At 40.6% G+C, this 260,677-nt stretch overlaps 5 protein-coding genes and 1 long non-coding RNA gene across 9 annotated transcripts; 4 read left to right on the top strand and 2 right to left on the bottom strand.

Moving 5' to 3' along the window:
* Positions 1-6,423: 6,423 nt before the first annotated feature.
* Positions 6,424-12,874, top strand: UCP1 (uncoupling protein 1). The gene is made up of 6 exons (XM_084883995.1): positions 6,424-6,789; positions 7,629-7,827; positions 8,277-8,471; positions 8,577-8,678; positions 9,894-10,074; positions 12,219-12,874. Exons 1-6 carry the CDS (start codon positions 6,664-6,666, stop codon positions 12,331-12,333), a joined length of 918 nt encoding a protein of 305 aa, XP_084740121.1. The 5' UTR covers positions 6,424-6,663; the 3' UTR covers positions 12,334-12,874.
* Positions 12,875-14,194: 1,320 nt separating this feature from the next.
* On the bottom strand, positions 14,195-30,885 carry ELMOD2 (ELMO domain containing 2). Of its 2 annotated transcripts, XM_084884771.1 has the most exons (9): positions 30,762-30,885; positions 29,496-29,643; positions 27,310-27,338; positions 26,319-26,416; positions 24,389-24,518; positions 22,053-22,186; positions 21,400-21,468; positions 19,874-20,007; positions 14,195-17,763 (listed from the first exon to the last, which is right to left on the bottom strand). In XM_084884771.1, exons 2-9 carry the CDS (start codon positions 29,635-29,637, stop codon positions 17,618-17,620), a joined length of 882 nt encoding a protein of 293 aa, XP_084740897.1. In that variant the 5' UTR covers positions 29,638-29,643; positions 30,762-30,885; the 3' UTR covers positions 14,195-17,617. The 2 variants fall into 2 exon arrangements, with proteins under 2 accessions (XP_084740897.1, XP_084740898.1); XM_084884772.1 differs by lacking the exon at positions 29,496-29,643 and having other exon boundaries at positions 30,762-30,869.
* A 264-nt stretch (positions 30,886-31,149) lies between these two features.
* Positions 31,150-59,150, top strand: MGAT4D (MGAT4 family member D; the record flags this gene model as incomplete). Its single annotated transcript, XM_084883249.1, is given in 12 exon segments — positions 31,150-31,365; positions 43,644-43,802; positions 44,620-44,757; positions 46,286-46,419; positions 48,895-48,941; positions 50,491-50,604; positions 50,932-51,007; positions 53,457-53,571; positions 55,195-55,325; positions 57,496-57,603; positions 59,080-59,119; positions 59,122-59,150. Coding segments are annotated over 12 exon segments (1,119 nt in total). The 5' UTR covers positions 31,150-31,337.
* A 9,558-nt stretch (positions 59,151-68,708) lies between these two features.
* On the top strand, positions 68,709-106,177 carry CLGN (calmegin). Of its 3 annotated transcripts, XM_084884250.1 has the most exons (15): positions 68,709-68,819; positions 80,408-80,560; positions 83,202-83,275; positions 83,922-83,980; positions 85,533-85,674; positions 89,261-89,342; positions 90,791-90,983; positions 93,253-93,442; positions 97,863-97,976; positions 98,103-98,253; positions 100,566-100,781; positions 101,646-101,771; positions 102,436-102,595; positions 103,579-103,679; positions 105,640-106,177. In XM_084884250.1, the coding sequence occupies exons 2-15, from the start codon at positions 80,417-80,419 to the stop codon at positions 105,718-105,720; spliced, it is 1,833 nt and encodes a 610-aa protein (XP_084740376.1). In that variant the 5' UTR covers positions 68,709-68,819; positions 80,408-80,416; the 3' UTR covers positions 105,721-106,177. The 3 variants fall into 3 exon arrangements, with proteins under 3 accessions (XP_084740376.1, XP_084740377.1, XP_084740378.1); XM_084884251.1 differs by lacking the exons at positions 103,579-103,679; positions 105,640-106,177 and having other exon boundaries at positions 102,393-102,570; XM_084884252.1 differs by lacking the exons at positions 68,709-68,819; positions 80,408-80,560; positions 83,202-83,275; positions 83,922-83,980; positions 89,261-89,342 and having other exon boundaries at positions 85,539-85,674.
* A 2,775-nt stretch (positions 106,178-108,952) lies between these two features.
* On the bottom strand, positions 108,953-114,600 carry SCOC (short coiled-coil protein; the record flags this gene model as incomplete). The annotated part of the gene is made up of 4 exons (XM_084884279.1): positions 108,953-110,724; positions 112,097-112,180; positions 112,544-112,615; positions 114,432-114,600. 4 exons carry the CDS (start codon positions 114,598-114,600, stop codon positions 110,582-110,584), a joined length of 468 nt encoding a protein of 155 aa, XP_084740405.1. The 3' UTR covers positions 108,953-110,581.
* Positions 114,601-118,587: 3,987 nt separating this feature from the next.
* Positions 118,588-260,078, top strand: LOC311622851. The gene is made up of 3 exons (XR_014795039.1): positions 118,588-118,629; positions 140,855-140,931; positions 259,974-260,078. It is a non-coding gene; the product is annotated as an uncharacterized lncRNA (long non-coding RNA).
* The last annotated feature ends 599 nt before the right edge of the window (positions 260,079-260,677 follow it).

Below are 260,677 nucleotides of genomic sequence, written 5' to 3'. Positions count from 1 at the left end.
GTTTCTTCGTTCGAAACTAAAAAGGTCAATTCCTTCATAATGTTCCACACAACTAGAGCATCAAGGGGGTCAGAGCTTTGAATTCAAAGGTAACTGAAATGTAGAGCTTACCAGAACCTCTGCTCAGGCAGCACTCAGCAGAAACTGCACTTGATTCTATTGCAAACACTGAAAGCCAAGGATCAAGGAAGAAAAGATTAAATGGAAGAGAGATGATATCCTTCATGATGCAAACATTATCTAACATTAGATACACTGAGTGGCCAGATTATTATGATCTCTGAATGCATAATAACCTGGCCACTCAGTGTATATCCTATATAGTAAAAGGCTAATATGCAAATTGTTTCCTTGACCAGGAGTTCGACCAGCAGGTAAGTTGGCCAACCGCCCATGTCCCCTCCCCCTGCCCAGGCTGGCCGGACCCCACCCATGCATGAATTCATGTGTCAGGCCTCTAATACACGCGCGCGCACACACACACACACACACACACACACACACACACACAGAATGGCCAGATTATTATGTGTTCAGAAATCATAATAATCTGGCCACTCTGTATTTCCCCATGATTTCTTTATGCTTACAATGTAATTTCCCCAGGGTTCATGACCTTAAGGTGGCAACATTTTCCTCCCCAGCCCTGCCAATAACACATTTCCACCAGCCAGTCTCATGGGGCACAGAGCACCATCTTCCATGGCTAACACACATCTGGCACCTCCCCCCGAGGCCAGTTTCCCCTGTTCCCTCTACAGGATGTCCAAAAGTATGGCCTAAGTCAGGTCGCTCTTCAACCTCAGAAAGATTGACCTCTCCAAGGTCATTTTATCCTATGGCACACTTTTTCTTTCCTCTGTGATGGAGGCAACCTCAGTTGCTCTTTTAAAAGCTGCAGTCATGTTATTTTGCCTATCTGAGCCTCAGGCACTCTAGGAGTATGGCTGGACACCAATGAACTTCCTAATTCCAAGCTGACTGACTTCAGCCCAATTAGCTACAGTGAGAGTGCTAAACTTTGGTTGTAACAGCGGCCAAACGTTCTACCCACGCGGTATGGCAAAACCCATATTTACAGAATAACACTTTACTGCAGAAAAGAATCGCAATGATCTCAGTCCAAATGCCCCAATCTTGCAGAGAAGGAAACTGTGCCTCGGACCGTTGCACTCAGTTTGATGGAATAAAAGTGAATCTGGCAACTCTTTGGTTTCAAATGTATCTCATTTCCAACATCTAGAGAAACAGAGCTTTGGCTGTTGGAATTCCTCGAAACCTTTGTTAGGCACAAATATTAGCATTCAAGTTTTGTCTTTGAGAATTGCTAGCATTTCACACTGCTTTTCTCCATTGCCCTGGGGGAAGCCTGGCCTCAGGCAGTCTTCCCTCGGGGTGTCTATGTCCCACTTGGTCTTAGTACGAGCTGAACAATGGGGGCTGGTGTCCCTTATGCTCCCTCTCTGCCCGCAGGCCACCTCACCCCAGGAATCACGTTACCAAGGAAATTTAAACTTCTCTGCTGCTTCTCACTATTTACAGTAAAAAGAATCCCCTTTAAAAATTGCTCAGTTGGTACCAATGAAGACTATAGTTTATAACACTATGTTGAATATAGGACATTTGCTAAGAGACTAGATTTCGGGTGTTCTAAATACAAAAACAAAACAAAACACCAAAACTGTGAAAGGATGAACATGTCAATTGGCTTGACTGTATTATAATCATTTCACTATGTATATGAATATCAAACCATCATGTTATACACCTCAAATATGTTTAATTTTTATTGGATGAAAAAAAATGAGATCATTAGGGTGGGCCTAAATCCAATGACTGGTGTCCTTATAAAAAGGGACACATGGACGCATGCGTGCTCTCTCTCTCTCTCTCTCTCTTTCTCTCTCTCCCTGTGAAAAAAGGCAGTGATCATCAGAGTGAAGCTCTAACTCCAATGATTACCCTAAACAGCCTGAAACCAGGGGATAGCCATGAACCAGATTCCCCCTCAGTGCCCTCAAGATTTCCTTCCCAGAGCTGCATAAATCTATTTAAAACACAATTATCTTTGTCACTTCCCTGCCCCCGTCCTTTGCCTGGGTAACTGCTACTCACTCTTCAAGACTTGGATCTGTGTGCACCGTTTCCAGGAAGCTCCCAAATGCCCACAGTCAGAGTGAGGTGGCCTTCTCCCCTGCTCCCCAATCACCTGGGTACGTCGCTAACACCGCCTTTAGCATATTGTATCACAGTCTCTTCATGTGTCCGTCTCCCCAGACCTTCGAACAGTGTATACAGTGGGTGCTCAATAAAGGCATGTGGAATCAGGCATTCATTGAATCAACCATTACTCCAAGAATGTTAAAACAGCTCCACCATAAATTCCCCTTCATATCCTACCATGAAATACTGAACAAGGAAGTTTAGTCAAGGCTCTATCCAAAGAGGGTACACCTCACAAGGTCAAGGAAAGGCCCGGGAACTTGGAGCAGAGCATAGCGCCACAGGGCAGCTTGAAGCAAGCCAGACTCCCAAGAGCTGCTTTATTGTGAAATTTAGCTGGGCAAACCCTTCGGGAGAGTGAGCAACAGGTCATCCTGCAGGTCAGAGGAAAATAATGGAGAGAAAGCTTAATCTCTTGTGTGAGTCTCGGGCATTTTAAAGTCTGTCACGCATGTGCTTGCAACAATCATATTAACCACACAAGTAAAATGTAAAAGAGAGAGCTTCTATGGAACTTTAAGCACACACACATATATATATATTTGCACATTATAAAGAGTACATAGTCCTAGCTGGTTTGGCTCAGTGGATAGAGCATCGGCCTGACCACTGAAGGGTCACTGGGTTGCAGGCTCAATTCCCATTGGGGGTGTGTAAGAAGCAGCCCATCAATGATTCTCTTTCATCATTGATGTTTCTATCTTTCTCTCCCTCTTCCTTCCTCTTTGAAATCAATAATATATAATATATATATATATATATATATATATATATATATATATATATATATTTTTTTTTTTAAAGGCATTCACAAAGCCCAGATGTCTTTCTTTCCTCTCTTTTTTATTTTTGTTTGTCTTGTTTGTTCATTTGTTGCTTCCAGTTTAATACCCCACATAGGAGTGAATCCATCTTATTGTTAATGGCAGGGCTTGATCTTTCCCAGACCCAGGTTCATCCCACAGGCTGCTGCGGGGCTGCTCGCAGCCAGCACACTCTGAGGCCTCTGGTCCATCCGACTTCCACGTCCCGTTGGACATAGGCCAACAGTGCTTGAAGCAATGATCGCAGACAAGACCGCTCCAAGGTGACCTCAGTTAGTCTTTGCTCCTTCCCCCAGTGTCCGGGTCACATTCACGCTGCAATCCTGGACCTTTAGCCAAAGCCTCTCGGCCAGGCACGACACACGACTGAAATTTCCACTTGTCTGGGAGATTGGAAAGAGGAGGATGACGGAAGGAGAGGGTCCTGGACTTGGGCTGTGACCTCTGACCCACAACTATATCATCATCCAAACGGAGGCCCAGCAGCGCCTGAGAACCAGGAGCCTCGACGCTTTTTCTCAGCTGGAATGTCTCCATGTCACCCTTGTGCCTTCCTGGCTGCTCCAAATAGAGACCTGGCATCCAATCCTGCTTCTCCATGTGATAACTGTGTCCCAGGGTGGGCCATTAAGTCAGGGGCTCAGGACCTGAGTGTAAGGGACCCCGCACATCTTTCAGTAAAACCTTTATAAAGGTTGATGCTTTGGTTCCTTACAACAACCTGCAGTGTGGTCATTCAACTTCATTAATAAAACATGCAATTGCAATAACTACTTCCTATGGCCTTTCTATGTGCCACGCTGTAGTTATTGTGCTAAGATATTTACTAGTTATATTTATTTAGATCCTGACAACAGCACTATAATTCTGATTTTACAGACAGGAAAAAAAATGTAAAGAGATTAAATACGTTGCCTTAGGTCACATAGGTGGCAAATGACACATTCAAACCCAGGTCCTTGTGACATTAAATCTGCTGCTCTGATTAATATTACACCAGCCGAAACCGGTTTGGCTCAGTGGATAAAGCGTGCACTGAAGGGTCCCAGGTTGGATTCCAGTCAAGGGCATGTACCTTGGTTGCAGGCACATTAGGGGGTGTGCAAGAGGCAGCTGATCGATGATTCTCTCTCATTGATGTTTTTAACCCTCTGTCCCTCTCTCTTCCTCTCTGTAAAAAAATCAATAAAATAAAATAAAAAATTAAAAGAGGTAAATGGGAATTTAGTGCATTAGGAACTTGCCGCCCTTCCTTAGATACGTCATGAAAGGCCGCTGCCCTTTCCCACGCTGACCTATCTACCTCCTTCGTTCTTTGTGCCAGAAGAGCAGAAGTCTGACCCTTTGGGGACGCCACCCTCTCCCCTACTGTTCTCTTCAACCTGAGGCAAACTTTTGCCTACTTCCCAGCACCACTCCCAGAGCTGGCAGTCCCCTGAGAATCAGAACCATTTTCAGTCTTAAACCCTGAGAACACTCATGAGGCTCTGACTTCTGCTTCTTCTTGGACCCTGAGAATGGGCCTTGTGCCCAGCCTCTCAGGTGCTCAGTCACCACCGACCTACACTGTCTCCTGGAGAAGTCTCTAACCGGCCACACCTGGCAATAACCCAGCCGCTCTTGCTGGTTCTCTTCCTCACAGTCTCAAATATATCTGTCTCATCTCCTAATTTGTCCTTACCTGCTTTGGAATACAACATCTACTTTCTAACAGATATATTCCTCAAATTCCCTCTCCTTCTAATAGCTTCCATTTCATCCTCTCATCTAATTTGTATGTTTTTAAAACATGCAAACATGTGCCCTATGGAAACAAAACAACTATATATATATATATATATATATATATATATATATAATCAGAGAGGAAGGGAGAGGGAGAGAGAATCATTGATCGGCTGCCTCCTGCACACCCCACACTGGGACCGGGAATTGAGTGCCTCTTGGTCCATAGGTTGATGCTCCACCACTGAGCCATGCTGGCCCGGCACTAAAACAGCTTTTAATTTACCCTGCTTCTCCTTTAGAATGTGCCGAGCCTTCTTTTTTGTAGTCCAAACCCAAAAATTCCACTTACTTGCCTCCAGGGCTCTTTATTTCAACAGGTGTTTGCAGAGAGAGACTCCAGTCTCCTCCTCCTCCTCGATCCCTCCAGCCTGACCTCCCTGGGAAGCCCCTGAGGACTGGCTCCTCGCACAGGACAACCTGCTCTTCGAGAGGACCGAGGAGGAGAGGGGGGTTACTCTCTGGGGCAGCATCTTATGCTCCTCCTGCTCCTGCTCCTGCTCCGGGACTGGAAGAACAAATGCACGCTCAAATGGACCTGTGCACCAGGACAGGAGTAGGCAGAGCTCCTCCCCCAGGACAAGCACAGTTACAATGTTTAACCTGTCACTCCGGGTGTTAGCAACAGGACTTCTCACCTGGGGTGGCTCTGGAACCACATCCTGGGAGTGCAGGTGACTGTCCAGGGGTCGCAGTGGAAAGGTCCATGCAGGCCACTTGGAGCCAAGTGGCTTGCATGGTCCTTTCCACTCACCCTCCTAAGAAATGAAAAGGAGCCAAAGCCGGTTTGGCCTGTGGACTGAAGGGTCCCAGGTTCAATTCAGGTCGGGGGCATGTACCTTGGTTGCGGCACATCCACAGTGGCAGGTGTGCAGGAGGCAGCTGATTGATGTTTCTCTCTCATCGGAGTTTCTAACTCTCTATCCTTCTCCCTTCCTCTCTGTAAAAAGTCAATAAAATATATTTTTTAAAAAAAAGAAAAAGAAATGAAAAGGAGCAAGTGACACCTCACTTCTTGTAGCCCTTCAGCAGTGTACTAGATGCTTCTTTATGTCTATTATCTCATTGGACAACCTCCTCCAAAAAAGCCCAAAAATTTATTTGAAGAGTTCCGTGTTATTGGTTTCTGCCTGGGATTTTTCCAGGTCTGGATTTGGTGGTTGGAGAGGAGAAAGGAGGATGCCTTAAAAGGGAAGCCTAGATGGTGCCTGCAAAGGTCCTGGGGACCCTCCTCTTGCTTCGGACAGCCCCAGGTCCTCCCAGAATCCCTGAGATTGCGCTTATTTTGGGGATGGGAGTTGGGGAAGGGGGGACAGCTGCCCCCGCCCAGCCCCGGGGCGCAGTCAAAGGGTGACAGAAGCCACGAAGGGTGCCCGCTAAGGGTGCGCCTTATTCCAGTGCCGCGCTCAGGGCGCAGACAACCAGGTGCGCTTTGGTGAAGGGAGGCTCCCCAGACACCGAGGGTGCATGCGGGTGGGAGGGACTCAGCCCCCAGGGCCCGCCCCGCAGGTCCCAAGCCCGGTCTTTGGAGATGTGGCGTGGCTCAGCCCGGAGCTGCGGGCTACATAAGTCCCCTGCGAGGGCAGGGCGCGCGGCGCGGCCAGCGGGGCGCAGTGGGTGTTCCTGGGGAGAAGGCGGGGAGGGGGCACTGACTGGGCCGCACTCCTGGGCTCCTCCTCCCCCTGTGCGGCCGCAGGCTGCCAGCCGCCCGGCTCCCCAGGGTGAGAGAGCGGGTTGCTGCCCCAGCTGAAGGCAGGAAAGGGGCAGAGAGGACGGAACTCCCCAGCCCTTCTCCTCGGCGCCAGCCCATCGCCCCGCAGTCTGAGCGAGGATGGAGGGCGCAACCGCCGCCGAGGCGCATCCCACCATGGGCGTCAGGATCTTCTCGGCCGGGCTGGCGGCCTGTGTGGCCGATGTGGTCACCTTCCCGCTGGACACGGCCAAAGTGCGGCAACAGGTAGGGAGCAGGATGGGGAGGGGGTGCATCTCAGAGAGACGCAGAGAGATCTGATTCCTGAGCAAAGGCAGGTAGGACAGGTGGCCACCTTCAGCACCAGTTTGCCCGGGGACTGGGTGCATTAGGGTGGGAAACCGGAACTTTTCCAAGATGAACTGCAGAATCACAAGGGCCGCGGAGAATGATTATCATCTAACCCCAAATGTTAGGGGGGCACTACGTGTTCTCAGAGCGAAGCATATCAGCCCTCTGGAGTAGACAAGCCAAGCGTTTTCCTCTTCCATCCTTTTATATATTTCAGAGAGGAAGGGAGAGTGAGAAAGAGAGAGACATCAGTGATGAGGGAGAATCATGGATAGGCTGCCTTCTGCATGCCCCACACTGGGGATCCAGCCTCCAACCCGGGCAGGTGCCCTGACTCGGAATCCAACCGTGTCTTCCTGGTTCATAGGTGGACGCTCCACACTGAGCCACAATGGCAGGGCTCTTCTTCCGTTTTTGGTTCTGCGGGGCATCTTCCCATCCTGCCTTCTGGAAAGTTCATGGAGGGTAGGAGTGGGGGGGGGGGGAGGGGTGAATGTTCAAAAGTACATTGTAGCTGGTCATGCTCCATAGGTATGTAGTGATGGCTGTTAGGTAAATAGAAAGACAGACAGATAAAGGATAGGGGAGATGTTGCTGGGAAGGGAAAGGGAGTTACAAATAGGACACCAGAGAAAATCTGGGCCTGAGGTCTCTCCACACAGGACAGCCTGATCCCAGCCTTTGCCATTTTCTCACCAGGAAGGATCTCCTATTCGACTTCCCTTCCCTTTGACCCGTGCCTTTCCCATTCCCAGATTCAAGGCGAAAACCCGAACTCTGGTGCCCCTAAGTATAGAGGCGTGCTGAGAACAATCATCACTCTGGCGAGAACGGAAGGGCCACTGAAGCTCTATAACGGACTGCCTGCTGGCCTCCAGAGACAAATAAGTTCTGCCTCTCTCAGGATCGGGCTCTATGAGACCGCCCAGGAGTACTTCACCGAGGGCAGAGAAAGTAAGCCACCAGAGACACGCGCTGTGCCCAGCTCTGTTCAAAACTGTTTTCCACAGGGTGGGGGGCTTCCGAACAAATTGGCAAGCAAACCTCAGAATCTGAACCAGTGCCTCCCCCCAATTAGGAAAGACTGAAAAAAAAAAAAAAAACCCAAAAAACTAAATATGGGAAATAACTAAGCCACTGTTTAAATAGGCATTGTTTTCCTTGAAAATCCTCATTTAAAAAAAAAATAAATTTCAACTTTGAAGTCTTCTGGCCCCACTACGATTTAGCATGTATTTAGTGCATGATCCACACATGCATGGGTATTAGGGAAGTAGAAAAGATATAAAGATTCAATAATACTAACCACTAAAATTAAAAAACATGTAGTTGCATTCTGGGTCTTGATGGCTTTTTCATTTTGCTTGATTTTTTTTTTTTTCTTTCCTTGTGGATTTCAACAGCTAGTTTAGGAGGCAGGATCTTAGCAGGGGTGACAACTGGAGGAATGTCCGTGTTCATTGGGCAACCCACAGAGGTTGCAAAGGTCAGACTTCAGGCACAGAGCCATATCTACGGTCCGAAACCTCGCTACACTGGGACTTACAATGCTTACAGAATTATAGTAACAACTGAAGGCCTCTCTGGACTTTGGAAAGGTAACTAATTCCAAGGTGGATTTTAAAATCATTAAAATATGCATATGCAATTAGCACCTTATCATATAAGGGAGCTATTAAACATTTTCTTTTTAATCTCCTCAGGGACTACTCCTAATTTGGCAAGAAACGTCACCATCAATTGTACAGAGCTAGTAGCGTACGACCTGATGAAGGACACCCTTGTGAAAAGCGAAATCATGGCAGGTAACCTCCATGGGACGTAACAAACAGGACTGCACATTTACAATTTCATCTTGGAGCTTCTCTTGCCACATTCTACTGAACCTTTTAATTGTAATAGTTTGAAGTACTTTTGAACATATAAATATAATTTTTGGAGAGAAAAAGACTAAAACCCTAAGTTTTAGAAGTTTCATTGCAACAGATTTTGCAACGGAAACAAAATGCAACTACATTCTTATGTCAGCACTACTCTCATTTAATACAAATGGAATGTTTGTTAACATCTTATTTATTATACCAGAGGCCCCGGTGCATAAAATTCATGCTTGTATGGGAGGGGTGTTCCCCCTCAGCCCTATACCCTCTCCAATCCAGGACCCCCTAACTGCCACCCCCACCAGCCTGGTTGCTCCCAACTGCTCTCCTGGTTGCTCTCCAACTGCTGGTCTAGTCACTCCCAACAGCAACTCCCCCACCAGCCTGGTCACCCTAACTGCTGCCCCCACTGGCCTGGTTGCCTCTTCTGCCCCCCACCCCTCCTGGCCTGGTCACCCCCAACTGCCCCGCTCTGCAAGCCTGGTCACCCCCAACAGCACTCCCTTTCCCCTGCTGGCCTGATTGCCGCTCATGCTGCCCCGCTCCCCCCCCCCCCCCCCCCCCCCCCCCGCCCCACTGGCCTGGTCGCCCCACGCAGCCTGCTGTTTAGTCATTTAGTTGTCCCTCACCCCCCTGCTGGCCTGGTTGTAGGCAGCCATCTTGTGAGGGCGTGAGGGTTAATTTCCATATTACATCTTTATTATATAGGATAGCAGGACTTGGGCGGTGAGTTCATTTTGCACTGTATCCAAATGAGTTAGTTACATGAGTTCATCAGCAGTTTCATCCAAATGCAGAGCCATCAAATAGGTTCCTAAAGTTAATATTCTAATAGGTTCTCAAGACATTGAGATTCTCCTTGGACAATGACTTTAATAAACAAGTATCTGATGCCTGTATACCAGGCATTATGCCAGACCCCAAAGGCACAGAGAAAACTGACAGGATATTTTCCTAAAACACAACCCACTATGCTACACATGTACTATTTGCCACTGTTTTCCATTGTAAGTATAATCTCCTTTATTATATTTATTTACAAGGCATCCCATCTTGACTTCCAGGTGTGCAGTGATATGATAAATACTAGTAGCCCCTCCCTCAAGTCTGATGTTGACCTGTTCCATTGATCCATTTTAGATGAACTACCCTGCCACTTTGTGTCGGCTGTTTTCGCTGGGTTTTGCGCAACGCTTATGTCTTCGCCGATGGATGTAGTGAAAACCAGATTTATAAATTCCACACCAGGACAGTACAAGAATGCGCACAGCTGTGCAATGACAATGCTCGTTAATGAAGGACCGACAGCTTTTTTCAAAGGGTAGGCTATGATCTTCCATATCTATAATGATGTGCTGAGGCTACCTACACACTTCGGAACACTGTCTCAGCTAAACAGTTGATGCAGTTGAGCAGTCATGGTCTACTATGCAGTATGATTAGTGTTTCCTTTTTCTTGCCATAGATTTCTCTCACCTATCAATTTTACTGTGCGGGAAAATGAAAATTAATTTTCTCAACCTTAATCGGAGGCTTATTTGACATAAGTAATTGGTCCCAATCTATTAGAAATGTAGACAGTATTTGCCTTCTCTGGGAAGAACTACAAAGCAAAGGAAAAGCATAATAGAGGACTTTGAGAAAACAGAATTTGCTTTTTAAACTTAATGGACTGTAGTTTACACTGTATTAAAGCAAAACTAGAGAAAAATCACTGTCATTGATCCAGAAAAGTGATGCAGAAACACTCACATAGGAATGTATTGTACAGTGGATCACATTTCCATAAAGCAATATTATATTATATTGGAAATGACCTTCCTAAGAAAATATATTATCAACTAATTTATGGATATGTTCAACAAGGATTGTACCAGTGGTAAAATAACAAAATTCTATAACCCTTAAATATTGTAAGGCAATGTCTCAAACCTATTAAGGTAAACATAAATTCACTATACACACTATACAAAAGGTTTGACTTCACCATAATCTGCCTATGATACATTAATATAAATGAAATACATTATAAAATTAACTCTAAATGGATATGCCAGTTATTCACACTAGCCATTAAACAATAATTTTTTCAAATTTAAAACCTTTTGGGTGACTACATGTTACAACAAGAATGAATCCTGAAAATGTAATGCTAAATAAAATGAGACAGAAAGTGGAATATAGTTACCTGGAGCTGAGAGGAATATATGGTGGGGAGCTATGTTTTTTGTTGTTATTGTCCTCACCCTAGAACAGTTTCCTCTCATATGCTCCCTGTCTGGGTGTTGAACCCACAGCCTAGGTATGTACCCTGGCCTGGAGTGGAACTTGAGAACCTTTAGTGCACAGGATGATGCTCCAACTGAGCCACACTGGCCAGGGCAATGAGCTACTTTTCAATGGGCACAGAATTTCTGTTTGGGTTGATAAAAAGATTGTGGAGATGGATGATGATGATGGTTGCATACAAACTGAATGTATTTAATGCTACTGAATTATATACTTAAAATGGTTAATATGGTAAATTAGTTAGGCATACTTTATACCTTCATTAAAGCACATACTATACACACACTCAAGAGTCAGGAGAAATATGTTAAGAGACCCCTCCAAAAATCTTTGTGGATGATATCTGTAGGCCAGATCACCTTTTTTAAATTTAAAGGAATATTCTAGCTCTTTGTTAGGGTTAGTTTTGTTTGTTTTTATTGATTTCAGAGAGAAAAATCAATGAAGAGAGAAAATCATTGATTGGCTGCCTCCTGCACATCCCCTACTTGGGATTAAAACCTGTAACCCTGGTATGTGCCCTGACCAGGAATCGAACCCATGACCTTCTGGTTCATAGGTCATTGCTCAACCACTAAGTTACACTGGCCAGGCGGCCAGATCACTTTTTAAAAAATTTATTCAAGGCAGATTTAACTGATGACATCTTCTCTTGGAATATTTCGTTGCTGCAAACAGGCATTCAAAATCAATGATTTGTTCTGCACAGTCTGGCAGAATTCTTAAAAAATAGCAACAACCAAAAAATAAGCAAAACAAACAAACAAAAAAATACACACCTAGACACAGGGCAGTCTCCCTAAGGATCAAATTTGCCAAAATTTACACAGCACTAATTTCTCGACTCTGGAAAATGCTCTTTGATTCCTCCTCTTACTTCATCTTTTAATCGTTTCCTAATAACAAAACAAAAATTTCCTCTCCCCTCCAAAAAGAAGGAAAGGCTATGAAAAAGGAGACAAGCTTTGGTTTGGTGGGAATGTATTTGAATAGCCGTTTTGAAGCAGTATAGGTGAAAAAATAGATGAAACTTTATTTTAGGCAGGAGATAAAAACAGGTACTTTGAAGCATCTTCATTTGAGAAGAGTGGCAACATGAAAAGCAAAAGCTGCCTGTGTTGTAATAGCTTTGAGAATGTCACGCAAACTAATATGCCATGCCGTGCACTTTTCCAGGTTACTCCCTTCCTTCTTGCGACTGGCATCCTGGAACGTCGTTATGTTCGTGTGCTTTGAGAAGCTGAAACGAGAGTTGATGAAGACAGGGCACCCCGAAGACAGCGCCACATGAGCTTCTTCAGGAAAAGGCTGGGACATACCAGCGGGAGCCTTTGCCAACTGGATGATTAAAAAACAAACAAACAAAAAAACTATTCCCTCTATTTCAACCTAAAAAGATAAAGGAATCCTGGTAGAGTAGAAAATTGTCAACTATTTCCTCCCTCCCCACTCCAAGAAAAACTAATACCTTTTATTTCTTGTGACTTTTATTCTGCGTTTTAAGGAGGGGAAAGCAAGACATTCAGTACTCACTTTGGCAAATGTAATGTCTGGATAAATTACTGCATTTGATTTACCATTGTGTGTGTGTGTGTGTGTGTGTGTGTGTGTGTGTGTGTGTGTGGAGAGGGGAGGTGGTTTATGATTTAATATGAGAAACTTGAACATCTTAATTACAACTCAAACTGATGAAAAAGGAACATTGAGTGAAGTGTCCTTTATATTTATAAATACTTAAAAATGAGCAGTTATAAAAAATATTACTGTTTTCTTTTTATATACTAACCCAGTTGTCAGTGAATATATTCAATAAAATATTGCTAATACCTTTTAAAGTTTGTCTTTTTGGGTCTATAGTGAATGTAAGAGTTGAAGTTCACCTACAATATTGGTGGAGCAACATTCTGTACAAAGGTCTTTAGAATCAAGAGGCACAAACTTACCCTGTTATTAGTAGAGTTTTAAAATTTTGTCTATGTTTTATGACATCTATAACAAGTTCTATGCTAAGACATATCCATTTGGGCATTACTGTTATTAGAATCATGGCATCTTTCCTAGAACCACAGAATTTTATTTTTTTAAAATATATTTTATTGATTTTTTACAGAGAGGAAGAGAGAGGGATAGAGAGTTAGAAATATCGATGAGAGAGAATCATCGATCAGCTGCCTCTTGCACACCCCCTACTGGGGATGTGCCCACAACCAAGGTACATGCCCTTGACCAGAATCGAACCTGGGACTTTTCAGTCCGCAAGCCGACGCTCTATCCACTGAGCCAAACCGGCCTCAGCGAATCACAGAATTTTAGATCTACAAGGTACCTTTGGTTAGACAGAGCAGCAGACTCAGGCAAAAATGAATCTTCAGGGCCTCTTTCCAGCAAAGCCAAGTTTGTCATTAAAACCTGTAGTAACCTTTTTCATGCCTATTCAACTGAGTGCAAAAGAAATAGGGAAAGAATAAATGATATTAAAAGAAGTATGAAAGCCAATTCCCTTAGCTTTTTCTTGTCTGGGAAGCTCTTTATCTGTCCTTGGATTCTAAATGATAGCTTTGCTAGACAGAGTAACCTTGCTTTTCAACATTTTGAGTATTTCTTGTCAATCCCTTCTGGCCTGCAAAATTTCTGTTGAAAAATCAGCTGACAGTCTTACTGGAGCTCCCATGGAGGTAACTAACCACTTTTCTCTCGCTGGTTTTAAGATTCTCTCTTTGTCTTCAACCCTTGGCATTTTAATTATGATGTGTCTTGGCGTGGGTTGATCTTGTTTGGGAATCTGTGCATTTCCTGGAATTGTATGTTTATTTTCTTCACCAAGTTAGGGAAGTTTTCTATCATTTTTTTCAAACAGGCTTTCAATTTCTTGCTCTCTCTTCTCCTTCCGGCACCCCTACGATGTGAATGTTGGTAAAACAAGGAATGGCAGAAGAGCCAGGAAGCCCAAATTGCTCTTATCCAATAACTTCTTAAACAGGTAATCAGCAGATGAGTTAAAGTCACAAAAAAGAATTCTGTGTATTCTGATTTATCTACAGAAACATGGTTAAAGGATTAAATAACCATGTTTCATTTATGTTGCAGCAACACAAATGACTTCAATAAGAGATTGGGAGGGTGGGAAGAGAGCAGAAGTATTAACATCAAGGTTTACAATAGTTTCAACATGTTTTTTATTTGCTCACAACATTCCAAACACAATATCATATTTCAACTAATGCTTTTACATACAAATTAGTTGCTTTATCCAAAGTAAACAAATATCTATTTAAGTTGGCAACTAGCTTTTTCCTTCAGGGAAAGCTACTGCTTACATATTTGTTGGATACTTTAACAGAACTATGGAATCATCTTATCATAATATTATAGTACGTGGGTCTTACCTGTACTACATTTTAAATTTCTCTTGTCAAAAGCTGAAGCCAGAAAAAAAAAAAAGTTCACTCATGATTTTTCTCCTCCCAGATTTTTAACAACTCTGTTAATTTTCATGAAAAAAAAAAAAATGCAGATGTGGAGAGGTTCATAAATATGAAAATGGAAATTAAGCCTCCCCAGCCTTGTTCATAGAGAAGGTGGGTGGGCCATTTATCTTGAGGAAATAGCTGTTTCACGAATTCAGAAAGGATAACAAGCATTATTGCCAAACCTCTCTTCTGTACCATGGAAACATGTAATCTTTCCTGTTCTGGCCACGAGTGTTCACTTTTCACACTCATGTAATGGGAAAATCTTTGAGCAAGTTCTACCTCACTGAACACCAAGGAAAGAAATGTACATAAATCACTGTGAACACTGGAATAAGAATGAAGAGTACATATGTTTTCACACAGAAAAATACATACAAATTCAAGTAGCTCTTAAAACAGAAAAATTCAGGATGGACATTCTCAATAAAAGGATGGTTTTTTAAACTGTAAATGGTGTCAGTAAGACACTAATTTTTCTATCTAACTATATCACATTTAATACAAAAAAAGATTGGTCTTGGTTCACTGATATTCCCTGATTTCTCATTTTTTAAAGATTGTCTTTCAGAACATATCTGAACTACAACCACTTAATTATTTTTTTAGACTATCTTGTCACTGGCACACTCTCTTCAATCTAGCACATACAACAGTTCATTTCAACATTGATTCACTTTACTCATGCTAAAGCAATCATAATTTTCTTGCTACTTCAGTTCTATAATTTTACTCATGCTAAAACAATCATAATTTTCCTGCTACTTCAGTTTTGATTATAGAAACAGGAAGTTCTCAACATGGATTTTAAGACTACATAAAATTCTAACATGACATATGTGGACAGCAAGGAAAAGAAAGAAGGCAGACACAATTATCCCATTTCACTTTTCATCTATGTCGCTCTTACCTAAAAGCCAGAAAGCACATGTCACACTCTAATTTACAACCAGTGACACTCAGCGTGGCTTCTAGACTGTCAAAGCTAAGAATCTGTGGGTGGCTTAGACCAGCTCAATATAGAGCTATCTGAAATGTTTATGGATTAGTTTAAGAAAAGAAAAAAAAAAGATCAATATCTATGCTATACAAATAGAGGTGGATTTAAAGAACATAATATTGAGGAAACTTGCTAATGACATTTAAAAAAATATTATGAAAAATATTTCTTTCTCCCTAGAAATGAAAAACTTAAATTACTTAAAAAGTTTCTCCGTTCATACTTGAATCATTCTTTTATTAAGATACTGACAACGATTTAAATCAGTTCAAGATCTCAGTTGTTGAAAGATTAAAATATAAAGGTACGTATTTTCAACATGAAAATTCAAAGACTAACATAATTGCTTTTCATGTAAACCCTGTGATAAAAGGAACTTTAATGGTTAACACTTGATCCTCATCAGAATTTTGCTACAACTAGAATTCTAGTTGGATGATAAAGTATTAAAAACATTTAAAAAATCAAGTTATGATACTCACAAGAAACCAATTTTTAAACTCCTGTAATATTGAATAGCTAAACTGCCATGATTGTATTAAAATGAATGCAATTTTAAAACACTTTATCATAATTTTAATGCATGTAATTTTAATGTGCTATACCAGCAATCGCCAACCTTCGGACCTCATGGACCACCTGTTGGTGACCACTGCTCCAAAGGTTTCCTTACAACACCTCATCTGTTATTTTCCAATCGAATATTTTACCACTCTTCTCTTTGGCAAGTTTGAAGAGAGGGCTGTTAATAGGCATAAACAACACAAAAGTCTCAGGTCTTGATAAACCACATAAGAGCCAGTCCTTCAACACTTAATACAGACCATATTAAAGGATGTACCAACTGTCATCGTGTTTTAAATTAGGTCTTTAACAGGCAGGTTTCTGTAGGACTTAAGGAGAACTTAACATCATATGAACCCATCTTCAAACTCTTTTAGTTCTGCTATGGGAACTAATGTCAAAAACATATGCAGAACAAACTATTCCCATTAGAATCCCATCACTATGTAATCCTTAACACGCTTGCTACTTTAGGAGAATAAAGCTATACAAAATGCACAATTATCATCCTCAGGCTACTTTAGAATCCCACGAATTGCTAACTCAGATATGATCTATATAGTTCATACATCGTCATCTGGAAACACTGGAGTAAAGCAGAGAAGAATTAACAGTAAGCAAAATAAAGTTAAATGACGTTTAACTGAGATTTTTATAAAGCTTTAAGTTTTCTTTTTGTTTAAGTTCAAAGACAGCTTTATTGAAACAGCAACTGTCCTTTGAATACAATCAAGATATTCTGAGCAAATACATCTCTTTTTATAAACACCGACAGGTAGAGAAACCCCATAAAAGGTTCTTCTACGAGGCATTAACTAAGGTTCTTTTCTACAACTGACAAAAAGCGAAGACTGAATATGAGGAAATGTCTTTAAGCTTTAAAATAACATTGCAATATTTCAAAGTGTGGTGTTTAAAAACAAAAAAAGCTAGTCACCAATACTGTTGTTCTCTTATCTATTATGCTAAATAGTCAGGCAAACCAAAAAGGTTCTTCCTCCTCTCTAACATGTTGCTACTAATGAAGCAACACTGACATGTGACTGAGAGTCAAATGAAAAAAACACAAAGAACCACTCTCCCCCCTAATTAACCTACAAATAAAATAAGAGGAAAAAAATAAAGAACAATTATTTCCAAATTCAAAAACAAAACATTTTAAGAGCTTTGCAAAGATACCAACTTGAGAACTACAACACATAAAAGAAAAAACTGACATTTATACATTTTAATCAATCAATTTAATACAAATACCTGATTTGTACTTTTATACTAAATGGGTTAAGTCCCAAGTTCCAAACTGTAGTTCCTATGACTCCACAAAGGGGATCTTTGGAAGGATAAGGTACCTTTGGAGGACAGTGTATAAACAACTGTAAACATACACTGATTGTCCACTAGCTTTCTTAAATAGAACTTCTGAAATATTTCTGTAGGAAATTATATATATGTAGTGTAATTGATCAGATAATTTCTATTACAACGTATAAATTCTGTTGTGTGTGCAAAATGTGGTAGAAATAGAAGATACTAGGAATGATTCATATTTTTAAAGCAAGTGATACATTACAATCCAGTAAGAGTCCTTTAATCTTTTCATGAAACTTCTCTCTGTATATGTTGAAATACATAATGCTTTCTGGCTTTTCTTCAAACCAAAACTTGTCAAATTCATATACAAGATAACCTGTAGTTAAAAAGCAAAAACAAAACACATAGTGCTCAATAGTGCCATCCAAACTATCTCATTCTAAAAGTATATAAACATTCATTGAATTCCACATTCTATAATAATCATAAATCATCAGAAACTACTAGAAACTTGAGGCATTTTAAAAGAATGTTCTAAATAAACAGCAATTTCAACAAAATCCCTCAAACTTAAAAGATATAATACTGTCAAAAGATACCATGAGAATAGGAAAACATTTTTTTCCCAGAGACCTCTGAAACACAAAAATGAAAGTAACAAGAAAATGTTGGACAAGGATAAATTACAAGGAAGCTGTTTTCTATTTGATTTCTAAAATTCAGAGATATTTCCACTTTTCCCAATGAATTGTCAGTAACTCCTCTTTTTATAAAGAATATATAAACTATATGCCCACCCCGCATGGCTCAGTGATTGAGCTTCCATCTACGAGTCAGGAGGACACAGTTTGAATTCTCGGTTAGAGTATATGCATGGGGTTGCAGGCTCGATCCCTGATGTGGGGCGTGCAGGAGGCAGCCAATCAATGATTCTCTCTCATCATTGATGTTTCTATCTCTCCCTCTCCCTTCCTCTCTGAAATTAATAAAAATATTAAAAACAAAAGAATACATAAGCTCTAAATAGGCTTAATATTTTTATTTTCTGTCCTCATTATAGTAGCTAATTTAACCCTGAACATGTTAAAAGTATTTAATGCAAATAAATATTAAAATAGATATATTTATAACAAAAAGCATGAATTTAAAATCACTCATAAACCCTATTTAAATTGAACCTATAAGGACTCTTTTACTCTAGATACTACTTTGATGCTCATCCTAGACCAGAGCCAAACAAGATGCTGGTGTTGAGGGCACTGGGGTCCACAGTAGCCAGAGATGCTCCAGTTACCCATGTTCATGGGAAGATGAATAATGGAGAAAGAAATGATAACTGAAGGAACAGAGTCTCTGATAAGACTTCCCACAGAAGGTCACATCTAAACCGACATTGACCAGACGCCTATGAGAAACATGGAAGGAACTGTTCCAGGCTGGGTGAAAGGTCCCAAGTCATGAGAGAGCATGACATATTTGTGCAAATAACAGAGGACGTGTGCTTAAGCTTTAGTCTGCGGGGAGTTGGTGTGTGGCAGAAGATGAGTCCTGAGAGGTGATCAGGCATGGCCTTGTCATGGGTCCTTTTGGAAAATTTTGGGCAGTGGAGTAGAATGACTAGATTTCCAGTTTAAATAATTGCACCCTCAATGTAGAGAAGAACCAGAGGTCATCACAGAAAGACTGGTGAAAAGGTGACTTCAGGGACTTAGTAACAAAGGCTTGAGGTCACACAGTTACAATCCTGGAATTAAGGATTAAATAAAGATGGAGAGATGTGGAAAAAGAGATCTGGATGAAACCTTCAAGCATAGAGTTGGAATTATAATTTGGCCATTTATACTGAAGTAGTTTTCTGCCAATGTGTAAGTGACATTCTAAAGAAGACATAAAAAGATTAAAAAAAAAAAAAAAGTAGAGCATAAAAACTAAGCTGGATCTGAATTCTTTGCTTCTCAGAAATATCTTCTGAAGATGGAGTTCATGCAATTAAATTGCCAATGTTCAAATGTCATCAGAATAAAAGCTAATGGAATAGTGGTAATATGACTGCTTGAGGAAAATCTATTAAGTAGCCCCAACAAAACAAGACAACCTAGACTTGAAATAAGTGTGTGTGCGTTGGGAGGAGGATGTTTTTAAATTGAATTTTCTTACAAGAGTAACAAAATAATCTGCAATATTAATCAATAGCATTCATTAAACAGTATTCAAGAGGGAAAGTTCATTTTATAGTTGATTAAAATATGGATACCTACAGAAAACTACAAAAACACCACATTTGCATACATGTGAAAACATTGCCTCACTGAATATTTTTAATCAGCAAATAAAAAAATTGAAATACAAAATACTTCAGAGAACTTATCTTCCATTATTTTCCATTTTTCCAAAGATCCTAAATAACAAAATGATAGAGGAATTATTCATTATGTCTTCCTAATGATTTAAAAATGTCCTTAGAACTAACTTCTTTAAATACTCACAATAAAACTGATGAAAGTGTTCCATTGTTGGTACACCAGGAACAAGGTTGTAGAGATGAAATTTCAAAGCTTCACTCTTCAGTAAGCTATAAGCCATCTCTGTCAGATTGATTCCAACTATTGCATAAGAATACCTATGTCAGAAACATTATTAGTTACACTAGCTAGCCAAATAGCTCATAAAATAAATTTGAAATTATGCAAGGAATTAGTTGCTTTGATTTATTTCTAACAAAGTACTGACTTCATAATAATCTCTAAATATTAAGAAAAATGACCAGAACAGATTTAAAAAATTTGTTCTTTAGAGGCTGTTGATATTCTGAATATACCTGAAGAAATAAAAATAAAGCTCTGGTCATATGAATATCTAAAACCAAAATCCTTTAAAAACTAAAAGGAGTACTATATATATATATATATATATATATATATATATATATATATATACACTCAGTGTGTGTGTGTGTGTTTGTGTGTGTGTGTGTATATATATATATATATATATATATATATATATACACACACACACACACACACACTGAGTGGCCAGATTATTATAATCTCTGAATGCATAATAATCTGGCCACTCACTGTATATCCTATATAATAAAAGGCTAATATGCAAATTGTCCCCTCAACCAGGAGTTCAACCAGCAGGCAGGCAGGCCAACCAACCATGTCCCTGGGACTCACACACACACACACACACACACACACACACACACACACACTGAGTGGCCAGATTATTATGCATTCAGAGATCATAATAATCTGGCCACTCAGTGTATATTCTCATTGATTTCTAAAATACACTGGGGTAATCTGACTTTTCTCTTTTATTATCAGGAAATTTATTTTTATGATATAATATTGTTATAATGTTTATTCAAAAATAGGTATCACTGGAATATAAAAATAAAATAACATTATATGATACAGCTAATACGACCTCAATTTGCATTTCATGGCACAAATTTCAAAGCTATTTTTCATATTCCTATTTCAAATCTATTTCCTATTTCTATTTTCAAGTCTATTTCTCAAAAAATCTTTATAAAGGTCCTTTATCCTCATTAATAAACTAAATCTTGTGATGAAAAATATTTAAACACATACAAAATTGGTATATGATCACATACAGCTTTAAAAATCGTGAAATATCTTTTAAAGTTCTTATCAATTAAAAAAATCTCTTTTTAAAAATAACTCAAAAGGCTGAAACCGGTTTGGCTCAGTGGATAGAGCATTGGCCTGTGGACTGAAAGGTCCCAGGTTCGATTCCGGTCAAGAGCGTGTATCTTGGCTGCGGGCACATCCCCACTGGGGGATGTGCAAGAGGCAGCTGATCGATGATTCTCTCTCATCAATGTTTCTAACTCTCTATCCCTCTCTTTTCCTGTCTGTAAAAAATCAATAGAAATATATTTTAAAAAATAAATAAATAACTCGAAATATTTTCAAATCTGATGATCTAACCAACTTAAATTCAAGAACTTACTGTTTCTTTAATACATTTGGCTTACCCTAGTTTTGGATGATTTGAACGGGAAAGAATATGATGAGCTTGCCTGGTATAATTTTCACTGAAATACCTAAAAAAGTTTAAGAAAAATAAGAAAATTAACAAAAGTAATTCAAAGAGGAGCTGTCCAGAAGCAATTTTAAAAAGTTACTATCAAAATGATAGTCCTAGTACTGCCACAATCATCCCAATCATTCTCCACCCAAAATCATTGCAGTGACTCAGAATGCTTTTGAATCAATCAAAATTTAATTTTGAACTATCAGGCCTCTCTAGCACAGGCCACAGAACTTTGACAAAGCTTTAAGATTACTTTTTAACAAATAAGTGAACTAACAAAAGACTATATATATATATATATATATATATATATATATATATAATTTTTTTTTTTTTTTAAGTAATAAAAGAGTGTAAATAATTCCGTAGGAGGTAGCAAAAGGAAGGCCAGGAAAAGAAAAGAAGAAAGGTATTGGTAAATAAAGAAATCACACACACATACACGGGTACATTTCCAATGTCTTTCTATTGTTGTCAACACATTAGTAAATACTTTTAGCATTGCAGCTATTAAAGTTTAGAGATAGTAGAAAACTAAATTGGAGATTACATGTAATTTTATTTAGAGAAAAAAGAAAGTTCATTTTCACTTACACAAGGTTGATTAATCCAAGTATGCCCATGCCTCTGAAGTCCGTTTTGGGATCATCACCCTGGAAACCAATGTCAGCCCATTGCTTGGAGATTCTAGCCTTCAATTTTTTCGTGGGCATTAAAAGATCCCAAAGCTGTACAAACATGCTTCCATATTATAAATAATAGTGATATTCTTAAGTTACCAAGATTTTTTCCTTCTCATAGCTGATATAAGTAGTATATGAAATGCTTTCAATTAAACAACTTTTGTAGACAAATTATAGGTTTCACAAAGATTGTGTTTAGAGAACTTTTCAATTACCATTAAAAATGTAGTATATTTATTCCAACTTAAAAGATATAAAAATTTTGGAACACATAAACAGAAATCTAAAACAATGAGATGTCTTTATTTACTAAGTAATTTATATATATAAAAGCCTAAGTGACTGGATGACCAGACAACTGGCGGATAGCTATGATGTACACTGACCACCAGGCACCAGACACTTGGCTCGTGGCTGGCGAGCATAGCTGTGGTGCCAAGACCCTCTCCCAGGGACACTCCCTCATAGCGCCCAAGTGGGTGCCAGGCATAACGGGGCCAAGATGAGTGGGAGCAGTTTCCAACCCGGGCTCAAGCTCCTCCCTGTCCACCTGTTGCTTTGATACTACTTCACGCTGTGAGGGATCGAAGTGGACAACAGACTGGAGCCTGAGGAGTTGGTGGGTAAGGCGGGGCAATTGATAAACTACTTCCATGAGAATAGTGTTATGTACTTGGCCCTTTTCTCTGATACTACATATTTAAGTAGGCTCTATTCTAACAGTGGGATTATGAAGAAATAATACAGAGAATATTCCAACCCATATGATTACTATTTTAAAATTGTTCATAGCTTTAATTTTTTGTGGGACTTCTTCATTAAGTCTAATATATCACTTCTAAGGACAGGTAATAATTTTTCTTTAGCATTTTTAGTGCCAGATCTGTACTCTCATGTTTTTTACTTTAAGATCTTTATCTAGGCAATCATAATTGTTAACTGTTTCATTTTTTCTATCTTCCCTTTGGCCTTTCTTGGTTGAGTTAAATGGAATTGTCTATGGTCTTTCCTCTACTCCTATTTCTTAATGACCAGTATCTTAATTTTATTCTCTCAATAATCTCACTGAAGGTTTTCCTAATTAAGGAATGGAAACTTGAATACTCTAGGACTTTTCCAGTAGAACTACTTGACTTGAATATCTGAACCATTTAAACAAAAAGCAAAGATGCAATATTTAATATCAATATACTTTTTAATTTATATGATTTGTTTAATTAATGAGATTAGGAACTCCTTAATCAACTACCCTGCTCCCAAAATGGGGAGCAGTTTACTAGTTAGTTGCATGTGAACTACTATATTTTCCCACCTTGGTTTTTCTTTTTTCTTTTTCTTTTTTCAATTGAATTTATTGGGGTGACATTGGTTAATAAAATAATATAGAGTTCAGGTGTACAATTCCATAATACAGCATCTGTCTGTTGTGCTGTGTGTTCACCATCCCAACTCAAGTGTCCTTCCACCTCCACTGATCTCCCCTAAACCCTCTTCTATTCCCTTATGCCCCTTACCCTCCAGTAATCATCACTTTATTATCTGTGTCTAGGAGGGTTTTTTGCTTTAAGAAAAGAAAATAATATGACTTGGTTTTAATTGAATATATTCCTTAAGACTGAGATAAAATATCAGGCAGCTATTATCACATAACATAAGACAGCTTTCAAGTATTAGATAGCAACATAAAGCTTAAAATACTTAATCATTTTCTAAATTTGATACCACACATCATCAAACAAAACAGACTAAAGAAATTGATACATTTATGAAAATGGGAAGAACAGAAATACATGTTGTTACTGTTTTTGTTTCACTACCACTTCAGGCATTGTTGAGTAAGGGGCTCCTAATGAAAGTATCCTGCTACAAAATAAAATGCAAAGACCTGTGACCCTGCTTTAAAACAGGGCAAGACTTTGCTGGCTCTGAAGCTAAATCAGTAATTAGATTGGGTTTTATCTGGTCCTCTTTAAATTACTAACAGATTTCACTTTATATATTTATAATCTATTTAAGAATTAAAAGCATTTAAAATAACATTTATTTGAATATATTTTAATGATGCTTATCAGAAAATTACAAAAAGAGTTAACTAAAAATCTTTCACTGACAGGACAAAATTCTCTAAGAGGCAGTAACACTGGATGGCTGTACAAGCCTCGAGAACTTGCAAACAGACCGTACTAGCTCAAGCCTAATTTATTTTTGCAGTGTTCACTAACTCCAAATGCAGAAAACAAAACTTACCTTGAGAAGCAGCTTTTCATGTTGAAGGTTATCAGAATCATATGGTTTTTTTCTCACACTTTCTACATCCAAATAGAGTTGTCTGTAACCGGATATCTGCAGTAAGCATGCCTTCATGCAGATTTTAAAACTGAAAGTAACAAAATTATTATTAAAAAATAATTCCTTCACAATAAAGTATTCCATAGCCTGTAGATCATAAGTCTATTTAGAAACCATTTCCTAGCTTTCAGTTTAATACAATAGGCATCAATAGTCTCCTTAAACACACAACTTTATATAAAGTATCAGGAAGCATATAATAAATCAGGATCTAGAAAGAGGACAAGACATGGTAGGAAGGGCAAGCTTGGCAACTGTGTCTTCTTTTCATGGTTTTCCTGGGCAATCGTATACATTACTAATCTTTATAGCCAATTATCACCAATAGACCAAATTTTCCAAGAATCTTATTTAATAAAGATGGAATATGCAAATTGACCATCACTTTACGACAAAGATGGCACTCACAGCCAATAAGGAGGGAATATGCAAATTAACACAGAAAAGATGGTGGTGGTCCACCCGTAGGGAAGGCAGGAGGCAGTGGCCAGAGCGAAGGCCCAGGTCCTGGGTGCTAGAGGGAAACTTGTGCCAGCAGCCAGGGTAAAGAAGGCCTATTTTTGCACGAATCTTCATGCATTGGGTCTCTAGTACGTATTTAACAAACAAGTCCAGGACAAATGATCTCAGTTCTCTCAAATACAACAGCTTGTCCTCCCAGAGGAAACATGCTTTTTCTTAACGAGTCACTAACCTTATTAATGACCTCACTAAACATTAGTTCCCAAGCTAGAACCTTTCAAGTTCCGACTTTCCTCTCTGCATCAATACATCTGAAGTTCCCAACCCTCATTCTTTCTGTCTCTGAAATGTCCCTCACAGCAATCATCATCTATTCATTTATGCTGATGTATTAATAGCTTTGTCATCTCTTACCTGAAGGACTCAACTTTCCTAACTGTTCTCTCTTATCCCTTCTGCCAGCCTCCCACATCCCCAAATTTTCTATCATCTATTTTCTTCAAAATACATATCTGATAATATGATTTGTTAGCTTAAAAAAAAAAAAGAAACCAAGAGGACAATATCTGTCCCTCAGTGTGAGATATAATCCAGCACTCCATTCCTCCAAACACTATTATGCACGAGTTCAATGCCCCAGCTACAAAGACTCCTGATCATTCCCAGATACTGCAGCACTTGTGCCCAGTTGGCATTCTTCCTCTGCATGGCATGTCCTCCCTACCCATTCAACAAGGTTCAGCTCAAATGTCACCTCTTCTGAGACACTATCCTCACAGTTCTTTCCTGCACCCTTCCCTGTTCCAGCTAAAATAAATTGCTCCTTCCTCTTTATTTACCCAGAAAATGCTGACTAAAGGTCAAATTGCTGAATATTTACAAGTCAAGTGAACTCAAAAATGGAGTAAGTCAAGTTTGTCTCTTATGGAACTTAAAATTTATTTGGGAAGAACAAGGGTAAATCAGTGATTACAGTACAATGGGTTATGCTATGATGGAGAGCTCTGTGACAGGACAGAGCACGGGCCCTAACACGGACTGGAGGGGCATGGGAGGACCTTCCTGGAGAAGGACAGGGCAACTGAATTTTGAAGGACATATAGTAGCTGCAGTTATTTAACTTTGGGAAAGTAATGGCGAGTTACCTTAAAGAAGGCAGGTGGTAAATAGGCAACAGTACTGAGCAGGGAACCAAAAGATACCGGCTTTAGATCTTTTTCTGTCACTCTCTTCTCTGGACCCCTGAAAGCATGGAATCAGATGCTCTCCACACACCCTTCAGCCCTAACGCTTTCCAACTGAGTGTGATCACCACAACTCACAGGATGTAGGCACAAAATAAAAAAGAGCCTGTCAAACAGCATACCTGACATCCTTCTCAGGGTTGATATTCTTTTCTCTCATTATATCTTCTATGCACTTGTCCACTTCACTCTGAACAACAAGTGTTGCTTTCTGTAAAACCTATAGATGTGATAAACAGCTGATTAGGAAAAATCCCCAACTGAAAAAGAATAAATTTTGAGGTATTAAGTCAACTCTACAATGCAGATTTTAAATGCAAACCCAAACCAAATTTGTTTCAAATTTTTAGTAGAGCTTAAATCACTCAAGCAATTAATTAACTGAAAGAGAAGTAACATGTTTCAGAGGAAGACTTCCTTAACTGAAAAGGAACAGGTTCTCTTATCAAATGAGCAACCACCATAGTGTGCTTATGAAGTAGACACTTTTCATAAAATTCAAAATTACATAAAAATATATGCACAAAATTTTAAAGGCAGAAGTCAGAAAGTTTTTAAATGCAGAAGAACACAAAGTAGAAAATGCAAATAATCTTGTAATCTTATCACCAGTGATAGCCACCAGTAACAGATTAGCATATATGCCTCTGGTCTTTGTTCTATGTATACAAAACAGATTTCTTAAATAATACAACCTATAAATGTCCACTGGATCCTTCCTCCCATCAAACAAGCGAGTAAGAATGTTTTTCCCCAAGACCTGCTTCCCCCAAACTATCGAGTTTGAGACAAAACAAACAAGCAAAACTTAAGAACAGGACAAATTATTCAAATACCTTCTTTGTGCATGAGTAGCGCACGCGCGCGCGCGCGCGCGCGCGCACACACACACACACACACACGCGCGCGTGCGCGAGAGTGAACAAACACAGAGGATATATTTTAAAAATTAAAAATTACTTCTAAAGTGGGAAAATTTTACTCAATACTTTATATAGCAAAGACTCTTCTGATAAGACATTAAGAATTAATTCTAAAATTGAAGCATCCTTTTAAAGAAAAAGTTATCTTGCAGTTAAATTTTCTGGAATTATCACCTTGATATGATCCTACCTTATTCTTGGAGTACATCAAGGAATTTTCTGAAATGGAAAAAAAAGACATTATCACTTAAATACTGTTTGTAAATTACACCATAGTCAAAGAGTATAAATATCAAGCCAATAATACATTACTTTCATAATTCTAGAAGATATTATTTTTACTTGAATAACATATCAAACATTTAAAAATTTCATCCTTACAGTATACTTATAGACAACTAAATGATTCCAAAATTCTCAACCCAACACAATATACCACAGCCAAAGAGGTCAGGTCAACCTAATAGCAAAACAGCTTCTTTATTCTTGTTTTCTATTTCAATAAGAATGAGTAACATTTTTATTAACAATTTTTTTCTGGCACATATGTTTAAAGTTTTTGTTTGTTTGTTTGTTTTTGTTTTTTTAGCAATTTGAAAAATTCCAGAAAAATACTTTTGCCACAAAGCATTAATGTATGTCCCTCCTCCCCATACACACACACACAAACACACACACACACTATAAAACACCAATGCTGCCAAGATTTCTTATCAAGAGGTACTTTGTTCTTCTCAGAAGTTAAAAGGGCAAATCAAAAGAGCAGGCAATAATTTAAGTCAACCACAAAGTTGTGGGGAAAGTCAGAAAGTAAACAAACTTGAATCACCCAGCTGCCCTGAGCTTACTCTCTCTTTATGTCTGTCATCCTTTAGTGTTGCCTTGGATACCAACACCCACTCCCCAGATCTTATAGGGGTGGATTTCTTAGCTCAGTGGTCAGCAAACTGTGCTCGAGAGCCACATGCGGCTCGTTGGCCCCTTGAGTGTGGCTCTTCCACAAAATACCATGTGCAGTGTGCACATACAATGCAATTGAAACTTAGTGGCCGGTGTGCGGAAGTCAGTTTTCGGCTCTCAAATTTCAATCGTTGTACTGTTGATATTTGGCTCTGTTGACTAATAAGTTTACCGACCACTGTCTTAGTTGAAGCACCCTTGTTCAATTCAAAGAAAGCCTGGTTAAGTCATGGTTTTCCATTCAGCACAGTGAGCACCAACTGCGGTTGATCCCTGGCCTTCTTTACCCTGACCAAAGAGAAATGATCTCCAGCACATTTGTTACTCATCTGTCTTCTAATTTAAAGTAGTATTTTCAACTATGCATTGAAAGCTGATGAACTTCAAAAGGTACCAGAGCAATAATGTTCAATAGAAATATAATGCAAGCCAAAATGTGAGCCACATGTGTACTTTAAAATCTTCTCGAGTAGCCACATTAGATAAAAGAAACAGATAAGCCAAAACCGGTTTGGCTCAGTGGTAGAGCGTCGGTCTGCGGACTGAAAGGTCCCGGGTCTGATTCCGGTCAAGGGCATGTACCTCGGTTGCGGGCACATCCCAGGTAGGGGGTGGGCAAGAGGCAGCTGGTCGATGTTTCTCTCTCGTCGACGTTTCTAGCTCTCTATCTCTCTCCCTTCCTCTCTGTAAAATATCAATAAAATATTAAAAAAAAAAAAAGAAACAGATAAAATAAATTTTACTAGTTTAAACCAACACATCTAAAATATATTAAACCAATATACCCAAAGTATTTCCACATATAATGAATATGAACAATTACCTAGGAGATATTTTTACAACCTTTGTATATGAATTCTTTCAAGCACAGTGCCTAGTCTATACTTCCGCTCAAATCACATTTCAGGTGCCCAATCGACGCCTGTGGCTACTGGCTAGCTAGGGTACTAAGCAGTGGATATTTAGAGTCTATAATGATTCCTAGGGATGACTGTATATCTAGTACTGTCCTTCCATGAATTACATGAGAGATTAAACGATTGATGAAGGATGCTGAGTATAAAAATGGATCTAGATAGAGATAAAAATTTCAAAGGGCTTATAAAAGTCTAGAGATTTTTCTCTAGAATATAGGTTATAACTATAAACCTAAGGCACAACTAATGAACTTCAGAAGCCAGAGAAAATAATTATTCACATAGATGGGAAATTGAATAATAATCTTTTCTTTTTCTACAAGGCCATAGTTTTAGAGCTGAAAGGATTCAATGCCAGATTCCAACGATTATAAAACTGAGTTTAGATGACTTGATCAAGACACACTATGAGTGCATCTGTCACTGAATATTGAGGAAAAAAATATTCATTCAGAGTAAATTTCATTAGTTTTAATTATTCTTTTTCAAATAACATTACCTATCCTGTGTGTCCTTTGTGCACCTACATAGGTATCAAAAATTCGCTGCAATTCACACTTTCCAGTCATCTGTCGTAAGAGCCATTTCATCCAAAATCGAAAAAAGTGCCCATAGAAGAAGTCCCACAAAGAAATAAACATTTTTTCCTGGAGAAAGAAATATATGACACATTTAATTACCTTAAACTGGATTTTAAAATGAAAAAAATTAGTTTATCCAACTTACCAAATCTCAAATTATAACATCTATTATGCTATTCCACAGTAGAAGTGTTTTAGAAATCCAAGGAAACAATGACAGGTGTAATATATACTATTTAGATTAAATGATGGCTGGTCAAATGGCCAATTTATCACTTTTTTAAAAAAAATTAACTGTCAAATTGAAACTACTTAAAGCTCTCAGTTCCTTATTTTAATTTTTCATTCTTTGAGAATTGGAGCTCAACAGTTCACGAACAACCCCCCCCCCCCCAACTAAACAACAACTAAATAAAATACCCCATGTATCAGAACTGTTACTATAAGGAATAAGCTTTTCTTAATCCCTTGTGGATAATTCCAGTTGCATCTATTCCTGCCAGGTGATGCCAGCAAATAAAAACACTACACATGGCTTACAACTTCAAGTACACAGGTCGAACACTAAGTAGATCAAATCCTGGCTAAGTCTTGATTTTCCTTCCAACAGGTTAAGGCCTGAATACTAGAGGGAAATGAACTACACCCTCAATAAAACGGAATCTTTATGGCATAAGAAAAACCTTCCGCTCCTCCATGAAGCGCGATGGGGGCAATGCAAGTAAGTCATTACTTAAAAACAAACAAAAAACAAAAAAACAAACGCTCCTCTCCTCCCTGTCTTAGACATTCCCGCTTAGACATCCTCTCTAGAGCAGGGCCTGTGAGACTGTCAATTTCGAAATCCCCGCAGGTCAGGGCAGACACGGAGCTCCACAGAGATGGGCTGAACTGTAACGTGAACGTGAACCCGTCCAGCCCGCGCTCATCGAGACAAAAGAACTGCCAGGCGGAGGGAGAGCAAGCCTCGCGGCGCCGGAGCCCCCAGACCTGGGGAGCTGCTGAGCCGAGCGCCGGCTCCGGAGCCCGCGGGAGCCCGGCTCCATCTCCGCCCGCGAGCGGGAGGGAACGGCTCGCACAAAGCCCCGCCGGCCCGGCGCCCGGCGGGTCTGCTGGGGGACACCGCGGGGCTCGCGCCCCCGCACGGAAGCAGCACGGGGCGAGAGAAAAGAAAGAGCAGCCACCTCACGGGAGCGGAAGAACTAGGGGAAGCTGCAGTCTGCCTCGGTTTCCCCAACTGCAAACAGCCGGCAACGGAAACGACGCTACTCGCACTGCGCTCCCCACTAGCACCGTGACCCGGAAGTCGGGGAGCGAGGCACCGCGAACGCCTTTCCCCGAGACACTGCCCGCCCCGCCCCGCCCCGGCCTTCGGCCTCCTCTGATTGGTCCTTGCTCCACCAATTGCCAACGCAGCAAGAAGGTCTGGCAGAGTTGCTTTGGCGCGCGCGTGCCAGGATTGAAGGGACGCTAGACTGTTTCCCTAGCAACGGATACCTGGAGGCACGCCCCGCCCCGCCCCGCCCCGCCCCGCCCCAAAGCTTGGTCTCACCTGGGGCTGCCCTGGAGCCCGTTCTCGCGGTCTTTGGAGCAAGTTGACATCGGGTGCGGCTTCTACACTCTGGGCGCGGAGGAAGCAGTATGCCTTGGATAGCTGTCCTTGCGCTTTCGCCTACATTTAATCTTAATTCCGTGTATTTTCCACCCGCCGTTCACATATACGAAGGGCCGACTTAAATTCTACGTGGGTTTTCTACTGTATGTTGGACCCCAACCCCCCGTTCAAAGGTCAGCGGTAATTACTAATGGTCCCACTTTACGGATGAGGAAACAAAATGTTTAATAACTTGGTCGTGGCAGATAAGGACAGTCCTCTATGTTGAGGAAAGAAGTTTGGACTTAGTACTATAATAATAAATACCTAACAGGTAACTCATCAAACATTTATTCCTTAACTGGTTGTTTTTCTTGACAAAGAAATGTATGTACTGCTTTTAAAAAGTCTCATCTCTTAATTTAAGCATTTGTTGTTTGCCTGTTATGTACCAGTCAGGGTTCCAAAAAGATAGTTTTACAGTAAATTAACACAAATATGTGTTGCCAGGTGGTCCTGAAATAAGGCGTATGGGGGAGGGAGTTTTTACATACAGGTGGTCAGGAGAGTCTCTGTGCTAAGGTAATATTTGAGCAGTGTCCAGATGAAGTAAGGCAGTGAACATTATGAGAGCATAGGCACTAGAACGGTAAGTTCAAGGGCCTTGAACCAGGAGCATACTTCGTAAATTGGAGGAATAGCAAGAAGGCCAGTGTGGCTGGAGGAGAAAGAACAAGGGAAACACAGAATGTAAGTACAAAGGACAATTTATATTGAAAAGTAACTCCCCACCTACACACACCCACACCCAAGACTCCTATTCCATGATTCCCCTTGCTGGAAAACAACCAGTATTGGTTTCTGGTTTGAACCTTCAGGAATATTCTATCTAAGTGTGTATTTATATCCCCTTCACCCCCTTATTAACACGAATTGAAGCAGCAAAGCACACTTTCCCACACCTCAACCAACATTTTTTAAAAGATACTAATTGTAAAACACAGACATTTGGAGCCTGCCTAAGCCATTATACCCACCCCACAGAAGCAACTGATGGTCAACTTGGTAATGAAATCTGGGCATATAATAATAAAATCATAGAATCTTAGGTCTTGAAAGGAGCTTGAATGAAGATCACCTCACTGAATATTTTTATTGCACATAAGAAGATTCAGAAAGACAAAGTATCACCCAATTTGGCAAACTATGATAAGTAGAAACAAACTTCTGTTTCAGGGGTCTCTGTATTTGTTCACAAGACCTTTGTGAAACAGAAAGTGCGATAATCCTTTTGCCTTTTCAATGTGCGGTACTGAAGGCAGGGAGTGCAGAGAGCTCTTGTCTTCATGCTGCCTGATGGTACACTTCAACCATGCTTTTCTCCAGGAGAAGAGAATGCTAGCCTGTTTGGTCCGAACCCGAGAAATGGATTGAACTGCACTTATTGGAAGCAGGGCCCCTGTACATTAAATTGTCACGTGCATGTGACTTCCTAATTTGCATGTTAACTGGCAAATAAATTAGATCTGTCCCTCTGGAAAGATTGACGTTCTCTCTTTCTCTCTTAGTCTCAGATTTCCTTTTTCTATGTAGGTTGGCTTAATGGTGGTTAAGTCCTAAGCGTAGAATTCTGGCGTCAAGAAAAAGGTGGAACCTACTTAGGTCTCTAAGCTGTGTGCTGTTAACTGGTCTTATCATGGAAAACAAAGGCTGTAGCATACTGGAGCTTGGTAATATTTTTGAGTAGTACTGAAGAGTCCCTGCTTTCTTGGATTATCAGCATAAACAAACTAAGACACTGTTGGTTTTAGAAGCTGCTTAATAGAAAAGGTTATTAGTATGGCTGTTAATCAACAACTTGCAGTGTTCAAGCACTTGATCCACAGAGAACCAAAGTTAAATATTAATGTCCCCTTTTGGAGTTTGTGAAGTCTGGAGTGCAGTGAATTTATACTGAGAAATGGGTTTCCTCTGTGTAAGCATTAAAAATATTAAGGACAGTGGCAGCCCTGATTAATTTATGCTGATTTGTGTTGCACTTGGCTGAAACTATGTTAGGCACTGATTAGGGGGAACTCCTCATGTTTAGGTGTGATTCTTTCCATGGGAGAACGGTGAAATATCCAGAATGCCAAGGCAGACTTGTTTTCACAGCCACTGGTAATGGGCTTTACAAATGAAAGTTTAAGCTATTTAGAATTAAGTTATGGGTGGGGTGGAAATGGTAACCAGAACAAAGAAAATAAACATTGAATCAGGTAGAACTATTTATATGATTGGTGGTGGTGTTTCTTTTAAGTCAGAGGATAAAGGGGAATAGAGGATAAAGGGGAATAGAGAAGCAGGAAAATTAACAGGACCCCTACAAAGGGTTTGATGGCACATTAATTAGGCTGAGATGAAGGAAGCCCACTCTAGCTTCTGCATCCACCTCACCTAAGTTTACCTCTCAGATCTGCTCCATTTATCCCAGCCTGCATGAGTTTAAAGCCAGTGATGTTGAAGGGAAGTAGGTATATTTAATTCAGGGTAGTGATTTTAATTCAACTATTAATATTGTGGGAGAAATTGGCAATCAACTTGAGGGTCAAGAAATCTTTATTTGACCCTAGGTAAAAGGTCTAAGATTGTATGATATATTGTAGTCACTGTTGAGTGTCAGAGGTACCATATTTTGAAGGACTATTTGGCAAGCTATAAAATATATATAATGAGCAGTGGCTCCTGTATGCTTCTGAGACCCTACCATTTGAACACATTCACACATAATTTTAGAAGTTTCTGGCACCAGAATACACACAAATGGGAGGCTTTGAACGAACCATAATACTGCCACCTTGTGGCTACCACTGGGAGGTGTAGACTCAAAAAGTTCCTGATGATGGTGCTAGAGAGCTAGTTTGCCAGCATGAAAAAATTTCCTATAACTTAAGAATGGCAAAGTATATTAAGATCTGGACTACCTATGATACGATATGGAAAATATCAGAAGGAAATAGTTATAAAGAGGAAGCTGCACAACAAAACTCTCACATAAAATGGAATTTGTTTCTTGAGCAGTATCTCTGAAGTGTTACACACACACACACACACACACACACACACACACACACACACGAGCAGGTAGCATCTCTGCTTTAGAGCTAATTTGCAGTTGACTTCTGTTGCTGAACAGTCTAAACCTCATGACTCTCCACTAAAATAAAACACATTTCTTGGTTTATCCATGAGAGCTGCTGTACAGGGGAATCTCCATTAAAAAGTCACCTACTCTTTGTTCCATGGGCAGTAAATAAGTCAATGCAATGGGCCAACTTGAGAGCAGTATACATGGCAGTGAAGAAATAACTTGGTTCTGTGCCTCGGGGCAATGTTTCAACATTTAGAGTCACAGGCAGTCACCAATATGAGAATATTGGTGAGTAAGCATTAAGAATGGCCCCAGTGTGAGGGATGCAATTGTGGGAAGCCCCTAAGGAACTTCCAAGGGAGGGTCACATAGATGCCCACATCAAGGATTGACTTAGTTCAGGAAGGGCAGTGAAATGTTAGGCTGATGCCCTGCCATTCCCTAGAAGTAGCCACTTGGGTAATTTTAGTGAAGACAGTGGTGCCAAAGTCATGTGGTAGTGGTGGAATAATGATATATTCCACCAATGTGGTAAGATACTGTTGAATGCTAATAACAACACCCAAAAAAGTAGCCATTTAAAGATGACATTTGGAATAGTCTCCTGGGCACAGGGATCCAAGCCTGTAAACCAGTGAACTATATAGGATTACTATTTTCAGTCCCTAGAGGAGTCAGATGGGTTTGACATTTATTCTATCTTGGGGTAAAGTCCAAACCCTGCCAAGGCTCTCTGTTTCCTTGTCATACATCTCTCTAGACCAAAGAATGCATTCCACACTCCAGTGTGCAGAAATAGGCTCCCCAGATCCCAACGTGACATGAACATAGTGTATTCCATACCATCTATAAAGTAGTTAATAAATTGATACTAAAACTGTTAACTGAAACATTATTGAAAATACAGTGTGAAGGTATGGAGGGCTGATTGGATCATTAAGGTCAGTGGTCGGCAAACTGCGGCTCACGAGCCACATGTGGCTCTTTGGCCCCTTGAGTGTGGCTCTTCCACAAAATACCACAGTCTGGGTGAGTCTATTTCGAAGAAGTGGCATTAGAAGAAGTTTATGTTTAAAAATTTTGGCTCAAAAAAGAAATTTTAATTGTTGTACTGTAGATATTTGGCTCTGTTGACCAATGAGTTTGCCGACCACCGAAGGCGAATGTGTTTTGTTCAAATAAGAGAGGAACTAAAGAGGGAATGGTTTTAAAAAAAGGACATTAACCAACCATTCCCAATTGTGTGCCTTAAAACAGTAACTTATTTCTTGTGATTCTGTGGGTTGTCTGGCTTTCAGCTAGGGAGTTCTGCTAGTTTTATGTGGGGTCCCCACAGAGCTGTGTTCGTTTAGAGCTCTGCTGGTGCTGGAACGTCCAAGATGGCCTCTCATCCTTGTGTCCCTCTCCATGTAGTCTCTAAGCACTCGGTAATTAGGGTTGGACTTCCTGACAGCATGGCAGTTGGGCTTCAAAAAGGAGAAGGTAAAAGATGCCAGTCCTCTGACAGCCTGGTATAGAGTCCCAGAACATTCCTCCGCTACTTCCATTATCATGAGTGATAAGGTGGTTTGTGACAGGGTCCACTCTACTCATGAGAAGCAGCATGCACAGATGAAAGAATTGTTGAAGTATCACAGTTTCCCTAAGGAAAATTTAAGTGCTATTACCATGAGAAGAACAATTAAAAAAAAAAAAAAAAAAAAAAGACATTCAGCCCTTGTTGCTCCATGTTTGAGTACTTGTCTGTACCACATTCTTGTGTCTTTTTATCTAGTTGTTAGATTGCAAGCTCTGCTTGCTGGAAGGGACGTCCTCAGTTTATCTTCTCTAGGCCTTTTCATTCAGGGGAAAAATCCTAGAACCTTTTCTTCCACTAATCAGGCTAGTCTTGGTACATTCATGAATATAAGAGACAAATTTTTTCATTGAATTTTTAATTTTATTTAGAGAGTATAGGGGGATAAATGGTGATGGAAAAAAATCAGAGACAAATTTTGTACCTGTTGTTAACTTCTGGAATATAAAGGCCCAGGGGACATAACAGATTCCCCTACACAGATGGTGGAAGATGTGGTGTCTTTATTAAATAAGTATCTTGGATGGTTTTGGGCATTTTTCTAAGTATAACCTAGTATGGTTCCATGGAGTGCTATCATGCAGTGATTCTCAAATGTAGTTCCCGGGTGGGAGCAGGGTGGAAGGAATCAATGAGAGAAAAAAGGAGACACCCGTGATACTTTAAGCAAAAAGACAAACTAAAAACAAACAAAAACAAAGTGTAATTCCTTGGGCCAGCAACATCAGTATCATTTGGGGCTTGTCAGAAATGCAAAATTTGGGGTCCCAGCCTTAACCTATTGAATCAGAAACTCTGAGGATGGGCCCAGTCATCTGTGTTTAACAAGGTTTCCAGATGATTCTTGTGCATACTAAAGTTTAACTACAGCAGTCATGGATGGTCCATAAAAATACCTTTTGATACTGTCATTTTCCTGAATTGTGCTTAACAAATAGCACCCACATGGTACAAATGGCTTATTTCTAAGTAATTTGAAACAAAAATAGGGGCCAAGACAACCGACATTTTATCGATAGTCATTATCTTTCAGATTGTTTTCTCCTTCAGGATCCTGCCCACATAGGAGACTAGAAAAATCTGTCCTCATTGCTTACTTTTCTGTGCTTACAGTTATGAGACCAGTGTTTAGATCCGGGTTAACTAAAGAAGCCTTAAGGGCTGTGATGCTTGCTGGTAGTATCCCCAGAGGCCACTCTTCCTGTTTCTATTTTTTTAACGAATATTTATCTTTAGCCTGGTAATTCTCTTCTTCTCCTGGTCTGAATGTGACACTAAAGTGCAAGTCACAAAAGAGAAGTCTGAAGGTCTTTGAGAATGCTACTGTTGTCTAGCTTCTAGATTGCCTGGAGTGATATTTATTATTGGCTTCAGTGGTAGTAGCATAGTGTTTGGTTGTGACTATAGCTCGGTTGTACCACAGGCTTGTGTTTCAGTCAGTACCTTTGATCTGTAACATGCCCTGAAATGTGCAGTGGGGAATCCTTTATAATAAAAGCCTAATATGCAAATAGTCCCCTAGACTGGGAGTTTGACCAGGGGACAGGGCTGTCCAGCCAACTGCAGGAAAGGAGATGCTGGCCGGCAGCCCACAGCCACTAGGGACCCTACCCATGCATGAATTTCGTGTACTGGGCCTCTAGTGTGATATAAAAAACATATCATATAAGAAGTGTCTTTGTAGGGGTTTATCACATGGCAAAGGAAATAAAGTATGTGCATAACAATTAAATATGATGCTGATTGAGTGCCCTGAGAGAGGATTTGAGTGTTATAAGAGTTCAAAGAAGATAGTGATCTCTTGGTGGATGGCTTCGTGGAGGAAGGCTTCGTGGAGGAAGTGGCATTTCAGCTGAATCTTTGATATGTAGGAATAACCAGCAGGTGACTATATGTATCTCTAGCACCTATTCAGTGACTGACACTCAGTAGGTGCTCAATAAATACCGTGTGTTTTGTCTGACTCATAGACAGATCATTGGCTGACTAGAAGATTTTGGTTTTTCCTTTTTTTGGAAAAAGATGAAGATATAATTTTACAAAATGTAAAAATCAATTCGAAGATATACTGATTTCAGATATATTAAGGTGTGAGAGCAAAGTGCTTTTTTGAATCTTAAAGGCAGCTGAAAATGTGAACCTGGAGTTCAAATTAGAGAACAATACATTATTGATTTTGGAGATATCTTTGTGCTGAATAGCTTCCTTCCCCCATCTCACTCTAACCTACAACTTTCTCTGCTCTGTTCCATAGCCCAGGAGGCAGTCTCATATGCTCTAGGTGAGTGGTCTGCAAACTCATTAGTCAACAGAGCCAAATATCAACAGTACAAAGATTGAAATTTCTTTTGAGAGCCAAATTTTTAAACTTAAACTTCTTCTAATGCTACTTCTTCAAAATAGACTCGCCTAGGCCGTGGTATTTTGTGGAAGAGCCACACTCAAGGGGCCAAAGAGCCACATGTGGCTCGCAGTTTGCCGACCACGGCTTTAGGACATCAAACTGGACTTCCTTGCTTTCTGGCTTCCCAGAGAGCTTAGCCAAAGTGAAGACTGGTAAGAGTCTGACGGGATGCAGGAGGATAAAGTGGATGCATTTATGTCTTCCAGTTCCCTATTTGGGGAGCTGGCTGGGTCATTGCTTAACTGAAGGCCACAACTCCTGGCCACTAGCTCTCGAGAAAATGGCTTACAATGGCAGGCTGGCCTGTGTTCGAAGAATCTTTGTTCCTCAAAGGGCCAGAAACCAGCCCAGTGGTGCAAGGCTGGTTTGAAGTTGAATCCATTTTTACCAGTGAGTCCCACACAGGAGTAGAATAATCAGAGTGGAGAACCCAAAGAAAAAATCACGTTTAAGGAGACTAGAGAGAGCCTCGCCCTTCTGAAGCTCACCTCGTGTTTCTCAGCCTTGGTTGAAGGTCTGAGCAACTCCTACCTTGAACTTGGGAAAGCTCAGCAAATCTCCCTAGGACTGCTGCTCATTGTATACATAACTTTTTCTTTCATAAAAGTTGACTCCCTGCCCCTTTCCTGGGGAGTGGGTACCAACAGATAAAAAATAAAGGTCAGGGGAGTAAACTAAAAGTCTGGGGTTGATCACATCCCACATGAACATTTGAGCCATTGAAGTCATTTGGACATGTGATGGTTACCATTTAAGGCTAAATCATCTGACAGTAAAGATACATATCTTCTGTAGGAATTTTTGAAATCCATGTATAAGATTTGAGGAACCATTTGCAGCTGTGTAACCTGAGATCCTCCCAGAGTCTGGCACAAAAGTCACTCACTACTGCAGGAAGATAAAGCAAGTTCCTGAGCCCTCACCATGTGTCAGTCCCATAGTTTGAGTCATTTAATTAACCGCAGCCCTACAACCTTCGGATTCTAAGCGCTGAGCCATCCTCGCGAGGCGAAGGGTGCATGCAGAGTTCTCTTAGGGAAGGGCGCTCCCAGGAGGCGGGTGTGTCGGGGTCCCATGGACACGGTGGGGAGGGTGCGCGGGGGCGCGCGCGTCCAAGGGCCCCGGCGCTCACGTGCTTCTTCGCCCTCATCCCGGGTGGTGTGGGCCCTGCTCCCGCCTCCTTCGCTGCGCTGCCCGCTGTCCGCTGCGCTGCCCGCTGCCCCACCCTGCCAGCTCCATGAGGGCCAAGCAAGTGAACTTGCTGACGGCGCTCATCGCTGCCATCCTCTTCAGCTTCTCCTGTTTCTGCATCTCCAGGATGACTCAGACCAGTAAGTGGAGGGTGGTGTCTCCTGCCACCTGCCTTGCCTTGGGGCTCCTGGATTGCTGGGTCGGAGAGAAGGGGGTGAGGTGACAGGGACCTGGCGGGGTCACCTGGTCTCCTAATAGGGTCGTTACAGATGCAGCCCCCTCGCCCTGGTCCTGCCAGCGGCTGAGCTGTAACGGACACCCAGGTCCATCCGCGTGGCTTTGACCTCCGGGCACGCGTTCTAACGCACCGTCCCGCAGGGCCTCGGGCTCTGGCCTCTGCGTGGACCCCGTCTGTGCCCTGCTGGCCCCACCCCTAGCCCGTTATTTCCAGGAACCTGAATGTCTGACTCCAAGAACTCCACTCACACAGCCAGCATCTTTCTTCTTTCGTGTTCGACGTTTTTGAGCCACACGTCAGGGCTCCCTCAGGATATTCTGGGAAGCTGAGACGGGGTGGGATGGTAGGGAGAGACATAACCAACAATTCGGAGTACTGGCTTGGAATCTGACTAATCTGGCTCACATTACCACGTTGAAATAAGCCAAGGTTTTAATTTATTGTTGTCTATGGAGTTCCCAATGTAGCAAATAAAAATGGAGGTTGCCCAGTTAAATTTGAATTTCAGATAAACAATGAGTAACTTGTTAGTATGGAAATTGCATGGGATACATTGATACTAAATTATTATTTACCTGCAATTCAAACTTAGCTTTGATTTCCTTTATTTTATCTTTCAACTCTAGGCTATAGTGTAACATTTTAATATTTATGCAGTTACATTTTGAACTGAAGACTTAGGGATTCTGCAAACATATTAACCCAGCCTTCCAAGACTGTCCTTGGGTTGTTTTAGGTTAAATTTTCATTCTTTTTATATTCATTTATGATTCAGGGTGCACACTAAGTAATCTTGGTAGTAGAGTCAAGGATAAAGTTTGGAAGTGGCTTTAGACCTCTAATTAATGTTTATGTCCTCTAATTAATGTTAAAATTATGTTTTAGTTCCTTAATACTAAATTTTGTCACGTTCCCACAATACCAACATTGTATGCCATTTGTTTAAAGATTAAAAATGTATATTAATTTATATGATTTATTCTACTAATCTTTAATCATTTTATACTCTTTCCCTCTTTATTTTCTATAAAGACCATTATCCAAATGTGTCTTTTATTTATTTTGGAACAATAAACAATGAGCTATTTTATTAACAAAAAAACAAGTCATTACTCATAATTAGAAAGCAAAATGTAAACTTCTTTTGATAGTAATTTTGGAAGACAATTTAGATTGGCAACCTCATAGGATACTTTAATACAATGAACATTCTTTTATTGAAAAAGTAGACTTTTTGAGATATGTAGTGTTTTTGAAAACACAACCATTTTGGTGTGTTTTCTAGTTATGACCAAGAAAAACAAATTTGGTTCCTCAAAGTGTTTATATTCCCATCATTCATATGTCCAACTTCAGAAAATGAGATTTTGAGAATACACTTTTTTATTTTAAACCTCACCTGAGGATTTGTTTATTAATTTTAGAGAGAGGAAGGGAAAGAGAGAGTGAGGTGAGAGAGAGAGAATCATCAATGTACAAGAGAAACAATGATCACTTGCCTCCTCCCCATCCAAGTGGGGGACCATATATAATCACCAAGGTATCTGACCTTGTGGGAATGTACCTATGTGCCTACAACATACCCGGCAGCAGGACTGGTGAGGTGAGAGCTCCCTGGTTGGTCAGCAGAGTCCAGCATCCAAGGGCTAGTGGGCTCTTCACTATTCCTTCCTCCCTTGGCCTGTGCACCTCGAGGATAATTCCGCTTTGACAATTCCATTACACTTAGTTGCCCAAATATATGCTCCTTTCCCGCATCCCTCGCAAGCCCAATTGTTAGTTAATTTAAAGCAGGAACCTGACTTTATCCATATTTTGTTTACCTATCACAGCACAGTGAGTGGCACATGGTACCTATTCAGTGGGAGAAAGAATGAATAGCTCAGCATGCTTCTCCTTACTGGAGGTATTTAGTGAATGAAATAAGGTGGAAAAGTTCATAGCCACATTGTACAGGACCATGTATACTAAGGCAAATTCATTTGGATTTTATTTGGCTAGCATTTAGGGAACCTTTTAAAGTCTTTGGGCAGGGTTTCCAGAAGATTAACTGTGGATTGGAGGTGAGAGACCAATGAAAAGGCAATTATAATAATTGTGCAGCGAGAGGCAATAAAGACCCGAACTCTATAGTAAAGTCAATGATGAAAAAGATGAAACTATTAAAGGTCTATTAACAGTACTTCTTAAATTTTAACACAATCTCAGTCTCCTGTGAATCATTAAAATGAAGCTTCTGACTCAGGAGGTCCTGGGTGAGGCCTGAGATACATGTCTAACAGGCTCAGAGCTGGTATCACCGACCTGTGCTGTGCAGTCTGGTAGCTCCTCTTTATTTCTCCTGGCCCCTTGTTGGGAGACGCGAAGGTCAGTGGTTCTCAGGACCTCACCTGGTTTATGGGTGAAAGTCACATCGGCCCATTGCACATGTGGAGTACTTTGCAAGAAAGATAGTTTTATAACAGTCCACCCTCACAAAGTACCTCAGCAAGTACTATAAATATGTTAACTAGAATACTGATGAGTTGAATTACCCGGTCAGAATGAACGAGAAGCAGATCTGAGCCAAGAGATTGTGTCCTTTTACATCTCTGTATGGTTGTTTCTGCAAATACGACTTCCTCCAGAGAATATGCTTTCTTTTCATGTTTACCAAATTGATCCCTCAGGGACTGACTCACCTTGGCCCAGATATGTTGCATCACCTGTGTTATATCAACTCCAAACACATGCTCCCTTTTACAAAGAGAATATTACCTGGGAGCCCCAGGAACAAGGCTATACTGGTTACACTACGTCCCTGTTTAAACTTGTGAGCATCCCCAAGTAGTATCCCCTATATGGATATTCAAGGTTTATTGGGGTAGTTGCAGTTCTTTCGATGAAGCATGATTCTGTTTTAGAACCTCTTAAGTCAATTTCAATGCCGGCAAGTCCATTCTTTAGATAATGCTCCCTGCTGGGTTTCAAAGACTGAATTCTCTGCCCAAGGCTAAGGCTAGTGTGAGCCAAGACAGGGATGAACTAAGACTGGAGCCATATTCTTTCACTACATCGTCTTGCTCAGTGTTATAAGTGCCTCGAGATTTTTGCTCTCAAATCTATAGTACCAGCCCTAATCTTTCCCTTGAACATCAAAATCATACAGCCAAATGTTTGCCTTGTGTTTGGAAGCCTCATAAGCATCACAATGGCTTTAATGACATTAAATATTCTTTTTCATAGCTGCATGGTATTCAATTGATAAATGAATAAAGAATAGTCCACCAAAAATGATTATTAGACATTTGTCAAAGCATTTTTTAAATGTGCTTTGCCACGTGGTCTGTATGCATTATTGAATTGCATCTTCACAACAACTCTGAGGCAGGGATTCTTATATATCCATTTACACATGAAGAACAGAGGCTAGCAAAAACTAAACAGCTTGCTCAAGCCGCACAAATATTAAGTGGCAAAACCGAGATTCAATCATATGTGATTTAAGAGCAATCAGACTATTAAAAGATATTTTGTAATTTATTTAGCATATTTCCATTGTTAGGTTCTTAGGTTGTTTCTGATTTTCTTACAATGATAAATAATGCTGCCCATGTTGAACATCCTTAGAGCTGTACATTATTCCTGGTCATTTTCTTTAGATAAATTCATAGAAGTGAATTTTCTGGCTCAATTGTTTTTTTTCTCTTAATTACAATCTGATACATGTATCTTTCAGATAGTGCTGTGTTTAACATTTCATTATCTTTTTCAGTCTTTTATGTATGATATATACCATATGTATATAGCATTTTATTTACACATATACACACATTTAGTGCTAGATATATAGCTATAGAGAAGCATATATTTTATATTTTTGTTATATATAATATTATGAAAATTATACCATTGCTACATATATAAACATAAACATATTTGTTTTCTATGCAGGAAATCAATTAATTAATTGCAGAAACCATATTTTGGAGTTTAAGGAAAGTTTTCTACGTTTACAAAACAAAACTGAAAGCAATCGCCAACAGCTGATGGAAGCCTTCAGTAAAATAAAGTATGACAACAGACAGAGTGGAGATGCATCCGTAAACTTAGGTTTGTGTTGCTTTTGCTTTTGTGCATGGTAGTTTGCTTGTTTTATGTTTTGTGTTTGGAAATTTACATTTTATGCTTCCTGATTTTAGGACATTTCTCCCCAATAAATATAATTAAATCAGTTCTTGCTCGTTTATTGTCAGACATGGAAAAGTCAGGTAAGAGACATCAGTGCCCCTCATCTCTTTCTGGAAGGTGGTCTTTCTGTGTTTTTGATCTCTGTGAATTGCACCAGCATCCATGATGCATCCAGTAGATGCAGCCAGAAACCTGAGCATCATCTCTGACTCCTACCTCTCCTTCTTCCATGTCAGTCAGTAAGCAACCCCATTGATTCATAATCCCATATACCTCACAAATCTGTCCATATCTTTCCATCACCATCTCTACTATCCTAGTCAGGCCACCTTCGTGCTTCATCTAAATGTCTGCTAACATTCTCTTATTTCTCTCTCTCTCTCTCTCTCTCTCTCTCTCTCTCTCTCTCTCTCGTCTAGTCTCCACCTATCTATCCTCACTGTAGCCAAAGTGAAGACTGCACTGTCTTGTATATCACCCTTCAGTGGTTCCCCTTTTCTTCAGGATATAAAGTCCTGCCACATGCCTCCCTCTTTGTAGTCAGATACTCCCCTCTTCCCCCCACACCCTCCACCATGCCCCACTCTTAACATCTGGAAACCACTGGTCAGTTCTCTGTTCCTGTAGTTTTCCATTTTCCCCGAATGCCCTCACTTAACATCATCTATAGGTTCTGCAGCTGTAAGGTAAATGATATCTGAGGAAACCATGAACTCAGATGCCCTATTTTTTCTCTCAGGTGAGAAGGAAGTGAATACATTGGATAAGAATAAAACGGTGTCCAATACATTTGAAATCTTAAAGTTATTTCTCCCTCATCTGAAGAAAGTAGACAGAATTTATCCTAATGTAATCATCAGCAAAAAGAAAAAAGGCGGTAAGAAAATTAGAATGGGAATAATCAAATACAGATATTCTGATCTTTGGGAACATGCCTTTAAGTTTTAAAATGTAATCCATTGAAATGATACTCAGTTTGATACTTAGATCAACCAGCCTATCTGGCATTTATTTGGGTAACCAGAAATCAGTATATTGTCTGGCAGGAAAAAAAAAATAGTTTGATAAATATTTTGAGACTTGAATCTAAATTCAGGTTTGATACAGATATGTCAATTATCTTCTCAGTACTTGATAATCATTTCCTCCCTTGGTTTGATAAATCTATTCTCATCTGATTATCTCCACATCTTTATGGGGATCGGGGTCTAAAAGGCTATACAGCAGTAACCCTGAAGCTAAATCTTGAAGACTGAGTTCAAGCTCATCAGATATAGAAGTGGAGAAAAGGGACGTCAGACCAACGCTCAGAAACTTGCCTGTCTCACAAACCTCATTCATTCCAATGAGTGTGTCCCTCTGTGCCGGGGGTCAGCAAACCACAGCCCCAAGGCTGACCCTAACTATTTTAAGAATGGTTTTGCTGGACCATAGGAATGTTTATCACTTATTTGCTGTCTGTAGCTGCTTTGAGCATAGAATCTTGGTATCTATTTAGGATGGCATGGGTCTATTCTGCCAGTGCTTTGACCATTATTGGGCAATAAAAGTAATGTAGAGACATGGATTTATACCATCAAATTAGTTGGAAATTACCTCATATACTGTTTTCACAGATGACATTATTTCAGAGTATTTTTGCTATTTGGGGTTATAGTGTCTCCTTAGGAAGAAGAGTAGAGAACCAGCCAATGCTTTTAATACCCAGTTAGAGGACACTATAATAAACGGAGAGTGAATAGTTTTCTTTTCCACTGTACTGAAATTGTGTTGATGTCTATTTAATGCATTTTCTAACTATCCACTGCAAATTGGAATTTCCTTAAGCAGAAAATGAAATCCTATATAATAAAAGCCTAATATGCTGAGTGTCCAGTTGTCTGTTCAACCAAGGCTAATGATATGCTAAAGCTGCTCAACTGCTCACTATGATATGCACTGACCACCAGGGGGCAGGCGCTCCAACTGGTCGGTTAGCTTGCTGCTGGGGTCCAGCCAATTGGGACTGAGCAAGACAGGCCAGACACGCCCTGGAGTCCTCCTACAGCCCCTTCTCGGCTGGCCAAACTTCCTGTATCCCTCATTGGCCCTGATCCTGTATCGGTGGGCTCCCTTTGCCTGGCCTGCACCCTCTTGCAATCTGGGACCCCTCAGGGGATGTTGGTTTTGGCTGATCCTGCAGGCCAGACAGAGGGACCTCACTGGTGCGCAAATTCGTGCACCGGGCCTCTAGTATATTATAAAAACTAACAGCTTTGGTTCGGATTACTTCTGTAATAAAATTTCAAGCACTATTTATATGACCACATAATTAACCCAAACATAGAAGAAAGCATAGACATTAATGCTAAATTATATTTTTCTCCGTGGTTTGAAATGGTGATGCCATGCTCCGGTGTCTGCAGTGTCTTTTGCACTTGGCATTTCCACTGTTAAGAGACGAAATCATAGTTACCTGAAGCAAACGCTGACCTCACTTATTTCCAGGATGACACTTTCGGAGCAGAAGGACTCTGTAGTGATCGTCTCTATTGCAGATGTACGTATGAAGGCTGACGAGCTCCTTGCTCCCAGCTTGTACTCTCCATGCTAATCACTGTATCATTTCAAATTTTCTCCTCAAGTTTCAAAAAGCAATTCACAGATGCCTTTTTTAGATAGCAGACAATGTATTTAATACTTTAAAATATATATATATATATATATATATATATATATATATATATATATATATATTTTATTGATTTTTTACAGAGAGAAAGGGAGAGGGATAGAGAATTAGAAATGTCAACACCGCCCACCTGGAATGTGCTCGCAACCAATGTACATGCCCTTGACCGGAATCAAACCTGGGACCTTTCAGTCCCCAAACTGACGCTCTATCCACTGAGCCAAACCAGTTTCGGCAATATATATATATATTTTTTTACACCACAAAGAAAGAATTAAATATGTCAATCTTAAAAGTTCATTTAAATATTTCCATGTGGAGAAATAAGATTATTAAATATGTAACTAGGCCCTGCCAGCATGGCTCAGTGATTGAGCATCGACCTATGAACCAGGAGGTCATGGTTTGATTCCTAGTATGGGCACATGCCTAGGATGTGGGCATATGCCAGTGTGGGGTGTGCAGGAGGCAGCAGATTGATGACTCTCTCTCATTGTTGATATTTCATCTCTCTTTCCTTCCCTTCTCTCCCTTCCTCTCTGAAATCAATAAAAATACATTTAAAAAAATGTAACGAGGGACCTTTCATACTATATGGTATTTACAAACAGAATATTAAAAGTGATGTTATAGTAATAAAACCTGCCCAGTAAAAGGTTAGAATAGGAATCAAGAGATAATTTATATTAAATAATAACTACCACTAATTGGGGGACTCCTTTCTATATTTGAAGAATTGTAGACAATTTTTATATACATTATTTAGAACCTGCATCACATCTGTAATTACCTGTAAAGGAGGTAGTACTATCCTGATTGTACAGATGAAGAAATGAGTTTGTGAAAGTAATTTGCCTAGTTATTAATATATCTAATATTCATCTCTCTAATGGCCCCAAAGTTTTCTTTCTTGTAATGCTATATTAGTACGGCATAAATATTAACATGATAAGGCCTTTGGGAGGGGAATCTGGCAACATGTATCAGATTTAAAATGTATATATCTTTTGTCTCAGAAATCTCAACTCTGGGAAGTTATCCTAAGGAGATAGCCAGGCAAGAATTTCAAAATGATAAAATAATGGTTTACATTTAAAAATTAGTAGTTGTATAAAAAACTATATATTAATATCAGTTTATATTTACATATAAGTATAAAATATAATAATGGTTATCTCTGGATGTTGGGAGTTGTTGTCCTTTATTAATACTTTTCTCTATTATTTGCATTTTCTATAATAAATGTGTCTTTGAAGGCAGAAAAACTCTAAATAAAACAAACAACAGAAGAACTATTGGGAAAATATAAATAAAAGATTAAATAATCTTTTTCTCCAAATTTAACTTCTTAATATTATAAAGCATATACTTAATCTCTGAAGTGTTTTGTCACCTTTTTGGTATTACATATTACACCTTTGTTCATTTACTGCTGACACAATGTACATCTGCCTAAAACATATTGACCAATAAAATACAGGGGACAAATTTTAAATGGAATATGTAATGCTTAAGAATTACAACTTTAGCACTATATTTAAAGTAGAATATGTTTCAGTGTGTAACAATAACTAGAGGTGCAATTTATGGCTGTCTTAAGAACCTTAAGTACTATAATAGAGTTATTTGCATCATGACATGTATTTTTAACAAACAACCTAACTACATACATTCAGAATTGCCTTTTAGAGAACTCGGATTTGACAATGGAATGGTTATTTTTCAGAATATTTTCAGAATTTTATATTGAGACTGCTTGTAGAAACTGTGGCTACATCTTGTAAATGCCATTTATTATGTAAAAAAAATAATTTGAGGGAATAAACCACTAAAAACTATTTACAAATGAGTCTGTCATCTAATCTAAGCACAATACTCAATAAAGAGTAGGTGCACAAATTTTGTCAATAGAATAAAATTTGAGAGTTTAGCTGAGTAATACTGTCTGGAAAAAAGTGAAATAATTTCAAAGTAAGCTTATTGTCATATAATACTTATAAAATGAAGATATTTTCAAAAAAGATAAATTCTTTGGAATAAGCCATCTGACATTTAGGGCAAAACTGGCTTAGATGCATACCTTTTGTATACCACAAATTTTTAAGTGTAAATGACATGTAGTGATATTTCATATTGTGACAAAAGGAGAACGACATTTTCATATTCAAGTCAGATCTTTTAGTCTCATGGATACTTTAAATTCTTTTAGAGAAAGTGAAAACACTAGACATGATTAGGAAACAATGGCATTCCACACATAAACTAGGTTTATATGTAGCAAACATGTATTAATAGAAGTATGGGGCATGCTTAGTTTCATTAAAATATTTTTCTCATTTTTAGAGTAATAAAGAGTATTCAAAATCTGTTGTTGACATGATTAGAAAAACGTAAGTATTGTTGGATACATTTTTAACTGGCTGTTCTTTCATTTTGCTATCCTGTTTATTCTGTCCAATCATTTTACCAGTGACTAGAGACCCGGTGCATGAAATTCATGCATGGGGGGGTGGGGGGAGTCCCCCTCAGCCCAGCCTGCACCCTCTTCAATCTGGGACCCCTCGGGGAATGTCCAACTGCAGGTTAAGGCCTGATCCTGGGGACATCCTTCTCACAATCGGGGACTGCTGTCTCCTAACTGCTCACCTGTCTGCCAGCCTGGTTGCCCCCAAGTGCCCCCCCCCCCCACTGGCCTGGTCACCCCTTACTGCCCTCCCTCCTGCCAGCCTGATCACCCCCAACTGCCCCCTTCTGCCATCCTGGTCACCCCTAACTGCCTCTCCCTGCCAGCCTGGTCACCCCAACTGCCCCCCTGCCACCTGGTCACCCCCAGCTGCCCCCCCCCCCAATTGGCTTGGTCACTTCCAACTGCTCCATGGAGCCTGCTGTTCATTCATTTGGTCGTCCCTCACTAAACCCTCTGCCATCCTGGTCACCGCACACAGCCTGCTGTTCAGTTGTTTGGTTGTCCCTCACTAACCACCCTGCCAGCCTTGTTGCCCCATGCAGCCTGCTGTTTGGTCGTCTGTCTGGTTGTTTTGGTCGTGACAGCACTTGGCTTTTTATATATTAGGATCGTATTTGTTTTAATGTGTATCTCTGTGCTCTATAGTTCTATCTCAACTGTGATGAAGTATAGCTTATAATTTTTCTCCATTATGTAGGTTATCTACCTATTAAATTCCATATTTTTCATGTTATTATTGTTATAAAATCTATTCTCCATGAAATCCATTGTCTCTGTGAGAAGCCTACTGGCTTATCTTTAAAAAACATTCTTGTGTTTTTTACTGTATGAAGCTACTTTCACTGCTCCTGCTTACAGTCTCCTGCTGTATGCAGCCCAGGAGATGAAAACACTGATGAACCAATATGAAACTATCAAGCATGATGTTGTAGAATGGACCCAGCCTTCCAAATCTCTATGTTCCAGTGGGTGATGAAACTGGAAAAAACCAAATCACAAGAGGCTACTATTATTGTGGTGTCTAGGGAGGGCAATATGAAAACATATAGAGTAGAGAGCATTTCACATTATCTGAAAATATGAAGAACCACTTTCTTGAGAACGTAACAATTGGGCTAAGTCTAAGCGTGTAAGTAGATACTCTTCAAGCAGACAAAAGAAGGAAGGGAATGCCTGGCAAATAGAATTGCCTGGGAGGCAGAAAGGCCAAAAGGGGAGCATGTAGATTTTTGGAAAGATAAATACATCCTGGAACATGCATTTTAATTTTTTGATATGTCTCTCTCTGATTTATAAAATAAATACTTTGGCTAGGGAGTATTAGTTTTATGATATTAGTATCATGCATCAACATGTGAAATAATTCTAATAAAAATATCATGTGGACATGTATAAGAAAATTCCTCTTAAGTATTTGTTATTTTGATATATCAAATATTCAATTACAAACCTCCATTTACTTCTATTGATAGATTCAAAAGGCAAGTGAAATCTGGATCCTTAGAGGTCATTTCAATACCTGCCTTTTTTTATCCAGACATGTTACATGCCGTGCAATCAACTGAGGATTTACAAAAACGAAAGAGGTATGACATTTTGAAAACTGTAGCCTTAAGTAACCAACTTCATTTGATGAAATGTTGGAATCAGCATCTAATAGATCCTATTTCAAACGCAGCCAGTTCCTATTGACTTGCAAGAGTTAGGTGGATCAATTCATGTATTCAGTGACAAAAGTTGGTAACATGAAATCAGGAGCATTTACACCACAGAAATGGGCAAAAGCTACAAATCAGGGCTGACCCCCTGACCCACACAGAGAGACAGTTGTTTTATGTTTTTAATCTCCAAAGTGTGCCATAAGCAAAATTAAATAATGACAAATATTAACAGATTTTATTACTTATCTTTAGTTGGCGAATGAAACAAGTTTTGGATTTTTGTTTTTTGATGCTGTATGCCCAACCCAAGGCCATGTATTATCTACAGGTATGATCTTGATATAAATGTAAAGTGGATGTTCTCTCTTTCTTGATTCCTTCCTACTTCATTGTATTCCTCCACCTTCCTTAATAATAATAAAATAGAAAATACTCACTATATTAAAACACCACAAGGAAGCTTAAAAATTGATTATATATTAGTCTTCTTTCTGGGGTCACTATTAACAGAAGAAAATATGGTTACCGGAAGCAAAATGAAAATAATTTATCTAGAAAAAAAAAAAAGAAAGAAATTGTACTGCCTACATTTGTCTGCCTACAAGTTTACTGTTTTAAATAAACATAATTTGAGTACTTGTTATAAGTTGGACTGTGTATATGCTTATCCTTGTTATCCTACATAGCTTCAGATTTTATGGATAATACTAGTGGCCCAGTGCATAAAATTCATGCACTGGGATTAATTAAAAGGGGATTAATTAGGGGAAATATTTTAATATTGCTATTTCCCTTTCTCTATAATAGAAGTGTCAGAGATTAAAGAAAATTAGTAAAATGTATGTAAAAACCTTCCTCCTGTCAGAGTCTGGGGCACACCATGGGAGCCAGAGTCAAGTCCTTGCTCCTACATGTGCACCTCAAAATTGCACAAGACCCAGACCCAGCCAGGCCCCCACCATTGGGCTATATCCAGACTTGGCTGGTCCCACCCTTGTCAAGCCCTGTCAGTTGGGGGGGGGAGGGATGCAACCTCAAGTCCCCTGGTGGGTGGAGCGGGGGGGGGGGGTGGAGAAACAGCCTGAGGTCCACTGGCTTGGGTTGGGGTGAGGGCGTGCCTTAAGGACCCCCATCAAACTCCATTGGGCGGGGGATGCAGCCTCAGGTTCCCCAGCCTGGTGCCGGGAGGGGCGTGCAGCTTCAGGTCCCCTGTCAAGCCCCGCTGGGCCAGGGGTGCGGCCTATGGTCCCCCATCAAGCCCTGCCAGTTGGGTGGGACAGCCTGAGGTTCCCAGTCAAGCCCTATGGGAGTGGGGGTGGGGAGCAGCCTCAGGTCCCTGCTGATTGCTTGTCAAGGCTCTTTACAGGAACTCAGCCTCCGCTGTGGGTGCAGCCATCTTGTATTTCAGAAACCCCTACCTTCACTGTGGGCACCGCCATCTTTGTGGCAGAGTGACAGTCAATTTGCATATTCCCTCTTTGTTATATAGAACTAGAGGCCCGGTGTATGAATTCATGCACAGGTGGGGTTCCTTGGCCTGGCCTGAGGGGATCAGGCACAAACTGCTCTCTGACATCCCCCGAGGGGTCCTGGATTGTGAGAGGATGCAGAGCAGGCCAAGAGACCCCACTGGTGCACGATCCAGGCTGGGGAAGGACCATGGAGGGCTCCAGGGCATGTCCTGCCTGTCTAGCCCAGTCCCTATTGGCCAGACCTCACCAGCAAGCTAACCTACTGGTTGGAGTGTCTGCCCCCTGGTGGTCAGTGCACTGGTCAGTGATAGAATGGTCAAACGGTCAGACACTTAGCATATTAGGCTTTTATTATATAGGATAGTTATATAGTGCCTATGCTGTATTAATGAAGTAAACCAATTACTTATAGTTTGTACCCCCTGAGTTCCTGCATATTGTTAAATAGTAATGTTATGTTTCCCACCAGTAAGTGTATCCTCACTACATGAGACACTGTGCAGTTGTGACAAGAGTTTGAAGAATGTCATTCAGGAACAGAGTTAGAAAAAGGCCTGAAGAAAGGTCTTCTCTTTTATTGGAAGAAAATAAAATACTTGATTCCTAGTTAGCAACAATGGAATTGAAACATGACATCCAGCCAGTGTACCCTTAGAAACAACACAGCTCTGTTTTGTGCTCTGGTAATGTGCCTGAGGACTTCCACGTTCTTCTGCTAAGTCATTTAGGAGGCCCCCTGAGTCTGGAGATTATGCATAATATGTATTAAATTTAAAAAAAAGCCTGGTTGGTATGACTTGGTGGTTGAGTGTCGACTTATGAACTAGGAAGCTATGTTTTGATTTCAGTCAGGATACATGCCCAGGTTTTGGCTAAATCTTCAGTAGGAGGTGTGCAGAAGGCAGTGATCAAGGATTCTCATCATTGATATTTCTATCTCTCTATCTCTTCCTCTCTGAAATCAATAAAAATATATTAAATTTAAAAAGAAAAATCTAGTTTCTATCCTCCCATTGAGAACTATTTTGAGGTTTACTGTCAATCCTCCAAAGAAAATTTAGAGTGAATGAATGTTACATGTCAGCATTCAGGAAAGAAAGAGATAATCTCTGGTTTTAGAATCAGAAAATGAAAATTGACTAACAGTAAATATTCTCAGTGAACTGAACTATAAATAAAATTATTACCTCATAAAAACATTTTTCAGTGTCGTCTATTGAAAGAATTTTCAATTTTCAAGCTAATATAAATTATTCATTGGAAGCACCAAAGATACTAATGCCTTTTTGTTTTTTTTCCTCCCAGCTAGAAGATGACATCATAGCTAAAAAGATGTACTTTACAAAAATCACAGATTTTGTACATAGTATCACTTCAAATAATTGGTTTTATATTGAGTTTTCAGTTCTTGGATTCATAGGTAAGCAATGGGTCAATTTTGTGGGGTCCAGCTTTTTAGCATGATAACCTTGAGAGTTCTTAAGAACTTATCAAAAAGTTTGTTACAAAATGAAAAGGAATAGCATGATTTCTACAAAAATACAATTACTTCACTAGTAAAATCACATTCAAGGATCTAAACTTCAGAAAATGTATTTTTAAACCAATTTTTTTTTTTCTGGATGGGAAATATAAATAAGCTGATTGACATATATGCCTATGTCAAAAATGTTAAGATATTACCTCTTGTTAAATGCTTGCTGTGAGTCTGGCACTCAGGTTAGCTCAGTGACTAAGATGATTTTACATAGAAAAAGACATGCAAAAAACAGTTGCAGAGAAAAAAACTTTAACTTAGGACTATTGTACTGTGAAGTTCCTATAATTCCTTTATTCCAAAAGTGACATATATAAAAAAAGAAGTATATGAGTTCTATTCACCAAGAAAAGTTCCCAAAATTGTGCACATGATGAGATTTTTTAATTTAACAATTTTCTGTGGACTTTTCCTTTTTCTTTCTTTTTTCCCCTTCCTTTTTTTTTTATTTGGCTCTGACAGCAGCAGGTTGAAGTACCACGCTCTCTTTGTGGTGTGTGTTTTCATTGCTCAGGCAGGGGCCCTCTCTTATTTTATTCTTTTGTTTTATGCCCAATTAATATTCCCACTTCCTCTCACCCCTCCAATAGGTTTTCACTCTAATATGTGCAAAATATAATATAGGCATACATATACCCATGTAAAATATTTGATGTGATCATGTTTGTACCTGTTTAAAATTGACATAAGTGGCGAAGTGATGAACCTCTCCCTGTTACTTATATTTTTTGTCCTCAAAACTAGATGTTAAAACTCAGCATGTTGTTTTATGTTTGTTTAGTTCATTGCTTCTTACTGCTGGGTAAGTGCTACCTAACACTCCATTTGGCTCATCCATTCCCAGAGTGGTGGACCTTGATGGTCTGCAACTCTGCACCACAAAGAAATGAAGTGACATATATGCCTCCTGGAGTGGTATCACTGAGGGCAAATTAGCTGGGTCTCTAAGTACCGCCAGGTTGCCTCACACATTGGCTGAACAGTGTATATGCCCATAAGCAGTGAGGTGAGCGCCTGCTTCCCCATATGCTTGATAACATTTGATTTTTCCCAGCAAAAAAAATTTTTTTTTTTTGCAGAGAAATTTTTTTCGCAGAGAAAATATTTGCAGAGAAAACAATTTTGTTGACATATTATTCTGAAGATTTTAAATTCTTTTTATCTTTCTCAGCAAAGTCAGTTATGAGAAAGACAGAAAATATTCACTTTCTGATCACCACAAGGGAACATTGAACAAGGATGATATTTCTTTTTCTTTTATGAATATTTCTTTCATAAAAGAAAAAGAAATATCATCATAGCATGTATGTGATGCTGAAGTCTTCTTTAAGACTAACTTTACAAAGTCTTTTTAAAGTCATAACAGTTCTTTAGCTGATATTTACTAAAAATATGTGCTTGCTAAATAGGATTTTACAATATACTAACAAAGACAAGGAAAACATAAATATTAAATCAACTATTTCCATCAGTAGATCACTTGCTTTGGTTATTTTTTCTTCATAGGAAAGCTGTTTAAATCTGAGGACTTAACTGACTTCATACAATTTTTTTTAATGTTCCACAAAGATAGACCCATAGACTGGCTGTTGGAGGACATTTTTAAGGTGAAGATGTGTAACCCAGGAGAAACTTTTGTGAGTATGTTTTTACTTTGTAAATACCAAATATTTTAGAAGAATACTATCTGTCTAATACATTTACCTAAAATTTGTTTGCCAAACCAAAGGAACACAAAAAGTGAAGAAACAGAAAAAAGGCAATAAAATGGTAAGTCTAAATCCAAACATGTCAGTATTTACTCCAAATATAAACTCCAAATACCAACTAAGAGACAGTTTATCAGAATTAAATCCTATCCAATTAATTGCTGTCTGTACTCAATTTAGATATGCTATAGATAGGTTAAAAGTAAAAGATGAAAAAAGAGCCCTAGCCAGTTTGGCTCAGTGGATAGAGCATCAGCCTGCGGACTTAAGGGTCCTGGGTTTAATTCCCTTCAAGCAGGCTTGATTCCCAGTAGAGGGCGTGCAGGAGGCTCAGCTGATCAATGATTCTTTCTCATCATTGATGTTTCTCTCTCTCTCTCTCCCTTCTCCTTTGCTCTCTGAAATCAATAAATATATATTTTTTAAAAAGATGAAAAAGATGTTCTATGCAGACACTAGTAAAAGGAAATCTGTAGTAGCTATATTAATATCAAAGTAGATTTCAAAGCAAAAGAAAAATTGCCCAGGGATCAAGAAAGATACTATATATATTGATAAAAGAGTTAAGATGATACAGCAATCCTAAAAGTGTATGCATCTTATGAAAGAGCCTCAAAATACATGAAGCAAAAGATAACAGAACTGGAAGGAGAGATCAAACTGCATGTTCGTACTGAGTAGAAAAGCATTTCAGTAAGCCTGCAATAGTAAAAATTACTATGTATCTAGATTGGAGATGTATTTTAATGAATTTTCTATAAATACAGTATACAAAATAATTTTCAGGAAGCAATCAGAATAATTTCAAATGTTTGTTTTTAATAGGAGTGATGGCACGGTCATCTTATTTTTATTTTTAAGGAGATTATCCAAATCTCTTTTCATTAACTATAATATTGGCTTCGTTTTAATCCTACACTTTCTACTTTTTAAAAAAACAAACAAAACCGAGATGGTACAATTTAGTGTAGGAATTAATGAATATGGGAAGAGAAAGAATAATGTAGTCTGAGGGAAATAGGAAGGTAGGAAAACACCAAAAACTTCATTTATGTTTTGAATAAAGAGAAAGGGAGAGGAAAATTATACAGTATCTCTCCTATATTTGTGGTTTTAATTCTCACGGTTTTAGTTATCCAAGGTCAATCACAGTCTAAAAATATTAAACGGAAAATTCCAAAAATAACCAATTCATACGTTTTAAATTGCACACCGTTCTGAGTAGTGTGATGAAACCTTGCGCTGTCCAGATTCGTCCCGCCCAGGACGGCACCAGCGCTTCGCCCAGCATCTTCACCTTGTATATGCTTCTTCCCATTAGTCACTTAGGAGTCAGCTCAGTTATCAGATCCACTTTCATAGTATCGTGTTCAGTTAATCCTTATTTTACTTAATAATGCTACATTCACATAACTTTTATTCCAGTAAGTTTTTATAATTGTTCTATTTTATTAGTTATTATTGTTAATCTCTACTGTGCCTAATTTAGAAATTAAACTTTATCAGAGGTATGCATGTATAAGAATAAACATAGTATATATAGGGTTTAGTACTATTTGTGGTTTTAGGTATCCACTGGAAGTCATGCAGATAGGGCGGGAGTGGGTGGGGAGGGAGATTGTACTTGGTACAATAGCTTGGCTCTCTAAGATAGAGTTCATGAAAATACTTGCTTTAATTAAAGCCCTTTTGTATTTCAACTCTTTTGTTCTGTCATTCCTGTGAAGAAAAAGCTAAGAATTAAATGTTTTGTTAAAATTTTAAAAATTTAATATAGGCTGATGGCTAAAGCATAATAAAGATATTTCTATCAGTAAATGCAATAAAAAGAAGTATTTGAGGCCCGGATGGTGTGGGTCATTGGTTGAGTATCAACCTATGAACCAGGAGGTCATGGTTCCATTCCGTTTAGGGCGCAGGCTCGGGTTGTGGGCTGGATCCCCAGTAGGGGGTGTGCAGGAGGCAGCTGATCAAGGATTCTCATCATTGATGTATCTCTCTCTCCCTCTCCCTTCCTCTCTCTGAAATCAATAAAAACATATTTTTAAAAAGAGTATGTGAGTTTTAAGCAAAGATTATTGTTTCTCTTTTTCCCCAGGAGAAATGTGTAGAACGAAATAAGCAAATTCGTATTCAATATAGACCTTCCCTTTTCCAGCATGTGGGCATACAGTCATCACTTCGTGGAACTAAACAATATTTAAAAGTAAGATTTTGAAATGGTAATTGAAAAAGAAATAATGTTTCATGAACTTATAAGCTATTATTTAGAAAAAAAGTGATCAGACATGAGTGAGACTGTGAAATATGGTTATTTAGCTACAACTCATCTTATGCCAGACTGTATATTGTGAAGACCAATCATCTTTTCAAGACCCAAGTTATCTATCATGGTTGGAAAATTCAGCCTATGTACACTTTGCCTCACTGTTTCCAGCTGTGCAATTTAAAGAGTAAGACTAAAACAGTGTTTTGAAAATCATAAAGTTAATTATTTTGTTATTTTAAATGAAATAATATTAAAAAATTATATAAGAATATTTCAAAATAAAATGCTCCTGCTATTAAATTCAAATGTATTTTCATTCTTATGTCAGGCCACTATTTACCAGATAAGCAAAAATTCAGCAGTTTGTTTTTTAGTCATTTGTAAATTTTCCTTCTTTTTGGAAACAATTTGTAATTGACTTCAGCATCTTGGTGGGGTGGAAGAAGCAAAGACTTCAGAGTCAAAACACTGCATTTTTAGTTATGGTGTCTATATTCGGTTTTGGGCAAGGCCTACCGCTCCTGTGAGCTCTCTTCACCTATAAACAAGGAGTTTAAATGAGATAATCCTTCAGATTTCTTTTGTATTTGAAATACTATCGACACGTCTGCACACAGCAAAGCGAATGGTTGCTTTAATCCTTAGTTGAATTGAGAGAAAGGCACATCTGTATCCTCCCATCATTTCATCAATTATTTATGACCTTCTTTCCACCTTCTCTTTCATTGTGTGTTTATTATATGGTTAAATATCTTTATTATGCTTTAGCCATCACAGTGTAAACTCAGTAAATATTAGTTATTAGCTATCAGGGAAGGTGGAATTCAAGATACAAAGTGTTGGTTAAACAAGACAAGTGTCAGGGATAATGAAAATTTTTCTGTTAGGAATCTTTATGTAAAAAGTAATACCATCAAAATACATGAAACATAGCCATAGATGATGCAGAAAGAAGTTAGCCTATGCCATTCTATTTGTTGGTGCTATTATAATGGGATATTTTTCTCCCATTTCTCTAGTATATATATATATATATATATATATATATATATATATATATATATATATATATATACTAGAGGCCCAATGTAAGGGGCTCAGCAGCCCTGGCTTCATCCGGAAGGTCATCAAGATGGCTGTTTTGCTGTTCAGTCTAATAGCATATTAGCTCTTTACTTTATAGGATTTTTCTTGCCGAGTAAGATATTTAATCTTACCTTTGTAAATTCACAACAGATTCAGTAGTATGTAAATCTAATCACTAATTTTTTGATGTTATAATCTTAGTTTTTTTTTCCTTTTTTTGTATTCCATACCACATAAAATAAATAAGAACATGTAATATCTTAATCCTATGTCAAAGTGATTATATTTAAATTATTTTTTAATTTCTAACAGGATATCTACTATTAGGAGTTACATAATTCTAACACCTTTTATAATGATCAGAATTCTTTGGGAAAAAATGGCATAACAAGGATTAGACTATTTTCCAACCTTCTTCATAGTGGATAAGCAACTATGTCATATTTTTAAAAAGTTAAATCTTCAATTATAAACTGGTAAGTGTAGAAATGATATACTGTATAACTATATAGAATATTATCAGGTGTTAATCATATTTTATATTCTGTATATTAGAGTTTTATACATATAACTTTTTAAATAATGTTTTAAAATTTATTTCAGAGAGGAAGGGAGAGGGAGAGAGAGAGAGAGAGAGAGAGAGAGAGAGAGAGAGAGAGAGAGAGAGAAATCAGTAATGAGAGAGAATCATCCATCAACTGCCTCCTCCATGCTACCCTCCCCCCACTGGGGATAGAGCCTGCAACTGGGGCATGGGCCCTGACCAGGAATCCAAACCACATGTGGCCAGGCTGTGCATATAATTTTCTGATACACCCCATAATATTCTATTTTAGAAGAATCAATCAGTATTTCCTTTCCCTTTTTTATCATGTACCGTAGATGTACAGTGAATTTGGAGACAACAGATCTGAGTTTAAGGCCTTATTTGTATCAATAGATACAACAATATGGATGAATCTCTGACACATTATGCTATGGCTTGCCCTTTCATTTTCTTAAGAGGATTTGCTTGTTTATTTTTATCTTTCTCTCTCACATGCTTTCTCAAATATTTAGTGATTCATGGTTGTCTGTTGAATTTTAATGAGCTTATAGAAAACTAGAGGCCCAGTGCACAAAATTCATGCATGGGGGGGGGGTGTCCCTCAGCCAAGATTGCTCCTTCTCACAATCCGGGACTGCTGGTTCCTAACTGCTCGCCTGCCTGCCTGCCTGCCTGCCATATTACCCCTAACCCCTCTGCCTGCTTGCCTGATCGCCCCTAACCACTTCTGCCTCAGCCCCCACCACCATGGCTTCGTCAGGAAGGACGACTGGAATGATGTCCAGAAGGTCTTTCGACTGTCCTATCTAATTAGCATATTACACTTTTATTATTGTAGATGTTAATATTGGTGAATTTTGAGTGGTGGCACTATGGGTAAATTTTCTTTTCTTCCCTGTTCCCCACACTACACTTATCCTCATATTTATTTATAAAAATGTAAGAATGAAGGAGGCTTCCTAGGAAGTTTTGGCATATAGGTAGAATTTGTTAGTTTGCAAACTGTACTAGTGTGCTTAAGTGGCTAGGTTGCTATTTGTGTGTGTGTGTGTGTGTGTGTGTGTGTGTGTGTGTGTGTGTGTGTATGTGTGTATGTTTGCCTAGTGGTTTGAGAGAAGGAGCACCAGTGTGCCAGGATGCAGGGTGCTTGGTTCTGGGCACAGGTGCCTGCTTTGGTTTTATCAGATGGCTCATTCCACTTTGGTTAGAGAAGCCTGGGTGTGTGTGCATTGCCTGAGCCATAAAGTCCTGGCTGCTTAGGTTTGGGTAGTCAATGCTTCTGACACAGACTCTCATTTTATTCTCACGGTTTACCCAGTTTAGCTCCCATCTTTTACCAAATCTGCCATCTCCACTGTAGCTCCCAACCATGTGTCTAGGCACAGATTCCTCATCCCCCTCCTTGCCAGTCCGTTCTCTCCCATTATGTTTATCTCTCTCATCAGTTTGATGAAAGGTCTCCTAGGGTAAGAGTCCCCCTGCATCCTTGACCCTTTGGAGTTTCACCTTTTTAATGCATTTACTGTCATTTCATTGAGGTCTAGCCATCCACCATCTTGAATCAAGAGTTTGGATATTTCATTTCAGTTTTAAACTTTTCTTTTTCTAATCCTCACCTGAAGATATGCTCATTGATTTGAGAGAGAGAGAGAGAGAGAGAGAGAGAGAGAGAGAGAGAGAGAAGAAGAAGAGGTAGAGAGAGATAAACATTGGTGTGAGAGAGAAACATTGATCAGTTGGCTCCCCATACATGCTCCAACCAGGGTGGGGAGATCCAAACCCACAACCTAGGTATGTGCCCTGACCAGAAATCAAACCTGAAACCCTTTGGTACATGGGACAGTGCTTCAACTAACTGAGCCACCTGGCCAGGACAGCTTTTAAAAAAATTCAATTTTATTAAGTAAAATAAGATTTACTTATTGGCCCATAGAGATTATCTTCCTCTTTTCTTTATTTAGGACCAACATTTTTCTTATGTTTTCCTTAATATTCATTCCATAATTCAGTCTTCTTTTTTTAAATACAACTTTATGTAAGTTTTTCCCTAGCCAGTTAAATTATATATTACATGTCTCAAAAAAAACCCCTTTTAAATGTAAGCTATAGTTTAATTAGCAGAAAAAAATAGTTTATCTACTTTGTAGTTCAAAAATAATTTATTGAAACAAACTTTATCTTAGTGATAATTTTTTTTTAGTTTCTGAAATGTAAAAATCTTGCCCATTTTCAATTTAAAGGTTCGTTATTATTTTATTTTCTACATCTATAATAAACTTCCAAAAATTTCTTTTAGAAACAACTAAAATATTTTAGTACCAATACTTTCTGAAAGCAGTGGAACTTATATAATTTGATAAGCTTCCTCCTACATGAGAAGTCATTTTCCTTTTACTGCAGTGGAAGCAGTTGAATTAGTATAATTTGCTTTTGCTTCCTCCCATATGACAAGTAATTTGCCTTTTACTGCATTGCTCTGGGCATAAGGCAAAGTATTTCCATCTGTTGGAGATATACTGTAAAGAACTTACAGTTACTTTGAATTTCAGTTAAGTATTGACTTTGTGTGTGTGTGTATGTGTGTGTGTGTGCGCACACGCGTGCGATACATTTGTTTTGTTATTTTTGCTAAATCTAAGCATAGTTGGAGGTGATGGAGGGAGCCATAAGTTTATGCCCTTGACATGTATTAACCAATGACATATGGAATGTTTGCATTTTCTTTAAAACTGTTAAAGTTTTATGTCTCTCTTATATAAAGTCACATGTGACAATTTTCTCTCAGAATTTGGAATTAGAAAACAGAAATTCTTTGCCAGAGAATTGTCAGGGTTCCTTTGGTTCATTGTGAGTTTTATCCCCCTCTTTGGTGAACAAAAAAAATCCAAAACTAGTTTTATGGAAATATAATACTTATCTTATATTCACAGCATTATTTCTCCATTCCTGATTTTACATTTATTCTCTAGTTTTCTTTCCTATATTTCTGTTAAAAGATTATTGTATTTTCTTGTTGTTTCCCTAAATATTTTCTTTATTGATACTTTAAATTGTAAAAATAAAATAAAATGGAGGTTTAAAATATTTGTACCTTATCTAGAGCAGTTTGTTGGCTGTAATAACAATCCAACAATACAGATTTCCCAGTGGTGGAAATCTACTTTGAATTATTTTAACACCAGGGCAATATTAAAACTGACATTGTCTCATATATCTCAAGAGTTATATCTTCTGCCAATGTAATCTTCTCTATTTAATAGGTGTCAAAAGGATAGAAAAACGAAAGAATATAATCAAGTATTTGTCATGAAAATAATTTCATCCTCTTAAATTAATATTTCTAGATGTTATAGTTTTATAACTTTTTAAATCATAGTTTACATTCAATATTATTTTGTTTTAGTTTCAGGTGTTCTGCATAGTGGTTAGATGATCATATAATTTACAAACTGTTCCTCCCAATATTTCCAGTACCCACCTGGCACCGTACATACTTAATATGATATTACTGACTTTATTCCCTATACTGGACTTTACATCCCTGTGACTATTCTGTGACTACAATCTGTAATTCTCAATTCTTTCACCTTTTTCACCCATCACCCCAATACCCTTCCCGCCTGGCAACCATCAGTCTGTTCTCTGTATCTATGAGTCTTTTCTGTTTTGTTCATTTATATTGTTCTTTAGATTTCACAAGTACTGTGAGTGAAATCATATGGTATTTGTCTTTCTCTGACAGACCTCTTTTAAAAAATTTTTTTGCTATTTTTTTTTATTATGGTATTATATGTGTACATATCTTTCCATTGCCCCCCCTTTTCCTATACATGCCCTCTCCCCCCCCCCCAGAGTTTTTCGTCCATTGGTTTTGCTTATATGCATGCATACAAGTCCTTCAGTTGATCTCTTATCTTCCCCATATCTCCCTATCCTCCCCGCTATAATTTGACAGTCTGTTTGTTGCTTTACTGTCTCTGTATCTATCTTTTTGTTCATCAGTTTATAATGTTCTTTATTATCCATAAATGAGTGATGTCATGTGGTGTTTCTCTTTCATTGACTGGCTTATTTCACTCAGCATAATGTTCTCCAATTCCATCCAGGTTGCTGCAAATGATAAGAATTCCTTCTTTTTTATGGCAGCATAGTATTCTATCGTGTAGATGTACCATAGTTTTTTGATCCAATCATCTGCTGACGGGCACCTAGGCTGTTTCCAAATCCTAGTTATTGTAAATTGTGCTGCTATGAACATAGGGGTGCATATATTCTTTCTGATAGGTGTTTCTAGCTTCTTGGGATATATTCCTAGGAGTGGGATTACTGGGTCAAATGGGAGTTCCATTTTGAGGAAATTCCACACTGTTCTCCACAGTGGTTGCACCAGTCTGCATTCCCACCAGCAGTGCACGAGGGTTCCTTTCTCTCCGAAACCTCGCCAACACTTGTCTGACTGACCTCTTTCACTTTCTAGGTACACCCATGCTGTTACAAATGGTAAAATTTCTTTTTTATGGCCAAGTAAACTCCATTGTATTTAGGACCACAGCTTTTTTTATCCACTTGTCTATTGATGGGCACTTAGGTTGCTTCCATTTGAAAGAATATATCCACCCCTATGTTCATTACAACATTATTTACAGATTGGTTATTTGTATTTCAGGAAATATGAAGCTAATAATCATAACAAGAAGAAACTCTGTAGTACCTTGGGACCTCAGAAACTGTGCTTTCTAAATGGCATATGTCAGACATTGTAATAATGAAAGTATATAATTATATAGAAAAGGAAAAAAAACAGTGAACAAACTAGTGGAATTGAAAGTATTAAACATCCCTATGTCTAGAAAAATTAGAACATTTTTTATGATGTTTGTACTCTTAAAATTTAATATTAAAATAGTAAAGGCACGGAAGCTTTTAAAAATTGAGAAATGGATTTTGTTGACATAGATAGTGATGCCATTAAATAATCTCAATAAATAGCTAAAAGTTCAGAAACTTAACATTCAGTATGAATTGGTGTATGTCCTAATACATTTTATTAAGACATCTAAAGAAACAGAAAGCAAAAGTTGAAGCAAGCCAAGGTCTGATAAACTTATGCCTAAATGCCATTGATCTGATTATCAAACATATTGATATGTATATATTCTTATAGTCATTCAGTTCTAAAAAAAGAAAGACTTCATACTGTCTCTTATTACCTTTTTAACTCATTAGTTATTTGGGAATGTGTATGAGTTTTTAAAAGTATATATTGATTTGCCACATTTTATTGTTGATTGCTTATTTAATTACATTGTTAGAGAACTTTCTGTAATAAAATTTGAGAACTGTTTTTGAATTCTTACGTTTCATAAAAATTTGAGATGTATAGTCTCTATATGTATTTTAAAATATGTTGCATTAATTTGTTTTTATAAATGTATAATGCTTTTAAAATGTATTCTTAAAATATTCCTATTTATTGTGTACAGGACTCCCTTATGTCAGCCTTTTAAATGTACTTGTTCAAGTCTTTTGAATCCTTACTAATTTTTGTCTACCTGGTCCATCAGTTTCTTATAGGAGTCCATCAAGATCTCCTATTCTTTTTGTTATTCTATTGAGTTTTAGTCAAGTATGAAAATCTTAATTCATACTGCTGTTTTATCCTTGAGTGCCAAAAATGCACATTTATCTCAGTATGAAGTGTATTACATATCAATGTATAAAGAGAATATGCAAGATGAACTGTTCATGTGTCCATTTCATTCTCGCCTTTTGGAGGAAAGGAAGTTATATCTCAAAGCTGGTGAGGGGGGAGTGAAAAAGACACTATGTGTATGTTAAAATAAATTTTAATTTGACTTAAATTGTGAATTTTTAAAATTAAATTTGCCAGAGCATATTTCAAGCTAGTATGAAAAAAATTAAAGCTAAGTCCAGGTACAGCATTTTTTGAAAAGATGTCAACATTCCTTGAAAAGGTGCCTACTTGGACTTCATAGTCTACCACCCATGACTCAAACAAAACTCCTGAAGGGGTGGGACCGTAAAGTGGGACAGTGTTAAAGGATGCTGTCTGACATATCACTGACTGTGACTGAAAAGCTGAGGTGATTCCAAAGGAATGCTGCTTTGGCGCTCAGAAAGAGGCATTTGAATGCTGACCAAAATAGAGAGTGGCAGATGCTAGAAGGAAAAAAAAAAGAAGTTAAAAGACAGCCTTAAAGATTAACCCCATAGCTGCTGTCTTAATGGACTGATTGCAGAATAAGAGTTGTGGTGGTCAGCACAAAGCATTTCTAGAAACTCTTCCTAATGTGACCAGGAGAGATGTCCCCGCTTCCATTCCCATCCCCACTGTTCCCAAATGCTGGGTGTTTGAGGATCTCACTCACCCGCATGGCCTCTGGTCCGAGGTCAGAGGGAGGAGAGGTGTGGAGAGCTTTGGACACTCATCTAAGATATAGCAGAGTAAACAGTGCTGATTGGTTGGTTTGGGCATTTGGTTTATAGCTTTCATACTGACTTTGCTTCTTAGAAATACTTTTTCTTCAAACCTACACACGAAGGCAAATTATGTTTAAGCTTCTGACTCACTATAGCAAGTAATTTTGTAAAAGCCACATTCAAACCAGATTTAGTGAAATCTTTTTTTCTTAAACACCTTTTTTTTTTCCAAGTAAAAAGAAGTTCTGCAAACATTGAGACATAATTGAAATTCTGTTGCCCAAATGTCTCTCAGGTATTGAGATAAGTCTATAACACTTGCACTATTTACTATTGAAATAAGTAGTCATGCGGTAATAATACTAATAGTAGTCGCAATTGTAAATGTGGTCACACCCATGGTAGACGGGAAAGAGAAACCCTCTACTCACCTGGGTGTGTAAAACTATCTTGGAGTTTGTTATGTACTCTTAACTGGACCTTCCACCCTTGGCAGAATTGCAACAACTATGAACAAGCCAGAGGCCCGGTGCACGAATTTATGCATGGGTGAGGTCTGGCCAGCCCACCCTGATGGGAACCCATCCAGCCAGGTCCTTGGAGGGGGGTGTCGAGGGCAGTTGGTGTCTGGCACTGCCCCTGATTGGGGTGTTGGGGGTCAGGTCAGCTGGGGGGGGAGGGTTGCATTTGGTGCCCAGATCAGGCTGATAGGCTGCCGCAGTGCATGTCATAGCCACTGGTCATTCTGGTTGTTCTACCTTCCCAGTCATTGGGCTTTTAAATATATAAATATATAATGGGGACTAAATCTGGGCAGGCTTTTCCCATTAAAACTATCCTATGCTTTTCCCCCCCTTAGTTACCTTAAAATCTATTTTTAGATAGTGTCTTGATATTAACAGCCAAACAAAGGCAATTAATTATATGAGAAAGTTTGTATGAGCCAATAGGTTTTTGTTTTGCTGGTATTTGTGTTTTTTTTAAAAAAATGATAAAATGAGTAATTTTTTTTTTTTTGCCCAAATTGATGCAAGTGGAGAGAGAAGCTTAAACCAATCAATATTCACAGAAGAAGAAAAGATTTTGAGAAATAACAAGAAAAGCACAAAGGGGTACCAGACCTAGATAGTTGCACAGGGAGATTCAAGTACACTTTTAAAAACCAGGTAGTCCCAATATTTTAAATTTGTTTCAGAATATAGCAAATAATGAAAAATTTACAAATTATAATGAGTAGGTATTTCATAAACACCTAATCCTGATAGAAGCACAAAAAGAAAGCCAAAGACCTATATCATTTATGGCAATTGATATAAAAATTTTAAATGCAATATTAGAAGTAGATTCCCAAACCAGTAGGAAAATAATACATCATAACCTGGTGTGTGTGTGTGTGTGTGTGTGTGTGTGTGTTTAAACCAGTAGTGCAAGAATCAGATTAGGATTCTGTTAGGAAACTTGTTAATAGAGCATACCATACTAATGTGTCTGAGGAGAAAAATATGATTACCTACACAGATGCTAAAAAGCCTTTTAAAAATTCAACTTCCTATAAAAAATTAAAAATTGCAATAAATAGATACTTCCTTAACATGATAAAATTAAAATTGCCAGATAAATTACACATATGGAACTATGTACTACAATTATTTGTCGATATAAAATTAGAACCTTGGGTATCCTATATTTTAATTTGCTAAACTGGCAAAAATAGATAAAACGTACATGCCTCACCTAAAGATGGTTCTTACTTAATGGAAAAATAGTAGAATCATTTGCACTGAGGTCAGAAATACGGCAAGAATTTTTAGTTTTCAGCTTCTTTGTTGCAAACTTTGAATATATCCTTTAGAAATTTTTTCCAGCAAGTAGAATTGTCTTGGTTATGGGCCACAGAATTATGCTGAATAATAAAAGTTGGAAAGACTGAAGAAAGAAATACCACTATAAAGTACCTCAAGTTAAAAAATAATCAATAAACACTATCCAAACACACTCCAAAATGTAACAGCATCAAGAGTCTAGAGTTGGTAGCCTTATTACTGATGCAACGTGAAAAATGTCCCCTGATGCTGACGCCTAGCCAATCATTACAGATTGTGCATGGATCACCATCAAGCTCAGTCCGAGACTCTTTAATAGGGGCATCACTAGTCAATAAATACTTTATTCTTCCAATAAAATTGAATCATGATTATAGCGAATTCAAAGTCCAGGTTTTTCTAGGAAACATAAGTAGTAAAAGCTACATGATCCAACACCCAGGGGCCAAAAAAAAAAAAAAAAAAAAAAAAAGGAGGGGGGGGGGGAGGAGAGAATCAGTAGTACATTTATGCTATATTTTTATGTTTAGTGTGCTGGTTGAAACTACAGGTTCTGAAAGAGACGGGCCTAAATTTCAACCCTGATATTTCCATATTTACTCTGGCAAGCAAATGATCTTCAGTTTCTTTAAAATGAATGGTTGTGAAGGTTACTAGCAAAGATCTTGCAAAACCCTTAAGAGCAAGTGCAATACATGTTAGCAATTCATAAGAGTGTTTCAGAAAAAAACCAAAACACACGACAATGCATTTATTACGTTAACATCTAACATATGTATATTCACCACGCACACGGAATAGGACGCCTTCCTGGGGACCCCCCGGTCACCTCCCCTGCCCTAAAGACCTGCAGGAACAGCCTGGGTGCTGTTCGCAAACCTGATGCACCTGGGACTCAGGACCCTAAGATGCGCACCCAGAGGCAGAACCCCGCAGTTTGCAGAAAGGGCGGGCGCAGGGCGGGAGGGAAAGGTGGCGTCAAGAAGCCCTCCCCTGCGGACCCGGGACCCGGGACCCGGGGCCGAGCCCGCGCAGCCCGCCAGCCCGCCAGCCCGCTCGGGCCGGGCGGTTGAGCCTGCGGAGCAGGTGCGCGCGGCCCGCCCGCCGCCGCCGCCTCCCGCCCGGCGCACGCGCAGGCGCAGTTAGCCGTCGCTGCTGGGCGGCCGCGGGCGGGACGCGGCGGGGAGAAGCTGGGACCAAGTGGCAGCGACTCGGACTTATGAGCCGCCACCGCCGATCACGGGCCCGCAGGACAGGTGCGTGGGCTTAGGCCACCTCCCCGCTGTCCCTTGCGCTCCGAGGGGAGGATGAGGAATCGAAATCATTGCCTTTGCCCCCAGGAAGAGGGAAGGGGGGAAGGGGTGGGGATGCACCCCGCTCTTTGGGGACCCGCCGGGCTGAGCAGGCGGGGCGGGGGCGGGAGCGGCGCGGCGCTGGGCGGGGGCCCGCGGGGCGCTCCTGGCGGCTCTCCCGGCCTCGGGAGGAGGAAGAGGAGCCCGGCGGCGGCGGGGTTTGGTGCCGCCAGGGTCCGTTGGGTCCCGCGGAACCGCCGTGTCCACCTGCTGCGCCGGGCTCCGGAGGACGCGGGGTGCCGGGTGCCCCCGAGGTGAGGTCCCGGAGCCGAGGCCGTTACCCCAGCGGTTACCATTCCACCCGTTCCACGCTCGAGCCTGGCCGCCGAAGGATGTAGAGGGGAAGCGGGAGGTCCCCGGGGGCGCTGCTGTCCCACCCGCTGCTTCTCCCCAAAGAGAATCGGCGCAGCCTCCGCCACCCCCGCCCGCCCCGCCCCGGGGAAGGCGACGGGACCAGCCCCCGGGCCGCTCCCTGGATGCGCTGCTGGGAGCCGGCGGCGCCGCTGGGGATCCGCCTGGAGTTGGGCGACATCCAAAGAAGCCCCAAGGACCAGAGGCTCATTATCTCCTAAAGCCTGTTTATGATCCAACAGACGCTTTGGCCGGTCTCATAACATTTCCCCAAGTAACAAGGAGGGGGCCGTTTGCTTGGGATTTAAGAAGCAAAGGACAGCTGAGCTCTGTACCGGGAGAGAAAGGAACTCCAGTCGCCACAGGAGGCGGGGTGGGGTGGGGAGTGGGGGGAGAAGTCTCAACTTAGGAAAGAGTTCATTTATATGGAAACGTTTTGATGCATAAGAGCCATTAAAACCCCCGTCTAGCCTTAAGATTTTGCCGGCTTTAACATTTTACCTCTCGCTAGGTCACTCCATCACTCTGGGTAAACCCTCCTTTGGGTGAGTGTAAGTTTGATTTCTTTTCAGTTTACACAGTTTTGCCTTCAGATCTAATTGGTTTGATATTCCAGTCACATTTACACCTTATCCCTAAATCCTTAGAACAAAGTATTCTATATTCCTTTTTTAAAAAAATATATTTTTATTGATTTTTTTACAGAGAGGAAGGGAGAGAGAGAGAGCTAGAAACGTCGATGAGAGAGAAACACCGACCAGCTGCCTCTTGCACACCCCCCACCGGGGATGTGCCCGCAACCAACATACATGCCCCTGACCAGAATCAAACCCGGGACCTTTCAGTCCGCAGACCGACGCTCTACCACTGAGCCAAACCGGTTTCAGCGTATTCTATATTCTTGATAAAGTTAATTATTATGTGTGTAAATGGTGTATATTGATGGCTCTGAAAAATTGAATAGTGCAGTAAATAGACTTATTTCTTGTTTAGTGCTCTTAAATAGAAAGCTAGAAGTGTAAACCTTAATGGACCATTAGGCCATTTAATTTAATTAACCCTTTTACGTGACCAATGATAGAATAGGCCCAGAGCAGTTTTAACCCGTTGCCTTTTTATTTTTAAAAAATATATTTTTATTGATTTCAGAGAAGAGGGGAGAGGAAGAGAGACAAAAACATCAATGATGAGAATCATTGAACGGTTGCCTCCTGCACACCCCCAACCAGGGATCAAGTCAGCTACCCAGGCATGTGCCCTTGACCAGAATTGAACCTGGGACATTTCAGTCTGCAGGTGGACACTCTATCCACTGAGCCAAACTGGGTAGGGCTAACCAATTGCCTTTTAAAAACTAGGACTAGAAACCTTGCCATGGTGCCAGTTCAGTGTGTTTTCTATCATCTCATTCTGTAGATGAGTTCCCAAAGCTGAATGACAACTAAAACTTTAAATAATAGTGATTTTCAAATACTGCTTTTGAGGCACACTAGCGTTGGGTAAGTCTCCAGCCAGCCATTAAACCTGAATAGCAACAAGGCATAAGAATAGCTCATAGGAAAGCTTGAATATGTTAAATAGGCGAGTGTTGAAGAGAATGACAGAAATGAATTTTAAATGGGCAGAATTTATGCTGGGAACTACAGAGAACTATTGAACATTTTTATAAACAGCAAAATAAGAGTTGCTTTTTAAAAGAAAACTCATGCAAGAAGGTGGAGGATGGATTTGAAGATTGGCAAGACTGGAATTGAAGAGGCATTGTGGGAGTTCTCCTTTTCAGAAAGCACGGGTTCTTTTCCCATCCTTAAGGCTGTGGCATGGGGACAGAGAGAAACTAAATACATTTATGAAATACCCAAATGTATTTAGTTACCAATGACTAGTTTTAAGATAATGGTTGAACTGGAGGTGTAGTTACTGGGAGAAGGGAATTAAGGAGCTAGAGGAGCAGGCTTGAGAGGAAAAACCAAGAACAAATTAATGGAAGCTTTGGGACATCCTTGAAGATGGATAATGATTTGAAACTAAAGAGGAAGTAACCTCTGAACTGTGAATAAGATTTGAGAGTTTTAGCTGGCTTTTATAGCTAGAAGCCAAGTATGTTCTGCTAATTACTGTAAGTTTAGTGTCTGATACATGCCTGGCACATAACTAATGATCACAAATATGTGTGAATGATGAATTTTATTACCTACTGGCTAGACTCCCCTGAATTTCTGGAAACATTGGCTATCACCAAACGAATACATTCTGTGAGAAAACAGCTGCATTTTAAGGCGAGTCTTGCAGCTTCTTTGGAACCAGGCTACCTGCCAGCAGTGTCACTGTTACCTGCCCCTCCACCTCATTTGTGATCCTTCAAAGTGAATTTTTTTGAATACCCTTTAATTTTGGTAAAAATTTGTCCACTTTTATTTTTGTGATGTAGTAACACAAAACTTTTTAATATTTCTGTTTATTATCTTTTCTAGAAAAGCAAATTATGAATTGAGTTGTTCAAATGCAGCATGTCCATAGAAAGATTGTGAAATAACTCATAATCAGAGATGTTTTTCATAAATGTAGAGTAGAATTTTAAAATATGATTGATTCTCCATATTAAACCAGAGCATAAAACAGCAAACTTCCTAGACTATTATATTCCTATTCTATAGAAATGCCTTCATTGTGCTAAGTTTCAACAATGTTCTAATAAACTTAAGAGCACCAATATCAGAAGCATCGCCATAACTACTTCATCTGTCATAAAACCATAAAGACATCTATTATGTAAGGATTCAGTTCATAAATTTTCTATGAGTTAAATTCCAGAAAGATTTTTACCTCCAAGGAGCTTGTAGACTTTTATAGTGAATGCTCCTTCATTTTATTTCTGTTTTCCCCCAATTGCTTAAAGACCCTTACACCAAATGTATTGCTGCTATACTGCTAGGAGAAAATCCTCCTGGTTGCTTAGAAACATCTGTTTACCTTCTTCCTTTTCCCCTCCCCCTATCATTTATGCATTCATGAATTTATTTCATAAACATGTATATGTACCTATTTATCATGTTTCAGCAATATTTGGGACACTATGAATACAGAAATGATAGAAAATTGCAGTGCTGGGTGAGCTTATATTTATGTCTGTTTTTTTGTGTGTGTTTTTTTTTTTGCAAGCTACTCCAAGCTGTTGTTTTGGAACTATGTAGAAATAGTATAATCCTAAATAAATAAGAAAATGTATCATTATAATGTTTACGTAAAAAATTAGCAAATGATGTTATTTAGTCAATTTTAACTTTAGCGTGTAGCTATGGTTTTAAAGCCCATTGCAGATTTATTCACGTATTCAGGATTTCAGTTCTCATCATTTCACTAATCCCAGACCTTCAGTAGTTTCTCACTTTTATAACATTAGATCCAGACTCCTTGGGCATTTTGTAGCACTTTGTTGCCTAAACCTCCAGAAAGTTCTATTTCCCATGATTATTTCTGCTATTATGGTTCTTTCCCACTTTTTGCTGTATTCTTTAAGGAATTTTTATTATTTCTAGGTTCTTCTGATTTAGGAAAATATACCCAGTTTTTGTTAACAAATGTATTCATAAATGTAATTCTAAAAAAAAAAGCCACCTCAGGCCTCACATGGTTTCTGGAGTTCCTGAGGAGTGGATGGCTATGATGGTTAATTATATGTGTCAACTGAACCACAGTGTGCCCAGATATTTGATCAAACACTGTTCTGGGTGTGTCTGTGAGGGAGATTTTGAATGAGATTCTAACATTTGAATGTTAGGATGAGTAAAGCAGGTTGCCCTCCCCAGTGTTGGTGGGCCTCATCTAATCAGTTGAAGGCCTGAATAGAAGAAGAAGAAGAAGAAGAACAACAACAACAACAACAAAAAACAGAACCCCTCCTGCCTGTAGTTAGCTGGTACTTCAGTCTTTTCCTGTCTTTGGACTCAAACTGAAACATTGGCTCCTCTTGGGTCTTGAGCCTGCTGGCTTTCAGACGGGAATTCACACCATTGGTTCTTCTGGCTCTCAGGCTTTCAGACTCAAGAGTAGAAATGCAAAACAAGCTTTCCTGAGTCTCCCTCTTAACTCCACTACACACCTAACTCCAAAGAAAATATTATCTAGTATTGTCCCCTGGAAAAAGAAAAACAACTTGGTGATCAGCTAGCAATCTCTCCCACACTCTGCAACAAATATTGGGGATCCTGTGATTGTCTTTTTATTAGTGATCTAGCTACCTCTGCTGTGAAATTGAGCTTTACTTCAATACCAATAAATGAACTGCACTTTATAGTTTGTGATTTGGAGTTCTCTGTGGAAATTTATTAGGGCTTTTAGGTGATGTTGGTGAAGTTCTTTGAGGTATATAAGTCTGCTTGGTCTTGGTTTTAAAAAATTAGGGAGAATGGTATTTCAGTGGACAAAGTTACTTATACTTTAATTTGTTATTGATTAGCCCAGAATCAATGCAGAGAACTTACATGAGATCAATGATACATGAAAATGAAGGCACAAATGTTATTTGGTGATTTCAGCAACTTGTATGGAGTGAGAAATACACAAGAGGCATAGAACCCTGGGCTTGCTATCTTTTATATGTTTATAAGGAGGGAAGATGGTAGCATCACTAAATGTTTTACCTTATACCATATAAACAAATGCTTGCTGCACTTAAACTGCATAGTTCAGAACAACCGTATAGATCAATACAGAAATAGAGGACCTGAACAATACTAGGTGTACTGCTTAATAATGTGGATTTTTTTCAGTAGATGGAGTTCCACATATGTTGATATATATGCGATTTGATATTTATGCTATTTTGTTGTACTGATAGCAAGCTTCAAAACTTCATATGTCAAATTTGCTGAAGGTGTTAACATCATAGATATTTTTATGTTTAAAAATGTCAAAATTTGTGCCAAAAATAAGAGCATTTAGGGGAAGTTTTAATTCATTACCATATTTTGAAGACAAGTGCTGCTGAATACTTTGGGAAGCTTATGGTGAACATGCTCCATCTCAAGATACTTGTGAACACTGGTTTCAATGTGATGATTTTGACGTGAAAGACATCCAGGTCAACCGAAAAAGTTTGAAGACCAACAATTACAAGCATTATTGGATGAAGATGCATGTCAAACTCAAAAACAACTTGTGGAAAGATTAAACGTTGCTCAGCAAACAATTTCGGATCGTTTACAAGCAATGGGAAAGATTTGAAAGGAAGGAAAATGGGTGCCACATCAACTGAACAAAAGACAAATGGAAAACTGAAAAGTCATCAGTAAAATGTTGCATCAATGGCACAAAAGAAAGTCTTTTTTTGCATCAAATTGTGACTGGTGATGAAAAGTGGGTTTATTTTGAGAATCCCAAATGCACAAAATCTTGGGGTGATCCAGGTCAAGCATCAACTTTGACTGCAAGGTCAAATCGATTTGGAAAGAAGACAATGCTCTGCGTTTGGTGGGATCAGGAAGGTGTGCTGTATTATGAGCTTCTAAAACAAGGTGAAACCATTAATACTAATTGCTGCCGACAACAAATAATCAATTTGAACCATGCTTTGATTGTGAAATGACCAGAATGTGCCAGAAGACACAGCAAGGTAATTTTGCTTCATGATGATGCACCAGCACACTTCAAAACCAGTTAAAGATACGTTAAAAGATCTTGCCTGGGAAGTATTAACCCACTCGCTATATTCACTAGTTCTTGCTCCTTCAGATTACCACTGTTCCAATCGATGACATACACCCTTTCTGAGCAGCACTTAAAAAAAAATACGAAGAAGTGAAAAATTGTGTCTCTCAATGGTTTGCCTCCAAACAGGAAAAGTACTATGGAGACGGTAACCACAAATTACCTGAAAGATGGGGGAAATGTGTAGCTAGTGATGGACATTACTTTGAATCAAGCACTTTTGATGTTTCTCTTAAAATTATTGTGTTTTCTTTGATTACAAAATCCATATTATTATCCAATACATCTAGTACTATAAACTATTTGGACATATTAGGACTCATAAAGAACACTCCACCTAAAAACAGCAGAAAGAAAAATGGATCCCAATTTATTGAAAGAAAGGATAATATCTTTCTCTAACTCTTTTAAAATATTTAAGAGGAGGGAATAATTCTAGACTCATTTGATGAGGCAGCATTACCCTGATATCAAAACCAGACAGAGACTCTGTAAGAAAACCTCAGACCAATACCTTCTATGAATATTGATGCAAATACATTCCTGTCGCTCGCCTGCTGTTGATTTTATAAGGGGGAAAACTGCCTGGAAGCTATGCTTGGTGAAGAGGAAAACCCATCTCAGCGTCGCATTCCCAAACAGCCATCTATCATCTTGATCTTGTCTAACACAAGTCACTATTTTAGTCCAGCAGCATAAACCAGGCATATTTTACTGGTGCAGTGCAAGTTTTTTCAGGATCTGCCTCATGACTCTTCTTAGACCTGTGGTATTCATTCAAAGAGCATTACATTTGCCCTGTGGAGTCACTTTTAAGATTCAAAGCTGCCAAAATGGACCCCATGTTTTACACAGATGGCTGGAAACTCCCCTGAGTCTCCCTGTGTTTAGAGTGGGAATGGGGGGCGGGGGGGAGGGCAGAGCGTAACTGCTCCCAGGTTCTCCAGACTTTTCTTAGATCCTCCCAGAGTTTCATTTAGATGTGCATCCCAGGGGCCAGAAATCTAGCCCCTTCCTTGTCAGGGCAGGGATGATCGCCTCATCTCTCGGTAGTCCCAGCCTGATAGTCCCAGGCTGAGATAGTCCAGCCTGTGATGGTCCCAGCCTGTGGTAGTCCGGAGCCTGTGATAGTCTCAGCCTGTGGTAGTCCCAGCCTGTGGTAGTTCCATCCTGTGATGGTCCCAGCCTGTGGTAGTCCCAGCCTGTGGTAGTTCCATCCTGTGATGGTCCCAGCCTGTGGTAGTCCGGAGCCTGTGATGGTCCTGGTGATGCTGTTTGGTCTGCACTCAGTTGTTTGCTGTGTGCTTTTGGTCTCTTTCTGATGAATGACAACTGTCTTAAGTCAACACCACTTTCTCCTGTTTCTTTTGCCACAGACCCCTCCTAATCCACTCAGCTTTTCTAAAGGGCCTCCCATAGCTAGAGGTAAGCAGCTGCCCTGCTTGTCCCATTGTGATTAGTAGTGTACAGGTTAATAATGGCGAATTTTGTAATGAAAGAAAACACGATAATTTCAAGAGAAACATATTCCATGTGCACAATTAAAATGACCAGAGTCTTCCTGGGATTTATTCTTTGAATGTAAGGATGGTTCAACATATGAAAATCAATCAACATAAGATACTATATTACCAGAATGAAGACAAAAAACCCACATGATTATCAATTCATGCAGAAAAAGGTTTTGACAAGGTTCAGCACCCTTTTATAAAAAAACTAGGAGCCCAATGTATGAATTTGTGCACCTTGAAAGGAACTGGGGGCTGCAAAGCTGTGGCGAGCACAGGGGCAGGTCTCAGCCCATCCTCCGTGCCCCCACCCAAACCCTCTCACCATGGCCCCAGTCCCCTATCTGCCAGCAGTCCTGCTCCCACTGCCACCAATCCCACACATTGAGGGCGCTAGCCCCATTTACACCCTCTGACAGTGCCCAGAGTGAGTGCACGATGGACCATGGCATGTGGGAGCAAAGAATTTTCATTAACCACCAGAGGCTTGCCCCCGTGATAATGACTGTTGCACCACCTTGATCTGGTGCCCCTGCTCACCTGCTCCACCATCCTGCCACAGCCAATGCCCACAATGTTCTGCATGCATCCCCTGGTGGTTAGTGCATGTCATAGTGACTGGTTGTTTGGTTGTTCTGCTATTCAGTCTATTTGTGTGTGTATATATATATATATATATATATATATATATCCCTAATATTGTGAGATAGTGTGTGGGTTTTTTTGTTTATATATATATATTTATATTTATATATATATATTTTGTTTATATATATATATATATATATATATATATATATATATACACTTAACAAATATGAACAAAAAAACCCCACACACTATCTCACAATAATAAAGGCCATGTATGAAAAACTAACATCATACTTAATGGTAAAGCCTGAGAACTTTTCCTCTAAGATATAGAACAAAATAAGGATGCTGGCTTTTGTCACCTCTATTCAACACAGTATATGTTTCCCCCACTGTCTGAAAGTAGATTTTTTCCTATGAAAACTTTCATAAGTCAAACTGATATAAAGCAAAGGGTACCCCCCACTCTTTGAAAATGGGATACCTATATTGGAAGTCCTAGCCAGATCAAGTAGACAAAAAATAATAAGACCTCCAAATTGAAAAGGAAGAAGTAAAATTATCTCTATTAACAGGTAACATGATCTTATAAGTAGAAAAACCTAAAGATTACACACACCCACACACACACACACACACACACACACACACACACTACTTGTTAGAACTAATAAAGGAATTGTAGTTGCCAGGGACTTAGGAGATGGAGGAATGTAGGAGTTCTTTGATGCATATGATTTTAGTTTTGCAAGATGGAAAGAGTTCAGCAGATTAGTTGTATAACAGTGTGAATATACTTAACACTACTCGACTGAACAGTTAAAATTGGTTTAAATTATAACTTGAACGTTATGTGTATTCTACCACAATGAAAAAAAATTTAAACTGCACAGATTAGTTACTTCAAGGCTCCAGGCCCGGCAATATCTTACTTATTCATTTAAAAAATAATGTGTGACAAACCTCACAGTTTTGTTTGGTGCTTGATGGCTTGTTCACCACATAGTGTAATAGATTTTAAAGTAATAGACTGAACTTCATGATGTAATTCTCAGTTGCCAGCTGGTGTATCACTGAATAATGATAGAACACTGAAGAATTAAGCAGAAACAATTAGGTCTATATTTTTACTACTTTAAAAAAAAAGAATAAATAGCAACAACAACCTTGGAATATATCATTTTCTTAATGGCAACTGTTACAGAACTGCATTATCTATAGAACAGTTTGTGACCACTTGTAGTTTATTCTTAAGTATTTCACTTGTATAGTAAGGTAGATATGGCTATTTCTGGGTAAATATCTTCATAGTTCAATACTATTAGTAATCTAAATTTTGGGAATTTCTAGGAGGTTTGAAAATGCATGCTGTTAACATTTTTGTGATTTCTTTCCATTGCTTTATCAGTAAACATAATAATGCAGTGGGTAAAATTAAAATAAGAGATAGCATGGCACATTGATGTAATGTTTCTGGATGGTTTCTAATCATGTGACTTTGACCAGTTTTTTAAATCTTTCTGATTCCAGTTTGTAGATTAGAAGTGATAATGTCTGTCCTGTTTATTTCCTGGGCTTCACATTAATTCTTCCATGGCGGGGCCAGTACACCAGAGCTCATACAAAGCACTCAGGACATTTTTATCCCCAACAAATTAATAATTAAGAACCTAAAGTATGTGTTCATTTTGAAGAAAATATGGGTCTAAAGTGATTTTAATGTTCATTATTACTGCTATTATTAATTTATGCATTTCTGTTTTACTCAAATGTTATTGATAGTCAAGCAAAACACCTTTACATTGTATAAATCATGAGAGGTTCTTAAATTTTTAGAACAATGAAGCTTTTAAGGTTATTAACAATTAATAAGCAATTTGCAAATATACTCATTTCTGTGCCAGTAAGTGAAATTTAAAAAAAATAAAATTTCTTGTTATTGAGTCAAACTGCCCTCCTTCGTTTACTTCCTATCCCAGTTACACTTCCTTCTTCTTTTTTTAAAAAAAAAATATATTTTATTGATTTTTCACAGAGAGGAAGAGAGAGGGCTAGAGAGTTAGAAACATCGATGAGAGAGAAACATCGATCAGCTGCCTCTTGCACACCCCCTACTGGGGACGTGCCTGCAACCAAGGTACATGCCCTTGACCAGAATGGAACCTGGGACCTTTCAGTCTGCAGGCCGACGCTCTATCCACTGAGCCAAACTGGTCCCGGCTACACTTCCTTCCTAGGATTCAGAGAGCTCAAACTCTTCTAACAAATGACAGCATGCATCATTTTTTATTGTCTTTGAACATAAAGATTGTGTCATTAACATACCTTTTAATAGATTATGTTCATAATATGGTAGATCCGAGTTGATTTAAAAAGCGTGTTTTCATGGTTTTCAACTTTAAAGTTAGAGCCAAGGATCTTCAGAAGAAATCGAGGCAAGCTAGCCCACACATCCATGTAATCTTTTGATCTCAATAGCAACGGTCCTAATCAGTTGAGTTAACTATATGGAGAAAAAGCTTTGTATAGCCTAATGATTCTTTTTTAGAAACAGCTTTATTGATGCATTATTTGCACCTTCAGTTTAATGTGTGAAAGTCAATGGATTTTAAAATAGTTATGCAATCATTATCATATTCCAGTTTTAGAACATTTCAGCACCCTTCCTTCTCCTCCAAACATTTCTATCCATTAACCCTTTCTTTCCTCTCTTTTCACTAGGTAATCACTAATTTATTTTCCATTTCTCTGGATTTGCCTGTCTTTTTAATGGGAACATAGACCCTGTGGTCTTTTATTACTGGCTTCTTTTACTCAGCTGACTGTTTTCGCAATAGAAGTGTACATATTTGTTTGGTTTTTAAGCTGTGATTTGATTTCAGCCAAAGACTATCACATTAAATTGTGATAAAAGTCTTTTTCTTTAATTTTTGGTGTTTATCGATGTATTTTGGCTTTATAATGATAAGATTTTCAATTGTATGTTTTTATACACATACCATGTTCTAATAAATAAAGCAACTCGAACATTTAGGAAAGAAAATGGGGTGCACTTATTATTTAGTTTGATGATCACTGTTATCTATATCTTGAGATTTGTGGCACTGGCTCTTTGTTTTTAGAGGCAGGCCTGCAGCTCTAGAATCTGTGCGATCGAAAGTTGGTATTTCCACATGGTCAAAACATAATTTAAGTAATTTTCTTAATGATTTGTTTTAAAAGCCATACTGAAATAAAGGAGGTATTAAGGAGAAATGATTTCTTTGTAAGTATACTTACACATATTTTTTTAGAACTTAGTTTTATTTTCACAAATAACTTTTAATTTCACAGATAACCAGTATGCATTTCCAAGGCTTTTGGCTATGTTTGGGTATTTTATGCATCTCAGTTAATGCAGAATTCATGGAAGATGATGTTGAGATGACAGACTTTGAAGAAAATCCAGAAGAGACTGATGTTAATGAAAATGAACTCTCCTCAGAGGTAAGGTTATTGAGAAATCAGTTGTAAATTATTTCTTTACATGATATATAGGAGAGACTAATCTCTTAAGATTTACTTCAGTCAAAGTAGTCTTCATTTTCTAAATAAGCAGGAAAACATGCTTTCCCCCACCTATTTGTTGCTTAGTGTTTTAGAGTGCCCATGAACTACAGAAATTTGTGCATGGCACTTAGCATGGTTTTATTACTAAATAAATATGGGAAAGTTTTTACTAAGAAAATAGTGAGAGTTCATTACTGGCTAAATAGGAATAAGTGCTTCTAGCTAAGAGAAAGGTTTTTAGTCTTATTTCTGACACGGCCAGCTCTCCTTAGGTAAAATAAAAGGTAGTACTCTTTGCAGTTCTCCTAGAAGTAAAGTAAAGTAGCTTTTTTTTTTTTTTTTTTTTTCCCCTCACGTGTCTTGAAGGAAAAGAAGTATTAAATAGGAGGATGAGTTAGAAAAGGAAGTGATGATGAGGTCAGCAGTTAGCAAGTTCAACTGTGTTTCTGTCTTAGCATCGATAAGATGTGCTGTGAGGTGGTGACTAACAGGAGACTGAAAAACTTGGCAGAGATTTTTATGTCTTGAGAATCCATAAGAGCTTTCACATTGAGGACCATTCATTTGTACTAATAAAAACGTAATATGCTAATTAGACCGGACAGCTGAAAGGCCTTCTGGACGTCCTTCCAGACGACCTTCTGGATGAAGCCAGGGCTGCGAGGGCCGAGGCAAGCCACCGTGGCTGCAAGGGCCCAGTCCCTTGCACGAATTTTGTGCATCGGGACTCTAGTGTATAATATTAGGACAATCAGACATTTTTAAGAAATATTTTTGATGGTGAGAGTTGTATCGTGCCAGCTGGGCTTAAAGGGTGAGAGTAATACGCAGTTGTTATAGACTCATTGTAGAGGTTTCTACTTGCAAATGCAAGTGTTGTTCAGCTGTTTAATGTGAATATTCCCTCTCCTGTTAAATCTTAAGCCCTACAAGCACTTTCTTTTAAAACATAGTTTTATGAACCACAGAAAGTAAGTACTACTGTGTTTCCCCGAAAATAAGACATCCTCCAAAAATAAGACCTAGTGCATGGAAAGATAAGACATCCCCTGAAAATAAGACCTAGCGCAACTTTGGGAGAAAAAATTAATATAAGACACTGTGCTATTTTCGGGGAAACAGGGTAGTAATCAAAGTGCTAATGACTACCACAGGGTCTTTAGAGGTGAACATTCCAAACCAATTGGCAGATACCTACCCCTCTTAACTATAGTTAATGATAATTTGAAAAGGTGATGAAAAGCGGGAAAGAACAGTTGATTTTTGACTCTTCTAATTGTATGGCATGAGTAATCAGGATACAATAAAGTGTAAATAAAGGGCAAAATGCACTGCTGGCGATGTAAAGGGTGGTCTAACGGAAGAACGAGGCCTCTGTGACACCACTGCACAATGTTCCGTTGTGCCAAAAACAGAGAGAACAGGTAACTTCATAGTCGATTGAATATTTTGATAGCAGAATCTTGACCCTGTTGACAATTATGTGGAATCTTGTTTAATCACTTATATGCCATAAGTGTCTACAGATGCACGTGATGTACCTTTTAAATTAAATTCAAAATATTGTGGCAGTTAACTGGTTAATTACTGATTTTTCTTCCTTTAACAGACAAGAAATGTTATACTATTAGGACAGGACAGGGACAGTGAAAATAGAAAAAGTACTTCTACATCCTTTTCTCTAAAGGCTAAGACAAGACATCTCATAACTAATCATATAAATAAAATCATGAAGGCTGATTCAGAAAGGACCCAGATCTATCTGGCAAAATTTAATAATTTATCAATTCAAATTATCTCATGATAATTTGTCAGTAGATTATCTTTAATCTTGTAAGTTCTTTTGTTGGTATGTTCTTTATAGTGTAGTGGTTAAGTGTACAAGCTTTGGAATAGGACAGCCTGGACTCATATCTAACTGGAAGACAGTGGGCAAATTACTTTGTCTCTCTCCTATAGTTTTACCATACATGGAATGGGCACAACAGTACTTTTATCGTAGAAGTATGGTGAGGATTAAAAGGCCACCGTATCTCTATCACCACCACCTCATCCATCATGATCATCATCAGAGCAGCTCTGCAGATAACTTGCTTTGCAGTGCTTTCTCTAGTGAATATTTTTGTTTTATAGGTTCCTAATCTTTCAACCGTGTCAATATTCTGTAGTCACATATCAGTGAAATTTAAGAGTCAATTTTAAACCAGCCTACATGCTTACTAAGTTCCTTATCTTGTATTTTTATTGTGCTATTTGTTTTACTTCTAATGATTTATATACCCAAATATTATAACCTGTTAGAATTCTTTTAAGGCCATGTCAACTGTGTCATGAGGCCTTCTCTATTACTTCCTGTTCCTTCTGTGTTAGAGGAAGCAGTATATCCTCTGTATATCCTTGCACATATAGTATTTTTTCCCGTCATCATATCGCTCATATTTTCTTGTATCTTTTCATCACCAGGATACAAAGTTTTACCTATATGTCCATTATATAATAAGTTCTTAACTAGTGAGATTATGTAACTAAAATATTTGTGAAGATGAATAACTTTAGATTTTTAAAAATTATTTTCTAGATTAAATATAAGACACCTCAACCTACAGGAGGAGTATATTTTACAGAAACTTTTGATAGTGGAAGGTTGGCTGGGTGAGTAATCATTTAAAAGGATGGTTTTCTTTACTTGATTTGTTTTTTTGAAAATATTGGTTATTGGCTTATGAATATTGCCCCTACTATGGAATTAAAAAAAATTTAAAGTGCTTTATTTGACAGTGTACACCAGTATCTTAACATATTTTTGTTATGGATAGAAATGTTTAACTTAAATAGTTATTTATTTACATAAAGAAAATTAAAACAAATGAATTATGATTATAAAGTAAAAATTTATAACTTTCTTCCCCCTTTAGCACAGATATTAATAATATAATTTTACATGACAAGTTTAATTTATTCTTCTATTCTAAATAATGGTGAAACAATAAGATTTATTACTTATTGATTACTATATGCCAGACACTGTCCTGAATAGATAGGTAAATACTACCTTTATCTCATTTTATAGGTGAGAAAAGGGAGGCCTAATATATCTTACCCATGATCATACAGCTGATTGCAAATATAACTAGCCTTGCAGGATGATGTATACATATCCGATTTAGCCTTTAAATATTTACTTTTGAGTGAGAAGTAACTGTTGGATATTCTTTTATTGTTTTTCTAATATGCATTGTATCTATAAATTGCGGTTTTATTTTTAATGCTATACATTTGCTTTTACCTTTATTTATAGGTGGGTTTTATCAAAAGCAAAGAAAGATGATACAGACATGGATACTTCCATATATAATGGTAAAATGTTTATTTAAATTTTATTAATATGACCCATAGTTCACTAACTTTTGAGATTATATTTATATGAAATATGTATATGGGGCCTCAGTCTTCACAATCTAACACTCAGTCTTTTGTCTCTTTTCCAATATTTCCTGGAGTCCCTGGGTAATCCATATTTAAGCCTCCAATATCAGATTTCCTTTGCAGGACTATTTATTTATTTATTTAATTTTTTTATTTATCTGTATTGCTGAATCCACCTCGATCTCATCCCCTCCCCAGGCCTTCCCCGCACTACTGTCTGTCCAGGGCTATGCATATCTAGATATATAAAAGCCTAATACGCTAAGTGTTGAACCGCTCAACTGTTGGACCAGTAGCTATGATGTGCACTGACCACCAGGGGGTAGATGCTCAACACACAAGCATAGAAACATGGAACAGACTGATGAATCTCAGAGAGAAGGGGGAAGAGCGGGAAGAGATTAACCAAAGATCTCACAAGCACACCAGAGGCCTGGACTGCACAGATGGGGCCAAGACCAGGAGTCTGACATCTCCTAAGGGGTCTTGGATTGTGAGAGGGTGTAGGCCTGGCCGAGGGACTCCACTGGTGCACAAATCTGTGCACCAGGCCTCTAGTATGTATACAGGTAAATTGGTTAATCTCTCCCCTCCTCTCTGCCTTCCCTCTGAAATTCATCAGCCCGCTGCATACCTCAATGCCTCTGGATCTTTTTTGATCATCAGTTTATTTTGTTCATTAGATTCCACATATGAATGAGTGAGATCATGGGATACTTGTCTTTCTCTGGCTGGCTAATTTCATTGTACATATGATTTTCAAAATAAAATTTAAATCCCCACAATAACTTCTGCAAAGTAAGAAAAATAGCTGTTGAATACCATGTGTTTCAAAATGAGGTGAACTTTACATTTTTTATTAGAGATGTTCTCTGTCTTGTCTGTAATTTTAAAATATCTCAGTATAAACATATAATGTTGAGACAAAGTATAGTTTACAATTTCATTGATAAAAAAATTTCAGAGAAATAAAAAAATGAAGCCAGCTTTAAAAGGGCTTTAATTAGATACTTCAGTGTCTGATATTTATTAGTTTCCACAATTTTAGCTAAGAAAATGAAACCGTTCTATGGTAAGAGAAAAAGAAGTAGGCATACATACAGTTGTAGATATTATTTTCTAAAATTAAAATTTGCTTCATTTTTCCCAAATCAGCCTTCATGGAATAATCGTAATGGTCATCACTGCTGATAAATACTTTAAAAATATACATTTTATTGATGTTTTACAGAGAGGAAGGGAGAGGGATAGACAATTAGAAACATAGATGTGAGAGAAAGATCGATCAGCTGCCTCCTGCACACTCCCCACTGGGGATGTGCCTGCAACCCAGGTACATATCCTTGACCAGAATCGAACCTGGGACCTTTCAGTCCGCAGGCTGACACTCTATCCACTGAGCCAAACCAGTCCTGGCTGCTGATAACTAATTTTTAAGTCAGTGTTTTGGTTGTAATTTAATTTGCTCTGCTTTATATTTTAGGAAGGTGGGAAATAGAAGAACTGAAAGAAAACCGAGTGCCTGGTGACAGAGGACTGGTGTTGAAATCCAGAGCAAAGCATCATGCAATATCTGCTACATTAGCAAAACCCTTCATTTTTGCAGATAACCCTTTGATAGTTCAGTAAGTTTTATGTTTTTAAAGATTTTCTTACATTTATATTAGTTTTATATAATTTGATTTGTGAGTATATAATGGTTATAAAATGGGATAAAAAACACACAGTGCAAGTGTACACACAAACACCCTGGGGTTTTGAGTGAAAAGCAGATTAATAAAAAATAATTGACAGTGATTGAAACTAGACATAATAGGATAATTAAGCTATATTTACATTTATAGATATAATATCCTTTATTTAAAAAACGAAAAAGGACAAAACAAAACTTTTCTTCTGATCATAAGCTAATATTTTTTTGCATTTTTGACGTAATAACTGATACCTACTTTAATAATATAGAAAAAATATAGTTAAATGAAAATTACATTGCCCACATGTTCAAATGTTATATATCAATTAAAAATTTTAATATCAATTTAAGATCTTAAAGTTAATCATGGTACGAAAACTATAGGATTAAGTTCACATATAACATTAAAAAATGTCACCAGCATAACACTTTTAAAAGTCATCTATTATTACAACTTCATTTAAATTTTTTAATAAAATTAATTATAATTTTATAAATTTTCATAATTTATGAAAGCAATTATAGTTTTGACTCATAAAACCAATATAGGAAATTTAAAAAATTTTAGTCATGAGAAAATAAACTCCATTGCACAATTGTTCTTATATTGTTTCTTTTTTTTTTTTTTTTAAGAAGTCAAGTAAATTTAGTTTTTATTTCTCCTTGATTTTTATTTATCTTTATTGTTGAAAGTATTACAGATGTCTCCCCATTTTTCCCCTTTGACACCTTCCTCCCACTCCCACCCCCTCCGCAGACCTCTCCCTCACTATTGTCTATGTCCATGGGTTAATCATATAAGTTCTTTCGTTTATCTCTTCCCAAGCACCCCCTTCTCCTCGCCGCCCCCCCCCCCCCCCCCCCCCCGCCTTTCCCTCTGAGAATCCTCCATCTGCTGCATGCTTCTATGTCTCTGGATCTATTTTTTTTGTCAGGGTTTTTTTGTTTGTTTGTTTGTTTGTTTGTTTTTTCATTAGATTCCACATATAAGTGAGATCATGTGATATTTTGTCTTTCTCTTTGGCTTATTTCACTTAACATAACACTCTCTAGGTTCTTCCATGCTGTCTCAAAGGGTAAGAGGTCCTTTTTATAGCTGCATAGTATTCCATTGAATAAATTTATCAGTTTTTTTTTTTATCTACTCAGTTACTGATGGGCACTTGGGCTGTTTCCAGCATCAAAGTGAAAAGGGAACCCACTATATGGAAGAATATATTTGCCAGTGATTAATTTCCAAAATACAGAAAGTATTCATATAACTCAATAAAAGGAAAACAAACAATCCAGTTTAAAAAATGGGCAGAGGACCTAAATAGACACTTCTCTAAAGAGGACACACAAATGGCCAAGAGACATATGAAAAAATGCTCAATGTCACGAATAATCAGAGAGATGAAATTAAAATGATAATGAGGTACCACCTCATACCTGTCAGAATGGTTACCATCAATAAATCAACAAACTTCTGGAAAGGATGTGAGAAAAGGGAACTCTAGTATACTTCTAGTGGAAATGCAAAATGGTGCAGCCAGTACAGAAAACAGTGTGGCATTTCCTCAAAAAAGTAAAAATGGAACTCCCATTTGATCCAGTGATCCCACTTCCAAGAATATATCCTAAGAAACATGAAACACCAATCAGAAAGATTATATGTGCCCCTATGTTTATAGCACTGTTGTTTACAATAGCTAAGAGAAGCTAATGTTTTGAACATTTATTTACCCATTGCTGTGACAGGGTAATCATCATGACAGCCCTTTGAGGTGTAGGTATAGGCAGTGTGTCCATGTGATAGATGAGCAACTGGAGACTTAAAGCTTAAATAATTTATTTTTACCCTAAGAGTCACTAGAGTAAGTGGCAAAATCAAGAATAAATCTCAGTCTTTTTTACTCTAAAGCAGGGGTCCTCAAACTTTTTAAAGTGGGGGCCAGATCACGGTCCCTCAGAGAGCTGGAGGGCCGGACTATATGAACTACTAATTCCTACTGTAACACCTTGGCTGCGCTCACTGCCCAAAAAACCTGGCGGGCAGGATCAGACTCCCCTGGGGGCTGCATGTGGCCTGCGGGCCGTAGTTTGAAGACCCCTGCTCTAAAGTATACACTTGTCACCATATTGTGGAGATCTTGAGAAACAAGGCAGAGTAAAATTGGAGGGGAAATAACCATGATTTGGCATCTCAGATAATCAACCAAAATGTTACTGTATTTCTTATTCTTTTCAATACAAAATGTATATACTATCTTCACACTATTAAAGTTTTGTATTATATTTTTTACTCTATTATAACTGAAGTTTCTTTTAGAAAGATTTTTTAAACAATAGTCCATTAAAATTACCACTAGTTTCTGTTGTTTCTCTAGTTTTGATTTTTTTATATCTCTATCTCTGTCTATAGATATATACATTTTAAAAATTGATTTCAGCGAGGAAGGGCGAGGGAGAGAGAGATAGAAACATCAATGATCAGAGAGAATCATTAAATGGCTGCCTCCTGCACACCCTTTACTGGAGATAGAGCCCACAACCTGGGCATATGCCCTTGACAGAATCAAACCTGGGACCCTTCAGTCCACAGACCAATGCTCTGTCCACTGAGCCAAATCAACTACAGCTAGTTTTTATCTTGCTTTTTTTTAAATTCATTAAACCAAATCATAACTTTTTGGTTTTCACTGATAGTCATTTCCTCATTGATTTATATAACTTGTAATTAATTACTTTACCCAAATTCTCTTCTAAATGCTGTTTAATAAGTCTGTGTCTCATTGCCTAACTAGTTCGTTAAGATGTGTGTGTGTGTGTGTGTGTGTGTGTGTGTGTGTGTGTGTGTGTGTCTGTGTGGTGGCGGGGGGGGGGGGGGGTGTTGCTGAGAAGTACTCAGTGTTGTAAATCCATGAAAAGACACTCATGTCAGTTCTCTCTTTCAGCTGCAGTATTATATTTACCATCTCTCCTGGCTGTTAAAATCTAAAATACTCCAAGTTATTGATTGAGATTTTGAAATCTCTTTGCTGGAGGCATTTAATTAGATATACGATTCTTTGGCATGGTTAGGTATAACTGAACTAAAACACAAATTAGCAGTGCACTGGATATCTATGATCATTAGTAATTTCTTAGAGTTCTGTTGCTGTGGCTGTGGTCCTCATAGCCTTTGTGTTTTAGTCTATTAAGAAATATGTGTGGTGTATACCTTATCTGAATTTGAAGTTTCCTATTGTCTCAGTCAAAGTATTTTATTCTTAATTCTGCAGTTCTGATGGAAAAATTATTTCTAAAGTTAGTTGGCTTTTTAATACTTGATAATCATTCTACTGTTGACATTTTAAGGATGTGCATAGAAAATGCATTTCTGCTCATTTCCTCTAGGCTGTGGGTGTGCTTATTATGGGCTTTCTGGCAATATAAAATATTTATATTTAAATGAATGGAGAGTTATGTAGTAGATTTTTTAAAGAGAAATTAGTAATTTTTACTTATCAGCAGTGTGATTTTTTCCCTTTATTTAGATATGAAGTAAATTTTCAAGATGGTATTGATTGTGGAGGTGCATACATTAAACTCCTAGCAGACACTGATGATTTGAATCTGGTATGATATTTTAATCTTAATAAGTTTTAAAGTTAATAAGTACTTTAAGGAGTAATTGATAAAATTAAAAAATTTTAATTTTCAACTGAAATTGAAAACAACTTTGAAAATCTTCATCTAACATGAGTTTTCATGGCTTTTACAGTGTGCCTTCAAGTTTGATGTACAGCCATATTACTTGATGGCATCAATTTTTGTAATTTTTAGCAACATAAACAATTTTTCCATGTCTATAAATAAGAAACAACATGATGCTTATAAATGTCAGTGAAAGATCAACTTAGATTTATTTTCTTTACCAAGTAAGAATCATAAATTTGTTCAGAGAAATAAGATAACAAAGCAAAGTAGTGAAACAGAATGATCAAAGAACTAAATAAAAAAGGTGGGCCAGTTCAGAAATTGGCAGTCCACAAAAAATAACTAAAAATATTTCATAATGAAGCAGCTTGTATTAAGCCCATTTGAAGACTGGGGATGTTGAATTCTTACAGCGTTCTCCTACAGGAGGCTGTGTCAGGCTTCCTGCATACAGCAGGAAGATGGAGGAGGTGGTGAGGTACCTGTCAGAACACATGGCTTTGTATGGGCTGTGGACCATGGAGTAAAGGAGTCAGGCGCCACTATTTGGTCGTGGTAAAGGGGAAGTTATATAGTAAATGTGCAAGCTTTTGTTTTAGGTATTACAGGTGACAATCACCTGAGGGAATAATGATAATAATAAAACGTAGTGCCAAGTATTTCTTTAAGCACTTTACCCGATTAACGCAGTTGATTCTCAGAGAAACCTTTTTAACATAGGTACTATTATTATTTTCATACTTCAGAGATGATGAAATAAAACTACAAAGACCTTAAGGAATTTGCCAGGGCCACATGCAGCTAACATAAGTGGCAGCGGTAGGGCTTGAACCCCAGCATCTTACTCTAGATCCCGTGCTCTTAAATAGTAGGCCATGTCAAATGAGAAGTTATTAGTAGTAAAACAGTAGAAAAAATAGTCTCTGTGTCTGTTTTTGTTTCTGAATTTCTCTTTTCTCTGCTCAGAAGGGTCATTTTCTAGTGTGTTCCTAAATAATAGTGATGGATAATTGTTGTCTTAAGGTCATAAGTATGCTTTTCTCTATATTTAATTTTCTTAATAAAATATTAGTAATGCAGATTTGCATAAAGTAAACTAATTATGATGTAGCTAGGATGGTTTCAGCTTCCCTCCTACATCTTTATGAAGGAAGAAGTGTGTGCTTTAGAAAAACCTATTTTGAATAATGTTTGTCATTTTCACACACCCTTTTTTTTTATCGTGTGTTACATAATTCTTTGGTAAATTAGCATTTAATATATTTTTGTAAAGTTTGCCCAATTGGATAGAATTCATTAAATACTCTAGAGAAATTTATTAAATACTCTAATTCTGGATTAAACCCATCACTCATCTCTCTTTGAAGGAAAACTTTCATGATAAAACATCCTATACCATTATGTTTGGACCAGATAAATGCGGAGAAGATTATAAGCTTCATTTTATCTTCAGACATAAACACCCCAAAACTGGAGTTTTTGAAGAGAAACATGCCAAACCTCCAGAAGTAGACCTGAAAAAGTTCTTTACAGACAGGAAGACTCATCTATATACCCTTGGTATATCCTTTTCATTCATTCATTCACTCAGAAATATTTGGTGACTGCTGATATTTTCATGGCAAGTACTTTGGGAGAAACAAACATGGATCCTATCTTTTTAGGAAAATATTTTCTAGGCATAATTCTAATATAGGTGGAAAGTAAAATACCATTTGAAGGTACAGATGAGGTAGTCAAGAGTTCAAAATCAATTATCACTTCTAGATTGGTGACTCTGAGAAAACCTAGTAAAGGAGATTGTATCCAAACTAGTATTGAAATGTAGATGGAATACGGAAGGTAAGAGGCGAAAAGGATATTTTAGGCACTATGACATAAGTAGTGCTGTAAGCGTAGAAAATTGGAAGTAAGATCAAAGAGGAAGAAGTCTGTAAGGCCACGCTGAAAAGCTTAGACTTAATTCTACAGGCAGTTGTGGTGACTGATAGGTCTTACCTTAGGGTGGTTGTATCCATATCTAAACTTGGGAAGGGAAAGCACTGAGCAACCATGTATTAACATACTTAGCTTTCCTTAATGAAAATAGGAGTTTGCATAGATGTTCAGGGGGCAGAACTTTATAGGGATCATTCCTCCTCTTCCCAAGTACATATGGATGTAGAGCTATGGTCTGCCCTGGATTCTGTAAAATCACAGCATGAGAATCCAACAGGACAACTCCGTCCAAGACTGAGGCATTTCAGCTTTCTTCCCAAAGACTGCAGTTGTAGAAATAGTCACCTGGTCTGCACAGGCAATGACCAGTTTCATTTTTAGTGGAAACATTGACATCAAAGACTGTATATGAAATTGAAAAATAGTATGGACGTTTTGGGAACATATATTGTAGAAATCATGTGAAATTATAACTAAGAACAAATTAATTTAATCAGACTTTACTGTACAACCTGGTCAGAAACAATTTGGTAGTATACAGTATATTAAAGACCATAAGAGGTCTTGAAACCACAGTTCCACTTAAATTAGAAGCAACCCAAGTGTTACAGTACAGGTTTTCTATACAATGCAAAATGATAACTATGAAATGTTTAGCAACAGAAAAGCAATGCTTATAATATTAAAACAGGGAAAGAAAAGATTCAAATTGGAGGCACATCGTAGGGGCGGCTAGGCCAAATATGCAAGCACATAGAAAAAGACTAGAAAAAAAAAAGAACTAAAATTGTCATTAATCATCTCATATGTACCATGCTCTATGTTAGGCAGTTTGCTTAGAATCATCATGTGAGGGGAGCAGTTTCTCTCTATTTTTCCTTAATTTAGCTTAAGTAACTTGCTCTAAGAAGCAATAGTAACTGATAGGACTGGAATTGAAATTCAGGTCTGACTCTTAGGCATTTGCTTTTCTATGTATAAGATTTTACTGTATATAAAATCTTTGTTGTGTTAGGATTCAGTGAATTTTTCTTTTCTTTAAAAAAAAAGCCCCCTCTGTAATACTGTGGTATTTTATAACATTGTTCTATAATTGTTCTAAGAACCTTACAGCATACTTTATGTTAACTATGGAAGGGGATCACTAGGTAAAATTTATCTTTGGAAAGAATGATAGATGAAAATAACTGCCTAACATTTGTTTTCAATAAACTAAGGAAGTACAAGCTGCCAACAAACGTCAGGCTCATGCAGACTCACCTAGTTAAATGGGCTACGGCTTCCTGAAGGAACGGCTCTGAAATACAGCCAGTCTCCAGAGGTTCAGTCACAACAATGCCAAATTATATCAAACTCAAGTACTGCAATCCAGACATAAACTCCAATAATGCAAACACACACTCAGTATTTTCTTTTCTTTTCTCCACTTATTTCCTCTTCTATTAACAGCTGAGATTACTACAACAAAGGGAGACCTTAAATGCAAAACAGTACTAGCTAGATCCTTCCTAATTGAAGAAAAAGGCGTTTCTCAAGAAAAATCTTGTAAAGAATGTTTTCTGAGTAAATTTTACAATTGCAATGGATATTTTAAAATTAGAGTTTAAAAAGTACACAGGAAATAAGTGTTATATAAAAAACATATTTGGACAAAAAAAAATCCATTGAGAAGTGATGGTGCATTTTATTAAATTACTTAAAATTTTATCTTTGATTTTAGAAATCCCTAAATCTAGTGATTTTAGCATATTTTAACTTAATATATTGGGAACTCCTCTATTTCTGGTTGAGAGAAAAAGTTTACCCATGAAGTTTAGGGTAGTTTTATTATTTAAAAGATTATTTTAAAAAAGTCTATCATTATGATAACTATATTTAAATTGGTCTTTAGTGATGAATCCAGATAACACATTTGAAGTGCTCATTGATCAAATAGTTGTAAACAAAGGCAACCTACTGGAAGATGTGGTTCCTTCTATTAATCCTCCCAAAGAAATTGAAGATGCCAGTGATAAAAAACCTGACGACTGGGATGAAAGAGCAAAAATTCCCGATCCTTCTGCCATCAAACCAGATGACTGGTAAGCCAAGTTTTCGGTAGTAAAGCATTATTTAATGTCACAAAACCTCTAAGTGAAGTTTACTACTAATGAAATGTATTCTTTTAAACATCAGAACTACTTACTTTGATTATTTGGGATGAAGTACTTTTCTAAAATGGATTTAGCACATCCCTGCTTTTTAATTATCTTAATTTTCATTTTAATTGAATTAACATTTTAATTTGGTTGCTTTTTTTCAATTTATTTTTGTTTTTATGCTCCCAGTGCTATGGAAAGTTCCATGACTCTAACACATTAACACTTTATTTTAACTTCTAGTTTAGTCTTTATCATGTGTATGCATATTTTAAAGAGTTGTTGTCTTTTCCATTAATTAGACTTAAAATAGGCGTGTCTTCAACATCTTAGAAAACTATATAGAAGTCAGTCATGCCAGTTTGCTTAACCATAATTTTTTGCTAGCTGAGTATTTGTGTCATTTTCATTCTACAGGATTACGAATATTTTCCCTAAAAGAAATCTATTCCATTCCTGAGTTCGATAGCTTGAGTCCAGATGATGAGAGATACATGTATGTCTCTCTATTTCCTCTCTTCCCAAGAACCTTATTATGTTTTTCTGCTGATGGGTAACAATCCTGGTTTCGCTAAGTAGGTGATCTGTCTGTCTATATTTAACCCACTATATTAGTTATCTGTTGCTATGTAACAAATTATCTAAAACCTTAGCAGCTGAAGACAAGAGACATAGCACACCGAGTTCCTGAGTTGGGGATCTGGAATTGGCTACCTGTGTGGTGTGAATGCTAAATATGAGTTTATAAAGTTCTATTCTTATTTTACAAAGAGTTTTTTCCCCCCCTCATAATTAAGTGTTGGGTTTTATACAATGCTTTTGTGCATCTACTGAAATTATCATATAGATTTCCTCCTTTATTTTCTTAGTATGGTAAATTATACTGATTGATTTTCTAATTTTGGACTAATCTTATAATATAGTTGGTCAGCAAGTATTGTTCTTTGTACATTTGCTAGATTCTAATTGCATTTTCTCTCTCGGGTATATTATAGTATAATTTCACACAGTTATATATATGAATTTATATATATGAATTTATATTTATATATATGAATTATATATATGAATTTATATATAATTAGTTGTGATGAACATATACAATGATGTAACTACCACCACAATCATGACAGAATATATTTACATCATCCAAAAAGGTCCATATCCTTTTGTAATCAATTTCCTCCTCCTACCCTTAACCTCAGGGGACAACCACTGATTGATTTCTGTCCCTTATAGTTTTGCCTTCTCTAGGCTATTATATAAAATGAAATCATAGAGTGTATAGCTTTTGTTTCTGGCTTCTTTCACTTAGAGTAAGCTTTTTGAGATTATTGTAATTATTGATGTGATTGGATGTCGATCTATCAACTCCACTATTGTTTTCTGTTTGTCCCATATATTCTATGGTTCTTTATAAAAAGATTTTGTAATAAGCTATTTTATTTCATTAATTTTAAAAAATATATATTTAATTGATTTTTTTACAGAGAGGAAGGGAGAGAGAGATAGAGAGTTAGAAAAATCAATCAGCTGCCTCCTCTACACCTTCTTTTGGGGATGTGCCCGCAACCAAGGTACACGCCCTTGACCAGAATCGCACCTGGGACCTTTCAGTCCTCAGGCCAACGCTGTATCCACTGAGTCAAACCAGTTAGGGCTGTATTAAGCTATTTTATTTTATTATTCTACTTTTTTCTTTTCTGTTAGCTTATTAGCTTCATTCTGGTTTATTTTGCTGATTGCTCTAGGGTTTACAATATGTATCTTTAACTTATTTCAGTCTACTTTCAAGTAGTATTAAACCACTTTATGTCTAAGTGAACATTTTCCCCCTTCCATCCTTTGTGCTTTCATCATACATTTACTTCTATGCATGTGTGAAAGCCACACATTTATTCTTTATTCAGTGTCTTTTAATCAGACAAAAAGTCCATTTAATTACCCACATTTCTACTAATTCATTCTTTTTTTTTTTTTTTTTAAATCCTCACCCAAGGATATTCTTATTGGTTTTAGAGAGAGGAAAAAGGGAGAAAGAGAGAAACATTAATGTGAGAATGATTGATTGCCTCCCTTACATGCCCTGACCAGGGATTGAAGCAGCAACCTATGTATGTAACCTGATTGGGAATCGAACCCACAACCTTTTGATGTATGGGACAGCACTTCAAACAACTGAGACATACCAGCCAGGACTCTTGTGCTCTTATTCTTTAGTGTAGATACAAGTTTCCATCTGTTCTGTTTTCCTTTTGCCTGATAAACTTCTCTTAACACATTGTAGTGTATGTCTGCTGTCATTGAATTCTCTCAACTTTGATTTGTCTGAAAACTTCTTTATTTTACCTTCCCTTTTGAAGAATATTTTCACTATTGGATTAAGGTTGATAGTTATTTTGCAACAGTCATGTCTTTTCTTGGAGCTTGCATTGCTTCTGATGAGAAGTCAATTGTTCCCATCTTAGTTCTTCTTTACCTAATATGTCATCTCTCCCCACCCCCCTTTTTGGGTTTTAAAAGGGAAAAAAAAGACATATTAGGTAAAAAAGAACTTTACCTAAACTGTTCAGGTTTAAACAGTTTGATTTTCTTGTCCCTTGATGTAGATTTTTTTTTGTGTGTGTTTTTCTTTGTGTTTTTTGAGTTTTTTGGAATGTGGTTTATAGTTTGAATCAAATCCAGGTAATATTTGGCCCTTATTTCTTTAAATATTTATATGCACCTCTTCATCTCTTTTTGGAGGGCACCACTTAATGTATATTAGATAGGTTGCTTTATATTATCTCACAGGTCACTGAGGATCTGTTTTTATTTTTAAATTTGTAACCAATTTGTAAATTTTTAACCAATTTTTCTCTTTATGCTTCATTTTGGAAAGTGTCTATTTCAATTTCTTTAAGTTCTTGATTGTCTGTGAACATTAAGGGGATTACCCTTTCAGAACATAGAATGTTACTCTTGGAACTAAAAGTGTTTACTGGTTAGCTCTCTTGTAGGTAAAGAGGGATACTGATTAGTAATGTAAATGTCTTTGCTTTCAGGCAAATAGTATAATAGGGAAGTAACTTGTTCAAGGAGGGAGGAATACTTCAGTTTCTTAAACAATAAAAACATCACTTAGTAGTGTATCACTTTATGAATTTATACTATCAGAAAAGGTAGAACTTCATCCTCCATGTTGGTTTTCTAACATTGCTTCATATTTGTTTTCCCATAAAGTGTAATGCTGACACTGGGAAATAAGTTTGCCCTTAAATGTGAGAAACTATATATTGAAATCTCATTCTGATTGGTGATATGAATTAGAAGTTGCCACATATGTAAGTGTACAAGAAATGCTCCTTTAAATGTTAAACTCTGGTTATTCTGAGCCCTCAGAGACTCAGGATAACACTGGTATCAGGCAAGTACTAGTCTTTACACAGATAGTTGATTGTTTCAGTTTATTTGCTTATTTTGTCTTGTTTGGAAAGTCATAACATAATCTCGTTTGAAATTTCTACTTTTCTATAAAAATTATATTAGTAGTTCATTTCAGACCATATTAAAATTGTGGTTATATATTTTAGAATTTATTAAGTTCTATTTTAAAATTAAAATTACTAACATTAAATATTTTAAAATATTAGTGTAGGAAAAACCTTTCTAGATATGATATAAAATTAAAAAATTATAAAAGAAAATATTAACAAATTTTAACCCATTAAATAAATGATTTGTACATGGCAAAAAAAAATCACCATGAACTATAATAAAAAACACACGAGAAACTGGAATAACTATTTTAAATTCATATAGCTGACTATACTAGTAGAGGGCTAGGTTTTTTTTTTTTTGTTTGTTTGTTTTTTAACTAATGTCTAATAAATTCCAGGATATTCATTACAGCATTATTTATAATAATAAATTTTAGGGAATACTAAATGCCCCTCAGTTATAGATAGGTTAAATAAATAATGCTATATCCTCCAAAAAGAAGACTGTGGAACTGTTAGGAAGAATGAAGCAGATGTATGTGTATATAAAATAGGACTCTTTGGGAAGTCTTCACATGTCAACATCCAATATGTATTTGTTGATGAATGACTGAGTTTTAAATGATAAAAGCAACATTTAACAGACTTTATATAGAATTCTTTTTGTATAAAAAAGAATATATTCATATGTGTATGTCTGCATAGAGTGCAACAGGAGCAATGTACAAAAAACTGGCAAGAAGATTTAGGTGGATGAGAAATTGGACAAAGTAGGCACAAAGACAAGAAGGTCAGGAAATACTTTTAGTACCTTCTGAATTTTGTGCCATTCATTTGTAAACCTTTGCATAATTAATAAGTAACATAAAATACTGGACTTACAGGGATGAAAGTGAACCTGCCCAGATAGAAGATTTAAGAGCTGTTAAACCTGATGGCTGGCTTGACGATGAACCCAAATTTATTCCAGATCCCAATGCTGAGAAGCCTGATGACTGGTGAGCATCCTTCATCCCCAGAGGTCCATCTATTGCATGTCTCTCAGTTGCTCTTTTGTTGCTAGTGTATATGACTGATAGTAGAGAATTGAGGTTATTATATTTGCTTTGTTCTAATGTCCTAAGGAATGAAGACATGGATGGAGAATGGGAGGCACCTCATATTTCTAATCCAGCCTGTCAGATTGGGTGTGGTGAGTGGAAGCCTCCCATGATAGATAACCCAAAATACAAGGGAGTATGGAGACCTCCAATGATAGATAATCCTAATTACCAGGTAAGGACCACTTGTTCCAATCCCATTCTAGAGTCAAAATGTTATGCTAGTTCTATTATACTAGTGCCCCGGTGTACAGATTCATGCACATTGAAAGCAAATTATTTAGAAGGTGGCCAGCGGGGCAGGACTGGGCGAGACAGTGGTGCTGCGGCTCTAAGGGCGTCTGTGGAGTGAGCGGGGTCCCTCCAGCAGGTAGGTTCTCTCAGCCTTGCCTGCAGGGATTGGGCCAAAACTGGCTCTCCAACATCCCCAGAGGGGTCCTGGATTGTGAGAGGGTGGTTTTCCAGTAACGCACCCTGAAATCGGGCCCCTCCTCTCTGGTTTTGGGGTGCATCACCAGAGAACCACTGCTGCCAAGTTACTGCAGCTTGGCAGTTCCTGTGTTGAGCATCTTCCCCCTGGTGGTCAGTGAGTGTCATAGCTACTGGTCGATGGTCAGATGGTCACTTAGCCTTTTATATATATATATATATATATATATATATATATATATATATATATATAGTTATTGATGATGTTAGATTTATGATAGAAAGTTGATTTGTAATAGTGTGCCTTTGGCTATTTGTCAAAGAAGATAGACTCCAACTAATCTATAATAATAAAAGTGTAATATGCAAATTAGACCAGATGTCCTTTCAGATGAAGCTGGGGCTGCAAGTGACAGGTCCTGGGTGCCTGCAGGTGGCCTGAGGGAAACCTGGGTCCCGGGTGCCAGAGGGAAGCCAGTGCCGGCAGCTAGGGGAAGGAAGGCCCGCTCTTACATGAATTTCGTGCATTGGGCCTCTAGTTTATATTTTAAAAGTAAAGCATTCTTTAATTTTCTGGAGGAATAAAGAACTGGAGATCAGCCACTTCATATTGTATTTTTCCTAATAATCATTGTAGAATAAAGTTCTATTTTAGAATGAAATATAAGAAATGACTTCTGATCAAAAGTACTGCTATGCTTAACTAATATGCTGCTTACTTTCTGATGTTATAAAAATTTGTGGTTTTTTTTTCTAAAATTAGTCAGATACCCTTTGAGTGTACCTATTTTTTTTTTGTAGTAGAAGTCCATTATGTTATCCATTTAATCTTGTATTTTTATCTAATTATTCATTGACATTTTCTAACATGTATTTTACTTATGCAGTTAAATATTCTAATTGCTCATTTTAGTTTTTATTTATAGCATTTATCACCAAATATTTATTTTAGAAACTTTTTTCTTAAATATCTGTCTCCCTCATCAGACTTGACCCTTGATAATACAAGAACTATGTCACTTGTACCCCTAGCTCTGGCATAGTGCCTGGCATGGAATAAATACACATGATGTCAGAGTGATCATACTGTCAACTTGATTTAATTGGATTGTGTTTAATCGTTTCAGACCTAATAGAACTTTTTTGTTGGATAATTGTTCTGAGGTTCAACTATGATTAATGCCTATCATGGGCATATATATTAAAAGGAGTGGCTCCATTTTTACCAAACAGTGCTCTCTGATTTGGGCAATTTTAATAACATCTTACCTTAAATACTTTACTAAATATAAAAAACTTGTCTACCTGGCCAAGTAGCTCAGTAGGTTGGAGTGTCATCCCGTACACTGAAAGGTTGTGGATTCAATTCCAGGTCAGGGCACATGCCTGGGGCGCGTATGGGAGGAAACCAATTGATCTCTCTCCCTCTCTCTCTCTCTCTCTCTCTCTCTCTCTCTCTCTCTCTCTCTCTCAAAATCATTGAAAAACATATCCTCGGATGAGGATTGAAAAAAATCCAAAGTTGTCTAAAATAGTACCATTTACTTGTGAAATTTAATTGCTCAAGTTTATTTGTGTTAGATTTTCTTTTTTAAAAAAATATATTTTTTATTGATTTTTTTACAGAGAGAAAGGGAGAGAGATAGAGAGCTAGAAACATCATTGAGAGAGATACATCAATCAGCTGCCTCCTGCACACCCCTCACTGGGGATGTGCCCGCAACCAAGGTATAATACATGCCCTTGACCAGAATAGAACCTGGAACCCTTCAGTCTGCAGGCCGATGCTCTATCCACTGAGTCAAACCGGTTTCGGCAGTGTGTGTTAGATTTTCACTCTGCCTTTTTTTTCTGTAGAGTTTAATGTCAGTATTATTTACAGGAACATTATGTACAGAATAAGCACAAGATTTCATTTCCATTGAATTATTAATGAATTAATATCAAAGTTTTCTTTTTCTCTAGTTAGTATAGATGATTTCACTCAACAACTACTTAAGTAGAATTTATAATGAAATTATTTTATTTGAAAATGTCTTTCAATTATTTTTCTTCCAGGGAATTTGGAGTCCTCGAAAGATTCCTAATCCGGATTATTTTGAAGATGATCATCCATTTCTTATGACTTCTTTCTCTGCTCTTGGTTTAGAACTTTGGTCTATGACCTCTGACATCTATTTTGATAATTTTATTATCTGTTCAGAAAAGGAAGTAGCAGATCGCTGGGCTGCAGATGGCTGGGGAGTGAAAAGAATGATAGCAAATGCTAACGAGGTACGGTACTGACCATATAGTAATAATGGGAGTTGGTCCTGGTTATGGTCATGCAAATTATCCTTTAAAAGGTAAATTTTTAATAATTATTGAGCACCAAATAAATGCACTTAAATTTATATAGATAGAATATTTAGCTTTACTATATTATGATACAACTTCACTATAAACTATATAATGAACTATATGTGTCTTAATTTCATTCATTAAATTATGATAGCTATAATGAGGTTATTTGCTGTTTATAGAAATGATACTACTTATTTCTATTTATAGTCTTTGTCTATAAGTCTTTGTCACCTTGACAGTTCTAGGTCTAAGTGGTAGCAATAATTCGCAGGTTGATTTTATTAATAAATCCTTTAAAAGTATAGAATGAGTTATCAGAGCTGTATACTTCTAAATGAACCAGGTAACACAGGTTGGGGCAAAAGTAGATTTATATTATGCAAATGGAAAATAAAACAATCAATAAATAAGAATAAACTGTTTTGTATACTCACAACTGTAAATCTACTTTTGCCCCACCCTGTGTATATCTATTAAAAATGAATTATTGTATATCCTGTAATTTAAAGTTACCAAAAAAAGAAAATTGTCATTATTTTTGTTGGTAGATTAGCCGTTTTCACCTAACTAGTAACATATCTTCTACTACAAAGTCTTCAACAGCAATGGATGCTAATAATTAATAGGTTTAAACTTACAAAATATAAGATAAGAATATGAAGTATTTTTTAGTTTAACAAGTTCACACTCCTTAATATAAAAAACGCCTAGGTAAAATAAGTTTTTGGGATAGGCTGTAATTCCTGATGAAGATTTGTAATTTGAGTTATATTTTCATGCTTATTTCCTCTGCAGCCTGGTGTATTTACACAGCTAATGGCAGCTGCTCAAGAGCATCCCTGGCTTTGGTTCATTTATCTTGTGACAGCAGGGCTTCCAATAATATTAATTATTTCATTTTGTTGGCCAAGGAAAGTAAAGGTAAATAAAATGAATTTTCTTCAACTTAAAAAAATATACCTCTTAGTGTTTAAGAGTTCTATGAATTGAGGAAGTGGTTCTTCAACTAAATTTTGTATAGATTTTTTTATTGTGCATGATGTCAGTTATTGCATTTTTTTTTATTTTATTTTTTTAAATATAGTGCCTTGTGATCATGGCTGGGTAGCTCAGCTGGTTAGAGTCTTGTTCTTTTTTTTTGTTTTTATTCTATTAATTTTTTACAGAGAGGAAGGGAGAGAGATAGAGAGCTAGAAACGTCAATGAAAGAGAAACATTGACCAGCTGCCTCTTGCACACCCTCTACCGGGGATGTGCCCACAACCAATGTACATGCCCTTGACCAGAATCGAACCTGGGACCTTTCAGTCTGCAGACCGACGCTCTACCACTGAGCCAAACCAGTTTCGGCTAGAGTCTTGTTCTGATACACCAAAGTTGTGGGTTTGATCCCCGGTTAGGGCCCATATAAGAATCAATGAATGAATGCATAAATAAGTAGAACAACAAATCTCTCCTTCTCTTTCCCTCTCTCTCCCTCTCTCCCCCTCTCTCCCTCCCCACTCCCTCTCTCCCTCCCTCCTTCTCAATAAATAAAAACAGTGCTTTGCTTTTAGTAAAAATAGCTTATGTTAAACTACCACAGAAAAAATATGAAGATGCAGAGTATAAAAAATCTGACATATGTAAACCACAAACAAAGGGAGCACTAGAGCAAAAAGTGAAGGAAGATAAAGCAGCCCTGGAGAAACCAGTCAACTTGGAAGAGGAAAAAAAGCAAAGTGATGGTGAAATTCTTGAAAAGGGTAAGACAGTGATAGTGATTTATAATGAGGACCCTGGGCAAAGCTCATAAAAACTGTATTATCTGGGAAACACTAGCTCTTGTACTACTCATGTATTGTCAGAATTATACATCTGAATCCTCAAGAATGCGTGACTGTGGCAGAGGAGTAATCATGCCTGCCTGGATGTTGTACCCTGAGCAGCCATCACCTTATTCAGTTGTTTGTCTTCTAGGAAGAAAGATATTTAAATATTGTTCATGAATTCCACATGCCCCCGCTTTTTGCAAGGACTTTTCTTGACTCCAACAATGCAGATGAGATGGGCTGTGTAGCCCATGGCCTCTGTACAAGAGAATAGGTGGAAGGCAGGTGACTGCAGCAACAAAATCAATACTTCCAATGGCTGTTAATGATCAGATAGCTTATCAGATCAAATAAATAATGTAATCTCCCGAAAGGATTGCTGAATCATATGTCCCCTTCCTACCCTAGACTAAACTCCTAAGGATTAACATCAGTTAAAGAACTGAGGCTTTTTGGTGGCTCTCCCTTGAGGCCTCCTCACGAACATCTAGGCAGGTGTAAAACTATTGATATTTGCCTGTTGTCTCAAGCCAAGATCCAGGTTGAGCCCTTTATGATTTAAATTATGTCTTAAGCACTATTTTTAACTTCTATAAGTTTATGAAATAGTTGATTTAAAAACACACACATCCATATGTTTATAAATGTATATATACATATATAAACAGAGTTTCTTTGGTTTTCATATTACACACAGACTGACTGCTTAAGAATTCTTTAAACCTGTCCCTTCAAATATAATTATTTATAAAATGTAGTATAATAATTAGTATTTTTAGTTATTTAAAAATTTTCTAGTAAAAGAAATTGTTTTTAAATATTGGGATTTAAATAAACCCCCTTATTGTATTAATTGCTTTTCAGTAGCAAAATTCTAATTTATCAAGCCTTTGCCTTTAATAAAATCTGTATTCCAGAAGAAGAAGGTGAACCTGAGGAAAAGAGTGAAGGAGAAATTGAAATAATAGAAGGACGGGAAGAAGGTAGTAAGCCAAATAAGTCTGGATCGGAGGATGAGGTGAGCAGCTCTAACAGAAAATAAACCAGTTTCTATGTATGATCATTAGCCAAATGTTTATGTCAATAAAAGGAGAAATCTGTTCTGTAAAGGATTTTTTTTTTTTTTGCCATTTTCCTGTCAGCTTTCATAAGAGCTTCCATAATGTTTTTTAAATATGTCCATTAAACAGGAAAATACTATAATGATATCATCTTAATGCCTAATGAAATAGAATAAAGCCAGCCCATGGTTTATAAAGTATATAGAGAGGACTGCATCTATAAAATATTACAACTTCGTCATTAAAGTATTCTGTTGAAAGGTGTAATAAAAAGGCCATTTGAATATTTAAAAGGTAATTGTGTTTATCACAATTTTCTTAACAGTCATTGTATACACATGCTAATTGATTCAATAATTTACATCCCACATTCTGAAATATTTCACTCATTGATTGGACAGTTGAGCACTATCTGCCTGACATGGTGCTTTTCTCAAACCTTTAGTAAACTAGTTTCCCCATTATCTTGATGGTTCGTACCCCTTTTTATATCCTGATATGAAATAGAACTTTCTACAGTATGCTTTTTAAGTCAGTTATTATGGAATCAGAACCATCCAGGTATAATCAGAACCAGAGACTTTTCTTTTTTTTTTCTATCTAGCCCATACCGAAGGCCGTTTTCTATACTTCTTCAGCCCTTGAAGAGCTGCACAATCTTGCCCCAGAGTCACAACTCTTACTACTTAGCGTTAGATAGGGTGACAGTATATTATGAAATAAACTTCCAATTTTGTCCATTTGAAGAAATATCCCAAATAAACTTGCTTTATTGTAACTGTTTTTTAAAGCTTATTCAGTACACATACCTTGGTACTGGTCTTAACTGCTTTGTGAGGTTTTAAAGGGGTTTGGAGATCATTATCGAGGATGAATATCCTAGTTGGGTGGAGATAATTTCTTCCAGAATAGAGTTTTAAAGTCATCGTTCCACCTGTCATTCACTAAATAATACAATCATTCATGTGCATATATATTCTAGTTACATTTTTTATTGTTGACACTATTACAGATGTCCCCCATTTTCTCCCCTTCTCCTCCCTCCACTCCACCCCAGGCCTTTATCACACCACTGTCTGTGTCAATGAGCTATATATATATATATATATATATATATATATATATATATATATATATATATATATATATATATATATCTGTTCTTTGGTTAAACTTTTTCTGTCCCCCCTCTAGTTACATTTTGCTTCACATAATATTTTATGTACCTTTACAATATCTAAAGTCCATCTTCCAGTCATTTAGTCTTCTCATATACATTTGTCAGTGAGCAAAAATGAGCCACTTTTTGTATATTATAACCTTCAAAAATAATTTAAACTCTTTTGTATAATATCTAAAACTCCATTATTTTATATTGTTACACAAGTTTAATTTATGTGCAAATACTTATTCTAGAAGGATAAGAATTAAAAAAAAGAAAAAAAACAAACCATAAATTTGGTATTTATCTTTCCCGTCTCCTTGATCTCAAAGTACTATATGCCAGGAATTCTGTAAAACCACTCAGCAATTCATTACTTACAGAAATACTGTGATGAAGTTAGTGCTTAATATCTGCCAATGAAAATGTCATAACCTTTAATTAATTATGACATTAAGTCCTAAATTATAATATAAAATTGTGAATTGAGCTGTTAGCAGTATTCCTTGTCAGATGCATATTTAATAAGCAGAATTATTCTAAAAATGTAATCGTGCCAAAAGGTGAATAAATTAAAACATCAATTTATATACACATTTTTGGTCAACTGCATGAAGTAAAGGAATATATACTAGTGTAAGATAGTATTTTATTTTTAGAACATATTTTAGAGAATAAGAAATATATTATTTACTACCACCTACTAGTTAACATATAGTATAAAAATAAACATTTTTATGATTAATTTTTTCTAGATGAAGGAAGCAGATGAGAGCACAGGATCTGGAGATGGGCCAGTGAAGTCAGTACGCAAAAGAAGAGTACGGAAGGAGTAAACACTATTCAAGTATTTTTAATTCCTGAGAGAAATGTGGCATTCTAAAATCAGTGTGCCAGAACTGAACTTGAATCAGTCTGCACATCCTGTTTTTAATATCTAGTAATGTTACATATAATTTCAGACATCCATTATAGTCTTTTCAGGAAAAAAACAGAAACTTTGAAGTTACCTGGTCTTTGAATTCAGAACAAGAGAAAAGTGGCAAGTTATATATCTGATTTAAGAGATTAATATCATTAAAAGTTACACAGTTTTAATAGTTTGGAGAAAGTTTTGGTTTGTACAGAGCAAAATAATATGCAGCAGCTTTCATGCTTTTGGAAAAATCAGTTATTGGAATTTCCTCTTGAATGGCTACACTACAATATATCTGGTAGTTCTACAATATAAAGGAGCTGTTCTGGTGTACAGAGCTAAATGCAATAAAGTTTCTCTATGGTTGTTTAAGTCTATTAACATTTGATAGTGTTGTGTGTGACCCACATTTACCTAGTTTGTGTCAAATTATAGTTGTGGTTCGTTCACTTACTAGTAAATTACAGATTTCTTTAAAGTGGTGCTTTGATGGCCAACAGGTTAACAAAACAGAAATGTCTAAGTGTCATTCACAGACTTACTGGTCAGTAGTGCAGCACAATTTAGATTTGAATACAAAGATAATTGATTCATCGAAACAATAGATTTTTCCCCCACACTTTTATAGATGCTTTATGCCAGAATGTTGTACCCTATTTATAAAATTGCTTATGTGTACACTGCTCTCAAAATAGAATTTAAATATTTTTCTTCTTTAATTTATATCCATTTTTTATATCCTTTTTAATAGGTGAGCTATTATTGGGAGGCTTTAAATTAATTTTCTGTGCATTAAGAAATTCTAATGGCTAATAGATGTGCTTTATATTTCTGTCTTGCTTTTTTTCCTGACAAATTTAAATCTGTTCATCTAGCTTCAAAGCTACCTCTAAGGTGGATAGAAGCAACTATTACTACTTCTTCTCTTTTTAAACTACAGTAATTACCAAAAGTCATAGAATCCTATCTAATAAAGAGGGAATATGTTAATTGACCCTCACACCATCACAAATATGGTGGTGCCCACAGCCAATAAGGAGGGAATATGCAATTGATTGCCCCACCCTCAAAGATGGTGGTGTCCACGGCCAATAAGAAGGGGATATGCTAATTGACTGCCTCACCCTTAAAGATGGCAGTGCCCACAGCCAATAAGGAGGGAATATGCTAATTGAATGCCATGCCCTCAAAGATAGTAGTGCCCAGACTCCTCAGTCCCACCCGGGCAGGGCAGGCCCAGCCACTCTGTGCACCTGCCTCCGGAGTCCCCTAGTCCCCTTAACCCCCTAGGGCTGTCTCAAAGCATAGGCAAGCCTCGGATAGTGGCTCCCCAGCCGCCCAGGGCCAGCCTGAGGCACAGGCAAGCCTCAGATGGCTGCTGCCCAGCTACCCAGGGCTGCCCAAGGCTCAGGTAACCAGGGATGGCCGAGGCTTGAGCTGCTGGCAGTGGCAGCAGCAGAGGTGTGATTGGGCATTGCCTTTGCCTGATCGCCATTTCACCTCCTGCCCTTGAGGGCTCCTGGACTGTGAGAGGGGGCAGGCTGGGCTGAGGTACCCCCCACCTAGAGCATGAATTTTCATACACCGGGCCTCTAGTGATATTATAATGGAGCTGAGTTGTTAAAATATTTTAAGAACTTTTTATGTTTGGGCAACAGGTTCTACCCTTTGGAAGGTGATCTAAATCTTTGAGACCACAAAACTATTTTAATACTATCTAAAAACTTTATACTAATTGGGTACTATTGTAGATTCCTTCATGGATATACACACCCCATCTTTGGACAAGCACCAACTAAGTTCCCATGTACCCTCCTCACCAGTAGTGCATGTAGAGAGCATGCCTAGGAAAATGAGTCATTAGCTTCTCCTTTTACTAAAGGAAGCTGAACATAGTCTTCTTATTTTAGGGAGTGAACTGAAAATGAAAATACCTTCTTTATTCCATTGGTGTGTTCTGAACTTGCATAAATTGGTGCTGGCAATCTTAATATATAGTTAACCGTACTTTGTATAGATTTAATAATAAATGAACACATCTTGCAAGGACCTCTTTTCTTGCTTTGTATTTGGAATGTCCAAAAGAACTGGACATATTGAATGATTCCAGATGAGAATGTTTCTGAAACTACTTCAGAAGACAAATCCTTTATTATGAAACCTTCTTATCTGATAGGTATCTTACATGTAAACATTTTTTTCTAAAGATTATTAAAGGTTTTTTTGTTTTTGTTTTTGTTTTTACTTCCTTGGTTGCAGATTTGCTTTAACATTTTGTTAAACTCCAAGAGCTCCCAGTGGTAAAAATATGAGCAACCAGTTTTGTCAACTCATTGCTACTTCTGTGGATGTGCCCTCTGGGAATGTACCATAGCTGACAGGTTTAACCAATACTCTCATCAATGTATACTAGATCCATGCAGTAGACAGACATAGTCTTCCTTAATCCCCAAATGGCTTTTTTCCTTTTACCACCCCAATCTGACTTGAAGATGACTTACATTTTGTCCTTTCTCTAACAAAAAGATTTTTGCTTTTATTTTAGTTAGCCTTTTAAGAGACTTTTTAACTTGACCAGGCTAATGTAGCTTCCTTTTTCTTGTATTTTTTAAAGATAGCCTTGCCACCATTGATTATGTCTCTAGGAAGACATGTTAGCAGCATAGTAGCCTTTCTCAAAACTTTGCAACTTGCCCCATGCACTTTTTCTGCAAATTAGAATGGTGGTAATCAGTGTGACTTGGAAGTCATGGTTAAAAATGCCAGAGCCACCTTCAGTTTCTGCCACTTGCAGCACTCACCTCAGACCATTAGTTGGGAGGGAAATTTCTTTATTATTTTATATTATTTATCACTCAATCACATCTTTTTGTGGAAGATTAGCCTAACTTAAAAAAATACTATGCTGAAAATCTTGGATCCTTCTTCAAATTCCTTTTATTTTAAAAATTAATGAATAATATCCTATAACATTTATTTAATGAAATTATTCCCCTACACATCCAGGAACTACTACTTAAGGAAGATACGCTACTTACCCTGTGGTTTTGAACAACCCTGGATAAATCACTACACCACCCAGTTACTTAGGCAACCAAATCAAAACACACACAATCTCTCCACAAACAAACAAAAAACTAACACACACAATCTCTGAAACAGTCTTTTATTAAACAGTAAAGCAAAACTGCAACACAATTTTAAACACTTGTAAGTTAGGTAACAAAAGGGATGCAAAATTTTTTGCAGAATGATTATATACCAGTATAATCATATAGCTAAAGTCATTCATTGAATCGTACACAAATACAAACATAAGATTATTCCATGATTAAAAGTAACCCAAATCTAGTAACTATAATTTATATTAATGAATCTCTTTTCCTATATTTTAATATTTTATATTAATTTCCTTAGCAAATGGAATCTACAAACTAAATTTTAAAAAACTGTTAAGGAATGATTAAAACTCTGCATACTAAGTAGCTGGGCTTACAGAAAACTCTGGGAGAAATAGTGAGATAAAATACTGAGAATATTATCAATTAGTTTACATGAAAACTCCCATTTTATTCATGATTCTGATACTAATACGCTCAAAAGATTTTGCAAAAATTGATCTTCTAGATACTATAAATATACTTTGAGACCAAACTCTTTGTAACTATTGTAGATGTGGTTTACATAGGTGAGTCAAACTTAATCCACTTTCATATATATTCCCCAAAAGATCTAATCTGTGCCAGAGATAACACAAATCTGGAGTAAAAACATGTGGAGTTGATTATTACTATTTACTAAGTACTTTTTTCCATCCTATTTCTATTTTTCCTCAAAATTTTTGTATTTCAAACATCCGTACAACCAAAGCTCATCTTTTCAGATTTCAAATTATTTTGTGTAAAAGGAAGTTTTCAATCACAAAATTTTCCAACTTGCCAATTCAGCTTCAAGGAAAAACCCCCACTTCATTTTTATAGCTTCTGTTTTCAAATGATTAAAGAAAACCAACAATCCTACCTAAATCTCAGTATTAAATACAGTCATGCACTGCTTAATCACAGGGATACGTTCTGAGAAAAGCATCACTGGGGAATTTTGTTGTGCAAGCGCCACAGGGTGCACTTACACAAACCTAGATGATCCAGCCCACTACCCACACCGAGGCTACATAGTATTCTACCTGTTGTATCTTCAGTCTGCCATGGACTGAAACATCCATTATGTGGGCGGGTGGCTGTATAATAACTAACAACCCCTAACTTTTGGTTAAGTTTCAACAATACTGTTCAGGTTACTCTCATCAATGATTAACTACTAAGATTGCTCTTACAAATGTGAAACCAGTTTTTCCTTCAGGATAAGGGAAATGGGAAGGAAGAAGCAAATGAAGAAGAGGCACAAGATGGTAGACAGGGTACATAAAGCTGTGCATTCAGAACATGATTTTGGTCACTTTTCACAACATGGTTATTTTCTTGTATCTCCTACTACTATATAATAAAAGACAGTGCTGAATCTAAATTTGATAAGACATCAAGTTTCATAAATATATGCATTTCTAATTATAAAGTCTCTACATTTTCATGTTTTCATAGACTAACATAATACACAAACTCACGGAAGTCGGTTATGCTCTTAATTTTGCCTAGATCTGACATTATCTTCATAAATATTCAATGAAGCCACAAACAAAAGTACTATAACTTCTGGAATCTATCCAAGTTTTTTTTAAAAAAAAGATCAGCAGCAATCCGTAACAGAGAAAGGATATAGATCTCTTACTTTCTTTTGCTTTTCGTATCAGTTGTTTGAAAAACACTAGAAGCTGACATGAGGTTTTCTATATATTGTCCAAGAACTTGGTTTTCTGATTTTAGCTTCAGATTTTCTTCCTTCACTGCATCTACCCTTGCAGAGAGGTCTATATTAAAAATAAAAAAGCCCATTATTGATAACATGATGGCAATGTTTCCATTGTATAAAATGCTCGAGTCATTCTTGAGAGAACACAGTCCTTAAATTTTCTATTTTAAAATTGAGATTACTTGAGATGTTAAAGTAAACAGAGTGCAAATAGCCAAAATCCCTAAAATGAGATTTCACAGTAGACTAAATGTTATTCTTTGTAAATAGCATGTATGTTGACTAATACCTAAAATAGTTTTTAAAATGTGGTAGGTGAACATAACTGAATTTATATATTGGATACAGAAAGCTGGTTTCCAAGCAATTGAACATTTTGTATTTTTACATTAGCAAAAAATTCAAAAGATGTAGTTCTTGACGATCAAATAAAACATCACTAACATTCATTCCTTTAACAACTAATTCCTGGGTGCCCGCTAAAGCCTGGCACTCATTGTTCCAGAGGCAACAATAAGAAAAAACAAAGGTCTTTGCCCTCACAGAGCTTACGTTTTAATGTGCATTTAGGGGGCCCTAATGGGGGTCAGGAGAAAAAGCAAGAAGAGCAAAGGTCACCGAAAGCAAAAGGAAAGTAGCCCTTTTACACAGTATAGTCAGGGACAGCTATTTTGATCAAGGCAATTTGACCACAAACCTAAATTGAGAGAATGAGCCTAAAATAACTATGGGAAAAAGCAGAGGGGAACAGCAACTGCTAGGACCCCGAGTGGAAGCACAGAAAGAACAGTGGGGGGTCTGAGGGGCAGAGTATCTAGGGTATAATGTAAGAGGCCCTGTGTATGACATGGCTCTGAAAGGCAGGAAGTAATAGACTTCCAGAGAATAACTTGGCTTTTATTAATAGTGACACAGGAAGCCACTAGAGTGACATGATCTGCTCACTCAGGTGGCAAAACACACACACACACAGCCACAAAGAACCCCAAAACTCAACTTCTTAATTTAATTGAAAACCAAAAGATGTTTCAGTGTTAGTATTAATTTTATGTAAGACATTTAGAAAATGAAAAACTCAGATCAATTCCCTTTTAATCTCTGAAGTTAAAACTGCTTTTATTACAAAAGTAAGACTTAGTACCACAATGTTACCTTATTAAAAGGAGCTCTCGTGTACTAAGTAGCATTATGTTAGACTTTAAGAGGGAAGCTTAAGGACACTATTTGACTTCTTTATTGAAGCATATTTGTTCTTTAAAATCACCAGTCAACGCTACAGGCCCCAGGGAGAAGCTGATGGGGGAAGACCATTGAAATGGGCTTAAAATTTCTACTTTTTAAAACTGTATAATAACAAAATTTAACAACACAAAGGCTTACAATTTCAATTAATTTATATTACTCAAGAAAACTACAAAATGCAAGCTAACCTTCAAGTGTGTGTTGGAGTTCCAACACTTGATTAATAAGTCGTGTTTTTTCCTCCAGTTCCACCTGATTTTCAGCATCAACTGCTGTAATAAAAAGGTTCAAATTTACCATTAACATTAGGTACCATTATGTGGGTAGCACTTAAAGATCTGCAAAATGTTTTATATTTATTATCTAACTTGATTTATGCAAGAGACATATGAAGCAAAAAGTTCTATTCCCACACTACAGATGAAGACACCACGGTAAAGATAAAGTGTTTTGCCAATATCTCACAGTTAAGAAACAGAAGCTGCCTTGAATCCTTCCCAGAACTAGAAGGGATATAAATAAGTAAATTAACCAAATCCAAAACTGTAAATATCCTTCTCTGTTCTTTCCATTACTTAATAAAGCAAAAGCACCCACAAAACCAGGATTATACAAAAGGAAAATAAAGAACATACCATCCATGTCAGCATTCATCATCTTGGGTAACAAACTTTTGGACCTTGGATACAAAATCCTTGGCAACTGGTCTGCAATCAGAAAAAGAAACATAAACACAGAGAAATGAAATTTAAGCTTGTTTTTCAAAAGAAAATTATACCACCCAGTGGGATCCTTTCACTTGCTTTATTGTTTCTTTTGTGTGTGTGTGTGTGTTTAATAAAATGTACATTTTATTAATCAAATGTATAATCAGTTAAGTATAACACAATTTATAGGTACCAAGTCTTCCCAATGGCTAAGTAAGCAAAGGATTATGTACAAATAGTTTACAAAGAGAAGAGAAAGAGCTGAGTTTCTTGGTTATCAGAGCAATACTTAATAAAATACAACTGTACATCTATTATTATTATTATTATTATTTTTAAAGATGATCAGCCCTGGCCAGTGTTGCTTCATGGTTAGAGTGTTGTTCCATGTACTGCAGGGTCACAGGTTCAGTTCCCAACCAGGACACATCCCCAGGTTTCTGTTCCATCCCTGGTCTGGGTGCTTATAGGAGGAAAACAATTGATGTTTCTCACATCAATGTTTCTCTCTCTCTCTCTCTCTCTCTCTCTCTCTCTCTCTCTCTCTCTCTCTCTCAATGAGGGGAGGAAGAGGAGAGATAATGATCAATGCTAGCAGTTATGGAAAAACTATTAAAATAATGTCATTGTGCATTAATATAGTAAATGCTTCACATATTTTAATGCATCAAATCAATAGAACATTGGGATTTACAGATGTGGACACTACATCTCAAAGTTTATGCATCTTGCCTTAGATTTCTGAGCCAACGTCTGTACCAATTATTTGAACCCAGGTCTAACTATAAAGCCCCCTTTCCCATTATGCAATGGAAGACACGTTAATATGACTTTAATTCAAGTTTGCCAAACATTTTGCAACTCTTGATGTCAGATTCCTTTGATATTTCTACTAACTAAGCAACTGAAGATAAATTACATTCCCTTCAAGCTGCACCAACTGTGAACATGGTTTGTTTGCTTGGGTCCGTTCAGGTTCTGACTTGTTCTGGTTACATAAATTCACAAATTAAGGGACTGTTTGGCCAAACAAGGATCTGAACGGGAGGCAGATCCCGCGGAAAAGGTTATGTATATTGTATATACAATCGTACATATTGTGTGTACAGCACAGACTAGAGAGAGCGAGCTGTGGAGTTCAGGTGCAGAAATGGGGTTGGAACCATGGCCTAGCACGTTCTTAACACAGTTACGTCACAGTGCTGGGATCCATGCACTGCACAACAAAAGCCCTGCTCTTCGGGAATGTATCCCCTTTCTCGGTTTTAACAGAACCCTCCAAAACAGGTCACCCAAGAAGATGCTAACCCGGGAGCTACTTTTCAACGCCTGCACAGATGTCGCCAGCCCTCACCGTGCCGCTCATTTGCCCCCCTCTCCCCGCCTCGGCCTCTTCTCCCCCCACCTCCCCTCCGGGGCTGGGCAGAGCAGCCGCGGCCAAGTGCAGGCGCGCCAGGTCCCCCCGCGCCCACACGCCCCCCCCCCCCCCCGCGGCCCCATTTGAGGGCGGGGATGCTGGACAGCGGCCTGGGCTCCAGGGCAGCGGCAGATGTTCCTTCGGGGGCCGCGGGCGCCCCCACGCCCGGAGGAACCTCTGGGCCCAGCGATGAGAAGATGAGAAAAAAGAGGCTGCGCGTTGGTTCTGCAAAGGAGCCAGGTCCCAGCCGCCCACCAGACGCCCAGGCCCCAGGCCGCTCCTCCCGGGCCCCGTGCATCAGGCGCAGTCCAGCCCGCCCCGGCCGCCGGGTCCTCGGCGGGACCGAGGCCACAGCTCCAGTCGCCCGGGCCAGACCCTCTGCTGCCCACGAGCCCTCACCTGCCGATCCAGGCGCCGGGAGAGGTAGGTACCTGGAGGATGCTACAGGCCCCGACGCTGGGAGCGATCGCACCGGCAGCTCCGCCCCGCTCCGCCCACAGAGCCTGCGCCGAGCCCGGAGTCCCGCCCCGTCCCGCCAATCCCCACTCCAGAAGGCACGCATGCGCATGAGCCGCCCAGCGCCCCAATCGTCTGCCCTCCTAGGTCCAGGCTCCACCTTTTGCCTTAACAACAACAAAAAAAGGACATTGGCATCCAATCAGCATTTAGGTCATCGGGGGCGGGTCCTGGACCAGCAACAGCCAGTGACAGCACAGAAGGGAAGTTAGGCGTGGGAAAGCGACGCCAGCGGGGGGCGTTCCCGGGTCTCCGCGGGAGCCTGAAAAATGAGGTCACAAATCCGGTAGGGAGACTCTGACAGCTGTCAGGAAGGAGGTTGGTAAAAGGAAAGGCCGGGCAAGAGAGAAATCCAAATGTAAGAAAGGAGCATTCGTGGACATAACAGACAAAGAAGGCCAATGCAATGCCGCGGTCCCTCAATTCTGAAAGCAGACTCTTCCATATTTTTTTTTTCCACTTCCCAAGTCGCAAATCTCCTAAATGCACCTCTAGTAGATTGTCCCTCTCCGCAACCCTTCCAAATACCATTTAATAATATTTTAGAGTTGACAAAATACCTTCATTGCACATTGGTATATAGCGCTTTCTCTCACCTTGTTCCATATTCATCCTCGCAACAACCCACAGAGAGAAACCGAAGCTTAATAGTAAACAAATGTCTTGCTCAAGGTAACACACGCACTGTGTCAGGCTTTGGAGTGTAATGCAATCTGGCTTGACACCATTCATAGATAGATGGCCCTTGACATAAAGCAGATCCTGTTGGTTTTCAATATATGTTGAGTACATGGTAGTAACATATTCCTGAATATTAGGGGTGACATTTTGACTACCTGTTTCTTCGCTTTTTACTTTGGGTGCAGTTTGCTGATATAGAAGAATCTAAATTATTTTATGCTGAGTGAAAATAGACAGACAGAAAATGTACAGTCTGTATGATTTTATTAATACAAAGTTCTAGAGCAAACAAAGTGTATCTAGTGTGATAGAAGCTAGAACAGGGGTTGCCTGGGGTGGAAGATGAATGGAGGGTTGACCTCAAAATATTATGGGGGAACTTTCTGGTGCAATGGAAATGTTCTATAATATCTTGATTGACATGGTAGTTACATGGTGTATCCTGTAACTTAAAACATGTGTATCTGATGATGTATTATATTTCTGTAATAAAACCAATGAAGATTTCTTTAGGGTTTGAAATATTCTAGGCATATTTCTTGTGTTATTTTATTCAGTCCTCAAACAATCCAATGATCTAGGTGTTATCAATCCCATTTTACAGATGAGAAAAATCAAGGTTCAATACCATATAGCTAGTGATAGGCTGAATCGAAACCTACCTACGAGTATCATAATACCTACTTTGTTGAATTTTTATTAAAATTGTCAAAATTAAGTAAAAATAAAGCACTGCAAACACTTTCCAAAGTGAAATGCTTTGAAAATACAGCCCAAAGAAGGTGGGTTGGAACTTGCAGCCTAACCTAACCAACTCAAGTTTGTACTAAGGCAAAAATACCAATGTCCTTCATAGGACTGGAACAAAACACAGGGACTCAAAGGATAACAGTCAAAATACCCAGGATCCAACACACAGTTATTCAATGTATGAAGAAGCATAAAAATCTCAACTCACATGAAAGTTATCAATAGATGACACACATGTTGAAATTATCTGGAAAAGATTTTAAGCAGCTATTTAAAAATACTTGAACAAGTGATCTCTAAAAATCTTGAAACAGAAGTTATAATAGAAAGTATAAGCAACATAATAGAGCTATAAGTAAGAACCAAATGGAAACTTTATATCTGGAAAATAAAATAAGTGAAATAGAAAACTGTCTGCAAAGACTCAATGACAGGATGGAGATGAAAGTGGAAAGAGCTGGGACCGGTTTGGCTCAGTGGATAGATCGTCGGCCTGCGGACTGAAAGATCCGGGCAAGGGCATGTGCCTTGGTTGCGGGCACATTTCCAGTGGGGGGTGTGCAAGAGGCAGCTGATCAATGATTCTCTCTCATCGATGTTTCTAACTTTCTATCCCTCTCTCCTCCTCTCTGTGAAAAATCAATAAAATATATTTTTTAAAAAAGAAAGTGGAAAGAGCGACTGGAGGCTGCCTCAGTAGAACTCATCCAATCTGAGCAACAAAGAGAAAAATCAACAGAGAGAAAACACCCCATAACCTCAGGAATAAAAGACCACAAAAAAGATCTAGCACTTATATAATCAGAGTTCCAGAAAAAAGAGGAGAGTATGGTACTGAAATGCAAGGGTGGGAAAAGAAGTGAGTACATAAAACATTTTATTCTTTTGAGTTAATAAAGCTATTATAATAATCATATCCTGCATGCATTTTTCCACATGAACAACTGTAAATGTACTATTGCCCACCCCTGTATATTTAAAGAAATGATGGCTCTTCAAGTTTGGAAAAAGACAATTTCATAAGGGGAAGGGGAAGATTAGAAAAATAATGTCTAAAAGGATCTGGGGATGGGGTGAAATGAAGACGACTTTGAGAAACACTGTTCTACACTGAGTACCAATATCACTAACATCACAAAAAGGACCCACCAGATAGCGATTACTTTCTGATGGAAGAAGGGTGCACCACTATCTGTGAATAGTCTTGTCAGGAAAAAAAGAAAAGAAATTGCAACCTGACCTGATCAAGCCCCCAAAATATCAATATGTCAATTTTACACAAAATACAGAATATATATATATTCTACCTCCTGGATAGCATTAGCAAAATATGGCTATGGAACAAAACAACAAGATAGTGTAAGCAACATAATAGAATAGCAATAGAGCATTCACAAAATATTGCAAATTGAATAAAACAGTGTTGCTGATACTTAAGTTCTGCCCTTGAAATAACAAAATCATGAAGAAGAAAAAAGGCACACCCAAGTGAATATAAAAAGGGAGTTGAAATTTTGGCAAAGTAATCATGAAACAATAAAAAAACAATGCTCCTTTCTTTAAAAAAGAAAGTAATTTGCACTGGAGGAAAAAATGGAAAGAAAACCTGTAGGTAAAAAGATATTTAAAATACATATTTTTTAAAAAAACAAACAAAAATCCTATGGTTTATATTGGATGTATCCTTGGATGATAAAAACCATTTAAAGGATGCTAGTCAGTAGAATATGGTTATTTTAGAGCATTCACCTTTTTTAAAATTCCAGAACCCAACATATATCTTGTTAGATAATTTAAAATTTAAAGGAAGTCTAAAACAAACTAAAAAAATAACATACAAAAAGATAATCATAAGGTTAGAGAGCAACAGAGCATTCACAAAATATTGCAAATTGGATAAAACAATGTTGCTGATACTTAAGTCCTGCCCTTGAAATAACAAAAATGTGAAGAAGAAAAAAAGGCACACCCAAGTGAATATAAAAAGGGAGTTGAAATTTTGACAAAGTAATCACAAAGTGAACATTCATTAAAGTTTATATTTATTTTATACAATGTTCCATTCTTGCATTATATTTTTTCCAATAAAATGGTTTAAAAATAGGCACTGAAGTTTGCTTCTTTTGAATAGAGAAAACATACAAGTACAAATCGAAACCACTGAAATTGCATAGAAATATTTGATTATGATGAATATTCATATGATCTGGAATATGCATCTATTAATGTCAAACTATCTAAATAAAAGCAGAAAATTAAAATATTTTCATAGAGAATGAAGAACTCCAAACTGAAAACTGTTGTTACAAGGCAATTAGTTTTATGAAGAAGAAATTATAATAAAATATGGAACTTACAGATGATTTTGATCTTCCAGTCTGACACGCTCTCATCATGCACATAAAAACTTCTAACTTGTCTTTAGTAATTAGAGGGTTCTAAACATACTGTGGATATTTTAAAGTGAAATATGCTAAATGGAAGCATTTTGATAACTTTCAAGTGTAACCAGGTGTGTTCCCTGATATTTTAAGCTCATTGATTTGCAAAATGTGTTTCACTTCATTTCTAAATAAGTACTCATATTTTCCTTTTTTTCCCCTTGAAAGGTTATTGAATTCGTTGGAGAATGAGTGCTGTCCCAAACTTGGTGAGTAAGGAATATATTCTACTAGCTGAAACTTGATTAACTAATACCACAGTTAATAGTATATCATATTGCTATTTGACAAATTAGGTTGTTCGTGTGTACTTTTCTCAGGATTATAATTTTATGGTAATAACCAATAGTTAGCTAATTTGATCGGAATCATTTTCATTCATTTGTTAAATAGATAAAAAGAAATTACCAGTGTATTTTTAGAGTTTCTCAGATGAGAATCAGAAGGACATTAGGGTCTCCATGGAATCAAGCTTTGAACTTAGCAACATAATTTAAAATAATTAGGAATGATTATCCAGTCTTGATGCTTATTTTTCTCTTGACATAGTCTTGTCTAATCAGTGCTTCCCAAACTGCATACCTCTGGTTGTACAAAATGAGCTTTTAAAAATAGTTACAATAGCTGAATATTTTTTAAAATATGTTTTTATTGATTTCACACAGGAAGGGAGAGGGAAAGAGAGGTAAAAACATCAATGATGAGAGAAATCATTGATCGCCTGCCTCCTGCATACTCCCTACTGAGGATGGAGCCTGCAGCCCAGTTATGTGCACTGACTGGTAATTGAACTGTGACCTCCTGGTTCATAGGTTGATGCTCAACTACTGAGACATGCTGGCCTGGCTACTACATGTTTTATTGTATTAAAAATATGAGTACAACCACTCTCAATTTGCAGATGCTTTGCCTAGAACAAAGCCAAGTTAAAAAATAATACTTAAATGGTTAGTTTAATGTAGCAAAAACTATGACGTTGGTGTGCAAATAACTGGTTTGAAAAGTCCTGATCTATCAAAAAAGCAATAAGCATTGGTTTGAAAAGGAGGAAATCTGGGTTCCAATTCTGGGTTTTAATCTGTATTTGTTCATTCAATTCTTCGTGTATATTTGCTGGTTAGAAAATTTATTTTAGTGTTTATTATGAGCTACATAGTGTAGTGTATTTGAAATTGATGACACAGCTGGGGGGGATGAGTCACTTTACTATAGACCCCTGTTTCCTCAGATGAGGGTTTGGAATAGAGTTCATTCTGCTTCTCTAATATTGTATAAAATAACACCGAGGAATTTATCAGATAACAATACCAATGAGTTGTAGTCGATGGTTCCCCATATTTAAGAGTGAACCCTTGATGGTTTGGTTGTGTTTGTTTGTTTGTTTGTTTGTTTTTGTTTGTTTGATTTTTACCATTGTGCTCTTGGCACCATGCCCGCCACAGGTTCTGAAGGCTCTCCTGAGTGAGTTTTCTTTGCTCCATTCCAGCTTCTATAGTGTGGGCTTTCTCTGAATCTCTATATATCAATCTGCCATTATCAATTATGTCAGCTAGGTACATCTTCTACTAAATTATTCTAAAGTAATCTGCTTTAAAATCAAAACTAATCATTGGGCTCTTGGAGCATAAAAGGAGTTCTGTTTTAAAAAGACAAAGTGATTACTTAAAGGGCATTAGGAATCAGTTACAGTGATAACTAATATTCTATGAAAGAATGCACATGATTTGTTAGCAGGGCTCTAAAATGCTACGCTGCTCATGAGTTATCTTACTTTCAATACACAAGCATAATCTTCATCGTTTTCTGTTTCCCTGGTAACCACTTATACTTAAAATAATCAACTTGGGAGAGTTCTGTCAGGATGTGTCAGCATCTGAAATTTTACACTACTTACTAGCTAACAAGTTAGCCCGCTAGGATTTCATGAATGCCTGATTCCTTAAGTTCCTTGGGGGCACCAACTGATCTTCATTAGCGTAGCCTCATTGCCAACTACATGTGTGCACTGAAATATTGGTTGAACGAATGTTCTGCTCTGGGTCCTTACTTTTTCTGTCTTTAGAAAAGGCAGTGTCTGAGCTATGTTAGAGGATGACACTGGATTTCCACAGTGTCTTTCCTTCTCAGAGCTCACACTACTTTCTATCAAATTATCGTACGGCCCCTCATCACATCCCAGTGAGAAGCAGTTTTCTTCTTGGTTACAGTCGTGGCTCTTCACCCTTCCACAACATGAGGCGCACGTGGAACATCACCTAGAATGACGACTGATGTCACCTCATAGCATATGTCTGACAACTGTCAGGAGGTATTAAGACAAAGATACCATGAATGTCATTTAAGGGCACAGATAGGGAACTGCTAATGACTTCCTTACATTTATATATTCTCTTTGAGGTGGAACACTGCTGACCTCTAGTGGCAAAATTGATTCAAAATAAGTTCTAATAGTGTGGAAGATGTGCTGATTTTGAGAGACATGTGAAAATACCAGTGCTAAGATTAGGGCCATGTATCAAAACGTCACCACTGCCTTTTGCAGCCTTAGTGATCCATGCACAAAGTGGTCTTAAAAAAATAAGGTGCAGAAGGTGGCAAATTTAGTTATAGGACACACAAAGCACAGAGGGAGGGTTAACAGGGGAGACAAGACATGCACTGTAAGCACCAGCTTTCAGCACAGGCACAGCTTATCTTAATTTAATTTTTATTTGGAAACAATCTCAACTTCTGAAAATTTTCAAATACTGTACATCAAGAAGGGTTCTTTTTTATATTCCTGAGTAATTAAGAGTTAGTTGCCAAACCAAATACTTGCTAATTATTAAAAGAAATAGGGGTAAGACACCACCATAATCGAGGCATCAAAGTTAACCTCACTAGTGAAGAGATACACAGAGATTATATACCACTAATATGATGTAATGAGAACATAGTATCACTTCTGTGATAGTCTTGCCAAAGTATTGAGAAATATTTTAAAAAATAACCACCCTATGATGTTTAAAAGCATCAAAGTCATGGAAGGCAAGTAAGGATTGAGGAATTGACACAGCTGAAGGAGGCTAAGGCCACATGACAAGTACATGCAATGTATGTTCTGAACCAGGTGCTTTTGCCCTAGTGGACATTGTCTAGGCAAGCAGTGAAACTTCAGTGTGCTTTGAAAATTAGATGATAGTGATGTATGAATGTCATTTTCCTGATTTTCTCGGATGTATTGTGATTGTGAAGGAGAAAAACCCTTGTTTGTAGGAAATGTGCACTAAAGCATCCAGGGGTGAGGCAACTAACTTTTTAAAAAAATATATATTTTATTGATTTTACACAGAGAGGAATTGAGAGGGACAGAGAGTTAGAAACGCCGATGAGAGAGAAACATCGACCAGCTGCCTCTTGCACACCCCCAACTGGGGATGTGCCCGCAACCAAGGTACATGCCCTTGACCAGAATCAAACCTGGGACCTTTCAGTCCGCAGGCCGACGCTCTATCCACTGAGCCAAACCGGTCCTGGCGGCAACTAACTCTTAACTATTCAGGAATATAAAAAAGAACCCTTCTTGATGTACAGTATTTGCAAATTTTCAGTAGTTGAGATTGTTTCCAAATAAAAATTAAATTAAGATAAGCTGTGTCTGTACTGAAAGCTGGCGCTTACAGTGCATGCCCTGTCTCCCCTGCTGCCCTCCTCTGTGCCTTGTGTATCTTATAACTAAATTTGCCACCTTCTGCACCTTACTTTTCTAAGACCACTTTGTGCATGCATCACTAAAGTTGCAAAAGGCAGTGGTGACGTTTTGATACATGGCCCTAATCTTAGCACTGGTATTTTCACATGCCTCTCAAAATCAGCACTCATGTTAGGATTCATCTTTTACTTCCACATACTAGAAAAACTAATGTTACTCTTATTTTTAAGGAAAAAAATTATCATATAAATACCGTTTCCCTTAAAATAGGACAGTGTCTTATATTAATTTTTGCTCCCAAAGATGAGCTAGGTCTTATTTTCAGAGGATGTCTTATTTTTCCATGAAGAAGAATACGGTACACATTTATTGTTAAATAAAAATAAAGGAAATTTATTACCTATATACAGTACGGTAGTATGGTAGTTGTCAGCCCAAACCAGACAAACTGTGAATCCTACAGTATCAAGAATTTACTCATTTATTCAATGACAATCATGTCATCATCTTCTGGAACATAATCATAACAATCCAATTCCTGAATTTCCTGGTGAATTTCTTGTGACTCCATTTCTTTCAGAATCAATGGACCAAAACTCTCATGTTTAGCAATAGCACTGTCTTTAAATGAGTACTTCTTGTCAAGGTAGGCAGCCTGCTCGCAGTGCATTTGCAATGCAACTGTCAGTGATTTTCTCCCATGAATTCTTCCCCCAAGTCACAACTTCTTGCAGTTTAGGTTTCACAAAGTTTCCACGCTGATTTCTCTCCATTCTATTTTCAATGTAGTCATTAATTTCCATGCACAAATTGTCTTTGAATGGCTTGTTTATTGCAATATCAAGAGTCTGGAGATAGGCCGTCATTCCTGTGGGAATCATTATCTGATCTATTTTTCTTTCGTGAAGAAATGTCTTCATGTCTTTAGCACAGTGAGTGCTGGCTACATCCCAGACTAGCAGACCTCTTTGGCTCCCTCGCATAACAAGCGGCAGCATTAAATCAACCCACTTCCTTATAACTGCTTGTGTGGCCCAGGCTTTTTCAGTTTCAAGAATAAAAACGCCCAAAACACGTTCAATCTTTTCCTTCTTGCCTTTAGAAATGATTAAAGGTGGGATTTTTAGAGCCATCCAGATGAATTGCCAAAATACAGGAAACACGTGCACTTTCGTAAGCAGTGGAGGGAATGTACACTAAGGAGGCACCCCGCTGTTTAATTGTTGTTTGAGATGATTGGCCCATAAACACTGCAGTTTTATCCATAACAATCATGTTGGATTGTATTTAGAGAAGTCAGCATCATCAATAAAGGACTTGAATGCAAGTGCTCGCTTAATAACTTGAGTATCTTCCAACCTAAACAATGTTGTAGATCTTCTTAAAGACAGTTCACTTCGCTGAAGGAAATTATCCAGCCAGTGTTGTGATGCTTTGAAGTCTTTGGGGGCTATGTCAAACTGTGGTGCCATTGCAAGAGCAAATTCTTGAATCTGAGCCCTATTCACATCCAAAGCCTTTGCTCTCCTGTCAACAACCCATTCACAGATTAGGTCTTCCACCTCAGAAAATAGTGGTTGCTGACCTGATCCACACTTGCGCTTTTTAGCATTTCCCTTGTCCACTTGTTCAATGAGGTTACCATACTCTGCTTGCCATTTTTGGACCAATCGGATACTAAACATCTTCTCTTTGCAGAAAGCAGTAAGATTTTGGCCCCAAGAGTCTTTCACGATTCCTTTCTTGTACTCCACGGAGTAGCTTTTTCTTTTTTTCTAGGGGTAAAAAAAAGGAATTGGGGTACCAAGGTGGGGGGAGGGGGATCACTTAAAATGACACAGGGAAGATCAGAGGGGGGAAATCAAAATGGCACAGGAGAATCAGAGGGGGGATCACCATTTTAGTAACCCCTTTTGATCCTCCTGTGTCATTTTGATTGCCCCTCTGATCCTCCTGTGTCATTTTAAGTGATCCCCCTCCCCCTACCCCTGTGCCACTGAACACTTTAACCAGACTTCCCCCCTACCCCTTTATCAGACATTTACCCCTGGGGCCTGCCTGGGGACTGTCACTGGGCTTGCTAGGGCCTGGATCTGGGCTGGAGCAGGATCTACCACTGACTGAGAATCTTCAGTCATCATGAGGGTGGCCCCGAGCATCAGGTAGTGTCACCAGAGACAGATCAGCACTCACCACCTTCGCCGCATCCCCTCGGCTCTGGCTCTAATTCTCCTGTTTTTCTACACGCATCTGTGAAAGTTTCCTCCTCTCTCCTGCCTCCCGCTCACCGCTCACTCTGACCTCCGCTCCGCCTCCACACAGCAGTGATGTCAGGACTCTGCGTAAGGTCACTGGTTGCTAGACACCAGTGGGGGCAGCCCTCGCGACCAGTTTACAGTAAATTAATTTTCATTCTGAGACAGAGCCTAGGGGGGCCTTATTTTGGGGGGATGCCTTATATTTCACTCAGAAGGAAACTTGTAAGTAGGTCTTATTTTCGGAGGATGTTTTATTTCCGGGAAAACATGGTATAACATGAAAATGTGATAACTTATTATTTCTTCACACAAATAAATACAGTTTTCTAAGTTCTCTTGCCATCCTAGTTATGGACTATATATACATAATTATTTTCACATGGTTGTAATCACATCATAGGTGCAATTTTATATTCTACTTTTCTTTTTTGAACATATTGCAATATTGTCAGAGAGCCTCTGGGGTTCTTCTTGCCCTCTAATTCTATGATTACATTTTTGAAATACTGACCCCATAATATAACTAGGAGACAGTATTTCATTATTCAATACCTGCAATGCAGGCACCTTATTGCTTCTACCCAGTCAGTATAATACAGTTATGCTATATATCTAGAAGTTTCTATCCTGATGCATTGTCATTTGACAACAGCTTTGAAGTCACTCAGACCAGGGCTGGAATTCCAGCTTAGATTTGAACAAGTCACTAAATCTTTCTGAGTTCTAGGTTTCAATCTGAAATATAGGGATAATATTTATCACATGATATTTGTGAAGATTAAATAAGAAAATGGATGTACAGTTCCTAGCACTGTGCTGGGTATGTAATACGTTCTGAATAAATGTTTGTTGTTATTATTATTCATCATCTCAGAGATGCATGACTAATTAGTAAAATTGGACTTACTCCAAAGATTTAATTTTGTGATTCAGTTTTATTTGTGATGAGAAATGGGTTACTTTTTAGGTAGTTTCAAGTTTCCAAAGAGTTAAGTAGGAATTCTAAAGAAATGAACTTATTTTCTAATCATCATCAGGATTGAGAACCTATAAGAAAACTAGAGTGACAGCTGATTAGTCATCTTTCTCCAACACCTTCTTTAGGTTTTCTGCCTTAAAAAAACAAAAAGTTTAAAAAGCAACAACCCAAGCTCTTAAAGATGTAGTCACTGGAACATAAAAGAAATATTACACATGCAGTTTGCTTTTTAAAAACAGTCCGTTTGCTAAGAATTTGCTTTCAAAAAGTGGTCAGTTGGCTCTGAGTTTGCCGAATTTCTTGCACAGTCCAGTGATTACACATTTTGGAAAAAGGATAGTATCCCAGCTTAAAAACAGGACCCATAAAGAAGTTACTGTTTATATTAGTAAAAAAAAAAAAAGTTCTATAAAATGGTTCTTTAAGAAATTCCTTAAAATAGAGGCTCTCCCTGTTTGGGCAATCAGTAAATATTTCATAGAAAGGCACTGGCTGAGAAGTTTAGTGTGTAGGGGCCAACAGTCACTGCAAGTGTGACAGAGTCAAATTACACATCAATTACATCTTATTGACAGAAATTCTATTTTTACACTAAAGCGGGAGGGACAGGAATCCACTATGTAAGTTGAAAAACATTTAATATCATGAAGCTCAAGCCATTTCAAATTCTAAAATAAAAAAGAATAAGAAACATAATTTAAAAATATCTTCAAATATCTTTATAAAAGAAGCTTTTCAATAGTTATTGTGACCTTAGAAAAGCCCACCAACCTTGCTACCACGAATGAAAACGAAAGCAAAATATCATGGGTGAACAGATGCTGATAGTCTTTTGTCTGATGGAGAAAGGTACTGAAGATTCAGAGACATAGCAAAGGAAGAATGTGTTTTAAAATGCACACTTTTTCAAACAGCTTTGACTAATGTCATGCTACCGGCAATGAGAAAACCATGTGTGCGCACAGCCAAGTACTCTGAGCCAAAGACATTAAGCTGATTAAGTCAAAAGGAAAAGAAACCTGTGAAGAGAAACAAGGGAACAATGACTGAATGAGGAAGAAGGCCATACAGACCAGAAAGAAGCGCTGTTGGCTGCTTGCATCCCAGGAAGGCTTGGGGAGGGAAGATCTATTAATAGGTGGCTCGCTCTAACAGAAAGGAAACAAGGGAACACTAGGCTGCGGAACCATTCATGTGGGCTCTGCCTCTGAGTCCCTTCCATGTCCATCGTTGAGGATTGAAAGTGAACGCTCAAGTATCTGTGAAAGCAAGACTTGTCTTCCTGGAATGGCTGTGACAGTAACTCTGGTTCTGTGATCAGATCACATGTTCTTTCTAGTAAGGTCACTCATAGCTTTGGGGCCATTTGAAATTCGTATTCATAGAGTTGCGGCACAGCTGAAGCTGGTTCATGCATTTTGTCCTGCTCTTTTATTTATTTACTTATGATATTTTTATTGATTTCAGAGAGGAAGGGGGAGGGAGAGACAGAAACATCAATGATTAGAGAGAATCATCAGTCAGCTGCCTCCTGCACGCCCCACACTGGGGATTGAGCTCACAACCCAGACACATGCCCGGAATGGGAATCGGACTCTGACCTCCTGGTTCATAGGTCCTCACTCAACCACTGAGCCACACCAGCTTACCCTCAGAAATCCTTTAGATTTCTTCTTCTTCTCTGCCACTCCAGTTTCCCTTTGAAGGCTCAGAGAACATTTAAGGGCTTCCCAAGGGAGTCCCAGGGTATTTAAGGAAACAAGGCTCTCACCCTCAAATTTTTAGCAAGTCTGGTAGACAGAAGGCCTGTGAAGGTGGGATATCTGAAGCTGATCGAATCTAACTGGGGAAAAGAGCCGCTCGCCCATTCTAAGCAGGGAGCCATCCTGGGAAAGGCCAGCCTTCCCTTAGCTCATGAGCTTGGGTCAATAAAATTCACACCTGATTTTGGGGGGGTCTCCTCTGGATTTTTCTCTAGAAAAATAAATTAGCACATTTATGAAGATTTCATATACATTTAGCATAAAACATTCTGACTCCCTCGCCTCCCCCCCCCAATAAAACAACTTTCTTTATTGGTTAAGGTATTACAGATGTGTCTGACTCCCTTTGGAAAAATGAAGAAAAAAACACATTGCTGGTACAAGGCATCTATCTGGTGGATGGTTTGTCTTTTAAAGGGAAAGTCACAATATTAATGCTTACCCTTCAATGAGAAAATTAGAGAACACTCTTAATTACTGAAAACATTTAGAGACTGCCCTAATACTCCATTTGTTAAGCTTGTATATTAAAACCAGGTTTTGCATCATGCTAGATCATTTATTTCACTGAAGTGGATTTCCTCTGATTGAAGATATTTGCACAGAAGGAGCATTTACAATTTCTAGCGAATCATTTGTGACCCCAGAGCCATCCCACTCTCAGAAGCTACTGAGAAGCAGAGTTAATCTCCCCCCCCCCCTTCTTTTTTTTTTTTTTTTTATTGAATCTCTTATGCTAAATCTGCAAGGCATTTTGCTGGGCCAAGGGAGGTATTCCTGATGCCACTGTCCATATTAGCTTCAGCTTACAGGAGCAGGTATTCCACCGGGCCAGTGCCATTATCTCGACTTATGTGGATCCCAAATGCCAACTAAGAAATGCTGAAATTCCTGTCTTTGCTGGTGCAATGACTGTACTTTGTTCATGTGCACTAAAAAATAAAAAATAAAAAAAAATAAGTCTACCCTACTTGAGATGATCTTTTTTTGACACCCCTGAGGATGTTTGAATAACCCTTTAAATTAATATTCATGGCCAAATTCATTGGAGGGTGTAAAGTGAGGTCTTGGGAGTGCTTCACTGCTCCTGACCAGCACAGGGTGACACTAGCCTCATCCTTGTGTACTTGGTCTCATCTGCATAGGATCCTCCCAAGGGGTCCAGTGTAACCTGGCAAAACCACAGCGCAGCAGACACCAGGGAGCTGGGAGCTGGTTGCAAACACTGGCTCCATTTACTGCCAGAAAAAAAAGGCCTGCTCCCTTTTCATGGATAAGACTCCTGCTAGGGCTCAGTGTGTCTCCCAACTGGCTAGCCACAAGCCCGTTTCCTTCTTTAGCCCGTAGATAATAGAGGGTGAGATGAAAAGGAATACAGACCCTGGATACCTTTTACGGGGAGTGCTAACTAATGCAGGGCCTCGTGTCTGATCTTCTGCTGGCTGAGGGGATGGCAGATGGCCCTCTGAAAGCTTTTCAAACCCGGGCTGCTTGCAGCAGGGCTTGAGGGGGTATTGTTACATTTCCCGTTTAGTGGCAGGAAGCAGCACCAAATAAAAGCACACAATTGTGCCTCTTCTCTGGGAAGCTTATTACAACCTTACAATGAGGGCTAATTGGCTGAGGCCAGAAGCAGATGCAGAAGCAGCTTTGAATATCACTCAGGAGAGGTTTTAAGAGAGCAGGGGCCGGGAGGAGGCTGAGGCACAGAGAACAGCCACGGGAGGAACATCGACAGGGAAGAGGCAAGGCCGGGATGAAGAGGGAAAAGAGAAGCTGTGTTATTTTAATCAGAAAAGATCCATGCTCCTGTTTAAAGAATTTCTTCATACCCACCTCCCACTTCTTCCCCAAGCCTCCTCATCCGGAAGACGTCAACAGGCAGGCCTGGCTTACAGAGCAGCCACCACAAGACACTGCTGTTACCATGACAACTGTAGTGAGCAAGTCTTGGAGCCTTTAAAGGAACTTTTGTGTGAGCTCCTTGAAATGGACAGAGGAGGAATGAAAACGTACTATATGAACACTTGCTGTACACCAGACTAGTTCAAGAAGCTTCCTTTATTTTATTTAACCTCCCAAACATTCTTACTAGTAGATCCTTTTGCCACTGAGGAAACTCAGGCTTAGGGATGTTAAATAAATTGCTCAAAGTCTGACAGAGTCAAATTCAGGCATTTCTGACTCCAAAGTTCAAATCCTTCCTGCCACACTATCCTGAGTCAATTCTCTCAATAGCCAGGTCATGGCATGTGATAGTATGTGCTCAATAAATGCTTTCTGAAAGCACAACTAAACCGAACCTGAAGTGGAGATGGGGAAGAAACTCTAAAAAGTAAAAATAATATGGGAGAGCTGATACTAATAATAGTAAATTTTCAGCTAGGGAATGGCCAGCATAACTGGCCCTCAAACCAATATACACACAAATTCAAGCACAATTGTTGGGGGGGCGGGGGGAGGGAGTATTGTCTATTATGTGCTGAAAGTGTAGATATTTTAAAACCGAAGCTCTGTCCTACAGTAGCTCACAATCTGTTGGGTAGGAAACATATATATCAAGGACAAAAATGTTGTGAAAAAATATAGGTAATCAGATTGGAATTTTCAGGAAGGAGAAAGGAAACTGGAAGGTCAGGGGAAGCTTCCTGGAGGAGGTAGTGCCTGAGTGAGTTCTTACAGAATGAGTAGGAATTAGCCAGGCAAGAGAAGGGTGAGCAGTGATATTTCAGGCAAAGAGAGCTCCGCAGTCAGAGGCATGAAATAGCCAGCACGTGGATAGAACATTAAGTGTTTCCTACTGAGCCCAACCTGTGTGGCAGAAATGACACTGAAGAGATCCTTCTTCCTGGCTCGATCCAGGAAGAAGGAGACTTTAAATAAATGCCATGCTAAGTGTCTTGGACTTCGTCCATCAGAGGATGAGAGGCATTGATTGTTCTCTGAAAGGAGAGGGAGTGATACAGTCAGTGTGGAGGAGAGATTTGAAAGGATAATAATTGAAATAGGAAGAACAGTTGGGAGGTTGATGTTGTGGTTTATGTGGGAGATAATGAAGGCCTTAATCAGGGAAGGGGTGGTTGGGTTAAAGGCCAGGTGTATTGGAGAAATGTTTTCAAGGTTAAGTCAACAGATGATTGGATGGTGAGAGATGTGACTAGGACAATGATGTATGAATTTCTAGCTTAAGGAACTGGCTGGATGGTGGACCATTCATTAAAGTTATGAGTCAGGAGTAGGAGCAGATTTGGGGTAAGGGTGAGGAAGATGAGTTCATTTGACACATAGGATATATCTAGGTGTCTAGTAGTTAAAGAATCAGAAACTCAGAAGAGAGATAAAGACAAGTGATAAAGGTTCAAAAGCAGAAGTCTGAAGATAGTTTCTTCTGCAATCATATCTATACTGAAGGTGTGTTTTGTTTAGAACTTTGTGATAATATTTTAAAATTAGAACATGGAAAAATCAGGAAAGTGCACCAAAATTTTTCTGCATTTCTAGGATCTTGAAAAAATTCTGTTTATTTGCATTTCCATTCTTCCCTGGCAACAGTCAGCTGGAAATAGGAAGCAGCTGTGCTCTCTGAGTAGGGCTCATGCTCTCCTGGGAGCCATAGTCCTCACCTGGCTGGACCCCTGGCCCTCAGTGAGGCTCAGCATTGGTTGCCATTTTATCACAATTGCTCTTTTGCCTTTCTTATAGTAGAGTTAAGAGGAAAGTAATATTTTCTTGTTTGCTTATTTCAATCAAAAGTAGAAAATGAAATCTAGTCTAAGATAACAGAGTATGTTTCAAGGAAAATGGTTATAAGAAATGAAAAAAGTTGCCATATATTTGATATGCAAACAAAGGATATCCTGTTGAAAGAATTAAACTTGAGACACCATTGTGAAATAAATTACATTAAAAGCAGTTGCTGTTATATTTAAAAGATGCATGATAACTTTCCACTTGTTTGTGTCATCTTTAATTTCTTTCATCAGTATTTTCTACTTTTGATTTTATAAGTTTTTAATATTATTAAACTGTCCACAGTATCCAAGCAAACTACAGACTTAATGAAGTCCCTATCAAAATCCCGATAGCATATTTTACATAAAAAGAAAAAAACTGTAAATTTATATAAAATCACAAAAGAATCCAAATAGTCAAAACAATTTTTTAGGGGTGGGAGGTGGGGAAGAACAAAGCTAGAAACATACTTCCTAATTTCAGTGTAATAAAAATATATTACAAAGCAATGGTAATTAAAAAGGGTAGTACTGGCATAAAGACAGATATATACACAATGAAACAAAATAGAGAGCCCAGAAATAAATCCATGCATATATAGCCAAATGATCTCCATCCAGGGTGCCAAGAATACACAGTGGGGAAAGGATAGTCTCTTCAATAAATGGTATTGGGAAAACCGATTATCCACATGCAAATGGAATTGGACTGTTATCTTATACATATACAAAAAAAACAACTCAAAATGGATTCAAGACTTAAAATGAAAGAACAGAAGCTATAAAACTCCTAAGAGAAAATTTAGAGGAAACACTTCATGACATTGAAGTTGGCAATAATTTCATGGATAGGACATCAAAAGTTCAAACAAAAAAAAGCCAAAATGGATAATTGATACTACATCAAACTAAAAAGCTTCTGTGCAATAAAGGAATCAACGAATAGACTATAGAGGAAACTCACAGAATGGGAGAAAATATTTGTAAATCATATATCTGATAAAGGGTGGTTTCTAAAATATAGAAGGAACTCCTACAACTCAATAACAAAAGCATTAAAAGCCCAATTGAAAATGTGGAACTTGAATAGACATTTCATCAAGGAAGACATACAAACAGCCAACATATATATGAAAAGATGCTCATTGTCACTAGTCATTAGGGACGTGCAAATCAAAAACATGATGAGATATTACCTAACACAATGTAACACACACACACACACACACACACACACACACATATATATATATATATATATATATATATATATATATATATATTGTTAGCTATCATCACAATGTTATATATTGTATATATTGTACACTTTAAAAATATATATATATATAAAGGCCACAAGTGCTGGTGAGGATGTGGAGGAATTGGAGCCCCTTTACACTACTGGTGGCAATGTAAAATGACACAGCCGCTATGGAAAACAGTACGGAGGTTCCTAAAAAATGTAAAAATAGAATTACTGTATCATCCATCAATCCTACTGCTGGATATTTATCCAAAAGAATTGAAATCAAGGATCACCACTCATCATAGCTAAGATGTGGAGCAACCTCACTGTTCGTCAATATATGAATGAATAAGCAAAAATGTGGTATATACACACAATGGAATATTAAGACTTAAAAAAGAAGACAATATGCCACAGCAAGAACCTTATTTTACTAAGTGAAATGAGCCAGTCACAGAAGAACAAATAATATATGATTCCACTTATATGAGGTCTGAGGTATCTAAGGTAGACTCATGGAAGCAAAGACTAGAATGATGGTTGCAGATGCTAAGGGGAGGGAAAGGGACAGTGGTATAACATTTCAGGTGTGTAAATGAATAAGTTCTTGAGATCTAATATATAACATTGTGATGATAGCTAACAATACTGTATTGTACACTTTAAAAATCTGTTAAGAGGGTAGATGTCATGTTGTGTTCTTACACCATTAAAATTAAATTAAAATTTTAACTAAAAAAAAAATGCATGTTGAAAAACCCAATGAACTGAAAAAGAGAATTGAAATTTCAATAGTTTCTTTTGGAAATTGAATGAAATAAATTATGATATACTATTGCCTCTGTCCCACAAACACATTGCCCGACCCTATGTGTGTTTGAATTTGCAACCTTTATCTTAGAGTCACTGGTATATAGCATCATGGACAGTGAGAATGGAATTTGGAGGAGTGGATGAGATCATTTAGAGAGTGTGTCTAGAGAGAGGAGAAAAGTAGGTCAAGGGCAGAATTTTAGGGAAATACTTGAAGGTAAGGGTCCCCCAAAGAGTCTGAGAATGATGAGAGAGAGGTTAAAGGAGAACCGGAGCAATGTGGTAGCATTAAAGCCAGGGGAACAGAAGCACAGAGGAAGGAGAGATCAAATACTATCAAATGTTTGCTCTATACTATACCATAAGACTCCCAGAAAGGAGGCCAGTCCAGCTACTGCATAGCTTAGACCAAAGATCTCCACACCACCTTGGCTCACAGTGCCTTTAAGTCTAAGTCATTTTTAACAATGCTCCAAAGTTCGGGGAATACCCAACAGTTCCATGAAATAAGTATTTAGTCCAAACATCAAATACAAATATTTATATCCTTCAAACTTAGTAACCATTTGACACATAGGATATGTGGGCCTCTGTTTCAAATACTACACCTAAACTGAAAGAAATTTCAGGTTTTTAATTTCATTCTTTAAAAGCTACTATTACTTACTTATGGGACATATGAGTCCCTTGAGCATTTCACAAATTCTCCCATCTTCTCCAACTGACATCCTCATTACCTGCTCTACATTGATTTTTATACAGAGCTTGCTTTTATCACAGCAACCACAGAAAACCCAGCATTGAAAGAGATGTCACTGAAAGAAAGGTAGCTCAACTAATGTGAAATTGTGAACCACTCCTAGCCACTGATTCCCACAGTGTCTGATAGAGATAGAGATCCCCCCCCCCCGCCTTGCCCACTGCCCGCCCCGAATCCCTGTGGGTTTGCTGTACTTCCGTGGGGCACTTTTTGGCACACACTTTGGGAACTGTGGGGTTAAAGCTGATTTAGAATCCTATCATTTATATACTTGTTTCTATGGAGATGCCTGCAATCCATACAACTAACCTATAAGTGAATTTATGGAGCACAACTGGTTTGTAATTGGACTAACTGCTGTCACTGCCAGTTCTCCTGCCCCCAGACTAACAGGAAGTAGGATCACCTAAATAAATATAAAGATAAAGTTTAATGCCTTCAGTCCTCTTCCTAAACAAACCTTTTCTCTGAGTTTCCTTTCCTTTCTCTTGCTGTCCTCTGAATAAGAAAAAAATCAGTGTTATGATGAGGGGTTTGGGGGGAGATGGAGACAGTGAAGGGGTCTGAAGCAGTCACACTGGCAAACAGCATCCGAGTACATGAAGCCTCCGTATACTCAGAAGTAAAACTGAACTTCCCTTATAGGATGGCCTCGATATCTAGCAGTTTCAAATGCAACACATAGCTCTATATCTAGCAGTTTGAGGCACAACACATAGCTTGCCAGTGTGTACCTTGGGCAAGTCACTTAACTTCTCTGGGCCTCTGTTTCATATATATGTGTATATGTATGCATATACATATTTATATGTATGATATATTGTATATGACATATAATATACATTAGGTAGTAATATACACTGAGTGGCCAGATTATTATGATTTCTGAATGCATAATAATCTGGCCACTCAGTGTATATCCTATATAATAAAAGGCTAATATGCAAATTGTCTCCTCAACCAGGAGTTCAACCAGCAGGCTGGCTGGCCAACCATCCATGTCCCCTCCCCCTGGCCAGGCTGGTCGGACCCCACCCATGCACGAATTCATGCACCAGGCCTCTAATGTATATGTGTATATTGTGATTTTATGTGTGTGTGTGTGTGTGTGTGTGTGTGTGTGTGTACACATATATATTTATATATACATATATATATTCTGAATGGCCAGATTATTATGCGTTCAGAGATCATAATAATCTGGCCACTCAGTGTATAATAGAGAACAAAAAGAAAAGTAAGAAATTGGACTAAACTTTTAATATTATAAGCCATACCTTTTTCATGCTTTACTCTTGCAAAGACACCATGATGTCTATTAATCAAACTGCAGTTATTTCCCCATAATTTGTTTTCCTATTTTTATTTATCAAACACCAAGAGCCTCTTATTAACAACAGTGAACGAGTGCTACCACATCAAATTGATACAATTATCTTCCAAAGCCAAAACACATGATGTCTCAGTTCATGTCATGACAAGTAAGTGAATAATTTCTGTTTAACATTTTAGAATACTGAAACAGCACGTACACTTCATACTAGTCCCCCGCTGGTTACTCTGCTGGGCACTCTCTTCAAGCTTTTGCCCTCAGAGTCTGTGACTTCTCTAACCGAGCATGGGAGGTGGTGAGTGGGAGCAGGAGACCCCAGGGCCATTGCCACCATTCTCTCTGCCAACCCAGGAGGACTGCTTACCCCATCCTAGCTTATTCAGCCTTTCTGTCCACGGACTCAGTTAACAAGCAACTCCAACAGATGCCAACAGTGGACTGGACACCTGACTTCAAGTCACTGTCCTGCCCTGCTCTTGTCTGCGCTGGAAGTGTGAGGGAGGCAGAGGCTATGCCCAAGGCTGGAGGAGTGTTCAGAGTGGCTTGTTGCCCAGCCACACGTCCCTGTTCAGGCCCAGCCCACGTTACTGTCATGAAAAAATCCGGGGCTGGGGCGAATTGGAGCGAGCAGGTACTCCATAGGAGCTACCCCCCCCCCCCCCAACAGCATACAGGGCTCCCCACACGCACCCTCATTGTTCACCTCTCATGTGCCTTCCAGAAGCTAAGACACAGGTTTCCCTTGATCTTCCCTCCTCTCCTTCCCTCACTCCCTTCTGCAACTCTGTCATTTTCTAAAACGCCCTGGTGCAAACACCTTAAGGCTGAGGGTCTCCAATTGCTCCAACAGCCCCGAACCTGTGTCTTTCCTCTCCTCATAAAAGCTGAGAATGCTCCTCTTTGATTTCCCAAGCCCCCAGCATGCTCGTGCGGTGCCAGGAGGGGCAGCTTAGCTTGGCTGGCTGGCAGTTGTGCTAAGTCTGTCCACCATTTAGAAAGAAGCTTTTTGAATCTGAGCATTTAGGTAGAAAGTGGGAAAGTGTGGCTGTATGAAAGAGCAATTGATGTTAACTATTCATGCTCTATTCCCTGTTAATCAGAATCAGTAACCCCCATTGTTTAGCTGCAGCTCTGGCTTCTTAACAGGGTTGTGCTGAAGGAACTGGATACAAAACAATGCCAACCACACACACACACACACACACACACACACACACACCTCACTCCCACCCCCACACCCCCTGACATGAGTACTTATATGTTTAAAGTGTTTCCAGCTATCATTGTGCAATTCAGCATTATTAATTTCTCTGGGATAGTTATCCTTCCATCAGCATTTTACAACTATTACTATCTCTCCCCAACCCCCCACCTTTTCCTTCTCTCATGTTGAATTCAGCAACTTTGTCCTTACTTAAAACCCATATAAAATAGTATTTTATATGATCAGCATGTCTTAAACAATTCTGAAAGTGAATTGCAACCTATTTCTATTTTTCAGAAATAAAATTATTTTATAAAATAGAGAAGAAATAGACTATAATTGAATAAAATATGATAATATCATAGGTTGCTTTAGTATCAACTTTGAAGTCATGTTTCCTGAGCTTTTAGGAAATAAACATTTTATATTTTTATGTGTTGATTTTTTTTTCAAAATACGTATAATTCAACCACAGGAACTTAAAAAATAGTCACTTAATTTAAGAGGAAAAATAAAAATGGCCCTTAAAAGCTTTTTTCCCTCTTATTTTTGTAGCTATATATTTTTCAAGTTTTCTACAAAGAGAATGTTTTACCATTGTAATAAAAATAATAAAATTGATATTTTTAAAAAATGGCTGAGCAGTTGCTGAATTCTATGTTTCAGAATCCACCAGGTTCTCCCTTACCTATGTCGTCTGCAAGAGGAATGTTGGTGAAGGTGCTGTCCTCCTCTTCCTCTTTGCTGGGCCCGTCCATCTTGTTCTCTTTTCAGGTCTGTCAGTGAGGAAAGTGAGGGCAGGGAAAAAACGGCAGTCTCCCCATGTGATCGCCCTTGTTAAATCATTAATAAATGAGCGTCCAAGAAGGTGCTATCTGATCCTTGCACTAGCCACCCTCTTCCTGCTTGCCACCTGAGAAGGTCCTACCTGAGCGCTATGTTCTTAACTGGAAATGGTTAGAGACTCAGGTGAAAAAGCCACAATCTTTACCTGCAGCTGTTGAGCTGATACTGGTGCTGTTCTCTGGCTAGAGGCGAAACCTGGCTTTCAGTCCCATGGCAATTTCCTCGGGCTGAATGGCCCAAGAACATTGCCAAAAAAAAAAAACCCACAAAAAAACAAAAAAGCACCCGGCTGGGGCTGGGGGAAGAAATGGAACTATATGTGATTAGCATTTATTTTAAGCACCTACAAGAAACAAGGATTTTGGTCAGTGACCTAGCAGCATGACTTGTTCACAGAGCCTCAATTTCCTGTCCTATACCAGGAGAGGTCTGTGGTAAAGATTAAAAGTGAGTAACAGGCACCTGATAAATGTCAGCCACAATACGAACCTCAGATAGTCAGACATATGTGAGGAAAAAAGATTCTCTATGGATTGAGCTCATCGATGCCTTCTCTTATTACTGTGTATATACCTTACCCCGTGAAAGGTCATTAAAATGACAGGGCCTCCCTTTCCTATTTCTGGAGGAGCCCAAGGGGCGGAATGTTGGCCTTGCTAGCCTTTAGGGCGAAATGTGCCTTTGTTAGAGGAGGTAGCATTCTTTTAAACTGTTTCTTGGTCCCCTGGTCCACATTCATATACAAACTCAAAACTATTTGAGGATTTCATGTAATTCCTCTTTGGAGGGAAAAAACAACCAAATTTGATAATGAAATTTAAGCAAATATTAAAATTGAGTTACTACCTTCTGCCCTAAGTGCTTTGATACATAGGATACTTTTATTCACTCAAGTTCACTGTTGTTTTATTCACTCAAGCCAAATGGATGTGAGCTATTGGAAATTCTGAATGTTATAAATTAAATTCACTAGAATAGAATTCCTCCTAATTTTCCAATTACATTATACAAATATTGAGTGTTTTTTTCTATACAAGCTGGGGACTTTGGAGGGTTCAAAGTAAGGATAGCTATTGCTGTTAATAAGCTTATACCAAAGCTCAAAGGTAAGAGTCCTGGAGGTTTACAGGAGGGAAGAGTATCCCTGGCTGGCAGGTCTTGAAAGACTGAGAGGTGACACATGAGATGCATAATCAATGACAAATGGGATCCAACAGGCATACGTGGTCATGTGGTGAGTGCTGTCTCAGTGAAGGGGCATGGGCAAAGGCTCAGAGTTGGAAAAGCGTTAGCACGGTTGGGAGCCAAGGTAGAATATAGGTTAAGGCCATATGTAAGAGAGCTAAAGCAGTATCTAAAAGAGCTTTGAATGCCAGACTATGTTAGTCCAAGTCCTCTAAGAATCAGACACTAAGAGAAGAAATAGGGAGGAAGTCAGGAAAGGCTAGGAAAGCCTCAGGCCATGATGCAAGACTGACCCAGAGCAAAGACACAACAGGGTGGAAGGTCTAGCTTGTCCTTCGGACTAAGGAAGTTCTGACTCGAGCCAGAGTGGAACATAGAGGAGTCCTGTGCCTCCCAGAAATGGCCTTCCTTAGCATTCTTGCAACACTTAGTCACTAGCTAAGAGCAGCTGGTGGGAAGGGAGGCCTCTGTGCAAACATGGATTTCAGATCACAGCAGCTGGGTCCCCTCATCAATTACACTCCCTGTAGTTGGAGGTTAACAAGGCATGAGATCATGGCCATCATATGAGCTTTTTTTTTTTTTTTTTTTTTTTTTTTTTTTTTTTTTTTTAAAAAGTAACTGTATACACTGAGTGGCCAGATTATTATATGATCTCTGAAAACATGAAAGATTATTATATGATCTCTGAAAACATAAAAACAGATGCAAGTGAAAGAAGTTAGAGACAAAAAATCACATTTTTTATTATCCTTTTTAATATGATAAATTCAGAATAGGCAGGTCTACAGAGGCAGAAAGCGAGCTGGGGGGAGAGGAAATGTAGGATGATTACTAAATGTGTATGGGGTGTTTTTATGGGATGATGAAGTGTTTTAAACAGGAGAGGTGGCTGTTTAACCATACTGGGAGTAGGTTAAATGTCACTAAGTCATATACTTTATAATGATTAACTGCAAGTTTATAAATTTCACTTTACTTTTTAAAAAGGTTAAGAAAATCAAGACAGGCCCTGGCTGAGTAGCTCAACTGGTTCTAGCATTGTCCTGATATGCCAAGGTTGTGAGTTCAATCCCTTGTTAGGACACATACAAGAATCAATCAATGAAGGCATAAATAATAAGCAAAACAACATCAATGTCTCTTTCTCTTCTTTCTCTCTCAAATCAATAAATTAAAAAAAGAAAAATGCAACCAAGAAAAAAAAAGATCAATGGTTTCCTGTTTCCCCATAATATGAATGAATAAATTGAATTAAGAACCCTAACTCACAAAATGCTCTACAATTACAAGCTAACATCAGACTAGTCTACCATGTGTCATAGAATTAATAAGGCTAGAATGGACCTTGTATAATATCTACTGTGTCTTCTAGAATTAATAAGGCTAGAAAGAAGGTTACGGTAAGGATACAAATCTTCATTGTGATACAAATCTTCCCTAAAACAGATGCAAATGAATAAACACGAAAGTTAATATGGTTATGTAAGAAATCATCTGTCATTTTTAAATGGGTATGTGAGTTATAAATGTGTGTGTGCATGTGTGCATATGAATGGGTGTTGGGGGTAACAGAGTCAAAGAAAGTACAAAATGAGGAGAATTAGTAAACTAATCAGGATTCTCATAATCCCTTTGGCATGATCTCAAAATACCAACACAATAATGAAGCACATTGGAAGCCAGTGCTTGCTGTGGGCTTTCAGAGTGTTTTCTGAGCAATAGTCCCGGAAACATTTCTAAGGGCTCTGAGTATCAATTATGACATCTGAAATGTGTGTAATCAGTAGATTCCTGGAGAGAAACTGGCATCTCTAAAGTAAGGGCTAAGCATTCCTCTGCTGGATAAAAGGTTCTCTTTCTTTAGGGGCAATTTCACATGGAACTATTTGGATATTTTTGACAAATTTGTGCAAATTGGATTACTTCAGCCAATTAGCTATGAAGGGGGATGTGATGACAGAATTTTACTTGTATTATATGTAGCTAATAATAATAGCTAGCATTTATTGAATGATTATTCTATGCTCAGCACTATTCTAAGTATTTTATCCATAATGATCTCATTGTTCCCCTTAATAATTCTATAAGGAAACAGAAACACATGGACAAGATAATTTGCCCAACACCCACAGTCAGGAAGAGCCAGAGCTGGACTTATTCCCAAGCAATCCAGGTCCAAAGTCCACATTCCAACCACCCTGGAAGGTGATGATGGGGCCTCAAATCCACCCCATACAGTGCAGGCCAACCCACACCCCAGACCTACCTTTTTCTAATTTGCATATATGCTCGTGGTGCCCTACATCAATGCAATGGGAACTATATTTTTTGTTGTTGTTAATCTCCAGTGGGCACAAAATGCGTTTAGAAATTTAATCCTTGCATTAAGGAGAAAAATTGCCAGCACTTACTTCTATATTTGATGATTCTTCTTTATCTGTAACATATTTTTCAAAGGAGAGCTTATCCTTATTTTTGTGCCCATTACCTTACTAGGTATTTATTATTGTTAACACCTCCAAAGTCAATTGCCTCTTATTATTAAAAAATGTCTACTGTTGAGGAGAAAAATAAAGCCATGAATAAAATCTGACTTCAGTAAATTTTCACATATCCTCCTAGGAACCAAGATATTGATACCTGCTTGTGCGGAAACTCTGCAGTCCCTGTCTGAAAAGCTTCACCGTTTGCTTACTAAGGTCAGTCTGTTCCTGTTATTCTGTCTGTGTTGGCGCCCTCTGGTGGTTTAACTATGTGAACTTTAATTTTAAATGCTTTTAACAAAGTGTTTTGAAGCCTTGACTTTGCCTAATCAAAGTGAATGACAGATTTCCCCTGGTTATATGCCATGATATCAAGGAAAGGACTTACTGTCCAGGTGGCAGTGGTGATTTTGTAAACAGACATCAGCTTGAATGCTATTGATGAGTAAAGGGTTTTGCAAAATTTTGGCTTGAGGTATAACATTATATAGTAAAGTGTGCAAATTATAAGATTATAGGTATACTAAAGGCCTGGTGCACGGTTTCGTGCACATTGAAAGGAAATTAATTAGAAGGTGGCCAGTGGGGCAGAACTGGGCAAGACAGGCCAGACACACCCTGGAGCCAACCTCCTGCAGTCTGACCCTGACCAGCTGCACTTGGGGCAGTACTGGGGCTCGAAGGGCATCTGCAGACTGAGTGGGCTCCCTCCGGCAGGTGGGGTCCTTCAGCCTGTCCTGCGGGGATCAGGCTCCCTCCTCTCTGGTTCCAGTGTGCGTCATCCGTGAACCGCTGCTGCAAAGTCACTGTTGAGCATCTTCTCCCTGGTGATCAATGCACGTATACTTAGTTGTCGGTTGGACAGTCATTTTGCCTTTTATATATATAGATGGCCGGTTGGATGATATATACATCACACACACACACACACACACACACACACACACACACACACACATATATATATATATATATATATATATATATATATATATATATATATGATGTTTATCCAACACCAAGATCAAAACATTTCCACACATAGATAAGACTTTTTAAATATTGGTTTGCTTATTAGCATTCAGATCTATTTTGCAGCAGAGAATCACAGAATCACCACCATTGTCCACCCCAAAGTACCTGTGGGGAATGGTTCGTTAAGTGGCAACTGAGATGAAAATATGTTGTGTTAGAGGCTGACTCTAAGGGGCACAAAGATATGAACTGTCCTCCACTCTGAAGTGAAAAGGACTCATCTTTGTGCCTTTGCTTGGCTGCAATCTCTTTGCTCTCTCTTGAACAGTTTTCCAATTCTATTCCTTCTCTTCTCTTCAAAACACCTTGAGTGCTGTGTGCCCAGGACTCTGAGTAGAGAGGGGAGGAAGTGGCGTTCCCTGCCCTCCAAGAATTCAGGGACCAGTTGAGTTTAAAGCGGAAAGAGGAGGCGGGTGATTCCAAACCAGTGTGTTAAGTGTGACAGTAATAACAGCTGACATTTATAGAGTGTGTTGCCCTAGTATTTCTGTCAGAACATTCCCTTCATCTTCTCATTTGACTCTCGTCGCTATTGCCTTACTTTACTGGTGCGAAAATGAAGGCACAGAGGGACTGGTGATTTGCTCTGAGGACAAAATAGCTGGTCAGCGTCGTGGCCAGGATTTGGCTGCACCGCCCACATATGTATCAGTTTCTCAAGCATGGTATTGGAGGCACATGCGGGGCCTGGAGGAGAGCAGGGAGATCTTTGACTATCTTGTTTGTTGAGCTGCCCAACGAGGAGCCATTATCAGCACTCCAGAAAATAAGACAGAAGGCCTTTTTTTTTTTTTTTTTTTTTTTTTTTTTTCTGATGCAGCTCTAGGTCAGCCCCCAACTTGCTATCTTACAGACTCGAGCAAAAACTGGTCACACCATTGAAATACGGCAAAAATTACTTCAGAATTAACACTTGACTACTCATTGCTATGGCACAAATTTCTCCAAATCACAGGTAATCAACAGAATCAGGTCTCAAACGATGCTTTAAAAATTTCTATTTAAACTGATGATGTGAGTGCTGCTCACCTATCAATGATTTTTTTTTTCCGTGTTGAAAGCACAGTGGAAGGCATCTCTGTAACCTTAGGGAGCCCCAAATAGTTCAAAACAGATCAGTGTAGTGGAGCGAGATTTTGAAATCCCACCTGAGGTGGTGTTTGCACCTTCCTCTTGTCAGAGCCTCTAAAGCAGGCAAAGACTGGGGACTAGGACAGCAGAGCCTTCTCTCAAAATTGCCAGTAGAATCTCTTCCCCACAAACATAGACGAACTGTGTCATTGTCACTGTGATGTCCTCACACTTAGGCTCCTCAGAGGACAAGGACCAAGTCTGACTTCAGTTTTATTTAATGCAGGCCAGTGCAGATGGGAATGGGAAAATTATAACAGGGTACAGTAGTAGTCAGGATGGTGTTAATGTGGGACGTGATTCCCGACCCCTTCGAGCCAACTTATATGATGCCAAGGTGTCCTGTAAAAATGAGGTTTGTGCAGTTGTTTGAAGAGAAAATAGGGCAGTGGTCCCTACAGCAGTCAGACCTGCCCTCCTCAAAAGACCCAGCCACATTGTGAGCAGTGATTTGTTTTCATCCGTTTAATGTTTAAGCTTTTTTTGGGTTGCAGTTTTATTTTGAAGTTTTAATTTTTTTATGGTTTCACAGCTGTAAAGAATTATCAGCATAAATATATATATATATATATATATATATATATATATATATATATATATATATATATATATCTTAAAGACAAATTGATTAAAGACATCAACATAATGGGCCCAGAAAAGGTTTTCCTCCTTGAGTTAAAAGGGGTCAGTCTATTACTCACTAGTTTGAAAAGCACTGTGCTATGTACCCCTTGGGCCTACAGAGGGAGACAAACACAGGCCTGGCTCTTCAGAAGCTTGAATCAACAGCATTCAGCCATTCCAGTGGACAGAACTGAAGAAGTTATACACCAACATTTTTGAAGTGATGTCACTACATTTATTGCTGATTTTTTTTCTCTACTCTTGGTACTCCTTAAAAGTTGCTACTTAGCAAATAGTTATACTCTGCATTTCCTGTTGGAATCTCCCTGGCATCTTCATAAATATTTTTTAAATGTGCGTACAGTAAAGTTCATTCTTTGTAGTGTATAGTTATATGGAGCTTGACAAATGCGTAGAGTCATGTATCCACCGCCCTAGTAATTTATCTTGAGTAAATTTTAGTGGTTTGGACTTTTTGGGGAAATGGTTCAGTCTATCTAAGTTGGTGAATTTATGAACATAGAGGTGTTTGTAGTATTTCCTTATTGTGCTTTAATGTGTTGCAATCAGTTATGAGGCCCCATCTTTCATTCCAGATATTGATAAATTGTGTCTTTCTCTTCTTCTTGGTCACCCTGACCAGAGGCTTATCAATGTTATGACTTAGTAAAATAAATAAATAAATAAATAATAATCTTGGGTTAATTTTATGTACTTTTTTGTTTTTCATTTCATTGATTTTTGTTCTATATTATTTTCCTTCATTTGCTCACTTTATACTTAATTCACTGCCCTTTAATTTCTTAAAGTGAAGGAATAGGTCACTGAATATAGGTCTTTTGATAGCTCTTTTCTCATATAAGCATTTAATGCTATAAATTTCCATCCAAAGATGCCTTGGCTACATTCTACAAATTTTTTATATGTTGTATTTTTGTTTTCATTTAGTTCCAAATATTTTTGCATTTCCCTGACAGCTTAATCTTTGACCCATGCATTATTTGGATATGTATTGCTTAATTCTCAAATATTTGGGATTTACCAGATAGATATCTTTCTGTTATTAATTTCTAGTTTAATTCCATGTGATTTGAGAATATACTCTGTATATTTTCTATTCTTTTAAGTTGTTAAGGGTTTTAATGTCTGAGAATACTCCCTATGCACCTGAGAAGAATGTGTGTTTTGCTGCAGTTGGATTCAGTGCACTATATACTATGTCACATGGACAAATTGGTTTATGGTGTTGCTCTGGTCATCTATATCCTTACTGATTTTTCTGCCTACTCATTCTATCATTTTTCTGAGAGAGGACTGTTGAAGTCTTCATCTAAAGTTGTAGATTTGTCTATTTTTCCTGCAAGATCTACCAGTATTTGTCTCTTGTAGGTTAAAGTTATTGTTGGGAGCATACACATTTAAGATGGTTATATTTTCTTGGAGAATATAATATAATATTCTCTTTATATCACATAATATTTGCTATTATGCAGTCTACTTGGTCTAAAATTAATGTAAATTTTTTTAGTGTTTTCATGGTAAATCTTCCTCTATCCTTTGATTTTTAACCTAAATAGGCCTTTGTATTTAAAATGGGTTCCTCATAGATTGCATATTCTTGGATCTTGGTTGCTTGTTGTGTTTTTTTGTTTGTTTGTTTATTCTTAGTTAATTCTGATCATATCTGTCTTTTAACTGGTGTGTTTATTCCATTCACATTAAAGATGAATATAAAGTTATTAAAATCTACTATCGTACTGTTTTTTATTTGTTTCACTTGTTTTTATTTCTTTTTACCTCTTTTTCTGCTTTGTCTGGGTTTAATTCAACATTTAAAAACTTTTTAAATGATTGCCCTAGGGTTTACCATATACATTAAAAAAATAAAATCTGAGTCTATTTTCAAATATAATATTATACATGTAGTTCAAGAACCCTATAACAGTATCTTTCCAATTCATCTCTCCCTTTAATGTGCAATTGTTCTCATGCATTTCATTTTTATATATGCTATAAACACACAATATATTGTTAATATTGCTGCTTTAACCAGTCGCTTATTTTTAGAGCAATTAAAACAAGACAAAAATAATTTTATAAAACCTTCATTTATTTTATTTCTGACACTCTTCATTTCTTGGTGCAGATCTGGCATATATCATATTCTACTTTTAAAAACTTCCTTTAATATTTTTTATAATGTAGGTTATCTGTTTGTAAGTAAGTCCCTACATTTTTGTTTGTCTGAAAAAGTCTTATTGTTTTTATATGTTAGAAAGACATTTTTGGGAGTGTAGAATTCAGGATTGATGTTTCTCCCCCTTTTGCCCATTGAAAATATCATTCTATTTTACAGTTTCTCACAAGTAATCTGTTGTAATTATTCCTTGTAGGTAATGTGTTTTCACTGCTGGCTTCCTTTAAGATGTTGCCTTGGTAATTGTTATGTCTTGGTGTTTTACTTTTAGTTTTGTCTTGTTATTTGCTTTGTTTTGTTTTGTTTCTAATTCTTCTTGGTGTCCTTTGAGCTTCTTGGATCTGTGATTGGGTGTTAGCTACTAATTTAGAAATTTTTCAGCCATTGTTTCTTGAATATATTTTTGTTTATTCTTTATTTTTTCTACTTCTGAGATTCTAAATTACACATGAGTTAGACTGTTTGATATTGTGCCACACTTTGTTATATTTTTTTCTCACTCTTTTTTCTCCTTGTTTTTTAGTTTGGGTAAATATTATTCACTTATATTCAACTGCATTGGTCGCTTCTTTGACTACATCAAGTTTACTGATAAGCCTGTCAAAGATGTTCTTCATAGCTGTTACTAAGTTTTTTATTTCTAGCATTATCATTTGATTCTCTTACTGTTTCTATTTCTGTACCGAAATTATCTGAGTTTGCATATTGTTTACTTTTTCCATTTGGTCCTTTAACATATTAATCATAGTAATTTTAAATTCCCTGGCTGAGAAACCCAACATATGTCCAAGTCTACTTTTGAGGATTGCTTTGTTTTTCCAGACTATTTTTCTTCTTGCCTTTTGTATGCCATGTGTTTTTTTCTGTTGAAAGGCGAGCATATTGTATAGGAAAATAGATACTAAGTAAATATTTTTTATGCCAAGATATGAGCATGCCTTTCCTTCTGCCAAGGCTTTAATGTGACAGTTTATGTTAATCTAGTCAGAAATTGGACTGGAAGTTTATTGTTGCTATGGTTACCTTTACTGCTCCAGAGGCTTCATACTCCTCTAGTGACACTTGGATTTCATTTCCCTTCTTGGTTTTTGGGTCTTCAGTTGGGCTAACCTCATGCCAGAGTCTGAATCGAGTTCTCTCAGCAATATTCCACTGCAACTCTTGTTAGCATGGTGGTAAGAGATGGGTGAGGATTGGCCTCTTACAGTCTCATGAAGCCTCAGTCTTGGACACTGGAAACCTGAGTCTGAAGTGTTCCTGGCCCTTCTCCAGCATAGGGCTGGATCTGGCAAGTATTCTTGTTCCTCCCGCAGTGGGAGAACTTCCCCTTCCCCCATTCTTCTCTCCTAGCTGCAGTCAGTTTCCCCTGTGCCCTGAGGGTACAGTTTTGGTTTCCTTCCCTCTGCAGATTAAGGTTTTGTTGGGTGGGGGACATAAAGGAGATGTCTCGGGGTGATTTGGGCAGTGGCTGCTGTTCTTCCCCAGTTAGCACCTTACAGGTCATTTTCTTGGGATTCTTCCTGGTCTTCCCTGTGAGCACCTGGAGTTCTCAGAGGGAAAACCTGCTAGGGGGTGTGAACCCTCCTATGTTTGAAGCCCCCAGGGACTTCATGCTTTGGTGCTAGCCCACAGTTGGCCTTTAACAATTCCTTAAAGGTTTTCAGTTTAATCTTCTTATTAGCTTTTAATGGGATTCAGCCATGTCTGTCCCAGATGAGCAAATGCTTGAATCTTGTTTCTCTTTGCAGACCTTCTTTGTCTTTCTCTTGGATTTAAGGTACCGTAGTTGTTTGTCTGCAATACAGGGTTGGGCAAAAGTAGGTTTACAGTTGTGAGTACACAAAACATAGAGTTTATTCTTGTATTGATATTTATTAGTTATTGTATTATTTTCCATACAAACAACTGTAAACCCACTTTTGCCCCACTCTGTATTAGTTCCCTGATAGGTTTGAGAAAAGTTGTTAATTTGAAGTTTATCCAGCTTTTTGCTTATTGTAAGGGTGGAAATAATGCTTTTTTTTTAGCTTTTAATTCTCTGACCTTTCATCACAACTATTATTTATGTTTTAAAATTTAAATATCATCAGCATTAACCCAATTTTTAAAGTTTTGGAGGACTTTTGCCACAATCTAAAAAAAACATCTTTCTAAGTATATTTGGAAACTAGAACTGGGAATCACCAATGAAGAGGGTACAAAAATGTGATGGCATAATTTTGGGGGTCACTATTTTATATATATTTTTTCTTTTCTGTATGTTTCTCTTACTCAAATGTGGAGCTGATTCTGTGTTTCATTGCCTCAAGGGGGTAGATGTGGTAGGACAGAAAGAAAAGGTAACTTCCAAGAATTTCTAGGTTTTGTTTCCAGAAGCCTGCTGAGTCCATAAAACTTATAAGGTTTGCAGAGAAGGAAGGGCATAAGGGTTTATAAGAAGCAAAGAGGATAACAGGAGGGAAAGGAGCCATTCTCAGATGAGAAAAAAGTTTCCTGCACCAGGACTGGGTATGAAGGAAGGCCCTGGACCACAGCAGCAAGGATGCCACAGAATCCATGATCCAGGCAGACAGGATCCCTAAGCCACCTTACAAGAGAGTCCCATCTTAGGCGTGACTTGGAAGCATAAAGTACCACCAGTTCTGAAAAGCCCGTAGGACCAAAGACAATGGGAGTCTTAGTAGAAACTTGTGACAAACAGCAGAGTTCTCCACCTCTACAGATAACCTACACACTGCGGAGTATGATGGACACCTGAGGTGACCTTGAAGGTGGAGAGGCAGCTCCAAAAATGCCAGAGATCCTATTTTCTCAGGAGCACGGAGAGATTGGAGCACCAAGTCCAATATAGTAGATTTCTAGAAAATAGAGATTTAATATTGCTTGCACACCTTAATTTGTGGACTGAGAATCATACCTGCTACTACAGGCTTCCATTCCCAATGACCTGGCTATGGTTCTGTTTTGTTTAAAATGTTTTGGATTCTAGTGACTCAAGATTTTTTTCCTCTCTGATGCATCCAAGAGATTCAATGGGTTCTCAATTGTAATGATTCCTCCTGGGGTGGAGTACTTGGAATGATAGAGATTGTAGGGATAAGGCAGTTTGAATGAATCTCCCAGGTGATTCTTGAAACTATCTCTCCCCTCACTGGCTCCCTTTGCTCCCACTTGCCTGAGAATCCCTGTTCTCCCCTCTTGGTCTATATGCTTGTTTTTTAGGGCTCAGCTTAGCTCTTAAGAAGGAGTTGTCATCTTACAAAGACACGTGGAAAAGCAAACACATACCTGTGAAAACATATAGTGTTATTTACATTACAAACAACTAAAGAATAAGTGTATTTGTGAATCCCTGGATTTCCTCCTTCTGAAGTGGTTGTTGACTTGGAAAGCTGTCCTTATTCTGACCCCGCTTCCCACAGGGGTTGAAGAAGAATCATGTGAAACACAGAAAGCATCTGAATGAAAATACCCCCAAAAATGAACAATTGAGAGAATTACCACATTTTCCCAGTTCAGTTCTGTTGACTAAGGGCCGGTGCTAGTGTGCTAAGAGCAGAGATGTGTGATTTTTCTAGTGTTTCTGCCAATAATATAGAAGCTGACAGGAATAAGTGTTGGGGAAATAATGCCTTTAGCATGAGTTTTCCAGAGATCTGTCCGATGCCATTGTGGAGAAACACAGTTCGAGACCTGGTGTGGAACTCATACTCTTATTTTTGTAAATGTCTCACCACCACATAGGGTCATAGAAACTTCATATCTTAAAGCTGCTGCGCAATAAAATGATACCATGGCATTTCTTTTCTCTTCTGGGGGAAATTGAAGCACAAAGTGAGAACCAGGTAGAGACCTCTAAAAAGCTAGGTTAAAATGTTCAACAGGTGATTTATTGAAGCCCAGAAAACACCACCATCCCACCAGTCAGTGCAGGTGTTACCAGCGACTCACTGAGAGGACCTAGTTGCTGCCCAAAGAGGGTCTAGTAGTTACTTGGACTTACTAATGGAAGACACTTCTGGGAACAGAAAATGTCCTGTCTCTTAGATGTTTTTAAAAGTTGCTCCTATTACAGCACACTGGTGAGGAGCCCAAGCTCTGGAGTTAAAACTGAGCTTGAATCCCACTTACTGCTGTGTGACTTCTGGTTAGTCACTGAAGTACAGAAAGGGGCTAAGACAACACCTATCTCAAAGGGCTATTGTGGGATTCGATTAGGGAATGTGCAGAGCCCATGGAGCTTCACAGTCAGCGCTAGGCAGTGTCAGCTACACTCTTCCCTTTTCAGTATTTAAGCCACAGGCTACCACTTTGTACCATTACCCAAAGGTCGCTTCCTCCTAGAAAAGGAATGTCTGTTAATATCCAGGAGAAGAATAGAGATTTACATTTTTATTATTCCACTCGCTGAGAAGAAAGAATTTTATATTCTTTTCAGGAGATTTGTTAGGGTCGAGCAACTAGGTTCTTTATGTAGGGGTCCCAACATATTACAGGGGCAGTGAATTGCCACCTAGCCTTCAGATACTTGATAGAAAGTCTAGTCTAGTGTTTGATTCTCTTGGGTTCAAGGGACTCAGACCCATTTGGTGATAAGGGGGTTGAAATGGCAGATAAAAATGGCAGGGAATCATTTCAGCAGCCACAGAGCCATGCCTTCTGCAGGATCGGAGGGGCATTCACAGTAATGCAGAATTTCCGGCCCAGGGACCCCTCTGGCCATGGTCATCTCATTGCCCTCTGAGACCAGCTCCTTATTACACTTGACACCAGTATCTCCACCTAATATCTGGCCAGCTTCTCTGTCAATATCTACATCTGCTGCTTTTGCTTTTCTGCCTCCTTAGGATTCATACCCAAGAGAGAACTGTGTGGAGTATTTTGTTCTTTCATGTTTAGGGCTCCTGTTATGGTGCTGAGTTCTCATTCTCAGAAAGCACTGGAATCACAAAAAGACAGAAAGAATGGGACCCATTTATTTCATGAAATGATGACTTATTGCTTTTATCCTTGGCTTTACTTTGAAAATTAGTAAGAGAGTCTTGACTTTAATGGCTGTTTCCCCAGGATTCTAGCTCAGGTCCGTGGATCTAAGACTCCTAGCTCTTAGGTGCAGGTGGCAGATTTGTAATCAGAGAGATGATTTTTCTGTTCTTATTACTCTTCACAGTAGCTCATATGGTAGGTTTGAAATCTACATTTCTAATTTGATCACTTTTTGCTTGCAGGATAAGCTTCAGGTTAGTAACTGTTACTTAATTTGTTCAAATAGAAATGCAACAATTTATGACAAATCAACTGACATGAGAATCCCTGGCATAAAAAGATGAGGACTGACTTAGTGAGAAGTCTTCTAGGAAGCCCTGCAGCTGGACATCACAACTGGAAGAGAGGAATAGAACCTAAATGATTATCATTTATTATGTCACCTTACTTAGTTAACATATAAAATGTCATTTAAATTTTACAGAAAATTATGTGAAGGCTAATGTGACCTTCAAGTGAATTTCTTTCATGGTAGTTTTTCCTATAGGTTGCAAAATTCCTGGACGGTTTAGTGATCATTATCTTGAATATATAAAAAAAAAATCAGCAAAGCAGCATTCTGCTCTTTGTAATAACAACAGTGAGTTTATGAGAAGAGACAACAAAAATTTCTAGATTTCAGAATAATTTTTCTCCAAACTACTCATTAAATATATAAGTATGTAATCACATATGTAAATCTGGAGTTTCCTTTGCTTGCAGTGTCCCTAAGCTCAAACTCAAAGGGTATTTTTAGTTTCTGTTTTTCCTTTTACCAAGCCTGATCAGTGAATGAGAAAGTCTTTTCAATCATCTATGTGTTGGAAAGTGCATAGCTTTTGAATTCAGGGCTCATCTCAAAATTGGAAATGCCCCCTCTTCAGGGCTCACGCCAAGACTTTCAAGAAACATTTGCACACGTTTTAGGTCTGACATGTCTTTAGGTAAAAGCCACAAGAAATGTTCCTTGAGTTGGTGTAGGTGGGGAAAGCAATAAAAAAAATTGGCATTTTCAATAAGCCAATCAATGAAAGAGAAACACCACATGACCTCACTCATTTGTGGATAATAAAGAACATTATAAACTGATGAACCATAAGATAGATATAGAGACAGTATATCAACAAGTAGACTGTCAAATTACAGCGGGGAGGGGAGGAAGATCTGGGGGAGATAATAGATCAACCGAAGGACTTGTATACATGCATATAAGTGCAACCAATGGACACAAAACTCTGGGGAGGGAGGGGATGTGTGGGAGGGAGGGAGGGGGTCAAAAAAAATCAATAAAATATATATATTTAAAAATAGCATTAAAATTTGGAACTTGATTGTTACTAAGTTGTTTGTGTATGTGGTGACTTGCCTTTGAACACAGGCCTTCTTCTATGTGTAAAATAAAGTCTTATGAGGAAAAAAAAAATAAAAAAAATAAAAAAATAAATCATATCCTGTGTACATGTCAAACAAATAAAATAATTTTTTTTAAATATATTTTATTGATTTTGTACAGAGAGGAAGAGAGAGAGATAGAGAGCTAGAAACATCGATGAGAGAGTCATCGATCAGCTGCCTCTTGCACACCCCCTACTGGGGATATGCCCGCAACCAAGGTACATGCCCTTGACCGGAATCGAACCCGGGACCTTTCAGTCCCCAAGCCGACACTCTATCCATTGAGCCAAATCGGTTTTGGCCTAATTTTTTTAACTTTAAAAAAAAAAAAAATTGGCATTTTTATTATTTACAAGTAAATTCCAATTCATATTTGCTAGAATGCTAAAGAGCTGTTTCTCACTTACAGTGTGTTTCCTAAAATGTTTGCCAAACAATTTTTTTTTAAAGCAAAGCACATTTTCTCATTGAAGCATTCTAAAGATACATCTTCATGGGGTATTTGAGGTGACAGAAAAATATTTTATTGCTACTGAAAATGATCACTAACATTTATTGATGGCTTACTACCTACCAGGCATTGTTCTAAGATCTTTACCCCATCCTCTCATCCCCCACCATGATAAGAGATACTGTCCCAATTTCCCAGATAAGGAATCAAAGGAATAACGAGTTTAAGTAACCAGCCCACAATCTCACAATTGAGGTGGAGAAAGAATGAACTCAGACACTGACCCTGAGCCACCCCCTTAACCTCACCACAGTGCTGCCACCAACAGATGTCCAGGTTCATCGGGAGGAGGGGGAGCATTTCATAGTCTGTCCAAAATGGAGATAAAATCCACTGTGCAGTAAATTGGGTTGTGGAGTTTAAGGTCTCTATGCTCACCCTTGATATCATCCTACGAACTTATCTAGGATGTTTCTCTTGGCTTTAGACTCTCTCGTGGTGGATGGTTGGAAAATGTTAATTGCATGATATAGCTTCACTCATTATATGGGACTGAGTCACCTAGTTTCCGCCCACCCTCAGTATTTATAGAATAGGTAGTTGAATATTACCAATTCAATTTCACTGAGTTCAATGCAGATTGTGGTTTCACAAGTGCTACTGAGAAATGGTTGCAGAAATAAGACAAATGAAGATTTTATAATTATGTTTTGTTAATGACAAAGCTGGATTGTGGCAACAGTAAGATTCTCTTTTGCTTTTCCCCACGTTTAAAACTTTGTACACCACATCTAAAGGAAGGTTGGTGCTGCAGACATACGTACGTGTACATATATATGTATGTTGTACATATATAGCAAAACAGCCACATCAGCTCTATCTACCGTGTTCCTCCATTGGAACAAAGTGAGAACTAGGACTTTAGACCTGGCCCCCACAGCAGGGGGGCTCTGACCACTCCCCCATGATTGACATTCAAGAGGCAGGAGGTGAGTGCAACACACCCATCTTTAGACGTAGAGATCCAAAAAGAAAGAGGGAGAAAGGACTGAGTCTCATGCTTAGTCCTTTCAACTTCACCAAGCAGATAGGTACATCTTGGCCCTCAGGGAGAGTAAAGAGGGTGAGAGAGGGGTGGGCTGCAGTTACTTTCCAATGGTTTTAAATGAGTGAATGTTTCTACCATATGGTCCAAGGCCAGAACTCTATGAGGGAAGGAGAGGGAAGATTCCCTCCAATGTTAGAAACCGTGCCGAATGCTCTGAGCCTGCTGGTTGCTGCCTTGGCAATGAGTTCTTACTCATGTAAAACAGGGACACAGATCTGTTGCACCTGGAGTGAGGGTTCCTGAGGGTTTTGTGTGTGTGTGTGTGTGTGTGTGTGTGTGTGTGTGTGTGTGACACTTATTTAATACTTGGCCATAACCTTGTGAGGTAAGAGATATGAAGCTAGTTGACAGCAATTAGGTAGCTGGGAATGCACTCACCACAGCCTCCTGGGAACATTTCAGTCAAGGGGAGAAGCTAGATATTTTCTGTGTCTGAGAGGCAGGTGCATCCTATTTGAAAGAAGGAAGCTTCAGATTTAGGGCACATTTAATCAATACTGTTTTACTTCCAGCACTTTAGGAATTCACAATGGAGTAACCCAACCAAGTACAACTAACTGAAGATCAATTTGACTTGACTTTTCACATGGTAAGGTTGAAAAAGTATTAATGTATACAAATTCACAACCGTCTCATTTTTAAGCTAACTGTTGTCTTACTAGCTCAGTTCCTATGCCTTTGGTGTTCTGGTCAGGAAAAATGGGTAGAAAGGAGAATTGTGAGGAGTGAAGAGACGCAACCTGATTACATAAGAAAAGGCATAGAGTCATCTAAGGAAGCAAACACCCATCATTCAAGAAGGAGAGCAAGAGAGAGGGAGGGATAGTGACAGGAGAGGCAGCCTGGGCTGGAGACTTTAGAAGAGTGGAAGAGAGAAATCTGAGTAGCTGCCATGAGCTACTCATGGGATTTGGGGAAGAGAGGAATGGTGAGGATTTGTAACAAGTTTGTCATAGGCACTTCTGAGTAACTCTGTCTTACCAACATCAAAAGAAAACTTTAAGCCCGGCAAATGTGGTTCAGTAGTTGAGCTTTGATTTATGAATCAGGAGATCATGGTTCAATTCCTGGTCAGGGCATATGCCTGGTTTGCAGGGTCTATCCCCAGTGTGGGGTATGCAGAAGCAGAAGGCAGCTGATCAATGATCCTCTCTCATCATTGATGTTTCTATCTCTCTCCTTCTCCCTTCCTCTCTGAAACATATATATGTGTGTATGTGTGTGTGTGTATACTAGTATATATAGTAGTATATACATATATAAACATACTTAGGTACATAATCTTTTTTAATAAAAAAGGAAGCTTTAATAAAGATCTTCATCACTCTTCAAGATTTGGGAGTTGGATTTCTTGGGTAAATTATCATGAGGGGACAGACTTTAAGGAATGGCAATGAAGGCCATACATATTTGTATCTGTCAATTTGGTTCTTTCTGGGTTGGATATTCAGTGGTAGTGGCAGGGGGTGATTGTAAAAAGATGAGCCAGGAGGTGGCTGGAGTGCACAGCAGGATGTGATAGTGGCTCAAGGACAGTAGTGACAGGGACATGTTATAAAGTGGTCCTTAGCAGAAACCAGAGATCTGCGGTACTATCTTCTTTCTAGCCACTCTTGACCAACACACTTCCTGACTCCAATCAATGGGCTTCCCTGGCTAGACTTGTGAACAGTCTCTGGCAAGCTGCCTCTTGGCCTTGCCTGCTGGCGAGGCAAAGTCCCTGTGGAGGGTGCAGTGTTATAAACGTCACTGTGCTGGGCTTCAGGGTCAGCCCTGGTGCTGGATGACTCTTCACTTGCTTGGCCTCAGTTTGCTCATCTGTAAAACAGTCTTGGCAATTGGATATCAATGGTTCCTTTTGGTTATAACATCCCATGATACCTTTCCGGGTACTTATTTCATACTGCAGTGATTGGTGCCATTATGTCCTGTGCCTGAGGCCTGGCCAACTCCCCTTCCCCTCCCAGATATTCATCCCTTTCACTTCATGCCCTTCCCAATCAGACCTGACTAGGAGTGAGCAAGGCCAGTGGAGCCATGGCTAGAGCAGGAAAGCTGCCTGCTTTTTAATCTTAATGTGGATGGATCCGGGGAATTCTCATGTTTTCTGTTCTAAGGCTTGTGGCCAATCACAAGAATTCTTTAAAAATATTAAAGAACATGTAATAAATAACTTCAAAATACAATGGGTATTTAATTTTAAAGTGTGCCTTTAACATTTATGTAAACTGTTTGGTTTTTTTGTTTGTTTGTTTTGTTTTTTGTACTCATCCAATAGAAACTTATTTGGCCACTGGGTAAAGCTAGCAATAAAACTACTGGTCCGCAATGTGTTAAGCTCTAAGCTAACTGGGGGAGGGAGCAGGTGTCTCCTCAGTGACCCAGGCGCTCTGGGAACCACAGCCCCTACACGTGTACACATGTAGATTGAGATAGTAGAGATTGTCTCTGGAGGTCAGACTGCTTGCAGAGCAGGAGGAGGCAGCTTTGTTTTTCTACAGACACTTCTCAGAGCCACTGAAACAGCAACTGGATAAATATAGAAGGATGACGCATGAGCTCTGAGTGGATGTGAGCGCATGAGCATGCATGCACAAACAAGCCTGTGAGCCGGAGACTGCCACGTGGCCCACAACCTCCAGGAATCAACACCGAGGCTCCCACAGCCAGAGACTCTGAGCAGAATGTGGTGTCATCAGAGAAGCCTGGCAGGAGGGTGAGATGAGGCCACGAGCACAGTCATGCCCTCGGCTCCTTGGAGCTCTCTCAGAGGTTGCCCTCCGGTCGGCCCAGGCTATATATAACCCTGCTTGCTGCAGTGCACAGGCAATCTTTCTGAATGAAATACCAGAAATCCTTCCAGACTCTATGAGAGCATCAGCTAAGTGGAATTTAAAAGCTCTAGAAAATGAGTGGGAAACTGAGCAGGTGTTTTGCTCATTGTTGAAAGGCAAACACTGATTTGGAAGGTTTCAAGGTAGGGAACGTGGGCCAAACTCAGTACTGCCAATTTTTAATTACCAGCACAATTACCAGCCTGGCTTAACAAAGCCTATTTTGTCAAGCTCTGTTTTAGAACCAGTGAACTGCAGCAATAGCACTAAACAGATGAACAGTGCAGGGATCAGATCCCACTCTCAAAAACCAACGCTCTGCCCACACAGTCCTGGAGCAGGCCCTCCCACCAGCAGATATCTGACACTTCCTTCTTGGCTATGACTAAATTGGCATAAGGCCAGGGATCATGTCTCTATAAAGCCATTTGCCCTCAGTTGATCAATTCATATTAACTAAACTATAGTAAATCAATTGATATGAATCAACAGTAACTTCTTGGGATTAAAAAAATAAACAAAACAACTATGAAAACAGTCTTCTTTCTTCTTATTACCATCCCTAGTCATGACTGTCATTTGAAATATTCTCAAACCATTTAATGGGGAGGCATACAACACCTATAGGTTACTAACTGGCATCTCCTTGGGGACAGGATCTCTGTGGAAGACCCAGTATCAGGTGACCATCAGGCCTTGGAATGCTTTGGCACGGGTCCCCTTGTAAAACTTGTATATGCTTCAATCTGCTTCTCAGGTAAGGCCTAAGAGTCCCAGTCAGGCATAAGAGGACTCTGAGGAACAAGGGGGCTCAGAAATAACAGCAGAGGACTTTGCCTCTGGGATTGCGTCAGAGAAGCCAACACCATAGGCACAGAGCAGTTCCTGTTCAGCTTTCACTGAGCCTGCAGCCCTTTCCTTCCTGAGTCAGATGGGTGTTGGCTGACTCTTCTCCAGAACTAACCATAGGGTGATGGTGGTGGAAGGAATCTCAGATGCCCTGAGAGAGACCAGACAACGCACCCCCTACGCCACGATTCTGATTCCAGGGACTCTACCGCAGGTTGGGCAGTGGACCAAGTGGTGTGTTCATTGCAGAGTCACTCAGAAAATCTTGCCCCCAAATACTGACTCAATAACTAATTCCACCATCATAAATACATTTGCAAAAGACAGCCATTGTTTTTTCTTTGAGAGTCATCCGCAAACACTATATAAAAAGATGCTTATCTTTCCCCACCCTTCCCCTGCTGATACCAATGATGTACAAACTACATATATTAGGTTTCCTTACCAACTGACTAGCAGTTAGGTTAGGCCAGAGCTGACTCTGGCAGGAAGTCAGAGAACTGGGGAAGGGGAGAAGGTACTCTTCTCTCTCTGCCTCAGTGGTGTCTCTTGCAGTTCCTTCCATGTTTCCAGCTGCTACCAGGCAGCTCAGCCATGACTCCATTTTCCTCACGGTGGTCCAGGCTCTTGTCCGCTGGTACCTCCAGCTCCAGCCATTATGAATCTCTGCCTCATCATCTCTCGTTGGTGCTTCAGCTCTTCCAACCTTTTTGTATTGAGTTTCCCTTTTGTGAACCACATGACTTGGGCTCTGTTTTCTTGTCTCAACCCTGACTTTTTCAAAGGGTTAGCATATAAACAATATAAGAGAAATGAATGGTTTATTTCTCTGCAACACCTATAGTGGTAGTGAAGTCTTAGGGAGCTAAGGGAAGGACCCCAGGGAAGGAAGGTGAAGACTTGCCCCATTCTTGTCTATCCCACAAAATACCCCTCTCATTCCAGTGTTGTGTGGGAAAGCCCTCTTCCGCCATCCTGGTCTGTCACCCTCAGGCTTTGCACCAAGAATCTCTGCCCCTACTGAAATCTGCTTGCTGGCACTCATGCTTGGGAGCTCCCTACGCAGACTTCTGCATATCCACCCTTCTCCCTGAACAGCTTCTCTCTTACTCACCTCTGTCTACATGGCCCTCCTCCTTTGCAGCCCCGCTGAAAGCCTGAAATCCGAGCATCCTGTACTGTTACACGTCCTTCAGCAGGTTACGGATGGGATCTGAGCTTAATGCTCTTGCACTCTTGAGCTTGTTTGTTTTTGCCAGAGACCTTGTAGTTTTCATTACACATGCTTTCTTATTTGACCCACAGAAGCTGAAGGTCTATGTGGCGATGAGACCATGACTGCTATTCCTTTGCTGCCTTCCCCTACCCCATGCTCAGCCCCTCCACCTTCCAGCCCTCATCCCCCTGCTATTATAACATTTAGCACTCTCCAACCAATATTAATATGCTGCCTAAACAAGTCCCCTCCGCTAGGAAGTTAGGTTTATATCTATCTGTCAGGACAGCATGCTTTCTGTGGGAGCAAGGTTGGTCTGAAACATATCAGATATGCAGTAGAATGCAGTTTCCAGGCATGAGGTTTGCTCAGTCCTTCCTTTTATTTCTCCCTGGGCCTTGCATGTTTACACTTCATTTCAATGCAGTTGTTTTTATCCCAGCCCAAACCTCCTGAAGGGGATTCTTGCTGATGGCATCTGTGGCAGAGACAAGCTCCTGCCTGAAGAGATAAATTATTTATGGTGAGTGGTGCCCTAATGGATTGTGTGATCAATAATGCTTATAATAGTACAGCACGGACAAATCACAGAAGGGCTTGGACGCGCATCTACATCATTCTGAGAAGACGGGGTCCACCAGATAGCAAGAGGAGAAAAGGGGTACTCGTGACGTCAACATCAAGTGGTTCTGAATGAGGAGGAAAGTACAGAATTATTTTCTTCTTTTTTTTTAATTTAAAGGGACAGGTTAGCTCTTAGTGATGAAGATAACTGCACCAAAATGCCCCAATATTATCCACTTACCAAAGACCAACCTTGCTGCTCTAATTTAGCCATGAACCTCCTCTTGTTTCTGAGTTTCCCAGAGGCTCTGCCTAGAACAAGCTGAATTTCTCCCTGTGTTGGTATATGGCAGGCCCGCAAGTAATGAAGACATTAGTATCTGTTGCTTAGAGTATTAATTGCTTCACTGTAGCATGGAGCTTCAGTTCCTAGGCAACAGCCAGTATCTCAGCAGACCTCCGGGAAGACGTATGGACCCAAGTTTAAACTTTCTCGAGATTCTGCTCTTGTTTGCCTGCTGGAAAGCTCCACTGGGGTCTTCAGCTGGAATTTCATATTCACCATGTCCCGAACCAGTGGCATTATCTCGTTATCAATGGCACATCTTGTGGCTCACCATGCCAGGGTGCCAAACTCTTCTTTTCCAAGGCCCAGCTTGGGTGTTGCTTCCCCTCTGAGGCCTCCTCTCAAATCTGAACCCCTGTGGTACTTGGGTTTCCTCGTATCATTCATCACAGCCTAGCTGATGTTCTGCATTTTGAACATGTGTCATCCCCCAAACTATATGAACCCCTTTAGGGTATTGACCATGTATTTATCATCTTTGAATGTACCAGAGAGACAAAAACAACTATGGTAGACTGGCAGAGTTTGAAGAATAAATGATTGAATGAACAGATTCTCAGGCAGGCAGTGGAGGTGGCACAGGCAATGTTTGTTTTCTTTATCGCCTACATCCCTAAAGTGTGAAACAGAGGAGAGTGGGGAGGGATTAAGCCACGTCTGAGGAATTCTAGGTGAAAGGTCTCCAAACTCTGTGTCAGGAGACTGAGCTCACCTCCCCTTTCCCAGGTTCTCATAGGTATTCCTGAAGATAGTAAGAGTTCCTGGTATTGTTCCCATAGCTCCCGCTGACCTCAGGAACTAACTCAGGAGACAATCCTGTAGAAAGGAGAGAGGAGCCCGGCTCTTCTGGGCTGGTTTGGGTATGGAGAAGCTATAAACACCTTCCCAAGGTTTCAGAAAGCTCCAAAGGAAAGGAATATATCAGCATCCAACCACAAACACTGGAAAGTCCTGAGGGTGACCACAGTCACTTCTCTAGCCACTCGTGTCCTCTAATAACCAAGCGAGGCTGGCGGTAGGAATTGAGGTTTCATTTCTACACACTCACACAGGCTTTCGGTCGTCTTTCTGAATTCATGGGGTTGTTTTGATGTACACGGAAAGACCAAATTATGTTTCCTAAAATGTGTATAAATGCCTAGTCCATGGTAGGGCACTTAATAAATTGTCATTTCTTTCTGTCATCCCCTTCTATTTGTGCAACCCAAGATGCATGCCTGGGTTTAATTCTCTAGCTGTCCTTCAAGCTCTAGGAAAGTGGCAGTAACCCCCTTGCAGGCAGTTTCCCAGGTGAGGTTCCTCCATGTGGCAGAACCTGTCCAGGCACTCTAAGGCTCCATTATTGCTGTGAGAACTTTAATTTTGTATTTTCTCACTTGGGTGCAATTAAGTTTTCAAACATAAAATTGAGCTAAGGTCATCTTTGAGCACTTCATTTACATTTTCTTATAAAGGAAACCGCCCTTGAATATATTTGGCCGTGTGATTGCTCAGTGAGATAAGGACACATTTAAATATTCAGCTGGGTAACTGCATCTACAGTCTGCTTTCATTACTGGCCTCCAGCACTCTCCGTGGATAGGAACACCCACCTCGTCAACATCTCTTGATATTCACGTTGGCTCTTGTGAATGACATAGCCTTGCTTAGCTTATTTATTTCCCCTTCTAAACTTAGCAAACCACCTGATTATCATTGAGGCTGATATCCATTCTAGAGACACTGTCCAGGATGACTTCAGGACTAGGAATTGCATCTGGCTCCTTTTTAGTGCATTTTACCTAAGAATTTTACATATGAATGGGAATGGAGAAATGACAATTTTTGGATAGGCAACTAACTCTACACACTCTTACTTTACATTGGTTCATTTTGCCCATTCCAAAAATCGAATCTATCATTCCTAATTATTCAATTTCTTCCAATTCTTTAAAAACTAGAACCCAAAAGCACTTTGTTTCCTTGATACCTTTTGGCAACACAATTTTCCTTTTCTATGTAGTTTATCCCTTATCTATAGTAGTCTTCAGCAATAAGTCATCAATGAGGGCATGAAAGAATTTAAAAAAAAAAAAAGAAAAGACAAAGACTCCCTTGACCTTCTGTGGTTAGGAGGTGCAATGACCTTGTCTCATAGTTTTGTAATCTGAAAAAGAGCTGATCCAAACCATGATTTGAGATATGTTCCTTGTGCTTTGGGGAATTAGGCTTCTTTTTTGGAGACATAAGTCCTCAGAAGAAAAGTGATTATACAACTGGCAGCGTACAGGAAAATATGTCAAAATCCAACAGTAACTGTAACTTCACAGTTGAGACCCAGGCTCTCATTTGATTGTCTAAACTAGGCAGGATTGGGCAAAGATCATACTAGAGGGAAGTTCTCAAGACCCCGACTTCCTTTCAGCAGGAAATGGTGTTGGTGACACACTTTTGGGAGGCACTCAAGAGAAATTCTCTCTGAAGCCAACATTTGGCACAACTGCCTTCTCCAAGGAGAGCTATGATTAAGACCTTGACCGTATCTGGTGAATGAAAGGTTTTTGAGATTGTATGTAGCAGTGAAGCATTTGTTGGACTGAATATTTGTGAAGCCTATGAGTACAGCAATGTCAGAGGGAAGAACCTTCAAATTTCATATATTCCATCCTCCCCTGAATCCTCAGAGATGAATTGAAGATAGATTTTTTTTTTTTTTTAGCTGAAAGGCTCTAGAAAAGAAAATTCAATACCTCTCTGTTTTAGAACTTATTAGAAGTAAAAAGTAAAGAACCACAGAATTCTTTCTACTGTACATCCTCCTTCAGATCCATTCATCCTCCTCACCTACAACTTTACCTGTGCCCTTGTTGGAAAAGCCCAGGTTAGTTCTCCGTCATTCTCCACCCCCAATTCCACTCTTGGGTGACAACTGCCTTTCTCCCGGACCATAACCCAAATACCCTTCCTGCTTGTTTGTGAGCTTGGCTTATTGCAGAAATGTTCCTTCCTCGGGCCCGTGTCCTGAGGCATGTATAATGGAAGAAGATGTCTACCTACACCAACCAGCTCCTCAAGCTTGATCCATTGATAAAAATGTCACCACCACGGAGGAAGTGCCAGCCCTCTGTCTGGAGGTGGTGGCTCATTCCAGAAGGCTGCCTTAGCTAAACACACAGTGTGCTTGAGGACAGGAAGTGAAGATTGTTTCATTTGAAAACACCAAGTTAATTCATTTCCTTAAAGCTATTTATTTAGAGGCTAAAGAGCAAAAGCAGAATTCCCACTAGCGCTGTTGACATTTTCTGCCTCAGAATGATTCCCTTTCAATCAACAAAGTGAGTGCTTTTCAGGGCCGGGGCTTGACCTGAACAGCACAAGAGAGACCAAAATACCTTCCATTAGACCCCTCGCAGCACAGACAGTCTCCCATCCACACACTCTGCAGGTCTAAGTTCCTTGCCCACCACACATACCCCACACAGCTACCTGGTCTCTCTCCAGTGTGGTTCTGAGCCTCTGCCAGCTTCCAGTGGGGAGGCCGACATCCATTAGTGCTGATTGTACGGGTGCTGTGCTTTCCGGGCACCTAGAGGAGGAACCCAGCTCTGACTGCTGTCGCCTCTACCTTCTAAGAAATCTGTACAGTGCCAGCCAGTGTACAGAGATAGGCTCGAACCTTGCATGCCCACTCTCCCAAGGAGAGTGGATGGAGATGAGGAAGGGGGAGCAGGAGAAATGGAGTATTTCTGCCTCTCTGACTCTCTAACTCTCTTTATATCTGAAATAATTCTGGTTCTCTGCTAACAAAGCTTTAGTCGCCGGGAGCCTTATGCAGTCAGACAGTTTTGCTCACAAATATGACAGAGAAGCTGCGATGTGCTCACCACACCTGTTGCTTATTTTCCTGAATGCTAGATGACATTTCCCAGCTTTTCCAATTAAATGGAGCTATGTTACTGGGTTCCAGACAGTGAAAGGTGAGAGGAAGCGATGGGTATTGCCTGTAAGGCAGGATATTAAGACCTGATGCACAAGCCTGCATGCTTTCTCATCCCTGTTAGCTGGCTCAATGTCACCCAGGGTGAGCTTGGGAGCCTAAAGGCAGAGGCTAGGTCCCCAGATGACTGTGGAGAACAATCAACCATGAAATGAGTGGAAAAATAACCTTCATTGTGTTAATCCATGGAGACTTTGGAGTTGTTGTTGCAGCAGCTGGCCTTACTTGCCCTGACTAATACAACCAACTTCTACACCAGTCCCAAAATGGTGTGGCTGCTCTCCTTTAAAAAAAATAAAAATAAAAAAATAAAAAATAAAATAAATAAAATAAATATATATATTATATATAAAATATAAATATATATATATTAAAAAATATATATATTTTATATATAATATATAAAAAATGAAGTCCCAAAGTTACAGATATTTTAAAAAGCAAATGACATAACAATTCTAAAGGGGGTGTTCAAATTCTTTAGTGTTAGAATTCATTTGTTTCTAAGACTGCTCAAAGAAAGTTAATTTCATGGTAAAGCTTTGATATTTCTAATACCATCACCGATTTAAGCTATAGTAATATTGATATATAGTCTGACCAGTATTCCATTTAGCTTCTAACTTTAAGAAATTCCCACTGGCAACTGAAGAGGCCTAATTCTTTGAGGGAGAAAAAAAAGAAATTTGGGGGGTCATTATAAACTCACTCCCCCCCCCCCTCTTTAAATCCATATGACTCCTGAGTTGGTACTTTGCATTGCATTTACGTGTGTGAGTTCCTTGCAGACAAGGCCTGAACTTTACAATACTTTATATATCTCACAATAAAATGGAGAGCATAGTATTTGACAGTTTGGTAGGTATTTTAAAATAAAATTAACCTTTGCCCATCTTTTTCTTGCATCCCTGGATCATCCCTCTATTTAGTCATTTTGCATTTTGGGCCTCAGGAAAAGATTAACAGCAGATGTTAGGGAAAAGAGGAATATCAGGTTAGCCATGGAAGGAAGGGAGTTAGGGAAAGTCCCCAGAACTTAGAGGCTGGCAGGTACCTGAGAGACATTGCTGTGCCCCCTTCAGGAGTTCACCCGGGTGCAGGACTGGCCAGGAAAGACAGGTGCCCTCCTTACCCACCTCGGTTGGTTCTGCCTCGAAAAGGAAGTGACCTGCATCCAGGTTCCCAGCGAGAGCCCAGGAAGCAACACGATCCCACAACATAATGCTGTTCTCAGGCCCCGACATGCTGTTGAATTTATGAAAGTGGCAAAGAAATGGAGGAAGATTTGGGACAGCCTCTTGGAGATTTCTGAGGCCCGGAATCATGTGGCAGAAACAGTATATGCCGAAGAGGCCCTGGAAGGAGCTGAGAGAGGGCTTGGAGGTGTCTCGTGATCAGGAATAAGGTGAGTCAGCAGCCACCTGGGGAACCAATAACCGAAGACCAGATGGCAAGGTGGACACCTCGGGGGAGGCCAGCATGGATGGCGGATGATCCCGAGGACCAGATGTCCTCTCCCAGTACCTGGCACCGTGTCCGCCTCCAAAGTGTAGAGGCACCCAGGGAAAGGTGGGAGGGGAGAAGCCAAATTAATTGAAATTAAATTCCTGCAACCCCAGAGGAATGGAGGCTTAAAAAAGAAAAAAAAGCAAACAAAGAAATTATATTTCTGCCCCACCTGAATATGTGGAAGGGAACGGATACCTCTTCCATGTGATCTAAGAAATAGGGATTTTTATTAACTTCAAATAAAGGCAAAAGGATGTAACTAGAATCATGATCTCAGGAACAATGAAAACCATACTTTCTCCCTCACTTCGGTGTGAATGTGTGAATTTCCACCATTATAACATGCCCACCCCCTTCCCTTAGATTTAAGATTTCCTCCTTAAAATACACATGCTGTTGAGGGGTGTTACCTTATTAATTATTTATTCCTTAAATGTGAATCAGCTCATTGTATGTTTTCCTGATAGCAGGGAGCCAGCAAGGAATATTTTCTGGGTAAGGGGAGGAGGGAGGACAAGGGTGAGAGATGGAGAGAAAGGAAGATATGGAGGACAACAGAGAATAAATGAATCAAGAGACAAAATAATGTGGGGGAAAAAAAAAAAAAGCAAGCTCTGCCTACCTCATGATTTGGGGTAGGAGCAGCTGAAGGACAGGGCTAGCTCTGGTTTGTTACAAACTGCCCTGATACTCCTCAAGGAGGTGCCACACGCTGGGTGTCTTATCTCTAAGGGCTGCGGTGCCCAACATCAGCGCCACCCCTCATGCCCTCTGCGAATCTCACACAGCCTGACAGACTACGGAATTCATGGAGCCCGACCGTACACCTGCAAGGCAGGTGCCCATCACATCAATTAAGCACCGATCAACATTATTTCAGTAGAGAGACGGTGTGCCTCACAGGCCCCAAACACGATTCAGAAAAAGTCCCCGGGCTTGTGAAATCATGGCTGTCTCTCGAGGGGTTAAACCAGCCTTTCGGGTGACGAGGCTGCAGCAGAGGCAGAGCATATAAAGCAGGTGTTTGCTGTGACAGGAATCTGAAAAGTTAAGCCAGGGGAGAAACAGGTAAATGAAAGCGAACATAAGACCTAAATCCCACAGCACGGCTAGTGACAGGGAGAGCCGCCCGGCAGCCGCAGGAAGATTTGATTAAGAAGGAAGAAAAACAATGCCCAGTCCTTTGTGTACGAGGAGAGTGAATTATGATGTTGTGTTTTTTTCCCCCCTCTCATCATGACCTTGTGATATTGAGTAGCCTCCCCTCAGGCAATCAATGTAGACATCAGCCACATGCTCAGATCAATAGACACTTCATGGCATGTCGAGAAACTGTTCTCAGAAGCAAAGCAGGCAACATGCGCACCTCGCCCACCCACCACAGCACCTGCCTCGCGGGGAGACAGGATGTGGAGACGGGTCAGCGTCCTCCTGCAGCTTCGGCGAGGCTTTTCCACCGCTCCTCGGGCCGAGCCAGTCTCTGGGTTATTTTCCACTGGCCCAGGCACATGGCCATTTATTAAATCTGGACATAAATCCTGCACAAAGCCCCAGGGGAATTTATTTGTTTTGCATGGTTCTAATTCAGTACATCCAGCTAGAAAAGACAGCCACTCCACCCTTCCCAGTTCTGAGAAAATAAATCATTGCTTATTTTCAGCCTTTCTGCCTTAAGAGTTTGCCCATTGCTGGCTTTGGGATTTTTGAACGGTTCAAAAAGAACATGCTCATTAAACCCAATATTCACCAATATCTGGTGGATATTGATGCCAGCAGGGGTTGTGAAAACCCCCCTACCTCCATCCCCACCATGAAGAGCCTGCCACAGGCAGGTACTGATTCACACCTAGGCAGGTGGGACTCCCCGCTGGAATTTGCACAATGTGCCCAGAGCAGTGAGTCGGAGATTTTCATTGTGTAAGATTCACCCAAGGAACGTGTTAAAATCCCTGTTCCTGGGCCTGGATCCCAAAGACGCTGATTAAACACGTCTGTGGTAGGAAGCCAGGAATCTGCATCTTTATAAGCCCCGCAGGTGATTTGCCTGCAGGTGGTCTTGTGGGCAAGCTTTGAGCCAAGCCCAGCCTGCAGGTGGGGCGACATGGAGGACAGAGCAGCTTCTTCTCTTCTCGGGTGTTCCCTTCTCTACCTGCTGTCCGTGCTGACACTCAGCCCTTGCCCTCAGGATCCTTCCTGCTTGGATTTATTCTCTTACTCCATTGCCAGATCCCCCTCGGCCAGCCCAGCTCTGACCACTGACTCCTTCTGGAGAGCATGGGTCTGTGTGGCTTCAATCCCAGTGTGGCAGTATGTGGCAGATGTCATATTCACATGGGGTGATGGTGTGCAGTGATACTTAGGGCTTTAGTGATTTTTTTTCATGGTCCAGGCCACCAAGGTTACCTTTTTTCTAGTACTTTATCCCTTATCTGCCAACCAAAGGTACCAGCATAAGCTCCTACAAACTCCCACCCAGTGCAAACCTAAAGGGGAGGGATCTTCATCATTCATTATAAGCATTTTCTTCAAGAAGGGAGGAAGTATACTACCCAAATCTCCCAATTATTTGCACTAATGAAGAAAGCCACGGCACAGATAATCCAATTATTTTTACTTTGAAATTAATTGCATGGTTTCTTGACAGAAGATATGCTTCCTAACTGTGCCTCGTCTTTCCTGACATGTGGCTGATGCTTCCTGAGCCATGCTGATTGCATGGCGACATGGGAATGTGTGGGATGGCCAGTGGGATCCAGTTTCAAATTTATTATGATAACTGCATTCAGGTGCAGTGTGTTACTCGCAAGTCACAGGACCCAGATATTTGGACACAGAAAACCTTGGACAACCAATAATTGTAAGAGCCAGAACATGGGCTGGTAACTACCTCCTGTTGTGTCCAGATCAGTGAAAGGGAAGCCAATGTGATAGCAGCGCTGGTATGCGTGGCACCACCAGGTCTGTCCATCTATAAGACAGTGTTGTCAACACGTCAGGTCATGGCGGGGGGGGGGGGGGGGGGAGGGGGGTGTTGGGTGGGATGGCTCATATGGTCCCTTCTTACTGTGAAACTCCATAGAGCTAGAACTGCAAACCCAGTGGTCAGATGTGGGTCTGGAGATGTGGGTGACCCTTAATGTAGTCTCCACCAGCTCGAGAAACAAGAGTACAGCTGCTGGCAGAATTTGGACTCATTTCCTCCAAGTTTTGAGCAAGAGAACTCCGTCAGTTGGTCAGCCAATTAACATGTACCCAGATGGACTCTCTAGGGCCCATGTCCCTTCCTGGCAATGAGCTTGGTAATGAGGTAATTAGATAGAGAATTGCACTCACGTGTGTGGGGAACTTTTATACTTAGTCATACATGGAAGCAATAATGTCTCCAATCAGGGTTCACTTAGTTTTCCTGTTGGAATCAAGCACTTCCAGGGGAGGTAAACTGAGAACTGTGTGGTAGTACTGCCCTCTCTTCAGCACCTTTCCCTGATGGTGACACTGCCTTAGTCTCCTGTTCTGGATGAGAGAGTTAGAGAGGAGATGGGTATTCTAAGTGGGGTGCGCTGTCCTGACACCTCTGGAATGTGACCTGGGACTGCCACTCTCAGCAAGACGTGGTGCTCTGGTGTAAGGATGGTTACTACACCTACCAGTGCAGTGAAGTCTCAAAAGGTCCAGAATATCCCCTTTAAAGTAAAAGACCAATGTCTTGCATCCTCTGTCACACAAGAGGGAGCACAGCACCTGATGCTAGTAGGCCTCTTAGTCTTCTTTTGGACGCAGCACATTCCACACCCTGGAATTCTGTTCCAGTCTGTTTACCAGCTGACTGAGATGATTGGCAGCTCTCCATGGGGCCTGCAGTAGGAATGGGCTCTGCAGCAGCTCCTGGCTATGGGGCAAGCTGCCTGCCACTTAGACCATTGATCCAATAGAACCTTGGGTGTTGAAAGTGTCAGCAGTAAAAAAGATATTGTGTGGAGTTTATGGCATTTCCCAGTGAGAAAACAATTCAGGCCTCTGAGATTCTGGAGGAGGGCCATGCCATCTACAGTGACCTTATATATCTTTTGAGGAAGCTCTTAGGATTATTTCTGGACATGATTTTCTGATTGAATGCTAGACTATGGGGCATCACATGATCACACATCCAGGCTGTCTATTGTGATCTGTCAAGTCATTAAGTCAGACAGGCTCAGAAGTTGTCTGTTGTGAAATGGAAATGAGTGGAACCAGAAGCAAGAGGAAGTTGCATGAGCAGGGAGCCCAGACCCCTTTGTCACCCATAGCAGTTGCAACAGTATCACCTCTTGCCAAAGGAGTGTCCCTTATGACCCACTGAAGGAGGATGGAGAAAGTCCAAGCTTGGTTTATGATGGGTCAGCTTATCAAGGACTGTGGAGAGTCTGAGATTTACCTTGCTTACCCTGTAAGCTAACAGGTTATCCTGCCACAGTTGTATAAGATCAGAAGATATAAGACCAGATACAAAGAATTCTCTTAACGCAATATCAGTAGCCAGGGTATCAGCATGTTTTTGTTTGTTTTGTTTTTGTACCAGTTCCCTGAGCTCTAATTCCTGAAAGGCAAAGCAAAAAAATGCTAAGTGACACCTGAACATGTAGTAGGTTTCATTATAGGAGAGGAACCATGAGCTTGTAAAACCCGAATCTTCTCTAATGTACAGTCTGCTCTTTGTTCTGGAAGGAGACACTATCACTGTCTTCCAAGGGTGTACACTGTACTCATCCTGGAGAAGATGGTCTGGAGCAAAGTCACTTAGTGCCTCTCCTTGAAAACACGCAGAAACAATAGAGATTCATGGACAACTGTCTCTCCCAAGGCCTGATATGGGATGCAGGCCAAAAATGAATGGCACCAAGATTACAGCCATATTCAGGGGGTGACCTTGAAAGACAGCAGAGAAGAACAGTCTTACCAGTGGGAAGAACAGTGAGCAGTGCATCTGGTTCTCCACATTGTGACCTAAGATGAGACTATGTAGAGTCCTGGGCTGGCCACCACTAAAAGGAGTAAAAGAACTAGAAGATTGTCAAGGATTCCCAGGACAGGGGCATGCTAATGGGCATTTCAGTTGAGCATTAAGTGTCAAGATTTTGTATCACACTTTAATACCCACTCAAAAGGCTTTCTCACAGGAAAAGAACAGAACAATCAAGCAGACAAAAGGACTTGGCTCGTTGAGGTTAGCCATTCTTTGTCATCAGCTATCTCCGAACTGGTGTAATGGACACATGAAAGGAATGGCCACAGGGACAGAGACGGACAATGGATGGACCTGACAGTTCTGGTTTCCGCTTAACAGGGCTGATCTAGATCCTGCTGACCTGGAACGCAACCTGTCAGCAACAAAGGCCAACACTCAGGGAGACCAATGGGCCATTTGGTGACAAGTTGCGAACATTAGGCCCCTCTCAGCTTGGAAAGGTCAGCAGTTCCTCTTAACAAAGATGGATTCCTATCTCAAAATGAATTTGTCTTTGCTGCCCACAGGTCCTCATCAGCATCACTATCCAGGGCTTTACAGAACACTTGATTTAGAATCTCAGCATCTCAAACAACATAGCACCTAACAGAGGACCCACCTCACTGTGAAGGAAATAAGGGGGTGCCCATGGGATCCCTCACTGTATTGCATATCATACCTTTCAATATCTGCCAGTCTCAGAATTCTGAACTGCCTTCTAAAAGCAGAGTGTCCATGTATACAGTGTGTGTGTGTGTGTGTGTGTGTGTGTGTGTGTGTGTGCTCGTGCTGTGTATGTGGCATATGTGCATGTGGGGTTGATATGTGTATATGTATGTGATACACATAGATATTTTTATTGTGTTGTGTGTAGTGTGTATGTGGGTTATGTGTAGTGTGGTGTGTGTACATATATTTGGTACATGTGCACGTGAAAATATGTGTGGTAATGGTACATTTTACATCCCGTGGTCTGGGTATGGCATGCATGTGTGTGATATGTGTGTAGGTATGTGGTATATGTGTAGAGTTGGGTTGTATGCATGTGTGTGGTGTGCCTGTGGGCACATGTGTTTGGTGAATAGGGTATGTATGTGTGTTGTCTGAGTGCAGAAGGCATATGTATGTATTGTGTAGAGTATGTGTGTGGTATGTATGTGCATGGGGTGTGTGTGGTCTTGCTGCTGAGGATTAACCCCTTTTGGGACAGCCAGTGTATCTTCCTCCTGTTACTTCCAGAGTATCTCATCACTCAGCAAGGTCTTGAGAGCATTGTTGGCTGGTGGGAGTCAATTTCCCAAGGAGCTTGAAAGCTGCTTGACTCCCTTAGTCGTCCTTGACAACCGGGCTCCAGGGCATCAGCTCCTGCATACATCATGCCTCCCAATGTTTGGCTGGGAACTAACCAGCCGTGACATTGGCAGTCACACTCATGTGCTCAAACCACCCCTGCATGTGACAGGGGCGCAGGCACACAATGGCACACGCCACCAGCCTGGGCTCCAAACAGCACAGCAATTCTAGCGAACGCTGCTCATTACAGGGAAATGCGGTCTGTGATCCCATGCTACATCGCCTTCTGTCTCAGCTTTGTCTGTGCAGACACAGACCTCATCTCTCAGAAGTTGTGAATGGTTCCATCCAAGGGCAGAGTTAGGGAGGGGCAATAGCAAGGCTTGCAGGCCAGATGCCTCAATCCCATCTCTTTCTCTTTTTCTTCTTTTAGGCTTTAAAATGCTTTTCTTCTTGATTTAATCTTCCTTCTCTCAGTAAAAACTATGTACCGTTTATTCAGGATCTACTGTGTGCAGGTACGATTGTACATGATCTCTGATCCTCAGGATAGTCAGCAAGGTCCACATTCAAATCCCATGGTACAGATAAGGAAATGGAGTCTGGGAGTTTAAGGCCTGCCTATGTGGAGGAGCGTGGGTGGGAGCCAGGCTCATCCAGCTCTTCCCACTGTATCACTTACGATACATGCTTAGTGTTGCCTTGGTCCCTGGAAGGGGGAAAGGATTCTTTCCTCCCTAGCCTTTATTACAAGAGAAATACTGCATCCTCATCTTAATTATTCTTTCTCTTGGTATCTCCATTAGCTGAAAGACAAAAATTAAAATCTAGAGACACCCTGAAACATGTCACAGCTTTTCCTGACTCCAATCCAGAAAGCAGTGACTAAGGAGCTACTACTTTCCTGTTGCTCTGTCATCAACCTGTGTCTTCTAAGGACTATCCCCTTGTGCAGGGTGATCCACTCTAGCGGTAAAACCTTGCCAAAGTAAGTACACTTTCAAATAAATACACTTTGTCCATTTGTTCCAGTTCAGTCACCTGGATTTTCAAAGACCTGTTTATGGCAGGGTGTGCTCTGCCACATCTTGCTCCTGCCATCTGAATGGGCTCTTCTCTCTCCCTTAAGAAAAACCTATTCCTGATTGCAGGTATATGTCTGGTGTGGGGAGGCCAGAGAATAGAAGGAGCATAATGGCGACGAGCACAATTTTGGATAAGACCTCAGAGATTCAAATTCTGTTTATACCCTATACAAATTCAAAGAAATGGCAATTGGTTTTCTCTGAGCCTTGGTTTTCTCGTCTGTGGTTGTGAGAAAACTGATGTGTGCAAAGCTGTCACAACTGATGTCTGGTGTGTGGTGAAAGTTCAAGACATTCACCATTAGAGTTTTTAGTTAGGCTGAATAGGAGGCTATGTTAAATTTGCATGATTGTGCTTTTACTGTAAGCCATTAATGGTATATCCACTTAGGTTTCTACTCCAAAAGAACATAGATTTGATTAATGATAACAAGAATATAAAGTATCTCCATTATTCAGAAATAACCTACAGAGAATCTAAGCTTGTTTTTTTCTTCCTCCCTTCTTTCCGAGTCTTTTTTCTTTTAAAGAGAGATAAATAGCAATTATGGAGTCAGGCTCACTGGCTCTTCCTCTCCCTGATAACTGGGTAAGGCTTCACCTTGATTAAGCAAGGTGACATCCTGATCCAAGTTCTCCCCACCTTCCACCAGCCTCTGTTCCCAAGCTCAGTCCTGCACTAGACCCTCCAGCCCCATTCAGCATTAGATCATTGGCAAGGCTAAGCATCCAAAGATTTTTCTTTTAAATTGTTAGCTAACTTCTTGAAGTTGGACCTTGTTATCTATTCTGCAGGACAGCCTTGCCCCACAGAGAATGCTTGAGCATGTTAAGTGGTTTTGCAGTGCATTTCAGAAGCAGGTCCTGAATCCAGACCATGCCCATGTATTTCCCAGCTGAACCGCACTGGCATTCTTTCATGGTCCCAAAATGCTTTCCACTGGTCCTTCCTATAAATGGAAGTAAAATCTCTTGACAAAGCCAATTAAGAGTAATAGATGGGTTTAAGGCACTTCCTGTGACTCAAAGAAAATCTATTTCTAGGTGGAGTATGGGGGAGAGAGTGAGCTGGTTGACATTGAGGAAAATTGAACATGGATAAAAGAATTGCTTTTACTCAGCCTCTCAGCTCTCTCTTTCTCTCTCTCTTTCTCTCTCTTGTGTGCGCGCGTGCGTGCACACACACACCTGCCAGGATGTTATCTGCATCTAGAAGGGTTCAGGAATCTGAAAAAGGGGCTTCAAGTAAATTAATAAAGAGACTAGACATGAAATATAAATTTGGAAGGCATTTTGGGAGAGCCAGAGGAGGCTTAGTTCTAGTAACTAAGTTCTCCAAGTCTCTGGTCCCCTAGCTTTTTATTAACACATTTTTCCCTATAGCAAAGCAGATATACATATAAAAGGTAAGGTTTGGTTATCAGGTTGGGGGAAATGCCTACAGCTGTCTGGCAGCAGGCAATAATATATGCAGGTCTTCAGGTTTGGGGAATTGCTTTCAGCTATTCCAGCAGCAGGTACTATGATTCAGCCCTGCTGAAGCCCCAAGGTTCATCAATCTTTTGATGAACTTCTTGCATTTATGACCTGATGGAATTAGCCTCCAGCACACACCCACCCATACATCTTTAAAGGATACCTATTTCTTGCAGATCATACTTATGCTGATAAAGTCAAATGCAGATGCATTTCAAGCATTAGTGGTTAGTTATTCTCATTCACAAATGTTTAAATTCCACTAAATTATTAAAAGTGACAATAGACTTCTGATTTTGTGCCCAGACCACCTCACTAATAAAATGACCTCCTTGTTATGGGTGAGGATATATTTGATACTAAATTTGCCACACATTTTAATAGCATTCAATCTTGAGATTGTGAGTTACTGCATACTACATGTGTTGGCAACTTACTTTGATTAAAATTGGGATAAATCAGTGAGAGGGCCATTTCACCCAAGTCTGTGTTCCTTTCCCATGAAGGTCAAATGTGCACTAATTGGTTGTAATATAAATTGTGTTTCTTTCCACATTCAGTTTGAGATCCTAACCTGTGTAGAGTCAAGAAATCAGGGGATTTCTTGTCGTCAAGGTTTGCTCAATTCAAAGATGATCTCCTTAATTCATAGAATGATATTAAATACAATTTAAAATAAGGAATGAAAGGTTCATAGAAACTTTAAAAAAAAAAAAAAAAAAAAGCTTCCAGTGGTATAGAAAATGCAATGAGAAACGACTCCATTTGCTGTCCTGTGTCAGAAATTTTAAGGACAGGAAGACAATGTAATTCCCTCTGGTAACACCTGTCACATGTCCCCTAGGAGAGGTGATATGGAAGAGCTTCTATCATGTTGATCCTTGCTTTAGGATTCATTGGTCTGGTCTGTTTTCTAAAAGGTTTAGGAATTTTAACCTTTAATAAAACAAGGAGATCCCATTTATATTTTCCTGTTAAATATCTATTTTGAAGATATTGAAGAAAGTTCCACTAGCATAGTTTTCACTCCAAGATGCCAATTCTCTTGAACTTAAAAATAAAATAGACATATGCAGAGGGAAAACGAATGTGCACACCTATTTTTTGAACACGGGGTACAACCTAGAGGGACATGAACAAAAGTTGATTTATTTCACCTTCAGCTTCCCATCTTCCAAAATACAGGGTCAATCCCAATTGGGTCATCAGATCAAATATAGGATGGCCCCCATTCAATGTGAATGTAAGATAAACAACAAATAATTTTTAATGTGTTTGTCCCAAATATTGCATATAGTTTTTCCTTTGCTAAAGCTGCCATCTTACCTCAAAAGTTTTTAAGCATATACTCTACAGCTGTCCTGGGTGTCAGAGCTAAAGAGACAGATAATCCCAATAGTGTCAAGAGCAAGGAGGTATTTACCCATCCTTAAATCCACCTTTGATTTCACATATGATCAAATAGAGGTCCAAGAGAGAAAAACCATTTTCCAACAACACCTGGATACTTGTCCCTGTCTTCCAGGGCAGTGCCCCTCCCTCTAAGGCAGTGGTTCTCAACCTTTTTAATGCCGAGACCCTTTAATACAGTTCCTCATGTTGTGGTGACCCCCAACCATAAAATTATTTTTGTTGCTACTTCATAACTGAAATTTTGCTACTGTTATAAATCGTAATGTAAATATCAGTGTTTTCTGATGGTCTTAGGTGACCCTGCTAGCGGTTCTCAACCTGTGGGTCGCGGCAGTAGAGCCTAAGACCATCGGAAAACACAGATATTTACATTACGATTCATTAACAGTAGCAAAATTACAATTATAAAGTAGCAACAAAAATAATCTTATGGTTGGGGTCATCACAACATGAGGAACTGTATTAAAGGGTTGCGGCATTAAAAAGGTTGAGAACCACTGCTCTAAGGACCTTGCCTCCTGGAGGAGTTGGATTCTGACTTTAGAATTAGCCCATGGGCAAGTGCACCACATTTCTCACTGAAGCCTTAGGAGCAGGGCCCAAAGAAATGCCACCCCCTCTCAGAGAAGGTAAATAGAACTGGCTACCTTAGTGGAGTGAAGGGGGGAGGCAAATTATAGCGAACAAAGCACAGATTAGCATCTCAATAAATTATCCTGCCACAGAGGCTTCCCATGTCAGGTTTTCTTAAAGTAGGGGCACGCTCCAGTTAGTAATTTGTGATTACTGCGGTTGGTTACAGAATGCTCCCCCTGGAGACCTTCCAGAGTCAGATAGAAAACCATTTGTCTTTGTTAGCCAAGTTGCGGCCCTACCTAGAGACCTGCAGGAGGATGAATGTAAATGACGTCCCCAGAACTCTTCTGAACCTTAGAATCTATGAAAATTTAAACAACTAATATAATAATGTTCACACAGAAGACTAGAATAAATGCAGAAGTAGCTCAGTGTTATTACAGAGCTTGGATATTACTCAAGGATTTACAGAATCAGGGAAAATCCCTCCAAAGGCCCTGGGAATGCCCTGCTTGCTTTCCTGAAACTTCATCAGGAGGGCGCAGAACGCTGGTTAGTGATGATTAAAGATGCTATTTACATGCATACAGCACACTCAATTTCCTTACCATTTGCAAGGGATACATTCTAAAGAGCAGGCAAACAGGAAAATGCATTGTTCACCTATAAACAGGAATAATTGGATAATCGAGGCCTTAGACCAAGGTACCAAGACTCCCCTGCCTAGTGGAGGAAGGGGCTTCGTTTCCTGCTCTCCCATTTCCCATTTCTTCTGCTTTTCCAAGGTAAGATGATTATGGGAACTTACCTAATAAAGAGACAAGGAGCTCATTACCAGAAATAATCTGTCAGTTTTTGTTGTTAGGGGAGAACCCTTTTTTCTCCACTCCTGTGGAAGGAGAATCATTAGCATAACACAGGTGACCTTCCCCACCCCCAACCTGGGTCTATGCCACCTAGCATCTTTCTCTCCCTCTCCCTCTCCCTCTCCCTCTCCCTCTCCCTCTCCCTCTCCCTCTCCCTCTCCCTCTCCCTCTCCCTCTCCCTCTCCCTCTCCCTCTCCCTCTCTCTATCTCTCTCTCTCTCCACGTTTGGCTCACCTCCTTCAGGGACAGCACTCCCCCATGGAAAGGGTACAAGATGGTCTGCTCAGGTACAGAGCTATTGAGTAAATTTGTTTAAATCTAATGTTCAGTATTTGGAAGACCACCCGTCTTTAAAAACACAAGCCACATTCTTGAATATCAGCTTTTGTAGTAATTTTGGTGAAGATTTGACCTCCATCTGCCTTAGTCTTTTGCCTTAATTCTCAATTGGTTCTGAATTCCAGCAGATTAATTGGGGCCCCTCAAATCCCCATATCCACATCAGGGGTTCCTTCATGGCCCATGTAGTTGGTGATAGGGGTTAATCAACCACAAAAATGGGCATATGATTGTATGCTCACATAAGTTCATGACAGGAAAGAACGTGGGTCTAAGGGAACACATCACAAAGCAGTCTGACCTGGATAAGGGTTGCTGGAAGGCTTTCCTGAGGACATGTGCTTGACCCGCACTCTAAAGGAATAAAAGGACTTAAGTAAGTGGAGAATGGGAGAGACAGGACGTTCTTGGTGGAAGCAACAGAGTATGCAAAACCCTGTGTCAGGTGTGAGGGACTGGCTTGGCTAAAGGGCAGAAAGACAGGGAGAGAGTGGTGCAAGATGAGATGGAAAGGTAGATGTGGCCAAAATAGACTGGGTCTTGAGGATCATGTTAAGGATCTTGGTCTTCATCCTCAGAGTACTTCTACCCAAGTAAGGATTTAAGCAGAGAATAGAGTCCGGGAGGATGAACATTGATTCTATCTGTAGTATGAAGAACAGATTTGGCGAGGGTGTAGAGTGAAGACAAAAAAATTATTGCACTTGCCTAGTGTTAACATAACAAATGTCCATACCTGTAGAGAAGTTTTATGAGTTTATTTGACCCAAACGGATGACAACTGTGGGAAAGCAAAACCTGAATGGATTGAGAAAATGCTCCACAGAATGGCCATTTTACCCACTACAGGAAGTCCTCGGGTTACGTGGGACTAGACTTACGTCATTTTGTGGTTATGTTGCCATCTCCCATTTATTATATATATATATATATATATATATATATATATATATATATATATATATATATATATATATATTCCATCATTTCAACGTTTGTACATATGTGCTTTATGTTTTTTATTATTTATTTACCACAAGTAAAGGTCAGGAATTGTTCCTTTCTTTCAAATTTGTTTTACTGTTTCACTTCATTACTGCTGTGCATGTGCTCCATGTGAGTGATGTGGGTGCTTATGTAGATGGAGGTCATAATGACTTACGGCGAAAATTGTGTTATGTCACGCTGCAGGAACGGATCTCCGACGTAACCTTAGGACTGCCTGCACATGACAATAAAGGAGGAAACAGGTTACGTGAAATTCATTGGTGGAAGATTAGGGAGGTGGGACCAAGCAAAGTGGGGAAATCTCTGATTTGGATAAAAGTGAAATGGAGAGACAAATGCTTCTTTTACATTAGTGGGTACATTAGGAAAATTAACAATTAACATTTACCGCACATAGGGATAGTATGTCAGGGGGTTCTGAGATATCCTGCTCTGGTGGGTGTGCCCAGAGGGTACTAGAAAAAGGGATGACTCTGACATCCCAAGGATATGTTATCTTAGATGCAAAAAGACACTGGTCAGCAGGGATGGCTGTAAGGAGCACTATGTCAGGGAGAAATAGTTGGTAGTTGATTTCCTGGCACAAAAGAGAATCATACCCTTAGCCAGCTAGACTTAGTTCACACAGATATCTCAAAAGAAGCAAAGCAGAAGCCACAGAACTATGTAAATGGTATGAATTACAAGTGCACCGAAGTTCCAAAATTCACTATGGCAAAAATTTGTTTTTATTAGAAGTTTTGATAAAGAGGTTTTTTTTTGTTTTTGTTTTTGTTTTTTTTGTTTGTTTGTTTTTTGTTTTTTTTGTTTTTTTTTTTAAAAAACAGTTTAAAATTTGTTTTACCTTCTCCTAAGAGAGCCAACAAATCTCTAATCACGTGAGTTATATCCAGGATAATTCTCATTTGAGCCTTTCCCCGGACACAGCACCATCCTCTGTGGGTGATATTTGTTAAGTGACCAATACAGAAATCAATGGCCATCACACTCAGGATATGTCTCTACTGTTTTGTTTTGTTTTAGGCTTTGTTTGTTTTTATGTTGCTTTTCTACTAAAATGGGAAAATAATAATCTCTTTGTCTGTCTAAAAATATCTCTTTGTAAAAATCCCTCTGAAGCTCATAAGCTACTTGAATGAAACTATTTTCTTCCCTTTTCCACTAGAAGCACAAAGATAAGTTATTCCTTGATGAAATTATTGACTATATATCCCACATGACCCCCTTCAAGAGCAAGTAAATATTCCCTCACTAACAATGGGTGTGGAATGGAATAAAAATGGATCAGTTTGGAGAATATGGGAGTTCTTTGAGATTTGATAAAAGATTTGGTAAAAGGAGGCTGGTCTTACACAAAAGGGACTTGGTGGTTCACAACAGCGCCCCCTACCTCCCAGTGGGAGAGTCTGCAGCCTACAGGGGTGTGACCTCTACTATCAATATAATCAGACTCACCAGATTCCTACTTGGCCCCAAATTCCCAGACGTGAATCTGTGTTGAGCTCTAGCTCTTATGCTCCCAAAAGAGAAACTCCACTCTGAGAAATGAAATCTTTTATTTACTTTTCAAAATTTTATTAAAGTAGAGTATGGAGAATAACAATGCTTACAAAAAATTTAATTCTGAAGAGCCTGAATTTTAGACTCATCTTCAAAAAACTTTTTTTTTTTTTTTTAAAGTCACTTCCAAATACACAGACATACAAGGTAATTTTGGAAACGTGGGACTTACCATTTATGTTGTTGGTTTGTGCTATCTAGGCTGACCAACCATCCTGGTTTACCCAGGACCTTGGGTACTTCCTGGACATGGAACTTTTTATTTTAAAACTGGGACAGTTAGGGAAAACTGAGATAATTTGGCAACCTTCCCTACTAAATATGGTTTATTAATTTTCTCAAGAAGTTGAAGCATCAATCGATTAGTGAGTATTTGAGTATTTTCATCTGCTCAGCCGTCTGCTAGGCACTGGGAGATACAGAAGTCATAGAAATCTGGAGGCCCATTCCTCACCCAACACTCAGTGGCTCCTTTTATTCCTTCAGAGTGTGAGCATAAACTCCAGGGGATTTATCACCTAATTTCCACGAAATACTCAATGATTGCTTACTAAATATTATTTGTCAGGCACTGTGTCTGGTATTTGGGGTGAAAGATGAATGAGACATTTGAGTCTGGCCTCAAGAAACTTCCTCTTCTGTGGGGAAGACAGACCCTGGTAAAATACAAACAACTTAGGAAGGGCCATACTACAGCTACAGTAAAGTACCAGGCACAGGTGACAGACAGGGCACAGCTAACTGTGGCTGAAGATGTACGCAAACACACAATGGGCCAGGTGGCCTGTGATGTTTCAGGATAGTGGTGGTCTAGACCACATGTGTCAAACACAAGGCCCGCGGGCCAAATCCAGCCCGCCAGGCCTTGCAATGTGGCCCGCACCGCGCTGTCATCACTGCACTCCGCTGTCAGTTTATGACATTGTCAGTTTATGACTGTTCAGTAAACCATTAGGCCCGCGATTTAGGCTGGATTTTAGATTTATGCCCCTTCTCTGATTGAGTTCGACACCCCTAGTCTAGACTGTAGCTAATAAATACAGTAATTGTTCAGCGGAGAGAAAGGGCCTTCTTAGCAAAGTGATCATCTCTATGTGTCTGGAGGAAGACTTTATTGAACAGATAGGGTTTAAGGTAGACTTGGATAAAATTTTAATATGTATGAATAAATAGAAAAGATATTCTTGCACAGACCAATCATACTGTTATGATATGAATAAAAAAATATGATTTATCCAGGTCTGTGCACCTGAGGTGAAACCAACAACCAATAACCAGTAAAGATTAACAGGCAGAGACGCTATGAAGAAGTTTAGTGGTGTCACCAAAAAATGTAGATGAAAACTTAACACCCCTTGGTGTTAGGTGGATTTAATGGAAGAGGAGAGTTTCACATAGATCTTAAATTTGAAAAAAATAAGTTAGGGTCAGATGATGAAGAATCATGCATTGCTGAGTTTTGTTTTGTTTTAATCCTCACCCAAAGGATATTTTTTCCATTGATTTTTAGAGAAAGTGGAAAGGAGGGGGAGAAACACACAGAGAGAACATTGATGTGAGAGATATATTAATTGGTTGCCTCCTGCACATGCCCCCACCAGGGCCAGGAATGGCGCCTGCAATGAAAGTACCATATGTGCCCTTGGCCTGAATCGAATTTGGGACCCTTCAGTCCAAGGGCCAACACTCTATCCACTGAGCCAAACCAGCCAGGGCATTTGCTGAGACTTTTGAAACTTCTTCTATAGATACTGGGGAGCCATTGAAGGCTTTTGAGTGCTACAGTGAACATTATATTTAATTTTTTATAATCTAGCAAAAGGCAGTACCTAGGTCTTGTATGAATTAGAAAAGGTGCTGAGTTAGTATCTTAAAACCAAGGGAGGGAATATTAAGGAAAACTCTCCCTGTTTACTGTAGAATACAGCTGCAGGCTTGGGGTGGGGAGGCTTTGGCGTCTCCCTAGGAGGGTTGGGAAGTTAGTGCACCTGCAGAGAGGCACTGGGACCTCCTCTACCGAGAGGACTATGGCAGACATGGATGAGTCTTTTCTTCCACTAAAAGCCAGCTCATAAGTGGATAAGGTCACCTTCAAAGAGAAACCAAGGGGACAAGACCTTCGGGATCCAATTTCAAAATAAAAAACAACTGGGGAAGTGGATAAAGCTATTATGCCTAGACTGAATTAAACAAAGTGAAGAGAAAGCCCTGGCTGGTGTTTTCAGTGGTTAGAGCATAAACTCATGCACAGAAGAGTCTCTGGTTTGATTCCTGGTCAGGGCACGTGCCAGAGGCAACCAATTGATGTGTCTATCTCACATTGATGTTTTCTCTCTCTCTCTCTCTCTCTCTCTCTCTCTCTCTCTCTCTCTCTCTCTCTCTCTCTCTCTCTCTCTCTCCCCCTCCCTCCCTCCCTCTCACCTTTCCTCCCTCTCTCTCACCTTCCCTCCCTCCCTTCTACTCTCTCTAGAAATAAAGGGGAAAAATATCCTTGGGTGAGGATTAGCAAACAAACAAAAAAAAAGTGAAGAGAAAAACTCTGCATCATTCCATATTATAGACTCTTTCCAATTCCTTTCTCATAGTCTATTTCCATTTCTAATTCCACCTGTACAAAATAGAATCATGCCTGCTTGTAATTACTTATGCATTCATGAATACTAGTAAGTTAAAGTCATTCATCTATTTACAAAGACAGTGTGAATATAGTAGCTTAGGAATTGCTTCTTTTTGCTATAATTTTTAAATGTGCAAAGAGTTTCTTTCTAAAACACATATTTGCAGATGTCACTTTAAACACTATTTTCTGAGATTATATTTTCCATAGAAAACAGATGTCTGCAATTATCCCTTCTTTGACCTCTGAGACTTATCAAAGTCAAATAGGTAATCATCCAATCAGACGGGCTATCATTATCAGAAGAAAAGTAATTATAATCTGAATATGTTTGAACATGATTATTATAAGCTTTAAACTGTTACACTTTTGATTGGGGCAGAATTGGGAGACATTATCACTTCATAATTCAAATGATGTAACTTCACTTGTTTTTGTCATTTAGAATCTGGAGAGCTAAATTTATTTAACAATATAATTCTTTAAACATGAACAAATTATGCAATAATCTCCTTAAAACCACGAGAATGCTTCTCAAAATCTTGACAGTGAAATTAGGGGAATTTTTTTCTTTTTTCTTTTTAAGAGCAAATCAGAGCTTGGAGCAGGAAGCTCGAGGCAGAAGTGTTCATTTGACAGACACTGTGTCATCTGCTCGGTTCTGTTAAAGAGACCAGCCACCTTCCTGCCTGCCTCTGGAGGCCCACCCATTGTTGGCTCGCCCATTGCTGGCTCAAAGCAAAAGCAGAACTAGGCCACATACAGAAATGATGAGTGAGGGGGAAAAAGGAGAAAAAGATTTTCCCCAAGAAGACGTGTGAATAAAAGAATGAATTAAATTCAAAACAGAGAATGTTTTAAAGGATTTAAAGACAGGTTTGGGGTGCATTGAAAACCTGAAGCATATGGAGTAACACAGCACTTGCCATTGAAAAAATAATGTAGACAAACGCGATGGGCACAATCTTTTTGTCTAGAATGTTTGATTTGGGGATTTCCTTAATGTGGCGAAATGCCCTGATTTTTCTCCAACGTTTTAAAGATCTGTTCCTTTCACACTGTGCATGCAGGCTGGCATGCCCACCTCCTCCAGGGGGAGGCGTGGAGACAGCGGGCATTCCTGGGCTTTGGCTGGGGCCTGAGTTCACATGGACCTGGTGATCGTGTATAAAATGAGCACATGGAGTCTTGTAGTCAAAATGTCTGGCATTCCTGCCCTCTGAACATGGAATGGGTTGAGGTTATAAATGTAGGCCAGAGGAGCCTTTGTAGTATTTGAATGCCACCGAAGGATTATTTTTCCATAAGCACAGTGTTTCTTAGGATGGGGGTTTAAGAGGTAACATGACTAGTGATGGGTAACTCCCTAGCGCAGTGCCAGGCACAGCCTGAGCACTCAGAAACCTCTGAGTGAAGGAATGGCCATCAACTTCACGTGCCCAAATCTCTGACAGTCTGTTCAGTCCGCGTGGAAAGAACTCCCTTTGTATGTGTGCCCCCTATTGGTCACCAATTCCCAGTGTAACTTATTACCTTGCAAGGTGTCAAAGAGGCAATTTCCAGCTCGAGTCTTACTCCAATGACATCTAGCCCAGGCGTTTAATTATGGCACTGCTTTTAGATGGGGACACTTTTTAGTCCACCGTGCTGACTGTTCAGCACACCCAGGCATTGCTGCTGATGAAATGTAACTTCTTAAAGTCGGTGGCATCCAGTCACTTCCCCCCTTCCTTCTCTTTCCTTCTAATCTACTTCAAGTAACCAAGGCAGCCTGTTAACACTTGATGTGCTCATCAGATCTTACACCTTATTCACTGCCTTTGAACTTTGTGATCATATCATTACCCATCTTTTCAGAATAGCCTTTCTCCTCAAGTTAGCCAACTTTTAAGACCCACCCAGCAAGCATGATAGCCCTGTCATCTCTGAGTGGGGGGACCAGCAGCCTGAATGACATTCCCCATTCCCCCTGACACACACAAAGCCTTTTTGGCCACTATAATCAATCACTTCTCCCTCTCATTACATAATTACTTCATGTAGAACTATTCAACAGCTTCTTTTGCTCTGTCTGTCAATTACCTTTTTATATAGTTACTGGAGGCCTGGTGCATGAAATTTGTGCACTGGGGTGGCGTGGTGTGGGGGAGTCCCTCAGCTCAGCATGCACCCTCTTGCAGTCCAGGACCCTTAGGGGATGTAGCAGTGTGTCAAACATCAGGAGGTCTGGGAGGAGCCTGAATCGGGGCTGGGCGCCGTGCTGCTCATACTCATCCTGGCCCACTGCACCTGCTGCCACCTCTCGGTAGTATTGCGGAGGAGTTGGGAAAGGTTCTGCCATGGCAGCTGTGTTCACCAGACGAGCCCAGCTTCTGGCTAAGTGGCACTCCCCTTGTGGGAGCCCACTGACCACCAGGGGACAGCTCCTGCATTGAGTATCTGCCTCCTGGTGGTCAGTGTGCATCATAGTGACTGGTCGTTTCGCCAGATTGCTTAAGCTTTTGCTATATAGACAGGTGCCCATGTGTCCACATAATGAATAGCAGGTAGCACCTGGGTCAGAGCGTGGTGTGAGGCTCCAGCAGACCAGCTTTCAGTACAGGTGCTCCCCTTGGTGGAGATATGACCTCTCTGGACTTCAGCTTTGCCATCTGCAAAACAGGGGACTTGAACCTGCTCGTGTTAAGCCTGTCTTTTTATTCTGATGCTTTGATACCTGGAGCCTGGCTGACTCTGGAGAGAGTGCCCTTCCCAGGGCCAGCCACCTCCTAGAATTGGCAAGGGACTGGTTTGCAAGCTGACCTTTCCTAGGCAAACCAGCCAAGCTAGAGCCCATCCCAACCACCTTTTTTGAGTCTCCCACATTGGACCTCTAGTACATTGCCTGAATCACCCCAGGGCAACTAGGGACAGGCCCTAGCCCCCAGATCCCACTAAAATGATCTAAACCAGTCAGTGCTAAGCTTGCTTGCCCTGCCTCACCGTCCCCTTCCCACAGAAGGCACACAAAGGCTTTTGCCCATGGTTTCCCCTGCTCTGTCTGTTGACTATGGACCTTGCTGCTTCTCCATGTGGACCCACGCTGTCCCCTGTTTCTTCGGAACTGTGACTAAACACATCTTTCCTTATGACAGTCATCTCCATGCCTGCATATCTTACCATACCTGATTAGTGTCCCCACACCTAACACTAACCCTGTGTGCATTTCCAGCACAACCCCATATGGTTTTGGTAGTGGTTCTCCATAGTGGTGATTTTTGACTTCCAGACACAATGGAAGTAGAGCCTAGGGATATCTATGGGTAGAGGCTAGGGATGCTGCTAGACATTCTACAATGCACAGGACGGTCACCCACAACAAGAATTATCTTGCCAAAAATGTCAAGCATGGCAAGGTTGAGAAACCATGGGTTACAGTGAGGATTCAGCAAGGTAAAGTGCTCACTAGAGTGATTCTCAGGCTACAGCGTGCATCGGAATCACCTGGAGGGCTTATCAAAATATATATTGCTGGGCCCCTCCAGAGTTTCTAACTCAGTGAGTCTGTGGTAGGACCTGAAGATTTGTACTTCTAACAAATTCCAAGGTGATGCTGATGGTGCTGTTTCAGCACCAACTTGGAGACTCATTAGCCTAATTTATAGCAGTCATTCGATAAATTTCTCATAATTGTTATTTTATCAGATCCGCTAGGTCAGACACTGAACCTTATTCTTCACATCCTGCATATCTCTGGGGTTTGCAACAGGCACTTAATAAAAGAGGTTGATCTCTATTTGACATTGAAGCATTACTAAGCAGTGAACTCTGCTTACTAAGATCCATTTGGGACTCGATTAGAAACTTGTCTAGTTAGGAATATGTCCTCGTGAATAACAAATCCCCCCCCCCCCAAGTTTAGTAGTTTAAAAACAACCATTTTTTTATACCTCATGATTTGTGTGCCCACACAGGGCCCAGCTAGCTGATCTTCTGTTTCATGGGGCTTTGATGGGAGCTTCTCAAAGATATTTACCTGGCTGATAGGCCCATTCATTTACAAGTCCGATACTTTGCTGGAATGGCTTGAAGATTGGGCTCCAGGAGGACTGTCAACTAGAGCGTCCCCCTTTGGTCTTTCTATGAGGTGGCCCCAGGGTAGTCAGACTCATCACAGGGCAGCTTAGGGCTCTCAGAGTCCTCCAGCTAACAGGGCGGAAACTACATGGCTTTTTATGATGCTGTCCCAAAAGTCCCATTTTGTGACTTCCGCTGTACTCTACTGGTCAAAACATGTACCACCACCACCCTTCCCTTGATGGGAAGAGTGTCATGGAATTTGTTCAGCGTGTTTTTTGTTTTGTTTTTTTAATATATTTTATTGATTTTTTTTTTTTTTTTTTTTTTTTACAGAGAGGAAGGGAGAGAGATAGAGAGTTAGAAACATCGACCAGCTGCCTCTTGCACATCCTCTACTTGGAATGTGCCCACAACCAAGGCACATGCCCTTGACCGGAATTGAACCTGGGACCTTTCAGTCCGCAGGCCGATGCTCTATCCACTGAGCCAAACCAGTTTCGGCCTGTTCACTGTGTTTTTAAACCACCACAGAATGTTTGATTGCAGCCCTCTTTCTAGTGAATAGAGTAGAACAAATAAGTAAATGACCCTAGGACTTGATCATTTTACTCTGCTATTCTCCGGTCTGAACTTTTCATGATAAATCTTCTCCCCAAATATATCTTTGCAAAGCCAGGCAGCTTCCCCGCTACTGTCTTCATCTTATGACTCTGACTTGGAATAAGTATCCATATACCTGTCAGAATTGCCTAGTGCAGTAAAACCCACAATGAAATTCCCATCATTGTTGCAGGTTCATTACACAGCATGAAAAATCACATCCCCCAAGGACACAGTCCCAGACGGCATTTCTCTCCCCGTTGTAGTCTGCAGTGCCTGTGATACAGGTATGCTTCTGTCCGCACCCACGACCTGGCAGTGGGTTCCGTATAACCGGATTCACACATGATGCTCCAGTTCTCTGACTGATGCCTTCTCTTGCGTCTCCAGAGCCGTGTTCCCTGTGAGATCCTGGGCTCTCTGACCTGATCAGCGTGTCAGTGGGAACTAAAGGATGACCTCACCAGCAGCCAAGGACTGCATTGCTCTCTGTGATTATTTGAAAGGGAAAGCAAAATGTCACTTAAAAAGGTAGCTTGTGCTCTTCCAGTACAACAAAGGATCTTCTAGAAATCTCTTATTTTTTATATGGCATGATAATATGTGCTTTGTTTTGTTTGATCACTTTTATCATTTCTTAGCAGAGGCCCAAGAGACTTGGCTGGGGTAGTGGGGGGACAATTATAATGATTCATTTGTATACATTTGTCCTAATGGGAACTTGATCTAGTGGAAATGTTATTGGAATATTAAGTAAGAAGCACTCAACTTTATTTTCTGTTCTATTTGAAATCAGACACAAGGTACAAACATTAAATAGGCCCAGGAGTGCCACGGTAATTCGGTGATTCATGAGCTCCCCTCTGCCTTACCCCCTCCCCCAAAACCTTGCTTATTTCTAAGTTGAGTTGACATTGCTTTCTCTTCGTCCTTCCTACTTGACCCTATGTTAGTGAGTTTTTTAGCTGCCCCTCCTCCCCATATGAACTTCCTTTAGACAACAGCCTGAGTGGTTCTGGAGAGGATGCGGTCAGGCAAGCACATACCACGCTGTCCTAGAGGCCCCTTGCTTTCCAGCAAACCTCTTCCAGCAAGGGGTTCCCAGGCTGGTCCTTAGCTACAGTTCCCTGACTCAGAGCTGTCCAGCTCCAGAGACCGGTGTATAGGTCAGGATCTCAGCAGGAAAGAGAAACCACTGAAGAATTTGAAACAGAAGGGCTTTGATGTAGGGATTGATTACACTGGGGATGGAAGAGCCCAGAGGCCAGCCAGGGGGCAGTGAGGGATCCAGAGATTGCAAAGACAGGAAGCTGATACTGCTGCAGAGCAGATGGGAGGGGGCGGGGTTGCAGAGCTCAGGGGTATTGTCACCAGGTGGAGGCTGGAACCACATGGACCTGCCCCACAACAACTGGAGCCAGAGAAGTTGTGCAGCTGCAGAAAGGGAGGAGAAGTACCTATTCCCCCCTCTTTACCTCCAATGCTTCCCATTCTCTGGCCTTGGAAAAGCAACCTACAGGGGTTACTCCCCTTTGATTCAGTACAAGGTAGGGAAAGCGCAAGAAAAAGACGCAGGGTAACAGCCAGGACATGCACTGCAGTGACCCTGCGAAGCTATTCTCACTCAGCTGCCTGTGGTCTCTCCAGAACCCAGCACATGTCCATCCTCCAGCCCAAGGTCAATGTCAGCTGCTCAAAGGTCTCAGCCATTGACCTTTGTAATGACAGCACCGATGTACCAGGTCCAGTAACAGCCTTTTGCATGAACACCCCACCCTGGTCAAATTTCCCATCCTGCCCACACTCCCAACTCCCAATCCAAATCTGGGCTGGAAGTAACCCCTTAGTATATTTTGCTTATATCCTACTTTATGACAGGTTATTTACATACTTTATTTATCTCTAGTAGACTACAAGTTCTTTAAGAGTAGGATCTGTGCTTCATTCATCTTCCTATTTAGCAAATCACTTAGCAAGTCACGAATGGAGAGAGCACCAGCCTTCAGTGTTGGTGGCAGTAGAATCAAAGGTATCTAGATGGTAGGGAAGAACTGTGACACTGTTATGGCAAAGACTAGGGCAGGAGGCAGGGGGGACTCTGTCCTCTCCACGTGCCTATTGAGTGCCAGTCATTCCAAATGTTCTCTCAGGGACCGGTGACCAATGGGCTAAGTTCACCTCTTGGAAAGCTGTTGGAGTGTCAGGGTGCTGGCATGTTCTTTTCATGAACCCTAGAGGTACAAAGTCAGGAGCTAGAGCAGAGGCGATGCATATTAGCTGTCTGCCTGTGTCATGGGCAGTGCACCCCAAGCCCCTGCTTCCTATGGACAGCCACAAACACACAGAGTGTCTACAAACTTCAGATGAAAGATGATAGGTTGGCACCGTCATTATCATACTTTCTCATTTTCCCACTATCTTTGAGCTTCCTGAGGACAAAGATCTACTTTATTACTTAATTCATTCTTTTTTATAACTATAATATCTAGCACATTGCTGCTCAATAAATATGTATGAAATATCAAGTGTTTCTTAGAGCTTAATAGAGATATGGTTTAAACTCCTCATATAAGAACGTAATTATTAAGAAAAGCTATTCATCAGCTGTTTTTTAATGTTCACAGAAAATGGTCCTAGAATCTGTATGCTTGAATTAAAAATTTAAAAAAAAAATCAAATCAGAGCAGTCCATCCTCCCCCCCCCACCACCAGTTTGTGTTCTCCAGACTACCCGAATCAGAACTGCCCGGGAGATCCTGGCCTGGCCAGCATGGCTCAGTGGTTGAGTGCCGACCTATGAACCAGTTCAGGGTTCAATTCCCAGTCAGAACACATACCTAGTTTGTGGGCTTTTTTCCCAGAACGGGGTGTACAGGAGGCAGTAGATCAATGATTTTCATCATCGATGTTTCTATCCCTCTCTACCTCTCCCTTCCTCTCTCTGAAATCAATAAAAACATATATTTTTTTAAAAAAGAATTGCCTGGGAATATACATATATTCTATAAACATATTTGAAATATATATATATATATATATATATATATATATATATATATATATATATATATATATACATCTTAAAATTTTTATGGAAACTACAATTTCAAGACATTGGCCCAGAATGACAAGTGAGAAAACTCTCACAGGAAGAGTTGACGCAACTCTGAGACTTAGTTATCCAGAAGATCTAAGGAATTCTATCCATGGGCTCTTTAGGAACATGCTGGAACTCTTGCCTTAGATGACTTAGAGCCAGGAAATTGGACAAGATGACCTCACACAATTCTTTCTAGATATTTAACACTCTGAAAAATGCCTTCTCTATCACCCCCCTCAAGTTCAACATGCATAGGAATAAAACTCTGGATACATCATTTCTCTGCTGGGGATGAGAAGAGCTTGCATAATTGGTTATCCTTTTCAGCTGCTTTTTCTTCTGTTCATTAAATCCAATATTGCCTTCTTAGTGCAAGGCCTAAGATACTTTAAAAGAAACTTGGACTATGAATCAACCATCTGTGAGGAACTTACCACCCAGGATATGTGAGACATGTGACAGGAGATCAGGATACAAAGCTAGGGTACAACTCAAAACACTAGAAAAGTTAGTAGCCAGTGTTGGTTGAGTACATGAAATTAATCATACAAATAACACCTCTGAGCACAGTGATCATTTCAAGCTTGGAGTGCACTTGAGCCCAATCTATAAGAGTGTGTATGTGGAGGAGGATGGGGAAGATCTGAAAGACAGGAAAGACCAGGAAAGCCAGGAGTTGGAGTACCATGAGCACATTTTAAATGAGAAGTAGTAAAACCATTTGATAGGTAAATTCCAGAAAAGTAGGAAATAGATGAACAAATTGGAAACCTGCTTTGTAGGGGGTTCTAATATCATATATAGAGAATTCTGGACATTTTCCTGTAGGGAAATTGGAGGCTTGGGATTAATATAGTTTGGAGAAAGTCGTGGTTTAACTAGATTAATTAGATGGCAATTTTAAGATAATGTTTCAAGAGAAAAAATATGAAGTAGACAGACCAGTTAGAAGGCTATTGCCATGGACCCTACGTGATTACTTAACCAGGAAATGGAGTATGGTAGGAATGGAAAGAAGAAACTAATTGAGAGGGATTGAAGTAAAGAAAGGGCGACAGAACTCAGTGGCCAATGGGAGATGGTGTTGCAAAGAAGAGGAATCATAATTGGCATCTTTTAAAATTTTTAAGTATTGATCACTGGTCAGCTGTATCCAAATTTGTAGACAAAGGTATTTCCTCTGCATCTGAGCCATGCCAGTGCATTTTTTCACGGATTTAGTGGTGTAATAACAATGCCGGTGTGAGTATCTAGGCGTTTCTTCATTATACTCTAATGTGAGTTGTTACCAAAGGAGGGTCCATGTGAGGAAGTAGCCAACAAAAATAGATAGATAGATAGATAGATAGATAGATAGATAGATAGATAGACGAATCATGATTAGGAGGAAATAGACAGTACGTATTGATGTCCTCATCATAGACAAGAGAATCTCTGCAAAAAACTAAACTTGAACTCTAGTTTCCATACTGAGTTTGGTTCCTAAGAGAGGAAAATGCAAGCTATTCCTGGGGCTTAGTTACTAACTCAGAGAAGAGAAAGCAGACCCGGAGCTCGAGGGAGAGTTGTGCTCCAACTCAGGCCCCATCTGAAGGGGTTCTTCTGCTTCTACAATGAATGAGTTTGAAAACAAGGAACGTGAAGTAATGAGATCAAATGAGAGAGAGAGTTTGCATGGCATTGACCTTATATTCCAGAGAGAAAGGCCAAGTTCTCAGTCAAGGTCAGACTGATTATGTGGCTTGTGTCTTATTTGGAGAGAGGCAGAAAATGTCTTACCCTAACCCTCCATGAAACTCTAGATGTTCTATGGAGATGGGGATGTTGGTATCCACCCATTTGGAAATAGAACTTGGCCTCAGGAACTACTATATTCTGCAGAAAGAGCTCGATGTGGATACATTTCTGCGAAAAAGGATAAGATGAAACCTCAAATCAGATATGAGTAAAGGATGGACAGAGCTTGCTAATAAGCTTCTTATCACAGCAAAAAAAAATGGGGTTCAATTGCACTCATGGGTCTGGGCCTTTGGAGTTGTGTGGGCAGAAGGAAAGAATATGAGGAGCTGAAGTGCTCAGCATTAGATACAGAGCAGCTGCCACAGGTTGCCTCCTTGAAAGATCCCCACGGAGGCGGGAGCCCGAGCAGCGCCATCTATGTGGGGAGAAGCAGCGGTCAACAGTAGAAAGGGCGGCTGTTCTGTCCAAGGACCCCACGCCTACCTGGAATGCAAGTTTCCACCAGCTTGTCCCAGTCCTGCCTGGGAATGTTCCCTGTCCAAGGAGAAGAAGCTGATCGGGAGCATGATGACCCCAGAGCCAGAAGTGCAGAACCACTGTGGTGCAGGGATTTTTCTAGAAGCGCTAGGGACTTGCCAGGCAGAGGACTGTCATGTGGAAATGGGAGGATATTAGCTGTAATGCTGTTGCTGCTGGGAGGCGCTTGCTGAGTGCTTGTAATGTGCCAGGCATTGGACTGAGCTTTTTATACCTCCTATTGCCTTAACACCTCACAATGAACTTATGAGGCACTATTATTATCCCCAAATGAGGAGACTGAGGCTCAGAGGTTTTAAAAAAATGTATCTATATTTGCAGCCTGATTTCTCACCCCTGCCAGATACCTCAGATGACTCCTCCCCGCCCCCCCTTTTTTCTTGGTTCGGGGAAGCACAGAGGCACCGACTAACGGATGCTCCCCTAGGCTGCAGGCCTCTCCCCTGAGTGTGTGCACTCACAAACAGAGGTCTTGAACAAAGCATGTGCACAGCCACATGAAAAGCTTTACTCATCTTCCAGACACCTCCCTGGTACAGGCAAAGAGAGGAAATACATTTGCTAAGCTTCAGAGCAGCACCGGCCCCGTGAGAGGCAAGAGAGTCTCTGCAATGATGAGAAGCACTGCCATTTTAACCTGTTGTTGGACTAAGCACAATTTATGCTAGTGATGGGAAAAAAAAAAAAAAAGGAAAAAGATTTGAGATGTAGAATGGAAAGATAAACTCTTGTCCCTTAGTGGCTATTAGAAATATTGCTAAAATACCATGAATGTGTGAAAGATGACATGATTATATTTGTTTTTTCCACTGGGCATTTCCTGCATTGCAAGAATTTACAGGGGCAGAAGTCCTCCATGCAGTTGTAGAGCTGGAGGAGCATGGAGGGACAGCCCCCAGCAACATGCCCACACCCTCCTCTGAGGAAGAAGCCCCACTGACTGAGCCCCAGCTCTTAGGACTGCTGTGGTGGTAATACCCGGTCCAATGTTTCTTTGGGATTTGCTGTCAGATTCACATCCTCCTATAAAATGTGGAACGTAAGAGGGCAGCTTGGACAGTCAGGAGGCATAAGGAGAACAAGCTGGCATTCATCTAGCTGCCCCAGAAAGTGCCACACAGAGAAGCTTCCAAGAACTGAGAGCCAACAACCTGGCCCCAAGGAGCCACAGGGGCTTTAGAAAAGAGCAAGGGAAGAGACACACAGCATGTGGTTCAACGGAAACCAACCTGAAATCCTCCTCGTAGCAGGGCAGTCAGGACTGGTTCTCCTGGAAGAGGCACCATCATCAACATCTAAAGGCCCAGTTGCAGGAAGTTAGTCAGGGCTCAGGCTGCTGAGTCAGGCCTGGGATGCAAACTGTGTAAAGGCCTGGATAAAATCAGGTTATGGGTCCCTGACCTGGCAGCCAACCTCATGAGCAGTAAGTAAATTTGGGCTTTGATCTCTGGAGAAACTCGCTAGCAGGCTTGCTTGTAGTAAGACAGGACAATACCTATTAGGGGAATTGGGGCCCAAGATTTGCTCATCCTCTGGGAACATTGATTCTTCTTATGGAGCTCAGTACAAGGTCATGCATCTCAAGATTGTGAGCCTATATGCCATGGAAGTGAGCTGGCTGGATTAGGTTTCACTTTCCATAATGGATCCATAGCTCTCCAATACAGATGTTAAGAGAATTAGTCACCTAACATCTGCAAATCACTTATGGTGTCCTAAAGAGAGAGGCTGCATAAATAGGTAATACAAAAGTAATCTGCCCTGGTGACGTTAGTGATGTGGAGACCTTGCAGGCATAGACAGGAGGGCTATGTGCCAGCAGCACTGAATTGAATTACAGTGACTTCTGTGTCTACCAAGAGAATACTTGCATCGCCGTGTTCCATATTTAAATTTAGGATGCAAATGGAAAAACAGTTTTTACAACTCTAAATACGCTTTCTACTACAGAGACTAGTGGCTAAAGCAGAAGCAAAAATAGCTGCTCACGCCACAGTTTGAGAAAAATGTAAATCTGAAAATCTCCATTTTTGATTGCACGCTACCAAATAAGGACATTGGGGAAGCAGTGAGTCACCAATATTCTAGCATTTACCAGGTTCCAACAAGATGCAAGGGTACTCTTTAAGATGATATTCTAAAGTTTACATGACGCTTTCCCCGGACATGTAACCTTACAGTTCCTGCCTGAAAAATGGGCCGGAACACAACTGTACAGAACAGTGGGGGCTCTGCTCCAATGAATGGTCTCCACACTTTCAGACCCTTCAGAACATGGAATCGTACCTCACATCTGAAGAGCACGTTAGGCTTTTAAAAGTACTCTCACCTACATCATCTCATTTGATCACATTTGATTCTCTCAAAATCCTTGAGGCAAGGTGTTTGTAAGCATGTGGTTGTCATATTAAACTGTCATTGAACTGTGCCTCTTTTTGTAGAGACGGGATGAGTCACTCTAGGGAGGAAAAAGGAACAAACAAACGAAAACGAGGAGATTTAGGGATCTAAGCTCCCTGTTGACATGGCCCCTGTACACACTGATGCTCCTCGCGTACCGAACGCCAGCAGAAAGGCTTAGGAATGGCTTGCAACTCAAGTGTGTTTTCTTCTCCTCTAAGCCGTTAGAAGAGAGTTTAAAGAGAGTCGGGAATGTTCTGGCCTTTTGTTTTGAAACTTCCTCTGCTTGTTGTCTACTTGTCTGCTGACGGTGAGATCAGGCTGTGCGCTTTAAACAGATGGAACAACCTCCACACAGGCGTCTGTGACAGGTTGACTGGCTTTGAACGCGTGGAAATGTTGACTGGGCTCCTCCCGGATGTGAAGATGTTTCTGTCTCAGTGTGACACTGCGAACAGTTTGAAGGAGAGCACCCTCTGCGGCAGCCTTTTCTTGGAAGGTGGCAGAAGAAAACAATGTCTCTGTTCTATAGCATCTGCCTCTCCCCAAGGGTTTCTCTTGAACCAGAGAAGGAAATCTGGATAATTCTGTTTCCAGGGGTAAACCGCCTTTGCCAAGAAGCCACGGAGCGCGATTTCCGAAGGTGGAAGACATTTCTCCCTGTGTTCCCAGGTTAGCGCCAGGCCGCGTGGAGCTCAAGCCCTGCCTCCCAGGAGAAGCATTTTCTGGAGAGTTTGGGGAACTGCAGTAGATTTAACCTATTAACTTACAGCGGAGTAACAAAATAAGCAAACGAAGGTGACATCACATAGCCCCCTGCTTCATGGTACAGAGGGGAAGGGATGAGAAGGGGAGAGAAAAGAATTGCCGGCCAAGCAAAGATACTTACTTACACTCTGCCTCCCCTCCCTCCCACACCCTAGGCTGTCATCCATCTCTGGGCAGCACAGCTCACCGTGTGTTTCTCCTGCCAGGAGGGTGGCCACAAGAGCGAGCAAGTGTGTGTGTGTGTGTGTGTGTGTGTGTGTGTGTGTGTGTGTCTCGGGGTGGACGTGGGGGTGGGGCCTAGCCATCAGGACATCAAAAAACAGGTTATAATAGAAACCAGGGCCCAGGAAACAGGTTTCTGGTCCTGCCTCCATCTCTAATGATCTGTGTGACTTTGGACAAGGCATTCTAACTCCTTTCATCTATAAAACAAGGGGGTTGGGCTAGGTATTCTTCTCCAAGGTTTCTAGAAGCTCCTAAAAATGAGGATCCTTTTGGTAAGGGCTGTGTAGGGAGGTTGTGAAGCAAAGCATAATTATCCCTGTGAGCTAGCTGTACAAGAACAGACCTTGGAGGCGGTGTGAAAAAATAATCCTCCAGGAATCCTTTTGGGATGGGTTGGAACACTGTATAGAAGCATCAAATTGTGTGCAGTGTACAGCACGGGGGGTATGAGGTGTATGCGCCAATATAAAACGGGGCTCCTGTGGAAAAGCCCACATACTCACACAGAAAAGCCTGGCTTTCAAAGCTAAGTGGTGCCCTGTTCCCTTCTACGATCTCTCCCCGTGATAATGTAGCACCTTGTGCGCACAATTAAATGTCAGCCTCAGAAAACATTCCCCTTGGCTTTTGTTGTTCCAGAACGGGATTCTTTTGTCTTCAATATAATGGATATGCAGAAACAATGATAGAACAGTTTGTTTTGTTTTTTCTAAAGCGATGACAAACACACTGCTGCTTCCTCCCTCCCTTCTTCCTTCTTGTCCCCACCCCCAAAAATAAATCATTGTTCAAAAAAAAAAAATCCTATTGTCTATTGTCCACGGAGATCAAGATCTGCCTAGGAACAGCTTCGGCGGCCCGCAGCGGCCCCGAGCGGCCGGTAGGTGGCGCACGAAGGCAGCGCAGGCGGAGCGCAGGCCGATCCGGGAGGGGGGGGGGGTCTCGCCGCCGCCACCCCGCCCCGCCCGCCGCCGTCTTCCACCCCCGCCTCGCGTGCTAATTGCTGGAGACTCTACTGGGACTTAGGTTAGGGGGAAAGAAAGCGGGAATGGGAGGCGGGGAAGGGAGGGGTTGAATCCGATTCCCAATACACAAAGCCTCCCCGATCTCCGCAGGCAGCAGAGGAGCCTTAGCGCCCCTTCTCTCTTCGCCATCCCCTGGGCCAGGGATCCGGCCAGGGCAGCAGTCAGACCACAGGGAGGAAAATGGTGATCTGGGTTTGAGCCCCATCGCTCTGCTCTGCCGGGAGCCCTCCAAAGCCTGGACACTTCCCTCCCCAGCTCACCCATCCGGGGCATCACAGCCCAGGCCCACCCCAAAGGCTGTCCAGCCTCGTGGAGCTGCCTTCCTTCTGACTCCGGAATTGCTGAGGTCAGCGAGAGGAGACAGGACCCACCCGATTACAGGCCAGAACTCCAAGCAGCAGGGCCCCATGTGGGTGCCTGGGCCCAGGTGGTGCCATCAGCAAGCCTCCTTGCAGGAGAGCGGCAGCTATCCTGCCTCTCAGGCATGGGGACTGGCGCTGTCAGTTCATGCACCATCCAAGACACCCAGCCTCTGGCTGGTAGAACACGGTGTTAAGATTCCTGAGGGCCTTCAAGTCAGACGCCTGGGTTGGAACCGTGAGCATTACCACCTGGGTCTTGGTGACCTTGGGGATGTTCCTCAACCCCTCCACCCTCCTTCTCCCCAGCTTATCTCATAGGAATGTTTCAAGGATTTTTAAAAAGTGGTGCTTAGCTTAGCAAGAGGCCATGGTTGCAGAAACTATTATTATTAGCAACCTGCCACTCCTTGGAGAGGGGAGGGAGATGCATAGTCTGCTGCCTTAAGACAGATCTCAAAACACTGTTGCCTAGACTGAGGAGAAGGGGTCTGAGAGGACCATCCTCAGACTGGTCATTCCTAGTGCAAGGTCCCATCTGCCCCCCGGGCTGCCCTCAGCCCCCATCCCTCATCCTGTCCCTAAGGCTGGGCTGTCGCTGTTTTAGACCCTCCTCTCCTCGCTCTCCCTCTTCTCTCTGGATGTACCTTCTCACTGGTCGTATTCCTCTACTCATTTGGAGAATTCCTAGAAAATGGATAGCATGGGCTTTGAAGTCAGACTTACCCATGTTGGAATCTTAGCTTCCCCAGTTGCCAGCGGGGAAATTGGGCCAGTCATTTAGCCTCCCTGAGCTTCCGTTTGCTCTTCTATGAAAATAGTGGCCATAATACTTAGCTCACAGGGTTTCTGTGGAGACTAATGGAGATAATGTAGGTAACCTGTCCGGCTTGGAATTTTTATCCAGTAAATTTTAAAATTTCAATTTAACAGTTGAAATTGGGTTAGACTGTCTCACAGAAGATAATAGAGGTTCACTGGAATTTCTACAAACGCCCATCAAAGGTGACCCAGCAACTGCTAACCATTAGGTTCTCTGTACCCATTTGAGTCAGCAAGGTTCATTTGCCCTCCAGGAAAAGAGCAGAAATCTAGTGAGGACACATTCTCCCCAGAGCCTCATAGGTATATCTCAGACACTTAAATAGGCTTATTAATTCACTAGGGCCACCAGATGCCCATTTTAGAGCAATACTCCAGCTGGAAGATTCTTGCTTTGTGCTGCATTCTAAGCCATGATGTGTGCCTCACCAATGGGTGATTCCGTGACTCTTTCTTAGCACTCATCACGTGTGCTGCTACCCAGCAGAGGTGTCGTGGCTGGGGTGTGGCACTGAGCCACCACCTGCCTGAAGTAGGCAGGAGGTCAGGAGCTGTTGACCTTTCTCTGAAAGGACACTTGGGCATTTCCATGAGCATCAGATCTTTGTGACTCTTGGGAGAAGCTTAGTCATTGGGCAGACTAATTCCCACGGGCAGTGGGAGGACCAATAGGTCGGTGTGGTAGCCCACCTCTAAGATGGCCCCCCAAAACCCTTGCCTTCTGATATTCATGTCCCGGGTAGTCTCCTTCCCTGTTGAGGAGGACTGACTTGCGTAACCGAGTGAATATTGTGCAATGACAGTGTGTGATTTCCAAGGCTAGTGCATAAAAGACTCTGTGACTTCCACTTGCTCTTTCTTGTGTCACTCCCTGTGGGGAAGGCTGGCGTGCTCATGGAGTGCTCATGAGAGCACTCATGCAGCTATATGGAGTGGTCCTCTTATCAAGGAACTAAGACCTTCTGCCACCCACCAGCCCCAACGGGCCAGCCTTGTGAGCAAGCCATCTGGATGACGTGCTGCCTCTAACCCCAGTCAAGCCTACAGGTGACTACAGCACTGGCCAACATCTTGCTTCATGAGAGACCTTACACCCAAACCCCAGTGAAGCCATCCCTGAATCCCTGACTTACTGAAAACCAGTGTGAGATACAAAACATGTAGGTCTGCTTAATGTGCATCCATGTTGTGCAGATGACAAATGCAGAAGCACTCCAAAGAGCCGTGGCTTCCATTGCCTACAGCGGAGCTGGTAGGGAGGGTCCCGCCCCCTCACTTGGTCAGCTCTGCTGGTTCCATACAGTGTCTAGGCTCTACAAACGTCTGTTGACCTCACCTGAATGCCCCACCTACAAAGGATCTGGGGGGGAGGGGGGAGGGGAGGGAACATTAAACTAGAATCTCCCAGGAGCACCACGTTCACAGTAGCCCTATCCTTTGTTTGTTGAGAGGGGTTGGGAGTAAGTCATCCCCTCCCTTGCCTGCACCTCCTCCCAGGGCTGCTCTGGTGCTTGGCCCAGGCATGAAATCGCCAGCACTGTCACTGCCTTTTTGGTCTTATTATGAGTGTGTCTGTTCGGCTGTGCTGGTTTCAGCATGTCACAGTGAAGTGCGCGCACAGGAGAGGAGGCTCTGTCAGATCTTTCTCTCGTCATGTCAGAAGCCCGATGCTGAAAAGCCGGTAGGTCGGGTGGGAGGAAACAGGTTGCTATGTCCTGAGGGGTGCAGAGCCAGGCTACAGGATGGATCAGGTGTAGAAGCTACACTGGTCAGGTCACTGTGCCGCTTCCTGGAGTTTCCCTGGTATTGCCACCGGTTATCTGATGACGGAAATGAGTGGCTGAGTCCCAGCCCCTAAAAGTGGCAGACTCACTTTTGTGTTCTAACTCTCTCTAGTAGGAACCTCACTCCTTCACTGTTAGTCCCTGGGAAGAATCATGTGCCTAATTCAAGCAGAGAAAATTGAAATGATTTACTAGATGGTAGTATTCAACTGAGCAAATGCTACTTGAAATCTGGCAGTGAGTATAGTTAAATCATGGTTTTGTTAAGTCTAAACATCTAAACTATCTGACTGGGTGTCTGGACCATTCAGCTAGAGGTCTGTGGCTGGCTGTTTTGTGTAAACCCTTGTAGCCCCTAGATCTAGGACCATAACAGGGTTGGCTGGTCCGGGAACCTCAACCTCTTGTAAGCCATCCTGATCCCCTAAAAATCCATTTCTTATTTTTGATGTGATTCTAAGGTTCAGTTGTTTTTTTTTTTAATGTTTTTTTTTCAGAAAGTTTTATTTCTGTTGTATTTTTAGATTCCAAAGTGTTTGTTTAAGGTGAACAAATGATACAGCATACACAACTGCTGGAACTGCTTTTTAATTGAGAACAAAAAAAAGGGTGTACCTGGGACAAAACGATGCAATTACCGCACATTGTTTGCTGGGAATTTTTGTCAAGTTTGTTTATCTTATTGTTAATGCGATGATACAGCAATCCTTGGGAAAGGAGTAACATTTGCGTTACAGATAAAAATGGAAAGCACAGTTAGCACAACCCACAAAACCTACTTTGGGAAGAACTCTTGAAGAAAAACTGACTCACGTTCCACAGCAGACTATGGCGCAGCCCTGTCTCCCTTTATAGTGCCAGAGTGTTCCTGGACAGAGGCCTCCTGACCTTATCAACTCACCATCTAGTTTTTGAAGTGATTTCTATTTTCAGGACCTTGTTTCTCCCTTTTGTTCCTGATGCATCTGGTCATTGGTACCTTCTACTGTGGTCCTTCAAACCCCCCCCCCCCCCCCCCCCCCCCCGCAATTGTGACTGGCACACATCTGGAGAGTTCACTATGGTGGCCTTGAGTCAGACACCAAGGTCATTGTTCAGCCAGGAGACCAGAGGACGAATTCAAGGATCCACCCACTGCAGTCAGATAAACTGGAGATGTGTGGAGTCTGAAGGATGATCAGTTTATTCCAAAGGATCTAGAACAGAACTAATAAACTATCAGTACATAGCCAAGCCCTGAATATTTTTTAAAAACAAGCATAACAACAACAACAACAACAAAAACAAAAAAAACCCACCTTTTTATTTTTTTGCTAAGATTTCTGATGTGTAGCCTAGTTAAAGATAGCTATACAGTGCTTATACATTTACGTAGCTCAGCCACCAACCTTGTAGAGTAAGGAAAAGAAGAAGCTGAGGGTATTTATATTTCACTGATAAATGATGGAGTTGAGTATCTCTAAACATGTGTTCCTATTTTAAAGCTCTGCAGCATAAATTCTATAAATGACTTTACTCTGACATTAATATTCATTCATTCAGTCAGACATCCAACAATTATTTAGATGCCTAATATGTGCTAAGCACAGATGTGCATCAATGCATAAAACAGACATGGATCCCTCCGTACAGTCTACAGACAACCAATCCCCCACAAACATGTATAGACATACCCACAATTGCATACATTTTGGAAGAAAATTGAATGGATTCAGAGATAGATTATAACACAGTGTGCCTACAGAGGTAGAGGGATTAGCAATGGCCTCTCTAGGAAGAAAGCATTTAAATCAACAACTGAACAATTAAAAAAAGAAGAAGAAGAAATAAAGAAATAAAGTCAACTTTAGCTTGGAATGTGCTGACATTCCTGGGAAAACACACACAAAACCAGTGTAGGCAAAGACCCTGGAGGGCTGGGGGAATGTAATGTGTTTAAAAAAGAGTAGAACATTATGGATGAAAAATATTGAAGACTAGAGAACGTGCTAAACCATAGCCTGTCAGGGTTTGATTGGGTAATTTAGTCTGGCCATCACCTGACCAGTTCTTCAGTCCCCCTCAGAACAATCCCTCTGAACAGCCACTCGCCTTATGCTTGATTCTTTTCATGAGAGGGTGTACTACCTCTTGAAGGATCTGTGCCAGTTTAGGTTAATATGAATTTGTTCCAACCAGGAAGGTGGAGCTGGGATCATGAATTGTAGTCACGGGTCTGCACCTGAGATAATTTCCCAGTTGAAGTGGAAGAAGCTACTCAGATAGCTGTGTTTGCCATTCTTTATTAGGAGGAGAGCCAAGGACATACAGCCGGCTCTCAAGTTGATAGTTATTTTCGGGAGGAATGAAATGAGAATGATAAGACAGCTCTCACAAACTTCCCACACTTTGCAACTATAGTAAAATTCATGTCATTATCCTCCTGCAGACCAGCGACGGACTGCACAGCAAGGTCAGTTAGACTCTTGAAAGACAGCCATGTGCTTGGGCCAGGGTGATGAAGTGGGAGTGACTTCCTGTGGTATTTGTGGTACATCACGTAGAGGAAGTGCACTGTATCCACCAATTTTACAAAAGCCTTTGATAATATGAGTTGATTTACTCACAATCTATAATATTGACCTGACTAATAAAGAAACTCAGTGGGATTCCACAAAGATTTTACTAGTTATTTGAAAGAATCCCCCATAGCCAGTCCATACCACTAATAGTTGAGACTGGTTTGAGTATTTATTTGTTCCCAAGTACATCAAGACATCTAAGTTTTAAGGCCTTTGGGAGGCACCTCCAAGGCCATTCTTCTTAAAACCATTTATGACTGCTAAGCCACCCTACCTGAGACAGCCTCCAAAGGATTTTGGACCATCTTGCATAGTTATTATATTGCTAAGGTATGAAAAGTCAAAAAGTTGACCAAAATGAAATGCTGACCTGTGCAATGAAAATCCTATTGACAGCCAATAGGATTTTACCTCTGAGAGACAAGAAAAAAACCTCCATTTAATTTTTCTTCTCACATAGCAGTAATGCTCTAAAATATCAAAGCAGTAGGAAAATAAAACAAACAAACAAAAAATAATCAGGATATGTTGGTGAGACTGGCAGGTGGAGTATGGTGCTCATGTGGCACCTGATTTCAGACCAGACTAAATGAAAGTCTACAGATCAGTGCCATAAATGTCACACCCAACTTCTTGAGCCAGTTTATGGGATTTCCTAGTAGACCTGCTTCTCATTAAAGGATAAGGACAGATTCATCAGCATGCCTGGAACACAGCCAGCCCCCCAGGACTGAAGGGTTGACCACCAGGCCTACCAAATGTCAAGAAGGAATGTCAACAGGATGCCCTTAAGCTGCCCTGTGGTGGGCTGAGGCAGGACGACTCCAAGGAGTAGGCCAAAGGATTCCTTTCAAGATTTGCTGGAGCACGACTTTCATGATGACTTGTAGCTATGGCAGCTTGGCAGAGAGAGCAACAAACCTTGCTGGCCAGCAGCAGGGAGAAATGAGCACAGGCATCTGAGAGCCAACTCCATGAGAGAGCCCATCTGGAAAGAGCAACCGGCCCTGTGAACAGGGACTGGAATTGTGAGCCATAGGGTAGTCCTTGCCTTTTATACAACACAGAAGCAGCAGCCAGCTGTGCAGTATGGTGTAATCATTTGGCACCACGTTCTAGAGTCAGGTTGCCTGAGTTCAAATCCTGACTCCATCACTTACTAGGTGGGTGACCTCAGGACTGTTTCTTAACCTCTGTAAGTTCATTTCTTCACCCATAAAACAGGAATAATGATCATACCTACCAATGATTTATGTATGTTGCCTGTTAGAAAAGTGTCTTTCTAAGTGCTCAATAAATGCTAGCTCTAAAATTACTAGCCTGTATGGCTCCCCGCAGGAAACTAGAAATCATATTGTAGTCTGCCATTAATGGGTCATGTTTATATTTCTGCTATTCACTACTAAATAGGAAGGAAAATTTTAAAGAATTTTTAACATCAGTTTCTTCTTCTGTCACATATAAATAATAATACTACATGGACTTTAAAAATTAATGAAATAATAGTCATGAAACATCAACAATTGGGCCAGGTATGCTGTTGGACCTCAATCAATGCTAGTTATTATTATATGCTCTGATTGCCTAGAGTCTGGCAGGGCTCTCTAGTAGAAGGTTTTGTGATGAGAGAAGTGATCCATGTCTGTGCTGCCCAATATGGTAGCCACTGTGACTCCTGGACACTTGAAAGGTGGCTGGTGCAACTGAAAAACTAAACTTGTCATTTCATTTAATTTTAATTCATTTTTTAAAGATATATTTTATTGATTTTTTACAGAGAGGAAGAGAGAGGGACAGAGAGTTAGAAACATTGATGAGAGAGAATCATTGATCAGCTGCCTCTTGCATCCCCCACCCCCATTGGGGATGTGCCTGCAACCAAGGTACATGCCTTGACCGGAATCGAACCTGGGACCTTTCAGTCCACAGGCCGACGCTCTATCCACTGAGCCAAACCGGTTTCGGCTAATTTTAATTCATTTTAACTGAAATATTCACACATGACTTGTGGCTAATATATTGAACAACGCATGCTGGGTTGTTCAGGCCTCATCCTGCCCCTTCCATATCCTGTTTATGCTCATGTCATGTCCAACTGTTGGTCATTAGTATCTCTACCCAGGGTTGGACAAGAGCAGAGAGAGGATGTGAAACCTGATTTTGGCAGGTTGGTATGGTGGCATAACAGAAAGAAGAAAAGTCAGTACTGAGTCTATGGGAACCATTCCATTCCCATTTCTGCCTACTGTTTTGGGGCAAGTCATTTCACTTCTTCCTTGGAAGGAGAGATTTGATTCTGAGATGACTTCAACAGTACCACCCATCACATGATCACTATGGGGAGAACATAAGAAATATTGCACAAACTTTATTGTTTTTTAAGGTAAAGCAGGTTATATTTAGTTGTGTTTAGTGTCTCCCAATTTAAGTGTGGTATATCTAAGCGTTGGTATACAAGCTAATACCAGTGAATAGACAGAGATTAAAAAAAGAAATCGAGGCCAAAGAGCAATTAACCTTGGGGCAAAGAAAAGGGATTTTGATGAAAAAGGACACATGGCCTTGGGAGCAGAGTGTTCCTGCCATATCCCTCTGCAGTGGCCTTCCAGCCGCGTGGGTGAGTGTGGAGAGTGCTGGCGACTGTTTGGCTGGTAAGGGCTTAGGATACACAAACCCATGCTATGATTTATTGTCTCCTACTGAGAGCAAAGCGGAAAGGAAACTCTGCAAATCAGATCCCCTAGAATCCACCCTGGGTAGAAAGAGCACAGGACAAGGAGCCTAGAGGCCATGTTCCTCCTCCGGGCCTGTGGCTAACCGGCTGGATGACCCACATTTAATCTGGCCAACTTCTTCTGGACCACAGTTTAATAAGCTATGCAAAAAAAAAAAAAAAACCCAAACAAACAAACAAACAAAAAAACTCAGGCCAGCTTGCAAAATCTGTGGTTGTGTTTAGAGCCCCCGAAATATCAAAGATGCCTTTTTGTTTTGTTTTGTTTTGTTTTTTTGGAGGGGAACAGGAACAGAGTGTGATAAATTACAATAGCAAAACCAGGTAACAATCCCCTCAACACACACACATACACTCATATCTTTTAAAAAATATATATATATTTTATTGATTTTTTTACAGAGAGGAAGGGAGAGAGATAGAGAGCCAGAAACATCGATGAGAGAGAAACATCGATCAGCCACCTCCTGCACAACCCCCACCGGGGATATGTCTGCAGCCAAGGCACATGCCCTCGACCAGAATCGAACCCGGGACCCCTCAGTCCACAGGCGACACTCTATCGATTGAGCCAAACCGGTTTTGGCCATTCATATATTTTTTTAATCTTTTGAAGAGTGTGGTCATGCCCTTTTGGTTATGACCCCCTTAATCCCTAAGTGAAGCAATTTATGAAGTAAGGGGATCCCATTTGCTTATACGTATCATTCTGATGGATTAGCCTTGACAGCACCCAAAGAGTTTTCTAGACATTTTTAAAGAGACAGAGCAAAGTAATTCCTCAAACTATCAGGGAGGTGGTGATGGTGTGTGTGTGTTCGTGAAGGCAAAGTGAGAAACCCCGCCCCCGGCTTCTATGAAACTTGATATATAAAATACACTGCTCTCATTTGGGGCGAGCTGATTATTTGCAGGAAAAACCAACAGACTTTCAGAATAGAAAAACCAGGGGCTGAAGAAAATCATCCGGGATAATTGAGCTTATTAATCTATTTGACTTTAAATCTTCTTTCCTCCACCAGTTTTATGGTCTCTAAGTCCACAAATTGTTTTGAAACTCAACCCCTCTTCCTCTGCTTCTCCCGAGGCTGCCACATGATAAACAGCTCAGCATGCCCTCCCCCATCTCTTCTCACATTCCTCTCTTGCCTTGTCAATTCTTTCCTGAGAGTAGGGTGGGAACTTCTACCCAACAGTCCATTTGCCTGGGCCCTGTATCTAATAACACAAAGAGGAAGTGTTTTAAAGGAAACACTTGAGGAGTGATTCCTAAAGACATACACATGCCTTTTTCAGACCAGAGGTCTCCTGGAGGCAGTACTCGCTGGACCTTGAACCCTAATACTATCAGGATGAGACTGAGGAGCCATAAGCAAGGGCAAGTCTACCCTTGTGTTTCTGGGTCCTCCAGCACCTCGTGGGTGAACAAGCTTCCCTGCGGTGTCTGCTTCTGGATGAGTCTGTCCCATTGACCTCCCTGGTCTGCAGAGGATCTCTCTTCTTTGTTGGGGTCCTTACAACTCGGTTTATGGCTCTTTTATTAGGTTTGGCAGGTGCTTTAAGTGAGGGAGGAAAGAAGCTGCACGATTTGCATGGAGTTTCAGCTCAGGAAACAAAGTGGAAGAATGTATCCAGTCATTTTTTTTTTTTTTGCATAAAGGTTGCAAAAATTCTTCAGGGACCACTGAGAAGTCCCATCTCTACTTGAAGCCCAGATTTCTGAAACATTAAGGCTAGAAGGGATTTCTAGATAATGAAAACTACTGATAGGAAAAGGGGCCTAGAGAGAGAGGTGAAACAACATGCCCAAAAGACCAGACGTTGCAGAGCTGGTTAGGAGAACCCCAGGACTAACGGCTGGGTCAACGGACTTCCTCAGATCTCACAGCACACTCTCTTTTTCCCCCTTGATCATCTTCAAAAAGGACCTACTTTGGTGGGCCTAAGGAAAAATAGTAATCTCTGAAAGAGACAAAGGAGATTGACAATATGTTTGCTAGCTTCCCTTTCTTTCTATCAAGATATTCAATATTCTGACTTTGCCCAGGAAGTAAAGAGAAAAGAAAAAAGATAACCAGCTGCCTTTATAAATAAAGCAATAAAGAAAACTGCTTTTTAAAGAAGTGTGTGTGTGTGTGTGTGTGTGTGTGTGTGTGTGTGTAAAATCAGAGCCATATATCTTTTCTTCTGATTAAGCTAAATAAATATGTAAATGACCTTCCCATTGAGTGGAACACATAGAAAGGAGGCCTTCTTTGCTTATTCCAGCCCTTAAAAAAAAACCTAAAAAATCAGCGTGGGGACAAATGATTCACTCTACCGCAGACACTGGGTCTCTGGTCTGCCCTGTATGCTGCGAGACCATCTCATTTCCTTTGGGCTTCCCCCAGCTCTCTCCCAGCCCTTGCCAAGTCTCCTTTCATTATTAGTCATTCTAATAAACACTCCCAATAAACACAAGCCCTATAAACCAATCCAGGAGCCTACTTTGGGCTTCTGTGCTGCCTTTAGGAAAAACTGATACCTGCATTAACTCTTGTCATCTGTCCTGGAGAAATCCAGCTGAGATCTCTAACGCATTTGGTTGCAAGCTGCAATATAATGGACATATTTAGTGTACATTCTCTTGTTAAATGGAATTTGCATTCCTAACTGAACTAAAAATGTTTAATTATTAATAAGTCCCCCAGGAATTAGTGACATTTGGGATGATTTTATCATGCTGTAGATACTTAACAAACTTAATGTGTGCAGTGGTATCTAATTCAACCTTTTTCATTTCAAAGAACATTGCCTCCCAATTTGTTTGGACTTAATGCCACGTAGGTTGTTCCCTGAGCATGCAGCCCCAGGTGAAGGAAGAGGGGGAGACGCTGAGGAATGGGATGGATTAAAGCTGGGGCTACAGTGCAGGGAGGGCTGGGCAGAAGCACCAAGGAGCTGCCTCCTAGGAGATGGAATTGGTTTGGGGTGGACTACAAGCCAAGTGCTTCCATTTAGGTGGAGGCAATGGTGGCAATAAACAGAAGTTTCTGGAAAGATCATAGGACTATAGATCACAGGACCAGGAGCTAAGCTTCCAGTTCTGCACCAATTTACTGTGTGACTCTGAGCGAGTTACCTAACCTCTTGGAGATGGACTTTTCTCACGTATGTGGGAGGGATGATCACACATTCCTTAGCCACCTTATTAAATCGTGTGCAATACATATGAAAGTGCTTCCAACAATTAAAGCACTTTATAAGGAATACTAGAGGCCCAGTGCATGAATCCATGGCTGGGTGGGGTCCCTCGGCCTGGCCAGCGATGTGGGCTGTTTGGGTCCACGGGAGGTTCTGATCAGGCCATGGGGTAGGGGACTAGCTGGCCAAGGGGAGGGACCAAGGGAGGTTGGCTGGCCAGGGAAGGTTGGCTGTGGGAGCACACTGACCAAAAGGGGGCAGCTCCTGCATTGAGTGTATGCCCCCCAGTGATCAGTGTATGTCATAGCGACCAGGCCAGCGGCAGGGGCAGTTGGGGGCAACCAAACCAGCAGGGGCGGCAGTTGAGAATGACCAGGCCAGCAGGAGAGCAGTAAGGGGTGACCAGGTCAGTGGGGGGAGGACAGTTGGGGGTGACCAGGTCAGCAGGAGGGGCAGTTAGGAGGCAATCAGGTTGGCAGGGGTGGGGGGCAGTTAGGAGCATCCAGGCCAGCAAGAAGACAGTTAGGGACAACCAGGTCAGAAGAGGGACAATCGTGGGTAAATAGGCTGACGGGGGGTGGGGGTGGGGGACAGTTAGGGGAGATCAGGCCGGCAGAGGGGGCAGTTGGGGACAATCAGGCCGGCAGGCAGAGGCAGTTAGGGGCGACCATGCTGGCAGGGGTGGGGGGCAGTGAGGGGTGATCAGGCTGGCAGGCAGAGGTGTTAGGGGTGGTCAGGCTGGCAAGGGGGGGCAGTTAGGAACGATCAGGCAGGCAGGCAGGTGTGCAGTTAGGAGACAGCAGTCCCTGATTGTGAGAGGGATGTCCTGCTGCCAGTTTAAGCCTGATCCCTGGGATTTTCATGTACCGGGCCTCTAGTAGGTGATAAAACTTAAACCAGAAGAAGTAAACGGAATGCCATGTCCCCTCAGATAATTAGAGAGTTAGGAAAATTGTCTAAATCTCTTTTTTAAAAAACCACGTTTTTATTGATTTTTAGGAAGAAAGGGGGAGAGACAGATAGGAATATCAATCTGCTGTCTTCTGCACACCCCCCACTGGGGATTGGGCCTGCAACCTGAGCATGTGCCCTGACCAGGGATTGAACTGGCGATTTCTTGGTTCATGCATTGATGTTCAATCACTGAGCCATTGGTCTGACTAATCTAAGTCTTGTCTCAAACTCCTCTCTTATCTCAAACTCTAGTGCTAACTCCTCTAGCTTCATTTTGTATAATCCTGGGGACTGAATTTCTCTGTTGTTCTGCCTTTTACATCATATCTCTCTCTCTCTCTCTCTCTCTCTCTCTCTCTCTCTCTCTCTCTCACACACACACACACACACACACACACACACACACACACACACTGCTACAACAGGGCTATGGTGTCTTATCCACATTCCTCCCCTGGGGAACGGAGCCCTCAAAGGCAAGGCTCTCATCCCTGATCTTCTCCAGGAAGGTTTGCGGTCAAGTGAGAGCTCAGACATGACTCGTTAAGCTTGTTCCTCATTGCAAGCTCTGAGAAAAACCTGCCAAAAATCACATTAGTGAGTCACGGGGACCTCCAAACTGCTTAAGTGGAGGAGCCAGTGAAGCTGCACGAGCAACATTCTGGCTGAAGTCGCCGCGTCGGGATGCTGCTCCACACGCGCTTGCTTTGAACTTGCTTCTAAAGTGTATCCCCAGACCTAAGCTTCAGAAGGGAGAGTGTGGGGTGAACACCAAAAAAGAGCACTTTAAATGGGCACCTTTTTCTGTGGGGAATTAAAATGCAGAGGTGATCAGGGGCTGATGGCACTCGCTCCACTGTGTACCCCCAGCATGTCAAACTCCTGACCGGGCCCCGTGCCTCGTTTATTTGACCTGTGCTAGCTTCTGAGTTTGACATGCTTGGTGTACACACCTTCACAAGGACCCGGGTTCTCTGTGTGCCTGTGGCCAATCCAGGTTGCTATTACAGTGCCTTTCAAGTGAGCACCCCTGCCCGGTACCAATTGGCAAAAAAAAAAAAAAAAAAAAAAAAAAACCCACAAAAAAACAACAACTGTTCTATTGAGGTTCTTAAACATTGAAACTAAGAAAGCTGCGCCGGGGAACCCCGCCACCACAGACGGCTGCTGGCCGGCCATAGTCTGGCTGCCGAAGCTCCGTCAGTAAGAACAAACCCTCTTGAAGGTGCTCCCGTCTGCCCGCCCCACTTGAGCTCTGACTGCCAGGGCCAGCATCCCTGGGAAATTGCCCTGTAAAATGAGCAGCTCCTTTTCAACAGCAGAGTTCCAGCTGCTCCCCACCTCCGAGGCTGCTGTCGGGCATGACAGAGTGGCCAGCTGGGCCTGGCTCGCCTCTCTCCCTGCTGAAGGCCTATTAGGCGTCCGAGCTGGGAGGCACAGGTGGGCAGAAGCAATGTGGCAGCCCCAGGTGGCACACTTGCCCTTTTACCTGCCTGGGCTTCTCCGGCGTTGGGTTGAGGGGCTGGGTGAGGTGAGGGTTGGGTGTCCTCTGCAAGCAGATCAGTCTCCCCTCCTCTTCCTGGGCAGCATCCTGCACCTTCACCCACCTTAACGCCCTGCCTGGAGACAGAACACTGTGGCCAGCCCTTCCCCTAGGAGCCAGAAGGGCCCTGTCTGGCCCCGAGCCAGGCTCTGAAGAATCCGGCACAGGGCAGAGAGAGGTGGTGGGTGGGGCAGGGAGCCTGGTGTTACACATCCAAAGCCTAATTTCGGATCAGAGTCATACTTATAGCCAAGCCTGAAAGATCACTGAGGCCCCCAGATGAACTCTGAGGCGGGGCCTGGGCGAGTCCTCATCCCTCTTGCCCACATGCTGCTCTCCGTGGGGGAGGGTATGTTAGGCTTGTTTGGATTTTCACTGGTATTTTTTTTTTTTTTTAAGCCACATCAGTTGGCCTTTTGCCTCCTGCCAGCTGGGGGACAGCACACGTTTCCTACGCCGATCTCTCTGTTTGTTCATGTTCGCAAATTGCCCCGGCTGAGACACCAACCGGAAGCCTGGGTTCCTGGTGCTGCTGCCTCCCCGAGTTAGGCCTGGGACTGCCATCCTGCTTGAGGTGGCCCAGCACAGCCAGCAGCCAGCAGGGCCAGGGCAGCTGCAGGTGGCAGCTTCCTGTTAACAATAAAAGCGACTCTCTCAGATAGGGAAGAGCGAGGAGACCAGGCAGGCACCAGCCTCCGGGAGCCACCAGAGAGAAGGGCTGCTCCCTTTCCTTCCAAGGGTGTGGGCGATTCCTTCGGAGAATTTGCTGCTGCCAAGAGCCGGCTGTTGCCTCCCTGGAACTCCGGGTATCAGGAAGCTTGTTTGCAGAGCTGGCCAGCCAGCAGCCGGAGCAGCTGGTTATAATTATGCGTTGCAGCTTCAGAGGAAGTTGCTGGCTGCTGAGCGTGTGCTGGGCCTGGCTGCACACTGGCTGCTGGGCTTAAGGGAACAATGGAGATAGAAACCAGTGGCAGAGCCGAAGGGGAGGAGCAGGACGAGGGTGAAGACAGGCAGAAAGAAAGGGCGCGCGCTGCTCTGGAGAAACCCGCCAAGGATCCCTGCTCTTGTTCCCAGACTGAGAAACAAAGTCTGCGGCCCCCTCTGAGCAGCCTCCCGACTTCGTTTTCAAAGCGGTACCTGCTGAACGCTGTGTTTAGAGAAGTGTGCCTGGCTGACAGACTGAATAGCACTTCTCAGCCTGTTTAATCTAAATTGATGCCTCGCTGCAGCAGCTGGCTACGGGGGAAAAACAAAAGAAGTCGTGATGAAAAGGCAAATCGCTCCTGCCTGGAGAGCACTGCTCCGGGGGCTGCGGCTCAGCATGCTGGGTTCCTGCTAAACGATGGGTACAGACGGGGGCATCGGAGGGAAAGACAGATGGCTCTGCAGAAGCGAAATGTGGGTAAACTCACAAGTCTTTTTTTTTTTTAATTTAATTTTTTCCTGGATGGAGAAAAACTGACTAGTGTCTGGTTCTTTATACTCTCCTAGATGTCTTCAGAGTTTCCTAATTTGAACACAGCAGGAACATGAACGCAGGAGGGGTGGGACGTGGGGTAGAGGCCGTCTTCCCCGCTGAGCTGTTTGGGACCCCAGCACTGATACTGCCCGGATCTTCTCTTCAGTCCCATGCATGCTGTCCCTCTGTCAGCAGGTCACCTGCAGTATCTAAAAGACTTGGCCTCCCCAACGAAGTATTCAGAGTCCCACGGTTTTCCCAGCTCAGGGAACAATTTCAAGGCCCCAAATCAGACAAGTGGCCGGGCCTGAGATTCCCGTGGCCTCTCCATGACCTCTCTCCACTTGTACAACTCCTGATTTATGTTGCTTTCAAAGGGGGAGGGAGTGGCCTACCTGGTACTGGGCACCCCTGATGTAGAAAACTGACAGCCACGCGCAATGACACATTACTGGCTTGGTTGGTAAATGAGGAGGCAATTTCATTACCTTTCCCCCTTGCCCACTGCCTAGCACAAGATGTCTCGAAACGCTATCAATCAGTAGGCGTGAATGCAGAGAAGTGCCAGCCTGTACGTGGGCATGGCAGCCTCGTTCCCTAATGATTAATGAAAATAAATGATGACACTATTCTCTTTGGGGACTGATGGCTAGAATCTCCTTATTACCTGGGTGCAGGGATTATGGCGACAGGCCGAAAGGATTTTTCCAGAAGGGTGCAAGTAGGCGATATTTTTTCCCCCCGTTGTTCTTCTTTTTCCTCCACATGAGGTCTTACAGTTTTCTAAATAATAAACACACACACACACACACACACACACACACACACTTAATTCTGATAATTCTGCTGTTCAACACAGTAGTCACGTGTAAGTCAATTGAAATGCATTAAAATAGACATTTTGGTACTTTAGTCCTTCTAAGTCCGTGTCACCTGCTCAGCCATCATGTGTGGCTCCGTTGGCCTACACCGCATCACAGACAATTTCCATTGTTGCAGAAGTGCTGCTACGTAGCCTGTCCTAGAGCCTCTGTCTGCTCTTGTAGCTCAGCACTCCTGTTCCTTTCAGAGGGAATCCTCTACCAGGAATTCTGAGAAAGGTGAAACATTTTTTCCTTGCCCACAACTTGGAACTGAGGAGCTTCCTCAAGTGTCTGTGCAGGCAGGACCTTTTGAGTAACCAGGGTGTAGCATCCCGGCACTGAAAGGACGCAGAGGAGGCAGGAGTCGCTCAGGCAGTCTGACCCCCACCTATTCCTTCCGGTTCTTCTCCTGGACAGTTCTGACCGCTGCTATAGAGCTACACAGTGCACTGCTCTGCTCTAGGAGTTTCTGTCACCAGGCTGGGAAGGTGGGTGGAGATGCACTGAGCAAGGAGGCCTGATGCAGCTGGCAGACCTTCAAAGCATCCACAGGGAAAGATCATACCAACTCCCTGTACCCAATCGCTCAGGTCCTTTGTGTGTGTCTTGGTGGGGACAGGGATCGGGCCACACAAACCTTACACAAATATACCAAGAGCTGCACTGAAAGCACTGGATCCATACTGACTGCAACCAGAGAAACCAAAGATCGGATATTTAACACTTTCACTAGAAAAAATACTTGCACCCAAACGTTTACTGACTTTTTATTTTTCGAGTTTAAAATACATCCTTGTTGGCATATGGTATATATTTTGAGTATTTTAAAAATGGTCATTTCAAGCTCCTTTTAGCAAAATTTCCAAATGGGCTTTCTTCTCATCTCTCAGATGAATGATAAACTATAAAGCTTATTAGCAAGTTGGGCAACCTGAACACAAACTGTATCCTGAGCCTCCCACACTTTAATTTAAGATGAAAGTGTCCACAGTGCAGGCCCTGTGACCACGGCACGATCCACAAACTCTCATGGTCTTGTACTCGGCTCCATTGTGGTGAGGGTATTGGTGCTAACAGCGCATTCCTGGAAGCAGATAAACAGGATATTACCCAAGTCGCTTTCTTAGTCCAAGCTACTTCATCACAAAGCAGCCGTTGTGTGCTACAGCCACCAACCTGAGCTATTGACTGGCCTGATTTTCCTTTTTTTTTTTTTTTTTTTTTTTTTTTTTCAAGGAGTAAATGTGGGCCTGGCCTTGTTTGAAAGTGAAAGCTGAAACAGGGAGGGAGAGAAGGAAAGGGACAGGGCTCATCAAGTCCAGCTTGGAGAAGTTTCAAGGGTAAGAGTTAGAAACCTTCTAGAGTAAGGGACCCAGCCCACTTCTCTCTGACCCCCGTGGGAGGTGTGGGGTGGGGCTTGGGGGCTGGAGGGTTGTTGAATGTTCTCTGGGGAGTATTTCAGAAAATTAAGTGGGACTGCTCTCCTCATCAGTGAGGTGGGTAGGCAGTCTGACACAGCACAAAGCAGCCAAACAAGATCCAATAAAACCTGGTCCCTTTCCAACCTCTCTCTCCATGCCTAGGGCTGCAGACTCTGCCTTCGAGGGCAGCTGTTCCAGCCCCAAGCAGCACCTCCCATAGGAGGGTTTGGCCCAGTTCAGAGCCACTAAGCCTCCTGCGGCAGCTGAAGGCCACAGGTCCTCGGGCTACAGCGATCCATTAGCTTCTTGAACTAGGGGTGTCCTCATTTGAGCAGGGAATAGGGCAAGTGGGGAGCAGGGATGCAAGAGGTGTCATTCAGCCCATGCCTGGCTGAGGCAGGCTGGCTGTTTCACCCAGCTCCAGAAAGGCCAAATGGTACCCTGATGCCTGATGAACAAACCCTCTGAAAGCGAAGCTCCTTCCTAATGAAGCTGGCTGTTTGCTTTTCCTTTAAGTCGTCATAAATCATATGCAGCAACGTTGGCATGAGTCATATGGCTCGTCAGCAAAGCTCCCGCTAAGCCACACAGCTGCACGGGACAAAAATACCTCTGTGAATAGAGCATGTTTGTCCTGCAAGGTTTATGGTATAAATAAGAAATCAGCAGAAACGTAGGGGTTCCCCAGCCTCTTGTTCTGAGTCTCATAACCCCTTAGCTGCCTCCTCTGTCCCTTCAGCTGCCCTGTGTCCACCCGCCTCCCTGCTTCCTTGTCTTTGTCAGGAAAGAAAAGGATCTGATCAAGGTTATTTTCATGTCCTGATTGTCCGATTCATCGCTGAGTGACAGTCTAAGTGGTAAACTGTGTGGAACCTCAGCCAGGTAAAGAGATTCGGTCCTCCTATTCCCAGGGAACAATGAAGGACACTCCTTTGTGAAAGGACTTGCATATGAATGGGGTGATATGGAGCCCAATGAACCATGTCCATGTGGCCCAACAGTGAACTTTCCCTTGGTGGGTCTGGGGGTGTTTGGGGACTCAGAAATGCTGTCTCTCCTCTCTGGATAGTCTGTGTCCTACAGAGACATGTCTGGGCCAGGCTCAGCCCCAGCTCCTCAAGGCTTGTTCTGGAGCGTTTGGGGGCACTGAATCAGGCCAAATCCATTCTGCTCCAGGCTAGGCTACCTCAGGCTTCTCCTCAAACTTTCCCCCTCTTCTCGGGGAATCACAGATCAGCTCGGAGAGTCCCATTCTCTCTTAATTCTCCCCTCTATCAGAACTTCCAGAATCTTGCTTTTTTGTTGTTGTTGTTGGCCTACTTTTATTATTTTGGTTAATATTTAATAATTTCACACTGTACCCACTTCTCTGTCTTCCGCACATGAGTCCATATGATTTGTTATCGCTTCATCAGCTAATGAAGTTTCCGACACTGACGTGTGCTATTGGAATGCATTTGCCTCACTAATGGAGGCGCCACTGTCTATATGGGTCACTTAATATCTGTTAGGTGGCATATCTCATTTACCTTCAGATTAAGGTAGCATTTAATATGTATTTTGGGCTTTGGTTTTAAGAGATGTATTTTTTTAATTAAATACATATTTTGAGTCCTGGCATGTGACATGTTTTGCTTATATATAAAGTGTTTATATAATTTGCCTATCTAAGTTCAGTGAAGTATAAAATACACTAATGAAAGATAGTAAATCACTCAGTACATATAAACCTCTATTGATTTGTGGTGGGACTAGAAACAGCGTAAGACTTTTCTAACATTCCAAGTCCTGTTGCTTTTGGATTTACTTCTCCCAGTACACCGGAGAACCCTGCCTGCACTGATGCTTGAGAACAGGATTCCAGCCACATTTCTGCTTTGAGGCATGGAAAAACAAGGAGAAAACCAGGAGATGAGACATTTTCAGTGATCATCTCTTCTCTTTGAACTGTCCATTGACTTCCTTAGGGAAGTCCTCACCCGATGATAAGAATGAACTTCAGTGTCAAAGGAAAGTGGATTCGAATGTGTTAGCTTGTGACCTTGAACAGTTGCTCAACCTTTCTAAGCCTCACTCTTTTCATCTTTAAAGAGTGGGTGATGATAGTTATTTCTTGAGTTGGTTGAAAAATGGAAAGTACTCAGCCTGTTCTCTACCTGGAACATTATTCAATAAATGCCAGTTCTCTTCCTCTTCCTATAGTAACGTGGGTATCAGTATCAGATAAAACCATATTTAGAAGACAATATGAGGCCGGGACCGGTTTGGCTCAGTGGATAGAGCGTCGGCCTGTGGACTGAAAGGTCCCGGGTTCGATTCCGGTCAAGGGCATGTACCTTGGTTGCGGGCATATCCCCAGTAGGGGGTGTGCAGGAGGCAGCTGATCGATGATTCTCTCTCATCGATGTTTCTAACTCTCTATCCCTCTCTCTTCCTCTCTGTAAAAAATCAATAAAATATATTAAAAAAAAAAATTAAAATAGAAGACAATATGAGGAAGTATGTTTATCCTACCCCCATCATCATGTGAGGTAATTAAGTAAATTGTCGACTAGAATGTGCACCTAGAAAGTTACCTTGGTCTCACATTGTGGATGTCAAAGCACCAAGCCACTACTCCAAGGCTCTTATGAGCTCATCAGCACAGAGTTACGTGAAATTAGTCCTTACGGCAGTGAGCAATAAGAGTTAGGCTCCAAGCTGGAGGAGAACCCGTGAGGCGCATATATACCTGCCACCACCAGCTCCTTTCTGGAGGATGTTTTGAAGGCCATGGAGTGTAGCCTGCCCACACAGCCAACAAATTTCTGTTAAAGTACCACTGTTGAAGTTTCATTGCTTTTTAAAAAATGTATTTTATTGCCGAAACCGGTTTGGCTCAATGGATAGAGCGTTGGCTTGGGGACTGAAGGGACCCAGGTTTGATTCCGGTCAAGGGCATGTACCTTGGTTGCGGGCATATCCCCAGTAGGGGGTGTGCAAAAGGCAGCTGATCAATGACTCTCTCTCATCGATGTTTCTAACTCTCTATCTCTCTCCCTTCCTCTCTGTAGAAAATCAATAAAATATATATATATATTTAAAAAATATATATATATATATATTATTGATTTTTTATTTTTTTTACAGAGTAAGGGCAAGGAATAGAGTTAGAAACATCGATGAGAAAGAAACATCGGATCAGCTGCCTCCTGCACCTCCTCCCCCCGCACCTTACTGGGGATGCGCCCGCAACCAAGGTACATGCCCTTGACCGGAATTGAATCCGGGACCCTTCAGTTCATAGGCTGACGCTCTATCCACTGAACCAAACTGGTTTTGGCAAAGTTTTATTGCTTTTGTTTCAAAGTTTATCAGTGACACACAATTTAAATTAACTTTTTTAAAGGAGTGGAAATATATTGGCTTATATAATTTGGAAGTTTAAGAAAGTGATACTTACTTCAAGTACATATGGAGCACATGTCCAACCACTAATCCAATCACTCTCGTTGGGACATGCAAAAATTTCATTGGTTAGATAGACTTGGGTTATTCTCAGAGCAAGGGGTAGAGATACTTCTACCTGAACTACACGGACAAAGAGTGAGTTTGGAGGACTTGCAAAATGAAGAGATTGGTTTCTTGGCAGACAAATGCAATAGATGTCTACAGCAAGCTAGTATAGCATAGCACCTATTGTGGGAGTGTTAACATGTGAACCCAGGTTGTCAGCTGGCATATCAGTCAGGGTCTAGTCAGGAGACAGAAGCCATCCCAGTTATTTTAACAGAGATAATTTAAAATAAAGAATTTATGACAACTATAAAATTGTTAGCTAGGTAAATAAAAGTATAAAAAGAGGATATTAATATGATTCCAGGGCTGAGGAGAGTAGGGAAGAGGATGGAATTATCAAAATCTAGAAGTTTGGAGGAAATGCCATATTGAGCTAAAACTCAGACCACTCACTACTGCTTCTGCCGAGTACTCTCAGTGATGGCCAACAGACCTTACACCAAAAGAAGCAAACAGGAAGGAGTTCGTCCCCTTTCCTCCTCTAGACTTGCAGGCTCCCTTTACCCCAGTAATTTCAGAACCTAACCTGGGGCTTCTGGCAAAGGAGAAACTTGGTTTGCAGAGTCGCAGCTCCAGCATCATAAAGCCAGGGGTGGGTGTGGAGCTGAGAGACAATAACTTTATGACAAGGAAGTCATCGCACTTTAGTGTGCATTGATTGCTCCCTCAACAGTGGCCGAAAATAAGTGTACTAGAGACTTGGAAGTTTGGATGGCATTGAATAATGCATGGAGGTCTGATCACGAGTCTCTCCTACCTTCAAAGTTTCTTATTCCTGGGGCATAAGATCTGATATCAAAGGGACTATACCAGGTGTGACCATAAAATAAAAGGGATGGCATCCCCAGGAAAGCACCTCATTCCTTTGAGTTACTCTTTTTTTTTTTTTTTTTTTTTTTTTTTTTTTTTTTAAATCAATCTTTATTGTTCATATTATTACAAAGGTTCCTCTTTTCTTCCCCCCTCCACCAGGTTCCCACCCCACCCTCTGCCCCCTCCCCATCCCCCATTGTCCTCATCCATAGGTGCACAGTTTATGTTCAGTCTCTTCCTCCCTCCCTTTCCCCGATAGTAAATCCCTTTTCAGATAGTAAATCTGTTACTTAGCATTTTCTCATATCAATAATACCTCCACATGCCCAATGATACACTTCACACAAAAGACATTTCCAAATAGGTCAACCAGCCTCATCCAGGCCCCACCCAAGGCACTCACAGATCAGCACCCCAGCGCTATACTAACTCAACACATCCAGATCTAAGCCTTCATCACTTGATTCAGCAGACCCTCAAGTTCCCGCAAAAGTTTCCAGCCATGTCTGAGAGGCAGCTGTGGGCAGGTACAGGCGAGGAGCGAGCTGTTTCGGGCCTGGCTGCTCCGGGCCTGGCCTCTGTTGCTCTGGTTCGTTCCACAACCAGCTGCTCCGGGTCTGGTCACTGCCGCTCCCGACCTAGTTGCTCTGGACTTGGCTGTTGCTGCTTCAGGCCTGGCCGCACCCGACCCGGCTGCTCTGGGACCGGTTGCTCCGGTCCCGGCCGCTCCGGGCCTGGCCGCTCCCAGCCTGACAGCCGCTGCTCCGGGCCTGGCTGCTCCCAGCCTGGCAGCCATTGCTCCTGGCCTGGCCGCACCAAACCCGGCTGTTCCGGGCCTGGCCGCTCCCAGCCTGGCAGCTGCTGCTCCGGATCTGGCCGCTCCCAGCCTGGCAGCCGCTGCTCCGGGCCTGGCTGCTCCCAGCCTGGCAGCCATTGCTCCTGGCCTGGCCGCACCAGACCCGGCTGCTCCGGGCCTGGCCGCTCCCAGCCTGGCAGCCGCTGCTCCCGGCCTGGCCGCACCAGACCCGGCTGCTCCGGGCCTGGCCGCTCCCAGCCTGGCAGCCGCTGCTCCGGGCCTGGCCGCACCAGACCCGGCTGCTCCGGGCCTGGCCGCTCCCAGCCTGGCAGCCGCTGCTCCGGGCCTGGCCGCACCAGACCCGGCTGCTCCGGGCCTGGCCGCTCCCAGCCTGGCAGCCGCTGCTCCGGGCCTGGCCGCACCAGACCCGGCTGCTCCGGGCCTGGCCGCTCCCAGCCTGGCAGCTGCTGCTCCGGATCTGGCCGCTCCCAGCCTGGCAGCCGCTGCTCCTGGCCTGGCCGCACCAGACCCGGCTGCTCCGGGCCTGGCCGCTCCCAGCCTGGCAGCCGCTGCTCCGGGCCTGGCCGCACCAGACCCGGCTGCTCCGGGCCTGGCCGCTCCCAGCCTGGCAGCCGCTGCTCCGGGCCTGGCCGCACCAGACCCGGCTGCTCCGGGCCTGGCCGCTCCCAGCCTGGCAGTCGCTGCTCCGGGCCTGGCCGCACCAGACCCGGCTGCTCCGGGCCTGGCCGCTCCCAGCCTGGCAGCTGCTGATCCGGATCTGGCCGCTCCCAGCCTGGCAGCCGCTGCTCCTGGCCTGGCCGCACCAGACCCGGCTGCTCCGGGCCTGGCCGCTCCCAGCCTGGCAGCCGCTGCTCCGGGCCTGGCCGCACCAGACCCGGCTGCTCCGGGCCTGGCCGCTCCCAGCCTGGCAGCCGCTGCTCCGGGCCTGGCCGCACCAGACCCGGCTGCTCCGGGCCTGGCCGCTCCCAGCCTGGCAGCTGCTGCTCCGGGCCTGGCCGCTCCCAGCCTGGCAGCCGCTGCTCCTGGCCTGGCCGCACCAGACCCGGCTGCTCCGGGCCTGGCCGCTCCCAGCCTGGCAGTTGCTGCTCCGGGCCTGGCCGCACCAGACCCGGATGCTCCGGGCCTGGCCGCTCCCAGCCTGGCAGCTGTTGCTCTGGGCCTGGCCGCTCCCAGCCTGGCAGCCGCTGCTCCGGGCCTGGCCACACCAGACCCAGCTGCTCCGGACCTGGCTGCTCCCAGCCTGGCAGCTGCTGCTCCGGGCCTGGCCGCTCCCAGCCTGGCAGCCGCTGCTCCAGGCCTGGCCACACCAGACCCAGCTGCTCCGGGCCTGGCCGCTCCCAGCCTGGCCGCCGCTGCTCCGGGCCTGGCCGCACCCGACCCGGCTGCTCCGAGCCTGGCCGCTCCCAGCCTGGATGCTCCGTGCTTGGCTACTGCTGTTCTGGGCCTAGCTGCTCCCAACCCGGCTGCTCTGGGCCGGGCTTCTTCGGGCCCAGCCACTCCGTGTCTGGGTGTTCCTGGACTGGCCACCCTGGGCTTGGCCGCCTCTGCCTCAGGCCTGGCTGCCACTGCCCCAGGTCTGGCTGCTCCAGTGCTGGCCGTTGATGCTCTTGTTCTGGCTGCTGCTGCTCTGGGGCCTGGCCACTGCTGCTCCAGGCCCAGCTGCCACTGCCTTGTGCCTGGCCACTCTAGGCCTGGTCGCCGCTGTTCCAACATTCTGTCCCTTTTTTCTCTTTTTTTTTTTCTTTTTTTAAAAAAAAAACAAAACGCATTTATGTTGCAATGTTGGCTGGTGCGTTGAGTTCTGACGTAGTCTTTGATTTTTCAAGATCTTCTTTGTATTCTTTCTTAAGTAATTTTACTATCATTTGCTCTCACTTGATTTCTTCACATTGAGAACTTCTTTGGTTTCTTCCTCCTTGTCCTGGGAGCTCAGCAGGTTGGCCTGTGGCACCCCTTTGTTCTCCGCGGGCTCCCGCGCTGCTCCAGTCTGTTGCCGGGGTCGGCGCCGCCCAGGAAGTAGCCCCCGTCCTTGGCTCCGTTGCCAGCGCTCAGCAGTCGAAGGCTCAGGGGCACCCCCCCCACTGGGGGCCCCGTCGCCCGGCTCCTTGCTGGCGCCCGGCTGGCCGGTGTCCGGCAGGGGCTTCTGCTCCTCGTGGCGTTCCTCCAGTCTGGAGCTTTCTTTCTTCCTCCCACTAGGGGAGTCCAGGATCAGAGTCAACAGACTGTCCTCTGCGCACAGTGTGCGCGACTCCGGGGGCTCGGCCTTTGGCCGCGCTCCCAGGACTCCACCTCACAGCTCCGTCTCCCCCTGCCCGAGCCTGGGTCCCCAGGGACTGGCCCAGACCTGGAGCTCGTGGCGGTCTGGAATGAGGCTCAGAGCTGCCGCCGGAGGCTTTGTTTCTTCCGGCTAGGGTAATCCAGCATCAGAGTCAACATTCAGTCCTCTGCGCGCCATGTGCGCGCGACTCCGGGGGCCCCGCATTTCGCCGTCCCCCGGGATTGTCTCCCCCTGCCGGAGCCTGGGTCCCCAGGGTCTGGCACATAACTTGGGGCTCAGCGCTGCCGGTTCGGGGGTTCAGCCCAGGCTGGGGGTTCTATTTCCTTCCTGCTAGGGAACGCCAGGCAGCACCCAGCCCTCTCCTCCTCTCCGGCTGCGACCTCTCCGCGCGCACGTGCGTGCGAGCGCGCAGCATGTCTCCGTACCTTAGGCTTTTTTTCAGCTCCTCTGATTTTCCTTCTGGTTTTCTCCCTCCTTCCTATTGTAGAGTTTTCAGTCAGTCGACTACCTGTAGCTCTGGGCAATGTCCACTCTACATTTTAGTTGTATTCCCTTGAAATTGTTGTGAGCTGCTGCGGCTAGGTGTATACCCGAGCAGCCATCTTGGATCCTCCCCTTTGAGTTACTCTTTCAGGCATCCATACTGCAAGCAGTCAAACTTTCCCTTTGCTAGCTAAGCTACCGGTAGTCAATGGCTCGGTCATTATAGAGCCCTGTTGATCAAAGTTCAGCTGAAACTTTCCCAATGACTAAGCATAAACAACCTTGCCAGAGGAAGGAGCCAGTGTGTTTACACAGAATGTTTGACCTTTTCCTAAGGAAAGGTTCTTCTCTTGGTCAAAATTTCTCAATAACTCTGTCACTTAAGATTAGCTCTTGAAGTCCTGAAGTTTTAGATAAATTAAATTTCTCCAGTTATTCTAACCATGGTTGTATGAACCATTTGGTCAAAGCAGGTTGTGAGTGTGTGTGTATGTGTGTGTGTGTGTGTGTGTGTGTGTGTGTGTGTGTGTGTATACATGCTTTATGAAGCCAGGTGGAAAAATACATATTCTATGTAAGCAATAAATGTCAGAACATCAAGTACAATTTGATGAACTTTAGTAGAACAGCTATTAAGCAACAACAAATTGTGAAGGCTCAACTTTCCAAAGGAGAAAATCTGAACATGAAAAGCACTACTGAACCATGAATCCAGTTTTGTTTTATTGTTAGCAAAAGGCTGTCATCTAAAGTAATTTTATTTCTATTAATAAACGAGTAATAAATAACAATTGTTCCAAATAAGAATAAACTTTCCAGGAAAAAAATTATAGACATACAAATCTGTCATCAGAAGTGACTTTGAGCATGATAAAAATTATAAAAACACTCCATTTTGTTTTAACTAAGTACAGTATAGTTTTCAAGTCTGTCTTCCCATTCAGTCCTCCCAAGACCTGTGTGAGGTAAATAAGATTTATCATTCAACTTTACAAATTCAAAAAACAAAACAACTGAAGCTCAGAGAGGTTTAAGCAGTCTGTGGAAGTTGTAGATGGTAGAACAGAAACCAGGTTTTCTGAATCCTACATGGATCCTCATTGCATTGCTGCTTCTTTAACTCTATAGTCAAGTCTCAAAAAAAATGACAAAAGTAAAGGATCATAGCCTGCTATTGCCTGCATCTATAAAGTGGTAAGATCTATCCTTTTATCTGGTGCGTCTAAAATGTAACTTATAAGTGGGAAGCTAGATTTGAGAATAATAATGATAACTAAGGTTTATTGATTGTTACTACTACTCTCTTCCTTATTCAGCCCCTAAAACTACTCATGAGGTATATGTTTCCTGTAGTCTCATTTTCCAGATAAATAAACAGAGGCTCAGGGAACTTTCCAAAGTCTCGTAACCAGTAAGCTGTAGAGGAAGGATCAAGTGGATGTTTGTCTAATTCAAACCCCACACTCCTCCCTGCTCCTCCGCGCAGCCTCGGCCCTGGCAGGACTGCCTGTTATAAGTGCTGATTCATCCCACTCTCCCAGACCTGCCTGAACGCAGAGGATCTAAATAAAGACGATGCAGCCACAGCCCAGCACACTGCAAATATATCCTCACCTGGGAAAGACATGAACTTCAGCGTTTACTTGCCACGCAATCTTGGTTAACACCCTCCTTTACATTCTTCCTCAGTGGCCAGGGAGTGACAATATCAGGGTCATCTTAATGGTCACTGACCTCTCACCTACCTCCATTGGAGCTTGCCCCCAAAAGGAGCCATTGTTCCAAAATGCGGGCCTTTCCCCCTTTGTTTAAGACCTTAGAATGAGATGTCAGGTAAAATCCAGTCATTACCTAATTAACCAGAGTGGATAATATTCTCAAACTGCAGGCCTAAAGGCAGGAACCAAACTCCAATGCTGGTGTAAGTGGTTTAAAAAAAAAAAATCCATGCACTACCCAATCCATTTCTTACTAACTTTGCGTCATCTTCAAAACATCCCAGCGGCATTAATCCATATTATGGATTTGAAACTTTCTTTTCTTTTTTTTCTTTTCTTTTCTTTCTTTCTTTTTTTTTTTTTTTGCTTAAAGTCTAACTTATTTTAAAAGTTAAAACTCAAAAGTGCCTGAAACCACAAAACTTTTTTTTTTTTTTTTTTTTTGCACTCAGAGCTGAGAAAGGTCTGAAGTTTCCCCCCAAGATTTTTTTATAAGGAATTTGCTCTTAGGCCGATGCTTGTTAACTCGAGTTCTTTTTTCTGACCAACTTTTAATTTCCTGAAAAGTGGGGATTATGACATGGAGAAGGCACTAACAAATCCTAATCTGGGCTAATGAGCTGCATAGGTAAGCGAGTGTCCAGCCACTACCAGAAGATAATAGTGCCCGAGGATTTTCTTTCCCTCCCAATTAAGCATCGATGTGATTATCTGCATGTACAGCAGTATTCCTGTAGTCACTGTGCTAGACTAACAGTCTGAATTTATTTTCTGTAATATTCTTTTTAATAACAATGTCAATTAAAGACATCTGTTGAAAGTCTGTAATGCTTACTTCTTGAATAGACAGCATAAGAGCGTGCTTTAAGAATTCTGTTTTTAGTTTAATGTTATGGGCTGTTAAGGAGAAGGTTTATGGGTGTAACATTATTAGTTGGAATTTGACTCAAATTGAAGTCAGGCCCAAGAATTTACTTATCCATAATATTATGAAGGGCTTTTTGAAAACATTAAAAAGTTTAACTAAACAAGAATATTAGTTGAGTTTAATGTTTTACCTGCAGTTCTCAAGACCACTCAAAACACTTCATAATCACCAGATTTCAAATTCATATGTTAGCCTGTCTCTTACACTACAAGACTTTGTGAAAGTCAGAGATTTATTACATCAGGTCAACATTTTAACTCTGAGGGGGGAAAAAGAGAGAGAGATTTGCTGAATTATTTGACTAGAGTTGGGGGGAAAAATCCCATATGTCACGCACCCTTTGTTAGGATGTGAGGTGCCAGCTGAGCCATGGGGATGGTGGCAGAACAGCAAGGCTCAAGGTCCCCAGCCCAGGCTCGGCCTGGACAGAAGCCACCACACTGACACCATTGCCAAGTAGAAATGAATCACCCTAGCCATTGGCTGGGCTTAGCATCCCTGTAATTTCATTTGAAAACCTCAGTGATCAAGATGAGAAGAAAGCAAGGAAACATACCAAATGTTTCCTCATGCAGTTTGAAGCGCCCCTCATTCTCTGTGCCTGTGGCCTTAACACTTCTTTTGGCATTGCTATGGGTAACATGAGGGGTAATTCACCACTGTCAGGGAATTTGGCTGTTCCATCACCTAAATAAGAGATCTGCATAACTCCATGGTGATTGCTGTCTGGGTGAATTATGTGGCTCCTTCACACATTTCTTGATGGAACAGTGATAACTCAGATAATGCATTATCCTGGGCCCCTCTTTGAGAGGAATCTGCTACTGTTTCTCGAAAAGCAGTGAAAGAAAGACCTCATGGAGACATTTAAAGTCGCATCACCATGCCAATCCCAACTATTACAATCGGTAAGAAGCAATTGCTAGACCAGATGTATTTGCACCCCTGAGTTCGTTGCAGCATTATTCACTGTGGCCAAGACATGGAGACAACAAAAGTGTCCTTCGATAGAGGTTTGGATGAAGAAGATATGGTACATAGACACAATGGAATATACTCAGCTCTAAGAAATGATGTTGGCCGTAAGTACTGCCATTTGCAACAACATGGATGGACCTTGAACATAATATGCTATATGAAATAAAGTCAGTCAGAAAAAGCTAAGAACCATATGATTTCACTCAGATGTGGATATTAAACTGAAACTCGTGGACACAAACAGCAGTGTGATGGTTCCCAGAGGGGACGGAGGAAAGGAGGCCTACTTGATGGTGACGGGAGATGATCTGACCTTGGGTGGTGGGCACACAGTATAATATACAGGTCTTGTATCATAGAAATGTACCCTTGAAACCTATTTGGTCCCATTAACCAATGTCACCCCAATCAATTTAATAAAATAAATAAATGCAACAAAGCTAAATCTCCCTGACAATTCTTTCAGCTGCTTAGAGCTGGTGCTCATTGGTCATCAAGCTCTTAGAAAAGAATAGATGAAGCCATGCCCCAAATGTGGCATTCATACCTGGCAGAGGGAATTCCCTGGCTTTGCCATCCATCACCCCTGCATCCAGCCAGCCAACATATCCTTGCGTGCCCACTCGACGTCTGGGCTAAGCACGAGCGATTCAGCAGGAAGCCACACAGATGCAGTGTTGCTTTCCTAGGGCTTCTCATCTGTTGGGAAGGCAGACATGAAGGCTTTACAAGTGTGATGAATATTAAGAAGGAGACAAGCAGGCTACTCTGGAAGGTTGTTACAGGAGAACTTAACCTAGTCAGAGGAGTCCAAAGATTTCCCAAAAGAAATAATGCTTCAACTGAGACTAAAGGAGGAGTCTAGGGAGGGAGTGCCTTCGAGAGAGCAAAGTCCCTTGGGCAGGCAGGAAATGCAGGGTGGCCAAGAGAGACTGAGAAGTCCGTATTGGTGGGAGACAGACAGGGAGGGGAAAACAGGTTCAAGCTGAGTCAGGAACAATAAACCAAGAGGGGGAGAAAAAAAAGAGTTATATCAATAAAATTTTTTTATGATTCTGGAAGCATGGGAAATTTTTAAAAATTTTTATGAAGTATGTCATATATTGAGTATATACTGTGTGTGTATGTATATGTATAAATATATATACACACACACTATATATATACCAATTAACACCAGCTCTAATCAGCTGAAAGAATTGTCAGTGAGATTTAGTTTTGTTGCATTTATTTATTTTATTAAATTGATTGGGGTGACATAAGTTAATGGGATCAAATAGGTTTATATATATATATATACATATATATATACATATACATACTATATATTAGTACATATGTGTATATACACACATGTATATATATAGCATATGTGTATATACATATGTACTTATATATAGTTTAAGTAACTATATTCTTATTAAACTATTGCTATTTAAACTATAGTTTAAATTAAAATTATAAAATGATCATACTTGTGCCAACCACCCAGCTTAAGAAATACATTTTTGTGACTTTTAAGACATTCTTTATATTCTCCCCAACATATTTCCTCTCCTCATTTTTTACTTATAATTTCACCACACATGTGCATATCACTAAGCAATTTCATTGGTTGTATGTGTCTCCCTAAAATTTATATAAATGAGTTTATATTTTATGTATTTTGATACTTTTTTGAAGGAATTATGCTGGGATTCATCCATGTTGATGTAGTAGGACAGGATTTCAATCTATAGCTAAACTTTAATACACAGTGAGACAGGCAAAACAGGTCGAATTTGGAAAATATATAGGCAATTCTCATATGTATTTTCATTCCTTAGTATCTCAGTCCTTCTTCACCCATCTTTACAGTAAGTAACAATTGAGCTGATAATGAACATTAAATTTACCAGGTAAAACCTGATATTTGCCAAAGGTTTTGTACTTTGTCATACAAGCATATCATTGCTTTTTATGCCCCATATTTCCAATTGACAGGTGAGGGACTTGAAGTCTAGAGAGATTACAAAACTTTGCAAGGAGTCCCTTTATGTGGCAGAGAGGTAAAAAATCCAGTTTTGCTCACCCCTCTCACCAAGTATTAGGCAATGGGAAGTGAGAACAAGGAGGGACTAAAGACCTGAGTGATTTGAAAACTTGGTAAACAGTTTTTCCTGATATTTCATCATCTCCTTCTAAGCTCTGGGTGTGAGTACAAAGACAAACACATTCTGATTTAATCCTCACGTCCTCCATTCACCTTGCTTCTGGCCTTCTAAGATTTCTGAGAAAAGCAACGTCATGAACTGCTGTGTTGGCCGGTGGAAAGCTATGGTCAGAACTTATTTCTATGACTTTGCTGTGCATTGGAATGTTTAGTGATGAGATCAATTTGCCACAAGTAAAGTTTCCAAAGTACTTTCACACTATTTTATTTCTCAGACTCTAGCAGCCTTCACAGTAGTATTGACACCAGGGTGAACCTTGGCAGGGATTACATGGCGGCTCAGGGAGGCCAGTTTTCAGTGTCCAAGTCCTTCTCAGAACAAAGATCTTCTCAGTCCCGGCTCCTGATCCAGTCTCCTCCAAAACAGCATGCTCTGCCTACACCCAGGATCATTTTTAGTTACGTCACTGCCTGAGATTCTGTTCCGATTATCTCTGAGGTCCAGGATCTAAGTGGACCATGGAATTTGCCCTGGGGCACAAAGGATTTGCATTGGGATCCTTGGTGCATAAGGCAAATTTCTCAGGCTGGCCCTGCAGTCCTGGGGCTAAGTCATAACTGGATGAGCTTTAGGGGCCTTGGGGATGACATCAATGAATCATATCCAACTTGTACCCAACCTCTAAATTTACACCATCCTTTACTCCATTAATTGTTTTTGAAATATTTCTATCTACAAAACAAACCATTTGAAAAACACATTGGCTTATGGTCTTGTCTTGCATAAACGATGGCCCTAGTTCATGGACCTCCTTAATACTTCCAAGACTGGTACGCGTGTACAGCACAGGCCTGAGAGCCACAGCAGTCCCCTGGCATTTGAAGAATTTGGATTCACTGCTTGAATTACTCCAGAGAGACCCCAGGGGCCCCTGACCTATGTGATTTATAGTTTAGCTAAGACAAATGTGACTAAAGTGAGCTGCAAGGTTGGAGACACCACATTCTCTAGTTACCTTACCGAATAGAACCGATCTGCTTCTGATCTGGGTCTTGGAGCACTTTAGCTGTTCCCTCTTCTTTCTCAATCAAAAACAGTGAGAGAAAGTGGTGTATGCCTATTTGGGTATTTACAAAGGTCTTAGGAAACCTTTCTCAAAGGCCAGGAGTCTCCTCTAGTCATCCACAACATTGTTTGAGAGAAAAATAAAACAAGATACAATGCAGGATACAATCTATGTATGCATATATGTAAAACATGAAAAAGATGCAATGGACAACTCAAATATGAGAGAAATTGTATTTAATCGGTAAGATTAGAACTGTGTTAGTCAACTAGAGTTGTCTTCTTATTCCCCTGGCAGTCATTCTGACGCCCACACATGGATTCAATGGGAACTGTAGTTTTTGGCTGTATGGCTGCATCTCTGCCCTGAGGGGAGTGTGAATTTCAGTGGTCAGCTAGCCATTTGTGCCACAGGGGGGCCTGATCCTCATGTAAAAGCCATCTCCATCTTGCTTGCCTTGTCTCATGATTGAGCCTTTCCTATGCAGTAATGCCTCCCCATCTCAGCCCTCACTGACACTCACTGCTCTCTAGTTGGCCTGGGGGTTGTGAGAAAAACCTGCATGCCTACCTGAGTGTTTATAAGGTCAGTCCTTCTCTAACTACAAAGGAGGAGGGGTGATGAGCTATGCTTTGTCCATACAGGTTCGTTCCTATTGAGCCTTCTTTATTTCATCTGAATGATGCTTAACAAATTAAGTACGAATGAATATAACAGATTCCATTCTCTGATGTATATAGTGTCCCAGGAGCCTTCAGTGGAAAAAAACAGCATTGGACCCCTCACAGGGCTGAATAACCTTTCTGTCTGGCGGGGCAGGGCAGGTTGGGCCAGGGCACAGGAAGTGGTAGCACTGCTTGTGGGTCCCCAAAGGAGGCTGCTTCACCTGCTGTGCACTGTCTCCTGCCCCTGAGAGGCTCCTGCCAGCCCCTTGTGTGGGGTAGAATCTCTGGTTTCTGTCCTTTGTGCCAGCCCGACCACTGGAGAGCAGGGTTTAGCCATTTCTGAAAGTCCCCTCTCATTCCTTAATGCCCTCTCATCACAGCCCCTCTGTGTTGCATGAACTTGAAGACCAGGTGGCTGTTGGCTGCTCTGTGTTCTTTCACCTCCAGAGTATATTGTGTATATCCAACTCCCATTAATGTAAGCAAAATGGCGAAATTTGTGGGAAGGACCCTCTTGATAGGCAGGAAAGAGCATATATCTGCAGTGCTTCCCTGTCTCCCTTCTGGTTCTCTTGGCATATATGTGGCATATCCCCTGCTGCTCATTGGCTCCTTGCTTTTTTTGCAGCTATTGAGATGTTTGTATGGTTTTCCTTTCCTTTTTTTTTTTTTTCTGTCAACATGGTGGATTACATTGATTTTTTTTTTTTTTTTTTTTTTTTTTTTATTTTAAAGCAGCATTGCATTTCTAGGTTAAATTCCACTTGATCATGATGTATCTTCCTTTCTGTGTAATTATTGGATTCAATTTGCTAAAATTTTATTAAGTATTTTTGTCTAAAACTCTATAGTTTTCTTTCTTTTTTAAAAAAATATATTTTATTAATTTTTTACAAAGAGTAAGGGAGAGGGAGGGAGAGTCAGAAACATTAAAGAGAGAGAAACATCAATCAGCTGCCTCCTGCATACCCCCTACTGGGGATGTGCCCACAACCAAGGTACATGCCCTTGACCGGAATCAAACCTGAAACCCTTCAGTCCATAGGCCGAAGCTCTATCCACTGAGCCAAATTGGTTAAGGCTAATTTTCCTTTCTTGCAATGTATTTGTCTGGCTTTGATAACACGGTAATACTGCAGTCATAAAATGAGTTGAGAATGCTTCCATTTTCTGAACAACAACAACAAAAAACCACAACAACACACAAGTTTAGTGTTAGTGTATTAATTCCATTTTAAATATTTGGTAGATTCACCAGTGAGCTACCTGGGATTGGAGTTTTCTAGGTGAGAAGGCTTTCGACTCAATTCAGCTTCTTTCAGGTTAATTTGGCCCCCCTATTGAAGCAATACCCTCTGGGTATTCTGTCAGATGCCCTGCACTACAAGGTTTTCCCACTCTAGCTGGAGAAAACACAAGCTGATCCCAGCTCTGTGTGATCTCCACAAATTGTTACTTCTGCTCTGGGAGGTTCCTGTCCTAATCTCGGGTCATTTTCTCATACAGTGTGCCAATCAGTACTTACCTGATGACTCAGGGGGTACACGCTGCTGAGCTCTGTGATTCTCTGTGCCTCTCTCTCCCCTCTGATGCACTTCCAATGAACTTGAGCTACAGTGACTTCCTCGAACTCTGAACTCCATCCCCTCCACTTAGGGAGATTGCCAGGCCCTGCCTGGATTGCCCCATCCAGTTGGTGGCCTAAAACTTTATCCGGGAAGTACACTAGGCAGTCATTAACATAATTTGCTTCCCTCTCTAAGTGATCACTTTCCCGTGCTGCTTTTTGTCCAATGTCTCAAAAGCATGACTTCACACTTTTAATCCAGAGTTTGTAATTATTTAAGTGGGAAAGAAAATCTGGTTCTTGCTCATTCATCTTGGCCAGAAGCAGAAATCCCTTATATACATATTCCTGTTTGTGTAGACTAAGTTGCTTTGACCCTTTTAAAAAGTTTTCAGTCTATCACAGTTATCGATTTTTATTTTTTACACAGTCAAATTCTTGCAAATAAGGTCTCCCTGATTTTGTACTTATGTGATTAATTGGGCAACTTGAAGTCAGCTCTCATATTTTTCTGTTAATTTTCTTCATATTAATTTGGTTCTTAGGAACTTTGAATTTTGTTTCTGACATCCATTCTACTATCTCATTTATTAAATGAATACTTATCCATGCCAATCATAGGCCTGGCATTGTTTTAGATGACACAGGGTATATAAACATCGTTCTTGTTCTCATGCAGCTAACAATTTGTGAGTGGGAGGAATACACAACAGACAGACAAAAAGAGATACACCAATGAATTATTTCAAATAGTGCCAAATGCTCTGAAGAAAACAAAATTGAACACTGTGATAAAGAATAACCAAGGCAAGGGAGTGGCTACTTTAGCTTAGATTTTCAGGGAAGTTCTTTGCATGGGTTCTTGGTTGCAAACAATAGAAAACAACTTGCTTAAGCAGAAAAGACATTTTGGGAAGAGTTTCAGGTATCAAATCGCCTGGATACATCAGCTGCAGAAGCCAGCTTCCTTAGGATCCCAGGGAGGCAAAGCACAGCCAACATGAACTCATGCCGTAGTTCGCACACTACCTCCACACCAACCAGCCACGGCCACTGCCAGCAGCCCCACCACTGGGCCACCATCCCCACTATGAGCTCCTCCACCCTCAGATGCAGCTGATGTTCTGTGGATTCTCCGTGGCACCAGAGCTGCCAGGAAAACTGCCCTGCCCCTGCCCCCAGGCATCAGTGTCTTCACATGTGAAACTCAGGGTTAGGAATTGATTCAAGTCATATGCACATGACTAAGTTTCCATAGGTGGGGAAAGCGACCACCTGGACAGCTGGCCCTCAAAAGTCCCAATAATGGAGCCAGAGATGTTCATTTGTTAGGGGAGTAACAGACAATGTCTCTACAGCCTCTCTAAAAAGGTGACATTTGAAGTACTATCTATATCATGAGAAAAGCCAGCCACATGAAGATCTGAAGGAAACACATTTTAGCTCAAGGGAGCAGCAGCAGGAGAAACTGGCTTGGCGTTTTCATGGGACGTGAAGTCCTGGGGAGCTGGAGCATAGTGGACAAGGAACAGACAGTCAAGAGATGAATCCAATAGGTGGCAGAGGCTTGGCATATGCAACCTTGAAGACTGTGATGGGCATTTGCATGGTATTTTTATTGCACAAGGGAACCATTAGGTTATAGGAGGGGGGACAATATGACCCTCTTGGTGGGGTTCACTTAAAACTAGAAACAATTTTTTTCTTCTTTACATTAAATTGTAAAAATGTTATAGATATTTAGACATTAAAGAATTAAAAATAATTTAAATATTCTAATAATATTTTCTTTATAAAAATAAAAAATTTTAAATCCTCACTCAAAGGTATGTTTATTGATTTTTAGAGAGGGAGACACAGAAACATTGATGTGAGAGAGAAACATTGATCGGTTGCTTCCCATACAGGCCCCCACCAGGAACCAAACCCACAGCCTTTTTGGTGTAGAGGACTATGCTCCAACCAACTGAGCCACCCAGTGGGCATTTTATCAATATGTTCACTTCTGCCTATTCTCTCCATACCTTGCTATATGCATACCTATTTTTATATATCTTCCCACTGAACATCTACTGTTATATTGTATAAACGGCCCAGAGGAGGGCCGTTTACTGAATAGTATATATTATACGCGTTCAACACCAGGGACAATGCTGTCAAGCAAATTTGTCTTTACATACTGTCTTTTGGATGAACATTTAGGAATGGCATGAGTGGGTCACAAGATACATTTTTTTTTTTTTTAAATGTAATGCCTATTGCCACGGAGCTTTCTGAAAGAATCGCATTGATTTATAAGGTTACCAAAGGTCATGAGTGTATCAGTTTCACCAGTTATATAACTGCTGGTTTTGCGGAGAGAATGCGATCCTGAGTGTTCTTGCTTTCCTTTCTTTGATGACTACTGCCACCCTTGCCCATTGAAGTTACACGGAAGCAGTGGTGGAGCTCAAGGAGGAAGGGAGAGGGGAGGAGAAATGATGCCTTCTCCCTTAAGAGCACACAAATGGAAGACCTTTTAGGACAATTAACAAAGACATTTTAATGGGATACACTGGTTCCAAGAGCAGAGTAAAACTTGCTGAAAGCTATTGCCATACCTAAAAAAGACCGTGTCGACTTTAAAAGGGGGTACTTTAGCCCTGGCCAGTTTTTCTGTGATTAGAGCATGGACCCATGGACCAAAGGATCATGGTTTTGATTACTAATGAATTATTGTTTCTTTCATCTTGTCTTTTCTTATTCGTCCGAATCCAGGGTGTTTTTGTGTGTGCATATTATAGATATTCTTCTGTCATATTTGATGCGAAACTTTTCCACAATCTAATCTTTTCCCTTTTAAGGTGAGTGATGTGATTTGCATTGTTATGGGTATTTTAAAAATCTGCTTACTCAAACCTGTCATTTGTCAGTCTTTTCTGTTTAGATTACCTCTTTCCTTATATCTGAGAACATTGTCATTCCTCCACAGATGTACATTTAAAAAAATCTTTATTGTTGAAAGTATTACAGATGTCTCCTTCCTCCCTCCCTTCCTCCCCCCCCCCACCTGCCGTTGACCCCTTCTAGCCTGCCCCTGACCCCCAACCCCAGGCCGTCACCACCCTATTGTCTCTGTCCATAGGTTATGCATATATGCATACAAGTTCTTTGGTTGATCACTTCCCACCTACCCATCCCCACCTTATCTCTGAGATTCAACAATCTGTTCCATGCACACAGATATTATTCTATTTTCTACCATACTTTCATATAATTTTGAGTTATTTAGTACTTTGAATCAATCTGAGACTAATTTTTCTGGTTCTTTAATATGTAGGCATAAGTTAACCCCCTCCCCCAATATTATAAAATCTTTTATATTTTCATCCAATTTACTGATAAAACTTTGGGACAGTCCAAACCACTAGAAGCTTCTTTTGGATTTATACTCATCCATTCATCAATATTCTTGGTAGTTGCCCTATCAATCAATTATTCAGGGACCACCTATACATCCCCATCACTTCACAGAGTACCTTATACGTGTTCTAACCAAGATGCGTTCTAACCAAGATGTTTATTTGGCACCATAAACATTCATTGAATGAATAAATAAAAAGAAAGAAGGAGTTAATTAGCTGAGAACCTATCCACTGTTATAATATTCATATATTCATATATTCCTATATGTCTACAAGGGAAAAGTGAAGGACCTATAGGAGGCCTTCTGAGGCCTCCTGACTTATATTATTTCCTTGATCCACTAGTCTGGCAATCTTAATATATAAAAACCCTGGGCCCATCACATCCACAACGACTGGAGGCTTGACCAACCAAGTCAGTTCTGTAGTCAGTGCTGGGTTGCCGTGGTGACCCAGCTCTGACTGCTGCAAGGGCTGCAAATCAGGCCTGAAGAGAGGCCTGACAAGAAGCAGGGTCTGATCTGTGGCCTCTGTAGCAGCTGTTGATCAGCACTTGCCTCTGTCTGAGCCTGGACAGCAGTAGTGCCTCCATTTCTCTCCAGGCCTCCACCCAGGCTGCTGATCAGCCCTTCCTTTTTTTTTTTTTTTTTTTTTTTTTTTCCCCACCTTTTTGTTCAAGCCCCATTGATAGGCCCAGAGATGCTGACTGACATAGAAACCAACCAATCATCACCAAATCTGGGTGAGGTATGAGAAGCCAATGGCTGCCTAGGAGGTGGAGCTTTTGACGCTGACTGGCATAGAAACTGACCAATCAGAACCAAATCTGGGTCAATTGTGTGGAGCCAATGGCTGCCTAGGAGTGGGGCTTTTTACACTGGCATAGAAACTGACCAATCAGAACCAAATTGGCCAGCAGAGGAGGGCAGTTTGGGGCAAGATCAGGCTGGCAGGGGAGGGCAGTTAGGAGTGATCAGACAGGCAGAGGCAGTTAGGGCAATCAGGCCAGCAGGGAAGGGTAGTTGGGAGCAAGATCAGGCCGGCAGGGGAGGGAAGTTGGGGGCCATCAGGCTGGCAGGGGAGAGAAGTTGGGGGCAAGATCAGGCCAGCAGGTGAGAGCAATTGGGAGTGAGATCAGGCCAGCAGGAGAGCAGTTAAGTGTTAATCAGGTCAGCAGGGGAGTAGTTAGGGGGCGATCAGTCTGGCAGGCAGAAGCAGTTATGGGCAATCAGGCAGGCAAGCAGTTAGGAGCCAGCAGTCCCAGATTGTGAGAGGGATGTCCAACTGCTAATTTAGGCCAGATCCCTGTGGGACATCCCCTGAGGGGTCCCATATTGGAGAGGGTGTAGGCTGGGCTGAGGGACATCTCCCTCTATGTAAAAATTTCATGCACCAGGCCTGTAGTGTTATCAAAAGAGAAAATGATGTTAGGCTCACTGCATCCCTGCTGGATGAACACCGAATCCCAGTAATAACCACCTCCTTCTTGTTGTAAGTGTTTACAAAATGTCTTCTTCATAATCTTTTTTAGGACCTCAACTGAAATCATCATTAAGCTTCTTGATTTCCATAATCCATTCCCATCTTGCCCTCTCTTCTTTTTGAAAATGAGGAATAGGAACCATGTCTTACTTGGTTTTAGTCTCCTCTTTGCTGTTACTATTCTGGAAAATAAAAAGTAGTTGCTTAATAAATGTTGAATGAATGAATGAAGGAAGGAATAGATGAAAAATAACTTACCCTTATCCAACAAAATCTTCTAGACAGCTTAAGTGAAATTATCAAAATAAACACGTAACATTGAGTAATGCATGCCAGCAAATAGGCTCTGTCCCATGGTCCTTTGGGCGGTGATGTAGAAAGTGCTCACTGCATGATAGGGATTCACAGAGGGGCAGAAACATGAGCTAGTCCTGACATCAGGAAAATGTTCTGCCTAGCCAATATGACAATCCCCAAGTTTTTAGGTCCTTTGAGTAAGACTTGACCCAGGCTGGGAGATATTTACACAGATGTGACTATATTGTTTGAAAAGCTTTTATTGTATTTCTTTGTTGTTAAAACAAAAAGGAAAGAAAGCTTTGTGTGTGTCACAATTTCTTCCCAGGTCTGACTACCTATGCAAGGGTCCAAGTTGAATCACTAGTCTTCAGGTGTGCAGGAAGAATATTTAACATTAAAACAAAGTGCATTAGAAAGTCATCTGCCTTTGAATATTCAACTGAGTTCCCTGGTGGCCAGTTCCATCTTAGTCTTCCCCCTCTTCAAACCTCCATCTGAGTTCTTTAAAGTTATTACACATGGATGGTGTTTACTTGTCATAAAGCAGAATCATGTTCCCTGGTGGCCAGTTCCATCTTAGTCTTCCCCCTCTTCAAACCTCCATCTGAGTTCTTTAAAGTTATTACACATGGATGGTGTTTACTTGTCATAAAGCAGAATCAAGTTAATCTTACTGAAGGTCAGGCTGAAGGTCCCCCAGTTTAATGAAGCAGCAATATTAAATTGGAATTAGTAAATTTGTATTGGAGAATCTGATAAGCAATGCCCAATCTAAGATGAGTAATGAATGCAAGGTTAACTAAGGCTACATTCTGTAATGATGCATTTTAACCAAGATGATTTGTTGACCTGGAGAAATCTTGGTCCATGTAAGAAAAAGAATGTGTACTCAAAATTAGCCTCTTACCTGGCAGGTGACCAACAGTAGGGGATCAAGCAAGGGTCCCACTTATTCTCTTTCTGGATTCCATACCTCTCTGTAGGACTGTTACAAAATCAGGGGGTCCCTGGTCTGTAGTTTGCTGGCACCAGCCCTATATTGTCAACCTCTTCCAACAGTCTTTTTGAATGTTTTCTGGCTGATACATGGCTCCCCCTTAGACACATTTTCTCTAGTCCTCTCAGATGGTCTGGTAGTTATTTAGTCTTTGTACTATGGATCAGAGGTGGGACAGTTGCTCTTCACATTCCACATTGCTGCTCTGTAACTGTGCTTCTGTTCTTCCAAAACACTCAGCTTGGAATCTCACTCATCCGATGGTACCAGCCCCTAGTTTCTGCTATCTACTGACCCCTTGCTCCTTGTCTTCAAAATCAATCCAATTATTATTCATGTGATTTCAATAACCAGGTCTTCTTTTCAATACCCTGGCCTTTCAGTTCCTTAATTTCTTTTCTCCGATAGCTTCAATCTCTGCTACTCACTTCTACGGTCATATCTTTAACCTTTTCATTATTAATAATTTCAACACTGCAAAAATTTTAATTTCAGACATCCTATTCTTTTACCACCTCTGTTATCTTCAGAGCTGGTTCACTTTGATAGCCCAAAACAAACAATACTTCTATACCACTAGGACTTTAATCCAACATTCCTATCACCCTCTCACTGTTCCATCCCCATGACACCCTCTATTCCTTCCCCACCCATTTTAAATTTCATAGTTGATCTTCATAACCATCCCCTTACATACAGAATTAATGCCTTGCCCCTCTCTCCCTTGTACTGGCTTAACTTAACCAAAATCTCAGTTAAATTTCAATGCTACCTATTAGGTAGCCTAACAGCATGGCCAGACAAACACCCAAACATGGCCAGAAAAAAACAGCCAAATACGCTGACTAATTTCACATAAAGTTCTCCTCCTAGTTCCATCCCTTTGTCATGTTCCCTGGTGGCCAGTTCCATCTTAGTCTTCCCCCTCTTCAAACCTCCAACACTTCCTCCCCCATCTTTGTGCTCAGAAGTCTCCCAACACCACATCCAGCTACCTGTGCCCAAATATTCTACCTTTGGGTCCCCTCCCCACTGACTACTCAAGGACATTGCCCCAACAATTGTCCCATTTTTTTCTCCAGTATCATCAATTGTTCCCTCTCTACTGGATAGTTTTCATTACTGTACAACATATCGTCATTTTCCAATGTGAAAACTCCCCTTGACTCTACTGCACCCCCATTTGTCTCTTCCCCTTTACAGCAAAACTTGAGAAAACAACTATCTATTCCCACCATTTGCACTTTCTCTTCTCCCATCCTCCCTTAAGTTCACTCCACTCTAGCCATCTCTACCACCACTCCACCCCAAGCTGCTCTCATCCAGTCACCAATGACATCACATTCTTAGGCTGCAATGGCAGTGCATGATCCTCACCTATTGATCAATTAGCACCTGTTCTGTGTTTGCCTGGAGAGTCCACAGTATACCATGCTTCTGAGAATTGAATGGGTGCCTGGTTTTATGAAATTAAATTTGTGGGATAGGAACAAACTCATCTATAGAAATGTCTTATAACTATTCACCCATCTGCCTTCTCTGAGTTAACAATGATTTATGACAGAGCAGTAGTAAGAACTGTTAATTGGATTCATTTTAGTACACTTAGATTTCTTGCCAAGGACTGGATTGTTGGGGGAAATTTTTAAGGAAAATGGAAATTTTTGTTTTCCAACTGAAAAAGCCCTTCCACTCATCTATTTCTCAATATTTAGAATCATAGAGTAGTGCTAGACTTAGACTATATCTTACAGAACAACTTGCCAAACCTAGAGAAGGCCCAGAAAGGCTAAATGACCTTCCCAAAGTCTCACAATTAATTAGCGACCAATTTGAAATAGAACCTGAGCTTCTCACATTTGTTCTTCTCTCACACTTGCTATTGATCCGCGTCCTTACAGGTCTTTCAATGTCCACATTTTCTAGTGATACTTTTTACTCCACGATTCAAGGAATCCTTTTATTCTCCTTGACTGTGCAGAGTCTCTAAGTCCAATGTCCTTTCCAGCGCCTTGGTGCTGATAACTTTTCTAACAGGGCTTTCAACATGTACATTCCGCACTGATCCATTTCACTCACCCCTGGGTAGTTGGGGATCTTTGGTTCCATCAAGGCACATACTCCAGGCATTAGGGCTCAATCTGATAGTGGCTTTGATTTGTTGCTTTGCCCCCAAGAGACATGTTTGGCAGAATCCCAGAGTATATTCCAGGCCCAAATACTTAAAGATATTCTCACTTGGGCAACATTTGAAAATGTAGTCCCATAGAGTGTTGGTCTGCGGACTGAAAGGTCCCAGCTTCGATTCCAGTCAAGGGCATGTACATTGGTTGTGGGCACATCCCCGGTGCGGGGTATGTAGGAGGCAGCTGGTTGATGTATCTCTCTCATCAATGTTTCTAGCTCTCTATCCTTCTCCCTTCCTCTCTGTGAAAAACCAATAAAAATATTTTTTTTAAAAAAAGAAAGAAAATGTAGTCCCAACATAAAATTCTCAACTGGCTGCTTGTTCAGCCATTGGTCAAATGCATTTGTAGTGTTCCTACTTGGGACTTCAGAAACTCTGAGCCCTGCCCAAGTTGTTTTTTAGCTGAGTAGTTATTGCATTTATATCTATAATCAGGAAAATGAAAGGAGAAATGAGGCCTTCCCCATTCTCAGCACACAAATGAAAGACACTTAAATGGAATACAATGGTTTCAAGAACAAAATAAAACTTGCTGGAAACTATTGCCATACCTTAAAAAGACTGTGTTGACTTAAAAAAAAAAAAAAAAAAGAGGTTCTTCAGCCCTGGCCAGTTTTTCTGAGTGGTTAGAGCATCAGCCCATGGACCGAAGGGTTGTGGGTTTAATTCCTGGTCAAGAGCACATACCTGGGTTGCAAATTCATTCCCTTGCTTTAGTAGGGGCACGTGTGGGAGGCAACTGACTGATTTGTCTCTCTCACATCTCTCTCTCTCTTTCTCTCTCTTCCCAATCCTCCCTTCCTTACACTGTCAAAAAATTAGTGGAAAAAGTATCCTCAGGTGAAGATTAACAAAACAAAACAAAACAAAAAAAGGTGGTTCTTCATAACATCTAGAATAATAACGAAGACTTCATTCTATGCCAAGTACTGTGTCACATTGTGTATATTACATTGTATACTCACAACTATACAGAATAGGTACTATTTTTTAGAATTTTTTAAAAATACATTTATATTTATTTTTATAGAGGAACAGAGAGGGAGGGATAGAAACATCAATTGATTGGCTGTCTCCTGCACGTCCCCTACTAGGGATCGAGCCTGCAACTTGGGCATGTGCCCTGACTGGGAATTGAACTGGGAACCTCTTGGTGCATGGGTTGATGTTCAACTACTGGGCCACAGCAGCTGGGTCAAAATAGGTACTATTATGGGTGAGAAAGCTGAGGCACAGAGAGACTAAATAGCTCCCAAGGTCACACAGCTAATACAATGGTGGGACAAGATTTGAACCAGGAGTATTCTGACTCTGGAGTCTTCACTCTTAACTATTGAATACCCTGCCTTTGTGGAAGCCACGAGTTAAAGCGCTGGCGTCTACCCTTGGCAGAGCCAGATGGAGACTTGGGGACAAACTGTTTCCTTCTAAAGAACCCTACAGGCAAAGCCATCCCTTCAGTGGAGCGGAGCTCCTTGAGCTATCTCTATTAAGGAGTGATTCTTAATAACATCCATTTTTCTGAATCTCCTCTTATAAATCCACTTTAAGATCTAATTTGGTCTCTCGTGGAGCACAGCCTACAAAGGGAGAATGCAGATCAATACGTGGGCCTTCTAGTGTTTTGCCCAGAGTCTGTGGGTTTTGGTTAACATGAGTCGGGGTGCTCCTCTGAGCTCACTCTCTGGATGCTGACAGATTAGATGCAGAGCTAAGAGCCAAAGGCCCATCTTAGTGAGTACCACCCTAGGGAGATCCAGGTGCTGATTGCTCCCTGAAACTGCAGACATCTTGGCATCGCAAACCTTTTCCTTTGAAGTTCCAGCTGTCCTATCTCCCTTATTAAGTTGTGGCCTTTCAATGGGAGTTACCAGTGGTTGAGATGTCTTGGTGTTCCCTACAGTGTCTACCTTTGCCCTGCCCACATCCCTAGGAAGTTTCTGTGTTCTTCAGCTGACTTCCAGCTGCCAGAATTGCACCTTTGCGCTTAGGGCTTCGCCCCAGAAATGCAGGAGGCACATTGCAGGCTGGAATAGCCTGACAATGAAGCTGCCCCCCTCCCAGTAGCCTTCAGCCAATGAGTCTTGGGAACAGGTGTCTGTAGACCTCAGCACTCCCCTCCCTCAGGTGGGATGATTCCAGGCCCTGTGTTGCACTGTTTCCCAAGGGGATTAGGCTCCAGTCACCCACACTGGTCTAGCTTCCTATCATGTCCTTCCCGACTGTTCCCCAATCCACATGTCCACTTCTCCGCTGCAGCATCCCTGCACACGAATCCCTGACTTAGGGCCGACTGTGGCGGGAACACAAAATAAGACAAAGTGAGGAAGGCAAGTGATGGTTACAGACTGTCCCTTGTGCCCAGCATCGTGCTAGGATTGTTATGGGTGTGAGTTATGTAATTCTGTCGCAGGACAGGGAGCTTCTTGAGGAGCAGTCTGAAGCACAGAAGGATGTACACCTGGCTCCTGGGCATGTAGCTGCTCAGCCCTCTGCTGCACTTGGACCACTCACTGTTCTCCTGGGCCTGATGGCCATCCTGCTTCCATCCTACCCTGTGGCCCTGGCCAGGGCTTCACATTCCAGAATAAAGACTCCAAAGTGTATGGAATCAACTTGTTGATGTTTCTAGAGCAACCTCTGATGAATTGTTACTTATTCTGTGGATAGATAAAAACATGTACCAACATAAGGAAGTGTTTGCAAAACACCTTTTCCTCCTGTGTTCTGTCTCTCTTCCTGGGGAGTGAGACAGTGCCCACGTTAAGGCAGGGAGTGGGCATGACTCATTCACAGCCTGTTGAGCAGGATGGTCCATAAAACTCTCCGCATACCAACTGATGACACAGACACGGAGACACAGAGGCGAGGGGAGAAAGCCAGCTGCGGTGTGAGGACGGCGCCCCACACCTGTGTGCCCATCTGCACTCCCGCAAATGCTCTGAGCCAGTGTGTGGGCAGAGGCTCCACAGCTCCACAGAGAAAGACAGCTCGGCGAGGCTTTGCTGTCCTCTCATATTTGACAAATAAGTGACCAGGTTTTTCCTTTTCTTAGCCTCACAGGAAAGTTATAGTTTGTTGTTGTTGTTGTTGTTGTTGTTGTTTTCGAAGATCTCTCTAGGGTCACACATGGAATATAAACTAAGCAACTTGTTTTTGTCCTAAAAAACTTTAGGGTCCAACAGCAGAATTTACCAGCCTGATTTTTCAATTGAATGAAAAGCCTTCACTGGCTCCATTGCCTCAGAGATACTACCCTGTTTCCCTGAAAATAAGACAGTGTGTTACATTGTTTTTTTCTCCCAAAGTTGCACTAGGTTTTATTTTCAGGGGATGTCTTATCTTTCCATGTGCTAGGTCTTATTTTCGGAGGATGTCTTATTTTCGGGGAAACATGGTAGTAAGTGCAACTTCCCTGGCCACCCAAGGACCAAACACGGTCGGTTCTGCCATTCTCACAGTGAGAATTCAGTCAGGGTCTAGCTTCCAGATGGGCCTCAAGTCCAAGAGTCAGATCAGTGTTGCTGAGGAGGGGTCTCCAGACAGATCCCCTAGGAAGGCCCTTCCTCTTGCTATGACCACATAGGTCCTCGCGAAGGAGTAGTTGTCCCAGAGCCCCCATTGATGAAACGCTGAGAAACGTGCTTAGGTGGCATTTGCTGTCTGCCAACTAGTGATGGCTCTGGGTCTTCCTATAAACTTCTTTTCCAGCAAGGCTTTTTTTGTGGTTTGGTATTGAAATAGACGCTTGCTAATTGGATAGATCTCTGTAGGGAGGATAAACCTGAGAACTTCTGTGGTGTTTTCATATTAGATATCTCTTCCCAGATCAGTTCTGCACTCTCCAGCTTTTCTAAAGCATAACTCACTGAATGGCGCCTTAAGCAGGCAACAGCCACATAACTAGTAATTAGTGTCTTGTCTGCTGATATCGGCAGCATTAGTTTTCCGCTGCTGACATCAGCAAGCCCATCATGTACTTAAAGCTATAGCTCCTCATAATGGTGATGAATATATCTGAACTATCCAATTCACAAGGAGATCTTTTTGGGAGAGAAAAAAAAACACACAACATAAAGCAAACCATGTTTAGGTAAAAGTATATAAAACAAATTAAAATAGGAAGTACAAGCCAGATTTCAGCACAAAAATGAATCTGTAATAGCCCACAGCCCTGGACAGTCTTTCCAGCTGTGGCACAGACATCTATCATAAATCCACCAACAAGTCTGCTCCTTTCTGATTAGGGGATGGCGTTGTTTGGTCAAGGTCATAGAGAACATCTGCTGTAATGACAGAAGTCAGAAGAGCAGCCTTTTCAGCCTCCCCATTTTTTATTCACCGATTGCTCATGAAAGAGCTGGTGATTTCCCCCCAAAATATGCTCTGATGAAAAATAAAACAAAATAAAATACGTGACTCTTATTCGGAAAGAAAAACTTACCATGTCAAGCTGATGTTTCTTTAAAAATTCAAAAATTAAAATTTCAGAACAATTCAAAAATGGAAATCTCTGAATAGTAGCTGTATTGCTTCTCAAAGGAATTGCACATAAATGTGACCAAAGTGCAGGATAGGACAGATAGAATGATTTTAAAGAAATTAAGTGTGAAGAAAAAAATAGCTATTTTGCTGATAAAACGATTTCATCCTTAGGAAATAATCAGATAAATCGTATTTTTCTTTGAAAAATGTATTTCATTGGTTATTTAACTTCTTCCATCTCCCCCAAAATACTGTCAAAGTGACACCTATTTTGTGCTGAGGTTTTGCACCAAATTGGTGATTGCTACACCTGCAAAGCCTTACCTATCAAACTGAGTTAGCCTGAACCAGACCACAATTGCACTAAACTTATCAACCTCCGGGAAACTCAGCTTGCCGCCACCAAAATACAAGAGCTAAGATTTAATAAAGGCATCCTAAACCGGTAACATTTTTCTTTCTCCACCATTTGAGACAGTGTTTGTTCATCATATAGAAATGGTAAATATGCATGTTAGAAACCCAGGAAACAAATATGTCAGCAAGCATTTTCTGCATCATTAAAAATTATTTTTAAACAGTTCCCCAGCTGTAAATTAAAGAAAGAAATTATGTGCCTAAGCTTTCATAAATGTCACAGACCCAACTCATAGAAATTAATAAACACAAATCAAGAACAATTTATCTTTTTTTTCCATTAAATAAAACAGTAATTCACCAAGTCCGAATTAGACTACAGACACTAACATGTTATTAAAGGGCACAGTGATACTGCATTATCAGAAATGTTAGTAACACATTAGATATGTTGCCTCAAATGAACAGGAATAAATTAGAAATAACATGTATATTTTATGACATATTGAGAGTTTTTCTTCCTTGTTTAACCCACCCCTCTTTTTTCAGAGTTTAACCCTTCCCCTGGGACAACAAATGTTGTCAGTCCATGTCACAGTCTCCTTCAGGACAATGCAGTGGCTATACTTGGGGCGATGGGATATTTATATATTTAGGCAAGATTGGGGAATAAAATGCTGATCCTTCACTAGCTTTTCTTGTTTGTTGACCTGCACAGCCATTTCAGATACCTGTTCACATCTTCTCAAAGGCCTGGACAAGGGGGCAGCTTACAGTGATGGTTTGTAATTACCTGGATCTCTGAGCTTCCATCTAGTGCCAGCTGGCCTGGAGGGGAATGAATTGCTGAGATGAGGCAGAGCAAAGATGAAGGTTCTTTTTTTCAAAATTTTTTTACATTTTTTCATTTTACTTTTTATAGATTTATATTTTAAAGACAGGAAAGGAGAGAGAAATGAGAGGGAGAGGGAGAGGAAGAGAGACAGAGAGAGGGAGAGGGAGAAGGAGAGGGAGAGGAAACAAGAGAGGGAGAGGGAGAGGGAGAGGGAGAGGGAGAGGGAGGGAGGGAGGGAGGGAGGGAGAGAGAGAGAGAGAGAGAGAGAGAGAGAGAGAGAGAGAGAGAGAGAGAGAGAGGTGTGAGAGAAACATCGATTGGCTGCCTCCTGCAGAAGCCCTGAGTGGACCAGGGAGGGAACCCACAACCCGGGAATGTGCTCCAACCAGGAATCGAACCTGCCATCCCTTGTTATACAGGATGACCCTCCAACCAGCTGAACCACACCGGCCAGGGTGAGATGAAGGCTCTTTATTAAAAAGTTGTCTTTTCAGATCATAGAATTTATGTTTGTTATACAACTTGGAAAATACAGAAATAGATTCAAGAGTAAAAAATCACTAATCATTGAACCTCTCAGAGGTAATCACTGTTAAATTTTGATATGTTTCTTCTGGCCTTTTAAAATACAAATATATATGACAAAATTTGAAGTATATCTTATACATTGCTTTTATTTGTGGGTGTGTTTCACCCTGCAAGTTATTCTTCAAACACATGCTACATAGTATTGTATTGTACATACTGTCGTCCACTGAGCCATCCCCGGGATGTAACATGACCATGAACAAGGTGGCTTTCTTCAGTGAAGGCTGAAGAGCCCATCCATTGCTGGCTTTCCACGGAGACTAGAAGGTGAGGTAATGAGACCCTGTGAAGAGGATCTGGCTGAGCAGCACTGCCCATGTGTGAAGACCTGGGAGGAAGGCAGTCTCTGATGGAAATGCCTGAGATAGGTGTGAGCCTAGCCTGTCCAGGAAGCAGATGGAGAGCAACAGAACTAGAGGAGTAAGAAATGAGTCAGTGAGATAGCATTGTCAGGCTGCATAGGTGACTGCAAGGAGTTTGGAATTTACTCTGAATACTAATAGAAGACCTTGGGGGAGGGGTGTCTTAAAAAAGGGACATGATTGGGATTGAATTAGTTTTAAGAAGTTCTCTCTGGCTGCTGTTGGCAGAATTGGCTGTAGGTGAACAAGAGTAGATGCTGCAAGACCAGTGGGAAGCCATTGCAGTCATTTGCATAAGAGACTGTGCTGGCTTGGGCTGTGTTGGGAGCTGTGAGGGCAGTAAGAACTGGTTGGATTAACGGTATATCTGAACATTTTTGGGGATCTAAAGAACAATATAAATGAACAAACAAGACAGACTCACAGGCACAGAGAACAGACTGATGGTTGCCAGAGGGGGAAGGGGGTTGGCGGATGGGTGAGAAAGGTGAAGGGATTAAGAAGTACAGATTGCCGAGACTGGTTTCGCTCAATGGATAGAGCGTCAGCTTGGGGACTGAGGGGTCACGGGTTCGATTCCAGTCAAGGGCATGTACCTTGGTTGCGGGCATATCCCCAGTAGGGGGTGTGCAAGAGGCAGCTGATCGATGACTCTCTCTCATTGATGTTTCTAACTCTCAATCTCTCTCCCTTCCTCTCTGTACAAAATCAATAAAAATATATTTTAAAAAAAGTACAAATTGGTGGTTACAAAATAGTCATAAGGCTGTAAAGTACAGAGCAGGGAATATCATCTGTAAATTTGTAATAACCACATAAGGTATCAGGTGGGTACTGGAAATATCGGGTGGGTGGGAACACTTTGTAAAGTATGTGATTGTCTAACCACTATGCTGAGCACCTAAAACTAATGCAGAATATTGGAATGTAAGCTGTAGTCAAAAACATTTTTTTAATTAAAAAATAGATAAAACCAACAACATTGAATGGTGAATTGGATGTAGGGTTAAGGGAAAGAGCAGCCGGCCCTACAACTCTTACCTAAGCAGTTGGTGATTAGAGTAGCCTTTACAGAGTCAGGAAGGCCCTGGAGAAGAAAAGGTGGTGTGTTGCTAGGGGAAGAAGGGAAGCCAAGGGATCTGCTTTGAACAAGTTAGGTTCAAGGTACTTATTTTATCTCCAGTGAAGATGTCAGCTAGGAGGATGAAGCTGGATATACCTTGGGAGGGCATCTGTGTGCAAGTGATATGTATCGTCACAGGAGAGAATGAGAGCATCAGGCTGGCCATCAACAATGCAGAGAGGAACTAAAGAGGGTGCAGGGCTGAACTCCAAGGAACTTTAACACTTACATATCAGAAAAATATGAAATAAGAATGAGGATGGATGACCATGGACCTAGGAGGAAAAACTAGGGGAAGCATAATATAGAGTCATAGAAGCCAAGAGAAGAAAGTGTTGCAAGAAGGAGAGAGAGATCCTCCATGTCAAAAGCTGCCAAGAGGCTAAAATGATAATTTTCCATTAAATTTGGCCATGAAATGGTGAAGATGATAGCCTGATGTCGCTGGTTGAGAGGAAAATATTAAGTGATGGAGTGGAAACAGTGAGTCTAGAAATAAGATTAAGAGAGTTCCTTTCTATTTATAATTCACTGTTTCTTTAATCTTAAATATTTAAGTCTATTCCAACATAATTTTTGTATTTGTTGAGAATGATTTTTGTCTTTTTTTCTGACAATGCTGATTACATTAATATATATTATGATGAAATATCTTTACTTAATGGGAAAACTCCACTTAATTATGATGTCTCCTTTATATAGATTGATGCATAGGTGTATGTTGAATTTAATTTGTCCTTATGTTAGTTAGGATTTTTTTTGTCTGTGTTCATAAATGAGATACAATTACTCTATGATTATCTTTTCTTATGCTATTCCTTTCTAGTTTTAATTTCAAAGTTATACTATCTGCATAAAATAAACTAGGAGCTTTTCTACTTTTCAGTTATCTAAAATAATTTATATAATACTAGAATTATCTGTTTAATTCCTATAAATCTATCTGAGTCCAGGCTCTTTGGAGATGAGGAGGTTAAGGAAGAGACAGATTATTTTTATATATATATATATATATATATATATATATATATATATATATATATATAATTTTTTAATCATTTTTTTTATTGTTTGAAGCATTACAAATAGTAGTACATATGTCTCCTTTATTACCCCTTGACCTTCCTCAGCCTCCCCTACCCACGTCCCCCACATATGCCTTCACCTACCCCTGCTCCCCCCTCCCAACCCCCCCCCCCGCCCCCGAGTCCTGCATCCACCGGTTATGCTTATATGCATGCATACAAGTCCTTCGGTTGATCTCTTATAGCCCCCCCCCCCCCCAACTTCCCTTGGCTTCCCACTATAGTTTGACAGTCTGTTCAATGCTGCAGGTTACCCAGGACCAAACCAGAGAGGGTCGGACCTGCATTGCCACCATCTGTCCATCATCCAGATATCATTGCTGACATGTACACATAAGGAACTATTTGACATTGAAACTGGGTTTCAGAACTGTTGGACATTGAAATTGGGGCTCAAACGTTGTTTTGTTATTGTATGTTTATTTCTAGTCTGCAGTTGCAAGATTTTTCAAAGAAAAGAAATGGAGACAAAGAATATTTTACTTGTAGATTCCATCGCTGTAATTGTTATAGGTTTATTGTTAGGTGTTTCCCCCGCCCCCCTTCTTCTTGAGTCAGTTTTAACGATGTCATTTCTTTCCTATCTGTTCTCAGATGATTTCTCCACCTTCCTACAGCAAAATACATTTCTGAGAGTCCCTATCCAATGGGCAAGCTTTGGGTAATGGTAAGCACTAGCAGAAGACTAGTGGGTAGGAGGAAGGGCGATGCTAGCCATGTCTCCTGTCCCCCCTCTGCCTCCAGCAGTGGCTGTTTCTTCCAAAGTTCCAGCTCCCACAAAACAGGGCCCAGGTCCCTCTCAGCCTCTGCCACAAATCCAGCTCCTACTGATGACCTTGGTTCTTACACTCCATTAATACCAACTCCCCAGTGGTCCCTCAGGCCCTAGAGGTGGTAATAGCTTCCTGATGGTATTAATCCCAGGGTTGCCTCACACCTGCTCTTTCACTTTGAAGTTCTCCTTTGTAGTGAATCTCCTGTATTAAATTCCTTTTATTGGACTACCTGGCGAGCTCTGTTGCTCTGTTTTCATGACTGGGCCATGACTGATGCAGGTAGTTTATCTTTTTCTGAAAATCATCTACTTCATTTGCATTTTCTAGTTTATTTGCATACATATGAAAAATTATTGGTACCATATTTAATTAGGATGTTTAGAATTTTTACCATATTATAGTTATTAACAAGTCTCCACCACCTGTTGTGTGTTGTGTATTAACCTGCTATGTCTTGTTCTATTCTTTGTTTTCAAATTTTTAGAATCTTTTTAGGTTATATATCTTGAAAGAAGTATAGAACTTAATTTTTTTTTTTAAATGGAAAGCTTCATGTTTTTTTTAAATTATTTTTTAAATATATTTTTATTGATTTTTTACAGAGAGGAAGGGAGAGAGATAGAGAGCTAGAAACGTCGATGAGAGAGGAACATCGACCAGCTGCCTCTTGCACACCCCCTACCAGGGATGTGCCCACAACCAAAGTACATGCCTCTGACCGGAATCGAACCTGGGACCTTTCAGTCCGCAGACCGACGCTCTACCACTGAGCCAAACCGGTTTCGGCTAGAACTTAATTTTTTTAAAATATACTATAATGAATGAAATAAAGGAAACCACTTCTATTTTCAGGTAGCATGATTGTATGTCTAGAAAATATGATTGTATGTCTAGAAAAAACAACAGTAATAACAAAAAAAGCCTCTTTGAACTCGTGAGTTCAGCAAGGTGGCAGGACATAAGGTCAACATGCCCAAATCAGTTGCATTTCTGAATACTAGTAGCAAACAAGTAGAAACCTAGATTTAAACAATGCAGTAGTACCATTTACAATTTTCCCAAAGAATATTAAATATTCTCTAACAATTGTATAGAATCTGTATGATGAAAATTACAATATGCTGATAAAAGAAATCAATGATGATATGACTAAATAAAGAGACATACTGTGTTCATGGATTGGAAGACTCAACATAATAAAGATGTCACTTTTCCCAAATTTATATACAAGTTTAATATGATTCCTATGGAAAGACTAGCAGCAAGGTTTTTTGTAGACATAGTTAAAATTATTATCAAATTTATATGAAATGTCTGAAAAATTAGAATAGCTAAAACAATTTTTTAAAAGAAGAATAAAATGCCCAGCAGGAGAGACTCAGTAATTGAGCATAGATCTATGAACCTGGACATTACAGTTCAATTTCTGGTCAGGCACATGCCCTGGCTGTGGGCTCAATCCCCAGGCCGGGATGTGCAGGAGGCAGCTGATCAATGATTCTGTCTTATCATTGATGTTTCTATCTCTCTCTCCTTGTTCCTTTCTCTCTCTGAGATAAATAAAAATATATTTAAAAATAAATAAATAAAGTAGGAAGAATAAGTCTACCTGATTTCTTATATAGCTACAGTCATCAAGACTGTGCAGTGTTGGTGGGGGAATAGACACAGAGATCAATTGAGTAGAATAGAGAACCCAGACAGAAACCCACACGAATGTGCTCAACTTATTTTGACGAAGGTGCAAAGGCCATTCAGGGAAGGGAGGATAGTCTTTTCAACAAATGAGCTGAACCAGTTGGACATCCAGTAAAAAAAAAAAATTTAAAAAAAAAATACCTGAACCTCAGACTAAAGTTAACTAAATTAGTTCAAAATAAATCACAGACTTAAGTGTAACGTGTAAGACTAGATAAGTTTAGAAAAAACTCACTAAAGAAAATCTTGGGGACCTAGAGGTAGGCAGAGTTCTTAAGCTTGATACCAAAAGCACAAATCCATAAAAGGAAAAACTGATAATTTGGGCTTCATCAAAATTTAAAATGTGTGCTCACAGAAAGACTCTCTTAAGGATGAAAAGACAAATTACAACTTGGGAGATAATATTTGCAAAACATATATCTGACAAATGACTTTTATCTAGAGAATATAACAAATTCTAAAAGTACAGTAGTAAATAAACAATCAAATCAGAAAGTGGGCTAAAGGCAAGAACAAACGCTTCACCAAAGAGAACATACACATGGCAAATAAGCCCATAAAATGATGTTCAACTTCCTTAGCCCTTAAGGAAATGTAACTTAAAATGAGATATCACTGCATACCTTTCAGAATGGCTAAAATTAAATACAATGACGACACCAGATGCTGGCAAGAGTCAGAGAAACTGGATCACTCACACATTGCTAGTAGGATATTCAATGGAAAGTAGTTTGGCAGTTTCTTTTAAAAATTAAACATGTACTTATATGATTCAGCAACTGCACTCCTGGGAATTTACTACAGAGAAACGAAAATTTATGTTCATGCAGAAACTTGTACAGGATTGTTCATAACAGCTTTATTCATAATAACCCAAAACTGGAAACTACCCAGTTATCCTTCAATGGGTGAATAGATCAACCCATTGTGGTCTATCCATGCCAAGGAAGAGTACTCAGCAATAAAATGAACAAAATATTGATAAATGCAACAACCTGGGTGAAATATAAGGGAATAATGATGGATTTTTTTTTAAAGGGTTACAGACTGAATGATTTCATTTATATAACTCTCTTGGAATAACAAAATTATAGAGATAGAGGAAAGATTCCTGGTTGCCAGGGATTGAGGATGGATGATTGTGGTGGTAGTGACAGGAAGCTCTTCATGTGCAAGCAATTTGTTCAGGAATCTTCTACACTTTGCAATTAAAAAGAGCAAGCAAAGGACAACCTAAAAACTCTTTGAGAATGTTGTTACAACTGAAAAATACAGTTTTCATGGAAAATGCAGAAATTTGTGTTCTTGGAATTGAGCATGACATAGAAATATATTATTGATCAATGAGAATTACATTTAATTTCTTATCCATACAGCACATGGACAATGTAAAGTAATCCTTCAGGTTCAGTATGTTAAATACTGGATGACATCTGCGTCAATACATTAAAAAAAATCAACTCTTAAGTATATAGACATTTGGCTGTTCATCAACTAGAAGATTTCCTATAATGTTGGTTAGAAAATCATTCTGAAAACCAATCCATCTAAAATTTTAAAAGGCAAATTTTTTAGATTGCTAAATATTTTCCTTTTGACATACATGAGAGTACAATTCAGAACAAGCTCTATTCTAAAATAATGGTTCTCCATTTCGGAAGGAGATGGAAAAGACTTATCACTTCAGGTACTTTCCTGAGATATCAGTTTTCATAAACATCCATCTGTTTGGGTTTTCATTTCTCTTATCATCAAGGTTATGCAAACACAAGTCTCAATTTTTAAATACGAGTTTTTAAATCATAAATGCAAGATTACATCTCTTGAATGTTCTTAATGTATCTTTGATTAAAATAATACTAGTCTGTAAGAGGCAGATATAAAATGTGGATAATAAAATTTTGGGGTTAATTTTTAAAATTATAATAGATTAGTAAATTCTTTTAAGAAGTAAATTTTATTTCACAATTATTTATTGTGATTAGAGATAATATTTGAATGTCTTTACTATTGTCTTTATTTCTTTTTATAATTTTCCTTTTCCTGTTCTCTGCTGAATTGATAAATGCCTTTATTCCATTTTTAATTTTTCCAGTTGATTTTGACACTATAACGTATATTTCTCTTGAACATGCTGAGGGTCTTTCCATGATTTAGCCACTTATGGAACATCTGATATCATTATTATTATTGTTATTAGTACATAGAGTTTTAACTTTTCCTCTTTTTTAATCCAAAAAGTTAATTATTTCAGTCAATGGTTAATTAAAATATATTCACTTATTTTGTCAGCTTCTTTGCTTGTTATTTCTTTCATCTAATACCTTCCCATCCTGCCTAGTTCAAATTCTAATTCTTACTAGCTATGAGGTTTTAATCTTTCTGTACCTCAGTTTCCTCTCAGTAAAATGAAGTTAAAGTAAAATGTCTTTATTTTGTCGCTATTTGCAATGACAGTTTAGTCTCAGTACAAGAATCCAGGTAGATCAAAACTTATTTTCCTTTGCCTGTGTAAATAGTTATTTCATCTATCCATGCTGATGAAAAGACTGCTGTTAGCCCAGTGCCATTCTTTTACAGGTAACTTGTCTTTTAGAATTGTTCTATTTGTCCTTGATGTTTTAGTTTCCCTACAATGTGAATTTTTTTAAATTTTTTTTTTATGTTGCTTGGAATTTATTGTGAACTTTTAGTTTGAGGATATGTCTTCCATTCTGGAAATTTCTCAACCACATCAAATGTTGTTCTTCTGTCATTCTCCTTCGTCTGGTTTTCCTTGGGCCCCCTATAGATTTTATTGGAGCCCCTCCATCTATTATTCACGACTTTTAACTTCTCTTTCATAGTTTTCCTTTCTTTGTGCTGAGTTCTGTGAGTTGTTTCAGGTCTATTTCCAATTCTCTCTTTGGCTGATTTCTGTCTAGACTTTACCCCATCCATTGAGATTTTTAATGTCAAAGGATGCATGTTTCCAACATTTCTAACCAGTTCTTTTTTCATATCTACTCGTTCTTGAGGATGTTGAGTTTTAGTTGGCTCCTATAAATAATTACTCAATTTTGTAAATGTCCATAATCGTGCATTGAGGTAAGGCAGTTTCAGGACTCTGACCTGCTAAATTCTCGGGAAATTAAATGCTTTAAATCCATTCTTACTTAGTTCTAATTTTTGTAATTCAAATCTATTTTATGTAAAAAATAAATAAATAAATTAAAAAAATCTCCGATACAGTGACAAGGATTTTCAATATGCCTTATCTTTTGTTAGCTCCTGTTTCATCAAGCTCAGGGAATCAGCTGTGTATATGCATCCAGCATTCTCACACTGCACACAGATTCACAGGAAAATCATACTGAAAGGTAATAGGGAAAATGCAATCTGTTCTTTTACTTACCTCTTAATGCTCCTCAGGCAGTGCAGTAGGCGCAGGTTAATTTGCAGTAATTAGCAGCTCTATGGACTCAGAATAGTAGTGGCTGAGACAGGATTCTGACAACCTGTCTCCAACCTTCCTTCAGAAAGCACCTCAGACTCATTCTTGTAGGGCCTTAGAGTCAGAAGGAATGTGAAGAAACAGTTCCCCCACCAACTGAATGTTAGCACCAGAGCATTTACTCAATGGCCCCTTTCAGTCTGCAAAATACAGCCAGCTCTCCTGCCTCCGCTCTTTGTTTCCCACGGGTAATGGTTTTAAGCTAAGACATTTTATTACTTCTGTTTCATTAGGAGCTCAGACTGAATGTGTCCCTTTTATCTCAAAGGATCCCAAAGTCCTCAACAAGTAATGTGCTGAACGACAACCCCTCATTTGAAGACCAGCCCCCTCTGAAGTGCTGGACTGAGCTAAATGTTAAATCTACTATTGATTAACTAAACCTGCCATGGGGTTGGTTAGAGTCATGGAACAGGCAAGGAGGCCTCAGTTTTTAACGTTTTATACATGGTATTATTAGATATATATTGGCATTGGCATTTTCAATAAATTTTAATGCAGATATTATTTTAAAAATTTCCAAGAAAATGAATGTAGCTATCATATATGATATACATATGTTATACTTTTAACCTTATTACTATCATCTTGTATGGAGCTGTAACACAGTGTGTGCAGCTTGAAATGGGAGTGCCCTCTATGCATCCGTTCCTATGCATACGTTCCTGTATCCTCCCATTCAGTCCCTAGTACCAAGTGGGATAGGTTTCTCCCTGACTAGATTTATTTATGGGCAACTGTAGAATTTTAGAGTTGGGAGATGATATGACATTAACCTTCTGATATAGATAGATTAACACCAAATCACCAGTAAAGTCAAGATCAAACATGGAATTAGTATCAAGCCTGGGATTATGGTTTGTAACTTCTGATCTGATGTCCATGATGACAGAAGGGCAAATATGAATATTTGGTCCATTCAGAAACCATCTGAGATAGTCTTCATATTTTATAAAGAATCTATGAGTAGGATAAAAATTGTTACTTCTGATGTTACAAACTAAATCAACAATCTCGTCAATCCATTATGAGATACTTAAGAACTCTGTTTTGAAGGCTTTGAAAGACAAAGGAAGATGGCCTAAGGGGAAATCTGCAAATGGGCAGCTATTCCAGAGAGCCCCGGAAGGAAAAATGAATGAACGAATTTATGAATCAGAGTTCTTTGAACAGTTCTAGCATGGTGTGTATTTGTGGGTGTAAGGCCCTTTGACTTCATCGCAAAGCTTAGCACTGTAAATGATTGTAAACTTGCACTCTTTCCAGATACTCAACTTGGAGCAAACTCTTGTCACTGAAAGGAAGAGAAACCCACCAAACCATATTCAAAATCACACAGATTGTACAGCCCTAACCATCACAGGTAGCATGTTTTAGAAAGCTTACTGTGTATCAGGCAAATTCATTTAATTGCCCTAATAAACCATTGTGGTTGATCTTATAATCGATACTGCCTCCATTGGATAAACAAAGAAACTGAGATTTAGATGAGTTATGTAACTTGCCCCAGTTCATGTAGCCAGTAACAGCAGGGCTGGGATTTGTACCCAGGTTGTCTGACGCAGAATTTAGCTCCAAGTCACTATGCTCTATGAGATCCATTCTGTTAGAGAGAGGGATGAGAGTTTATGAAAGAAGATATTTCTATACCTCCAATGCCTGGAACTATGCCTGACCCCTAATGGTAATTAGTAAATATTTGTTGGATACAGAAATGAGTAAATTAACAAGAGTTAATTAAGCTCCTACCACATTTATAAGGCATGCATGACCCAAGAAAGCTTTTCAAACAAGTCTTTGTTCTTATCTTAGTATCCACCAAATTGCTTCCAAAGTGTCATAATATGAACTTCATAGGCACCCCCTGAGTAAATTGTTAGCTCTCTGCTGTTCTGTTTAGTTATAAACCGGTGGAGATACTATGTAGTGGGAATTATTTGTATCCCTGGAAAATAACCTATGGAATAAGTCGTTTTCAATCCTTGCTGTTCTTCAGTGCCTCTTAGTGAATTTACAAGAAGTACATTCTGGATGGGAGAACTGGTGGTTAAGCCTAGTGTCTGGAGTCAGCCTGGTCAGCTGTAGGACATTATTACAGTGATCTCTGCCTCAGTTTCCTCATTCAGAAAATGCTGTTGTTGTAAGAGGTGTGGTCAGTAAATGATAAGTAGTATTACATCAAAAATACCTCAGCAAACAGATATCGGGGGACCCTGGTGCTAGCCTCTGCTGCTTGTACAGGGGATAGACAAACAAGGTTGTCTGCTTTCATGGCCTCATGTTCTAGAAGAAGACTTGAGAGATAAATAAAATAAGATGCACTCTGATGGTGAAATGTGACTCCAAGAAGGGTAGGAGGATGTAGGACTCGGTGGGGGAGGAGTATTTCATACAGTTTGGCAGGAAGATCTCTTAGGGACCCACTGAGAGGAAGTAGGCTGGTCCCTGAACACTGGGAATAGAACACTTCAACAGAGGGAATTCCTGGCCTATTTAAAAAAAAAAAAAAAAAAAAAAAAAAAAGAGGCAAGGCTGCCAGGAAGCAGGTGAATTGAATGAGGAGTGGTAGGAGATGGAGGCAGTGAGGTGGAGGGAAGCCAGGGTCTATAGGGACTGCTGGCCTCAGGAAGGACTTAGACTTTGCCTTGAGTAGATGGGAACAGTTGGTAACCTGTGGGCAGGGGATGAACATGGCCTGATGTGTCTGAGGAGGAGCACAGTGGCTCCTGTGGGCATAGCCGACTGTAAAGGGGCAGTGGTGGAAGCAGGGAGACCAGTTAGAACACTTGCACTGGTCCAGATGAGGGATGATGAAGGTTTAGACCATGATGGTAGCAGGAGGCAAGGTAAGTGATGGTCAGATTCTGGATATATTTTAAAGGTAGAGCTGACATGATTTGCTTTGGGTTGAATTTTAAGTATGAGAGTAAGGATCACCTGAAGGTTTTTATACCAAAGTATTGGTAGACTCATTTTGCCATTTTTTTATGTTATGGGGACACTGGAAAGAAAGATTTTAGTCAGGGTTCTCCAAAGAAACAGACCAATAAAATGTGGATTGAGAGAGGGGTGAGTGGGTGGGAGGAGGCATGGCTCACGTGATTATGGAGGCTGCTAAATCCCAAGACTTGCAGGGTGAGTTGGCAAGCTGCAGACCCGGGGCAATAATGGTGTAGTTTCAGTCCCAAGGCCACAGGCTCAAGGCCCAAGAAGAACCAATGTGTTTCAGTTTGAGGGTAATGGAAGGAAAACTCTGGGGTCCCACTTTGAAGGCAGTCAGACAGGAGGAATCCTCTCTCACTTGCAGGTAGATCAGCCGTCTTATTCTGTTCAGGCCTTCAATTGATTAGATGAGGCCCGCCCACGTTTGGGAGAACAATCTGCTTTACTGTCTATTGACTTAAATGTTAATCTAATCCAAAAACAGCTTCAGAAAAACACCCAGAAGAATGCTTCACCAACTAGCTGAGCACCCCATGGCCCAATCAAATTAACACATAAAATTAGCCACCACAGAGGAGGAGCAGATTTGGAGAGGAAATCAAGAGTTTTGCTTTAGCCGAGACTGGTTTGGCTCAATGAATAGAGCGTCGGCTTGGGGACTGAAGGGTCCCAGGTTCAATTCCGGTCAAGGGCATGTACCTTGGTTGCGGGTATATCCCTAGTAGAGGGTGTGCAAGAGGCAGCTGATCGATGACTCTCTCTCATCGATGTTTCCTCTCTGTACAAAATCAATAAAAAAATATTAAAAAAAAAAAAGAGTTTTGCTTCAGACGTATTAGGTTGAAGATATCTACTAAAACTCAATGGAGAGATGTGGTGAAGGCATGGTATAGAGCAGGGTCCATGAGATATCTTTCCCTTGTACATGCTATGTGCATTTCTGATACGAAATTCCTTGTGTTGACATTCACTTTATTGACTCCGGCCTAATTATTAAGATTAAATTGCTAATTTACTGACTTATTTAGCTCTATCAGATAATTTATTCCTTACACATCATGGTTTCTCATCTTTCTGAGCCTTCCCCCTTCTGCTTCATTTTTTAGGATGCCCTCATCGGTCCACCCAGAAAATACATTTTAAAGATTCATGAGATGGTGTCACCTCCTCATTGAATCTTTCCCCAAATCATTTAACAATTTTCAGACTATGGGTACTCCTACTCTTCCTTCTATTCAGATTCTCCCTCATTTCCTTTCTTTTTTCTCTCTTTCTAGAAAATAGAAAGTTTTAAATTTATTTCTCTTTATTTTATATACATATACAATTAAAGCAATATGGAAAATAATACATGTTAGCAAAAAGCGCCTAAAATTACCTACAGTAATGATATTTAACTAGCTTTTTAGAGTTCGCCAGATTTACATATACAAAATTACATGATTTTATGAGTGTTTTTAAAATGCCATTTAGTCTGATTTTAAATATCAACAATAGCCCGACTGGCATGGCTCAGTGCTTGAGCATCTACCTATGAATTGGGAGGTCACTGGTTCAATTCCTGGTTGTGGGATTGATCCCCAGTGGGGGTTGTGCAGGAGGCAGTCCATCAATGATTATCACTCATCATTGATGTTTCTCTCTCTCCTTCTCCCTTTCTCTCTGAAATCAATTAAAAATATTAAAAAAATAATAAAGAATAAAAATAAATAAAAATCAACAATATATCATAAAGCTCTTCTAATGTCAATCAACATAGCCAACTATGACTCATTTTAACAGTTGCTCCTTTGGGTGAATGGATATAATGTCCTTTATTTATCCCATCCCCTAATAGTGGCTTCCTGGCTTTGGGCCCAATTGGGTCCAGGACAGAAATGGTGTCACAGGACTCGCCATTTCACAGCTCTATGTTTCTCTGGATTGGCTTTATGTTCAAACAGGCTTTGTCCATGTTTTATCAAAGCTGACCCCAGGCAGCTGCCAACTTATAGTCCTTAACATCATGATGTCTGGTTGAGGGTATGTTCCTTGTATGGTAGTACCAACAAAATTCCCAGAGAGAGCTTTAATTGGACCTACCCAAGTCACATACCCATCTTTCAGTCAATCACTGTGGTCAATTAGAAGGCAATCTGGGTTACCAATGTGCCCCTGGAGCCAGGAGAGAGGCTCGGTCTCTTCTCCCCTTGGCAAACCGTAAATTGGCTGAGAACATTTAGCCTGGAGGATTTTGAAAAGACAAAGATATTCTGTGACCAAGAGACATGGGTGTGGTAATTGAAAAGCCAAAAACAATAATACTTAAGGCATATTAACATAGTTTAAAAAAACAACAAACACTAGTGCTTTGGTATTTAATGATTTACAGATTAGTATAACATCAACCTATAAGATGTCTATGGTTTGAACTTCATTTTAACCAACAGACGCAGTTTCTACTTCAGGGATGGCTGACTCCCATCCTTTGCCAATCACCCTTCTTTTTGTCCTCTTTGCAGCATCTGTGAGTTACTCATCCATGGACTGAGATGAATTGGATCAATGAACTTCCACTGTCCTGGGCAGCCATTACTTCTTCTCTGTGCCAGGCCTGGTTCTTATGGAAGCTGAGGTATCACAAACTGTTTGTTTCTCCCATGCTGAAAATTTCCTTTAACAGAGAATTGGCAGGAGGGGATGCAGAAGAAATTAAGATCATGGCAGCCAAAGCCAAGACCTTTGGAGTCTCCTGGGCACTAATACACTGTTCCTAAAATTGTTGCATTTCAAATTAGATTGTTTTCTGGCCCCACCAAAAGCCTATGTATAACCAGAGGCATGACTGGACCAAGGCATGTGGATGACCTGGGTAAGCTCACATTTGGTGGCTCTTGAAGTCACTTTGTTTGGCATTTACTCAGAGAAGAAACTGAGGGCAGTGGAAGAGCTGAGGTCACTCTTAGCTCTCTCCCCTCTGCAGTCCCAGACTTTCCTACCCCACTCAGTAAGACAAAACTCTTGTGATATCAGGACACATTCTTCTTAGTGGGCAGATTGTCAACCATGGACCTCTGCATGACTCCAGGTTCTCATAACCACCCCCACTCCCCCACCTCTATATGGGCAGACAATCCTAGGGTCCCTCCTGAAAGGCATAGCACTCCACCGGGGTTCTAGAAAATACCATGTTCTCATCTCATCACATCCTTAACCTGCCCGACAC

Source organism: Pipistrellus hanaki (assembly GCF_964339955.1).
Source record: "Pipistrellus hanaki genome assembly, chromosome: 5".
In the NCBI taxonomy this organism is placed as follows: Eukaryota; Metazoa; Chordata; class Mammalia; order Chiroptera; family Vespertilionidae; genus Pipistrellus; species Pipistrellus hanaki.
This window is presented reverse-complemented; position numbering and strand designations above follow the sequence as displayed.

Bases quoted from the DNA above. Each gene is read 5' to 3' on its own strand.
- UCP1 (XM_084883995.1), top strand. From the start codon at position 6,664: ATGGAGGGCGCAACCGCCGCCGAGGCGCATCCCACCATGGGCGTCAGG. The intron at 6,790-7,628 runs GTAGGGAGCAGG...TCCCATTCCCAG, and splicing joins CGGCCAAAGTGCGGCAACAG to ATTCAAGGCGAAAACCCGAA. The intron at 8,472-8,576 runs GTAACTAATTCC...TAATCTCCTCAG, and splicing joins CCTCTCTGGACTTTGGAAAG to GGACTACTCCTAATTTGGCA.
- ELMOD2 (XM_084884771.1), bottom strand. From the start codon at position 29,637: ATGTTTATTTCTTTGTGGGACTTCTTCTATGGGCACTTTTTTCGATTT. The intron at 24,519-26,318 runs GTATGCTGTTTG...TGTTACTTTCAG, and splicing joins AACCCTGAGAAGGATGTCAG to TTTTAAAATCTGCATGAAGG. The intron at 22,187-24,388 runs GTAAGTTTTGTT...ATGTTTGTACAG, and splicing joins ATGAAAAGCTGCTTCTCAAG to CTTTGGGATCTTTTAATGCC.
- CLGN (XM_084884250.1), top strand. From the start codon at position 80,417: ATGCATTTCCAAGGCTTTTGGCTATGTTTGGGTATTTTATGCATCTCA. The intron at 97,977-98,102 runs GTGAGCATCCTT...TAATGTCCTAAG, and splicing joins GCTGAGAAGCCTGATGACTG to GAATGAAGACATGGATGGAG. The intron at 101,772-102,435 runs GTAAATAAAATG...AAACTACCACAG, and splicing joins GTTGGCCAAGGAAAGTAAAG to AAAAAATATGAAGATGCAGA.